The sequence below is a fragment of the Macaca fascicularis genome, chromosome 11 (assembly GCF_037993035.2).
Source record: "Macaca fascicularis isolate 582-1 chromosome 11, T2T-MFA8v1.1".
Classification (NCBI taxonomy): domain Eukaryota; kingdom Metazoa; phylum Chordata; class Mammalia; order Primates; family Cercopithecidae; genus Macaca; species Macaca fascicularis.
In genome coordinates this window covers 62,979,897-63,224,894 of record NC_088385.1, presented here as the reverse complement: position 1 = coordinate 63,224,894, position 244,998 = coordinate 62,979,897, and the positions used below count along the sequence as shown (strand labels likewise).

Genomic DNA, 244,998 nt, shown 5'->3' with positions numbered 1-244,998 from the left:
GGCCAGCAAAGCCTCACTGCCCCCACAGGCTCAGAAGTGCCTGCTCCCACTGCATAGCCTCTTCCCACTCTGTTTTTGAAGCAAAGTTGAGGCCAAGCCCATCACTGTTGTGACCTGGCCATGTGTGCACACCCTCCTGGCGGTGCTGACACACCAGCCCCCTGCCATCTTGGCCCCCTACAAACTTTGGACACTGACAAACATGAGAGAGAGACTGAGGGGGAGCCAAGGGTGGCTTGGCAGGGGCCTGCAAGTGCCCCTCAGCAGGAACAGCTTAGGTCCCGTGGATGACATTATTGATGATGGCAGGAGGCAGACTCCTGGGCAGAAAGGTGCAGGTCCAGTGAAGTCCCACCTTCAAGCCAGGGACAGCCTGAAGGCTGGGGGCCAGACTGTTACTTCCGGGTGGAGTCCATCACCCAGAATGAGAACTCACGATGCTTATTCTGAGCTGTCCATGGCCCAATCAGCATGCACTTCCTCCCTTCTGCAGCCCATAAAAACCTCGGACTTAGCCAAACTCACAGAGACATCAAATCGACCTGCCTGTGGAAAGGAGCTACTCTCTGCTGGTCTCCTGAGAGCTGTTGTGTCGCTCAGTGAAGCTCCTCTCTGCCCTACCATCCAGTTGTCTGTGTACCTCATTGTTCCTGGATGTGGACGAGAACTCAGGACCCACAGAATGGTGGAACTGAAAGAACTGTAACACAAACAGGGCTGAAACACGACTGCCACCCCCCGCCGCCCCTGCCACTCCACTGCTTGCTGCTTTGTGGGCGACTAGAAGAGAAGAGCTGTGGCCCTTTGAGGAGCCCAGACCCAGGGGCTCCTAGAACCAGGGCTATGACACCCTCTTTGGGGCTCTGCAGTTTCTGGTGTCTCCAAGCTCCCAGGTGCCACCGCATTCCTTGGTGCCTGCAGTGGAAGCTCCTTGCAGTATGCCTGGTCCAGCCACAACCTCACATGGAGCCGGTACCTGGAGCTGCCTGCCTGCTGCACCCGGCATGCCTGGCTATGCACAGTGTGGCCAGACCCTGTGCTCACACACCCTTTGCTGCTGCACACCTGGTTCACCCATGGCAGGCATGGGATCCAGGCCAGTAGCGCAAGCAGAGCGCAGCCTGCTGGGCCAAATGGGTGGAACAAGCACAGCGAGCCCAAGCAACACTTGGGTAAAGGCACTACTGGCCACAGAGGTTTCCAGCTGGAAAAGCGACATCCCAAGAATCCCACGACACTACTATAAACAGGCACAGCTTTGTACTATGCTGCTCAGATAGAACTGGTCAGACAAGGCCAATGGGTCAGAGGTAGTTCTGCTAGAGGTGAGTCTCGCTGAAGAGCCATAGCTTAGAGCCTGGGACTGGGAGTTTTGTGCTATAGGAAAATTGGATAGGAATAGAAGGGATGAATTCTAATTTTTTGGCAAGCTGTATGTGGTGTTCAAAATCCAAAATAAACATCACTTGATAGCCATAGGATACACAATGATGAAAAATACAATGATTAAAAAACATGCTGGCCAGATGTGGTGGCTCATGCCAGCAGTGCCAGTACTTTGGGGGGCTAAGGTGGGAGTATCACTTTACCCCAGGAGTTTGAGACAAGCCTGGGCAATATAATGGAATCTTGTCTCTACAAAGAATTTCAAACATCAGCCAGACATGTTGGCTGAGGCAGGAGGATCTCTTGACCCCAGGAGTTTGAGGTTACAGTGAGCTATGATTGTCACTGCATTCCAGCCTGAACAATAGAGCAACACCCTGTCTCTTAACAACAACAAAAAAAAAGCGCCAATGATTTTAAATGTGTTGAGGTTTCTTCTGTGGCCCAGATACGGTATACCTTGGTGAGTGTTCTATAGGTACTTGAGAATGTGCATTCTGCTGTTGGAGTATTCTATAAATGTCAGTTAGATTGGTTGATGATATTAAGTTCTTCTATATTCTTGCTGACTTTGTACGTAATAAGTCTATCAGTTGTTGAAAGAAGAGTATTAAAGTCACCAACTATAATACTGGAATTTTTTTTTTTTTTTTTTTTTTTTTTTTTTTTTTTTTTTTTGAGACGGAGTCTCGCTCTGCCGCCCAGGCTGGAGTGCAGTGGCCGGATCTCAGCTCACTGCAAGCTCCGCCTCCCGGGTTCACGCCATTCTCCTGCCTCAGCCTCCCGAGTAGCTGGGACTACAGGCGCCCGCCACCGCGCCCGGCTAGTTTTTTGTATTTTTTAGTAGAGACGGGGTTTCACCGTGTTAGCCAGGATGGTCTCGATCTCCTGACCTCGTGATCCGCCCATCTCGGCCTCCCAAAGTGCTGGGATTACAGGCTTGAGCCACCGCGCCCGGCCTATAATACTGGATTTATCTGTTTTTTTCTTTTAGTTCTGTTATTATTATTTGTGAATAGAGACTGGGTTTCTCTTTGTCACCTAGGCTGCAGTGCAGTGGTGTAATCATAGCTCACTGCAGCCTCAAACTCCTGGGCTCAAGCTATCCTCCCATCTCAGCCTCCCAGGCAGCTACAACTACAGGTACCTATGCCTGGCTAATTTTTAATTTTTCAATTTTTTTTTAATGTTTGTAGAGATGGGATCTCACCATCTTGCTCAGGCTAGTCTTTTACTCCTGGGCTCAAATGATCCTCCTGCTTCAGCCTCCCAAAGTGCTGGTGGTGGCAGAGGCAGCTGCCATCATGCCAACTGTGCAGCTGGGGCTGCACATTCCATTAGCCTGCCCCTTCTGAGTTGGGATGGGAGCTCCTGGGGTGCTGCTACAGCTGCCTAAAGTGCAGCTGCAGATCCAGGCCTCCTGCTCTGTGAAGCAGGCAGGACCCCCACCCTCCTGGGCAGGACAGCCACCCAAACCACAACTATAGATCTGAGCCTCTCTGTGCTCTTGGGGGAGAGCCAGGAGCAAGCAGGATCTACCTTCCCGGGCGCCGCTGCAGCTACCCTCCCAGGTGCAGGAGCCAGGTTTTTCTTCAGCTTACACCCTCAGGGGACCCAGGAAGGACCCTCCCTCATCCCTGCAGGCTCGGGGGTGTCTGCCTGCCTTCTCTCCACTACTGGCAGCTGCTCCAATCTTGGAGCAGGGGTTGGGGCCAACCCTGGGGGCCATGAATGGCAGCAGGAGAGAGATTGATTCCTGGGCAGAAGGGGTTGGGTCCGCAGTAAGGCCCCACCTTTGGGCCAGGGAAGACCTGAAGGCTGGGAGCTGGGCTGCCAGTCCCGTGGAGCAGAGTGAGGACTTGTGGTACCTCTTCCAGGCCTGCCCATGGCTGCCCATGGGCCAACTGGCACACACTTTCCCCTCTGAGGTCCGTGGGTTCAGCCAGAGCAGGGCAGAGGATGGCCAGAGGATAGAGGGCAGAGATACCACAGGCCACCCTCTTCAGGGCCTCGTCTCTGCTGAGAGCTGAATACTCCATGGGACGACCTGTCTACAGAGAGGAGCTACCCACTGTGGGTCTCCTCTGACCTGTTTTTTTTTTTTTTTTTTTTTTTTTTGAGACAGCCTCACACTGTCGCCCAGGCTGCAGTGCAGTAGTGTGATCTCAGCTCTGCCTCCTGGGTTCAAGCAATTCTCGTGCCTCAGCCACCCTAGTAGCTGGGATTACAGGTGTGCGCCACCACTCCCAGCTAATTTTTGTATTATTAGTAGAGTCGGGGTTTCACCATGTTGGCCAGGCAGGTCTTGAATGCCTGACCTCAAGTGATCCACCTGCCTCAGCCTCCCAAAGTGCTGGGGTTACAGGCATGAGCCACTGTGCCCGGCCTCCTCTGTGCTGTTCTAACACTAAATAAAACTCTTCATCTTCTTCACCCTTCATTTGTCTGTGTCCCTCATTCTTCCTGGATTCCGGACAAGAACTCAGGCACCATGGCCACAGGCGTTTTTAGCCAGAAAAAATTGACACCCGGCTGGGTGCAGTGGCTCACGCCTGTAATCCCAGCACTTTGGGAGGCTGAGGCGGGCGGATCACCTGAGGTTGGGAGTTCGAGACCAGCCTGACCAACGTGGAGAAACTCCGGCTCTACTAAAAATACAAAATTAGCCAGGCGTGGTGGCGCATGTCTGTAATCCCAGCTACTCGGGAGGCTGAGGCAGGAGAATCACTTGAACCCGGGAGGCGGAGGTTGCACTCCAGCCTGGGCAACAAGAGTGAAACTCTGCCTAAAAAAAAAAAAAAAAAAAAAAAAAAAAAAAAAAAATTGACACCCCAGAGATCCCATGATATTTTGGGGGCTTGTCCAGGATCTGCAGAAGGGTGAGTAAAAGCAATTCTGTCCATTTTTTCGGCATCTTTAAACTCCACAATAGTCAAAATGAAGAAAAAATACCAGGCCTCTGTCAGCCAGTTAAAAGTAACTAGCACAGCTGCCAGACTTAAGACATGGAGGGGCCGGGCGCGGTGGCTCAAGCCTGTAATCCCAGCACTTTGGGAGGCCGAGACGGGCGGATCACGAGGTCAGGAGATCGAGACCATCCTGGCTAACACGATGAAACCCCGTCTCTACTAAAAAAATACAAAAAACTAGCCGGGCGAGGTGGTGGGCGCCTGTAGTCCCAGCTACTCGGGAGGCTGAGGCAGGAGAATGGCGTGAACCCGGGAGGCGGAGCTTGCAGTGAGCTGAGATCCGGCCACTGCACTCCAGCCTGGGCGACAGAGCGAGACTCCGTCTCAAAAAAAAAAAAAAAAAAAAAGAGATGGAGGACAGGCTTGCTGGGGAGGATATTTTCAACCCTCCATCACCCTCGGGTATTGGGAATATTGGCTTTGTTCCAACCCAGTTTCCCCTCACGGAGGTCTATCTGTCACATGGGACTGGAAGGAGGTCCTAGGGTAACTGAGGGTATCTGGTCGAGGCCACACCTTGGTGTTATCCAAAAGCCCTTGGACTAACTCCAGTCCCCAGCTGCCCATTGGGGTGTTGGCACTAGGACCTCCAGTCTTTTTTATTGTTGTTTATCTATTTCTTGCTTTCTTTCGAGGCTGTCATGGTTCCTATCTTTTATATACAATGTTAAATTGTAACACCTGCCTCCACAGCTTCACCTGCTTGTGATAGGGCGGCGACATCCTTAAATGTTAACGATGTTGTTACAAACCACAGAGATTACTGGGTAGAATGAGCATTTGGCTTAGTCATCAAGTATAAAATAGAAGGTTAAGGGTACCACAAAGCAAAGTGTGCCTTCATATCTGTATGTAAATTTGTGGTGAAAATGTTCTTGTAATTTACTTGATTGCCAACTTAGAGCCAAGCACCTTGAGGCACAGAAAAGAAGCATTTCCTCAGGAAAAAAGCTTTTCTGTAAACACAAAGGCAAATGGTCCAAGGTCCTTTATGTGCAGGCCTTCTTTGCCTTGCAAGGTGACCCAGACCTTTGCCAACATTGTAGGATTGATTCAGCCCTCCTAGTGGCCATCTCAGGAGAGGCTGCAAGGGGCAATCCCAGGGAACTGGGGAAGCAAATCCCAGAGGTACCTCCAGCAGGGGAATCAACTCCCTCTGCTCCTCCCTATCCAGGTTCTTTTCCAAGCTTGCCTCATCCTAGAAATCATTTTAGCTGTTCCCAATCTCACTCCTGCCCCTACAACAGATGCCTGGTGAATATGGCCCCATTAAGGTCCAGGTCTCCTTTTCTTTTCAGGACTTCAGGCAAATTAAGGGGGATCTTGGCAGGTTTTCAGATGGCCCTGAAAAATATAAAAAGGAATTCCAGAACTTAACCCAAGTATTTGAGCTCTCCTGGAAGGATGGCCGTGTTACTTTTGAATCAAACGATGACCACTGCTGAAAAGCAGGCCACTCTCAGCAAGTGGCAGAGAATTTTGGGGATGAGCTTTACATCTTGTATAGGACCAGGGAATGGGAAGAGCTTATCCAGTTGGAAGAATAGCAGTGCCATTTGAGGACCCTAAATGGGACCCCAATAATGGGACAATGGAAGAAGAAATTCTTTCAGGTATGCATATTGGAGGGCTTGTGAGGGACTGGAACTGAGCCTCAGTTGCACTGTGCTGTCCATGGTACATCAGGGATTGGATGGGAGTCCCACTGACTTCCTGCAAAGGCTAAGAGGGGTCTTCGTAAAACACACCCCTCTATCTTCTGATTCAATAGAGTGACACCTGGTCATAGGGAATGAGTTTATTACTCAGGCAGCCCCTGATATCAAGAGGAAGCTGCAGAAACAGTCCATAGGACCAGGTAGTATTTTAGAGGACCTCCTGAAAGCGGCCACCTTGGTCTTTTACTATAGGGATCAGGAGACCCAAGAGAAGGAAACACAAGAAAAAGACAGGGGCTCTAATAGCCACCTTGAAGACTCAAAACCGCAGAGCTCCCAAGTTGCACCTGTTGACTGCTGCAAATATGGAGCACTGTAGGGAGGACTGTTCCCGAGACACCAGTCACTGGATACAGGGCTGGTCTCCCAAATGATGCAGCAGGACCGATGGGTCCCAGGGTTCCTTTCCCTGGCTTTGGTAATTCAGACCACCATTGCCATCCAGGAGCCTTGGGTGATTCTGGGGATCGAGGGAAGGAGGATTGACTTCCTCCTGGACTCAAGCGGGACTTTCAGTTCTCTCCAAGCTAGGCACTCCCTTCTTAGCATGACTGTGAGGGACATCTCAGGAAAAGCCCAACCTCTTAGTTGTCACCTTGGGCCAGGTCCCCTATTCCCAAGACTCCTTTTCTCTCCCTTGTTTGAGGAGGACCTTCCCCCACAGCTTCACCTACTTCTGATAGGGAGGCAACAGAGGAGTGGCCCCTGCCAGTTGCTAGCTGCAATTTGGAGAGGGTCATCTGGGACTAATTTAAAGGGTTCATACACTCTCCTGAGGCATCTTTTTGTCCCAAGCTTTGGTTTGAATCCCTGGAATGGAACACTAGACCTGAGGCAGATGGCAGCAGGAGTCAGGGCACAGCAAAGGTGAGCATGACTAATTCCTGCTTATTAGGCCCCCCCACTTCATGGATGGAGTGCGTTCTACATCACTAGACTCCTTTGACCTTCAGACTCTGGAGAAAGAAAAAAGCTTTTTCCCTTTCACAGGACTCCAGGGCCATTAGGGCTCCATGGCTTGGGAAGGCTGACATGCCAGTAAAAGGGTAAAAGCTGTGGGACTTCTGACTTCTCTCTCTCTGTGCAAACTGGTTGCAGGAATGATATAAATCACTGTATTCTCTACTCCATGGCTTAATTGGCCTTTTTGTCATGGCTAAGGTTGGGTAATAAGAGATTTAAAAGGGGCCGGGTGCAGTGGCTCACGCCTGTAATCCCAGCACTTTGGGAGGCCAAGGTGGGTGGATCACTTGAGGTCAGGAGTTCAAGACCAGGCTGGCCAACATGGTGAAACCTTGTCTCTACTAAATATACAAAAATTAGCTGTGTGTGGTGGCATGCACCTGTAGTCCCAGCTACTTGGGAGGCTGAGGCATGAGAAACACTTGAACATGGGAGGCAGAGGTTGCAGTGAGCGTAGATTGCACCACTGCACCCCAGTCTGGGCGACAGAGTGAGACTCTGCCTTAAAAAAGGAAAAACAAAAAGATTTAAAAGGACTTCTTAAAAACGAACACTATGGTTAAAAGTTAGCTTAACTAAAAGTAGATGTTCATAGATATCCAAGCTTTACGTATACTTAAAAGGCCTTTATGTCATTTCTCATTGTTTTTCCGGTGAAGGGTTTTTTCTTCTCAGTCTACTGAATTATCTTTCTCCATTCTTGTCTTGCCACTCTTGATGCACACATGAGGGGCCCCAAGATATCCTCTGATGGCCTGGGACTCCTTGGGAAAATGAAAGAGGTACCACTGACCCATTTTGAGAAAGACTTCTGTTTTCCTCATGGAGCCCCAGGAATTAGGGGCAGATGGATCCCTCTCAAAATGCTTTTGTCTTCAGTTATGCCTACTTATTAGGCCATAGAAACTACATGTTTTCCTGGCTCTGGTTCTTAAAGGGCTTCACCCCAGGGCCAGCAATGCAATTAGGAGATTGGAACATGAAAAATCTTAGAACTACTGGATCTCTGTCTGTTTCTGTGTGGATATATGTGTCAGGTGTGTCATGTTTATATAAAGAGCTCTAGCTGATTGGCTTAAAGGAAACTAAGTGTTTAGATCAAATATTTTGAAAGAAAAATAAAGCTGCAATGCCTTAGTTCATGGCTATCACTCTAGTGGAACAGGAAGCATGGGAAAGTATGGCCTTGCACAGCTCATAGTAGGCCATTGCCTCTGGAGGGAAAACAGAGGTGGTACTGGTGCCCACCTAAGGTCAGAGTAAGCCTGGATCCCAAAGGGGGATGCTCCAGGGGATCCTCTGGACTTCCACCTCTCCAAAGAGGATGCTTTTGGCAGAGGTTCTGAGGTCTACTGCTAAGCCCTCCTTAGAACTTTCCCTCACAGTTGCAATACCATTTGGCCCCAGTATTGCATGGAATCTGGAGTTACTGCTGAACAGGAAAGTGGGATGCCATTGCATGTATCCAGGCTTTTATGCTGTTGTTCTAAGCAGGGGGCCTGGTTAGCATGTGATACTCTCCTTTGGTGCTGTTTGACCCCAGTGTTCTTTGGAGTCTGGGAAAGTTTGACCTTTAAATCAAACTGCCATGGAAATTGCTTTACTTGAAATTTTGTTTCACAGTTGTATTAGGGATAGATATAGATATAGATATATACACACACATATATGTGTGTATATATATATATACACAGCATTTAGGTATTGTTAACTTTATGTAATAATATTTGGGTTGGGGATTGGTGCATTTCTGGTTGTGGGAAGGATAGTTGTATTATGTTAGGCACAATTATGACCTTATTATTGTCTTTATTTGAGGATTATGATCTCAGGAGGTGTGTATATATATGTGTATATATGTACATATATATGTGTGTGTGTGTATATATATATATGCATTTATTAACTTACACAATCACAAGGTCCCATGATAGGCTGTCTGCAAGCTTGAGGAGCAAGGAGAGCCAGTCCGAGTCTCAAAACTGAAGAACTTGGAGTCCAATGTTTGAGGGCAGGAAGCATCCAGCACAGGAGAAAGATGTAGGCTGGGAGGCTAGGTCCATCTCACGTTTTCACGTTTTTCTGCCTGCTTTATATTCGCCGACAGCTGATTAGATTGTGCCCACCAAATTAAAGGTGTGTCTGCCTTCCCCAGCCCGCTGACTTAAATGTTAATCTTCTTTGGCAACATCCTTGCAGACATACCCAGGATCAATGCTTTGCATCCTTCAATCAAGTTGGCATTCAGTATTAACCATCACAAGTCTACCCCTTGTCAACTTGAACCCATACACATCTCCTGAGATCATACATAATCTTCAAATAAAGATAATAATAAGGTCATAATTGTGCCTAACATAATACAACTATCCTTTGCACAACCAGAAATGCACCAAACCCCAACCCAAATATTATTACATAAAGTTAACAATACCTAAATGCTGATACGGCATCAATAAATCTTATGTCACATGATAAAGGAAAAGGAAATAAAATGAAGATATTTTCTTAGTACAAGTGTTTACATGCATAAGCATATTTTTAACAAAAGAAGGAGGAAATGCTCATGACAATTACAGTCCTTGTTTCTGCAGCTGGTCACGTGGTCATAGCTGGTATTGATGACTGTCTTGTTCTACTACCCATTCTGTATTCCCTTTGCCTTCAGGAAGCACCTCAGCAGGTCATGGTTTTTTCCCTGGTGGAATGACCCAAACCTTCATTCCTGAGGGGTCTGGACCATTTGTCATCTGCCTGGATTGGGGTGTTGTAATTTCCGATTGACTTTAATCACGGGGCATGGTAATACTATGAGATGCCCTAATGGATAGCCTATATTCCATGCATACTCTTTCTTACCTCTGTTGTGGAGTAGTAGTTTTATCTTGATAGTCCAGGTCAATTACCCCAGCCAACACTGTAATTCCCTTCTTAGCCTGTTGTATGAAAGGTAGGAGGAGCCCAAAGTGCCCAGGTGACAATCTTAACTTCCAATTTAATGGAATCGTTGTTGTGTCTACTGGTGGCAGCACTCCTCCCTCTGGAACTAAGACCTGTAGGCCAGCAGAACATAATGTTGCAGGAACAGGAAGCAAACAATTTGTTAGTGGGTCTCTGGAGGTGATGGTGAGTGGTGCCACTTCCACTTCCACCCTTGTGATTCCTGGACCTGTGAATCCCAGCTATGGGAGAAACAGTACCATATATTTGACGCTGATTCAGAGCATACATGGCCTTCTGGAGAGCTTTGCCCCAGCCCTGCAAAGTATCGTCACCTAGATGGTGTTGTAATTATGACTTCAAAAGGCCATTCCTTCATTCTATCAATCCAGCTGCTTCAGGATGACTGGGAACATAGTAAGACCCATGAATTCCATGAGCATGAGCACACTGCTGCACTTCTTTAGCTGTAAGGTGAGCACCTTGGTAACAGACAATGCTGTGTGGAATACCATGATGATGGATAAGGCCTTCTGTGAGTCCACAGGTGGTAGTCTTGGCAGAAGCATTGCGTGGAGGATGAGCAAACCCATATGCGGAGTAAGTATCTATTCCAGTGACGACAAACCTGTGCCATTTCCATGATGGAAAAGGTCCAATATAATCAACCTGCCACCAGGTAGCTGGCTGATCACCCCAAGGAATGGTGTCACATCGAGGGCTTAGTGTTGGTCTCTGCTGCTAGCAAATTGGGCACTCAGCAGTGATCAAAGCCAGGTCAGCCTTAATGAATGGATGTCCATGTTTCTGAACCCACGTGTAACCTCCATCCCTGCAACCATGGCCAGTTTGTTCATGGGCCCACTGGGCGATGACAGGGGTGGCTGGGGAAAGAGGCTGAGTGGTGTCCACAGAACAGGTCATCCTATCCACTTGGTTATTGAAATCCTCTGCTGAGGTCACCCTTTGGTGAACACTCACATGGGATACAAATATCTTCAGTTTTGACCACTCAGGGAGGTCCATCCACATACCTCTTCCCCAAATTTCTTTGTCACCAATTTTCCAATCTTGCCTCTTCCAAGTCCCTGACCATCCAGCCAAACCATTGGCTACAGCTGATGAATCAGTATATAATCACACATCTGGCCATTTCTCCTTCCATGCAAAGTGCACAACCAGATGCACTGCTCAGAGGTTTGCCCACTGGGAAGATTCCCCTTCACCACTGTCCTTCAGAGATGTCCTAGAAAGGGGCTGTAGTACTGCAGCTGTCCACTTTCAGATAGCACCTGCATACCATGCAGAACAATCTGTGAACCAGGCCTTAGTCTTCTCTCTCTGTGTCAGCTGATCAAAGGGCACTCCCTGTGAGGCCATCGGTGCAGGCTGGGAAAGAAAAGGCAGCGTGGCAGGAGTGGAGACCATGGGCATTTGAGCCACTTTATCATGTAACTTACTTGTGCCTTCAGGACCTGCTCTAGCCCGATCACGTATATGCAACTTCATTTGATGACAGAATGCTTCTGTGCAAGACCCACTTTATGGCTAGATGGATCAGAAATCACCCAGTTCATGATAGGCAGTTCAGGTTGCATGGTGACTTGATGACCTATAGTCAAACGTTCAGTTTCCATCAAAGCCCAGTAACAGGTCAAGAGCTATCTCTCAAAAGGAGAGTAGTTATCGCCAGATGATGGCAAGGCCTTACTCCAAAAGCCTAGAGGCCTCCATTGTGATTCACCTATGGGGGCCTACCAAAGGCTCCAAACAGCATCCCTATCTGTGACTGACAGCTCAAGCACCATTGGATCTGCCGGGTCACATGGCCCAAGTGGCAGAGCAGCTTGCACAGCAGCCTGGAACTGTTGCAGAGCCTTCTCCTGTTCTGGACCCCACTCAAAACTGGCAGCCTTTTGAGCCACTTGATAAATGGGCCTGAGTAACACACCCAAATGAGGAATATGTTGCCTCTAAAATCCAAATAAGCCCAATTGGTGTTGTGCCTCTTTCTTGGTTGTAGGAGGGGCCAAATGCAGCAACTTATCCTTCACCTTAGAGGGAATAACCCTTGAATTTTAAATTTATTTCCCATCCTCTAGCACACAAATGTCTCACCAATAAGTCCAGTGTATTTGCTACTTCTTGCTCTCTGGATCCAATCAGCATAATGTCATCAATGTAATGGACCAGTGTGATATCTTGCAGAAGTGAAAAGTGATCAAGGTCTCTCAAGAAGATTATGACACAAAGCTGGAGAGTTGATATACCCCTAAGGTAGGATGGTAAAGGTATATTGCTGGCCTTGCCAGCTGAAGGCAAATTGCTTCTGGTAGGCCTTATGGACAGGAATGGAGAAAAAGACATTTGCCAAGTCAATGGCTGCATACCAGGCACCAGGAGATGTATTAATTTGCTCAAGCAATGAAACTACATCTGGTACAGCAGCTGCAATTGGAGTCACCACTTGGTTAAGCTTACAATACTCCACTGTCATTCTCCAAGATCCATCCGTCTTCTGCACAGGCCAAATGGGAGAGTTGAACAGGGATGTGGTGGGAATCATCACCCCTGTGTCTTTCGGGTCCTTCATGGTGGCACTAATCTCTGCTATTCCTCCAGGGATGCGATATTGTTTTTTATTTACTACTTTTCTAGGTAGAGGCAGCTCTAATGGCTTCCATTTGGCCTTTCCCACCATAATAGCCCTCATCCTACCAGTCAGGGAGCCAATGTGGGGGTTCCACCAGCTGCTAAGTATGTCTATGCCAATTATGCATTCTGGCATTGGGGAAATGACCACAGGATGAGTCCAGGGTCTCACTGGACCCACTGGAAATCGGACCTGAGCTAAAACTCCATTAATTACCTGACCTCCATAAGTCCCTACTTTAACTGGAGGACCATAATGACGTTTTGGGTCCCCTGGAATCAATGTCAGCTCAGAGCTGGCATCCAGTAGTCCCCAAAATATCTGATCATTTCCCTTTCACCAGTGCACAGTTACCCTGATAAAAGGCTGGAGATCTCCTTGGGGAAGGATGGGAGAAAGATTTACCGCGTAAATTGTCAGTAATGTAGTGCGGTCCTTCCTTAAGGGGACCTGGTCTTCATTCAAGGGGTTCTGGTCTGTAAACTGGTTCAAATCTGATTGAGGGGCCATGATTCTCCATTTTTATCATTCAAATTAGTCTTTTGTCCATTCGACCTAGAAGTTTTCTCCTTATATAAATTAAGTAGGAATGCAGTATGCTTCCTATCAATTTCACTTCTAGGAACACTGTGATTAATTAGCCAATGCCAGAGCTCTACACAAGTCAGACTATTCTGATTGCTGCTTTGTCTCTGCTGTCCATTATGGTAGCTATGCCCACCTTGCCTTTGATAGTTGAATGCCACCACTTGGCCCCTGCCACCTCGTGATCCAATTATTCCTATCGTATTTAAATTTTGTAGTTGTGTTCCCACCATTAGATCTGACATACAGAGAAGAGCAATTGCCGGGCTCTTCAAAGATGCAGGTGCTGCCCTCACAAATCTGTTTTGCAAGGCATTGGTAAGGGGTATATCTTCTGGACCCTCCCAGCTGGGATAAGTAGGTCTAAAGTGACTAATCTACTCCACCATCCCAATCTCCCTAAGCCTTTGGATCCCTTCCTCTGCATTAAACCAAGGGAGATCAGGCATTTCCAGCTTGCTCACAGTGGGCCATCTTTTAATCCATATTTCAGCTAATCAAGCAAATAAACTGTTAGAACCTTTTTTAACTCCCCGACCTGCAACATTAAATGCAAAGTCCCTACTTAGTGGGCCCAAATCAATAAATTTAACCTGATCCAACTCTACATTCCTTTCACCATTATCCTACACCCTTAATATCCATTCCCATGCCTGTTCTCCAGATCTCTGTTTGTACAAATTAAAGAACTCAAGCAGTTCTTTTTGAGTGTAGTGCACCTCCTTATGGGTCACACTCTCAACCTCACCTCTAGGGGCCTGCTGGAACTTTAGTTATAGGTCTAGAAGAAGCAAATAGGGGTGTTGGGGTGGGATCCTGAGGAGAATCAACATTTTTTTGCCTGGCAACTGCCTCAGGGGAGGCCATCGCTGTTGCCTCAGATAGCGCAGGGTTTATATCCTCAGACAAAGGTGGAAAGTCTGATGGCAGCATGAGTCAGGGACAGGATGTTGCCACTACTGGGGATGGTGAAGCTGTTCCTTCTGGCAAAAAAAGGTTAATCAGAGTTTCAAACTCAGTATCCCCAGCTTCATCAGGGTCCTACCACACAATCCCATCCCAAGTTGCAGGGTCCCATTCTTTTCCAATCAATGCCCTCACTTTAACAATAGACACCTGATGAGGCTGTGCATGCACCTTTAGTTGCAGGTCAGCCACTTGCATGATAAGATCTTGGGTTTGTTTTTCCACAATTTCAGTTCTTCCTCTACAGGATATAAGACTCAGGGCGATCTTAGCAGATTTGGGGCTCAGTATCTGCTTCTGAAGCTGGGAGATAGAATCTCTGAGTTCATCATTTTCTTTCTTCACTTTGTCCACTGAACTTAGGAGCAAAAGTATTATGTCACATCATAGGATTGTTGAAATAACGTGGTGTTTGACCTTCAGGTTATATTTTGGTGAACAGTGTTAATGTGTACTCCAAAATCGCATGGGATTTCTAGAGTTCTGAGGTCTGAATTTGTGTTATCAATCATAATTAAGGTTATTGTGGGCCAGGCGCGGTGGCTCAAGCCTGTAATCCCAGCACTTTGGGAGGCCGAGACGGGCGGATCACGAGGTCAGGAGATCGAGACCATCCTGGCTAACACGGTGAAACCCCGTCTCTACTAAAAAATACAAAAAACTAGCCGGGCGCGGTGGCGGGCGCCTGTAGTCCCAGCTACTCGGGAGGCTGAGGCAGGAGAATGGCGTGAACCCGGGAGGCGGAGCTTGCAGTGAGCTGAGATCCGGCCACTGCACTCCAGCCTGGGCGGCAGAGTGAGACTCCGTCTCAAAAAAAAAAAAAAAGGTTATTGTGTTAGATTATTGTAAGTCCCAGAGGTGACCAAATTTCTTTGTCAATTGTATTGTATTTTTTACTGTGACTACCCTAGGACATTTGGACATTCATAGACAATTGTTGTCTTGTTTTGATCCTCTTCATAGGATGGATTATAACCCTCAAGTGCAGGTTTCTGATAACTGAAGATTGTGAACAGGAGTTGACTGGATGAACCGAATGAACTATTGGAAGCCTAATCTTTTTTGACTTTTTGCATTTTGCTTGGAACATTGCTGATCCTTATGTTCTGTTTTTCAGAATGAGGGAAGTTTTTCTTTTGAGCTGTTTGTAACTTTTAACAATTATAGGTTGAGCGAACCAGTGATCTCTGACTGCAGCTCGGAAGAACCAAGGGATGGGCCATCAAACTTCAAATGGCCATGCAAATGGAGCCTTGGATGATGGCTCCCTTTTACTAGAGACCCTTAGATAGGCCTCTGAGAGAGACCTGACTGTTGTTTTCCCAAAACAGCACCCCTTGTCAGCACGAAGCAGTTAAGAATGGTCATTATCCCTATCCTAACAGCAATTAGGTGTACTTCTTCAGAGGGAGAAATGATGGCAGTGTGCCATCATGCTGGCTGCACAGCTGGGGCTGCACACTCCATGAAGTCGATGGGAGCCCTGCCCCTTCTGAAGTGGGACAGGAGCTCCCTGGGTGCTGCTGCAGCCACCCAAACCACAGCTGCAGACCCAAGCCTCCCGCTGTAGGAAGCAGGCAGGAGCCCCATCCTCTTGGACGGAGCTATAGCCACCCAAACTGCAGCTGTGGATCTGAGCTTCCCTGTGCTCTTGAGGGAGAGCCAGGAGCAGGTAAGATCTGCCTTCCTGCGTGCCACTGTGGCTGCCCTTCTAGGTACAGGAGCTGGGTGTTTCTACAGCCTGCACGCTTGGGAGCCCCAGGAAAGACCCCCGATCCCTGCAGGCATGGGGGTGTCTGGTGTCTGCCAGGCCTCCCTCCAGTCCAGGCACCTGCTCTGATCTCGGAGCAGGGTTTGGGGCTGAGCCCAGGGACCATGAGTGGCAGCAAGAGGCAGATTGATTCCAAGGCAGAAGGGGGCAGATCCCCAGTAAGGCCCCACCTTTGGGCCAGGGAGGACCTGAAGGCTGGGGGCTGGACTGACAGTCCCACGGACCAGAGTGGGGACTTGTGGTGACTCTTCCAGGCCCACCCATGGCTGCCCATGGGCCAACTGGCACAAACTTTCTCCCCTCAGAGGTCCATAAAAGCCCTGGGGTCAGCCGGAGCAGGGCAGAGGATGGCCAGAGGACAAAGAAGGCAGAGAGACGTCGGTGCGACCAGCTGCAGAGAGGAGTACCCTCTGCTGAGAGCTACAGAGATGACCTGCTGGCGGAGAGGAGCTATTCTCTCTGCAGAGATGTCTGAATGACATGCCTGCAGAGAGGAGTCACCCTCTCCAGGGCCTCCTCTCTGCTGAGAACTGAACACTCCATGGGACGACCTGCCTACAGAGAGGAGCTACCCACTGTGGGTCTCTTCTGAGCTGTTCTAACACTAAATAAAACTCTTCATCTTCACCCTTCACTTGTCTGTGACCCTGATTCTTCCTGGATGCAGGACAAGAACAAGAACTCAGGCACTGTGACCACAGAGATTTTCTGTAAGAAAAATTGATCCCATAACACTAGGATTACAGACACAAGCCATTGGACCTGGACTTAATTTTTGTCTGATAGATCTTTTTTTTTTTTTTTTTTTTTTCTGAGATGGATTCTTGCTGTGTCTCCCAGGCTGGAGTGAAGTGGCACAATCTTGACTCACTGCAACCTCCACCTCCTGGTTTCAAGCAGTTCTCCTGCATCAGCCTCCCAAGTAGCTGGGATTACAGATGCACACCACCATGCCTGGCTAATTTTTGTATTTTTAGTAGAGACAGGGTTTCACCATGTTGGCCAGGCTGGTCTCAAACTCCTGACCTCAAGAGATCTGCCTGCCTTGGCATCCCAAAGTGCTGGGATTACAGGAGTGAGCCGTTGCACCCAGCCTGATTTTTTTTTTTTTTTGAGACTGAGTCTCGCTCTGTCGCCCAGGCTGGAGTGCAGTGGCGTGATCTCGGCTCACTGCAAGCTCCGCTTCCCAGGTTCACGCCATTCTCCTGCCTCAGCCTCCAGAGTAGCTGGGACTACAGGCGCCTGCCGCCACGCCCGACTAATTTTGTGTATTTTTAGTAGAAACAGGGTTTCACCATGTTAGCCAGGATGGTCTCTATCTCCTGACTTCGTGATCCACCCGCCTCGGCCTCCCAAAGTGCTGGGATTACAGGGTTGAGCCACCGCGCCCGGTTTTTTTTTGTTGTTGTTGTTGTTGTTTTTTTTGAGTCTCACTCTGTTGCCTAGGCTGGAGTGCAGTGGTGCAATCTCGGTTCACTGCAACCTCCACCTCCTGGGTTCAAGCGACTCTTGTGCCTCAGCCTCCCAAGTAGCTGGGATTACAGGTGCACACCACCACACCTGGCTAATTTTTTGTATCTTTTTTAGTAGAGATGAGCTTTCACCATATTGCCCTGGCTGGTCTTGAACTCCTGAACTCAGGCAATCTGCCTACCTTGGCCTCCAAAAGTGCTGGGATTACAGGCATGAGCTACCATGCCCGGCCTCAGCCTGATATATCTTGAAGCTCTATTTTATTGGGGCTTTTTTGTTTTTGTTTTTTTGAGATAGAGTCTTGCTCTGTTGCCCAAGCTGGAGTGCAGTGGTGTGATCTCGGCTTACTACAGCCTCTAACTCCTGGGTTTAACTGATTCTCATGACTCAGCCTCCTGAGTAGCTGGGATAACACGCACATGCTACCACACCTGGCAGATTTTTGTATTTTTTAGTAGAGACAGGGTTTCACCATGTTGGCCAGGCTAGTCTTGAACTCCTGGCCTCAAGTGATTTCCTGCCTCTACCTCCCAAAGTGCTGAGATTACAGGCATGAGCCACTGCACCTGGCCTCTGTTGTTTGATATGTGCACATTTAGGACTGCTGTGTCATAGGCTGGGAATGGTGGCTCATGCTTGTAATCCCAGCACTTTGGAAGACTGAGGCAGCTGGATCACTTGATGCCAGGAGTTCAAGACCAGTCTGGGCAACATGGTGAAAGTGCCTTTACAAAAAAAAAAAGAAAGACAAAAAGACAAAAATTAGTCAGGTGTGGTGGTGTGCCTCTGTAGTCCCAGTTACTTAGGAGGCTGAGGTCAGAGGATCTTTTGAGCCTGGGAGGTCAAGGCTGCAAAGAACCATGACATGACCACTGCATTCCAGTCTAGGTGACAAAGCAAACTATATTTTTAAAAAATTGCTGTGTCCTCTTGGTGGGTTAAGGCTTTGTTCATTAGACAATGTTCCTCTCAATCTGCAGTAATTTTCATTGCTCTTAAATCATTTTATCTGGTATTAGCATGGCCACTCCTGATTTCTTTTGAGTAATACGTGTATGATTTATCTTTTACTTTTTTTTTTTTTTTTTTTGAGATCGTCTTTCGGTCTTGTTGCACAGGCTGGAGTGCAATGGCACAATCTCAGTTCACTGCAGCTTCCGCCTCCTGGGTTCAAGCAATTCTCCTGCCTCAACTTCCCAAGTAGCTGGGATTACAGGCATGTGCCACCATGCCTGGCTAATTTTTTGTATTTTTAGTAGAGACAGGGTTTCTCCATGTTGGCCAGGCAGGTCTCAAACTCCTGGCTTCAGATGATCCACCCACCTCGGCCTCCTAAAGTGCTGGGATTACAGGTGTGAGCCACCGCGCCCGGCCTATCCTTTTACATTCAACCTACCTATGTCATTATATTTACATATAAATGTGCATGTACATATACATGTTGTTTTTTATTTTTCTACCAGTCTTTTAATTGGTATGCCTAGATCATTTACATTTAATGTAATTTTTGATATATTAGGGCTAAGTCTGCCATTTTATGTTTCTTTTTGTTTCATCTCGCATTTTCATCACTCTTCGACTGTTTTCCCCCTTCCTGCGGATTACTTAAACATTTTTTAAAATTCCTTTTTGATTTATCTGTTATAACTTTTTATTTATTATGAATTTTTTAGTCGTTGGTCTAGATATTACATTATACATATGAAACCTATCACAATTACTGGGGTCAACATTTTATCAGTTTGAGTCAAGTGTAGAAATCTTACCTCCATTTAGGTCCCTTAACATTCCCTCCCCCTTGTATACTTTATCTTAAATATTTCCCATCTATATACTGAGAACCATATCAGATAATATAATATTTACTTCAGCCATCCAATATAATTTAGAAAACTCAAGATGAGAAGATTGACCTATTATCATATATTTATATTTTTATACTTCCTCTTCTTTCTTCATAATTTTTGTTTTGTTTGTTTGTTTGTGATGGCGTCTCATTCTGTTGCCCAGGTTGGAGTGCAGTGATGTGATCCTGGCTCCCTGCAATCTCTGCCTCCCAGGTTCGAGTGACTCTCCTGCCTCAGCCTCTCGAGTAGCTAAGACTACAGGCATGCAGCACCATGCACGGCTAATTTTTGTATTTTCAGTAGAGATCGGGTTTCGCCATGTTGGCCATGCTGGTCTTGAACTCCTGACCTCAAGTGATCTGCCTGTCTCAGCCTCCCAAATTTTCTTCATAATGTTTTAAACTTTTTTTTTTTTTTTTTAAGAGTAGGTCTGGTGGAGGCAAATTATCTTAGTTTCCCTTATCTGAGAATCTTCCTGAAGGATATTCTTGTAGGGTATGGGATTTAAAGTTGACAGTTGTTTTTTGTTTGTTTGTTTGTGTTTGTTTGTTTGTTTTTTCAGTACTTGGAAAACGTGCCATTCCCTGCTGGTCTCTATGGCTTCTTATAAGAAGTCTACTGTCAATGGAGTAATTGTTCCTTTACAGGTACTGTGTTGTTTGTATTTGCTTCCAAGACTTTTCTCCTTGTCTTTATTTTAAGAAGTTTGCTTATAATGTGTCTTGCAATGGATTTCTTTGAATGTATTCTACTTAGGGTTCACTCCATTTCTTGAATCTGTATGTTCATGTGCTCTAAATTTCCTTCTAAGCACAGCTTTAGCAGCATCTCACAAATTTTGACATGTTGTGTGTTTATTTTCATTCAGCTCAAAGTACTTTTTGAATTTTCTTTTTACTCTTTGAAATCAAAATTACTTAAATGTGTGTTATTTCATTTCCCAACACTGGGCTATCATCCAGATATCAGTAATTAGTTTCTTTTTTTTTTTTTTTTGAGACGTAGTCTCGCTCTGTCACCCAGGCTGGAGTGCAGTGGTGCGATCTCAGCTCACTGCAAGCTCCGCCTCCTGAGTTCATGCCATTCTCCCGCCTCAGCCTCCCAAGCAGCTGGGATTACAGGCGCCCACCACACGCCTGGCTAATTTTTTGTATTTTTAGTAGAGATGGGGTTTCACCGTGTTAGCCAGGATGGTCTCGATCTCCTGACCTCGTGATCTGCCCGACTAGGCCTCCCAAAGTGCTGGGATTACAGGCGTGAGCCACCGCACCCGGCCAGTAATTAGTTTCTAATTTAATTCCACTGTGCTCAAGGAACATACTTCGTATGACTTGAATCCTTTTAAATTTATTGATACATCGTTTTGGATTTTGATTTTTTTTTTTTTTTTTTTTAACAGAGTCTTGCTCTGTCACGCAGGCTGGAGTGCAGTGGCATGATATTGGCTCACTGCAACCTCTGCCTCCCGGTTTTAAGCAATTCTCGTGCCTCAGCTTCCCAAGTAGCTGGGACTACAGGTGTGCACCACTATACCTGGCTAATTTTTGTATTTTTAGTAGAGATACGGTTTCGCCATGTTGGCCAGGCTGGTGTCAAACTCCTGACCTCAAGTGATCTACCTGTCTCAGCCTCCCAAACTGCTGGGATTACAGACATGATCCACCGTGCCCAGCCTGCTTCTTGTGTTTTGAAGCTCTGTTATCGTATGTATAAATGCTTAGAATTGTTAGGTTCTCTTAATAAATTGGTCCCTTTTTCACTGTCAAATGGCATTATTTATCCCTATAATATTCTTTCCTCTGAAGTCTACTTTTCTTTTCTTTCTTTTTTCTTTCTTTCTTTCTTTCTTTTTTTTTTTTTTTTTTTTTTTTTTTTTGAGATGGAGTCTCGCTCTATCAACCAGCCTGGAGTACAATGGCGCGATCTTGGCTCACTGCAACCTCCACCTCCCAGGTTCAGGCGATTCTCCTGCCTCAGCCTTCTAAATAGCTGGGACTACAGGTGCATGCCACCACACCCAGCTAATTTTTGTATTTTTAGTAGAGACAGAGTTTCACCATGTTGGTCAGGCTGATCTCGAACTCCTGACGTTGTGATCTGCCCGCCTCAGCCTGCCAAAGTGCTGGGATTACAGGCATGAGCCACCACTCCTGGCCTACATTTCTTTCTTTCTTTAGAAAAAAAAAAATCTGTTGTTATAGTGACAACATCTCACTATGTTGCCCAGGATGGTCTCAAACTTTTCAGCTCACACAATCCTCCTGCCTTGGCCTCCCAAAGTGCTGGAATTACAGGCGTGAGCCACCACGACCAGCCCTGAAGTCTGCTTTTGTGATATTAACATAGCCACTCCAGTTTTCTGTGGGTTAGTGTTAGCATGGTATCGTTTTAAAAATCATTTTACTTATAATTTATTTGTTTCTTTTAAAGTGGGTTTCTCATAGAAAGCACATAGTTGGACTTTTTTCTTTTATCCAATCTGACAATCTTTGCCTTTTAATTTTGTTGTTTAGATCATTTATATTTAATATCATTATTGATATTGTCAGGTTTAAGTATTACATTTTGCTACTTGTTTTCTATTTGTCTCATCTGTTCTTTGTTCTCCTTCCCTCTTTTTCTTCTTTGGGTTTTTGTTGTTGTTGTTGTTTTTGAGATGGAGTCTCTCTCTGTCACCCAGGCTGGAGTGCAGTGGCACGATCTTGGCTCACTGCAACCTCTGCCTCAGATCACACGATTCTCCTGCTGCCTCAGCCTCCTAAGTAGCTGGGACTACGGGCACCTACCACCATGCCCGGCTAATTTTTTATATTTTTAGTAGAGATGGGGTTTCACCGTGTTAGCCAGGATGGTCTTGATCTCTTGACCTCATGATCCGCCCACCTCGGCCTCCCAAAGTGCTGGGAATTACAGGTGTGAGCCACTGTGCCCAGCTCTTCTTTGGGTTTAACTGAGTATTTTTTATAATTCCATCTTCTCTCTTCCCCGCCCCCCCCCCCCCTTTCTGTAACCGAGTCTTGCTCTGTCACCCAGTCTGGAGTGCATTTGTGCAATTATGACTCACTGCAGTCTCAAACTCCTGGGCTCAAGCAATCTTCCCACCTTGTCCTCCCAAGTAGCTGGAACTACAGCTATGTGCCGCTACATCTGGCTTTTTATTTTTGAGACATGGTCTTGCTCTATCACCCAGGCAGGAGTGCACTGGTGCAATCATGGCTCACTGTGGTCTCCACCTCCCACATCCAAGTGATCCTCCCACCTTCAAGTAGCTGGGACCACAGGTTTGTGCCATCACACCTGGCTAATTTTTTATTTTTTACGGAGATGGAGGCGCCATATGTTGCCCAGGCTGGTCTTGAACTTCTGGGCTCACATAATCCTTCTGCCTCAGCTTCCTAAAATCTGCACCCAGCGCCTGGATAACACTGCACCCAGCCCCTGGATAACATTTTTTATTTTTTGTAGAGATGACGTCTCACTATGTTGCTCAGGCTAATCTCAAACTCCTGGCTTCAAGTGATCCTCCTGCCTCAGCCTCGAAAAGTGCTGAGATTACAGATATAAGTCACTGTGCCCCACCTGCTTTGTTATTTTAGTGTTGCTTTAGGGTTTATAGTAATCATCTCTAATTTATTACAGACTACCTTCAGGTGCTATTTATTATACTACTTAGTGTACAGTGTAAGAAACCATAGTATATTTCCATTTTCTCCCTCCCAGCCTTTGTGCTATTGTTACATTTTACACTTACATCTGTTATAAACTCCACACTGCATTATTTTTGCTTTAAATAGTCAACAGCCAATTATCTCTTTTAAAAATGTATATTTAAGGGGCCGGGCGCAGTGGCTCATGCCTGTAATCCCAGCACTTTGGGAGGCCGAGGCGGGTGGATCACCTGAGGTCAGGAGTTTGAGACCATCCTGGCCAACATGGTGAAACCTCATCTCTACTAAAAATATTAAAAATTTAGCTGGACATGATGGTAGGCGCCTGTAATCCCAGCTACTCGGGAGGCTGAGGCAGGAGAATTGCTTGAACCCAGGAGACGGAGGTTGCAGTGAGCTGATACTGTGCTACTGCACTCCAGCCAGACTTACAGAATGAGACTCCATCTCAAACACACACACACACACACACACACACACACACACACACAAATAAACAAAAATGTATATTTACCTATTTAATTACTATTTCCTATGGTCTCCATTTCTTTATGTATATCCAGATTTCCAATGGAAGTCATTTTCCTCTGTCTACAGATTTTTATTAACATTTCTTAGGCCAGGTGCAGTGGCTCATGCCTGTAATCCCAGCATTTTGGGAGGCCAAGGTGAGTGGATCACCTGAGCTCAAGAGTTTCAGACCAGCCTGGGCAACATGGTAAAACCCTGTCTCTATAAAAAGTACAACAATTAGCTGGGTGTGGTGGTACATGCCTGTAGTCCCAGCTACTCAGGAAGCTGAGGCAGGAGGATGGCTTGAGCCTGGGAGGCAGAGGTTGCAGTGAGCTGAGATTGCACCACTGCACTCCAGCCTTGGAGACCGAGCAAGACCCTGCCAAAAAAAAAAAAGAAAGAAAAAAAACCACAACATTTCTTATACTGCAGGTCTGCCAGTGATTAATCGTTTGAGATTTTGAATGTCTTCTTTTCATTTTGGCGGGGGGTAGAATTCGCATAACATGCACTATTTTAACCATTTTGAAGTGTACAACTCAGTATCTTTCAGTACATTTACAGTTTTGTGCAACTGTCACCAATAATTCCAAAACATTTTCTTCACCCCAAAAAGAAACCCCATACCCATTTTGTCTAAAGACCTTTCACTTACTTCCTGAGTTCTTTTTTGCCCCATTCAGCTACTGGCTCTCCATGTGTGTAAAAAACCTCTTGGGACTAAGGTTGGGACTCCAGGAAACTAACTGGTTCCTTCCTCCTTAACTTCCACACCCAGGGTCATAGATCAAATAAAGTTGTTTTTACTGCATCTGCTGCTGATGGAGCTTAAGAGAATGAGCCATATACTACAATACATTGGTTCAACCACCAAAATGCATCCCCCTCCTCCTTTTTTTTTCTTTTTTTTTTCTTTTTTTTCCTTTTGAGATAGGGTCTCCTTCTGTCACCCAGGATGAAGTAAAGTGGTGCAATTACAGCTCACTGTAGCCTCAACCTCTGGGGCTCAAGTGGTCCTCCCACCTCAGCTTCCTGAGGAGCTGGTACTACAGAAGCACACTACCACACTCAGCTACTTTGAAATTTTTTTGTAGAGACAAGGTCTCACTATGCTGTCCAGGCTGGTCTCAATCCCCTGGGCTCAAGTGATCCTTCTGCGTAAGCCACTGTGCCTGGCCTGACCTAGATTCTTAAAATAGTTGGCTCTCTAGGGTTCTAGGGTTCCTCCCTCTAATCTCTTCTTCCTTTAATTCCTTAGTTCAAGTTCATTTTCCATTCTGTCTGCAGAAATACTTTTTTTTTTTTCTTTTGAGACAGAGTCTTGCTCTATCACCCAGGCTGGAGTGCAGTGGCATGATTTTGGCTCACTGAAACTCCACCTCCCAGGTTCAAGCAATTCTTGTGCCTCAGCGCCTCCCAAGTAGGTGGGATTATACCTGGCTAATTCTTGCTTGCTTGCTTGCTTGCTTTCCTTTCTTTTTTTTTTTTTTCGACAGAGTTTTACTCTTGTCGCCCAGGCTGGAGTGCAATGGCATGATCTCAGCTCACTGCAACTTCCACCTCCCTGGTACAAGCAATTCTCCTGCCTCAGCCTCCCAAGTAGCTGGGATTACATGCATGTACCACCACGCCTGGCTAATTTTTATATTTTTAGTAGAGACAGGGTTTCACCATGTTGGCCAGGCTGGTCTCAAACTGCTAGCCTCAAGTGATCTACCAGCCTTGGCCTCCCAAAGTGCTAGGATTATAGGCATGAGTCACCAAGCCCAGTCTCTGCAGAAATTATTATTATTATTTTTTTTTTGAGATGGAGTCTCCATCTGTTACCCAGGCTGGCATACAGTGGCGTGATTTCGTCTCACTGCAGCCTCCACCTCCCAACTTCAAGTGATTTTCCTGCCTCAGCCTCCCAAGTAGCTGGGATTACAGGCGTGTACCACCACACTCAGCTAATTTTTAAAATTTTTATTAGAGATGGGATTTCACCATGTTGGCCAGGCTGGTCTGTAACTCCTGACCTCAGGTGATCTACCCACCTCAGCCTCCCAAAGTGCTGGGATTACAGGCGTGAGCCACCGTGCTCAGCCAGCCCCCCTTAACTATTTTCAGTCACCCACACAGAGTGGGCCTTTTCATGCCAGCAAGCTGTGGATCATGCCAGTCCCTTTATTGGAGGGTTCTATCCAACCACTAGCCCATCCTTCCAGAATCAGCTCAAGCCTGGGCAACAAAGTGAGACCCTGTCTCTACAGAAATATTAAAAAATTAGCCACGCACCGTGGTACATGCCTGTTGTCCCACCTACATGAATGGCTAAGGCAGGAGGATCACTGAGCCTGGGAGGTCAAGGTTGCAGTGAGCTATTATCACACCACTGCACTACTTACTGCCTTGGTGACAAGAGTGAGACCTTGTCTCAATAACAATAATACAATAATCAATTATAACAAATGTAGCAGCTGGGCGTGGTGCTCACACCTGTAATCCCAGCACTTTGGGAGGACGAGGCGGGCAGATCACGAGGTCAGGAGATCGAGACCATCCTGGCTAACACAGTGAAACCCCGTCTCGGCCGGGCGCGGTGGCTCAAGCCTGTAATCCCAGCACTTTGGGAGGCCGAGACGGGCGGATCACGAGCTCAGGAGATCGAGACCATCCTGGCTAACACGGTGAAACCCCGTCTCTACTAAAAAATACAAAAAAAAAACTAGCCGGGCGAGGTGGCGGGCGCCTGTAGTCCCAGCTACTCGGGAGGCTGAGGCAGGAGAATGGCGTAAACCCGGGAGGTGGGGCTTGCGGTGAGCTGAGATCCAGCCACTGTACTCCAGCCTGGGCGACACAGCGAGACTCCGTCTCAAAAAAAAAAAAAAAAAGAAACCCCGTCTCTACTAAAAATACAAAAAATTAGCTGGGTATGGTAGCGGGCGCCTGTAGTCCCAGCTACTCAGGAAGCTGAGGCAGGAGAATGGTGTGAACCCAGGAGGCAGAGGTTGCAGTGAGCCAAGATCGTGCCACTGCACTCCAGCCTGGGCAACAGAGCAAGACTCCATCTCAAAAACAAAAAACAAAAAACAACAAATGTAGCACACCAATGTACGATCTTAATAATAGGGAAAACTGAGGGGTGTGGGAAGAGGGATTATACGGGAACTCTACTCTCTGCTCAATGTTTTTGTAAACCTAAAATTTCCCTAAAAAATACTCTATTAATTAAAAACAAACAACAGCAATGAAAACCCAAGTGCGCAAGAAGTGATAACTGCTAGGCATTGATGAGGAACACGTGGCAGATAAGGGAAGGAGGTCTGGTTGGGGGACCTGCCTTTGTCTTCATGTCCTCTGTCATTCTACTCCTCAGTCCTGAAGATAAACTCAAATTTGAAGAAATTCAAATAATTTCTAAGACAAGGCAGTTTTGGCCGGGTGCGGTGGCTCAAGCCTGTAATCCCAGCACTTTGGGAGGCCGAGACGGGTGGATCACGAGGTCAGGAGATCAAGACCATCCTGGCTAACACGGTGAAACCCCGTCTCTACTAAAAAATACAAAAAACTAGCCAGGCGAGGTGGCGGGCGCCTGTAGTCCCAATTACTCGGGAGGCTGAGGCAGGAGAATGGCGTGAACCCGGGAGGCGGAGCTTGCTGTGAGCTGAGATCCGGCCACTGCACTCCAGCTTGGGCGACAGAGCGAGACTCCGTCTCAAAAAAAAAAAAAAAAAAAAAAGACAAGGCAGTTTTATACTGAGATAGTTTGGATATTTGTCCCCTTGAAGTCTCATGCTGAAATGTGATCCCCAGTGTCGAAGCTGGGGCCTGGTGGGAGTTTGGATTGTGGGGTGGATCCCTCGTGAATAGCTTGGTGCCATTCTCTTTCGAGGGAATGAGTGAGTTGTCTTAGTTCCTGCAAGAACTGATTATGAAGAAGAGCCTGACACTTCCCTTCCCTGTCCCTTCCACTCTTGCTGCGTGCTGCCTGCTCCCTTTTGCCTTCTACCATGAGTGGAAGCTTCCTGAGGCCCAGAAGCAGATGCTGGCACCATGCTCTTTTTTTTTTTTTTTTTTTTTTTTTGAGATGGAGTTTCACTCTTTCGACCAGGCTGAAGTGAAGTGGCATGATCTCAGCTCACTGCAACCTCTGCCCCTGGGGTTCAAACAATTCTTCTGCCTCAGCCTCCTGAGTAGCTGGGATTATAGGCGATCGCCACCACACCTGACTAATTTTTGTATTTTTAGTAGAGATGGTGTTTCACCATGTTGGCCAGTCTGGTCTCGAACTCTTGACCTCAGCCTGACCCACCCACCTCAACCTCCCAAAGTGCTAGGATTACAGGCATGAGCCACCACACCCGGCCACACCATGCTTCTTGTACAGTCTGCAGAATCATAAGCAAAATAAACCTCTTTTCTTTATAAATTACCCAGCCTCAGGTATTTCCTTTATAGCAGCACAAATAAACTAAGATACATACTGAGGATGATGATGCCAGCTGAAGAACCAGAAGGCTAGAGGAGGAGATAGGTCCAGCTATGGATGGTGAACTCAGATCAGAAATGGTAGACTTAGACAAGATCCAAAAATCTCCCTGAGCTGTGCAGCAGCAGCAGAGGCTTGAGATTCAGTTGGCAGGGCTGGACATCTCTACATCTAGTTGTCCCAGTTTTAGGTGTGTGTCCGAGTAGCTCCCTGTTATAAAAGTTTTTGTTTCTGATTTCTTCTTCATTGTTAGGTGTCTTTTCTGGGGACTAAGATAGGAGGAGGGACTCTGGACCTTGTTTTTTTTTTTTTTTTTTTTTGGACGGAGTTTTGCTCTTGTTGCCCAGGCTGAAGTTCAATGGTGTGATCTTGGCTCACTGCAACCTCCACCTCCCGGGTCCAAGTGATTCTCCTACCTCAACCTCCCATGTAGCTGGGGCTGCAGGCACCTGCCGCCATGCCTAGCTAATTTTTATATATTTTTTTTGTAGAGACAGGGTTTCACTGTGTTGTCCAGGCTGGTCTCAAACTTCTGACCTCACTTAACCCACCTACCGAAGTGCTGGGATTACAGGTGTGAGCCACTGCACCTGGCCTGGGCTTCTTCACTGGCCTGTTTCCTTGGGTTGTCTGCCAGAGGTTGGTCATAGCTCCAGGGAGGAACCATTAGGTGCCTCCCATTAGGGCACAATTATGTGGGCCCTTTTACCGTTGTAGGAGGAACTATACGCCATCTTTCCCTATTTTCCAAACTGCAGATACCCCTAGAAGAGAGATTAAGCCCAGTTCGTATTGTTTTGATGTAAGCTTAAAAAGCAGTACTAGCGTGGTAATGAATGTGTTCAATTTGGGTATTGCATTGGAATTAAATAGGTAAAGACTAAAAAGTTTCTCTGATTTGGTCTGACTTGCTAATAGGTTCTATTCTCCCATTCATCTACCTGATAAGTCCATAGAGTAATAACTCTATTTTTTTTTTTTTTTTGAGACAGAGTTTCCCTCTTATTGCCCAGGCTGGGGTGCAATGGCATGATCTCGGCTCACCACAACTTTCGCCTCCTGGGTCCAAGCGATTCTCCTACCTCAGCCTCCCAAGTAGCTGGGATTACAGATATGTGCCACCATGCCCGGCTAATTTTGTATTTCTAGTAGAGATGGGGTTTCTGCATGCTGGCCAGGCTGGTCTCGAACTCCTAACCTCAGGTGATCTGCCCATCTCGGCCTCCCAAAGTGCTGGGATTACAGACGTGAGCCACCGTGCCCAACCTGTAATAACTCTTTTAGAGTCTTTTCTTAGTTTGTTTCCTGTTGCTTAGAACACCTAAAACTAGGTAATTTATAAAGAAATTTATCTCTTACAATTCTCGTAGCTGGAAGGTCCAAGGCCATGGCTCAGCATCTAATGAGGGCCTTCTTCGTGGTGGGGACTCTAGAGTCCTGATGTGGCCTGGGCTCTGAGCATTACACGGCAAGGGGGTCCAGCATGCTAGCTCTGGTATTTCTCTTCTTATAAAGCCACCAGTAACACTCCCTTGATAACCTGTTAATCCATGAATTAATCATTCTGAAACACATTTTAATCCATTCATGAAGGCAGACCCCTCATGACCAAATCACCTCTTTTTTTTTTTTTTTTTGAGATGGAGTCTTGCTCTGTCACCCAGGCTGGAGAGAAGTGGCACGATCCCGGCTCACTGCAACCTCCGGCTCCCGGGTTCAAGAGATTCTCTTGCCTCAGCCTCCTGAGTAGCTGGGACTACAGGCGAACGCCACCACACCCGGCTAATTTTTGTATTTTTATTAGAGACGAGGTTTCACCATGTTGGCCAGGATGGTCTTGATCGCCTTGATGGGATGACAGGTGTGAGCCACCACACCTGGCCTACCCAATCACCTCTTAAAGACCGTACCTTTCTTTCATTTCTTTTTCTTTTTTTCTTTCTTTTTTTTTTGAGACAGAGTCTCGCTCTGTCGCCCAGGCTGCAGTGCAATGGCGTGATCTCGCCTCACTGCAACCTCCGCCTCCCAGGTTCAAATGATTCTCCCATCTCAGCCTCCCCAGTAGCTGGGATTACAGGCACCCGCCATCATGCCCGGCTAATTTTTTTTGTATTTTTGTAGAGATGGGGTTTCACCATGTTGGTCAGGCTAGTCTCAAACTCCTGACCTCAGGTGATCTGCCCACCTTGGCCTCCCAAAGTGCTGGAATTACAGACATAAGACTGTACCTTTCAATACTCCCATATTGTGGATTAAGTTTCAACAGGATTTTTGGAGGGTACGAACATTCAGGCCATAGCATTTCTCCTACCCAGAGGTGAAAGGCACCCCTCCCTTTCTCTCCTTCCTGTTTCCTCAGAAGGTACAGAGGAAATTTTTTAAATCTAAGTTTAGGTCTAGTGTAAATCCTTAGGGTGACAAGGATATGGGGCAGAAGAAGCAGAAGCCACGAAGGGAAAAATGTTTGTCAGTGTGGGACAAAGGTGAGAAGGACAAAGTCTGGGCCAGGAAAAGGTAGATAAATATTTGTGCATGTTACGTTCTTCACTGTTTTCAGAAGGCATCAGCTTTTTTGACTGGGGTAAATACGTCAGGTCTAAAAAGTAGTCATTCAGATTAGGGAAGCACTGAAGCAAAGGATGTGTTTTGGGCCAACTCGTTCCTCTGGCTTGTTTTTCTGGAGCAGGTGAGGATCACCTACATCCTTTAAGAGTGAAGATGAGGTGTGTTCAGGGCAATTGAATTTTCCAAGGGCTAAGACACTTTCTAGCTCTGGCCAGTCTTGGTGTCTCTTTGTCCTGAGACTTTCTCCACTTCCCAACCTGAGCACCACTTCCTTCCAGCAGGGCTGCTCTGCTGTCCCCCTATGATCCAGGCTGTGCTGCTCCTTTGCTGTGTCCTGCTGTCCCTGGTAGCTGCCTTTCAAAGAAATGCCCAGAGTGGGGCCCTAACCTTCCAGCCATCTTTTCCAGAGACTGGGCATCCATCTCTTATCTCTGGGAGAGCGAGATTCCTCTCTCAGATCCCAGGACCAGCCAGGATCTCTTACACACAGCCCCCTCCCTAGTCCCTCTGCCTGAGTACCTGTCCAACTTAGCTCTGAAGGTGGCCTTGGAGGAGGTGGGCTGCCCAACTGAGGCCCACGTTCTGCAGCTTCAGCTCATTAGGATGGGAGGAAAGGATACTACTGAAACCCTCATCTGTGAGTGTCAAAAGTTCAAGGAGGAGGAAGTGATTGGCAATACTAATATCGTCGTGAGGGATCTGGGGGGAACCACAGGGGAGCTTATGCGGGTCCAGCACTCCCGTTACCCTTCCTGAGGCATGTACCTATGGATGTGGGCAGGTGCTCTATGAGACAGCAGTGCTGATGTTTGAATTTACTGAGAAGCTCCCTTCCCCTAAACTGGTAACAGAGTTCAAGACTTCTGCTGTCAATGTCACCCAGAAGTGCACGGATGAGTCTTGGGAGCATTTGGAAGAAGTAGGCAAACGGCTGATGAATACCTCCGAAATTAAGAACTTCACAATGGCGCGGGTGCCGTGGCTCATGCCTGTCATCCCAGCACTTTGGGAAGCCGAGGCAGGTGGATCACGAGATCAGGAGTTCAAGACCAGCCTGGCCAACATAGTGAAACCCTGTTTCTACTAAAAATCCAAAAATTAGCCAGTGTAGTGGCACGTGCCTCTGGTCCCAGCTACTTAAGAGGCTGAGGCAGCAGAATTGCTTGAACCTGGGAGGCAGAGGTTGCAGTGACCAAGATTGTGCCACTGCGCTCCAGCCTGGCAACAGAGCGAGACCCCCATCTCAAAAATAAATAAATAATATCTCGTTAATAATTATAAAGAAAAAAAAAAGAACTTCACAAGACCAGGGCGAGGGTTGGGCCCAGTCAGTGAAGGGACATGGGGCGCCGTGGCACTCGCACGGAGAAGTGAGGGCACCTGCTAAGGCAGGTACGCAAAGATGCGTTTTCACCCAGATGTCCTTGGAGATAACTTGGATGAGCCCAGAGTTCTCCTCTGGGTGACAGCAGAACCCTTTATAGTGGGTGCCTTGCAGGTCCCCCCCTCCATCCAAGTTTAGTCTTCACTGTCTCAGGAAGATATCCAACTATGTGCGAATCCGAGCCATGGAAGGAGCTTCCCCACTCCTCTACTGGTCTACACGGAGGCGCATCGCTTGTGGGAAGCTGCAGTTGGCCAAGGACCTGATGTGGCTTTACTTCGAAATATCTGAGAGTCTTTCAGTGAAGACACCTGAGGAGCGCCTGGAATGGTCTGAGGTTCTGTCCAACTGCATGTCTGAGGAGGAAGTTGAAAAGCAGAGAAATCAGTTTTCAGTGGACACCCTGCAGTTTCTGCTCTTCTTATACATTCAACAATTGAACAAGGCCTCTACTAAGGACATCTTTGATTGGAGAAGAGTGGCCTAGGCCGGGAGCGGTGGCTCAAGCCTGTAATCCCAGCACTTTGGGAGGCCGAGACGGGCGGATCACGAGGTCAGAAGATCGAGACCATCCTGGCTAACACGGTGAAACCCCGTCTCTACTAAAAAGTACAAAAAACTAGCCGGGCGAGGTGGCAGGCGCCTGTAGTCCCAGCTACTCGGGAGGCTGAGGGAGGAGAATGGCGTAAACCCGGGAGGTGGAGCTTGCAGTGAGCCGAGATTGCGCCACTGCACTCCAGCCTGGGCGACAGAGGGAGACTCCGTCTCAAAAAAAAAAAAAAAAAGAGTGGCCTAGTCCCAGAAACAGATCTCAGCCTCCTGACCTGACTGAAAAATCTAATTGTCATAATAAGAACTGGAATGATTACAGTCACCAAGCTTTTATCTATGATCATGTCTGATCTCCCAAGCTGCTTTTAGATCCAGGACAACTCACTGCATCATTTCATTCAACCCATAGTAGTCTAGTGTCTCAAGAAGCTTCCTTATTGAAGGTAGAATAAGTAGAGCCAGGAAGATCTATCCACTTCATGAACTTGCACTGTAGTAACCACTGCTTGCAGATAGTGGCTTCTCAAAGATCTCTAAGACTTTCCTTTCTACAAGCTGGAAGCCTGGTTGAGGTCCTTTTGACTGAGAATCCATTTGGTACATCAACTTGCCTCAAGTCTGGAAAGAAATTGGCTTGGGCTCATCAAGTTGAAGGGACAACCAAAAGAGCTAAGATTGCTTGCAATTCTTCTCCTTCTTCTTCTTCTTTTTTTTTTTGAGATGGAGTCTCACTGTGTTGCCCAGGCTGGATCTCTGCTCACTGCAGCCTCCACTTCCTCAGCTCAAGCGATTCTCTTGCCTCAGCCTCCCAAGTAGCTGGGATTACAGGTACCCACCACCACGCCCAGCTAATTTTTGCATTTTTTTTTTTTTTGAGACGGAGTCTAGCTCTGTTGCCCAGGCTGGAGTGCAGTGGCTGGATCTCAGCTCACTGCAAGCTCCACCTCCCGGGTTCACACCATTCTCCTGCCTCAGCCTCCTGAGTAGTTGGGACTACAGGCGCCCGCCACCACGCCCGGCTAATTTTTTGTATTTTTAGTAGAGACGGGGTTTCACCGTGTTAGCCAGGATGGTCTCAATCTCCTGACCTTGTGATCCACCCACCTTGGCCTCCCAAAGTGCTAGAATTACAGGCATGAGCCACTGCGCCTGGCCATAATTTTTGCATTTTTCAGAGATGGGGTTTCACCATGTTGGCCAGGCTGATTTCAAACTCCTGACCTCAAATGATCCACTCACCTCGGCCTCCCAAAGTGCCAGGATTACAGGTATGAGTCACCACAACTGGCCCAGATTGCTTGTAATTCTAATGTGGCCCCTGGGATGCACCACATGGTGGTGATGAGCCAGGTTTACAAGCAGACATTGGCTAAGAGCTCAGATACTCTGGTGGGGGCGCATGTAGAGATTCATCATTGCAACGAATCTTTTATGTATCTGCTCTCTCCCTTATGACCTGTGACAATTGAGAAGTGCAGGACTAGCACCTTTGTCTTGGGCCCTGTAGCAACTATGCTTTACCTCCACAGTTGTGACAATGTTAAAGTCATTGCTGTTTGCCATCATTTGTCCATCTCTTCTGCGACAGGTTGCGTCTTTCACATTCTGATGCCTATGTGCCCACTCATTCTCTCTGGGAGCCAGATAGTAACTTTTGCCCCTTTTCATACCCATTACCCAACGCTAGGTAATGGACCCAGCATTAGTCCTGGTCAAAAGAGAACCATATGGCCAGTCCTTGCTACAGTGCGTAACTATTGGAATAATCCAATGGTTGTATGCAGAGAGAACAGCGACACTAGTGTCTTCTGGCTTTTACCACCTTCTGAATTACATGTATTTATTATTTCCTTTGAAATGGAAGAGGACACCACAGAGATTCCTGGGGGTCTTCCATCTGTTTATCAGAAAGCACTGGGTCAAAGAGAACTGAAGATACAGATCTGGCAGAAAACTGTGAAGGAGGCTCATTTGACATAGGACAAAGGAAGCAGTTCCAGGTACTGGTAGAGAACAAGTTTTCTGAGTGGTTGATTAATACAGGACATCGCCAATAGCTGGACAGCCTTGTACCCCCTGCAGCAGGCTCCAAACAAGCAGCTGGATAAAGATCTTCCATGGAAACACTGGGCCCTGGAAATACAAGGATAAATGGAGTACGGTGCTCATCTTGAAACTAAATTGGGAAGGTGCTCTTGCTGCTTAAGAGACATTGGGACTTTTTCATCCTATTTAAAGAACTTTATTTGATTTCCATTCCATGTTCATTTATTACTGTGTAGGCTGAATTTTAGCTAAACTTCTGACTTTTGTATAAACATATTGCTTATAGAACATCAGAAGACTCATCTTTGTGATGCCCAAATGAAAAAGTTGATGAAAGTAGCAGCATTGTATATATGTTAATATTAACACAATTGAGTGTAGATTTGCAACTATACTGTGTATCTTAATTTGCATGATGAAAGAATTTCATTCTTTCTACAGTTAAATAAGAGTTTTATAGTTCTTTGTAACTAAAAGGAAATTGCAACCAGGCACAGTGGCTCATGCCTGTCATTCCAACACTTTGGGAGTCTGAGGCGGGTGGATCACCTGAGGTCAGGAGTTTGAGAACAGCCTGGCCAATATGGTGAAACCCCATATTGGATGTGAAAACATGCAGGGTTTATTCAAGCAGATACAAGGTGCCATAAGGACAGCAGCCCAGGTAGATGCTTCCCAGGGAATATCTTTAATTTTGCAATTAAAAATGCAAAAATTAGCTGGGCTTGGTGGCATGCCCCTGTAATCCCAGCTACTCGGGAAGCTGAGGTGGGAGAATTGCTGGAACGTGGGAGGCACAGGCTGTAGTGAGCTGAGATCATGCCACTGCACTCCAGCCTGGGCAACAGAGCAAGACCCAATCTCAAAAATTATGTAAATAAATAAATAAATGGAAATTGCTACACCTTTTTTTTTTTTTTTTTTTTTTTTTTGAGATGGAGTCTCGCTGTGTCTCCCAGGCTGAAGTGCAGTGGCGTGATCTCGGCTCACTGCAAGCTCCGCCTCCCGGGTTCACGCCATTCTCCCGCCTCAGCCTCCCAAGTAGCTGAGACTACAGGCGCCCGCCACCACGCCCGGCTAGTTTTTTTTTGTATTTTTAGTAGAGACGGGGTTTCACCATGTTAGCCAGGATAGTCTCGATCTTCTGACCTCGTGATCCACCCGCCTCGGCCTCCCAAAGTGCTGGGATTACGGGCTTGAGCCACCGCGCCCGGCCGCTACACCTTTTAAAAAATAATTGGAAGAAGGCCGGGCGGGATTACAGGCGTGAGCCCCCACTCTCAGCCTAAAAATCTTTATTTTTCATTTTCTGCTTCAAATTTTCAATAAACAAACTCTAAAGAATAAAAAAAAAAAGAACTTCGCATTGCCTATATATAGAAGATCGGGGTACTTTTTTATGCACGCCACAAAAATTCTGAAACTCATTTTACTGGACTTGATAAAGAAATATTTTCAGGCTTATTTAGAAAGATTTTCAGGCTGATTTAGCCTATCACTACATTTACTTTCTCAAATGTCTCTGATAGACCTGTGTGCAGAGACTCAGCATAGCATAGCAGGTAGTTAGAAATGTTGAACAGAGGAGGAGAAGGAAGAGGAAAAAAGAATGATGGGAATAGCTTAGGACAGATGTATGTTCACTTCATCCCAGAGCTAAAAGACATGTGACTATAATCGGCTTTGCCCCTTTCTTAGTAGGTCCTAGCCCCTATTTCTTCTCCCCAGTTTATCTTTCTTTCAGTTGTCAAATACTGTGGATTTATTATGTACTAGATATGAAGGGTATTGTTTTATTTCCCCATTCATCTTCTTTATACTTTCTGACTCCCCACCCGAATGCAGTAGCTTGCTTATGTTAATTTGTAAACTGAAAAGAGAAATAAAAAGCTGCTTTTATATCAGAATCACAGTTTTCTGATTTCTCTTGACTCTGGGTCTCTGTGGCCTCTTTTGTGAACTGGAGGTGAAATGTGACAGGGACACGGAAATGTCAACGTCTTTTGAGGCTGAAGATTTTAACGAAAGGGCAAATATTTGTAGAGATTATGTCCCTTAACTGAGTATCGGGGAAAGCAATCATCTCCCCTCCTGATGGGACAGGGAACTGGGCAGAGTGTCTACACCTATTAGAGCAGTCCCACTTCTCACTGACAGGATTGTGTAGTAATTAGGAAGTGAAGCAGAGGAAGTCTGGTGATCTGGAATGGGGAGACCAAGAAGAATAATTGAGTCCCATTCTCTTTTCTTGGGGCCAACTTAAAAGAAACGGAAGCTGTAGGTTATTGCATGAGATGTCTTCTGAGCCCTGGGCTCCTTTCAGACCATAACCCACGAGAAACCGTTTGAGTATTGTCATTCATTCCAGCATAGTCTGACCCAGCAAGGCATCACCTAAGACCCAGGATGACTGCTCATTTACTGCCTCCTGCTGCATCCTGTGAAACCTAGATGAACACCCTTGGTGCCATTTTTCTAATCTCTGGGGATTCAGCCGCCCTCTGTAGGGTCTTAACTATGCCAGACCCTGCTCCCAAAGGCCTTGCCTGGCCTCACCCACTTGGTCCCTCTACCAAGGATCCAGATAAACCTGACATTGAGGATTGTCCCGGAGCAGGCTGACCACCAGGCTAACTCCCAGACCCCAGAGCTTCATCTCTAGGCTGGAGGATGTGAAAACATGCAGGGTTTATTCAAGCAGATACAAGGTGCCATAAGGACAGCAGCCCAGGTAGATGCTTCCCAGGGAATATCTTGATCTCTGTTCTGTAGCTACTTGGCAGAGTTCAGCCTAATTCAGAGCACGTGTACCTTCTCTACTGTAGACCGTGGGCATGAGCAGGAGCAGCATGTCTATAATGCAGTCTAGCTGTCACCAGGAGTGGGAATCTGCTGCAAACTCAAGCACAGCTGTGTACTCTGCTGCTCAGAACTACTCTGTCAAACCCAAGGAATGAGACAGATATGGAGCCATAGACCTTGGCTGTGACCTCCTGATGATCATATGTCAGGGGGATCCACAGGCTCTCTGTGTTAAACCTGCAGTGAAGGCTGGTATTCACAGCTAATCTAGTATTCCTATGAAAAAGAGGCAAACAGGCCTGGCGTGGTGGCTCACACCTGTAATCCCAGCATTTTGGGAGGCTGAGGTGGGTGTATCATTTGAGGTCAGAAGTTTGAGACCAACCTGACCAACATGGTGAAACCCGTCTATACCAAAAATACAAAAATTAGCCAGTCGTGGTGGTGCATGCCTGTAATCCCAGCTACTCAAGAGGCTGAGGCACGAGAATCGCTTGAGTCCAGGAAGCAGAGGTTGCAGTGAGCCAAGATCGTGCCACTGCACTCCAGCCTGAGTGACAGACCAAGACTCTGTCTCAAAAAAGAAAAACAAAAGAAAAGAAAAAGAAGCAAACACGCGGCCAGGCGCGGTGGCTCAAGCCTGTAATCCCAGCACTTTGGGAGGCCGAGACGGGCGGATCACGAGGTCAGGAGTTCGAGACCATCCTGGCTAACACGGTGAAACCCCGTCTCTACTAAAAAATACGAAAAACTAGCCGGGCGAGGTGGCGGGCGCCTGTAGTCCCGGCTACTCGGGAGGCTGAGGCAGGAGAATGGCGTAAAAACCCGGGAGGCGGAGCTTGCAGTGAGCTGAGATCCGGCCACTGCACTCCAGCCTGGGCGACACAGCGAGACTCCGTCTCAAAAAAAAAAAAAAAAAAAAAAAAAAAAAAAGAAGCAAACACGCTTCTGCAAGACATCAGGGATGGAGGGGTGGGGACACCACAGATATGAGTCACCAAGGGGTGACAAACAACCATGGCCTTGGAAGGCAGGACTTCAGAAGAAAACTCAGTTCTCTCCTTGCTGTGGGCTTTATTCAAGGGCTGTGACGTAGATACTAGTCCTGGGAGTCCTGTGCTTTATGTAAAAGGGTTAGGCACAAAAAGAGTATGTACTGATTCTTGACAAACTGTATGTGTGGTATTCAAAATCCAACTAAACATCTGGTTTAATATCTACAAGACAGGCAGTACTTAAAAACTGAATAATTAAAAAATTATCAGCCGGGCGCGGTGGCTCAAGCCTGTAATCCCAGCACTTTGGGAGGCCGAGACGGGCGGATCACGAGGTCAGGAGATAGAGACCATCCTGGCTAACACGGTGAAACCCCGTCTCTACTAAAAAAACACAAAAAACTAGCTGGGCGAGGTGGCGGGCGCCTGTAGTCCCAGCTACTCCGGAGGCTGAGGCAGGAGAACGGCGTAAACCCGGGAGGCGGAGCTTGCAGTGAGCTGAGATCCAGCCACTGCACTCCAGCCTGGGCGACAGAGCCAGACTCTGTCTCAAAAAAAAAAAAAAAAAAAAAAAAAAAAAAAAAAAAAATTATCACCAAGTCTCTTGTACTACTCCCTAGATATAAAATAGAATATTCAACTATGATTATGTCAGCCTGTGATTACTCATGGTGGTAAAGAGAATTCTTCTTACCTTAAAAAAGGGGGCTAGCGGGACAGTCAGGCACCGTGGCTCATGCTTGTAATTCCAGCACTTTGGGAGGATGAGGTGGGCTGATTGCTTGAGGCCTGGAATTCAAGACCAGCCTGGGTAGGCCGGGCGCGGTGGCTCAAGCCTGTAATCCCAGCACTTTGGGAGGCCGAGACGGGCGGATCACGAGGTCAGGAGATCGAGACCATCCTGGCTAACATGGTGAAACCCCGTCTCTACTAAAAAATACAAAAATCTAGCCGGGCGAGGTGGCGGGCGCCTGTAGTCCCAGCTGCTCGGGAGGCTGAGGCAGGAGAATGGCGTAAACCCGGGAGGCGGAGCTTGCAGTGAGCTGAGATCCGGCCACTGCAGTCCAGCCTGGGCAACAGAGCAAGACTCCGTCTCAAAAAAAAAAAAAAAAAAAAAAGACCAGCCTGGGCAACATAGCATGACTCTATGTGTATTAAAAAAAGAAAGAAGGAAGATTTTGCCTCATAATAAAATTTTGTGACTTCTTAAATCACATAATGTGCTTGTTTTATTCTGTCAAGCTCTAGGTGTTACAATAAGTTTACATTTCCCGGCCGGGAGCGGTGGCTGACGCCTGTAATCCCAGCACTTTGGGACGCCGAGGCGGGTGGCTTGCAAGGTCAAGAAATCGAGACCATCCTGACCAACATGGTGAAACTCCGTCTCTACTAAAAATACAAGAAGTAGCCAGGGGTCATGGCACGCGCCTGTATTCCCACCTGCTCAGGAGGCTGAGGCAGGAAAACCGCTTGAACCTGGGAGGCAGAGGTTGCAGTGAGCCAAGATCACGCCACTGCACTCCAGCCTGGCAACAGAGCAAGACTCCGTCTCAAAAACAAATAAATAAATAAAGTAAGTTTAAATTTCCCAAAGGTCAGATGGCCCTAGGAATAAAAAGAGAGCGAAGCCAGGCGCGGCGGCACACACCTATAGTCCCAGGTACTGGAGAGGCTGAAGCAGGAGGGTTGCTTGAGCCCAGGAGTTTGAGTCCAACCTGGGCAACATAGTGAGACCAGGCCTCTTAAAAAAGACAGCCCGGCATGGTGGCTCATGCCTGTAATCCCAGCACTTTGGGTGGCCAAGGTGGGGAGATCACTTGAGGCCAGGAGTTCGAGACCAGCCTGGCCAATGTGGTGAAACCCTGTCTCTACTAAAAATACAAAAAATTAGCCGGGTGTGGTGGCAGGCGCCTGTCATCCCAGTTACTTGGGAGACTGAGGCAAGAGATCATTTGAACCCGGAAGGCGGAGGTTTCAGTGAGCCAAAATTACCCCATTGCACTCCAGCATAGGTAACAAGAGTGAAACTGCATCTCCAAAAAAACCACAAATAAACAAAAACAAAAAGGCAAGGGGCAATAGAGGAGATTTGGGGAGAATGCTGTACAGTCCAGCAAGTCTTTCACATATATGATAATTCACACATTGAAAATCAGAGGTGAGGCCAGGGGCAGCAGCTCATGCCTGTAATCCCAGCTACTCAGGAGGCTGGAGTCAGGGGATCCCTTGAGTCCAAGAGTTCGGGGCTGCATTGAACTATGATCACACCACAGTACTCCAGCCTGGGCAACAGAGCAAGACTCTGTCTCAAAAAAAAAAAAAAAATTAAGCTAGAGAACAGAAAAGGTTAAGATAGTCATAAAGAAGAGAAAATCTATTTACTATTCACTAAGTGAAAGTGGATCATTATAAAGGTCTTCATCCTTATCATCTGCACGTTGAATAGACTGAGGAGGAACAAGAGGAGGAGTTGTTTTTGCTATCTCAGGGATGGCAGAGATGGAAGAAAATTCACCTATAAAAAGATCCTTGAAATTCAAACTGGTGTTGTTCAAGGGTCAACTGAATTTGGCTATATGATCTTTAAAGAGGTAATTAAGGCCAGGCACAATAGTAGTCCCAACATTTTGGGAGGCCAAGGCAGAAGGATCACTTAACGCCAGGAGTTCGAGACCAGCCTGGGCAACAAAGTGAGACTCTATCTCTACAAAAAAAAAATTAAAATTGGCTCGTGCCTGCAATCTCAGCACTTTGGGAGGCCAAGATGGGAGGATTGCTTGAGGCCAGAAGTTGGAGACCAGCTTGGGCAACAGAGTGAGATCTCATTTCTAAAAAATTAATTCAATTTTTTAAAAAAGAAATAAATTAACTGGGCACAGTGGCACATGCTGATATTCCTAGTTACTAGGGAGGCTGAGGTGGGAGAATCGCTTGAGCCAAGGAGTTCCAGGCTACAGTGAGCTATGATCATACCTCTGCACTCCACCCTGGGTGACAGAGGGAGACCCTGTCTCAAAAAAAAGCAAAAACAAAAAGCAGCTGGGCATGGTAGCTCACGCCTGTAATCCCAGCACTTTGGGAGGCCAAGGCAGGTGGGTCACCTGAGGTCGGGAGTTCGAGACAAGCCTGACCAACATGGAGAAACTAAAATACAAAATACTAAAAATATAAAATTAGCCGGGCATGGTGGCACGCCTGTAATATCAGCTACTCAGGAGGCTGAGGCAAGAGAATCACTTGAACCTGGGAGGCAGAGGTTGCGGTGAACCGAGATCACACCATTGCACTGTAGCCTGGGCAACAAGAGCAAAACTCCATCTCAAAAAAAAAAAAGCAAAAACCAGCAATTAAAGTTAAAAGAGGGCCGGGCATGGTGGCTCATGCCTGTAATCCCAGCACTTTGGGAGGTCAAGCCGTGTGGATTACATGAGGTCAAGAGTTTGAGACCAGCCTGGCCAACATGGTGAAACCCTGTCTCTTACTAAAAAATACAAAAACTAGCCAGGCATGGTGGCGGGTGCCTATAATCCCAGCTACTCGGGAGGCAGAAGTAGGAGAATCACTTGAACCTGGGAGGCAGAGGTTGCAGTGAGCTGAGATCGCACCACTGCACTCCCGCCTAGGTGACAAAGTGAGACTCTGTCTCAAAAATAAATAAATAAATAAATAAATAAATAAATAAATAAATAAAGTTAAAGAGATCATAAGGATGGAATCCTAATCCAACAGGACCTATGTCCTTATAAGAAGAAGAAAAACCTGTGTGCAGTGACTCACACCTGTAATCCCAGCACTTTGGGAGGCCCAGGCGGGTGGATCACTTGAGCTCGTGAGTTCGAGACCAGCCTGGGCAACATGGCGAAACCCTGTCTCTACAAAAAAATACAAAAATTAGCCGGGCACGGTGGTGCGTGCATGTAGTCCCAGCTACTAGGGAGGCTGAGGTGGGAGAATGGTTTGAGTCTGGGAGGTGGAGGTTGCAGTGAGCTGAGATAGCACCACTGCACTCCAGCCTAAGCAACAGAATCAGACTTTCTCTCACAAAGAAAGAAAGAAAGAAAGAAAGAAAGAAAGAAAGAAAGAAAGAAAGAAAGAAGAAAAAGGAAGAGACGGGCCGGGCGCGGTGGCTCAAGCCTGTAATCCCAGCACTTTGGGAGGCCGAGACGGGCGGATCACGAGGTCAGGAGATCGAGACCATCCTGGCTAACCCGGTGAAACCCCGTCTCTACTAAAAAATAAAAAAAACTAGCCGGGCGAGGCGGCGGGTGCCTGTAGTCCCAGCTACTCGGGAGGCTGAGGCAGGAGAATGGCATGAACCCGGGAGGTGGAGCTTTCAGTGAGCTGAGATACGGCCACTGCACTCCAGCCTGGGCTACAGAGTGAGACTCCGTCTCAAAAAAAAAAAAAAAAAAAAAAAGAAAAAGGGAGAGACACCCAGAGTGTATGGGGATAGAGGAATGGCCTTGTGCCGTGTGAGGACACAGTGAGAAAATGGCAATCTGCAAGCCAATTAGAGAGGCCTCGGGAGCAACTGAACCTGCTGACACCTTAATCCTGTACTTCCAGCCTTCAGAACTGTCAGAAGTAAATTTATATTCCTTAAGACATCCAGGCTGTAGCTTTGTGTTATGGCAGCCCTAGCCAACTAAGACACTAAGCATGGGTCTTTATTCATCTATTTTCTGTTACCCTGTGAGTTCACTCAATTGGAAAACTTAATTTCTTCATCTTAAAAAATCTCCTAGAAAAAAATCATTTTCTCACTTCTTTTTTTTTTTTTAAGTTTAGTTTTTGTATGGCAAAAAACACATAGCAAGTTAAGCACGGTGGCTCACGTCTATAATACCCCAGCACCTTGGGAGGCCAAGATGGGCAGATTTCTTGAGCAACCTAGGCAAAATGGCAAAAACCCGTCTCTACAGAAAATACAAAAAATTAGCAGGATGTGGTGATGCCTTCCTGTAGTCCCAGCTATTCGGGAGACCTGAGTCTAGGAGGTCGAGGCTACAGGGAACCATGATCACCCCACTGCACTCCAGCCTGGGTGACAGAGACCCTGTCTCAAAAGAAAAGGAAAAAAACAAAACAAAAACATGTAACAAAATGTATCATCATAACCGTTTCTTTGTTTCCTTTTTTTTTTTTTTTTGACAGAGTCTTGCTCTGTCGCCCAGGCTGGAGTGCAGTGGTGCAGTCTCGGCTCACTGAAACCTCCACCTCCCAGGTTCAAGAAATTCTCCCTGCCTCAGCCTCCCAAGTAGCTAAGATCACAGGTGCCTGCCAGAAACTGCATACTGGTTAAACAACAGCTGCCTATCTTTCCCTCCCTGAAGCCTGTGGCGCAACCACCCTTCCCCTTTCTGTTTCTATGAATTTGAGTACTGTAAATACCTCACATAAGTGGAATTATACAGGATTTGTCTTTTTGTGACTGGCTGATTTCACTTATCATCATAGCCTCAAAGTTCATCCATGTTGTAGCTTGTGTCAGAATTTCCTTCCTTCTTTTTTTTTAGAGATGGAGCCTCACTCTGACACCCAGGATGGACATCGACCTCTGGGCCTCAAGCAATCCTCCCACTTCAGCCTCCTGAGTAGCTAGGACAACAGGCATGAACCTCTACACCCCAATAATTTTGCTTTTTTTTTTTAAGAGATCAGGTCTCACTATGTTGCCCATCCTGTTCCTTCCTTTTTAAAGCTGAATAATGCTCCATTGCAAGTGTGCACCTTTTTTTTTTTCTTTTGAGACAGAGTCTCCCTCTGTTGCCCAGGGTGAAGTGCAGAGGTGCAATCTCAGCTCACTGCAACCTCCGCCTCCCAGGTTCAAGTGAGTCTCCTGCTTCAGCCTCCCTAGTAGCTGGGATTACAGGCACCTGCCATCACGCCTGGCTAATTTTTATATATATATTTTTTTTATAGAGATGGGTTTCACCATGTTGGCCAGGCTGGACTTGAACTCCCGACTTCAAGTGATCTGCCTGCCTCAACCTAGCAAACTGCTGGGATTACAGGCATGAACTGCCACGGCCATCCACCACCAAATGGATTTCTTTTTTTTTTTTTTTTTTTTTTTTTTGAGACAGAGTCTCGCTCTGTCGCTTAGTTGGAGTGCAGTGGCTCCATCTCAGCTCACTGCAAGCTCCGCCTCCTGGGTTCACACCATTCTCCTGCCTCAGCCTCCAGAGTAGCTGGGACTACACGCACCCACCACCACACCCGGCTATTTTTTGTATTTTTAGTAGAGATGGGGTTTCACCGTGTTAGCCAGGATGGTCTTGATCTCCTGACCTCGTGATCTGCCCACCTCGGCCTCCCAAAGTGCTGGGATTACAGGCGTGAGCCACGGCATCCGGCCTCACCAAATGGATTTTTAAAATCCATTCATTCATTGAGAGACATTTGGGTTGCTTCCATTTCTTGACTATTGGGAATAGTGCTGCTATGAACACAGATGTGAAAGTATCTTTTTGAAATCCTGCTTTCAATTATCTGGGATATATATCCAGAAGTGGAATTGCTAGATTGTATGGTAATTCTATTTAAAAATTTTTAAGGGCCAGGCACAGTGGCTCTTGTCTGTAATCCCAGCACATTGGCAGACTGAGGTGGCAAGCAGATCACTTAAGGCCAGAAGTTCGAGACCAGGCTAGCCCACATGGTAAAATCCCATCTCTACTAAAAATACAAAAAATTAGCCAGGCGTGGTGGCGCATGCTTGTAATCCCAGCTACTTGGAAGGCTGAGGCAGGAGAATCCTTGAACCCGGGAGGCAGAGGTTGTAGTGAGCCGAGATCACGCCATTGCACTCCAGCCTGGGTGTGACAAAAGTGAAACTGCGTGTCAAAAAAAAAAAAAAAATTTAAGGACCTGCCATACTGTTTTCCACAGGGCCTGTCCATTTTGCATTCCCAACAACAAAGCACAAGGGGTCCATTTTCTCCACATCATTGACAACACTTGTTATTTTCTGTTTTTAAAAATAATAGCTATCCTGGTGGGTGTGAAATAGTATCTCATTGTAGTTTTAATTTGCATTACCCTAATGATTAGAGATGTTGCACATCTTTTCATGTCCTTATTGGCCATCTGTATAGCTTCCTTAAAGAAATGTCTGTCATGCCCTTTGCCCATTTTGAGTCAGGTCATTTTTGTTTTTGTTGAGTTTTAGGAGTTCTCTATTTATTCTGGATATAAATCTTTACTAGATATATAATTGCAAATATTTCCTCCCATTCTGTGGGTTACCTTTTTACTCTGTTGATATTATCTTTTGATGTACAAAATTTTAAAATTTTCATGAGGTCCAATTTGTTCATTTTTTTCTTTTGTTGCCTGTGTCTTTGGTGTTATATCCAAGTAATCGTTGCCAGATTCAATGTCACAAAGATTTTGCCCTATGTTTTCTTCTAAGAGCTTCATAGTTTTAGCTCTTACGTTTAGATTTTAGATCTATTTTGAGTTAATATTTGTATGGTGTTAAGTAATGGTTCAACTTCATCTTTTTGCAGGTAGATATCCAGTTTCCCACAGCAACATTTGTTAGAAAGGTTGTCTTTTCCCTCATCAACTAGTCTTGGCACCCTTGTCAAAAATCATTTGACCATATATGCAAGAGTTTATTTCTGGGCTCTCTGTTCTATTCCATTGGTCTTTATGTCTGCTGCTATACCAATATCACACTGTTTTGATTTATAGTAGCTTTGCAGTAAGTTGTGATATCAGGAAGTTGTTCTTTTTCAATATTCTTTTGTCTATTTGGGGTCTCTTGAGATTTTATATGAATTTTAGGATGGGCTTTTCAATTTCTGCAAAAAAACATGATTGAGATTTTGATAGGGATTGCATTGAATCTGTGGATCACTTTGGGTACTGTTGGCATCTTAACAATATTAAGTATTCTAATCCATGAACATGGAATGCATTTTCATTTATTTATGCCTCATTTAATTTCTTTCAGCAATATTTTACAATTTTCATTGTATAAACCTTTTAACTCCTTGGATAAATTAATTTCTAAGTATTTTACTTTTACCTATTGTAAGTGGGATTGTTTTCAAAATTTTATTTTCAAATGGTTCATTGTTAATATGTAGGGATGCAAGTGGTTCCTCTTTGTTGACTTGTAATCCACTAATTTGCTGAATTCCTTTATCAGTTCTAATAGTTTTTTGTGTGAAATCTTTAGGGTTTTCTACATATAAAACCATAAGAAGTAGCCAGGCATGGCGGCACACCTGTAGTCCCAGCTACTCAGGACGCTGAGGCAGAAGAACCGCTTGAACCCGGGAAGCGGAGTCTGCAGTGAGCCCAGAAGGAGCCACTGCACTCCAGCCTGGCGACAGAGCGAGACTCCGTCTCAGGAAAAAAATCATAAGAAGAAGAGATAATTGTACTTCTTCCTTTTCAACTTGGATGCCTTTAATTTCCTTTTCTTGCCTAATTGCTCTGGCTAGAACTTCTAGTGCTATGTTGAATGGAACTAGCAAAAGGGGGCATCCTTTTCTTGTTCCCGATATTAGTGGAATAGCCTTCAATCTTTCACCATTGAGTATGATATGATGTTTGTTATGAGTTTCTCATACGTGCCTTTTATTATATTGAGGTAGTTTCCTTTATTCCTAGTTTGTTAAATGTTTTCATCATGAAAGGGTGTTGAATTTTGTCAAATGCTTTTTCTGCATCAATTGAGATGATTGTATGATTTTTCTCCTTCATTCTGTTAATGTGGTGAATTATATTGATTGATTTTCATATATTGTGCTGTTTTTACATTCCAGGAATAAATCCCACAGTGTATAATCCTTTTAATATATTGCTAAATTTGGCTTGCTGGTATTTGTTGAGGATTTTTGCATCAGTATTCATAAGAGATATTGGTGTATGTTTTCTTTTTTCCTAGTGTATGTCTGCCTTTGGTATCAGGGTAGTGCTCACCCCTGGAATGAGTTAGAAAGTGTTCCTTCTCTTTGATCTTTTGGCAAAGTTTGAGAAGCATTAGCATTATTCTCCTTCAAATGTTTGGCAGAATTCACCAGTGAAGCCATCCGGTCCAGGGCTTTCATTTTGGGGAGGTTTTTGATTATTGATGCAATCTCTTTAATTCAAATTTTCTATTACTTTATGATTTAGTCTTAGTAAGATATATGTTTCTAGGAACTTGTTCATTTCATCTAGATTATCCAATCTGTTGGCATGTAATTGTTTAAATACTCTCATAATTCTTTTAATTTTTGTAAAATGTAATGTTCCCACTTTCATTTTTACTTTAATAATTTGAGTCTTTTTATCTTTTTTGTTGTTGTTAGTGTAACTAAAGGTTTGTCAATTTTGTTCATCTATTTGAGGAACCAATTTCTGGTTGCACCGATTTTCTCTATTGTTTCTATTATCTGTATTATTATTATTATTATTTTTAATTATTATTTTGAGACAGAGTCTCCCTCTGTTGCCCAGGCTGGAGTGCAGTGGTGCGAAGCCTCTGCCTCCCCAGTTCCAGTGATTCTCCTGCCTCAGCCTCCCAAGTAACGGGAGTTACAGGCATCCACCACCATGCTGGGCTAATTTTTTTTTTTTTTTGAGATGGAATCTCGCTCTGTCGCCCAGGCTGGAGTACAGTGGCATGATCTCGGCTCACTGCAAGCTCCGCCTCCCGGGTTTATGCCATCTCCTGCCTCAGCCTCCTGAGTAGCTGGGACTACAGGCGCCCACCACCTCGCCCAGCTAGTTTTTTGTATTTTTTTAGTAGAGATGGGGTTTCACTGTGTTAGCCAGGATGGTCTCGATCTCCTGACCTCATGATCCACCCGTGTCGGCCTCCCAAAGTGCTGGGATTACAGGCTTGAGCCACCGCGCCCCGCCTTTTTTTTTTTTTTTTTTTTTTAGAGACAGAGTCTTACTCTGTTGCCCAGGCTAGAGTGCAGTGGCACGATCTCGGTTCACCGCAACTTCCGCCTCCCAGGTTCAAGCAATTCTCCTGCCTCAGCCTCCCAAGTAGCTGGGATTACAGGCATGCACCACTACAGCTAATTTTTATATTTTTAGTAGAGACAGGATTTCTTTTTTTTTTTTTTTTTTTTGAGACGGAGTCTCGCTGTGTCTCCCAGGCTGGAGTGCAGTGGCGTGATCTCGGCTCACTGCAAGCTCCGCCTCCCAGGTTCACGCCATTCTCCCGCCTCAGCCTCCCAAGTAGCTGAGACTACAGGCGCCCGCCACCACGCCCGGCTAGTTTTTTGTATTTTTAGTAGAGACGGGGTTTCACCATGTTAGCCAGGATAGTCTCGATCTCCTGACCTCGTGATCCACCCGCCTCGGCCTCCCAAAGTGCTGGGATTACAGGCTTGAGCCACCGCGCCCGGCCGAGACAGGATTTCACCTTGTTGACCAGGCTGGTCTTGAACTCCTGACCTCAGATGATCCACCTGCCTTGGCCTCCCAAAGTTCTGGGATTACAGGCATGAGCCACTGCACCCAGCCAATTTTTGCTTTTTATGTTTTTTGAGACAGAGTCTTGCTTTGTCGCCCAGGTTGGAGTGTAGTGGTGCGATGTTGGCTCACTGCAACCTCCACCTCCCAGGTTCAAGCAATTCTCCTGCCTCAGCCTCCTGAGTAGCTATAGGCGTGTGCCACCATGCCCAGCTAATTTTTTGTATTTTAGTAGGGACGGGGTTTCACCGTGTTAACAGGATGGTCTCGATTTCCTGACCTCATGATCCGCCCGCCTCAGCCTCCCAAAGTGCTGGGATTACAAGCATAAGTGAACTTGCCGGGCCTATTTTTAATTTTTTCACAATTATTTGTGCCTAAAGATATTCTCTGTTTTATTTATCTTTTCTCTAATCTCTATTATTTCCTTCCTTATGATAGTTTTGGGTTTAACTCATTCTTTAATCTTCTTTAGTTTCCTTTAATCTCTTTTAGTAATGTTTTGTAGTTTACAATGTACAAATTTTACACTTATAGCTGCTATTATAAATGGAATTTTCTTAACTTCATTTTCAAATTGTTCATTGCACATATATAGAGATGTCATTGATTTTTGTGTATTGATAGTGTATCCTGCAACTTTGCTGAACCCATTTATTAGTACGTGTGTGTGTATGTATGTATGTGTGTGTAAGTTTGAGTTTTTTTAACAGCAACATCATGTCACCCACTAATATAGGTTGGTTTACTTCATCCTTTCTAATCAGGAACATTTTATTTCATTGTCTTGCTTAATTACTCTGACTAGAACCTCCAGTACAATGTTGAATAGAAGTAGCAAGAGTGAGCATCTTTGTCTTGTTTCTTCTTTTAGGAATTTTATCTGTTTATTTTAAACACTATTGTAATTGGAATTATTATTTTTTTCATTTTATTTTTCTGTAGAGACAGGGTCTCACTATGTTGCCCAAGCTGGTCTCAAATTCCTACCCTCAAGCAGTCCTCCCACCTCAGCCTCCCAAAGTCCAGGTATTATAAGCTTGAGCCATAGTGACCAGCTGGAATTGTTTTTCTAAGTTAACTTTCTTTTTTTTTTTTTTTTTTTTTTTGAGACAGAGTCTCCCTCTGTTACCCATGCTGGAGTGCAGTGGCGCGATCTTGGCTTACTACAACCTTCACCTCCTGGGTTCAAGTGATTCTCCTGCCTCACTCAGCCTCCCAAGTAGCTGGGATTACAGGCGCCCACCACCACACTCGGCTAAATTTTTTTTCTTTCTTTTTTTGAGACGAAGTCTCACTCTGTCGCCCAGGCTGGAGTGCAATGGCGTGATCTCGGCTCATTGCAACCTCTGCAGCCCAGGTTCAAGTGATTCTACTGCCTCAGCCTCCTGAGTAGCTGGGACTACAGGCACATGCCACTAATTTTTGTATTTTTAGTAGAGATGGGGTTTCACCATGTTGGCCAGGCTGGTATTGAACTCTTGATCCACCTGCCTCAGTATCTCAAAGTGCTGGAATTACAGGTTTGAGCCACCATGCCTGGACAATTTTTTGTATTTTTAGTAGAGACAGGGTTTCACCATGTTAGCCAGGATGTTCTCGATCTCCTGACCTTGTGATCTACCCGCCTTGGCCTCCCAAAGTGCTAGGATTACAGGTGTGAGCCACCACACCCGGCCCTAAGTTAACTTTCAATGTATGTTTTTAGACTATAGAAATAGAATTCATTTATATATTAATTTTTATTACTTTTAATTTTAATTTTTTAATTTTTTAATTATTTTATTTATTTATTTATTTATTTATTTATTTATTTATTTTTATTTTTTTTTTGAGACAGGGTCTCCCTCTGTTACCCAGACCGGAGTTCAGTGGTGTGATCACAGCTTACTGAAGCCTCAACCTCCTGGGCCCAAGTGATCCTCCTGTCTCAGCCTCCTGAGAAACTGAGATTACAGGCATGTGCCACCATAGCTGGAGAGTTGAGCTGGCTAATTTTTTTCTTTTTTTTGCAGAGACAGTGTCTCCCCTATGTTGCCCAGGCTAGTCTTGAACTCCTGGATTAAGGCAATCCTCCCACTTCAGCCTCCCAAAGTGTGTGAGCCACCATGCCCAGTCCATGTTGTTTTTATTTTGCATTACTTTTTAAAATTTTATCATTATTATTTTTTGAGACATGGTCTCACTCTGTTGCCTAGGTTGGAGTGCAGTGGCACAATCATGGCGCACTGTAACCTCCCCCTCCTGGGTTCAAGCAATTCTCCTGCCTCAGCCTCCCGAGTAGCTGGGGCTACAGATGCACACCACCACCCCTGGCTATGTTTTTTAATTTTTGTAAAGATGTGGTTTCCCCATGTTGGCCAGACTGGTCTTGAACTTCTGGTCTCAAGCCCCGCCCCATTTTTTTTTGTTTGTATTTTTGTTGTTGCTGTTTTGTTTTGTTTTGTTTTTTTCTTTTTTTTAGATAGAGTCTCGCTCTGTCACCAGGCTGGAGTGCAGTGGCACAATCTCGGCTCACTGCAATCTCTGCCTCCTGGGTTCAAGTGATTCTCCTGCCTCAGCCTCCCGAGTAGCTGGGATTATAGGCACGCACCACCATGCCTGGCTAATTTTTTTGCATTTTTAGTACAGACGGGGTTTCACCATGCTGGCCAGGCTGGTCTTGAACTCCTGACCTCGTGATCTACCCACCTCGGCCTCCCAAATTACTGGGATTACACATGTGAGCCACTGCGCCCAGCCCCTATGTTGTTTTTAAGAGTCTCATATTCTACTGACTGAACCAGCCAGGACTATGTTGTTTTTAAATAAATATCGTTCCGGCCGGGCGCGGTGGCTCAAGCCTGTAATCCCAGCACTTTGGGAGGCCGAGACGGGTGGATCACTAGGTCAGGAGATCGAGACCATCCTGGCTAACACGGTGAAACCCCGTCTCTACTAAAAAATACAAAAAACTAGCCGGGCGAGGTGGCGGGCGCCTGTAGTCCCAGCTACTCAGGAGGCTGAGACAGGAGAATGGCCCGAACCCGGGAGGCGGAGCTTGCAGTGAGCTGAGATCCGGCCACTGCACTCCAGCCTGGGCGACAGAGCGAGACTCCGTCTCAAAAAAATAAATAAATAAATAAATAAATAAATAAATAAATAAATATCGTTCCACATCTTCCTTTCTAGTTTTATGCCATTTATTTTTATTCTTTCTTCATTACACTAGTTAGAACTTCCTGTACAATGAGGAAAAACGGGTAAGAATGGGTATTTCTGCTTTGTGGTAGATCTTAGGAGAAAAGGGTTAAATCTTTTACTCCGTTTAGTGTTGCTACACAGAAACTATAGAATCCTAGGAGGCTGGGTGCAGTGGCTCAGCACTCTGGGAGGCCTAGGCAGGAGGATCCCTTGAGCCCAGTAGCTCAAGACCAGCCTGGCCAACATAGTGAGGTCCCTTCTCTACAAGAAAATTTTAAAAATTAGCCAGGTGTGGTGGCACGCACCTGAAGTCCCAGATATATAGGAGGCTGAGGTGGGAGGATTGCTTGAGCCCGGGAGTTCAAGGCGGCAGGCTGCAGTGAGCTGTTATTGTGCCAACTGCATTCCAGCCTGGTATACATATATGTGTGTGTGTATGTATATTTTATCCACGTAGGTATACATATATGTATATATATTGTCTCAGGGATTCCCCAGAGGTTTGGGGTCTAGTAATTTCAGACAGAGCTGGACTCCTTTCCACCTAGTTCTTGCTGTTTCTAACTTGGCACTGTGTCTCTGGAGACTTACTCTCATCTGCTTCTGTCTTTGCTGTTAGTTGTCAGGGGCCACTCCTGGGAACTGAAAGAACTGAAAAAAAAATAGAGGGAGGAACCCTGGACCTTGCCATTGGCCTATTCCCTTTGGCCATGTACCTGAGGTGAGTGACATCAGAGGAAACTTTAGGCCATAATGATATGTGGGAATTGGTACCATTTTCAGGATTTTGTCTGATTTGTCAATCTGTCCAGTTTCCCTGGACTCCCATCCAGTATATTCTCTTTCGGACAAAGTCTTGCTCTGTCACTCAGTCTGGATGGTGCAGTGGTGTAATCATGGCTCACTGCAGCCTTGACCTCCCCAGGTTCAGGTGATCCTCCCACCTCAGCCTCCCCAGTAGCTGGGACTACAGGTGCACACCACCACTCCTGGCTAATTTTTATATTTTTTGTAGAGACAGGGCTTTCACCATGTTGCCTAGGCTGGTCTCAAACATCTGGCCTCAAGCCATCTGCCTGCCTTGGCTTGCCAACCAGTACATTCTTTCAATAAGAAAAATGGTGACCAGGCACTGTGGCTCAAGCCTGTAATCTCAGCACTTTGGAAGGCCGAAGTGGGCAGATCACCTTAGGCCAGGGGTTCAAGATCAGCCTGGCCAACATGGAGAAACCCCATCTCTACTAAAAATACAAAATTAGCTAGGCATGGTGGCACACGCCTGTAATCTCAGCTACTCAGGAGGCTGAGGCAGGAGAATCGCTTGAACCTGGGAGGTGGAGGTTCCAGTGAACCGAGATCGTGCCATTGCACTCCAGCCTGGTCAACAAGAACGAAACTCCATCTCAGAAAAAAAAAAAAAGAAAGAAAGAAAGAAAAAAAAGAAAAGAAAAGAAAAAGAAAAATGGTTTAGGGATCCCAGAGATCACCAGCTATTCCTTTATCCTTTCTCCCCTCAAGAAGATACAGAGGACCTTTTCCTCAACTCATATATAGGTTTAGGGTAAAACCTTAAGATAAAAAGGATATGTCACTGGGTGCCATGGCTCATGCCTGTAATCCCAATGCTTTGGGAGGCCGAGGCAGGCTGATCATTTGAGGTCAGGAGTTTGAGACCAGCCTGACTGACATGGTGAAACCCCATCTCCACTAAAAATACAAAAAATTAGCTGGGCATGGTGGCGCACACCTGTAGTCCCAGCTACTTGGGAGGCTGAGGCAGGAGAATCTCTTGAACCTGGGAAGCGGAGGTTGCAATGGGCCAAGATTGCACCATTGCACTCCAGCCTGAGCAACAGAGTGAGACTGTCTCCAGAAAACAAAACAAAACAAAATAAAAATTAGCCAGACGTGGTGGTGCATGCCTGTTATCCCATCTGCTAGGGAGACTGAGACACAAGAATCGCTTGAACCCAGGGTGTGGAGGTTGCAGTGAGCTGTGATCATGCCACTGCACTCTAGCCTGGGCAACAGAGTGAGACTGTGTCTCCAAAAAAAAAAAAAAAAAAAAAAAAAGGAAAAGAAAAAGAAAAGACAAAAAGATATGGGACAGGACTGCAGGGCCTAAAAAGGAAAAGGTCAGTTTGTCAGTGTGGGTCAAAGGTGAGAAGGACAAAGTCTGGGCTGGGAAGAGATGCATAAATATTTGCAAATGTTTTGTCCTTCACTGTTTTGGAAGACATCAACTTTCTGGTTTCCTTGTGATTCTGGGAAAGGGCAGGATTAAAAACAGCAACAACAACAATAACAATAAAAGTAATTCAGGTCATGAAGATACCAAAGCAAATGAGATGTTTGGACTGTTTTTTTCCTCTGGCTTATTTCTCAAAATAGGAGGATCACCCACATCCTTTAAGAGTGAAGATGAGGTGTGTTCAGGGCAACCGAAGTTTCCAAGAGCTAAGACACTTTCTAGCTCTGGCCAGTCTTGGTGTCTCTTTGTCCCGAGCCTTTCTCCACTTTCCAACGTGAGCACTGCTTCCTTCCAGCAGGGCTGCTCTGATGTCCCCCCATGGTCCAGGCTGTGCTGCTCCTTTTCTGTGTCCTGCTGTCCCTGGTGTCTGCCTTTCCAAGAAGTACCCAGAACGAGACCCTGAGCCTCCAGCCATCTTTCACAAAGACTGGGCACCCATCAAACATGCTCTCCATTTTTTGGAGAACACGGAGAGCCAGATTCCTCTCCCAGATCCCAGGACCTGCCAGGATCTCTTACACACAGCCCCCTTCCTAGCCCCTGTCTGAGTACCTGTCCAACTTAGCTCTGAGGATGGCCCTGGAGGAGGTGGGCTGCCCAACTGAGGCCCATGTTCTGCAGCTTCAGATGGGAGGAAAGGATACCACTGAAACCCTCATCCATGAGAGTCAAAAAGTTCAATGGGGAGGAAGGCAATACCAACGTTAATTGTGAAGAATCTAGTGGTCCCTTCGGGAAGTGTGAATAAACCGAGCACCCAGCTGCCCATCCTGGGAAATGTATGGATGGTGGCAAATATACCCACTGGGGTGGCTGGCTTACCAGTTAGCTCAGATGGTGATTGAATTTGCTGAGAAACCATCTCCCATGATGCTTGGTGCCACAGTTCAAAGCTTTTGGTGTCAACATCACCGAGAACTGCAGGTATGAGTGTTGGGAGCGTATTGAAGAATCAGGCAAAAAGTTGAAGAAGCTGTCAAGTTAAGATCATTTAAATGTCCATGGACAGTGACAATCTAATCTATCAAATGTTCCACAGCTATTCTGAAGTGCTTTGTGAGGAAAATGATCCAGGAATTGATCCTGGCTCACTTCAGCTATTCAAAATGCCACATAGGTAACGAGTCTCCTTTCCCAGGACTGTATTCAAGGACGGGACACAATAAGTAGTTAGAAATGTTGGAGACCACTTCGGACAGATGAATGCTCTTTATTTCATCCCTTCGCTTAAACACACATGTGACCAGTGTTAGCCTTGCCCTTCTCCACTTAGTAGGTGTCAGCCCCTATTTTTTTTTTTTTTTAAGATGGAGTCTCACTCTGTAGCCCAGGCTGGAGTGCATCCTGGCCCACTGCAACCTCCACCTCCCGGGTTCAAGCGATTCTCCTGCCTCAGCCTCCCAAGTAGCTAGGACTACAGGCACCCACCACCACGCCTGGGTATTTTTTTTTTTTCCGATATTTTTAGTAGAGACAGGCTTTCACCATATTGGCCAGACTGGTCTTCAACTCGTGACCTTGTGATCCGCCCACCTGGGCCTCCCAAAGTGCTGGGATTACAGGCGTGAGACACCATGCCCAGTCGCTAATTTAATTTTTAAAATGAAGAGAAATGAGAGTATCACAAACATCTCATCTTTCCTAATTCTGAATTTCCCTGGCTCCTATCATGAGCTTACTGTATGTGGCACGGACATACAGGAAATGCCAAAGAACAGGACTGTGGGTATAGATGTTGAGTGTGTGACAAGGGCACAAGGTTTGAGCAGCCAGTATAAATGGGCAAATATTTGCAGAGATTACATCCTTCACTGATCATAGGGGAAAGCAAATATCTCCTTTCCTCACGGGACAGAGAACTAGGCAGAACAGGATCGGGGAGCAACCAAAACTCACTTCTCAATGACTGGACTGTGTGGTAATCTGGGGTCCCTATATATGGGTGGAAATAAAACAGAATCCCTGGTGACCTGTAAATGAGGGAAACCAAGTGGGAGCAATTGGGGTGCATTTCCTATTTCCTAGGCCTTTACCTAAAAAGAACAGAAGCTTGGGGCTAGGTGCAGTGGCTCACACCTGGAAGCCTATCACTTTGGGAGGCGGAGGTGGGAGGATCACTTGAGCCCAAAGTTCAGAATCAGGCTGGGCAACATGGCAAAACTACATCTCTACAAAAATTTTAAAAATTACCTGGGCATGGTGTCATGCACCTGTAGTCCCAGCTGCTTGGGAGGCTGACGCAGGAGGATCCCTTGAGCCCAGGGGTTCAAGGCAGCAGTGATTTGTGATCCCATCACTGCACTCCAGTCTGGGCAACAGAGCAAGACCCCGTCTCTAAAAAGAAAGTACAAAAGCTTGTAGGTAGGTGATGTATGAGGTGTCCCCCTAAGTGAGCTGTGGGCTCACCATAGCCCTTAGGGAAATGGTTTGTATGTTTTGGATTTCTCCCCTTTCTAGGGTACTCTGCTCCAGACATGTGTGGCCTCAGACTCATCATGATACCAGTTGAGCTGCTACTTTGCTACGTCTTGCTGCACCCTGTGGATGCCACTTCATCTGGAAAGCAGACAAATGTCTTGATGCACCTTCCCTTGTCCTTGGAATCCCAGACACCCTCCTCAGACCCCTTGTCCTGCCAATTTCTGCACCCAAAGTCACTGCCTGGTTTCAGCCACATGGCCCCTCTACCCAAGTTCTTGGTAAGCCTGGCTCTAAGGAATGCCCTGGAGGAAGCTGGTTGCCAGGCTGATGTTTGGGCTCTACAGCTACAGCTCTACCGCCAGGGTGGTGTGAATGCTACACAGGTCCTCATCCAGCATCTTCAAGGGCTCCAGACAGGAAGAAGCACAGAGAGGAACGTGTCAGTGGAAGCCCTGGCCTCTGCTCTGCAGCTGTTAGCCAGGGAGCAGCAAAGCACAGGAAGGGTCCGGCGCTCCCTCCCCACAGAGGACTGTGAGAATGAGAAGGAGCAAGGTATGCACAATGTCATCCAGCTGCTGCCAGGAGTGGGAACCTTCTACAACCTGGGCACAGCTTTGTATTATGCTACTCAAAACTGCCTGGGCAAGGCCAGGGAACGAGGCCGAGATGGGGCCATAGATCTGGGATATGACCTTCTGATGACCATGGCCGGGATGTCAGGGGGACCTATGGGTCTAGCGATCAGTGCTGCACTTAAACCTGCATTAAGGTCTGGGGTTCAGCAGTTGATCCAGTATTACCAAGATCGGAAAGACGCAAACATCTCTCAGCCAGAGACCACCAAGGAGGGTTTAAGGGCCATCTCAGATGTGAGTGACTTGGAAGAAACAACTACCCTGGCTTCTTTCATATCAGAAGTAGTAAGTTCAGCTCCCTACTGGGGGTGGGCCATAATCAAGAGCTATGACTTAGATCCTGGGGCTGGGAGTCTTGGGATATAAAAGAAGGTAGTAACCACAGAACTAATAAATCTAATATCCTGACAAGCTGTATACATGTCTTCAAAATTTTAAACTCCGATTTATTCAGGAGTAAGGCTGTACAGTAAAACGTAGGAACGTAAATGTTTGGGGGTTGAAGTCAGAGGGTTTGGTTTTGAATCTAGGCTCCACTTGTTAGAGCCTCCGTGATCACTGACTGGTAACTTCTTTCTTGAACTAAGATCAGTTTTTAAATTTCTAAAGGAGAGAATGATTTTAACTTCAATGAGTTGCCCTGTAAATTTTAAATGACACAATTAATCTAAAGTGCTTATCACAGTACTCTCAATAAATAGCTATTAGCCAGGTGCAGTGGCTCATGCCTGTAATCCCAGCACTGTGGGAGGCCGAGGCAGGAGGATCACCTGAGGTCAGGAGTTCAAGACCAGCCTGGGCAACATGGCGAAACTCCGTCTCTACAATAAACACAAAAAATTATCCTGGCGGAGTTATGCACGCTTGTAGTCCCAGCTACCTGGGAGGCTGAGGCGGGAGAATAACCTGAGCCCGGGTGGTCGAGGCTGCAGTGAGCCGAGGTCGCGCCACTGCACTCCAGCCTGGGTGATAAGAGCGAGACCACGTCTCAAAAAAAAAAAAAAAAAAAATACTGTTTTCATTACCTCAGCCCTCCTCTTCCTATCCCAAGGCGTCGAAATTCCGGTCCCACCCCTTCCCATGGAGCCCTTGGCGTCTACAGGCTCCTCAAGCTAGTTTCGGTTCCGTGGCTCACGAGCGGGTTCTCGAAAATCAGCTGTTTCAGTCTTGGGCCAGTCCACTAATTAGACTCCTCCCCTCGTAGAAAGTGCCTACTTGAACTTCTCCACCAATCGCTGGAGCTGCAGGTGTGGTTTCGGCTCAGCTTGTCCCGCCCCGCGGGGGGGTGTAGTTGCGGCGGCGCCAGTGAGTTCGCAGTCTGGGAAGGGCTTGACTGAGTGGCAGCCAGTGTCGGGGTGGCGACTGGGAATGGGGCCGCTCCGGACTTCCGCTGCCAACTACGAGGGGGCGGGTCCGAGGGTGTAGGCCGAAGTTGTAGGCGGGGCCTGAGGCTCTAGTACCCGAACTCCTTCTACGGACGGGAAGTCGCGACCAGAGCCAGTGGAGGGCGCGGAGACTGCAACCCTAATCAGGTACGGGCCCTGAGAGGGTGTGCTGAGGTAGGGGTGGGGGTGAGAGTGAGAGTTCCTCCCAGGGAAGGGCGACTGGCCCCAGGAGTTACGCCCTGGAGGGGGCAGCTTCTGTCCCCAGGTTGAAAGAGGAGCTGTCTGTCGCCTGCTCGGTTCTCGATCTTCTCCTGTCCAGCCTATCTCCCCAACCCCAATGCCCCTCCCCGAAAACTGCCCTGCAGCTTCCGAGACCCGGAATCTGGCATTGTTGGTTCGGTATCTGACGTTACTCTGCTCTGCATTATTTTTTATCTTCACCTAAAAACGATGTTCAAAGATAGATAAATCTAAAAACAAAGATAGATAAATCTATCGTCTTTATTTGTTTTGTTTAAAAGTATAAGCTACTGAAAGATGAAACATTGCCTAAGGTCACACACAAAATTCAGTTCATTTCAGAAAAGCTTCTTGAGTGCAAAATATGTGCTTAAGAGTGAGAGATAATGAGAAAAAATTGTTTTAGCTCTTAACCTCAGTGTTTGCAATCCATTCGGGGAGACCAGGTTTTTTGTTTTGTTTTCATATTTGAATCTTTGCTGACTTGCTCCTTTAATATCAGACACTTAAATCCTCAAGAATTGGGACCTCATTATTATTATTATTATTATTATTATTATTATTTTAAAGATGGAATCTCAGTATGTTGCCCAGGCTCGGTTTCAAACTCCTGACTGAGCTCAAGCCATCCTCCCGTCTTGTGGGCCTCACAAAGTGCTGGGATTACAGGCATGAGCCACCATGCCTGGCCACCTAATCATTTTTTTAACTTATATTTTTTTGTATCATAAAAGCAATACAGACACATAGTTTTAAAAATCAAGCACTACTAAAAGGGTTAAAATGAAAATAGCCCCTGCCCAATCCCTCCCTTCCCTTGTTCCTGCTGGAGGTAGAAGGGCAGCTGATGTTATTCATGTTAGTAGAAGACTATACCACCCCAAGCATTTCTTTTTACTTTGTAATAAAATCATGTGACCTTTTTAGACCACTAATGTGCATGAATTCTGTTTTGTTAGGCTCAGGCTGCAACAAGCTTAAGTTTCAGTTTCCTAAATAGACACCAGATGGCAGCGAGCAGGGAACAGTGGGGAGAAGGATGCAAGGCACAGCCTGCTTGGTGACAGGCAAAAGCCAATTCATTGTTGTTGTTTTGATTCAGAGACTGCACTCTGCCTCCCAGGCTGGATGTGATCTCCACTTACTGTAACCCCTGCCTCCTGGGTACAGGCCATTCTCCTGCCTCAGCCTTTTGAGTAGCTGGGATTACAGGTGCCCACCAACATGCCTGGCTAATTTTTTTGTATTTTTAGTAGAGATAGGATTTCACATTGGCCAGGCTGGTCTTGAACTCCTGACCTCAAGTGATCCTCCCGCCTCTTCCAAAGTGCTGGAATTACAGGCATGAGCCACTGTGCCCTGCCAAAACAAAAAAAACAAAAAAAATTTAAGTGAAGTTTCAGGATCTCACAAAGTTGATAACTTATATTCAAGATTCACAGGTCATAAACGTGTCATATTCTTAGGGACTGAGCAACCCGTTGCATAGCATTTAGATGTCTTCTAGCATGGAGCTCCTCCTTCCTATATGGAGGGCAGTTTATAGGGTGTACTTACCTAACCTCCAAAAAGATTTAGCTCCTAAAAAAGCTTCAGGTGGCCGGGCATGGTGGCTCACACCTCTAATCCCCGCACTTTGGGAGGCCAAGGTGGGCAGATCACCTGAGGTCAGAAGTTCCAGACCAGCCTGGATGACATGGTGAAACCCCATCTCTACTAAAAATACAAAAATTAGCAGGGCATGGTGGTGGGCGACTGTAGTCCCAGCTAGTCAGGAGGCTGAGCCAGGAGAATCCCTTCAACTCGGGAGGCAGAGTTTGCAGTGAGCCGAGATCATGTCACTGCACTCCAGCCTGGGTGACAGAGCAAGACTCCATCTCAAAAAAAAAAAAAAGCTTCAGGGTCAGCAGGGATCATGCTGTAATAAATACTTAACATCAACACTGATCTTTAAATGCTTATATTTGTTTAGCATAAACAAATATAAACAACAAACACATAAATGCAAAATAAATGAATTAGAGAGATAGATGAAATAAGATAGTGGAAACAGTAGTTTGTTAAAGCTGGATGGTGATCCTTGTACTAGTCACTCTGCTTTAGTGTGTGTTTGAAAATTACCATTAGGCTGGTTATGGTGGCTCATGCCTGTAATCCCAGCATTTTGGAAGGCTGAAGCAGGCAGATCACTTGAGCTCAGGAGTTTGAGATCTGCCTGGGCAACATGGCAAAATCCTATCTCTACAAAAAATTAGCTGGCGTGATAGCACACTCCTGTAGTCCCAGCTCCTTGAGGGGCTGAGGCAGAGAATCGCTTGAACCTGAGAGATCAAAGCTGAGCCACGATCATGCCACTGCACTCCAGCCTGGGTGACCAAGTGAGACCCTGTCTTAAAAAAAAAAAAAGAAAAGAAAATTCCCATTAAAGCACAAAGGCCCACTTACTGAAGCTATTAAAATACAGGTTGGGGCCGGCTGGGTGCGGTGGCTCACACCTGTAATCCCAGCACTTTGGAAGGCTGAGGTGGGCAGATCACGAGGTCTGGAGATCAAGACCATCCTGGCTAACACGGTGAAACCCTGTCTCTACTAAAAATACAAAAAAAATTAGCCAGGCATGGTGGCGGGCGCATGTAGTCCCAGCTACTCGGGAGGCTGAGGCAGGAGAATGGCATGAACCCAGGAGGCGGAGCTTGCAGTGAGCCAAGATCGCGCCACTGCACTCCAGCCTGGGTGACAGAGCGAGACTGCATCTCAAAAAAAACAAAAAAAAAAAATACAGGTTGGGGCCACAGTGGCTCATGCTTGTAGTCCTAGCACTTTCAGAGTCCGAGGTGATTGGATCACCTGAGGTCAGGAGTTTGAGACCAGCGTGGCCAACATGGCAAAACCCCATCTCTACTAAAAAAAATACAAAAATTGGCCGGGCATGGTGGTGGGCGCCTGTAATCCCAGCTACTCAGGAAGCTGAAGCAGAAGAATCGCTTGAACCAGGGGGATGGAGGTTGCAGTGAGCCAAGATCATGCCACTTCACTCCGGCCTGGCCAACAGAATGAGACTCCATCTAAAAATATATATATATATATACAGATTAGGCATTTCTAATCTGAAAAATTGGGCTCCACAGTTTTCCAGTGAGCATTTCCTTTGAGCATCATATGGGTGCTCAAAAAGTTAGATTTTGGACCATTTCAGATTGCAGAGTTTTGGATTAGGGATGCTCAACTGGTAAGTAATGCAGATATTCCAAAATCTGGACAAATCTGAAATCCAAAATGCTTGGAATAGCAGATACTCAACCAGTAGCACTCCCTGGAAGAATATGCACCAAACTGATAGCAGTGGTTACTTCTGGAGAGGAGGGGAAAGAACCAAGATTAGGAGTAGGATCAACATAGACTTTAATGTTTTCAATATTTTTATTACTTGTATAATTTAAACATTTTAAATTAGTAATAATGAACAATCATGAAACTATGGATGATTTAGTCCAGCAAAATATCCAGTTGGGAACCCTCATCTTTCTGATGCAGAGCCCAAATGGCACAGTGGGAAATGCTGCAGAATCTTGACAGCCCCTTTCAGGACCAGCTGCACCAGCTTTACTCATGCAGTCTCCTGCCTGTGGACATTCGACAGTACTTGGCTGTCTGGATTGAAGACCAGAACTGGTGAGGCCTTCAGGAAGTTGGGGGAATGAGAAAGGTGGTGCCTTACTTCTGGGCCCCCAGGATCCTGGAATCATTAATGGCGGGAGGGGGTTGGAAAGCCTCAGGATTACAGTAAGACTGCAGAGACACTAATCCTTCTTATTCCTGGTTCCCAGGCAGGAAGCTGTACTCGGGAATGATGATTCCAAGGCTACCATGCTATTCTTCCACTTCTTGCATCAGCTGAACTATGAGTGTGGCCGTTGCAGCCAGGACCCAGACTCGTTGTTGCTGAAGCACAATTTGCGGAAATTCTGCCGGGACATTCAGGTACTTGGAAGGGTTGAGAGCAATGAGGTAGCACTGGGAGCTGAGTATAGAGGAGTAGGATTTGGAGAATGGAATAGTACCTGGAGGTGCAAAGGGAGACAGGGACAAATCTGGGGAAAGAAGGACAGAGTCTGGACTTGGGGAATTACTAGCAGAGAGGAGGGCTGCATATACATGACACTGTTGGGAGGATGCTATGGTGAAAAGAAAAAGGGCTAGGAACCCCGAAGGAAGAAGAAATACTGTGGACATTGGTGGGGAAGGTCTAGGATGATAGGTCATTGAGAGTGGTTGAATTGGATCAATACTTTCTGTTTTCCTATTCTAGGCCTTTTCCCAGGGCCCTACCCAATTGGCTGAGATGATCTTTAACCTCCTTCTGGAAGAAAAAAGAATTTTGATCCAGGCTCAGAGGGCTCAACCGGTGAGGACAATTCAGTGGTATTGTTGGAAGCTTCTGAAATAGAGACGAACCATGGAAAGCACTCAGGGAGTTGTCTCACAACAGCATCCCCCCCAACATCCTGTGGTATGATTTCAGGCCTGAACTTAAGGCATGAAAGGCCAGAGTTAAAACATGCTCAGAGCCTCTTTTTTCAGGAGCAAGGAGAGCCAGCTCTTGTAACACCTGTGGAGAGCCAGCAACATGAGATCGAATCCCGAATCCTGGATTTAAGGGCTATGATGGAGGTTAGTAGATGTGGTAGGAGTTAGGGTGGGCAGCATTCAGTCTAATACCTCCCTGAAAAGCAGCCTAATTGGGGTCCTCTCCCCTCTGCAGAAGCTGGTAAAATCCATCAGCCAACTGAAAGACCAGCAGGATGTCTTCTCCTTCCGATACAAGATCCAGGCCAAAGGTAGGAAGCACATTGAGGGGCTGGAGAAAGATAAGTGCCTGCTGAGAAGCCAGAGCTGGAAGTGAACAGGAGAAAGCTCCAATGAGCAGTAGTCACTGTCAGACACACCCCACTGACTACAGTCCTGCTGCCATGCAAAGCTGGAAGTGCCAGGGTGTTTTGTGGAGGTTGAGCTGGAGGTGTAGCTGGGAGACAGTAAATGTTGAGGAAATGCATGGAAAACTAACAGTGTTTTATTTGAGGGGGTGTCTGGTCCAAGCATGACCATTCAGAATTTGCCTGAGGGTCCACAGGTGCCTGTGCTTTGGTTTCCCTTTCTTCCTCCACAAAATTCCTCCTTCCTGAATCCAACTGAGACCCCAGTCAGGAAGGAGAGGAAAGAACCCCTGGACTGACTCCTGTTCCCACCATCCAGGGAAGACACCTTCTCTGGACTCCCATCAGGCCAAAGAGCAGCAGATTCTGCAGGAAACTCTCAATGAACTGGACAAAAGGAGAAAGGTGGGAGGCAGAGGACAGAACGTGTGGGCAACAGGGACCTGGAAAAATGAGGGATGTGGGGACCCTGGTCCTCTAGCACTGGCTTCTTTGTTTCTTCATCCCCAGTTGGGTAGTGGAGGGTGAAAGAGAGAGATGCTCAAAACTCACATTATCTCTTTCCTAGGAGGTGCTGGATGCCTCCAAAGCACTGCTAGGCCGATTAACTACCCTAATCGAGCTACTACTGCCAAAGTTGGAAGAGTGGAAAGCCCAGCAGCAAAAAGCCTGCATTAGAGCTCCCATTGACCACGGGTTGGAACAGCTGGAGAAATGGTGAGAGGTACCACCCCAACCCTTGTCCTCGCCATGCACTGTGATTTGTAAGTTGCAGTGCCCTGCATATAGCAAGATATACTGTTCTCTATTGGTCTCTGCACCCCAGAATGAGCCCTGCTCCCTGCTGACTGCAGCTCTATTCTACTCCTCATCCTCACCACCCGGGGAGCCCAGAGCCCAGTCTCCTTCAGGGAAAGGAATGAATTAACCCACAATCTGATTTTTTCTTCCTTTTTAATCACCCAGAAATATATATCTATATATGTATATAGATATATATTTTACTGCAATGAATACAATGACAAGAAAGGAAGGAAGGAAGGAGGAAGAGAAAATTACCTATTATCTAACTTATTAAACAAAAATGGAATCATATTGTTCATACTATTTTGAAACCTATGAGTTTTTTTAAACTTAACAGTATTTTTTATACATATGTGTGTGTGTATATATATAATTTTTTTTTGAGACGGAGTCTCACTCTGTCACCCAGGCTGGAGTGCAGTGGCACGATCTCGGCTCACTGCAAGCTCTGCCTCCCGGGTTCACGCCATTCTCCTGCCTCAGCCTCCCGGGTAGCTGATACTACAGGTGCCCGCCACCATGCTTGGCTAATTTTTTGTATTTTTAGTAGAGACGGAGTTTCACCGTGTTAGCCAGGATGGTCTCGGTCGCCTGACCTCGTGATCCGCCTGCCTCGGCCTCCTAAAGTGCTGGGATTACAGACGTGAGCCACTGTGCCTGGCTTTAAAAATTTATTATAATTTAGAGTTTTAAAAATATACCAGGCCAGTCATGGTGGCTCATGCCTGTTATCCTAGTGCTTTGGAAGCCTGAGGCAGGAGAATCACTTCAGGCTTGGGGTTTGAGATCAGCCCGGGAAACATAACAAGACCCCATCTCTACAAAAAAAAAAATTTTTTTTTTTTTTAATTAGGCATGTCCAGACGCAGTGGCTCATGCATGTAATCCCAGCACTGTGGAAGGCCAAGGTGGGCAGATCCCTTGAGGTGAGGATTTCAAGACCAGCCTGGCCAATGTGGTGAAACCCTATCTCTACTAAAATACAAAAATTTGCCGGGTGTGGTGGCTCATGCCTATATTCCTAGCTACTCGGGAGGCTAAGGCAGGAAAATCGCTTGAACTCGGGAGGCAGAGCTCAGCCGCAGTAGCGCCACTGCACTCCAGGCTGGGTGACAGAGCGAGACTCCGTCTCAAAAAAAAAAAAAAGAAATTAGGCATGGTGGCACACGCCTGTAGTCTCCAGCTACTCAGGAGGCTGAGGTGGGAAGACTGCTTGAGCCCAGGTGTTCGAGGCTGCAGTGAGCCATGATTATACCACTGCAGTCCAGCCTGGACAACAGAACGAGACCCTGTCTCTAAAAGTATATATGTACACATACCATAATACCCAGCTACTGAGGAGGCTGAGGCAGAAAGAGTGCTTGAAGCCGGGCACGGTGGCTCAAGCCTGTAATCCCAGCACTTTGGGAGGCTGAGACGGGTGGATCACAAGGTCAGGAGATCGAGACCATCCTGGCTAACACGGTGAAACCCCGTCTCTACTAAAAAATACAAAAAACTAGCCGGGTGAGGTGGTGGGCGCCTGTGGTCCCAGCTACTCCGGAGGCTGAGGCAGGAGAATGGCGTAAACCCGGGAGGCGGAGCTTGCAGTGAGCTGAGATCCGGCCACTGCACTCCAGCCTGGGCGACAGAGCCAGACTCAGTCTCAAAAAAAAAAAAGAAAGAGTGCTTGAGTCCAGGAGTTTGAGGTCAGCCTGACCAATATAGCAAGACTCTCACCTCTTTAAAAAAAAAAAAAGTAGATAAAAAAATACCACAATTGCTCAGGTAGATTGAAAAACAGGCATATAGTACTTATAGTACAGGACCAGCATGCATGCGTGCATTTATTGATTGATTGATTGACTGATTGAGACAGGGTCTGTCTCCATCTCCCAGGCCAGAGTGCTTGGCCTTAAGTGATCTGCCCACCTTTGCCTCCCAAAGTGCTGAGATTACAGGTGTGAACCACCATGTCAGCTGGGGAGGCTTTTTAAAAGATAGTTCCAGGTGTTACAGCTCTTTTAGAATTTGTCTAGCAGGCTTTCAAGTTTTTGCCAGAAACCACCTCCACCCCCACCCTCACCCCCACCAAAAAAAAAAAGATAGTTGCAAATGTTTCCCAGAATAGTTGTCCTGATCGGATCTGTTTTCTCATGTGTAGTGTTTGGTTGTTTTCCTGTCACCACATTGCTGATTATTATCATTTTTAATTATAGAAACAGTAAAGTACAGTAGTTAAAAATGTGAGTTGGGGCTGGGTGCAGTGGCTCACGCTTGTAATCCCAGCACTTTGGGAGGCTGAGGCGGGTGGATCACCTGAGGTCAGGAGTTCGAGACCAGCCTGGCCAACATGGCAAAACCCCGTCTCTACTAAAAAAAATATATATATATAAATTAGCCGGGCGTGGTGGTACACACCTGTAATCCCAGCTACTCAGGAGGCCGAGGCAAGAGAATCTCTTGAATCCAGGAGGTGGAGGTTGCAGTGAGCCAAGATCACGCCATTGCACTCCAGCCTGGGCAACAAGAGTGAGACTCTGTCTCAAAAAAAAAAAAAGTGTGAGTTGTACAATGGGACTGCCTGGGATCACATACAAGCTTCATCCCTTACTAGTTGTATGACCTTGAGCAAGTCACTTAACCTTTCTGTGCCTCAGTTTTATCATCTGTAATGTGGGGATAATAATAGTACCTGCCTCAGAGGTTGTTTTGAGGATTGAATGTGTTAATATGTGGAAAGGGCTTAATATAAGTTGTACATAGCATATGAAAGCTGTTATGTTAAATCTGTTAGCAGTTTTATATGTGAAAATAGCTTCGATTTTCATTTCTTAGATTATGAATCATGTTGAATAATCCTTTATACGCTTCCTGGATTCTTCTCCCCCCACCCCCAAGTCAGTTTCTGACTCTTCACATATTTATGGAGAGGTCTTGGAACCTGGATGGGGGAATCCAGGAAACTCATGGATTCCTTCTTCCTGAATTTTATCACCCAGGTTCACAGCTGGAGCAAAGCTGTTGTTTCACCTGAGGCAGCTGCTGAAGGAGCTGAAGGGACTGAGTTGCCTGGTTAGCTATCAGGATGACCCTCTGATCAAAGGGGTGGACCTACGCAACGCCCAGGTCACAGAGTTGCTACAGCGTCTGCTCGACAGGTCTAGAGGCCAGGCAGGAACCCTGGGGGAAAGAAGGAACAAGGGAAGCCATTCTTACAGATACTGAGCTATATATTCTTTCCACACCTCTCTCTCCTCAGAGCTTTTGTGGTAGAAACCCAGCCCTGCATGCCCCAAACTCCCCATCGACCCCTCATCCTCAAGACTGGGAGCAAGTTCACCGTCCGAACAAGGTTGGCATTCCAGAACTCATTCCTGCTTGCTTTTTCCAACCCTGCCACTTTGTATTTTCTGGCTTTACAGCTCTTCCCACTCTTGGCTTTTTCTTCTCTCTTTCCTCTCAGTCTCCCTACCTCTTATAATCCCTCTTCTCTTTCTCAAACATCTGGCCTATCCAGAAGGTTGAGGTTGACCACTTTCCCCATCCCCTTCCTTCCCACAGGCTGCTGGTGAGACTCCAGGAAGGCAATGAGTCACTGACTGTGGAAGTCTCCATTGACAGGTAAATTGGAGCAGGTGAAGGGTGGCCAGGACATGGGCTGCTGGGGTGGAGGAGATACTCATTCTTCACAACAGGGTCTAGGGCTATCTTCTTCCTCCTTCCGTTCCTATCTCATAGAAATTATAATTCATTTCTTTTGTTGAACACTTACTTTGTGACATGCAGCATGTCAGGTACTCATTTAATTGTCACACCAACCCCATGAATTAACTATTACCGGTGCACCGTACAAACAAAGATACAGGCTTAGAGAGACTGATTACATCTCTTCTCAAGACCACGTAGCTAGTGAGCTCAAGTCAGGTTTGAACCCAGGTCTATCTGATCCCAAAGACCAAACTCCTAACTTCCATACTCTTTTGCCCGATGATTTTTTTTTAATTTATTTCTTTTCAGGAATCCTCCTCAATTACAAGGGTAGGTGCTTGACAAGGACACTGCAAACATCTGTACACTGCACGACCTGCAGAACCACATTCGGCATCCCTGGTGGCACAAACAAGGAGGAGGGGGATTTGGGATATGGACAAAGGGAGATGGCGAGATCTGAAATGAAGTGGAACTTCTGTTTTTTTTTTCTGCTGAGTTTTTAGAGTAATTCCGTTCCTTATCTCCATGTATCTTCTTCCTCCTGGAACAGCTTCCGGAAGTTCAACATTCTGACTTCAAACCAGAAAACTTTGACCCCCGAGAAGGGGCAGAGTCAGGGTTTGATTTGGGACTTTGGTTACCTGGTAAGAATAGTTTGTGACCTATGCTTTTATTACTATTTTTATTTTTTTTTGAGATAGAGTCTCACTCTGTCCCCCAAGCTGGAGTGCAGTGGTGCGATCTTGGCTCACTGCAACCTCCGCCTTCCAGGTTCAAGCGGTTCTCCTGTCTCAGCCTCCTGAGTAGCCGAGACTACAGGCACACGCCACCATGCCTGGCTAATTTTTGTATTTTTAGTAGAGACAGGGTTTCACCATATAGGTCAGGCTGGTCTCAAACTCCTAACCTCAGGTGATCCACCCGCCTCAGCGTCCCCAAGTGCTGGGATCACAGGCATGCGCCACCACACCTGGCCTGCTTTTAGTCCAAAGGAACAGGGGTTGGGGGAAGTTCCCAGGGCTTGAGGGGTCTTGAAGCCAAACAGGAGTTCCAGGGACCCTAGGGTGCCCACTCTGGCATTTTCTCTCCTTCCCCTCAATTCACAGACTCTGGTGGAACAACGTTCAGGTGGTTCAGGAAAGGGCAGCAATAAGGTGAGGCCAGTACAGAGGACTCGGGGGCAGGGGGAACTTGCCAAAGGGCCTTCTGATGACTATGTCTTTGGCTGTCCCAGGGGCCACTAGGTGTGACAGAGGAACTGCACATCATCAGCTTCACGGTCAAATATACCTACCAGGGTCTGAAGCAGGAGCTGAAAGTGAGTGAAAATGGAGGGCAAGGAGAGAGAAAGCAGCTTTGGAAGAAGGCATAAGGAGGGGATAAAGAAGAAAGAAGAAAGGCTTCTTTGGAAGAAGCCTCTTGGGGTGGATTAGCACTCCTTTCCTCTAACAAATACCTGCAGCTAGAAACATCACATCCCTCTGTGTGACTCCTGTCTTCTCCCCAGACGGACACCCTCCCTGTGGTGATTATTTCCAACATGAACCAGCTCTCAATTGCCTGGGCTTCAGTTCTCTGGTTCAATTTGCTCAGCCCAAACCTTCAGGTAGGGAGTGGGGCCGACAGGTCAAGTGGGGAGAGGAGGGGTGTGGAAGCTTGGTGTGATAGGCTTCTTCTGAGCCAGCCTGCACTCCTCCCACCCCTGCAGAACCAGCAGTTCTTCTCCAACCCCCTCAAAGCCCCCTGGAGCTTGCTGGGCCCAGCTCTCAGTTGGCAGTTCTCCTCCTATGTTGGCCGAGGCCTCAACTCAGACCAGCTGAGCATGCTGAGAAACAAGCTGTTTGGTACAGATTTCCTTTTCTCTCAACCTTTCCCCAGCCTTAGTCTTTCCTGTCCCTCTGTCCTATCTATCCCAGGACCCCTGGCTTCCCTCATCATCTGTCTGTGGCTATCTGTCCCACAGGGCAAAACTGTAGAACTGAGGATCCATTATTGTCCTGGGCTGACTTCACTAAGGTAACTCCCTGAATTCCTGTGGAGCTAGATCTAGCCCACATTCCAAATACTGGCCTTCCCATGTCCCTCCTTCCCTACACCAGGGGCAACTCCTCAGCTCTTGCTACCTTTCCATTCCTCCTGCAGCGAGAGAGCCCTCCTGGCAAGCTACCATTCTGGACATGGCTGGACAAAATTCTGGAGTTGGTACATGACCACCTGAAGGATCTCTGGAATGATGGGTAAGGCCTTGGTCCACCTTGTCTCCTGGGCTTGTGCTTTCTGGGCTTGAGAGTGGAGTCTGTGCGCCCTCATGTGGCAAGCAGGGAGAGAGAGCAAAGACAGGCGTGAGGCCATGTCTCCTCACATTTGTTAACAATGATAGCCATAGACAGTGTTTGTGAAGCATCTCCTGCATTCCAGAGCCTGATGCGCGCTCTTCATTAATTCTCTCATCTCATCCTTATGACTATGCTGAGTGGTGGGTTTTGCCATCTTCATTTCAAGTGAGGAAACTAAGTTTCAGAGAAGTTAAAGAACTTACCCAAGGGACAGAGTTGATATTCAAACCCAGGCCTATGTGACCCCAAGCTCATGCTCTTTTCACCACACTGCCTACCAATTTGTGTAGCATTTGGCTTTTAAAAGTGCTATTCATGCCGGGCGCGGTGGCTCACGCCTGTAATCCCAACACTTTGGGAGGACGAGGCAGGCGGATCATGAGGTCAGGAGATCGAGACCATCCTGGTGAACACAGTGAAACCCTGTCTCTACTAAAAATACAAAAAATTAGCCAGGCGTGGTGGCGGGTGCCTGTAGTCCCAGCTACTAGGGAGGCTGAGGCAGGAGAATGGCGTGAACCCAGGAGGCGGAGCTTGCAGTGAGCCGAGATCGCACCACTGCACTCCAGCCTGGGCGACAGAGCGAGACTGTCTCAAAAAAAAAAAAAAAAAAAAAGTGCTATTCATGACCAGGCGCGATGGCTCACGCCTGTAATCCCAGCACTTTGGGAGGCCGAGGTGGATCACCTGAGGTCAGGAGTTTGAGAGCAGCCTGGCCTGTAACATAGTGAAACCCCATCTCTACTAAAAATACAAAAATTAGCTGGGCATGGTGGCGCGTGCCTATAATCCCAGCTACTCAGGAGGCTGAGGCAGGAGAATCGCTTGAACCCAGGAGAGAAGGTTGCAGTGAGCCGAGATCGTGCCATTGCACTCCAGCCTGGGTGACAGAGCGAGACTCCATCTCAAAACAAAACAAAACAAAAAAAGTGCTATTCATGGCTGGGCGCAGTGGCTCACACCTGTAATCCCAGCACTTTGGGAGGCTAAGGCAGGCAGATCACCTGAGGTCAGGAGTTCAGAACCAGCCGGGCCAACATGGTGAAACCCCATCTCTACTAAAAATAAAAAAAATTAGCCAGGAATGTTGGCAGGCCTGTAATCCCAGCTACTCAAGAGGCTGAGGCAGGAGAATCGCTTGAACCCGGGAGGTGGAGGTTGCAGTGAGCCAAGATCATGCCATTGCACTGTAGCCTGGACAACAAGAGCAAAACTTGGCCTCAAAAAAAAAAGAAAAAAAAATGCTATTCATGGCTGGGCACAGTAGCTCATGCCTGTAATCCTAGCATTTTGGGAGGTTGAGGCAGATGGATCACTTGAGCCCAGGAGTTCAAAACCACCCTGAACCACATGGTGAAACCCCGTCTCTACAAAAAATACAGAAGTTAGCCAGGCATGGTGGTGTGCACCTGTGGTCCCAGCTACTCTGGAGGCTGAGAGGTGGGAAGATTGCTTGAGCCCAGTAGGTCGAGGCATGGAGGCAGCAGTGAGCTGTATCATGCCACTGTTCTCCAGCCTGGTGACAGAATGACACCCTCTTTCCCAAAAAAAAAAGAGTGCTGTTCATCTGTGTGATCTCACTGAATCTTCGTACCTCTTCAAACCCTCGGAAGGTCGCTGTTGTCAGCAAAGTGAAGTGACTTGTAAAAGATAAAAAAGCTAAGTGGCAGAGCTTGGTCCAAAACCTGGGTTCCAAACCTAGGCTATTTCTCCATACAAGGGGAGCAGGGAGGCAGGGGCCTGGTGGGGCAGGGGGTTGGGGGACGGCTCACAGCTGCTCTTTGTGCTCCAGACGCATCATGGGCTTTGTGAGTCGGAGCCAGGAGCGCCGGCTGCTGAAGAAAACCATCTCTGGCACCTTTCTACTGCGCTTCAGTGAATCGTCAGAAGGGGGCATTACCTGCTCCTGGGTGGAGCACCAGGATGATGGTCAGCTGCTGTGCCCTGCCATTCCCACAGCCTCTCCTTTCTGCCTGGCTCCCCTCTTGCCCCTCTGCCTGCCCTTGGCTTCCCTGGCTCTGTCCTGCATCCCTCAACCGGTTTGGGACTGGGGAGCCAGAGCAGGGAGCTCCAAGGCCCAGCCTCTTCCCTCAAGCCTGCCTGTTATTGCATTCACTCTCCAGACAAGGTGCTCATCTACTCTGTGCAACCGTACACCAAGGAGGTGCTGCAGTCACTCCCGCTGACTGAAATCATCCGCCATTACCAGTTGCTCACTGAGGAGAATATACCTGAGAACCCACTGCGCTTCCTCTATCCCCGAATCCCCCGGGATGAAGCTTTTGGGTGCTACTACCAGGAGAAAGGTGGGAATTGTTGACATACTTCATTGCTAGATTGCAGAGATCTTCAGACATCCATAGATCCCACTCCTTCCTTTCAAGCATGGGAAGACTGATATCTAGAGGAGTTAAGGGATTTGTCCATGGGATACTGCTGGTTCCTATGGGGATGAGACTGCCAGGACCGTCTGAGGGGAACCTCAGGCTATGTGTCTGGCCCACTGATCTTCTCTGCTTCTTATATATGTTCCTCACAGTTAATCTCCAGGAACGGAGGAAATACCTGAAACACAGGCTCATTGTGGTCTCTAATAGGTGAGATATAAACTCTCCACCCATCCTCCCTAGTCCTTTTTGGCTGTGCTTCAGTGAATTGTCAAAAGGGGGCATTACCTGCTCCTGGGTGGAGCACCAGGACGATGGTCAGCTGCTCTGCCCTGCCATTCCCACAGTCTCTCCTTTCTGCCTTCTCCTAACGTGCCCCTATTCCAGTCTCCCCAGCCTTCCCTCCCTCCTAGCCCACTCTAGTTTTTTCCAGTTCTAGTCTCTCCTATCTCATATTTTTCTGCTGCCATCCTTAGGTTGTCTCCACAGGGGTTTCTGGGTAATAATGATCATAATGACTGGTGTTAATGGGCACCTACTTGATGCCAAGCATGGAGCTTTTTTTTTTCCCCCAGACAGGGTTTCGCTCTGTCGCCCAGGCTGGAGTGCAGTGGTGTGATCATGGCTCACTGCAGCCTCGACCTCCTGAGCTCAAGCAATACAGGCATGCATCACCAAACTCAGCTAATTTTTTGTGTGTTTTTTGTAGAGATGGGGTCTTACCATGTTGCCCAGGCTGGTCTTGAACTCCTGGACTCAAGCAATCCACCCGCCTTGGCCTCCCAAAGTGCTAGGATTATAGGCATGAGCCACCACGCCCCGCCTATATATATATTTTTTGAGACAGGGTCTCTGTCACCCAGGCTGGAGTGCAGTGGTGCAATCATGACTCACTGCAGCCTTGACGGAGGGGTTGAAGTGATGCTCCTGCCTCAGCCTCCCAAGTAGCTGAGACTACAAGCACACGCCACCACACTCAGCTAATTTTTAAAATTTTTTGTAGGGATAGGGTATCACTATGTTGCCCAGGCTAGTCTTCAACTCCTGGCCTCAAGCAGTGTCCTGCCTTGGCCTCCCAAAGTGCTGGGATTATAGGAATGAGCCCTGGCACTTGGCTGGGGATAGTTTTTTTTTTTTTTTGAGACAGAGTCTCGCCCTCATTGCCCAGGCTGGAGTGCAATGGCGCAGTCTCAGCTCATTGCAACCTCTGCCTCCCAGGCTCAAGCAATTCTCCTGCCTCAGCTTCCTGAGTAGCTGGGATTACAGGCGAGCGCCACCCATGCCTGGTTAATTTTTATTTTTTTTGAGACAGAGTCTCGCCCTGTTGCCCAGGCTGGAGTGCAGTGGCATGATCTCAGCTCGCTGCAACTTCCACCTCCCAGGTTCAAGTGATTCTCCTGCCTTAGCCTCCCAAGTAGCTGGGACTACAGGCACGCACCACCACCACGCCTGGCTGATTTTTGTATTTTTAGTAGAGACAGGGTTTCACCATATTGGCCAGGCTGCTCTCAAACTCCTGAACTCGTGATCCGCCCACCTTGGTCTCCCAAAGTGCTGGGATTACAGGCGTGAGCCACTGTACCCGGCCTAACTTTTGTATTTTTAGTAGAGATGGGGTTTCACCAAATTGGCCAGGCTGGTCTTGAGCTTCTGGCCTCAAGTGATCTGCTCGCCTCAGCCTCCCAAAGTGCTTAGATTACAGGTGTGAGCCACCGTGCCTGGCCTGAAAGTTTATTTTGTGCCAGGCACTAGGCTAAATGGTTTATGTTTATTTTCTCATTTTATTGAATCTACAAAATAGTCCTTTGAAGTAAACACTGTTACTGTTTTCAGCTAAGGAACTGGATTTAGAGTAGTCAAGTTTTGTACCTAAGGTACATGGCTAATAAATGATACAGGTCTGTTAGATTCCATAGCCCTGCTTTCAACCACCCTACTGCCTCTCAAGAATTACTAGGTATTGTTCTCATTTATAGATGATAAATCTGAGGCTCAGAAAAGTTAGGATACTTGCCTAAGTTCCCCCAGCTAGTAAATGCCAGGATTCAAACTCCAGGAGGCCTGATTCCGAACTCCATGATCTTTAGCCCTCTGCTCTTCTGCCTTCTTAGACTAGCTGCTTCTTGTTCTACCATTCCTTCTTTCATTTAAACCACTGAGCCCTGCCCCTTTGTCTGTCTTTGGGTATCCAGACAGGTGGATGAACTACAACAACCGCTGGAGCTTAAGCTAGAGCCAGAGCTGGAGTCGTTAGAGCTGGAACTAGGGCTGGCGCCAGAGCCAGAGCTCAGCCTCGACTTAGAGCCACTGCTGAAGGCAGGGCTGGATCTGGGGCCAGAGCTAGAGTCTGTGCTGGAGTCCACTCTGGAGCCTGTAATGGAGCCCACACTATGCATGGTATCACAAACAGTGCCAGAGCCAGACCGAGGACCTGTGTCACAGCCAGTGCCAGAGCCAGATTTGCCCTGTGATCTGAGACATTTGAACACTGAGCCAATGGAAAGTAAGTGATGAAATAGAGCTATGGAAGACAGCACACATTCCCTTTCCTACCCCTTCTCCCTCTCCCATTACAGAAAAAACTGAGCTCCAAGCTCCTCATTGGAGAGAGGTCCATTCTGTGATTCCTTTTTTTTTTTTTTTGGAATTACACATGCCTTCCCCCACCTCCCTGCTCTTTGATCCCACAAGTTCCCCCTCAGGCTCTTCCCAGGCCTTTCCTGCCATCCTCCCTCCCTTTCCTTGCTGGGTTGGGAATTCCTAACTAAGATCAGGGCCTCACTTTTCTCTCTGGGTTACCTAGTCTTCAGAAACTGTGTAAAGATTGAAGAAATCATGCCGAATGGTGACCCACTGTTGGCTGGCCAGAACACCGTGGATGAGGCTTACGTCTCCCGCCCCAGCCACTTCTACACTGATGGACCTTTGATGCCTTCTGACTTCTAGGAACCACATTTCCTTTGTTCTTTTCATATCTCTTGCCCTTCCTACTCCTCATAGCATGATGTTGTTCTCCAAGGATGGGAATCAGGCATGTGTCCCTTCCAAGCTATGTTAACTGTTCAAACTCAGGCCTGTGTGACTCCATTGGAGTGAGAGGTGAAAGCATAACATGGGCACAGAAGGGACAACAATGAATCAGAACAGATGCTAAGCCATAGGTCTAAATAGGCTCCTGAAGGCTGCCTGCTGTGCTGGGAGGTATAGGGGTCCTGGAGGCAGGCCAGGGCAGTTGACAGGTACTTGGAGGGCTCAGGGCAGTGGCTTCTTTTCAGTATGGAAGGATTTCAACATTTTAATAGCTGGTTAGGCTAAACTGGTACACACTGGCATTGGCCCTTGGTGGGGAGCACAGACAGGCTAGGACTCCATTTCTTTCTTCCATTCCTTCATGTCTAGGATAACTTCCTTTCTTCTTTCCTTCACTCCTGACTCAATCCCTGAATTTCTTCTTTTCCTGCAGGGGTTGAGAGCTTTCTGCCTTAGCCTACCATGTGAAACTCCACCCTGAAGAAGGGGATGGATAGAAGTAGACCTTTTTTTCTTACCAGTCTCCTCCCCTACTCTGCCCCTAAGCTGGCTGCACCCATTCCTCTCCCATAAAATGATCCTGCCGATCTAATGTGCCTGTGAAGCTTTGCACACTAGCTTATGCCACCTAGTCTCTACTTTCTCAATGCTTAGCAGACAGATCACTCCTGGAGGCTAGGGATAGTAGGATTGCTGGGAATTTAGCAATTGCTTTTTTTTTTTTTTTTGAAACAGGGTCTCACTCTGTTGCCTAGGCTAGAGTGCAGTGGTGCAGTCACAGCTCACCGCAGCCTCAACCTCCTGGGTTCAAGCAATCCTCCTACCTCAGCCTCCTGGGTAGCTGGGACCATGGTATGCACCACCATGCCCTATTTTTTTTTTTTCTTTTTTTAGAGACAGGGTCTTGCTACGTTGCCCAGGCTGGTCTTAAACTCCTGGGCTCGGCCGGGCGCGGTGGCTCAAGCCTGTAATCCCAGCACTTTGGGAGGCCGAGACGGGCGGATCACGAGGTCAGGAGATCGAGACCATCCTGGCTAACACGGTGAAACCCCGTCTCTACTAAAAAATACAAAAAACTAGCCGGGCGAGGTGGTGGGCGCCTGTAGTCCCAGCTACTCGGGAGGCTGAGGCAGGAGAATGGCCTGAACCCGGGAGGTGGAGCTTGCAGTGAGCTGAGATCCGGCCACTGCACTCCAGCCTGGGCGACAGAGCGAGACTCCGTCTCAAAAAAAAAAAAAAAAAAAAAAAAACTCCTGGGCTCAAGTGATCTTCACGCCTTGGCCTCCCAAAGTGCTGGGATTATAGGCATGAGCCACTGCGCTCGGCCAGGAATTTTTTTTTTTTTTTTTTTTTTGAGATGGAGTTTCTCTCATTGTCCAGGCTAGAGTACAATGGCGTGATCTCGGCTTACTGCAACCTCCGACTCCCGGGTTCAAGTGACTCTCCTGCCTCAGCCTCCCAATTAGCTGGGATTACAGATCTGCACCACCATGCCCAGCTAATTTTGTATTTTTAGTAGAGATGGGGTTTCTCCATGTTGGTCAGGCTGGTCTCGAACTCCCGACCTCAGGTGATCTGTCCACCTCGGCCTCCCAAAGTGCTGGGATTACAGGTGTGAGCCACCATGCCTGGCAGGAATTTCTTTTTATAGTATTGGATAAAGTTTGGTGTTTTTACAGAGGAGAAGCAATGGGTCTTAGCTCTTTCTCTGTTATGTTATAATCCCCCCCTTTTTTGTGCAATATGTTGTTTACCTGAAAGGAAGGTTTCTATTCCTTAGTTGTGGACCTGGACAAAGACCTAGTCTGTGGAACTTAAAACCCTGAAGGTCGGGCCGGGCGCGGTGGCTCAAGCCTGTAATCCCAGCACTTTGGGAGGCCGAGATGGGCGGATCACGAGTTCAGGAGATCGAGACCATCCTGGCTAACACGGTGAAACCCCGTCTCTACTAAAATACAAAAAAAAAATTAGCCGGGCGAGGTGGCGGGCGCCTGTACTCCCAGCTACTCGGGAGGCTGAGGCAGGAGAATGGCGTGAACCCGGGAGGCGGGGCTTGCAGTGAGCTGAGATCCGGCCACTGCACTCCAGCCTGGGCAACAGAGCTAGACTCCGTCTCAAAAAAAAAAAAAAAAAAAAAAAAAAAAAAAAAACCCTGAAGGTCTGTCATAGGACTCTGGACAATCTCACATCTTAGCTGTTCCCAGGGAACCCCAAGGTTCTAAGATGTCCTCCTGATGTAGCTTGAGATATAAATGAAAGGCCCTGCACAGGTGGCTGTTTCTTGTCTGTTATGTCAGAGGAACAGTCCTGTTCAGAAGGGGGCTCTTCTGAGCAGAAATGGCTAATAAACTTTGTGCTGATCTGGAAATGTCTCATCTCTGAACCTCTTTTATTTCTCTGCTCACAAAGGGATACCAACAAGCTGCACAGAAATAAAGTCAGAAAATTGTGACCTCTCTTCCATCCACCCCTTTATGTTCCTCTTGTCATATTTCTTCTTCCCTTTCTGTTTGGAGTAGCCCCTCCTGTCCCTTAGACTCTTCTAGGGGTGCTGGGAGGTATATATGCATTGTGGGGGGAGGGATGAGTAGTTATATAACTGTTTCATTGTCACTCAGCTGATTGTTGGCAAAGCCAAGACAGGAACCTGTCTGGATTTGTCTGACTTCAAAGCCCACAATTTTTGATGCTGTGACTATGGAAAAAAAAGGAAAGGAAATAATCACTAGCCACTTCCCTTCGTCTTTTCTTTTTTCAAAGAATTTCAGCTACCCTTGAGTTACCAAACTTCCAGAGGGACTCCAAGGCTGGGTGTGGTGGCTCATGCCTGTAATCCCAGAACTTTGGGAGGCTGAGGTGGGTGGATCACCTGAGGTCACGAGTTCAAGACCAGCCTGACCAACATGATGAAACCCTGTCTCTACTAAAAATACAAAAATTAGCCAGGCGTGGTGGTATGTGCCTGTAATCCCAGCTACTCGGGAGGCTGAGGCAAGAGAATCACTTGAACCTGGGAGGCGGAGGTTGCAGTGAGCCGAAATCACGCCACTACACTCCAGCCTGGGAGAGAGAATGAGACTCCATCTCAAAAAAAAGAAACAAAGGGACTCCAAATGTCCTTTGAGGGGAGAGTCCCATTGTTCCGGGATATTTACCTTCATTTCCTGGAATGCCCTTCCTGCTCAAAACTAAACTCTGACTTTTGATCCTACAGTGATCAGGACCCCTGTCTTTGGCCAGATACACCCTTGGCCAAGAAAGCAGGGAAGGAGACACTGGATCAGGGAGCAAGTGACCCTTAGGTATAACCCCACTTCCTAATCTGGTAATCCCATTCTGCTTGCTCAGCCATATAGGAATTAATACTAAAGAGATCCCAGTTATTCTCTACACCAGGGGGTCATGAGAAAATATCTCTCTCCATCATAGCCCTTCAGAATAGAAGAAAGGGATGCATATTGTAATCCCTTGGCCTTATTTTTCCATCAATTTCTCTTTCCCAATTGAGCCTAGAAATTAGACTCATATAGCCACAAAAATAAGTGTTTATTGAAAAAGGTACATAATTCAATATAAATACAATAAATAATCCTCCCCAAACTGCCCCCAGGAAGATAAATAATCCCCAAATTTCCCTTCCCATCTAATAAATACTCAACCTTATAAATCAGCATCACAAGTCAGTCAGTATTGGTAATTTTCAACATATGCAGGTCCCATTAATATTAATGGACTAATGAACCTGTTGGCTCACAGGTGCCTGGGGTGGTAGATTTATCTTGGCCTTGCTGGGCCATGGAGATCTGAGTGCCATCCTTGAGCTGCTGGCTTTAGGGGCTCAGGGTTGCTGCTCCATGGGCAAAGACCCGGGCAGCTACAGCCACAAAGGCCTGGAGGCTGCGAAGGATTTTGAAGCGGAGAAGGAGGCGCTGCCATGGCTGGCTGGGACTGGGGCTTGGAATCTGCTGAGTCTCCCAGTGGTGACCCTCAGGCTGAAAGGGCATAGGACACAGTCAGAGAAGACTCTAGACCCTTAACCCCCAATCCTCTGTCTCTGACACCTGCAAGCCCCCATCCTCCAGGCCCCTACTTAATACCTGCAGGAGTTGGCTGAGGCCCAGTAGGGAGGCATGAAGCTGGCCCACAGGGCTATCAGGCAGCAGAGAAGGCTCCCCTGTGAAAATATCCGATCCCAGTAGCTTCTCGTAAAAAATCAGACCCTGGCGAATCCTTTGCAAGCAGAACTAGGGAGAGAAGAAAGCAATGAAAGAGGACATCCTCTTCCTACTCCATTCACTGAAGACTCACCCAGTTTCTTACTATTTTCAGACACAACTTCTGGTTTACCATGGTACCCAGCCATGTTCTCAGTCCCCTCTCCTTCATCGCCCAGCCACATCCCAGTGGTACCTGACTGTTGTCCCTGAGTCCTTGGGGGTCACAGCCATCTCCACACTGGATATGGGGAACATCATTTGTAGTCTCTTCATCTCCCTCTTCTCTTAGATCCTGGAATGGAGGAAGGGGTGGAAAGAATGAAGAAGTAAGATAAGTACTTTTGAAGCCAACCTGACCCTCAGGCCCGACTCTCCCAGGAACCCTACTCTCTTGCCCTCTCTTACTCCCTGATGGCCTTCAACCCTCCAGTTTCCACTCAAGGCCACAGTCTTCTACCACAGCCTTGGAGAGCTTGGAGAGACTCCTGTTAGGCTCCAGGGGCTGCCACTCACCATGTGTCCCACTAGTGGATGTGCACTCCAGGCCAGTGTGCAGAGCTTCTGTGAAAGCTGCTGGCACTGAGCCCAGGCAGGGCTGCTGCCCCCAGGCACAGCCCTGCCCTGAGCTGTCCAGGACAGCAGCAACAGCAGCATTACAGCTCTGCTCCCCAGCATCTTTTTTGCCTTCTCAAATCTGGCTGGCTCTGTGCCTTGCACCAGTCCTTGTGGAATCTCTGCCCACTTCCACTTGCTTTGAGCCTGATTCTGTTCAGTGCGTCTCTGATTTGGTTCCCTCAGTTGTTCACCGACTTTGTAAGCTGCTTCCTGTTGTTTTTCTCCCTTTGTCTCTGAGTCTTTTAAGGTCCCTGCATTGTAAGGCCCGCCCTTTATACCAGCAGGTGACTCACAGCAGGTGGGATTCCCCTCCCTGCATCATCCCCCTCTGTGGGGAGCCCAGGTATGCAGCCTCAGTTCCAGGGGAAATGAGTCGTGTGGTTGCTGTGGCTAGAGGCCTAGGATGGGACACATGTGTAATGCTCTCCAGGAATTGAAATGGCTGTAGAAGGGGCGGGGATGGGGGGTGGTGGGGAGTGCACAGCAGGGATGGGGCTGGAGGGGGGAAGGGAGAACAAATATTTAAATCAATCTGGTCTCAGGCCGGGCGCGGTGGCTCAAGCCTGTAATCCCAGCACTTTGGGAGGCCGAGACGGGCGGATCACGAGGTCAGGAGATAAGACCATCCTGGTGAAACCCCGTCTCTACTAAAAATACAAAAAATTAGCCGGGCGTGGTGGCGGGCGCCTGTAGTCCCAGCTACTCGGAGGCTGAGGCGGGAGAATGGCGTGAACCCGGGAGGCGGAGCTTGCAGTGAGCCGAGATCGCGCCACTGCACTCCAGCCTGGGAGACACAGCGAGACTCCGTCTCAAAAAAAAAAAAAAAAAAAAAAAAATCAATCTGGTCTCAAGTTCCTTCCTGTTTGACCTTTCCCTGATCTTTTTGCCTCTCAAAGCTATACCCCTACCCCACCCCAAACCTAATTTCCTCACTTCCTCCTGCTTGAGGAAAAAACAAAACAAAGAAACATTCATTCATCTCCCAATAGGATGGTGAGCTGTTTGCAATGAAGTTTGATTCCTACCTGATGACCTCTATTAGGAATAAACAGGCTTCTTTTTCTCAGTTGGAAACAGCATTATTTTCAACTGGATGGTCCTGGTTTCATAGGAGAGAATGGGCATGAAGGAACTTGGAGAACTGGGAAGCCAGTATGAGGTCTTATTGCTCCCCATTTCAGGCCTCACAGTGGAGGTTAGAAAGGCTCTTGTGGGAAAGGGTTTATTGACTAAGAACCACCTGATTCTTCAACCCTAGTGGCCCAAGATTTCATAGGCTCTATAAGAGTTGGATGATGTTTTTTTCCGGACTAGTGTAAATAAGGCCTGGAAGTTCAACTTAGACATTCCAGCACTTAGCCCCATGGCCTCATTCTGATGTCATCCAAATTGTTCTGGGACCCTCCACTGGGGTTGGGGCAGTCCCGGCTTTGGACCCCATGGCTAGGAAGCCCAGGAGTTCTGGGTAGTTGAAGGTGCAGTGTCAATGACTCTGGCTGGTCCTTCAGCTTGTTGCATCCATGGGTAAAATCCACTGACACCGATTTCATCACCCTCCATGATGCAACATCAAGTGAAACAGCTAAGAGTGTGAGGTTGGGCGTGGGAGTGGAAGGTGGTCCAAAGCCGGGACTGCCCCGACCCTAGTGGGTCCCAGAACAATTTCGAAGACGTCAGAATGAGGCCATCAGTGACCACACAGCTGGCTCTCATCACCTCACCTCTCCCAAGAGGTTGACCCTTCTGAGAAATTTGTCCTGAATGGAGGTCTCCCTTCCCTTAGAACTATTCAAAACTGCCCAATGACACTTCTAGTTCAAATATTATGATTCTGTAGGTATGAGCTGAGAGAAGAAAAAAAAAATATTGTGATTCTAAGTTAAACCTACCAAGGGCCAGGCACAGTGGCTCAAGCCTATAATCCCAGTACTTTAGGAGGCTGAGGCAGGTGGATCATGAGGTTAGGAGTTCGAGACCACCCTGGCCATCATGGTGAAACCCTGTCTCTACTAAAAATACAAAAAGAGCCAGCGTAGTGGCGGGCACCTGTAGTCCCAGCTACTCGGGAGGCTGAGGCAAAAGAATCGCTTGAACCTGGGAGGCAGAGGTTGCAGTGAGCTAAGATCACACCACTGCACTCCAGCCTGAGTGACAGAGCAAGACTCTGTCTTAAAAAACAAAACAAAAAAACCCGGCCGGGCGCGGTGGCTCAAGCCTGTAATCCCAGCACTTTGGGAGGCCGAGACGGGCGGATCACGAAGTCAGGAGATCGAGACCATCCTGGCTAGCACGGTGAAACCCCGTCTCTACTAAAAAATACAAAAAACTAGCCGGGCGAGGTGGCAGGCGCCTGTAGTCCCAGCTACTCGGGAGGCTGAGGCAGGAGAATGGCGTAAACCTGGGAGGCAGAGCTTGTAGTGAGCTGAGATTCGGCCACTGCACTCCAGCCCAGGCGACAGAGCAAGACTCCATCTCAAAACAAACAAACAAACAAAAAAACAAAAACAAAAACAAAAAAAACCTACCCCTTTAGATTAAACATTTCCAGCATCAGAGAATTATCTGAGTTTGGGTGAGAACTGATTTGCCTTTCTCCCTAATAAGATGGACACAAATGGAATAAGGAAATGGGAGGGGGCAGGATAGGGAGTTCACCTTACTTGTGTACAACGTCTCCTTTGCTCTTCCCATCTCTGGTCCCCATTCTGGGAGCCCTAAAAGATAAGAGATGAAAGAAAGATGAAAAGGAGGAGGAAGTAGAGCCTGGGGGATGGGATGAGAGGGACAAGGGTGAGTTGGAGGCACAGGGCTCTGCCTCTTTGTTTCACTTCCTGGTGCTGCAGTAGTTGGGTAGGAAGCAGGGTTGGTGGGGAGATTGTGGGACTGTTGAGTGGCAGGAACTACATCCAGGGCTACAACTGACCTGGAGCTATAAGGAGCCCTTGACGTCAGCTGGGCCTAGACCGTTATGCAAATCACATTCACAAGACACTCCTAGGCAGGCCTTTCCAGTTGTATGCCTAGACTCCAAATCAGCTGAAGTTCCCCCAGGTGGTTAATAATGATGGCTAATATATATCCAGCTCTCGCTTAATGCCAAGTACTTTGTCTAAGCACTTTACATGTACTAAACTATTTGATTTTCACAACAACCCTTTAAGGTAGATACTATTATTACCCTATATTACAGATGAGGAGGCTGAGGTGCAGAGATAAGCAATTTGCCCAAGTTCACAGAGCTTCTAAGTGGCTAGAATTCCTTTTTTTTTTTTTTTTTTTTTTTCCAGAGACAGAATCTTGCTCTGTCCCCCAGGCTGGAGTGTAATGGCGCCATCTTTGCTCACCTCAACCTCCGCCTCCCAGGTTCAGGCGGTTCTCCTGCCTCAGCCTCCCAAGTAGCTGGGATTACAGGGATGCGCCATGGGTGCTAATTAGGGGTGGCTAATTTTATATTTTCAGTAGAGATGAGCTTTCTCCATGTTGGTCAGACTGGTCCCGAACTCCCAACCTCAGGTGATCCACCTGCCTCCGGCCTCCAAAAGTGCTGGGATTACAGGGGTGAGACACCACACCCGGCTTAAGTGGCTAAAATTCTAATGCAGACAATCTAGCGTCAGATCCTGCATTCTTTTTTGTTCTTGGTTTTTGGGGGGTTTTATTGAGACAGGGTCTCACTCTGTCACCCAGGCCCGAATGCAGTTGCATTTCCGTTTACTGCAACCACCACCACTAAGTGATCCCCCCCATTTCAGCCTCCTGAGTAGCTGGGACTACAGGCACAAGCCACCATCCCTGCCTGGATCCTTAGTTTTTAATCACTGCATTACATTGGATACTGTACACCACATATGGTCATGCCTGTAATGCCAGAATTTTGGGGGGCCGAGGCAGGAGGATCGCTTGAGCTTAAGAGTTCAAGACCAGCCTGGGCAATGTGGCGAAACCCCACCTCTACAGAAAAAAAAAAAAAAAAATTATCTGGGTTTGGTGGCCCATGCCTGTAGTTACAGCTACTTGGGAGGCTGAAGTGGGAGGATCGCTTGAGCCCAGAAGGTTGAGGCTACAGTGAGCGAGAGGGCCAATGCACTTAAGCATGGGCAACAGAGTGAGACCCCATCTCAAAGAAAAAAAAAGGCTGGGCGCGGTGGCTCACACCTGTAGTCCCAGAACTTTGGGAGGCCGAGGCGGGCGAATCACGATCTAATATTACTGTATTAGAAAGAGTAATAACAGCTGAGCTAAATAATCTATGTCATGGATGCTCTTGTGTCTCCTCACAGTATCCTTTTTTCTTTTCTTTTTTCAAGACGGAGTTTCGCTCTTATTGACCAGGCTGGAGTGCAATGGTGCCATCTCGGCTTGCTGCACCCTCCCCCTCCCAGGTTCAAGCGATTCTCCTGCCTCAGCCTCCCAAGTAACTCGGATTACAGGCTCCCGCCATCAGGCCCGGCTAATTTTGTATTTTAAGCGGAGACGAGGTTTCTCCATGTTGGTCAGGCTGATCTCGAACTCCTGTCCTCAGGTGATCCGCTCGCGTCGGCCTCCCAGTGCTGGGATTACAGGCGTGAGCTACCGAGCCCGGCGGACATACATTATTTAGCCCAGGTTATTGGGATCTGTAACTCTCATGGGTCTGTTAAGTCTTTCTCAATTCGAGACCTCAAGATGGAGATTTCTTAAAGTGTAGGAACTGTCTAGGTCTCTCAGCACCCACCTTTTTCGGAGATTTTACATCTAATGACCTGCAAAGTCAGATCAAATCAGTTTGAGAGACCATGTGTCTTTTTCTCTCGGTCTAGGCTTTAGGACCTCTGACTGGGTATAGGACCCCACCCCTCTGAGTCCTGGAAATTTAAATTCTTGGGTCCTTTAATGAAGGTCTATTTACCAGCCTTTATTGAGAGAGAAATGTTATAGAATTGAATCCTCCATAAGGAATGTCTCCCATCAGAGTCCCTTTATGTGACCTTTAGAAACAGTAATAACAGCTAAAGTTGAGACATCTCACAACCCGGACCCATTTCAAAGCAATTAGAGTTCACAGGACCCACGAATTCTTCAGAATAACAAAAGTCTCAATTTGCCAGGCTCATCCCCCTCTGAGGGATAACGTCCAGCCAGCCTCAAGAGCTAGGGGAATTTGATAACCAGGGGCATCCTGTTACCCGGGAATGTTACCGGGGTCTCTGGGGAGGGAACAATCACGGATGGGAGTTTCAGACGGTTGCCTGTAGAGGATGCAGCCACTTGGACTGGGTCAGGAATCCGGCTCCCGGTTCCTTTTTTTCTCTCCCATATCTAGAAATGATAGGAAATGCCAGCGAGTTTCGGGGGCAACATGGTCAGAGGTGGCGGAGTGGCTCACAAGAGCAACGCAGGGAGAGGAGGTGGACGAAGTCCCGCCGGGAATACCCAACATCGACTCCTAGTGCTTTGCCTTGGGTGCCCCTTATTTTAGAGTTCCTAAAGTTATAGAAAGCATAAAAGTTTGGTTTCCAACTCTAGACGTAATTTTGTTCAAGAAGACTAAAAAGGGTTACTTTTTAACGCCACGTAACAAGTCCGGCGTCTGGTTGCGTTTGTCCCACCGGCGCCCCGTAACCTCTTTTTCCGGCGCCTGCGTCACACGCTCTCTCCTGGAGTCGCCGTACCTGGCTCCTTCTGATTGGCTTAGATGCGCCCGGAGCCCTTCTGATTGGCTTAAATGTGCCCCGAGCCCTTCTTGATTGGAAGGCGCGCCTGGGAGTCCGGTCCTTGGCGCCGTAGTGGTTAGGTTGAGGCCCTAGGCGTGGGGGAGAACTGGGGAAACTGGAATTTCCCGCGGAGCTGACAGCGCTTGCGCTCCCCCTACTCGTTGTAATTCCACGCGCTCCAAAATATCCGCCATGGAGAAATCTTGGTAATGACCCATTCCCCGTAAGCATCCCAGGAACACATCTGACCCTTGCCCTATCCCCCTCCTCGCCGCCGCCGTGGGAGAATTCTGGATAACCGATTTCTCTGGTTCCCCCAGAGAATTCTGGGTAACTAGCTGTTTCCACCACCTTCCCCTGCCCCCGCCCCAATTGTGGGTAACTGGCCATTATTGTTTTCCTCTGGGGAATCCTGGGTAGCTATTGGAGAGGATTCTGGGAAACTGACTTCTCGTTCTCCCCACCGTCCAACCCATCCGTCCTCACCCCCAATTCTGGGAGAAAGCACCTTAGATCCCTCTACCTAACGCCAACCCCTGCAGTTCTCGCTCCCTTCACCTGATGATTCAGGGCTGAACCAGGCAAGTGAGCAGTCTGAAATGAGAAGAAAGGGAAGTCAAGGATTAGGTTAGATATTGGGGTGGTGGAGAGTACAGAGGGCCTAGCGGAGGAGAGATAGGGACAACAGTTCTACCACCTCCACCCCCACTGCCCATCCCTCCCCTGCCTGCTTCCTCCTTTGGCTGGCAGTCTCATCCCTCATGCCTGCCTTATCTCCCTCCTGCCCCATAACTTAGAAGACCCTACGTACCAGTACCTGGACCTACCCTTGACTCAGCTACCTCTTTCCCCTTACAGGCCAGGATGTCCATTCTAGGCCCACCGGTGCTGTCTTGCTGAAGGTTGGGTCAGGCGTCTAAAGGGACTGTGGTAAGGGAGGGTGTGACATAGGTGTAAGCTGCCATCGTCATCATGAACTTTGAGGGTCTGGACCCTGGACTGGCAGAGTATGCCCCAGCCATGCATTCTGCCCTGGACCCTGTCCTGGATGCCCACCTGAACCCAAGTCTGCTACAGAATGTGGAGCTGGACCCAGAGGGAGTGGCCTTGGAGGCTCTTCCCGTCCAGGAATCAGTGCACATAATGGAAGGTGTCTACTCTGAATTGCACAGCGTGGTGGCTGAAGTGGGTGTACCTGTCTCCGTCTCCCACTTTGACTTGCACGAGGAGATGCTGTGGGTGGGGAGCCACGGGGTAAGAACTGTACCCCTTTGTGAGGGTTGAAAGATGTTGAAGGTCTTTATCTGGTCTTAACCCAAGGACAGCCGCTTTGCAAATAGCCAGTACTGAGGAGTTGTAGTGATGAGACAGCTGGGTCTGGTTGGAGGGATAAATGGAGAATCTAGGATCTAGGAATAAATGACATATTCTTTATCAGGAGGCATCCCACTTTTTTTTTTTTTGAGACAGGGTCTTGCTCTTTCTCCCTAGGCTGGAGTGCAATGGCACAATGTGATCATGGCTCACTGAAGCGTCAACCTCCTGGGCTCACACAATCCTCCCACTTAAGCCTCTCAGGTAGCTGGGACTACAGGTGTGCGCAACCAAAACCAGCTAATTTTTTTTTTTTTTTTTTTTTTTTTTTTTGAGACGGAGTCTCGCTCTGTCACCCAGGCTGGAGTGCAGTGGCCGGATCTCAGCTCACTGCAAGCTCCGCCTCCCGGGTTCACGCCATTCTCCTGCCTCAGCCTCCCGAGTAGCTGGGACTACAGGCGCCTGCCACCTCGCCCGGCTAAGTTTTTGTATTTTTAGTAGAGACGGGGTTTCACCGTGTTAGCCAGGATGGTCTCGATCTCCTGACCTCGTGATCCGCCCGTCTCGGCCTCCCAAAGTGCTGGGATTACAGGCTTGAGCCACCTCGCCGGGCAAAACCAGCTAATTTTTTTTTTTTTTTTTTTTTTTGAGACGGAGTCTCGCTCTGTCGCCCAGGCTGGAGTGCAGTGGCCGGATCTCAGCTCACTGCAAGCTCCGCCTCCCGGGTTCGGGCCATTCTCCTGTCTCAGCCTCCTGAGTAGCTGGGACTACAGGCGCCCGCCACCTCGCCCTGCTAGTTTTTTGTATTTTTTAGTAGAGACAGGGTTTCACCGTGTTAGCCAGGATGGTCTCGATCTCCTGACCTAGTGATCCGCCCGTCTCGGCCTCCCAAAGTGCTGGGATTACAGGCTTGAGCCACCGCGCCCGGCCAAAACCAGCTAATTTTTAAAAAATTGTTTAGTCTTACTCTGTTGCCGAGGCTTGTCTCAAACTCCTGAACTCAAATGATCCTCCTGCTTAGGGCTGCCAAAGTGTTGGGGTTACAGGTGTGAGCCACGGCACCTGGCCAGCATCCTGCTTTTGTCACAGTTGCTCATGCAGTGTTTTGATTTATATTGATAGTTGTACCCATCACTTAGTCTGTAGCCATCCAAATCTAATCTCTATTGCTATTGCCCCACCTCTGTTTTCTATTTTTATTATTATAGAATATTTAATGTATGATTCTGCATATCTTATATTGAATCATTTTGTCTTCTCTGGCTGATTTTAATCTCAGAGTAGTTATCAATCTTAATTTTTTAAAATCTGTATCCGTATTGCCAATATGCTATGGTGCCCAAAGGCTTTGTAAGAAATACTATGCTGTTCGGCCGGGCGCGGTGGCTCACATCTGTAATCCCAGTGCTTTGGGAGGCCAAGGCAGGCGGATCACGAGGTCAGGAGATCGAGACCATCCTGGCTGACATGGTGAAACCCTGTCTCTAGTAAAAATACAAAAAATTAACTGGGCGTGGTGGCGGGTGCCTGTAGTCCCAGCTACTCGGGAGGCTGAGGCAGGAAAATCGCTTGAACCCAGGAGGCAGAGGTTGCAGTGAGCCAAGATCACACCACTGCACTCCAGCCTGGGTGACACAGCGAGACTCTGTCTCAAAAAAAAAGAAAAAAAAGAAACACTATGCTGTCCTTTGTTTACTAATTGACTTCTTAGGTCATGAATTGTTTTTCCATTAGAAGGGATGAATTTTGTGTGTGTGATTCATTCAGTTTAGTAGGCAGTGTCTACTGCTATGCTAGGCGCTGTGAATAAAGCTAAATAAAACATAATCCTTGCCCTCAAGGAGTTTACAGGACAGTGAGCTAAAAAACATATACAAAAACAGATAATTTCTTTTTTTTTTGAGACGGAGTCTCACGCTGTCACCCAGGCTGGAGTGCAGTGGCCGGATCTCAGCTCACTGCAAGCTCCGCCTCCCGGGTTCACGCCATTCTCCTGCCTCCGCCTCCCGAGTAGCTGGGACTACAGGCGTCCGCCACCTCGGCCGGCTAGTTTTTTGTATTTTTTAGTAGAGACGGGGTTTCACCATGTTAACCAGGATGGTCTCGATCTCCTGACCTCATGATCCGCCCGTCTCGGCCTCCCAAAGTGCTGGGATTACAGGCTTGAGCCACCGCGCCCGGCCAAAAAACAGATAATTTCATGGTACTAAGCACCAGTGTGAAAATCTGTACTGGATGCTGGACAGGATGGAGGATAGTCAGGGCATCCAGAAGGATGTAACCCCTGAATTGAGTCTTGAAAGATGAGTAGAAATGAGATGAAAAAGATGGGAAAAGGCTGTCTTAGCATAGGATAAGCAAAGATTCCAAAGATATACAAAGCTTGGTGAGTACAAAATTCCGGAACTACAAGCAATTAGGATTTACCTGACTGGAGGAGGTAGACATTTATTCATTCAACCAGTGTTTTTTTGAGCCATATACTAGGTGTCAGACCTTGCTCTAAGGTCTAGGTTTGGAATAAGTAAGTAAACAGGAAAACATTACAATACATTCAGGTGTTGATTAGTACTCTTAAGAAAAATACTGGCTGGGCATGGTGGCTCACACCTGTAATCCCAGCACTTGGGGAGGCCAAAGCAGGCGCATCACCTGAGGTCACGAGTTCAAGACCATCCTGGCCAAACGTGGTGAAACCCCATCTCTACTGAAAATACAAAAATTAGCTGGGTGTGGGGACAGGCACCTGTAATCCCAGCTACTTGGGAGGCTAAGGCAGAATTGCTTCAACCTGGGAGGCAGAGGTTGCAGTGAGCTGAGATCGCACCACTGCACTCCTGCCTGGGTGACAGAGCAAGACTCCATCTCAAAAAAAAAAGAAAAAGAAAAATACAGTGAGGCCAGGCACAGTGGCACCTGTAATCCCGGCACTTTGATAAGCCAAGGTGGGAGGGTTGGTTGAGCCCAAGTGTTCAAGACCAGCCTGGGCAACATAGCAAGACCCCATCTCTATTAAAAGAGAAATACAGTTGAGTAAGGGGGTCGAGGTAATGAAGGGTGGGAAAGGTTGCTATTTTGTTTGGTTTTGTAGCATTTTAATTTTAATCTTTTTTCCTAATGGCTCTTTTAGAAACAATGTTGCTACTTTAGATAGTTGGTCAGGAGTTCTCTCTGATAAAGTAACATTTGAATAGAGACTTGAATGCAGCACCAAAAAGGGGAACAAGGAGGCAGAGCCCCATGCCTCTAACTCATCCTTGTGCCTCTCCTTTACTATTCTAGGCCCTCCAGAACGGAGGGAAGGACCCATGTTCCTTGGGAAGGAACATTCTAGAGAACTTCATATGCCATGTTAAAATAGCTTGGACCTTGAACTTGAACCTTCAGGCCACTGAAGGGCTTTTTTTTTTTTTTTTTTTTTTTTTAAGACAGACTCTCACTCAGTTGCCCAGGTTAGAGTGTAGTGGTGCCATCTCAGCTCACTGCAACCTCTGCCCCCCAGGTTCAAGTAATCCTCCTGCCTCAGCCTCCCGAGTAGCTGGGACTACAGGTGTGCACCACCATGCCCAGCTAATTTTTGTATTTTTAGTAGAGATGGGGTTTCACCATGTTGGCCAGGCTGGTTTCAAGCTCCTGGCCTCAAGTGATCCACCTGTCTCGGCATCCCAAAGTGCTGGGATTACAGCATGAGCCACGGCGCCCAGCCTCAGATTTAGGAAATATTTAGGAAGCAAAATAGGCCAGGCGCGGTGACTCAGACCTGTAATCCCAGCATTTTGGGAGGCCGAGGCAGGTGGATCACCTGAGGTCAGGATTTTGAAGCCAGCCTGGCCAACATGGTGAAACCCCCTTTCTACTAAAAATACAAAAAATTAGCTAGACGTGGTGGCGCATGTCTGTAATCCTAGCTACTTGGGAGACTGAGGCAGGAGAATTGCTCAAACCCGGGAGGCAGAGGTTGCAGTGAGCTGAGATCGTGCCATTACACTCCAGCCTGGGCAACAAGAGTGAAACTCCATCTCAAAAATTAATACATAAATAAAATATTCTAAAAATCCTTGGTTATCTAGTGGTTAGGAAAAAATAAATAGGACTTGACTGTCAGATATATGGCTTGGTCAACTAGGTAGATCTTGGTACCATAGAGAATACAGTAAGAAAAATTGAAATGAAATAAAAATGGTGAATTTAATTTAGGATGTCATGAGTTTGAGGTTATGATGGGATATTTAAGGAGGTTTAGTAGTTACCGTCATCTTCTTGGTATCCATGTGGGATTGGTTCCAGGATCCAAAGATACCAGATACCAAAATTCAAGGATGCCTAAATCCCTTATAGAAAGTGATATAGGCCGGGCGCGGTGGCTCAAGCCTGTAATCCCAGCACTTTGGGAGGCTGAGACGGGCGGATCACGAGATCAGGAGATCGAGACCATCCTGGCCTACACGGTGAAACCCCGTCTCTACTAAAAAATACAAAAAACTAGCCGGGTGAGGAGGCAGGCGCCTGTAGTCCCAGCTACTCGGGAGGCTGAGGCAGGAGAATGGCGTCAACTCGGGAGGCGGAGCTTGCAGTGAGCTGAGATCCGGCCACTGCACTCCAGCCTGGGTGACAGAGCGAAACTCCGTCTCAAAAAAAAAAAAAAAGAAAGTGATATAGTATTTGGATATAACCTTATGCACATCCTCCCAGATGTGAAACATAAGAAAGTCAGCTGGCCAGTAGGGAATTGGACTATGTCCCTGACTTTCTATAGACTGTTCTAACCAAGTGAGCCATTACCTATTCTGCAGGGTCATTGTGAGGATAAAATGAGGTAGAGTTTACAAAAATACTGTGTAACACATTAAACAAACATAAGACAGTATTATCAGTGTCTTTATCACTAAGATTGACTGGTTCCTAGCCTTTTGCCTCTGTTGCTCCTGGTCACAAAGGCCAAGCAAGAAAGGATCAAGGCTGAGCCATGCTCAGTCCCTGACCTGGCCATAGGATGGCCCTTGCCCCTCCACTCTAAGTGTCTCTGTTGTCTTTGTCCTCTATAGGGCCATGCCACTTCATTTTTTGGCCCAGCCTTGGAGCGCTACTCATCCTTTCAAGTCAATGGCAGTGATGATATTCGGCAGATCCAGAGCCTGGAGAATGGTATCCTTTTTCTCACCAAGAACAATCTCAAGTACATGGCCCGTGGGGGCCTCATTATATTTGATTACCTGTAAGTGACTTCTCAGCTCTGGACTGGGAACGAGGATGCCTCATAGGGTGGGAAGGCTAAGGGATTGGCAGCTTGTAAGGCCTGGGCCCCTTAGCCTTTCCTCTCCCCAATAGGCTAGATGAGAATGAGGATATGCACAGTCTCCTACTGACTGACAGCAGCATTCTACTCATTGGTGGGCTGCAGAATCACATACTAGAGATTGATCTTAACACTGTCCAGGAGACTCAGAAGGTACAAGCCTGGAGCAAGAAAGACCTATGCAGGGTCTGAGGTTGTTGAGGGGACAGGGTATGCTTGGGCTGGTAATGTGCCTGAGATGTGGGTGTGACCTTTCTGTTCCCTTGGTCTGTGGGAAAAATCATTCTTCTCGCTGGTTTTTCCTGCTTCCCTCTCCAGTATGCAGTAGAGACGCCGGGAGTCACCATCATGAGACAGACAAATCGCTTCTTCTTCTGCGGCCACACGTCTGGCAAGGTGGCCAAGTTCCATTTCTCTTCCCACTGCAGGACCCTGTTTCACTAGATACCTGATTGGGATCTGCTTTCCCTTAACTCTTGGGTGTAGTTGGATTGGAGATGAGGGATGAGTGGAGTGAATTCACTTCCTACTCAGTGATGTTCTACCATGAGATTATTTTGCAGTTTGATGTTTTCTATGATAATGAAGTCTCCTCGAAGTGCCTTCCAGCTCTGGGCTTCTCTGTTTGCCTTTTCTGTGCTTTAAGTTTCCCTATCCTAAAGCCCTAGTTCCTTTGGTAGGGACCCCACTGGGTTAGGTAGGTGGCAGTTATTTTTCCTGATAACAGAATTTGCAGATAACTGAATTTATTTTTTATTTTTTTTAGGTTTCCCTGAGAGATCTCCGTACTTTTAAGGTGGAACATGAGTTTGATGCATTCTCAGGAAGTCTTTCAGATTTTGATGTGCATGGCAACCTGCTAGCTGCCTGCGGCTTCTCCAGCCGCCTCACTGGCCTGGCCTGCGACCGTTTCCTCAAGGTGTATGATTTGCGCATGATGCGTGCCATCACACCACTTCAAGTACATGTGGATCCTGCCTTCTTGCGCTTCATTCCTACATATACTTCTCGTCTTGCTATCATCTCTCAGTCAGGTATGAAGGGCATATGGGATTGGGTAGGAGGGATCAATGAGCAAAGGAGAGCTAGCACCTGAATGAGTACTCATCCAGAAACCTCTTTGTTGGGGAAATAAGTAACCTTTCATCAGGGTCTCAGGGTTTTACTTGGGTTTGGCCAGAGATTAGAGCTTTTATTTTCTTGAATGTGAGGAACATGGAAAAAGGTAAAGATAAAGTAGGCAGAGTAACTGTAGAATTACTCTTTGCTGAGTAGCAAACCATCTGTGGTTTATGGAAGGCATCAGGTGACATTCTGTCTCTAGGCATGGATTTGGGGCCTATCTTGTCCTGAAATCGGGAAGAGGATAGGAAGGGCATAAGAGTATGGCTCTCTTTCACTTTCTAGAGCTCAGTGGGTTTCTTCCTTCTTTGTAGGGCAGTGCCAGTTCTGTGAACCCACAGGCCTAGCCAACCCAGCAGATATCTTTCATGTGAATCCTGTGGGGCCTCTGCTAATGACATTTGACGTGTCAGCCAGCAAGCAGGCCCTGGCGTTTGGGGATTCTGAGGGCTGTGTGCACCTCTGGACTGATTCCCCGGAGCCTTCCTTCAACCCCTACTCCCGTGAGACTGAGTTTGCTTTGCCGTGTCTCGTGGACTCACTGCCTCCTCTGGACTGGAGCCAGGACCTGCTGCCTCTTTCCCTCATCCCTGTCCCACTCACCACTGACACACTTCTCTCTGATTGGCCTGCTGCCAACTCTGCTCCAGCTCCCAGGTTGTACCCTACCTCTGGGCCAAAAGGTGGGAGGGATGGGGAAAGGGCAAAGATATCAGAATTCTCTGCTAGCCTTGTTATTATTCTACTACTTTCCTGATTTTTGTCTACCTTCAGTATTTTCTTTTTCTCTGGACCCTTGGGGATTGGGGAGTGGATCTGTGTACACCACAACAATTTAAGTCCTAGAACTATACTGGATTGTAGGCGAGCACCACCTGTGGATGCAGAGATTCTGCGCACCATGAAGAAGGTGGGCTTCATTGGCTATGCGCCCAATCCTCGCACCAAGCTGCGCAATCAGGTGTGTTCAGAGTGGAGGATCAGCCCCCACCCCAGCCCACTGAAGTTTCTCCTGTCTTTTTCCTTTACTAGTCTTTCTTTTGTTTTTAGATCCTGTTGGTAACCTACCGAATTGATGGAACTATGCTAGGTGTTAGGAGGATTCAAAGATAGAGAAGCTAGGGTCCTTGCTGTTAGGAAATTTAGTATTTGGTTGGTGAAGAGAAGACATAGCCATATCAGACATTATGTTCTGTTGTTAAATGCTGAAGGAATGTCATAAGCATTTAGTGTCAGAGCTGTTTGGAGAGAAAATGTTACTCCGGGCTAAAGTGACCAAGGAAGGTGTAATGAAAGAGCTGGGTATTAAGCTGGAAAGGTGGGATATAAGTTAAGTAGATAGAAACAGAGGAGAATATCCAAGATGAGAGAAGAGTGTTAGCAAAGGTCTCAAGAGGCATACACGCAAAATACATATCTGAGGGGGACTATATGAGTATACCAGTCTGGCCAGAGTAGATGTTGGTATTGGGATGTAGTGAGAGATTAAAGTTAGAAGTGGCCAGATTGTGAAGCTTTGAACACCAGTTTATAATAGAGGAAGTAATACACAGAAAGCAGCATTCTACAAGGGTTAATTTGGTAGTGGTGTGCTGGACAGAGTGAATATAGGGAGACCAGTGTGGATGCCACCACAGTTGTCCAGCTGTGCTGAAGCAGAGTGTTGGCAGTGGAAATAGAAAGGAAGCAGTAGATGCTGAGAATGCTATGAATGTAGAAGGTTGAGGACTTGGTGGCTATTTCAATGTTGGGATAAATGAGGGTGAAGCCAAAGATGACAAGACATCCAACAAGGTTACCTCTTCTTAAAATCCCTAGATACCTTACAGACTCAAGGAGTCAGACAGTGAATTTGACAGCTTCAGCCAGGTCACTGAGTCACCAGTAGGACGAGAAGAGGAGCCACATCTCCACGTTTCTAAGAAATACCGCAAGGTGCTGGGGGACATCAGGGCCTGTGGGATGTGAGGAAAGGTACCCTAGGAAGGAAATCATATGAGAAAGGATTGAAGGACTCAGTCAGGAGGCCTTCAGCTATCACCCTGGACCCAGGAGGAAGGTTCTAGGAAAGGCTATGGCTACTGGAAAGATTTGGGGACTCGGAGGATATCCTTGTCTTGCTCAGACTATTTCTGCCTTAGGTGACCATCAAATACTCCAAGCTAGGGCTGGAGGACTTTGACTTCAAACACTACAATAAGACCTTGTTTGCTGGATTAGAGCCCCACATCCCCAACGCCTACTGTAACTGCATGATCCAGGTAAGGGTTGGGTATTCCTACAACTTGAACGTGCCTACTGCTTTCCTTCTTCCCTATGGCCACTCGACCCTGCTCTTTCCAGGTCTCCTCAACCATGCTCACTTTACCATGGTCTCCTCTACAATTCTTTCTTGCCTCTACAACTTTCAAGTCTCCTCTGAGCTCCACTGGTTTGGTGGACTCACTGCTTCGGTGGACTCCTGCTGTGTATTTTCCACCAGCTCACTTAACCTTCATATTTCTCCTCACCCCTAGGCCAGTTTCCTACATCAGTTCTTCTGCTTTTCCCTCCAGGTGCTCTATTTCCTGGAGCCTGTACGCTGTCTAATTCAAAACCACCTTTGCCAGAAGGAGTTCTGTTTGGCATGTGAGCTGGGCTTCCTCTTTCACATGTTGGACCTCTCTCGTGGTGACCCTTGCCAGGTCAGTACCTGGAGACCTGAGACACTTAAAATGGAAGGGGAAGGAAGGTGGATACAAAAGAGAAAATAACCCCTTTCCACCAACACATTTCCAGGGCAGTAATTTTCTTCGGGCATTCCGTACTATTCCTGAGGCCTCAGCCCTTGGTCTGATCCTGGCTGACTCAGATGAGGCTTCAGGCAAGGGCAATCTGGCCAGGCTCATTCAGAGGTGGAATCGCTTCATTCTCACTCAACTGCATCAAGATATGCAGGAGCTGGAAGTACCACAGGCTTATCGAGGTGCTGGAGGCAGGTATGAAATCAGGATAGAAATAGTTAAAGCCATCATGACAGGCCCCTCTGTGATTTAAAGGGTCTTCTAACTTCCTCAATGTGCATATATCATCCTCTCCACTCTTAGCAGCTTTTGCTCATCGGGGGACTCTGTTATTGGGCAGCTCTTCAGCTGTGAGATGGAGAACTGCAGCCTCTGCCGCTGTGGCAGCGAGACCGTGCGAGCCTCATCCACCCTGCTTTTCACACTCTCCTACCCTGATGGTAGCAACAGTGGTGTACCCTTAGCTCTGTTGGGAAGGCTCCCCAAAATGTCCTGTAATATCAGGGAGAGGGTGTTGGGGATTAACTGTGGGTAGAGGGGAGAACCAAGAGTAAAGCATCTAATTTTCCCTCAGATAAAACTGGGAAGAACTATGACTTTGCTCAGGTGCTGAAGCGAAGCATCTGCCTGGACCAGAATACACAGGCCTGGTGTGACAACTGTGAAAAGTACCAGCCCACGGTGAGTGGACTGTTGGACTGGACTAGAGTCCTGGTCCTGCCATGGAGATTCAGCACCATCCCATGTGGGGCTGGCTCTGTCAGCACTGCCATCCAGGGATCTCTGGTGGAGTGAGGAATCCCAGTTTGAGGACACAGACCCAGGTCCCTGTCCAGACTCCTTTTCCTGTCCGTTCCCTGCCATTCCTTGTTTGTTTTTTCCTCTCAGATTCAGACCCGCAACATCCGCCATCTGCCAGATATTCTTGTCATCAATTGTGAGGTGAACAGCTCAAAAGAGGCTGATTTCTGGAGAATGCAGGCTGAGGTAAGGACTCAGACTAGAAACAGGGCTTCAGGAATAATTTTTCATTTTATCCCCGTTCTGACCTCCATACATGATTATGTTCCTGAAGAACTGGATGTTTTTCTTTTGTGTTCAGGTTGCCTTCAAGATGGCAGTAAAGAAACATGGTGGGGAAATCTCTAAGAACAAGGAGTTTGCTTTGGCTGATTGGTAGGTGCTGTCTTGGGAGTTGTCAAATGATTGAATTGTCCAGTGGCTCCTCTTGTCAAGATCTCTTTCAGAACAAATTTCCAATTCTTCTGACCTGATAGGAAGGAACTAGGGAGTCCAGAGGGTGTGCTGGTATGTCCCTCCATTGAGGAGTTGAAGAATGTCTGGCTTCCTTTCTCCATTCGCATGAAGATGACCAGGAACAAAGGGCTGGATGTTTGCAATTGGACTGATGGGGATGAGATGCAGGTTGTTGAAAAACTGGGAAGAGGAAAGGGAATAAGGGAGAGAAGGTGGGGCAGAAGGTAAAGGAGGGCAGGGGAAGGTGAAACTTAGCAGAAGGAAAAGGAAGAGAATAAGGCCTAGTATTTACCTGTTAGGGGATTTTCCGTAGTCACTCAGTTCAGTGTTGGGGTCCTAGATGGGCTAGGATGGAGATAACCCACCCTGGTACCCCATCCCCTATACCCCCAACTCCCTGTCCTCTGTCCCCATTCCCCTCCCTTCCCCATCCTTAAACTTAGCTTAGCAGCCTGGGTACCCCCCTCACAGTGGGGCCCAGCCAGGGCAGAGGAGGAGCATGGTGTCTATGTGTATGACCTGATGGCTACTGTGGTACACATCCTGGACTCACGCACAGGGGGCAGCCTGGTGGCTCACATCAAAGTTGGAGAGACCTACCACCAGCGCAAGGAGGTGAGTGAGGTTATAGAGGGCAGGAACACTCCTGGGATGGCCACAGTGAGTCCCAGATCTGTCCTTAAGTCTGAGACAGTAGTCTAGCCATCACTTTGTATCGCCACAGGCTTTCTTTGTATTTCCATAGGGCGTTACTCACCAGCAGTGGTATCTGTTCAATGACTTTCTTATTGAACCTATTGATAAGGTTAGTTGCAACATGTTCTGTTTCTTCTTTCATTTCCCCTTTTCCTAGCATCCTTATCTTTAGGGCCCTATAGAATGCCAGGCAGATTCAACAGGGAGGGAGGAAGGAATCCTCAGAAATAAAAACCATTAGCACTTAAAAATAGCACCTGAAAAAAAAAAAAAACAAACTAGCACCTGAGTCCTGGCCTCTTGTCTGAAGTGGGGAAAAGGAAAAGGGTGATATACATTAGCCATAAGTGCTTTTTCTCTTCTATAGCATGAAGCTGTGCAGTTTGACATGAATTGGAAAGTACCTGCAATCCTTTATTATGTCAAACGGAATCTCAATTCCAGATACAACTTGAACAGTAAGTGCTACACAGTAGACCCAAGTGTGTGGGCAGTTTAGATTGGGCTTCAGGATGAGATCTGGGACATTGCTTGCAAGTACTTAGGATTGGTAACCAGTGTTAATATTTCTGGAGATACTAAAGAGATTCCTGTTTATCAGACCTTAAATTTAGAAGCACGAAATCCAGCCTGAGCAACATAGCAAGACCCCATCTCTTAAATTTTTTTTTTTTTTTTTTTTTTGAGATGGAGTCTCACTGTGTCACCCAGGCTGGAGTGCAATGGCATAGTCTCGGCTCACTGAAACCTCTGCCTCCTGGGTTCAAGCGATTCTCCTGCCTCAGCCTCCTGAGTAGCTGGAATTACAGATGCCCGCCACCACGCCTGGCTAATTTTTTTGTATTTTTAGTAGAGACAGGGTTTCACCACGTTGGTCAGGCTGGTCTCGAACTCCTAACCTCATGATCTGCCCGCCTCGGCCTCCCAAAGTGCTGGAATTACAGGCGTAATCAACCACACCCAGCCTAAAAAAAGTTTTCTTTTTTTTTAATTAGCCTGTGTAGGCCAGGCACAGTGGCTTATGGCCTGTAATCCCAGCATTTTGGGAGGCTGAGGCGGGCAGATCACTTGAGCTCAAGAGTTCGAGACCAGTCTGGGCAACATGGTGAAACCCTGTCTCTACAAAAATTACAAAAAGTAGCTGGGTGTGGTGATGTGCTCCTGTTGTCTCAGCTACTTGGGAGGCTGAGGCAGGAGAATCACTTCAGCCTGGGAGTCGGAGGTTTCAGTGAGTCGAGATTGCGTCATTGCACTCTAGCCTGGGTGACAAGAGTGAAACCCTGTCTCAAAAAAAAAAAAAAAAAATTTAGCTGAGTGTGGTAGCATATATTTGTGGTCCCAGCTAAAGCTGGAGAGGCTGAGGTGGGAAGATCACCTGAGCCCAGGAGGCCAAGGCTACAGTGAGTAAGCCATGATTGTACCAGAGTGTACTCTAGCCTAGGCAACAGGATGAGACCGCTTTTTTTTTTTGGACAGAGTATCACTCTTGTTGCCCAGGCTGTAGTGCAATGGCACAATTTTGGCTCACTGTGACCTCCACCTCCCGGGTTCAAGCAGTTCTCCTGCCTCAGCCTCCTGAGTAGCTGGGACTACAGGTGCCTGCCACCATGCCCGGCTAATTTTTTGTATTTTTAGTAGAGACGGGGTTTCACCATGTTGGCCAGGTTGGTTTTGAACTCCTGACCTCGTGATCTGCCCGCCTTGGCCTCCCAAAATGCTGGGATTACAGCCGTGAGCCACGGTGCCCAGCCTGAGACCCTGTCTTTAAAAAAACAAAACAAAACAAAAAAAAAAAACGCTGTAAATCTTGAGAGTGGAGTGGAAATGAGATGAGGGGGGACATTTGGTCCGAATGGCTTAGGTTATGATGTTATATCTAATTATTTTTTGTGGGACAGAGTTTTGCTCTTGTTGCCCAGGCTGGAGTGCAATGCGTGATCTTGGCTCACTGCGACCTCTGCCTCCCGGGTTCAGGTGATTCTCCTGCCTCAGCCTCCCAAGCAGTTGGGATTACAGACAGGTGCCACTACGCCTAGCTAATTTTTTTGTTTTTTGTCTAATTAGTAGAGACGGGTTTCACCATGTTGGCCAGGCTGGTCTCAAACTCCTGACCTGGTGATCTGCCTGCCTTGGCCTCCCAAAGTACTGGGATTACAGGCGTAAGCCACTGCGCCTGTCTCATGTCTAATTATTCTTTTTTATTTATTTATTTTTTTTTTTTTGAGACGGAGTCTCGCTCTGTCGCCCAGGCTGGAGTGCAGTGGCCGGATCTCAGCTCACTGCAACCTCCGCCTCCTGGGTTTACGCCATTCTCCTGCCTCAGCCTCCCGAGTAGCTGGGACTACAGGTGCCCGCCACCTCACCCGGCTAGTTTTCTGTATTTTTTTTTTTTTTTTTTTAGTAGAGACGGGGTTTCACCGTGTTAGCCAGGATGGTCTCGATCTCCCGACCTCGTGATCCGCCCGTCTCGGCCTCCCAAAGTGCTGGGATTACAGGCTTGAGCCACCGTGCCCGGCCGTCTAATTATTCTTACCCCAAATGAAGATCTCTTTTGGAGGTGAGCTCCTTTTTTTTTTTTTTTTTTTTTTTTAGATGAAGTCTTGCTCTTGTTCCCCCAGGCTGGAGTGCGATGGCGCGATCTCAGCTCACTGCAACCTCTGCCTCCGGGGTTCAAGTGATTCTTCTGCCTCAGCCTCCTGAGTAGCTGGGATTACAGGCGCGTACCACCACACCTGGCTAATTTTTGTATTTTTAGTAGAGACAGGGTTTCACCATGTTGGCCAGGCTGGTCTTACACTCCTGACCTCAGGTGATCTGCCCGCCTTGGCCTCCCAAAGTGCTGGGATTATAGGCATGAGTCACCACGCCCAGCTGTGAGCTCCTTATTAAGTACCTATTTGGTATCTTTAAACCATAGTTTCTCTGTAACCTTTTTCTGGATTCTCTAAACTAAGGTCCAAGTGAAAATCTTATTCTTTATTCTCTGTGGTCTTTTCTGGTTTTTTTCTCAGCATGTTTGTTGATAATTTTGTGATGTGACCTGCTCTGTCTACCTGTCCCATTTATCACACATGATCTTTTTTCTCACGTGCTTTGATTATTGAGGGGTCAAGTGAAGACCCAGAGTCTATCAGCCACATTGGGCTTCTCTCCCCTAGTCACTTCGCTATCCAAGCCCTGTGTCCTCTTCATTCTCCCTTCTAGTCAAGAACCCTATTGAGGCAAGTGTCTTGCTGGCTGAAGCCTCGCTGGCACGGAAGCAGCGGAAAACACATACTACCTTTATTCCACTGATGCTGAATGAGATGCCACAGATTGGGGACCTGGTGGGTCTGGATGCTGAGTTTGTCACCCTTAATGAGGTAACCAAGACCAAAGGGATGGGGCATTGGAAGAGAACTCTGAGGATATTAGGAGTTGTAAGCATTTCTCTGATTTCCTTATTAACTCTTCTCATGTAGGAGGAAGCAGAGTTACGCAGTGATGGTACCAAGTCTACCATTAAACCAAGTCAGATGTCAGTAGCCAGGATTACCTGTGTCCGGGGCCAGGGACCTAATGAGGGTATCCCCTTCATTGATGACTACATCTCTACCCAGGAGCAGGTATTAAGATACAGAGATGCAAGTGAGGCACACCCTGGTACTTATGTACAGTGCTCAAGAACCCAGGGAAGAGTGATAGGGGAAAACTCCACCTCACTTCCTGAAAAAGACTTGTCCTTTTCTCTATTCCTAGGTGGTGGATTACTTGACTCAATACTCGGGTATAAAGCCTGGTGACCTCGATGCCAAAATTTCCTCCAAGCACCTAACAACTCTCAAGTCTACCTACTTAAAGCTTCGTTTTCTCATTGACATTGGAGTCAAGTTTGTGGGTCATGGCCTGCAGAAGGACTTCCGGGTCATCAACCTGATGGTTTGGCAGGGCTCTTTTAAGAGTCTTCTTGTGAGAGTGGGCCCCTCAGGGTATACACTGTGCCTTCAGAGAATGGGAAATTATAGTCCCCTACCTTAAGTCTCCCCCTCTTTTATCTTTGCCAGGTGCCCAAGGACCAAGTCCTTGATACTGTCTACCTGTTCCACATGCCCCGAAAACGAATGATTTCCCTGCGATTCCTTGCTTGGTACTTTCTGGGTGAGTTGCTCTGCCTTGTAGGCCCCTGTGGTGTACATTAATAGCAGAAGCAGCCATTTAAAAAAAAAGCAATCGTGTCCTTTGCAGCAACATGGATGGAGCTGTGGGCCATCATACTAAGTGAACTAACTCAGAAACAGAAAATCAGATACCACATATTCTCACTTATAAGTTGGAACTAAACAATGAGTACATATGGACATAAGGATGGAAATAATAGACACTGGGGACTCTAAAAGTGGGGTTGGTGGGGGATGGGTGAGGGTTGAAAATTACGTATTGGCTGCATAGTTCACTATTTGCATATTAGGGATACCAGAAGCCCAGTCCTCACCAGTACATGATATACCCATGTAGCAAATATGCACATGTACCCCAAATCTAAAATAAAATTTAAACATAAAAAATAAAAGCATGGGGGGAAAAGACAAAGTAGGAAAAGTGTTAAGAGGACAAAGTGGGAGTAGGGGTGACCCTCAGTTAGTGGTGACAGTTACTAATGGATTTAATTAACTTCAATATCCCTTCTGTGCAATGAAGAAGATGTTTGACAATTTCCCTTAAGGACAGTCAGGCTTTTTAGTTTTCTGGAGTCAGGTAGGAGTGGGGAGACATGTTCCTACCTCCCTTTGCTGGGTCCCAAACTATTCCACCTTTACTTACCCCAGACCTGAAGATTCAAGGGGAAACCCATGACAGTATTGAGGATGCACGCACAGCCCTTCAGCTCTACCGAAAGTATCTGGAGCTAAGCAAAAATGGCACTGAGCCTGAGTCTTTCCACAAGGTGCTCAAGGGTCTTTATGAGAAGGGCCGAAAGATGGACTGGAAGGTGCCTGAGCCTGAGGGCCAAACAAGTCCCAAGAGTAAGACCTGGGATGGGACAAGGGAAACTGGACTGGGTGGATTTTGTATTTTGTTTGTGACAGGGTCTCACTCTTACCCAGGCTGAAGTGCAGTAGCGTGATTACAGCTCACTGCAGCCTCGACTTCCTGGGCTCAAGTGATTCTCCCACCTCAGACTCCCAAGTACCTGGGACAACAGGCACACACCACCACACCCAGCTAATTTTTGTACTTTTTGTAGAAACAGGGTTTTGCCATGTTGCACAGGCTGGTCTTAAACTCCTGGGCTCAAGCGATCCATCCACCTTGGGCTCACAAAGTGCTGGGATTACAGGCATGAGCCCAGCGCCCCCAACTGGGTGGATTTTGATTGCACATATGGAGAATAGCACTTCACAGTTTACAAAGCACTTCATCCTCCTAACATTCAGTGAAATACATTTTATCAAAACTCTCCATTAACTATAACTTCCTCTTGCCCAAGTCTAAAATGTTCAGGGAAGGTCCATGCCCTTTTTTCTCTTGCATTTTTCCTTCATAGGAAGTAATGAGAAGATGCTTTTTTCTCTACTCAGCTTGAATCATGCTTTTGGTTTTGTCTCTGACAGATGCAGCTGTCTTCTCCTCAGTGCTGGCGCTCTGACTACCCTTCCCAAAGAACCACTGCCCTCTCCCTTTACTGTTCTATAGCCCCAGAACTGGGAGATGGGTTCCTTAGTTGGCTATACCTTGTCCACTTCCAGTACTGGACGTGCTCAGGGTCTAGAGTCTCAGATGGTGCTATTAATAGAACTGGAACACAGCAGAATTGTTGCAAAGGTTCTAGGAGCCAGATTCATTCCTTCTTCATCCTTTGCAAAACAGTGGCACAGAAACGGAGTCTAGAATTGACCCAGATGGAAAGTAATTGGTATTCTTAATATCCTGGTTCACTAATATCCAGGCAGAGAAGCTCCTGGAACCATAATTGTCAGTTCCTAGCTGGCTAGGGATTGAAGTCCTGGACAGCGACAGAGGATACCACAGTAGTTCAAGACTTAGCACAAGTCACCAACTGCTTCAGGGATGCCTGGAGGGGCCAGCAAGTAGAGTGTTGGTGGCCCAAACAAACCAGTGTTGCCAATACCATTGCCAAAAGGGCCTTTGGATCCTGGACAAAGCTTGGCTGCTGGCTTCATTTATTCCTGCTGATGGCTGAGAAGCATCTGTCTTCCATCCCACTCTCCTGTCCCAAGTTTTGTTCCGTTTTTTAAAAATTTGTTGTAAACTGCATGTTTTATAAAATAAAAACAAAATACCGTTTGTCATTTATCTCATTAGGGAACTGCTAGTGTGGGTTCTCTGGCTTCAGTCTTCCTCTCCTTCCTTTGAAGGTAAAGGTGCGGAATCCAAAGTTGTGGATGTGAAAGGGTATAATTGGGCCAGGCGCAGTGGGTCACTTCTGTAATTCCCAGCACTTTGGGAGGCCGAGGTGGGTGGATCAGGAGGTCAGGAGTTCAAGACCAGTGTGACGAAGATGGTGAAACCCCCGTCTCTACTAAAAATACAAAAATTAGCCGGGCGTGGTGGATGGCGACTGTAATCCTAGCTGAGGCAGAGAATTGCTCGAACCCGGGAAGCGGAGGGTGCAGTGCGCCAAGATTACGCCACTGTACGCCAGCCTGGGCGATAGGGCGAGACTCCGTCTCAACAAAAGGAAAAAAAAAGGTATAATTATGCCTTTTCTGGGCAATGCTGGGTCTTTGCTGTAGCTGTCCAGTACCCTACGTCAGACTGAAGATGTACAGTACGGTTTCCCCGTTAATTGTGTAAGCCGACAAACTACAGGTCCCAGGATAGCTTGAGACCTGTAGTTGCTCACAAAGATGGGTCTGGTGCTGTGATGCTTCCTGGGAGATGTAGTTTCCTGTGTATTGAAACCTGGGCTGCTCACTGGCCTGCAGAGCACCGTTTTGAAGGTCCTAGCCCACCTGAGTTGGCTCACGCTCACGACTAGCCGCTTCCATACAGTACACCCGGCCTCTGTCGTCTCTTAAGGCCACTCCTATTCTACGGCTGACCCCTGGAGGTCACGTGGAGCTGTTCGCCACGCAAGTCTGGGTCCTTCAGCGATTGACCGGGGTCCTTGCTATCCAGGAGCCTCTCCTAAGCTGCCTGTTCGCGCGAGAGTTTGGAGGGGCGGGTTTGGGGTCGGTGTCTGATTGGGGCTCGCACCGCAGCACGCTCGAGCCCCGCTTAGGTACCAGTTAGCGCCACGGGAGCTGGGTCAGGCGGTCGCCGGGACACCCCGTGTGTGGCAAGCGGCGAAGCGCTCTGGAGGATTCCGGACAGCCCTGCTCCCCGCAGCCAGGTGTAGTTTCGGGAGCCACTGGGGCCAAAGTGAGAGTCCAGCGGTCTTCCAGCGCTTGGGCCACGGCAGCGGCCCTGGGAGCAGAGGTGGGACGGATGCGAGCGGCGAGGTGCTGGGCGCTGAGGGTTGGGGATGGACTGGAGCGAAAGCAATGGCGGAGTCCTTAGAAAGGGGGCTGAGGTCCGTACGGATAATCAACTTACGGGCTGGAGATGGGGACGCAGGAATCTTCGGTGCAGGATCCAAATGGGCCCTAATTATTGAATGCTGGCCTCCTGGCCTGACTGAGGGCTCCCTGCTGGCAGTTCCCTAGTGCTTGTAGTCCTCGCGTAATCGCCAACTTACCTCCTGTAGCTGCCACAAAGCCCCGTGAACTCTAGGCATGCAGTGCTAAAGTACCAACACCTAGGGCCTCACCTTTCCACGTAGAGTCTGGGACTGAGCCCCAAGTCCTGAGCTTGCGTTCCCACCTACCGCCCTGGGGGAATCAGAGCCCTCAAGCGCTGGAACAGAGAAGCCCCTTTGTGTCCCGGCCATTTCCTGGAAAGTAGAGCCAGAGTCACAGTGAAGCCTTTGAAAGCCTTGGGGTGAGGAGTGGGGGGGTCAGGGAAAAATGGAGTCGGCTTCTCACACTTGTTTTATTCCCACACAAACCCAGGTGGAGCGACCCCATTACGCTAAAGATGAAAGGCTGGGGTTGGCTGGCCCTGCTTCTGGGGGCCCTGCTGGGAACCGCCTGGGCTCGGAGGAGCCAGGATCTCCACTGTGGAGGTAAAGGCACAACAGGAAAAAGAAGTGGAGGAAGCAGAGCCTTGGGAGGGCATGAGATCCAAGGCCTGGGAGAAGGAGGAATGGAAATCCTGGGTTGATCCCATTCTCACACCCTACCCCCACCCTCTCCCCTGCTCCCATTCTCTCCTCTTCCACCAGCGTGCAGGGCTCTGGTGGATGAACTAGAATGGGAAATTGCCCAGGTGGACCCCAAGAAGACTATTCAGATGGGATCTTTCCGGATCAATCCAGATGGCAGCCAGTCAGTGGTGGAGGTAACTGTTACTGTTCCCCCAAACAAAGTAGCTCACTCTGGCTTTGGATGACAATTCGACTGCTTAAAAAGGACCTTAGTTTAATAGAAATGAAGAAAATAGACTCAGGGATATCTAAAAGATTTGGCTCTGTCTCATTTGGAAGAGGCTGCAGGCTTATTCCCCATGCACTTGCTTCCTGGCTCCAAACCTTAATACTTTGTTTCTGCTGTAGAATTTGTTAGCAAACAGGGAGTCCTGATCAGCCCCCTTTTCCACATCCACATGACTCGTTTTTACTGTAGCACTGTGGTATACATACAAACGTCCATTCAAAATCTGAATCAGAGCTAAAAATAAAAAATGAAAAATAAGAATAAAAGGTTTTATCATAATTAGGAAATTTTAGTCGAAAACAACACACATGTACACAAAGGTGTATCTAATAAGTAATATATAAGGCAATGTTAAGATTATGGTGCTAGCCTGGGCATCATGGCAAAACACCATCTCTACAAAGAAATGCAAAAGTTAACAGTGCATGGTGGCATGTGCCTGTAGTGACCGCTACTTGGAGGGCTGAGGTGGGAGGATCACTTGAGCCTAGAGGATCACTTAAGCTCAAGAGGTCAAGGCTGCAGTAAGCCGTGATCGTGCCACTGCACTCCAACCTGGGAAACACAGCAAAACCCTGTCTCAAAAAAAAAAAAAAACAAAACCCAGCACTTTGGGAGACTGAGCCAGGCAGATCACCTGAGGTTAGAAGTTTGAGACCAGCCTGGCCAACATGGTGAAACTTCATCTCTACTAAAAATACAAAAAATTAGCCAGGCGCGGTGGCGCATGCCTATAGTCCCAGCTACTCGGGAGGCTGAGGCAGGAGAATCAATTGAACCCAGGAGGCGGAGGTTGCAGTGAGCCAGGAACACCCCTCTGCACTTCATTCTGGTTGACAAGAGCAAAACTCTGTCTTGGGAAAAAAAAAAGATTATGGTACCTTAATAGCTGTTGTCCACAGAGCCTACACTACCTCTTTAATACTGTGCTTACTGAGGATATTAGTCTCAATTTTAAAAAATTATTATTATTATTATTTTTGAGTCAGAGTTTCGCTCTTGTTGCCCAGGATAGAGTGCAATGACACGATCTTGGCTCACTGCAACCTCTGCTTCCCGGATTGAAGCGTTTCTCCTGCCTCAGCCTCCCAAGTAGCTGGGATTACAGGCATGCACCACCATGCCTGGCTAATTTTGTATTTTTAGTAGAGACAGGGTTTTTCCACGTTGGTCAGAATGGTCTCAAACTCCTGACCTCAGGTGATCCACCCTCCTCGGCCTCCCAAAGTGCTGGGATTACAGGCGTGAGCCACCGTGCCTGGCCAAAAATATATATATATTAATGAGAACACATGGACACAGGGAGGGGAACATCACACATCAGGTCCTGTTGGTGTCTGGGGGGCTAGGGGAGGGATAGCATTAGGAGAAATACCTAATGTAGATGACAGGTTGATAGGTGCAGCAAACCACCATGGCACATGTATACCTAGGTAACAAACCTGCACGTTCTGCACATGTATCCCAGAACTTAAAGTATAATTTAAAAAAAAAAAATTGTCTTCATCTATAGAAATTAAAAGTATAAGTTGATCAGGGTTAATCAAAAAATTCTGTTTATAACTTGGAGCTAATGTTAACTGTCTTGTTTCTTAGAATTGTACAATGAAGTGCCGGGCACGGTGGCTCATGCCTGTAATCCCAGCACTTTGGGAGGCCGAGGTGGGTGGATTACCTGAAGTCAGGAGTTTGAGACCAGCCTGACGAACATGGAGAAACCCCGTCTCTACTAAAAATACAAAATTAGCTGGGCGTGGTGGCACATGCCTGTAATCCCAACTACTCGGGAGGCTGAGGCAGGAGAAATCACTTGAACCCGGGAGGTGGAGGTTGCAGTGAGCCAAGATTGCACCATTGCACTCTAGCCTGGGCAACAAGAGTGAAACTCCATCTCTAAAAAAAAAAAAGAATTGTACAATGAGGTAAAGTCAAATCATATATTTGAAACTACTGCCAAGTACAGTGGCTCATACCTGTAATCCCAGCACTCTGGGAGACTGAGGCAGGCAGATCACTTGAGTGCAGGAGTTCGAGACCAGCCTGGGCAACATGGCAAAACTCTCTACAAAAAAAATACAAAAAAGTAGCTGAGCCTGGTGGTGCGCACCTGTGAGAGGCTGAGGTGGGAGGATCACCTGAGCCTGGGAAATCCAAGCTGTAGTGAGCCTCAGTCATCACACCACTGCACTCTAGCCTGGGCAATGCAGTGAGGCCTGTCTCAAAAAAAAAAAAAAAAAGTACTTTGAAACTATCAAGTAAACTGTACTAATTAAAAACCACACTAGGCCGGGCACAGTGGCTCACATCTATAATCCCAGCACTTTGGGATGCTGAAGCGGGCAGATCACCTGAGGTCTGGAGTTTGAGACCAGCCTGACCAACATGGAGAAACCCCATCTCTACTAAAAATACAAAAGTTAGCTGGGTGTAGTGGTGCATGTCTGTAATCCCAGCTACTCAGGAGGCTGAGGCAGGAGAATCACTTGAACCCAGGAGGCGGAGGTTGCAGTGAGCCAAGATTGCAACATTGTGCTCTAGCCTGGGAAACAAGAGCAAAACCCCATCTCAGAAAAAAAAAAAAAAAACAAACTAATTAAAAATTAAAATCAATTAGGGAAAGCTTTTTAGAATAGGTTGTTAGAGCTAGATTTGGAAAGAAAAGTAAGGATATAAATTACTAATGTACAGAGGTAGAAGAGAGTGACCCAAGGCTGAGGACATTTCTAGGTGCCTTATGCCCGCTCAGAGGCCCACCTCACAGAGCTGCTGGAGGAGATATGTGACCGGATGAAGGAGTATGGGGAACAGATTGATCCTTCCACCCATCGCAAGAACTATGTACGTGTAGTGGGCCGGAATGGAGAATCCAATGAACTGGACCTACAAGGCATCCGAATTGACTCAGATATCAGTGGCACCCTCAAGTTTGCGGTGAGCTATGGGAATCAGTAGCTGGTTCTTGGACATTAAGGGGTTGTTGGAGAACCAATTAGAAAGTTAGGCTGATATCCTTGTCCTCCTCTTTGGAAGTGAAGGCAAGAGGCCTTTTATTGCCCTGTGTCACCCATTTCTCCCTTGGGTTGGCAGTGTGAGAGCATTGTGGAGGAATACGAGGATGAACTCATTGAATTCTTTTCCCGAGAGGCTGACAATGTTAAAGACAAACTTTGCAGTAAGCGAACAGGTAAGCTGCCCCCACTTTATCTCCTGTTCTAGTAGCTCTGTGGAACCTGATATTCCCTAACTCACCCATACACCCCCATCCCAGAAACCTCTGGTATTAGCTCAAGAGCTGTCTTCCATTTCCCTTGGCTTAGAGACTTGGGGTGTTCCTACCCATTTTCTGTCAGCTTTCAGAATTTGTGTCCCCTTGACCCTGAGATACAGGTGAGAGGGCAGTGGGGATGTTTTATCATTTATAAGCATATATTCTGCAGAATGGTGGTTGGTGTGTGTTTGTGTCAGCTTGGTCTGGGAAATTTTCTCAATACTGGCACATATCAATATGAGAGTGGCATTTTCCTTTAAATTGTTTGCCATTTGCAGATCTTTGTGACCATGCCCTGCACATATCGCATGATGAGCTATGAACCACTGGAGCAGCCCACACTGGCTTGATGGATCACCCCCAGGAGGGGAAAATGGTGGCAATGCCTTTTATATATTATGTTTTTACTGAAATGAACTGAAAAAATATGAAACCAAAAGTACAAACTGTGTTGTCTTTTCATGCCCGGAATTGCCCTTACATTAAGCTTGAAGATAAGGAGTTATAGACAGGAAAGATAATGGAGGAGAAAGAAGAGTTTTGGGATTGACACAGGATAAAGGTAGGAGAGGCCTGAACCTTTAATTTTTCTATCTTTTGAAATTCCATTCCACTCATAAACTAGATAAGCTTTCAGTCAGTGCCCACTCAATACCATGTCTTTAAGGTCTAATTTTGGAGAAGAGAGGAACCTCCATGAGGAAGCATGGGAATATAAGCGTATGGTAGTATAGAATTCTAGAAATCCTTTGTGTTCATGGCTGTTGAAACATAAAGTAAGACAGAGCTTGGTCTTGAAGGAAATAATGGACATGCATTATTCTTCCTTCCCTCCCCATCCAGATGGAGGGACCAGCAAGAACAGAGACAGGAAGGGGAAAATGGATGTGACCAACTCAGCTGAAAAGTAAGGGCTTTTTCGGATAGGGACAGACGAGGTAAGGAATGTTGTTTAATGAGAGGCCTTGCTTGCCAGCCTAAGCTTTTAAATTTGATGCCAGTGGCAATAATAAAGTATATCTTTCTTATCTCTATCACTAGCCATTGTCAATCTAGACTATAAGTCTGTCCACACTTCTGTGTGTAGAGATTCTAGACTGGGGCATAGGGATGAAAAACCTAAAAGATACCTTCTTTTGGAAACTTCTTTTTTTCTTTTCCTTTTTTTTTTTTTCTAAGACAGAGTCCTGCTCTATCGCCTAGGCTGGCGTGCAGTGGCGCAGTCTCGGCTCACTGCAAGCTCCACCTCCCAGGTTCACACCATTATCCTGACTCAGCCTCCCGAGTAGCTGGGACTATAGGCACCCGCCACCGCACCAGCTAATTTTTTTTTTTGTGAGACCGAGTCTCACTCTGTCGCCCAGGCTGGAGTGCAGTGGCGTGATCTCGGCTCACTGCAAGCTTCACCTCCTGGGTTCACGCCATTCTCCTGCCTCAGCCTCCTGAGTAGCTGGGACTATAGGCACCTACCACCACATCCAGCCAATTTTTTGTATTTTTAGTAGAGACGGGATTTCACCGTGTTAGCCAGGATGGTCTCAATCTCCTGATGTCGTGATCCACCCGCCTTGGCCTCCCAAAGTACTGGGATTATAGGCTTGAGCCACCGTGCCTGGCCCGCACCAGCTAATTTTTTTGTATTTTCAGTAGAGGCGGGGTTTCACCATGTTAGCCAGGATGGTCTCGATCTCCTGACCTCGTGGTCACCCACCTCAGCCTCCCCACGTGCTGGGATTACAGGTGTGAGCCACTGCGCCTAGCGGAAAATTCTTAAATACCCTGATCCTGAGGTGTGGTTGTCTCAGGGTTTCAAATGGAATATCTCCCAGGAACACCTCAAGGAGAGAAGACCTGAATAAACATTTCAAAGGTTTTAAAAATTTTAGAATCTAAAGGAACCTTAGAGGTTGTCTGGTTCACCTCTGCCCATTTTATAGATGAAGAAGCTGAGGGCCAGAAAAGCCACAGAACTTCATGAAGTTCTGTATTTAATGGCAAAACTGGGTCTATAAGCTATCTTTCCCAAGTGTCAATCTGATCTAATATAGCTATAGTTTCTATTTTAAGTCTTTTTTTTCTAATAATACCTTGCACTAAGCCTGACACATAGAATGCATATATTCCACAAAGCTTTCTTATACCAAAAATCTCTATGAAATCTGACACATTAACTAGAGCACAGAGCAAGCACTCTGATATTTGTTGTCAACTAATATCAACCTGGTGTTAATTCCATCTTCTCCCATCAGCCATAAGAAATGCTGTGTTCTCTCTAGTTTTCCAAACCAACTATTATAAACCTTATTTTTTTCTTCTATGATACATATAAGTAATAATTACATTTTTTCATGCCCCTGAAAGTATACCCAAGGTTCTGTCCATTTCCTGCTTTGTGCCTAAAAATTCCTTTCTCTTCCATCAGAAAGCTTATCAGAAGTATAAATGAGAGTACTCTTCAAGCCGAGTGCGGTGGCTCATGCCCATAATCCCAACACTTAGGGAGGCCAAGGTGGGAGGATCGCTTGAGTCCAGGAGTTTGAGACTGGCCTAGGCAATATAATGAGACCCCATCTCTATAAAAAATACAAAAATTAGCCAGCATAATTGTGTGCACCTGTGGTCCCAGTGACTCTGGAGGCCAAGGTGGCAAGATCTCGAACCCAGGAGGCTGAGGCTGCACTGAGCTGTGATTGCACTACTGCACTCTAGCCTAGGCAACAGAGTGAGACTCTGTCTCAAATACAATAAAAAGAGTACTCTTCTGGAAACTTAAAACAGTTTTAATTTAGAAAACAAATTATTCATAGTTTTAAATAAATACATTTAATGTTAATCAGTAACAAGTTACTTGTGATGCACCTTACTGGTTTGTCGAAGTACAGCTGTTAAGAACTCTCCAGCTGGAGAGACGTTGTCATTGGTACACAAGGGTATGTCCTATATAGGAAAGGGTGGATGTTACCTTCTAGGCTTGATTAAGGATACACTTTGTGGGTTTTAAAATTTTTTTTATTTTTTCCTGAGGCAGAGTCTCGCTCTGTTGCCCAGACTAAAGTACAGTGGTGCAATCTTGGCTTACTGCAACCTCCACCTCCCGGTTCAAGCGATTCTCCTGACTCAGCCTCCTAAGTAGCTGGGATTACAGGCATGTGCCATCATGCCTAGCTAATTTTTGAGTTTTTTGTAGAGACAGTGGTGTTTCACCATGTTGGCCAGGCTGGTCTCAAACTCCTGGCTTCAAGTAATCCGCCCACCTCAGCCTCCCAAAGTGTTGGGATTACAGGCGTGAGTCACCGTGCCTGGCAGGAAGATACACTTTGCAAACCTCTTATTTTATTATTATTATTATTATTATTATTATTATTATTATTATCTTAGCAAGACAGGGGTCTTGCTCTGTTGCTCAGGCTGGAGTGAAATGGCATGATCATAACTCATTGCAGCCTCTAACTACTGGCTTCAAGCAATCTTCCTGCCTCGGCCTCCTGAATTTCTAGGATTACAGGCAAGCACCACCATGCCCGGCTTTGCACATGTTTTAATTCATATCACAAGGAATCCATGAATTTATCTGAACCCTCTGGAGGTTCATTATAATAAATTATTATAGCCCAGTATTTGGTAGAGCATATACTCTTAACCTTGTAAATCTGATTAAGCTTCAGATGCCTTCTTAATTTATCAGTAAAATGTTAGATGTTAATAAACACTTCCGAAGACAGTGTTAAATGAGGTACAGATATAATAGGAAAGTTTATTATGTGAAAATTTAGTCCTTTAGAAATAAGTTTTAGGGCTGGGCGCAGTGGCTCATTCCTGTAATCCCAGCACTTGGGGAGGCCGAGGCAGACGGATCAGTTGAGGCCAGGAGTTCAAGACCAAGCCTGGCCAACATGCCAAAAACCCATCTCTACCAAAACACAAAAATTAGCCAGGTGTAGTGCCATGCACCCGTAGTCCCAGCTACTAGGGAGGCAGAGGTTGCAGTGAAGATTGCGCCACTGCACTTCAGCCTGGGCAATAAAGTGAGACTCAAAAAAAAGTTTAGGCCAGATGCAGCAGCTCACGCCTATAATCCCAACACTTTGGGAGGCTGAGGCAGGAGGATCATTTGAGCCCAGGAGTTTGAGACCACCCTGGGCAACATAGGACCCTGTCTACGCAAAAAAATTAGCTGGGTATAGTGGCAGGCAGTCCTGTCTACTCAGTAGGCTAAGGTGGGAGGACTGCTTGAGCTAGGGAGGTCGAGATTGCAGTGAGTCATGATCTCGCCACTGCACTTCAGCCTGGGCGACAGAGCAAGACCCTGTCTCAAAAAAAAAGAAACAAAAAAAGTGACGTGGCATGATCTCGACTCATTGCAACCTCCACCTCCCGGGTTCAAGTGATTCTCCTGCCTCAGCCTCCCAAATAACTGGGACTATAGGCGCCCACCACCATGCCCGGCTAATTTTTGTATTTTTAGTAGAGGTGGGGTTTCACCATGTTGGCCACACTGGTCTTGAACTCCTGATCTGAAATGATCCACTCACTTTGGCCTCCCGAAATGCTGGGATTACAGGCATGAGCCACTGCCTGGCCAAAAAAAAAAAAAAGTTTTACAGAATTTTTTAACTTAAAAAGGATTCATAGGTACAATATTCCTTTAAATATAGGACGGGGCAGGTGCAGTGGTTCACGCCTGTAATCCCAGCAATTTCAGAGGCTGAGGCAGCAGATCACTTGAGCTTAGGAGTTTGAGACCAGCCTGGGCAACATGGAGAAGCCCCATCTCTACAAAAAATACAAAAATTAACCAGGCAGGGCACACCTGCAGTCCCAGCCACTCAGGAGGCTGAGGTGGGAGGGTGGCTTGGGCCCAGGAGGTTGCCGTGAGCTGAGATCTTGCCACTGCACTCCACAGCCTGGGTGACAGAGCCAGACTGTCATAAATAAATAGGAATAAACAGCATGGGGAAGGGAAATAATATATGTTGAATACTTGTATAACAAGCACATACACACTCTTTTTTTTTTTTGAGACAGGGTTTTGCTCTGTTGTCCAGGCTGGAGTACAGTTGTGAGATTATGGCTCACTGCAACCTCCACTTCCCAGGCTCCAGCAATCCTCCCACCTCAGCCTCCTGAGTAGCTGGGACTACAGGCACGTGTCACCAGGCCCAACTAACTTAAAAAATGTTTCGTAGAGATAGGGTCTTGCTGTTTTGCCCAGGCCAGTCTCAAACTACTGGGCTCTAGTGGTCCTCTTGGCCTTCCAAAGTGCCGGGATTACAAATGTGAGCCACCTTGCCTGCTTTAATCTTTATAACTCTAAGAAATAGATGTTATTCCTATTTTATAGATGAAGAAACTAAGCTCAGAGAGATTAAGTGTCTCGCTAGTCAGCGAGGAGCCAAGACTTCAACCCCAATGATCCTCTAATCCCTAGTCCAGTGGTCTTTCTGTTATACCTCATTCTATGTAGTGGAGTCTCCAAGTAGCTGTATAAAGTAGTACTTTTTAAATATGGCTTGAAAAACTGTCTCCAAGTTTGAATGTATGCCCTCTGATTCTAGTAATCTATAGTGGAAAAGCATTATATCCTCTGTTCAGCCATTTTTCCTGACTATTCCTTATAAGACACCCCTTTTACCTTTCTGGTCATTTTTTGTTTTTGCTGTTGTTTGAGACGGAATCTCGCTCTGTCGCCAAGGCTGGAGTGCAGTGATGCAATCTCAGCTCACTGCAACCTCTGCTTCCCCTGCTCATGCGATTCTCCTACCTCAGCCTCCCAAGTAGCTGGGATTACAGGCATGCACCACCACGCCCGGCTAATTTTGTATTTTTAGTAAAGACGGGGTTTCTCCATGTTGGTCAAGGCTGGTCTTGAACTCCCAACCTCAGGTGATTTGCCCACCTCAGCCTACCAAAGTGCTGGGATTACAGGCATGAGCCACCGCGCCCGGCCTAATTTTTGTAATTTTAGTAGAAACGGGGTTTCAACATGTTGACCAGGCTGGTCTCAAACTCCTGACCTCAGGTGATCCGCCTGTCTCGGCCTTCCAAAATGCTGGATTAGAGGCGTGAGCCACCGTGCCTGGGCTGTAGTTTTGAGACAAGCTTGCTCAGTCGCCCAGGCTGGAATGGAGTACATGGAGTGCAGTGATCATGGCTCACTGTAGCCTCAACCTCCTGAGCTCAACTGATCCTCCAACCTCAGCTGTCCCAGTACCTGGGATTATAGGTGCACACCACCTGAACTGGCTTTTTACATTTTTTGTTGGGGTGGAATTTCATCTTGTTGCCCAGAGTGGTTTTGAATTCCTGGTCTCAGGTGATCCTTCTGCCTTGGCCTTCCAAAGTGCTGAGACTACCACTCCTGGGATTACTGGCATGAGAAACCACACCCAGCCCCCTTTCTGGTCATTTCAAATGCTAAATGTTTGTCTCTCCAACTTTATATATTCTGTCAGTCACCATTTATTACCTAGTTCATGTATGGATGTGAAAGTCTTTACAGATGAGTAAGACTATAGTTCCTTATCTTTTATCTTTATTTTTTTAAAGACAAGCTCTCACTATGTTGTCTAGTCTGGAGTACAGTGGCTATTCACAGGCATGATCATCAGGCACTATAGCCTCAAACTCCTGGGCTCAAGCAATCCTCCTGCCTCAGCCTCTTTAGCAACTGAAATTACAGGCCCATTCCACCTTGCTTGGCTTAAATATCTTTTTTTTTTTTTGAGACAGAGTCTTGCTCTGTTGCCCAGGCTGGAGCGCATCTCACTGCAAGCTCCACCTCCTGGGTTCACACCATTCTCCTGCCTCAGCCTCCTGAGTAGCTGGGACTACAGGCGCCCGCCACCACACCCAGCTAATTTTTTGTATTTTTAGTAGAGACGGGGTTTCACCGTGTTAGTCAGGATGGTCTCGATCTCCTGACGTCGTGATCCACCCGCCTTGGCCTCCCAAAGTTCTGGGATTACAGGCGTGAGCCACTGTGCCCGGCCGAAATATCTTTAAATATAGCAACACAGTGAGTTGATGTTTCCAGGAGACAGTTGACAATGACTCAAAAATCCCTGACAGTTACAGCTGATAGTTCACAATTGCCAGATGTGGTGGCTCATGCTTGTAATCCCAACACGTTGGGAGACCAAGGAAGGAGGATCAGTTGAGCCCAGGAGTTCAAGACCAGCCTGGGCAACATAGCAAGACCCTGTCCCTACAAAAAAAAAAAAAAAGGAAAAATTAGCCAGGTGTGGTGGTAAGTGCCTGTAGTCCCAGCTGCTTTGGAGAGTGAGGTGAGAGGATCGCTTGAGGCCAGGAAGTCGGGCAGCAGTGAGCGACGATCATGCCACTGCATTCCAGCCTGGGTTACAGAGCAAGACCTTCTCTCAAAAAAAAAAAAAAAAAATCACAATCATCATGGAAGAAATACAGCTTAGGGCCAGGTGCTGTGACCAACCTGGCCAACATGGTGAAACCTCGTCTCTACTAAAAATACAAAAATTAGCTGAACGTGGTGGCACGCACCTGTAATCCCAGCTACTCGGGAGGCTGAGGCAGGAGAATCACTTGAACCAGGGAGGCAGAGGTTGCAGTGAGCTGAGAGCTGAGATTGTGCCACTGCACTCCAGCCTGGGTGACAGAGTGAAACTCCATCTCAAAAAAAAAGAAAAGAAAAGAAAAAGAAATACAGCTTAGTAATGCTGACCTTGGTCTGAATTTATAGCTATACCAATTACAAGCTATGACATTGGGTAGGATACTTCATCTAAGTCTTGGTTTTCTCTTCTTTTTATTTTTATTTTTATTTTATTTATTTATTTATTTATTTTTTGAGACGGAGTCTTGCTCTGTCACCCAGGCTGGAGTGCAGTGGCCGGATCTCAGCTCACTGCAAGCTCTGCCCCCCGGGTTTACGCCATTCTCCTGCCTCAACCTCCCGAGTAGCTGGGACTACAGGCGCCCGCCACCTCGCCCGGCTATTTTTTTGTATTTTTTAGTAGAGACGGGGTTTCACCGTGTTAGCCGGGATCGTCTCTCGATCTCCTGACCTCGTGATCCGCCCGTCTCGGCCTCCCAAAGTGCTGGGATTACAGGCTTGAGCCACCGCGCCCGGCCTTCTTTTTATTTTTTAATACCTATGAAACTTAGAGTTGTTGTGAAGATTAAGATAATGCACATTCCAGGCCAGGCACAGTGGCTCACGCCTGTAATCCTAGCACTTTGGAGAGCAGCCTGGGCAACATGGTGAAACCCCATCTCTACTAAAATAGAAAAAAAAAAAAAAAAAAAATTAGCCAGGTGTGGCGGCGTGCGCCCCCCCGGAGGTGGAAGTTGCAGTGAGCCAAGATCACACCACTGCACTCCAGCCTGGGCGACAGAATGAGACTCCATCTCCAAAAAAAAAAAAAAAAAGATACTGCATGTTCCACATTTACATAGTATCTACAGATAGTAAGGGATCCTCCAGTTTAAGTTGTAGCTATTATCTATTAAATACAGGAGTTTGGTTTACGGTGTAGTTTAAGGGTTTAAATTTATGTTTTATGGCCAGGCGCGGTGGCTCAAGCCTGTAATCCCAGCACTTTGGGAGGCCGAGACGGGCGGATCACGAGGTCAGGAGATCGAGACCATCCTGGCTAACACGGTGAAACCCCGTCTCTATTAAGAAATACAAAAAACTAGCCGGGCGAGGTGGCGGGCGCCTGTAGTCCCAGCTACTCGGGAGGCTGAGGCCGGAGAATGGCGTAAACCCGGGAGGCGGAGCTTGCAGTGAGCTGAGATCCGGCCACTGCACTCCAGCCTGGGTGACAGAGGGAGACTCCGTCTCAAAAAAAAAAAAAAAAAAAAAAAAAAAAATTATGTTTTATTAGCCCACTTGTCCTTTGCCACCAGGGGGTGCTATTGCATCCCTACATTTTAAAGAGGCCCTCCCAAGGTCACAACAACCTGAATTCTCAGCCTTCTCTCCCTTGCCCCTTCAAGTTCCCAAGCACTTAGTTATACTTGAACCTAGAGCTCACTTGGCTGTTTTATTCATGACAATCTTTCTTCCTTAACATTCTCTCCATCTCCCCAGGTCCCATCAGTGTTGAGAAGGAATCTAGGCCAGCTCCTGGAAGATGCCAGTTAGCCCCTTTGATCCTGTGCTTTCCAATTGCCCTTACAGCAGTTGATGTCAGGACTGGACAACTTCAAAACAAGTCCATAAAGTCCCCATGGTACTAGGACTCTGGGACCCAGTGTTGAGAGGGTTAGGGCATTGCTCTTCCCCACCCAATCACTAAAGCTCCAAGACCTCCTGTGGCCTCCAAAAATTATCCCTTTGGTAGTCTCATCCTGGGGCACTGAAGTTCAGTCCTGTGTCTGCTGGTTAGTCTCTGTGGATAATTAACCAGAGAAAAGGAACCAGTTCAGACTATTCTAGAGTTATGTGGAAATCCTTTATGAGATGCTAAATTGGGAGCAAATATTGATCAGTGAAGCTTTGAAGTCACCAGGGAGGTAGCTGAGGTCAGTGCTCCTCTGGAGCATTGCCTAAAGTTTTTTCCTGAGACCTAACTATCTGATCCCCAGGCCAGAAGAGCATTGGTTGTTAGGTGTGAAGCTGGGTATAAAGAAAATTAAGAAGAGAAAATAGCGGTTTTCTTTCTCTTTTTTCAAGTCTAAGCTAGAAACTCGGTTCTTTGTAAAGGAGATCTATCTAAACCTGGCTTAGATGGATACTGAGACCTCTGATCCTTGTTACTGCTATGTGGTGAGACAAAAGGGCCATTCACAGCTGGGCGCAGTGGCTCATGCCTGTAATCCCAGTACTTTGGGAGCCGGAGGTGGGTGGATCACCTGAGGTCAGGATTTCGAGACCAGCCTGACCAACATGGCAAAACCCCGTCTCTACTAAGAATACAAAAATTAGTTGGGCATGGTGGCGGGTGCCTATAATCCCAGCTACTCGGGAGGCTGAGGCAGGAAAATCCTTGAACCCGCAAGGCAGAGGTTGCAGTGAGCTGAGATAGTACCACTGCATTCCAGCCTGGGCTACAGAGCGAGACTCTGTCTCAAAAAAAAAAAAGGTTGTTCACTTGGGGCTGGAGGTTTGTGGATAAGATGCCTTGGTCCTTGGATCAGTTCCCCTCTACCCTTGGGTCAATGACTACGACAGGCTTGGGGAGGCACAAAGGTCCTGAAGCCTTGTCTACCCAGAGGAGTTAGAAAGTAGTGCGGAATATCACTTCAGGGTCGTGTAACGGTCTCTGGGGAGCACAGGATGAGAGAGCATAGAAGATTGCCAAGTGGCCGGGTGCGGTTGCTCACGCATGTAATTCCAGCACTTTGGGAGGCTGAGGCGGGTGCATCACGAGGTCAGGAGATCAAGACCATCCTGGCTAACACGGTGAAACCCCGTCTCTACTAAAAATACAAAAAGTTAGCCGGGTGTGGTGGCCGGCGCCTGTAGTCCCAGCTACTCGGGAGGCTGAGGCAGGAGAATGGCGTGAACCCGGGAGGCGGAGCTTACAGTGAGCCAAGATCGCGCCACTGCACTCCAGCCTGGGCGACAGAGCAAGACTCGTCTCCAAAAAAAAAAAAAAAAAAAGGTTGCCAAGTGGAAGTGGCCCAGAGGCCCTAGAGAATGATGTGAGGAAAGGGGATCTTCGATGAGGGGTTAGTCTGCGGCTCCTAATGTATGTCTAGAGTGGGGTGGGCTGCTGTGTGGGGTTACGTGACCAGAGTGGCAGTGAGACTAATGCCCATGACCCAGAGACTGTGGCCGGCTTTGTAAGCCTTCATAGTAAGGGGGCAGTTGTTAAGACTTGGATTTCCTGCCATTATACATAGAACTGACAGGTCACAAAGCACTGGATATTCAGGCTCCTGCTTTTGCTTTTCTACCCATATCGGGGTCTGTTAGTATCTATAATGTCGTGGCCTCTGCTGACCTCAAATGATCTCCACCAAGCAACTAACTCTGGCATCACAGCCTGTTGTCCACATGATGTCGCCTCCATGGCCATGAAGCCATTAACCAAAGACATGCCTCAAGAAAGCGTGCCAAGGCGGTAGGAGGAGCAGGCAATGATCAGTTTCCATGATAGCTTATTAAGGAATTGGCTTCAAGGACCTTCAAAGATCGAGTCCTGGAGCGTCTCCTTCAGTATTCGCCTCAGAGATAACCCCAAATGTGTTAAGGTCAAAGGGAAAAGCCAAGAGGGAAGTTAACTGAGTTCTCAGGCACCTACTTGGCCACCCGCATTCCCCCGCCCGCCACCCATACACCCTTAATTAGCCCTAATCCGGGCGGTCCAATCCTCCCCGTCACAACTGCTGTCAAGGGCTCAGGTCCCGCCCCACTTCCATACCGGACCAATGGCCGGGCCCAGGGAGAGTCCCCTGAGAGGGGCGGGCTCGGGTTCCGGCCAGTGGGCGGGGCCTCGCTGAGGACCCCGGGCTGGGCGCCGCCGCCGGTTCGTCTACCCTTTCCCTCAGCCGCCTCCTTTCAACCTTGTCCACCCGTCGGCGCGGCCTCTGGTGCAGCGGCGGCTGCTCCTGTTCCTGCCGCAGCTCTCTCCCCTTCTTACCTCCCCATCAGATCCCGGAGATCGCCCGCCATGGCTTTACTCACTGCGGCCGCCCGGCTCTTAGGAACCAAGGTGAGCAGCGAGGGGAGGGAGCACGCCGTCCCAGGGTGGGGCTGAGGCGACCGCAGGCCCTCCGGCGCCGGGGTCTCCCTCCCACACCCGTGCGCACCCTGCGCGCCTTAAAGGGCCCTGCGCTTGGCTGGCCGCCAGCCCTGCGTGAAGCTCCCGGGACCATGTGCCGCGCTTCCCTTCTGTCTCCTGGGGGTGAAGTGTACGCCGCCCGCCCTCGGCCAGCAGTCTAGAGCGCGTGAGGCGGCCGACCCTGCTGTCACCCCGCATGTCTGAAATGAAAGGGGAGGGGATGCGTGGCCCTGAAATAGGAAGGAGCTGAGACAGGAACCTCTGGTAGAGAAGAGATGTAGTGTTCCTCTGGAGTTACATTCAGTTTGGTGGAGGGAGCGGGAGTGAAGAGATGTGCTCACTCTGGAGCAGTGGCTAATTTCGTCCTCTGCTTTATAGGAAGGGCATTGTCAGTTCCCGAACTGCCTGTTTCCATTTCTCCAAGTCTATTATTTAAACCTTCGGTGACCACGCCGAGCACAAGAATGGGTCCTTCAGGCCCTCCTCTTTGTCCTTGGGACTCTTGCACTTTTTATATAGGAGGAGCTTGGGTGAGGTGGAGCATTTCTGTACAGCCTCCTGCATGACTATCATATATGATTGGAGAAAGAACCAGAAAGGTGGTTCCACCAAACTGCAGGCCAATAAAGGAAGATCCTCGGCAAGAGATAGTAATGCCAAGGTCACATGACCATCATACTACTTGCTTACCCAGGTTTTGCCGTTGATCTTAAGTCTACTTTATCCAGGAACTTTCTCTCCTTCTTTGGGGTCCTTTACTTGGTATTGGCCATAGAAATACTGTTGCAGGTAATGATGCCTTCAATTTCAAATCGCCAGTACTTTTAGTTCTAGGTAACTTGGCCCTTTTAGACAGAAACTGCTGTGCTGAGGGAGTCCCAGCCCTCTAATCCAAGCAGGGGACAGTCCCACAAGTGACCTTGACTTCTGCAAAGAACTCAGTTTTTCCTGCGGATAATTTAAAGCTGATAGCACCTAAAGGAAAGGAAAGCTTTAGGATGGTTTTGGCTTGCTGTATGTAATTTTTTTTTTTTTTTTTTTTTTGAGACAGGATATTGCTCTGTCACTCAAGCTGGAGTCTTCTGGTGTGACCAAGGCTCCCTGCAGCTTGAGCCTCTCCTGGGCTCAAGCAATCCTCCCACTTCAGCCTCCCGAGTAGCTGGGACCACAGGTGTGCACCACCACACCCGGCTAATCTTTTTTTATTTTTTAGTGGAGGCGGTGTCTCCCTATGTTGCCCAGGCTGGTCTTGAACTCCTGAGCTCAAGTGATCTTCCTGACTCAGCCTCCCAAAGTGCTGGGATTACAGGTGTGAACCACTGCACCTGGCCTGCTGGGCATTATTTTTCATGGTTGGCACAAAGTGTAACTTGTGAGATTTACCTTGGTTCTTCCAGGCACCGAGTGGCAAGTACTAGCTGAGCATTTGGGAGATGCTTGTCTTACTTGGCTGTTGCTTCTCCTGCTGCTGGGGAAAGGGTAAGGAAACCTCTTGGGAAATGAAGCAAGTTCTAGATAGCGTTTTGGCAGAATGGGAGACACTATAATTAGCTCATTTTGGACCTGCTAACCCAGACCAGAGAGTCTAACCCTACAGTGAATGTGAAAAAGTCTTAGGATTTACCTATTGAATTTATTTTGCTCCTTAAGCCCATATGGAAGCTCAGAACACTTTTGGGGTGACAGAGCTACGTAATTATGGTACCATTATTTTCCTATTAGAGATGGCCTGGCGATCTTAGTAACCTATCAGTTGAAAGCCATTAGAAGGCTTTTGACCCTTAAAAGTAGGACAGGCGCGGTGACTCACACCTGTAATCTCAGCACTTTGGGAGGTGGAGGTGGGTGGATCACCTGAGGTCGGGAATTCGAGGCCAGCCTGACCAACATGGAGAAACCCCATCTCTATGAAAAATGCAAAATTAGCCAGGCATGGTGGTGGATGCCTGTAATCCCAGCTACTTGGGAGGCTGAGGCAGGAGAATCACTCAAACCCGGGAGGCGGATGTTGCAGTGAGTCGAGATCATGCCATTGCCCTCCAGCCTGGGCAACAAGAGCAAAACTCCGTCTCAAGGAGAAAAAAAAAAAAGGGGTAGCAAAGCCCAGTACACTCAGGACTGGAAATCTCCTGAGAAATAAGCAATATGACCAGGATACCAAGAAGCTTGTTGGCTTGTCAGCATTGCTGGCACCTACCTGTGCTTTCTAGATTAGCCTGTGGATAATGGTAGTCATAATTGGTAATTTTACTTTTGCTAATAAGGTAGACTTTGGGAGGCAGTAATTTCTCACCAGTGAGAACTGACTCTTACCACTTTGAGTGTCAGCGTCAGGTGTAGTTTTACTTTTCTGAGAAGAAAAAAAATTTTTTTTTTTTGAGACAGAGTCTCACTCTGTCAGGCTGGAGTGCAGTGGAGTAATCTCTTCTCGCTGTAACCTCTGCCTCCCAGGCTTAAGCAATTCTCGTGACTCAGCCTCCTGAGTAGCTGGGGTTAGCAGGTGTGCACCACCACGCCCAGCTAATTTTTTGTATATTTGGTAGAGATGGGAATTCACCATATTGGCCAGACTGGAGAATTTTTTTAACCTTACTAGGAGACAAAATGTGAATTAGTCATTGTTCTATTGTTCTACTCTCACTGTCACATAATTTAAATGTCACATAATTTAAAACACCTGCGTTAGAGACGCTAACTCAGAGAGCTTTGAGATTATTTGACTTCTTGTTTATCCAAATGAATTAATGCTAAGCAATGGCCTTAGTATTATCTGTGGGTGACTCAGTTTTGTGACATCAAAAATGTCTTTTCACAGATGATCTGGGTTTGGATTTGGGCTAGGAATTGAAGTAGGGCTACAGTTCACTTCTGGACTTTTGAAGTCAACATGCTTAACCAACCCTAGCTAAAGGGAACTGTCTCTTGAGCCACTGAAAATTGCTTCTCCAAGCTAGTATGTTTGAAACTGAATAAATCAATTCAAAGATGTTTCTAGATTACTTCTAGACTTTTTCAAGACACTTAAATGCAAAGGAACCAATGGTTTCTTTACATTGGACTTACACCACTGTATAGCATCACCTGTATAAGTCCTACTCAGAAATTGGGTTCAACAAAACCGAGTTAGTTTTGTCCTGCAAAATATTTAGTTAGGTTTTAAAACCCAAATTTTTTAAAGGCAAGGGCTCGTATCTCTGTGCCTTCACTTTGACTATCAGCCTAAATAACGGTGATTCCTTGATACTAGAATGGCAGGGGAAGCCTATGGGGTGTTAGTGGTGAGATGATCGCATTTGATCTTCCTAGTGGCCTTTAGGTTGGTAGCAGGTGAATGAATGCATGGAGAGGCAGCAAGAACAGTATGGTAGGTAGCAGTGATAGAGTTGGCATTCCTGACTTAAAATCCAAGGGGCAGCAGAAGGGAAACCAGACTTGGTGGATTTCAATAAAGCCACACAATGATTCCTTCTGCCCTGTGTCAATGCTTTATGCAATGGAGTTGAGTAGGATGTGAAATTTAAAACCGTAATGAGGCAACTTTAGCAATAAATCTTTCTTAGCATCTGATTATCTTTCAGTTCTTGCTTCAACTGTGCTTCAACTGCCCAAATTCCTTAGTTCTTTGTTTTGGGGTTTTTTTTCTTTCTTTCTTTTTTTTTTTTTTTTTTTTAGGAGACAGTGTCTCTCATTCTGTTACCTGGGCTGGAGTACAGTGGTGTGAACATGGCTTGCTATTACTACAGCCTCAACCTCATGGGCTCAAGCAATGCTCCCGAGTACCTGGGACCACAGCCATGCCTGGCTAATTTTTTTGTAGTTTTTTTAGAGACAGGGTTTTGCCATGTTGTCCAGGCTGGTTTCAAACTCCTGGGCTCAAGCGGTCTGCCAGTCTCAGCTTCCCAAAGTGCTGGGATTACACGCATGAGCCACTGCACCCAGCCCTCTGTATTTCTTTTAACATGATGCTACTTTAAAAGGTCTGTAAACTCACAGTGGACATTGTCACCTATAATGCTTGCTTATGTTGCAGATTCCTGGATCCTACCTTCAGATAATGATTCTGCAGAGTAGGATGGGATCTGGAAACGTTTCTTGTAAATCCCTTAAGTGTCAGGGAGGTAAAACTTGTAAGAATTCCTAGCAGAGTTGTAAGAACTCCTAGCAGAAGTAAGGGAATAGTTTGTAATTCCTGAGAAAGTCTTATGGTGGCAGATCCTATATTCTTTGTTCACTAGTATATACTTAGTGTACACATAATAAGTAGGTGTTCAAGAATTTTTTTTTTCTTGAGATGGAGTCTTGCTCTGTCACTCAGGCTGGAGTGCAGTGGTGTGATCTCGGTTCACTGCAACCTCTGCCTCCCAGGTTCAAGTGGTTCTCTTGCCTCAGCCTCCTGAGTAGCTGGAACTATAGGCACGCACCGCCACACTGAGCTAATTTTTGTATTTTTAGTAGAGACGGAGTTTCAGCATGTTGGCCAGGATGGTCTCATTGTCCTAACCTCGTGATCCATCCACCTCAGCCTCCCAAAGTGCTGGGAATACAGGCATGAGCCACCATGCCCCGCCAAGAAATATTAGCTAGGCATGGTGGCTCATGTCTGTAATTCCAGCACTTTGGGAGGCTGAGGTAGGAGGATCACTCGAGGCCAGTGGTTTGAGATCAGCCTGGCAACATAGCAAGACCTTGTCTCTTTAAAAAAAAAAAAGTTTGAGCCACCACCGGGCGTGGTGGCTCAAGCCTGTAATCTCAGCGCTTTGGGAGGCCGAGACGGGCGGATCACGAGGTCAGGAGAGCGAGACCATCCTGGCTAACACAGTGAAACCCCGTCTCTACTAAAAAAATACAAAAAACTAGCCGGGCGAGGTGGCGGGTGCCTGTAGTCCCAGCTACTCGGGAGGCTGAGGCAGGAGAATGGCATAAACCCAGGAGGCGGAGCTTGCAGTGAGCCGATACTGCACCAGTGCACTCCAGCCTGGGCGACAGAGGGAGACTCATCTCAGAAAAAAAAAAAAAAAAAAAAAAAAAGTTTGTTAAATTAAAGTACAATAAGCGTTGGCTGGGCACAGTGGCTCACACCTGTAATCCCAGCACTTTAGGAGACTGAGGCGAGCAGATCACTTGAGGTCAGGAGTTCAAGACCAGCCTGGCTAACATGGTGAAACCCCTTCTCCACTAAAAATATACAGATTAGCCAGTCGTGATGGCAGGTGCTTGTAATCCCAGCTACTAGGGAGGCTGAGGCACGAGAATCGCTTTGAATCGGGGTGGCGGAGATTGCAGAGAGCTGAGATCATGCCACCGCACTCCAGCCTGGGCAATAGAGTGAGACTCGTCTCCAAAAAAAAGAAACGAACAGTAAGTGTTTCTACTGAAAGGAAAGTTTAAGATTTGTGATTCCTGGCTGGGTACAGTGGCAGGTGCCTATAATCCCAGCTACTCAGGAGGCTGAGGCAGGAGAATCGCTTGAACCCAGGGGGCGAAAATTTCAGTGAACCGATATCGCACCACTGCACTCTAGCTAGCCTGGGTGACAGAGACTTGGTCTCAAAAAACAAAAAATAGGCCGGGCGCGGTGGCTCAAGCCTGTAATCCCAGCACTTTGGGAGGCCGAGACGGGCGGATCACGAGGTCAGGAGATCGAGACCATCCTGGCTAACACAGTGAAACCCCGTCTCCACTAAAAATACAAAAAAAATTAGCCGGGCGTGGTGGCGGCGCCTGTAGTCCCAGCTACTCGGGAGGCTGAGGCAGGAGAATGGCGGGAACCCGGGAGGCGGAGCTTGCAGTGAGCTGAGATCCGGCCACTGCACTCCAGCCTGGGCGACAGAGCGAGACTCCGCCTCAAAAAAAAAAAAAAAAAAAATAGACTTGTGATTCCTTTCTGAAGATGGAAGCTGGAGGAGTATCTTTTGCAGTCCTCCTTACTGAGTGATCAGTGCATCTTTTTTTTTTTTTTTTTTTTTTTGAGATGGAGTCTTGCTCTGTCACCCAGGCAGGAGTACAGTGGCATGATCTTGGCTCACTGCAACCTCTGCCTCCTGGGTTCAAGCAATTGTACTTTCTCAGCCTCCGATTAGCTGAGATTACAGGCGTGCGCCACCACACCCAGCTAATTTTTATATTTTTAGTAGAGACAGGGTTTCACCATGTTGGCCAGACTGGTCTTGAACCTCTGACCTCAGGTGATCGGCCTACCTTGGCCTCCCAAAAGTGCTGGGATTACAGGCATGAGCCACTGCATCCGGCCGTGATCAGCGACTGTTCACGTGACGAGACTGTTGGAAAATGACAGGTAGAATTATTAAGGAAATGTCTGTGACTATGAAGGAGGTCAAAGTATGAAATCTGTAGATTACTCTGCTCAGGCTTTTAAGTGGCCTGACCTTGTAGTGCCAAACCGACTTCCAGTATCACCATTGTGAAACACACACATTAAATGGCTTTAGTTCTCTGACCTGGTTCTGGGGAGAGAGGAGCCTTTGTCCTATTTGTGTTAGTTTTCTCTGAATGCAAGTTGTTCCTTCTGCATTGGAAGTGTCTGTAGCACAGGGTTTTTTCCTACTGGTTATTAGTGTATTGTGTTTGCTCCATCAGCTAAGCCAGTCCTGATCTTTTGTTGATGAAGGATGAAGTCCCTGTTAAAATCAGGAGCTTCTTCCCCAAGGTTTTTTTGTTTTGTTTACTAAATTTTTTTTAGTAGTATTATTTTGAGACGGAGTCTTGCTCCGTCACCCAAGCTGGAGTGCAGTGGTGCGATCTCAGCTCACTGCAACCTCCGCCTCCCGGGTCCAAGCAATTCTCCTGCCTCAGCCTCCCGAGTAGCTGGGACTACAGGCGTGTGCCACCATGCCTGGCTAATTTTTATATTTTTAGTAAAGACAGGGTTTTGCCATGTTGGCCAAGCTGGTCTTGAACTCCTGACATCAGGTGATCCACCTGCCTTGGCCTCCTAAAGTGCTGGGATTACAGGTGAGAGCTGCGTCCAGCCTGTTTTCTAATTTTTAAAATTATTTTTTGTAGAGATGGAGTCTTGCTTTTTAATTCAGAAATGCTGGGATTGTAGGCATGAGCCACTGTGCCCAGCCTCCCCCAAGGTTTTAACGTTGGTTATGTGGATATGTGGTAGGACATATCCTGGCTATGCAGCAGGACAGACAGACTCTGGATGTGCCTAGGATGGAGAATCAAAGAAAATTTGGCTGCTTGACTGTAGGGTGAGGGTGCTAGATATGGGACTGTGATGATAATAGGCTAAGGAGTAAGAGGAAAATAACCTATATTGAGTAAGTGGGATTGTTTTGTTTTTTGAGACAGAGTCTCCTCTGTTGCCCAGGCTGGAGTACGGTAGCACAATCTCAGCTCACTGCAGCTTCAGTCTCCTGGGTTCAAGCGATTCTTTTGCCTCAGCCTCCTGTTTGAAATTCTTGTTCTCTGGTGCTGTAAAGAAACAACACTTGAACATAAATTTACTCAGCAAGGCCTTTTTTTCTTTTGAGATGGAGTCTTGCTCTGTCACCCAGGCTGGAGCGCAGTGGCGCCAACTTTGCTCACTGAAAGCTCCGTCTCCCGGGTTCACACCATTCTCCTTCCTCAGCCTCCGAGTAGCTGGGACTACAGGCGCTCACCATGACACCCGGCTTTTTGTTGTTGTTGTTTGTTTGTTTGTTTGTTTGTTTTTCTTTTTAGTAGAGACAGGGTTTCACCATGTTAGCCAGGATGGTCTCGATCTCCTGACCTCATGATTCGCCCGCCTCGGCCTCCCAAAGTGCTGGGATTACAGGCGTGAGCCACCGCACCTGGCCATCAAGGCCATTTTTATACTTTCTGCAGAAAGAGTACATGCCAGCAGTTTTGCCACGAGAGTACACCGAACAAAGGAGATAAGGTCATTTATAACCTGGCGCATCCACCCTATTGCTGTGTCCAGTTTCCATTGTCTGGAATGGGACCTCGCATTTTGTATTTGTCCCGATTGGCTAGCAACTTAGAACTTCTTTTTTTTTTTTTTTTTTTGAGACAGAGTATCGCTCTGTCGCCCAGGCTGGAGTGCAGTGGAGCGATCTCCGCTCACTGCAAGGTCCGCCGCCTCCCGAGTTCACGCCATTCTCCTGCCTCAGCCTTCCGATAAGCTGGGACTACAGGCGCCCACCACCAGGCCCGGCTAATTTTTTTTAATTTTTTTTTATTTTTAGTAGAGACGGGGTTTCACCGTGTTTGCCGGGATGGTCTCGATCTCCTGACCTCGTGATCCACCCGTCTCCGCCTCCCAAAGTGCTGGGATTACAGGCTTGAGCCACCGCGCCCGGCTTTTTTTTTTTTTTTTTGAGATGGAGTCTTGCTCTGTCACCCAGGCTGTAGTGCAGCCGCACGATCTCGGCTCACTGCAAGCTCCATCTCCCGGGTTCACGCCATTCTCCTGCCTCAGCCTCCTGAGTAGCTGGGACTACAGGCGCCTACCACCACACCTGGCTAATTTTTTGTATTTTTTTTAATAGAGACGGGGTTTCACCGTGTTAGCCAGGATGGTCTTGATCTCCTGACCTCGTGATCCACCCGCCTCAGCCTCCCAAAGTGCTGGGATTACAGGCATGAGCCACCGCACCCGGCTGCAACAGAACTTTTGAAAAGAGGCAAAGGCAGAGGAGAACAAAGGAAGGAGTTAGTCACCACACCTGGCCTCTTTTAATTTTTATGTTTTTTCATCTTACCACATTTGAGGGCTACAGCCCACTTCTATCAATAATAGCAGATTCACTAGAGGAGTTCTTGTAAGGGTTGGCAACAAATGAGCTCTTAGTGATTGTGGGGGAAAAACCTCTTAGTGATTGTGATAACGCCACCTCCACACTATAGAGAATACTGACTGTCAGACATTGTGAGCCAGGCCCTTGTCTTTGGAAGTAACCCTCTCCAACTCTCCCCATGAAGGAGTTGACCTATTGAGTGAGATGACTGCCTGATTCACCTGAGAGCTGCTGTTCCAGTAAGGTGACTCTACAGGTGGCGTGCATCCAGAAACCAAAAGCCCAACTGTCACACCTCCAGGGTTGGGGGAGAAGCTGGGAGGTAGATGTTCAGGGATGATTCAGAGGTTTGTAATCTACCTGTCTCATCAGTGAATATAACCTGAATGTACTGTTCAGAGCCATTCAGCAGCTTTCTTTGGCAGCCACGCGGTAGAGGAAATGATATGTAGCCTTTGGTGTGACAGTCCTCAAGCACCTCCTGTCTAGAGTCATTTGCTCTGCTGGTGGGTTAGTTAAATTTATTTCTTCTCCCTGAGACTCCTCCCTTCTTGGTCAAGAAGCCCTTAAAAAGAAAACTGGTATCTTTTCCTTGATGGCTGTTTAAAAAAAAAAGAAAAGAAAGAAAATTGGGACTTTATTTTGTATTTCACAGCTGGAAGGAATTATCCATTCACCTCTGCCTCAGGCTTGACTGCCTCTTTCCTGGGATCCCACTCCCAGGAAGTTCTGACACTTGATGGTAGGTAATAGGCCAACGCATTTCTAAGAAACAAATATTTACTGAATTCAGCTATGCACAAGGCACTGTTCTAGATGCTTTTATGAGTATTATTTTATTTAGTTAACTACTCTGAAATTGGCTTTTATTGTTACCATTTTAGAAATGTAAAAACTGAGACTTAAAAATTAGGTTACATAGCCAAGATAACACAGTGGGAAAGTGGCAGAAAGTTAATTTAGGACTTGGTCCTTGGTAACCCCATATCTAAACTGTTTGGATTCAGTAGGTCTGAGGCCCAAGAAATGTTAATACTTCTGGCGAGGAGGTCACATTTTAAGTAACAAGATTTGACTACTTTTGCATATATGTCCTTATTGGAGCCTGAGAATCAGACTCTGAGTTAAGTAGTTTAAGTGTTATCTTAATTATGGAAATGGGAAGATAAATAGTAGTTAATTGTTTTGCTTTGGTTGTCTTAGTTAATTAGTAATGGAGCTAGGACTTAGAACCCAGATTTCCTTTCCTAACTCCAAATCAAGTGCTCTGTACTCTATCTACATCATTAGATGAAGCTGTCCTAAGTTGAATTTTTTCTACTCTACCCTTTTTGAGCAATCTTACCAATGAATTGCTGCCTTTAAAATTCCTGTGATATCTTTGTTTTTCTTAAGCTTCAGGTTTAGCAAAAAACATGACTGAACCTGACACCGAAGAGTGCTAGAAAGTGGCTATCGTAGGCCGGGTGCAGTGACTCACGTCTGTAATCCCAGCAGTTAGGGAGGCCGGGGCGGGCGGATCATGAGGTCAGGAGATCGAGACCATCCTGGCTAACACAGTGAAACCCCATCTCTACTAAAAATACAAAAAAAATTAGCTGGGCATGGTGGCATGCGCCTGTAGTCCCAGCTGCTTGGGAGGCTAAGGCAGGAGAATGGTGTGAACCTGGAAAGTGGAGCTTGCTGTAAGTGGAGATTGCGCCACTGCACTCCAGCCTGGGTGACAGAGCGAGATTCCGTCTCAAAAAAATTAGAATCCCAGCACTTTGGGAGGCCGAGACGGGCGGATCACAAGGTCAGGAGATCGAGACCATCCTGGCTAACCCAGTGAAACCCTGTCTCTACTAAAAAATACAAAAAAAAAAAAACTAGCCGGGCGAGGTGGCGGGCGCCTGTAGTCCCAGCTACTCAGGAGGCTGAGGCAGGAGAATGGCGTAAATCCGGGAGGCGGAGCTTGCAGTGAGCTGAGATCCTGCCACTGCACTCCAGCCTGGGCCACAGAGCGAGACTCCATCTCAAAAAAAAAAAAAAAAAAAATTAGAAAAAGAAAGTGGCTATCATATTTATTATGTAACAAACACATAGCACTTGGGCTGTGCCAGACACAGTTTTAAATGCTTTGTAAATATTGACACACTTAATCTTCATAACAATCCTTTGAAGCAGGCATTATTATTGTTTCCCCTTATACAGATGCAGAAACTGAGGCACAGAAAGGTTAAATGATTTGGCTAGAGTTAGCCAGTAAGTCGTAGAGAAGTGTAGTAGAAATGATTTTTAGTAGATGTGGGGGTTTTACCATGTTGGCCAGGCTGGTCTCAAACTGACCTCAAGTGATCCGCCCACCCTCCAATTACAACATAAACTACTGCGCCTGGCCAACCATTATAGAAACTTCAAGATGGTTTAGAAATGGAAAAATTATGGAGAGACTTCAACTTCTTTCATATGATGTTCCCTGTAGACTCTTTAAAAATAGAAAGTCTGAGCTGGGCGTGGTGGCTCATACCTGTAATTCCAGCACTTTGAGAGGCCGAGGTGGATGGATCACGAGGTCAGAAGTTCAAGACCGGTCTGGCCAACATAGTGAAACTCCATCTCTACTAAAAATACAAAAAATTAGCCGGGTGTGTTGGTGTGCACCTGTAATCTTTTTTTTTTTTTTTTTTTTTGAGACGGAGTCTCGCTGTGTCTCCCAGGCTGGAGTGCAGTGGCGTGATCTGGGCTCACTGCAAGCTCCGCCTCCCGGGTTCACGCCATTCTCCCGCCTCAGCCTCCCAAGTAGCTGAGACTACAGGCGCCCGCCACCACGCCCGGCTAGTTTTTTGTATTTTTAGTAGAGACGGGGTTTCACCATGTTAGCCAGGATAGTCTCGATCTCCTGACCTCGTGATCCACCCGCCTCGGCCTCCCAAAGTGCTGGGATTACAGGCTTGAGCCACCGCGCCCGGCCACGTGTGCACCTGTAATCTTAGCTACTCAGGGGGCTGAGGCAGGAGAATCGCATGAACCCAGGAGACAGAGGTTGCAGTGAGCCAAGATCGTGCCATTGCACTCCAGCCTGGGTTGCAGTGTGAGACTCCTTCTCAAAAACAAACAAACAAAAACAGAAAATCTGCCGGGCACTGTGGCTCATTCCTGTATTCTCAGCACTTTAGGAGGCTGAGGCAAGTAGATCATTTGAGGTCAGGAGTTTGAGACCAGCCTGGCCAATGTGGTGAAACCCTGTCTCTACTAAAAAACTATAAAAATTAGCTGGGCATGGTGGCAGGTGCCTGTAATCCTGGCTACTCGAGAGGCTGAGGCAGGAGAATCGCTTGAACCTGGGAGGCGGAGGTTGCAGGGAGCTGAGATCAAGCCACTGCACTGAGCCTGGGCAACAGAGCAAGATGCTGTCTCAAAACAAAACAGAAAGTCAGCTGGTTGCAGCGACTCATGCCTGTAATCTCAGCACTAAGGGAGACTGAGGTAGTAGGAGGATCGTTTGAGCCCAGGAGTTCGAAACCAGCCGGGACAATATAGCAAGACCCCTGTCTCTATAAAAAAAAAAGTTTAAAATATATAATTTTTTAAAAATCACCACAGCAAACAACCACCCACAATTAAAAGGTCTCCTGCTGGGCTGATGCAGTCTCTGGGACAAGGGGCCTCTATAATAGAGAATCTGTGGGACTTTAAACTGTGGAATAGCTTAAACAAGGTTAACTCTGTAGAACAATAGTTTGAAGTTATTAGCATGTTTTCTTTGCCCACTTTTTTTGTGAAAGAAAGGAAAAGAAAAAAAGAGAGAGAGAAAGAAAGAACGAGCAAAGTTACATCTTCAGTGCTGGGTTCAGCTTCCTATTTGCCCATGTAGGGTGTAAGGGCTGTGAAGGGCTGTTTGTGCTGCCTATTTCTTGCTCAAATGATCCTCAGTAAGAAAGAGGAGACTCTTGGCCGGGCGCGGTGGCTCAAGCCTGTAATCCCAGCACTTTGGGAGGCCGAGGCGGGTGGATCACGAGGTCAGGAGATCGAGACTATCCTGGCTAACATGGTGAAACCCCGTCTCTACTAAAAATACAAAAAACTAGCCGGGCGTGGTGGCGGGCACCTGTAGTCTCAGCTACTTGGGAGGCTGAGGCGGGAGAATGGCGTGAACCCGGGAGGCGGAGCTTGCAGTGAGCCGAGATCACGCCACTGCACTCCAGCCTGGGAGACACAGCGAGACTCCGTCTCAAAAAAAAAAAAAAAAAAAAAAAAAAAAAGAAATAGGAGACTCTTTAGGAAGTTAAGAAAAGGAGTTAAGGACAGCCCTGGTAACTAGTTGAGGTGTTCCTCCTTTGCTTTAGGAACATACTGGCTTGGTCTGTGCTCTCTGAATTTCCTTTGGATTGATTCTTTTAAAAGTAATCTTTGGGTGGCTCAAGCCTGTAATCTCAGCACTTTGGGAGGCCGAGACGGGTGGATCACGAGGTCAGGAGATCGAGACCATCCTGGCTAACACAGTGAAACCCCGTCTCTACTAAAAAATACAAAAAACTAGCCGGGCGAAGTGGCGGGCGCCTGTTGTTCCAGCTACTCGGGAGGCTGAGGCAGGAGAATGGTGTGAACCTGGGAGGCGGAGCTTGCAGTGAGCTGAGATCCGGCCACTGCACTCCAGCCTGGGAGACAGAGTGAGACTCCGTCTCAAAAAAAAAAAAAAAAAAAAGGTAATCTTTTCTGGCGGGGTGCGGTGTTGCATACCTGTAATCCCAGCATTTGGGAGGCTGAGAATGGAGGATCACTTGAGCCCAGGACCACTGGAGACCAGCCTGGGCAACATAGCAAGACCCCATTTCTACAAATTTTTTTTTTTTTTAATTAGCCGGGCTTGGTGATGTGCGCCTGTAGTCCCAGAGGTGGGAGTATCACTTGAGCCCAGGAATTCAAGGCTACAGTGAACTGTGAACATGCCACTATATTCCAGCCTAGGGGAAAGAGTGACCTTTCTGAAGGGCCTCTTTTCAGTCCTCCTCTCCGCCCCAGCAGAAATAGGGGAACTAAATTTTAAAAATTCTAAAAATCTGGGAGGCCGAGGTAGGCATATCACCAGATGTCAGGAGTTTGAGACCAGCCTAGACAACATGATGAAACTCTGTCCCTACTAAAAATACAAAAATTAGCCAAGCATGGTGGCGCGTGCCTATAATTCCAGCTACTCAGGAAGCTGAAGCACGAGAATCACTTGAACTCAGGAGCCAGAGTTTGCAGTGAGCCGAGATCACACCACTGCACTCCAGTGTGGGTGACAGAGTGAGACTCCATCTCAAAAAAAAAAAAAATTCTAAAAAGCCTTCAACCCTATAGAACTCTCACCCCAGGCAGGTAGCAATTTTCTACACAGAGAGCAGTGCAGTAGTTACTAGAAAAGGTATCTCTGGCCTTTTGACAAAAGGATGACAGGTGCAGCCTTGCTCCAGGATTAGTTTATTTCTGTGTGTAATCTTCTAAGTTTGCAAAGCACTTTTATGTCCACTGTAATTTAATTATCATGGGACTATTCTGTAAGGTGTGTGGTATTAGAACCATTTTATAGAGCAGAAAACTTAGGCTTGATATGATTATCTCAATTTGTTTTTCAAAATCTACTACAGAAAAATTAATTTCCTTGCCTCAGGCCGTATTCCTAGTTAGTAACCTAATTGGTCATCTTATTTCAAAGTTGGTGTATGGCCTAGTGCGGTGGCTTATGCCAGTAATCCCAGCACTTTGAGAGGCCGAGGCAGGCGGATCACCTGAGGTCAGGAGTTTGAGACCAGCCTGGCCAACATGGTGAAACCCTATCTCTACTAAAAATACAAAAAAAATTTAGCCGGGCGTGGTGGTGCATGCCTGTAATCCCAGCTACTAGGGAGGCTAAGGCAGGAGAATCGCTTGAACCCAGAAGGCAGAGGTTGCGGTGAGCTGAGATCATGCCATTGTACTCCAGTCTGGGCAACAAGAGTGTCTCTTTTTTTTTTTTTTTTTTTTTTTTGACAGAGTCTTGCTCATTTGCCCAGGCTGGAGTGCAATGGCGCAATCTTGGCTCACTGCAACCTCTGCCTCCCAGATTTAAGCCATTCTCCCACCTCAGCCTCCTGAGTAGCTGGGATTACAGGTGCCCGCCCATACCACAGCTGGCTAATTTTTGTATTTTTAGTAGAGACAGGTTTCACCATGTTGGCAAGGCTGGTCTTGAACTCCTGACCTCAGGTGATCCACCCACCTCAGCGTCCCAAAGTGCTGGGATTACAGGCATGAGCCACCGCACCCAGCCAAACTAATTATTTTCTTTTGACACTCTTAGAAACTTTGTAAGTTTCCATTTCTGCTAATGAGTAGTCTTCTGTCAGCTTCTTTGTAGATAATCTTTGTGCTTTTTCCAGGAGGGTCAGAAGTACCGTTGTGAACGGCTGCCCTCTGCCTGTGGTCTTTCCCAGACTAGAGAGGTTGAAGTGCCGCCAAAAGACCAGGTGCAGGAGAGATCTTAACAGCAGTGTTAAGTAATTGCTCAGTCTCTTCGTTCGTTTTCCTTGGAGTCACTCAAAAATATTGACAACTGCTCTGCTCTGGAACCCAGATGATGGGAAAGAGACTGTCTTCAAGGAATGCTAGTGAAGCTATAGATGAAAAAAAGCAGTGTTAAACCTCCTGCTGTCTCCATAGTGGTAACTCCTTCCAGACTGTTCGGGGCCTTTTACAGCTTCTTGTGTCAAACTGCCCTAAGAGGCTAAGATGAAGAGAGAGGTTGAGTCACTGTAACTCCTTCTTGTTAATACAAAGGAGGGAGGGGTAACAGTTATGTAAGGTTTTCTTTTTTGCTTTGCAGAATGCATCTTGTCTTGTTCTTGCAGCCCGGCATGCCAGTGCTTCCTCTACGGTAAGGTTTGGAAAAGAAGACAAGAATAAGAATCACTGGGGCCAGCCTGACCTTGGGGCAGAGGATTTGGCAACCACCTGGCCTGTTATTATCCTGAGTATTTCCTGGGAGTGTTTATTATTATTGTTATTGTTATAGCTGCTATTATTATTATACTACTATTTAAGAAATAATTTACTGAATGGTATAGTGAGATGGGAATATCAATACATTTGCCTAATTCTTTTAAATGTTTTAATAGTGTAAAATATACATAACATAAAATTTACCATTTTAATCATTTTTAAGTATATGGTTCAGTGGCAGTAAATATGTTAACATTATTGTGCAACCATCCATCTCCAGAACTTTTATCTGCCCAAACTGAGAAACTGTCCCATTAAACATTAACTGTTCATTCCTTCCTCCACCTGCCTACTATTTTACCCGCATTTATGCAGAGTAGTTGGCCAGACTTCCCTGGCAGATAAAGTCAGCTCTAAAAAGCAAATTCTTCACACACCTACTTTGTAGGAAATCTAATAAACTTTTAGACCATTGCTTAGCCCTTCTATTTTTCTTTTTAGAATTTGAAAGACATATTGGCTGACCTGATACCTAAGGAGCAGGCCAGAATTAAAACCTTCAGGCAGCAACATGGCAAGACGGTGGTGGGCCAAATCACTGTGGACATGGTAAGGGTTGTGTGACTTTGGCTAGGAAAAGTAGCTCTGTAATGTGCTTCAACAAAAGTACCATTCTCCCCACTGACTATTCAAAAGCATTCTGTCCCACAGGCCCTGTAGGACAGCTTTAGGATGACTTTTCCCTATCCTTCAGACTCTGAGCACCTCAGGTGATAGTTTCTCAACAGTTTTTAGCTTATTGGTCTCCATCCCCTTCTCCTAGAATAGAACTCATTGTGTTTGCTTTGATTGGTTGGAATTTGAGGGTAGGGTATGTTGGGGAGTGGTTGAGTGGGCAGGAGGAAAAAAGTGAAATACAATAAGAAAAGGAATCAAACACAGACAGAAATATTACAGATAGTGACTGGGCGCGATGGCTCATGCCTATTATCTCAGCATTTTGGGAGGCTGCAGATGGAGAATCACTTGAGGCGGGGAGTTAACCAGCTCGATCAACAAAGGGAGATACCATCTTTATGAAAGAAAAATTTTTAAAATTAGCGAGAGATGGTGGGATGCCCCTGTAGTCCTAGCTACTGGGAAGGCAGAGGCAGGAGGATTGCTTGGGCCCAAGAGTTCAGGGCTGCAGTGAGCCATGATTATGCCACTGTACTATATAGCCTGGGCAACAGAGGGAGACCCTATCTCCAAAACAAAAAAAAAAAAGAAAGATAGTGATTTCTCAACTTAAAAAATTTCATTTCCAGGCCTGGTGCAGTGGCTCATGCCTGTAATCCCAGCACTTTAGGAGGCCGAGGCGGGCAGCTCACCTGAGGTCAGGAGTTCGAGAGCATCCTGGCCAACATGGTGAAACTCTGTCTCTACTAAAAATATAAAAATTAGCTGGGCGTAGTGGCAGGCAATTGTAATCCCAACTACTCAGGAGCCTGAGGCAGGAAAATCGCTTAAACCCAGGATGCAGAGGTTGTAGTGAGCCGAGATTGCGCCATTGCACTCCAGCCTGGGCAACAGAGTGAGACTTCATCTGGGAAAAAAAAAAAAAAGATCAGCTTGGGCAATATGGCTGGCAAAACCCCATTTCTTTGTGTTTTTTTTTTTTATATTTTTTATTTTTTTGAGACGGAATCTCACTGTGTCACCAGGCTGGAGTGCAGTGGCATGATCTTAGCTCACTACAACCTCTGCCTTCCGGGTTCAAGTGATTCTCCTGCCTCAGCCTCCCGAGTAGCTGGGATTACAGGCACGCGCCACAAACGCCCAGCTGATTGTTGTATCTTTAGTAGAGATGGGGTTTCACCATGTTGGCCAAGATGGTCTCGATATCCTGACCTCATGATCTGCCCACCTCAGCCTCCCAAAGTGCCAGGATTACAGGCATGAGCCACTGTGACCGGCCTAAACTCCGTTTCTTTAAAAAATAATAATAATAAATACAAAAAATTAGCCGGACATGGTGGCACGTTCCTGTAATCCCTGCTACTCAGGAGGCTGAAGTGGGTGGATCACCTGAGCCTGCAAGTCAAGGCTGCAATAAGCTGTGATTGCGCCACTGCACTCCAGCCTGAGTGACAGTGAGACTCTGTGAGAGGCTCTAGTGATCCTCCCTCCTCCTCAGCCTCCCAAAGTGCTGGGATTACAAGCATGAGCCCCACTGCAGCTGGCCACAAAGTTTCTTTTTTTTTTCTCTCTCTTTTTTTTTTTTTTTGAGATGGAGTTTTGCTCTTGTTACCCAGGCTGAAATGCAATGGTGTGATCTTGGCTTACTGCAACTTCTGCCTCCTGGGTTCAAGCGATTCTCCTGCCTCAGCCTCCCAAGTAGCTGGGATTACAGGCACATACCACCATGCCTGCTAATTTTTTATTTTTAGTGGAGACATGGTTTCACCATGTTGGCCAGGCTAATCTCAAACTCTTGACCTCAGGTAATCCACCTGCCTCAGCTTCCTAAAGTGCTGGGATTACAGGTGTCAGCCACTGTGCCTGGCCACAAAGTTTAATTCTTTAGTAAGCTGACTCCTCAGACATCTCTCACCAAATGAAGTCTTACAAGTCAAAGAATAAATTTTCTCTCCCAGATCCCATGAAGTTCTAACAAGTTCTAGCCTGAATCATTCTGATTGCTAGCCACAGCCTCTTTTTTTCTTTTTTTTTTTTTCCCTTTTTTCTTCATCCTCTAGATGTATGGTGGCATGAGAGGCATGAAGGGATTGGTCTATGAAACATCCGTTCTTGATCCTGATGAGGTAAGACATTTTCATATCAATTACTAATAATCATTGAGTTTGTGCAAATATGCAAACCGTGGATTGGACCAATAAGGGTAAGCACAAAACAGCACCTAGCTTCATATATTGGAAGGTAGAGAAGACATATGTATGGAATAATTGAAGAACAAGTTTACCTTTTAAATATATCAACTAATAAAAATAAAAGTACAAAACCAGAGGTAAGTTATGTGAAGATTTAAGCTTTAAAAGTTCTGTTCTGGGCCGGGCGCGGGGGCTCACGCCTGTAATCCCAGCACTTTGAGGGGCTGAGGTGGGCAGATCACGTGGTCAGGAGGTCAAGACCGTCCTGGCTAACATGGTGAAACCCTGTCTCTACTAAAAATACAAAAAATTAGCCAGGCGTGGTGGCAGGCGCCTGTAGTCCCAGCTACTCAGGAGGCTGAGGCAGGAGAATGGCGTGAACCCAGGAGGTGGGGTTTGCAGTGAGCCGAGATCGCGCCACTGCACTCCAGCCTGGGTAACAGTGCGAGACTCCACCTCGGGGAAAAAAAAAAAATTCTGGGCTAGGCATGGTGGCTTGCCCCTGTAATCCTAACACTTTGGGAGGCCAAGGTGGAGAACTGCTTGAGGTCAGAAGATTGGGACCAGTCTGAGCAACATAGCAAGACCCCATGTCTACAAAAAAGTTCTGCTCTAACTTGTCGTAAGGCCTGATGAGTAAGACCAGTCAGTTGTGTGACTTCTATAAACTTGAGTTGTAATTCTCTTCTCTCAAGGGCATCCGTTTCCGAGGCTTTAGTATCCCTGAATGCCAGAAACTGCTACCCAAGGCTAAGGGTGGGGAAGAACCCCTGCCTGAGGGCTTATTTTGGCTGCTGGTAACTGGACAGATCCCAACAGAGGAACAGGTAAAGCAGAAAGTTGTTATTAGCTCTTCTCATTCCCCTTCTTTGCCTTTCTCTAATCTCAGACACTTAATGCTGATCCAACATTTATAGAGATGCGTAGTGAGGGGAAGAAATCAGAGCAGAGTTCTGCTATGTAAATGGATTGGATTCAACTGTCCTGGGTTTTTTTTACTCAGATGTTGCTGTCCTTTTTTATTTTTCTCCTTCCTTGTCCTTTCTGGTGTTCTGAGCACTCTCTTTTTCCACAGGTATCTTGGCTCTCAAAAGAGTGGGCAAAGAGGGCAGCTCTGCCTTCCCATGTGGTCACCATGCTGGACAACTTTCCCACCAATCTACACCCCATGTCTCAGCTCAGTGCAGCCGTTACAGCCCTCAACAGTGAAAGTAACTTTGCCCGAGCATATGCAGAGGGTATCAGCCGAACCAAGTACTGGGAGGTAGGAAGTTTGGGTGGGGTGATCCGTGTGTGATGGGGAGTCAAAGGACTTGAGTGTGAAGGGAAGGAAAAAAAATATAGAATCTTTAGAAAAATTACCTCTGAGTTAATCAGAAACTAACTTAACGAATTTTCACTGGAGGCTTGTTTTTTGTCAGTTGTTGGAATTACAAAGCTGAGTAGAGTATGGTTTCTATCACCAAGACTGTTTGTTTGGTTAGTCTGACATATGTGTAAAAAAAGAAATTATTAAAATTCCATAGTCGGCCGGGCACAGTGGCTCATGCCTATAATCCCATTTTGGGAGGCCAAGGCGGGCGGATCACAAGGTCAGGAGTTCAAGGCCAGTTTGGCCAATATGATGAAACCCCATCTCTACTAAAAATACAAAAATTAGCCGGGCGCGGTGGCTCAAGCCTGTAATCCCAGCACTTTGGGAGGCCGAGACGGGCGGATCACGAGGTCAGGAGATCAAGACCATCCTGGCTAACACGGTGAAACCCCGTCTCTACTAAAAATACAAAAAACTAGCCGGGCGAGGTGGCGGGCGCCTGTAGTCCCAGCTACTCAGGAGGCTGAGGCAGGAGAATGGCGCAAACCCGGGAGGCGGAGCTTGCAGTGAGCTGAGATCCGGCCACTGCACTCCAGCCTGGGCTACAGAGCAAGACTCCGTCTCAAAAAAAAAAAAAAAAAAAACAAAACAAAAATTAGCGGGGTGTGATGGCGGCCGCCTGTAATCCCAGCTACTCAGGAGGCTGAGGCAGAAGAATCACTTGAACCCGGGAGGTAGAGGTTTCAGTGAGCCGAGATTGCACCACTGCACTTCAGCCTAGGTGACAGAGTGAGACTCCATCTAAAAAAAAATTCCATAGTCTTGCTGTAACAGAGGTATGTACACAGGGCTGTTGAAACAGAAAAGAGACCTAGGTAGGTGGCTCACACCTATAATCTCAGTGACTCACGAGGCTGAGTTGGGAGGATTGCTTAAGGCCAGGGGTTTGAGATCAGCCTGGGCAACATAGCAAGATCCCATCTGTACATAAAAAGGAAAAAACAAGAAAAGAAAAGGATGTGACTTAACTGCAGGGTCCCTGAGGAAGGTTTCACAGAGCAGTCTCAACACTAGCTCCAGAGGGTCACTTTCCTTCCCCATCTTCTTCAAATACGGAAAACTTTGAGAAATCTTACAAGTTGGGAGAACAGCAATTACTTCCAACTCTGGAGTCTAGGAGGACTAATGCCAATCAGTCATGTTCTCGGCTAGCCAACCTAAGATATACATGAGGGGTGGTAGAGTGGTTAGTATCCCTGGAATAGGCTCCAGATCCAGAAACAAATGAGCTTTATTCTCTGAAAATGAAGTGTCAATAGTTTAAAACTCTGGTTGGGGTATGGAAAGATTGTTTCTTATCCCACTGCATAGTACATAATTCCTTCCATCCTCTTCTAGGAGCCCACAAACTCAGAAACACTGGGTAAAAGTACAATTGATCTGGCTAGGTTTACAGGAGGATGAACCATTTTCTTTTGCTTCTTATTTGGAGATAGGTAGTATAGGAACAGAAAATTTTCTTTTTACAAAGCAGGTACATTAAATGCTTTTTGGCCAGGAGGTGCCGGCCACCAAGATGGCCCTAAAGAGTTCACTGTGGTGCAAAACACAGAAGAGCATGATCCACTACTCTGATGCAACCCCCTTGGGTCCTTGGCAAATCTAGATTCATTTGGTTGGTCAATATTAATTCGGCACCAACTGTGTATAGAGAATTGTATTTGCAGTTGAGGAAGACAGCATTTAAAATTGATATTAACTTGGTTGGCATTAGGGAGTTGGTATCAGAATGATGCAAAATATACACATTCACACCACCTAAAGCATTTGTTTATAAAGGCTTATTTATAAATGCTTTAGGTGGTGTGAATGTGTATATTTGTACCTGCACACATTAGCAGGTACAAAAGGTCATATAATCTTAATATTTTGCTTTTCATTTTGTTTTTCTTTATATATATATATATATATATATGTATGTGTGTGTGTGTATATATATATGTGTATATATATGTGTGTGTGTGTGTGTATATATATATATTTTTTTTTTTTTTTGAGACGGAGTCTTGCTTTGTCACCCAGGCTGGAGTGCAGTGGCGCGATCTCCACTCACTGCAAGCTCCGCTTCCCGGGTTCACACCATTCTCCTGCCTCAGCCTCCCGTATAGCTGGGACTACAGGCGCCCGCCACCACGCCTGGCTCATTTTTTTAAATGTATTTTTAGTAGAGACGAGGTTTCACCGTGTTAGCCAGGATGGTCTCGATCTCCTGACCTCGTGATCCACCCGTCTCGGCCTCCCAAAGTGCTGGGATTACAGGCATGAGCCACCGTGCCCGGCCTCTTTTTCTTTATATTTATTTATTTTATTTTTTTGAGATGGAGTCTTGCTCTGTCACCCAGGCTGGAGTGAAATGGCACATGAGCCACCGCGCCTGGCTGTTTTTATTTTTATTTTTTTAGAAATAGGTCTCTCTCTAATCACCCAGGCCAGGATGCAGTGGCATGATCATAGCTCACTGTAACCTCGAACTCCTGGACTCAAGTGATCCTCCTGCCTCAGCCTCCCAAATAACAAGGACTTACAGGCACATACCCCCATGCCTGGCTGGCATTACAGGTGCACACCCCCATTCCTGGCTAATTTTTGTGTTTTTAGTAGAGACAGGGTTTCGCCATGTTGGCTACGCTGGTCTAGAACTCCTGAACTCAGGTGATTCGCCCACCTCTTCCCAAAATGCTGGGATGTGGGATTACAGGTGTGAGCCACCATGCCCGCCCCCTTTTTTTTTTTTTTTTTTTTTTTTTTTTGAGATGGAGTCTCACTCTGTTGCCCAGGCTGGAGTGCAGTGGTGCAATCTCAGCTCACCACAACCTCTGCCTTCTGGGTTCAAGCAATTCTTCAGCCTCAGCCTCCCCAGTAGCTGGGACTACAGGCGTGCACTACCACGCCTGGCTAATTTTTGTGGGTTTTTTTTTTTTTTGAGATGGAGTCTCACTCTGTCACCCAGGCGGGAGTGCAGTGGCGTGATCTCTGCTCACTGCAAGCTCCGCCTCCCAGGTTCAAGTGATTCTTCTGCTCAGACTCTCGAGTAGCTGGGACTACAGGCGCCTGTCACCATGCCCGGCTAATTTTTTGTATTTTTAGAAGAGTTGGGGTTTCACCATGTTAGCCAAGATGGTCTTGAACTCCTGACCTTGTGATCCACCCACCTTCACCTCCCAAAGTGCTGGGATTACAGGCCTGAGCCACCGCACCCGGCCTAATTTTTGTATTTTTAGTAGAGACAGAGTTTCACTATGTTTCACTATGTTGGCCAGGCATGAGGCATATGGCCTCATCTATGTTGAGATACTCCTGACCTTGTGATCTGCCTGCCTCAGCCTCCCAAAGTGCTGGGATTATAGGAGTGAGCCATGGTGCCCAGCCTTCTTGAGCTTTTAAGTTTTTTTACATATACCTTAAGAGGATGATCTTCTGCACAGAACATTTCTTCTATAATAATTTCCATTAACTCTAGATGAACAGTATAATCCCTTGAGTTGAAAGAGTTTAGCTTCTAGGCCTCTAATTGACTTAAGGTCACTCAGAACAAGGAGATTGATTGCTCTGATGCAACCAGCTGTTTAATTGTGAAGTAACCTTAAGCTGTTGAATTTAATCAAATTTTTGAAGTAGCTGACAGATCAAGTTTTGCTAGTAGGCCAGGCGTGGAGACTCATGCTTGTAATTCCAGCACTTTGGGAGACCAAGGCAGGCAGATCACTTGAGGTCAGGAGTTCAAGACCAGCCTGGCCAACATGGCGAAACCCCATCTCTACAAAAAAATACAAAAATTAGCTGGGCGTGGTGGTGCACACCTGTAATCCCAACTACTCGGGAAGCTGAGGTGGGAGAATCGCTTGAACCTGGGAGGCAGAGGTTGCAGTGAGCCAACATAGCACCACTGCACTCCAGCCTGGGTGATAGAGCGAGACTCTGTCTCAAAATACTTTGTCTCAAAATAAAACAAACCAAAAATATACGCTTTTTATTTACCAACTTCTTTTTTTTTTGAGACAGAGTCTCACTCTGTCGTTCAGGCTGCAGTGCAGTGGCATGACCTCAGCATACTGCAACCTCCGCCTCCTGGGTTCAAGCAATTTTCCTGCCTTGGCCTCCTGAGTAGCTAGGACTACAGGTGCACACCACCACGCCCAGCTAATTTTTGTATTTTTAGTAGACACAGGGTTTTGCCTTATTGGCCAGGATGATCTCGATCTGTTGACCTCGTGATCCGCACGCCTCAGCCTCCCAAAGTTCTGGGATTACAGGCGTGAGCCACCATGCTTGGCCTGTTTATCAACTTTTTAAAAAGTGGCATGGGCCGGGTGCGGTGGATCACCTGAGGTCAGGAGATCGAGACCAGCCTCACCAATATGGTGAAACCCTGTCTCTACTAAAGATACAAAAAATTAGCCAGGCATGGTGGTGCACACCTGTAATCCCAGCTACTCAGAAGGCCAAGGCACAAGAATTGCTTGAACCCAGGAGGTGAAGGTTACAGTGAGCTGAGATCGTGCCATAGGACTCCAGCGTGGGCGACAGGGCAGGACTCCGTCTCAAAAACTAAATGTGATATGAGTTAATAATGTAAGCTAGGTAATGCTTCTTGGCTACATGGGTGACCTTGTACAAGGTAACTTAGCTAAGCCCCGATTTCCTCATCTATAAAAAGAGGTATATGTAACCTTACAGGATTATTGTAAGAACAGAAAAGGTAATACTGCAAATAATATAACTAGCACAGTACCTGTTGCATAGTAAGTGCTTAAAGAATGGAAGCCTCACCGGGCGCGGTGGCTCGCGCCTGTAATCCCAGAACTTTGAGCGGCCAAGGCGGGCGGATCACCTGAGGTCAGGAGTGTGAGACTAGCCTGACCAACATGGTGAAACCCCCCTCTACTAAAAATGCAAAATTAAGCCGGGCATAGTGGCACATCCTGTAATCGCAGCTACTCAGGAGGCTGAGGCAGGAGAATCGCTTGAACCCGCGAAGTGGAGGTTGTGGTGAGCCAGGATCACACCACTGCACTCCAGCGTGGGCGATAGAGCAAGACTCCATCTCCAAAAAAAATAAAAGGAAGCCTTTGTTATTAAATAACAATTGAATATCACTGTTTGATCCTTGGCATATACAGTGAATTTTCTTTGAAAGATGGAATATAGAATTCATTATTAAAACCTAGTGGTTTTTTGTTTTGTTTTGTTTTGTTTCTTTTGAGATGGAGTCTCGCTCTGTCACCCAGGCTGGAGTGCAGTGGCACGATCTCTGCTCACTGCAAGCTCCACCTCCCAGGTTCAGGCCATTCTCCTGGCTCAGCCTCCCGAGTAGCTGGGACTGCAGGCACCTGCCAACACACCCGGCTAATTTTTTGTATTTTTAGTAGAGACGGGGTTTCACCGTGTTAGCCAGGATGGTCTCGATCTCCTGACCTCGTAATCTGCTCGCCTTGGCCTCCCAAAGTGCTGGGATTACAGGCGTAAGCCACCGTGCCTGGCCTTTTTTTTTTTTTTTTTTTTTTTTGAGACAGTCTCGCTCTGTGGTCCAGGCTGAAGTACAGTGGCGCGATCTCGGCTCACTACAACTTCCACCTCCCGGGTTCAAGCAATTTTCCTGCCTCAGTCTCTGGAGTAGCTGGATTATAGGTGCCTGCCCGTACCATGCCTGTCTCATGTTTTGTATTTTTAGAAGAGACAGGGTTTCACCATGTTGGCCAAGCTGGTCTTGAACTCCTGACCTTAAGTGATCTGCGAGCCTCAGGCTTCCAAAGTGCTGGCATTATAGGCGTGAGCCACCATACCTGGCTATAAAACCTAGTGTCTTAACACAGTGAATGTAAAGTCATGGTGTAGTGAAAAAGATCATGATTAAACATATCAGAGGGCCAGGCATGGTGGCTCACACCTGTAATCCGAGCACTTTGGGAGGCCAAGGGAGGCAGATCACCTGAGTTCAGGAGTTTCTAGACTAGGCTAACCAACATGGAGAAACCCCGTCTCTACTAAAAATACAAAATTAGCTGGGCGTGGTGGCACATGCCTGTAATCCCAGCTACTTGGGAGGCTGAGGCAGGAGAATCACTTGAACTTGGGAGGTGGAGGTTGCAGTGAGCTAAGATTGCACCATTGCACTCCAACCCGGGTAACGAGTGAAACTCCATCTCAAAAAACCATATCAGAGTTCAAACCTGACTTTGGCATTTAACCTAATACTATGAGCCTTAGTTTGCTCATCTTTAAAACGGCAGTCATTATATACTTTGTAGTAGTAAGCATTGGGAATAATGTTTTAGTGTACACTAGATAGTATTACAAATCACTTAGTGCCTGGGTCATAATAGTTATTCAATTAAATGGTTATGATTTTTCTCTACTTTCAGACATACTCAATATATAACAACCCATCATATAACTGACCATCACCCCAAATAGCCCCAATTCATGGAGGACAGACAATATCCCTGTCTAATTCTTCTTTGCTGATAATTCCTTTTTTTTTCTCCATCTTGCTCCTCTTCTGTCAGTTGATTTATGAAGACTCTATGGATTTAATCGCAAAGCTACCTTGTATTGCAGCAAAGATCTACCGAAATCTCTACAGAGAAGGCAGCGGTATTGGGGCCATTGACTCTAATCTGGACTGGTCCCACAATTTCACCAACATGTTAGGCTATACTGAGTCTCAGTTCACTGAGCTCATGCGCCTGTACCTCACCATCCACAGGTAAGCTAGACCCAGCAACCACAGCCGCTAGGAGCCTCAACTGGGAAATTTTTTTAAAAGCTCCTTTATGTTCTCATCTTCTGAGAACAGATGATAGGCAGCAAGAAGACAGAAATGTGGCATCAAGGATGATACAAGGCAAGAAAAGGGTCTAGTAAGGAAGGTCAAGAGGCCTAAAGAAATTACCATAACCATGCTGAGAATAAGATGGTGCTTCTGGCTGGGAAAAGGTACTAGCTGCTCACATTAGATAGTCCTTCGGCTTTCCAGGAGCTCCCTCTTCGGGCCATTGCTATTAAACCTAGGTTGGAGTCATGGAGCAGAGCATACAGGCATCATCAGCCAGTAACCTCTCCAGCTGTGGATGAGTGAACAAAAGCTGGTAATGAGATTAGGATGTTTGTTGTTGTTGTTGTTGTTTTTGAGGTGGAATCTTGCTCTGTCGCCAGGTTGGAGTGCAGTGGCGCAATCTTGGCTCACTGCAACCTCCACTTCCAGGTTCAAGTGATTCTCCTGCCTCAGCCTCCCAAGTAGCTGGGACTACAGGTGTGTGCCATGATGCCCAGCTAATTTTTGTATTTTTAGCAGAGATGGGGTTTCACCATGTTGGCCAGGATGGTCTTGATCTCTTGAACTCTTGATCTGCCCGCCTCGGCCTCCCAAAGTGCTAAGATTATAGGCGTGGGCCACCGCACCTGGCCAAGATTAGGATGTCTTTTATAAGAGCTTAGGTGTAACTGACTGGCTATAGGCTGGCATGAGCCCGTAACTAGGCTAGTAAGTGGCAAATAAGAGAACAGCAAGGTTTCCATAATCTGCCCCTTCTTTCTCCCCTTGGCTCTCCCTTCTTACTTCCCCACAGTGACCATGAGGGTGGCAATGTAAGTGCCCATACCAGCCACTTGGTGGGCAGTGCCCTTTCAGACCCTTACCTGTCCTTTGCAGCAGCCATGAACGGGCTGGCAGGGCCTCTCCATGGACTGGCAAATCAGGTAAGACTATTCTTTTTTATTTTCCTGCTACATGTTTTCCTTACCCCATGCTTTGTTTCTGATCTTGGCATTGTCTCCTGGCATATGTATTAACATGCCCTTTTTCCCCAAACCTTACCCATAGGAAGTGCTTGTCTGGCTAACACAGCTGCAGAAGGAAGTTGGCAAAGATGTGTCAGATGAGAAGTTACGAGACTACATCTGGAACACACTCAACTCGGGACGGGTAAGCAGAGATGCTTAATGACTAGGAAAGAAACCAAGACCCAAGTTCTGCAATTTGGAAGAATTAAGAAGAAAAGAATGAAAGAGGTCCCTAAATTAGAGATTTTTTTTTTTTTTCATTTATCTACCTTGAAGAATTTAGAACAGAATTTCTAGTTGGGCACAATGGCATGCACCGGTAGTCCCGCCTACTTGGGAGGCCGAGGCAAGAGGATTGCTTGAGGCCAGGAGTTCAAGTCTGAAGTGTGCCAAGATCACTCCTGTGAATAGCCACTGCACTCCAGCCAGGACAACATAGCAAGACCCTGTCTCTAAAAAAAGATTTTAAATAGGTCGAGTGTGGTGGCTCACGCTTATAATCTCAGCACTTTGGGAGTCCAGGGTGGGTGAATCGCTTGAGCCCAGGAGTTTGAGACCAGCCTGAGCAACATAGACCCTAATCTTTTTTTTTTTTTTTTTTTAAAGACAGAGTCTCGCTCTTGTTGTCCAGGCTAGAGTGCAGTGGTGCAACCTTGGCTCACTGCAACCTCCGCCTCTCGGGTTCAAGCGATTCTCCTGCCTCACCCTCTCGTAGCTGGGATTACAGGCATGCACCACCATGCCCAGCTAATTTTGTATTTTTAGTAGAGACGGGGTTTCTCCGAGTTGGTCAGTTGGTCAGGCTAGTCTCGAACTCCCAACCTCAGGTCATCCGCCCACCTCAGCCTCCCAAAGTGCTAGGATTACAGGCGTGAGCCACCGCACCTGGCCAGACCCCATCTTTACCAAAAAAAAAAAAAAAGCCAGGTGTGTTGGTGTGCACCTGCGGTCCCAGCTACTCTGGAGGCTGAAGTGGGAGGATTGCCTGAGCATGGGAGGTCGAGGCTGTCATGAGATGTGATCATGCCATTGCACTTCAGCCTGGGTGACAGAGGAGTGAGATCCTGTCTCAAAAAATAAAAGAATTTCTACTGAGAATACTATCTTTTTTCCCCACTCTTTACAGGTTGTTCCAGGCTATGGCCATGCGGTACTGAGGAAGACTGATCCACGATATACCTGTCAGCGAGAGTTTGCTCTGAAACACCTGCCTAATGACCCCATGTTTAAGTTGGTTGCTCAGCTATACAAGATTGTGCCCAATGTCCTCTTAGAGCAGGGTAAAGCCAAGAATCCTTGGCCCAATGTAGATGCTCACAGTGGGGTGCTGCTCCAGGTAAGTCCTCCTTTCCCTCTTTTCCCTCTAATTTGTACCAAACCCTATTGTTATCTGTCATGAACAAAGTCAGTTAACTCCTAGTCAGAGCAAGGACTTCCTTCACAGAGCATTTTGATAAAGTTGACTATGACAGGGTTGAGGGTTGGGGTTGCTCTGTTTTCAGAATCCCAATTGCTATACTTTTCTCAGTGTCATTTCTATTTAAGGTTGACTGGGCTAAGTCCTTGGAGAAAAACAGAAAATTGAGCTTTTAAGGTTTCTATCACCCAGGACTTGTACATGCCACTGTCTCTGCCTCTGCCTTAAACCCTTTTTCTCTTCTACCTTACAGTATTATGGCATGACGGAGATGAATTACTACACGGTCCTGTTTGGGGTGTCACGAGCATTGGGTGTACTGGCACAGCTCATCTGGAGCCGAGCCTTAGGCTTCCCTCTAGAAAGGCCCAAGTCCATGAGTACAGAGGGTCTGATGAAGTTTGTGGACTCTAAGTCAGGGTAAAACTGGAGACTGGGGGAAAGTGACTACCAGAAAGTGAGGAAGCCTAAATAAAAAGTATACTTTTGTTTCAGGGGGCCTTTAAAGACATAAGATTAAATTATATCTGAGGCACTGATAATATGTTTGAGGTTAAAATATAAATTAAGACTTTAAAAGATGAAAAATGATCCCTTCTTCCCTAATCAGCTCCCTTCCCCTGCCTGGTATGAGTTGCCCATCACAGGGGTGGTCCTGGAGGATGACGGGGACTAATGCCTGTGGTATGAGTAGGTTTGGCCCCCTCACTATCTCTAGAGTGAGAATCTGCCTCCTGTTTCCATGGGTCAAAGCCAGTTGCAGAGAACCTGCAGTCACTTCGGAGCTTTAGCTTCTTCTCTGCCAAGCCCTCAATAAGCCAGCAAACCAGGACTCTGCCCCTTCTGTTTCCATAGGAATCGTGTTGGATAGTCAGCTGTACCAAGCCCCTTGGCACTCTCCCATACACACAAACACTTTCTAGCAAGACCTGTTGGTTAGCTGGACGTGCTTTGGCAATTTTTTTATACTATCAAGTGACCATAAAGGCATGGCATTTGTTGTGACTGGCACCCAATGTTTGATTTCTTTTTTAAAAAACTATCCAATTAAGGTCTGGGAGTGTTCTGTTTCCCATTACTTTAATACTCACCTCCTCCTCCCAGACTTTCTACACCTGTTGCACCTCAGGCTGAGGATGTTCTGGACCACCCCTCTTGGTCCCTGCTAGAGACCTCTCAGATCTGTGGGCCCAGTCATTGGGTTTTATCAGTGCTTAATGTGAACTAAGTTTTTTACTTCCATAGAATACAAGCCACTATCCTCTGATCTCCCCACCCGCCACCAACCCCTGTCTTTTAACATGCTGTGGGGCATAGAACAGGGACTCAGGAATGACCAGCATGATATTTTCAGGGTCTTGTCCCTAGGGTAATAGCACCTCTTTTTGAACAGATAATTGATTCAAGATTGGACATGGTCTCCTCTGATTATCAGGTACTGGGGCTGAGGGCATTAAAAATAGTAAACCTCCCTCCTCGTCCCCTGCCTCAAGAAAATGCCTCCTTATTTATCAATATCCTTTTCCTCCCTTTCCCTGAGAGCTCACAGTACAATGTTTGTTTTAGAAGCCCCATTTGCACAGGTTTTCAGCAACTCAGAATGCTCTACTTCCTCTTCTTTGAGAAAGGATTGAGATACACTCCTGCTGTGCCCCCATCTTTCCTCCAAACTCCTGCCTGTGTTTGTGTGGATACCCAGTCCCAGAACCACACTGTTGAGTTGGACACACTGTAAACCCCTGGGTAAATGTCAAGTCATGATGCAAACTTCAGGTTGTTCTGTATAAAATGCAAAATAAATGTTTTTATTAACAATGCTTGAGCCTACTATTAAATAAGGCCTGGAAGAATCTTTATTATGAGGTAAAGAATCTAGCTAGCAAGATCCTGAACTTAGTGGGTTATAAGTAAAGTAATCTGTATCCATTTATCTTTAGGCAGGTTTGACTCTTTTACCTTAACCAGAGGAAAGCCTCCCTGAGAGATTTCCAAAGGAGGTTTCTGTCCTTCCTCAAGGTTAGGAAGTCCTTGATGTTTAGCCCCTAACTTTGCTAATTTTGTCTAAGGCAACATACTCAAGGGCTATAGCTGAGACTCTCAATTGCTTATGTGACTAATCCAAGAACTGGTCTAGCCCACTGAGAAAGGAACAAACTGTACCATGGACGAATGGGCTAGTACTGCTACCTCAGGACCAGAGCCACTAGAGGGCTCTGGTACTTCTTGGCGTGCCTGTTCTTTACAGCTTCCCTGAAGGAGGTCCCAAAAATAACAAGAGGTGGTCCTGAGGGCATCACATATATGGGAGGTCCGAGACCAGATGATTCTGTCCTGAGATCCCTGCTGCAACTGACCTTCTGAAAAAGTCTATAAATAGGCAAGGGGGTGGGTACTAGGTCCTGGCTTGTAGAATGTGCTACTATAGTTAGCAGGGACACTGTGTCCAAGAGGCCTTCTTACACCTTCACTCCCCCAGGAAAAGAAGCCATAACTTCCTTCTACTCTATTATATCTACATTATTGCCCCAAGAAACAATATAATAAAGCCAAATTCACACTGTTACAATTTATTGAAATTTTATAAAAACTCAGGCCAAGTGGAAGAATAAGGTACAACTCAAGAGTACAAAGACAACTCCGTTTCCGTTCAGTACTTTTCTCCTCAGCACTGATGGTAAGAAAGCCCCTTGCTCTCTAGTAGCCAGGCAGCATGGACTTATAGTCTTAAAATGAGGCTTTATGTATCTCAGGCTGGAGGCAGGTTGCCTTTTCTCCTGAGGAATCTCAGGCAGGATAAAAGTTCCTTACCACTCAGTACCTCTGTGCCAGAAGAAAAGCTCAATTTATTCAATCCTTAGAAAAGTTACTATCTTCCCCTGGTCAGACACTAAGGTGTCTTGATAAGGCCCAGAGACAACCACATAGTCCTTATTCTAATTCGTAGTGAAAAGGCTGCAGGCATATGGTGCTCCTCCGATGGGCCTGACCCTTTCCTAAGCACCTCTCATTTCCACATCCTTTGCCTTCTCTTTCCCCTAACATTTCCAGCCAGCATAGAACCCAATTTCTGGGGAATTGAGAGGAGAAACAGTATTACGAACACAGACTCCTTTCAAATTGGAGCAGGAGCCAAACCAAATAAATAAGAGAATTGCGAAGGGAAGTGGGGTAGAAGGGAGGTCAGGGAACAATCCCGTGCCTCAAGTCTGGTGCACTTCATGGAACATCAGTTCACGGGGGATGGCTGTTTCTGGACCAAACTTGGTGGCTGCCCGACGCTCAAAGGCAGCAACATTCTGTTTGACAACCTCATCAAAAAACATGGTGGCCAGCTGGGAGTGCAGCAGAGAACGAAATTCAAAGGAAATCTGGGAACGGGTAAGAGACAGTCAGAAACTTCCAGACAATGTTGGATAGTCCCTGGCCAAATGCAAGGGGGGTTACTGTTCCTCAGTGCCTTTTCTTCCCCTTTCCATCTAGTTTGTTGGATCCCCTTAAGAGCCCTAACTTGGGACTGAGCACAGAATACAAGTCTGACACAAGCTCAGACCTGTGGAAACTAACTAACTTGGGAAATGCTAGCTATACTTAAAAGAATAACCCTGTCAGGTTGGTGCAGTGGCTCACGCCTGTAATCCCAGCACTTTGGGAGGCCAAGGCGGACGGATCACCTGAGGCCAGGAGTTCGAGAGCAGCCTAGCCAAAATGGTGAAACCTTGTCTCTATTAAAAATACAAAACTTAGTTGGGCTTGGTGGCAGGCGCCTGTAGTCTCAGCTACTTGGGAGGCTGAGGCAGTAAAATCGCTTGAACCCGGGAGGTGGAGGTTGCAGTGAGCCGAGATTGTTCCATTGCACTCCAGCCTGGGCGACAGAGCAAGACTTCATCTCAAATAGATAAATAAATAACCCTGTCACAGTACCCCAGCCCTTCCCCATACCCAGTCCTAGTCCTCTGCTACACAACCTCCTGACTCACCGAAAAGTCCACAGTGCAGGTTCGAGGATAGGCAGGAATACCAGGGCTGAATCGCCAAATGGTCTCTAAGTGGTTGAAGAGCTTGCCATCAGTACAAACAGCCTAGAATAGGATAATCAGGTAGTTAAATAACATTACTAAGTATAGGATACAATATAAAGGAAAGCCATTTTCCTTCTTTCTGATATTAGGGAAATACTTGACACATGGAGATAAAATCATCACAAGGAAGGCCAAAATAGCACTTTAATATGAAACTGCTAAAAAGAAAAAATCCAGTCCATCCCTCTCATACAGGCCTCACCTTGACCATGTGAGGTTTGACCATGGAAACTGCAGAGGTGTAACGTTCCATGACAGGTGGAAAGCCAACCTCCAGCTGGGCTTTCAAGTGACCCTTACGGCTGGATACCACTAGAGACTTCTTACACCAGGGCACAAACTCACGATACTCCTGGACATTGGACACCACTTCATACATCTCCTGCATTGAGTACCTAGGAGAAGAAGAATCACAGGCCAAGGAGCTGCCAGCTGGGTCAGGTTCCTCCTTGCTGTAGGCCCCTAATTCATACCTTTGCCCACTAACCATGCACCTTCAGGAACTAGAGATCCCAAATAAGCCTGGATGAATAACTTCCCAAAAGCAAATGTGCAAATCCTTATATCGTTACCTTATATTTTGCAGTTTACAGAATGCTTTTGCATTCATTATTTTGATTTTAAGAGGGACCATCTAGGGAGAACAGAGAGGCTGTCAATTTTACTGGTGATCACACAAGGATCAGATCCCAACTCTAACAATTTTTTAACAATGTAGCCTTAGGTAAATTACCTGTGTCTCCATTTTCTCACCTAATTTATAGGTTTGTTGTGAGGATTAAATGAGAAAAATCTATGTAAAATATCTAAGTCAAGCTGCTAGCATGTAGCAAGTGCTCGATAAGTTAGCTATTATGCTCAAAATATATTTAAAAGGTTACGCTGCAAATATTTACACATACTATGTACCCATAAAAAATTTTAAATGGTCACCAGAAAACACCCTGTTTTTTGTTTGTTTTGTTTTTTGAGACAGTCTTGCTCTGTCGCCCAGGCTGGAGTGCAGTGGTACAATCTCAGCTCACTGCAACCTCTGCCTCCCAGGTTCAAGCGATTCTCCTGCCTCAGCCTCCAAGTAGCTGGGATTACAGGCACCCACCACCGTGCCAGGCTGATTTTTACATTTTTTTTTTTTTCAGTGGAGACAGGGTTTCACTATGTTGACCAGGCTGGTCTCGAACTCCTGATCTCAAACAATTGGCCACCTCAGCCTCCCAAAGTGCTGGGATTACAGATGTGAGCCACCGCACCCAGCTACGCCCTGTTGTCTTAAAGTATAGTCCAACCCTAGTCTCATTTCACTTAAGCACATGCACAGCAACCAAGAAGGGAGAAATTAAGGTCGGGAGGGTGGCAGAGGAGGATTGAGGGTCAGTATTGTAGCTGGGGAGGGGGATGGCTAGAGATGAATCTTGCCCACTGATGATACCCTGACATTCTTGCCTGGACATGGTTATTTGGAGGGAAAGGGGAAGTGGAAGGATGCAGGGCAGAGAATGCTTACCCCATGATTCTACGCTCCGAGTAAGCCTTTCGCTTGTTGGTGAAGGGGGCAGCAAATCCCATGAAGGAACGGCTCCACGGTAAGCCAGCCTCAGCCGCCAAGATCTGGGCAGCCCGAGGCAAGAGGAGGCTGCAGGAGGTCAGAAACCTAAGACCAAAGGAAAGAGGAGCCAACCTTATAGTTCTTTGTAATCCTCTATCATTTCTAGGTGAAGGGGAAGAATAGTGCATCCCAGACGAAGGTCGTCCAGACAAGCTTTCCCCCCAGCACCTGCTGCAGCCCGCTAGGCTCTCTCTGGCCAGGGAGTCACGAGTGCAAAAGGTCGAGGGCAGCTAAGGACAGGGCTGGGGGCGGGGTGGAGGAGGATGAGAAAAAGCGGGGTGTGTGGGAAGTGCTAGTTGCTTTTGACTGGGCCTACGCTACTGCTGAAAGCTAAGACTCTAAGGAAGCATCACTGTCCCCGGGGACCCCAGGGCGCCCGCAAGGGCCAAGAAGAGGTTGGACACTCACCCCGAGGACTTCCCTTCTCGTACAACTTGCAAAAGCATTCTCCAAAGCTCTACATTAGCTCCCAGGGCATGATTGCTGCCAGTCCCCGCTGCGCCTGCATCCCAGTATAGCACCCCTCCACCGCGGAACCCCGGGGTCCGCAGCGACCCGGTGCCCTCAGCCGCGATCGCCCGCGCCTCCCTCTCACCTCATTGGTCGCGGCGGCGGCGGCAGAGGGCCTGGGGGCGGGGCCGGGCGCGTGCCCGGGCGGAGGGAGAGCCGGCAGCAGCGCTCGGCTGCTGCGCGCGTCCCAGCCGGGACCCGCCGCGAGCCCGCCCAGGCCATGCGCGCGACCCTGACCGCCCCTCTAAGTTCTGACACCGGCTGCGCCCTCCTCACTCCAAAGGAGGAGCAGCAAGAGGCAGCCGCCTGGCTGGTTGGGGGCCTCCGAGCGCAGGGGCGACGGGAGGCGGCAGCACCTCTCGCCTTGCTCCCGTGTAGGCTGCCGGGTAGGCTAGAACTGAAGCCGGGATCGCTGCTCCCGCAGCTCTCGGTACCCCCACGTCACGCTGTTGCCATGGCTCGGGCCTGGGAGAGGAAGGAAGGGGACAACGCCGCCTGTCGGGAGATGTAGTTCATACCTCTGGCGAGAAAGGGCGCTGGGGTGTGCGTTTGAGAAGTGCAAAGATGGTTCAGGGGACTGAGGTCGCCTGTGGTCACAGGACCCGATACGTAGGCACAGAGGCGACTTCGTGGGCGTGTCTACAGCAGATGATCCTCTGAACGCCGCTCTTAGAGCCTTAGGTTCTCTAGGGGGGCAGAATGAATAGGATAAATGTATATATGAAAGGGAGTTTATTAAGGAGAATTGCCTCAGGATCACAAGGTAAAGTCTCACATTAGGCCGTCTGCAAGTTGAGGACCAAAGAAGCCAGTGGTGGATCAGTCCAAGTCCTAAAACCTCAAAAGCAGGGAAGCCGGCAGTGCAGCTTTCAGTCTGTGGCCAAAGCCCTGAGAGCCCCTGGCAAACCACTGGTGTAAGTCCAAGAGTCCAAAAGCTGAAGAACTTGGAGTCTGATGTTCGAGGGCAGGAAGCATCCGGCACGGGAGAAAGATGAAGGCCGGAAGAGTCAGCAAGTCAGCTTCTTCCCCCTACTTTTACTTTTATTTATTTATTTATTTGAGACGCAGTCTCGCTCTTTTGCCCAGGCTGGAGTGCAGTGGCATGATCACGGCTCACTGCAACCTCCACCTCCCAGGTTCAAGCGATCCTCGTGCCTCACCACCTACCCCAGCCTTGCCCCCGCCCCAGTACCTGGGATTACAAGCATGCGCCGCCATGCCCAGCTAATTTTTGTATTTTTAGTAGAGATGGGGTTTCGCCATGTTGGCCAGGCTGGTCTTGAACTCCTGACCTCAGGTGATCCACCCGCCTCAACTTCCCAAAGTGCTGGGATTACAGGTGTGAGCCACCGTGCCCGGCCCTGCCTACTTTTTCTAGCGTCGCTGGCAGCGGCTTGGATGGTGCCCACCATTGAGACTGGGTCAGCTTCTTCCAGTCCACTGACTTAAATGTTAATCTCCTTTGGCAACACTGTCACAGACACCCAGGAACAACACTTTGCATCCTTCAAACCAATCAAGTTGACACTCACTATTAACCATCACAGAGCCTTTATCATATTCGGCCTTGTTTATAGTTAGAAGCACTGTTCATCTTTGTAGCGTCCACAAGTGGTTAGTGCTGTGTTCTACATTTTTGGGAAAGGAGATTAACATTCCAAGCTCTGAGCTAAGGCTGCATAGTTTTCACCTTTAATATTTATAGAAAGAAGTCAAGGTAGGAAGAACCAGATATTCTTAGGACAGAGAATCATCTTTGTCTGAAAAGTGTGCATTTGATGAAGAGTGAGACCTCATGGACAGAAACCCAGGCAAGTAAATATCACTATACTGCTTTTCATGATTCAAGAAGAAAAAAAAATACTCTTGAGTGAGCACGGTGGCTCACTCCTGTAATCCCAGCACTTTGGGAGGCTGAAGCAGGCAGATCACTTGAGGTCAGGAGTTCGAGACCAGCCTGGTCAACATAGTGAGACCTTATCTCTACTAAAAATACAAAAATTAGCCAAGCGTGGTGGCGAGCGCTTTTAATCCCAGCTACTCGGGAGGTTGGGCAGGAGAATTGTTTGAACCCAGGAGGCGGAAGTTGGAGTGAGCTGAGATTGTGCCACTGCACTCCAGCCTGAGCAACAAAGCAAGACTCCATGAGAGAAAGAAAGAGAGAGAGAGAGAGAGAGAAGGGGAGGGGAGGGGAGGGGAGGGGAGGGAAGGGGAAGAGAAAAGAAAGAGAAAAAATGCTCTTGATAAAAGTCAGGTGAATAAAAGAAAAAAGGAGAAGAAGAAAGAAATCAACAATTAGAAAGAGACTGGGCTAGGTACAGTGGCTCATGCCTGTAATCCCAGCACTTCGGGAGGCTGAGGTAGGAGGATCACTTGAGGCCAGGAGTCCAAGACCAGCCTGGGCAACATAGAGACCCTTGTTTCTCCAAAAACAAAAGAGAGACTAGAATTAGGTGGGTGCAAAAGAATGGTGGTGCCTGCTGTTGAATTTCAAGAAATTCATGCTATTACAGTACAAACCTTTCCTCTGCTTGCTTGCTAAATCTTCAGTCAAGCTCTCCACTTTCAGGAAAGCTTTCCCTGAGAAGTGTTTTGTGTGGTGCTTATGTGCAGGGACAGGGGATAAAGTAAATAAGACTGTGTTGCAGCCAGGCATGGTGGCTCATACCTGTAATCCCAGTACTTTGGGAGGCACAGGTGGGTGGATCACCTGAGCCCAGGAGTTTGAGACCAGTCTGGGCAATATGGTGAAACCTTGTCTCTACAAAAAATACAAAAAAAATTAGCCAGGCATGGTGGTACATGCCTGTAATCCCAGCTACTTGGGAGTCTGAGTTGGATCACCTGGGCCCAGGAGGTTGAGGCTGCAGTGAGCCATGATTGCACCACTGCACTCCAGTTTGTGTGATGGGAGTGAGACACTGTCTCAAAAAAAAAAAAAAAAAAAAAAAAAAGACTGTGTTGCAATGCTGTTCTAATTAATGTGGAACAGACATCTGGTCTAGAAAGAGGGTGGTTCTTGGGCCTGGCGCGGTGGCTCAGGCCTGTAATCCCAGCACTTTGGGAGGCCGAGGCGGGCGGATCATGAGGTCAGGAGATCAAAACCATCCTGGCAACGTGGCAAAACCCCATTTCTACAAAAAATACAAAAAAAAAAAGCCAGATGTGGTGGTGCGCACCTATAGTCCCAGCTACTCGGGAGGCTGTGGCAGAGAATCACTTGAGCCCAGGAGGCAGAGGTTGCAGTGAGTGGAAATCGTGCCACTGCACTCCAACCTGGGTGACAGATGGAGACTCTGTCTCAAAAAAAAAAAAAAAAAAAAAAGAGAAAAAACAAAAGGCCAGGCAAGGTGGCTCACACCTGCAATTCCAGCACTTTGGGAGGCCAAGCAGTTGAATCACCTGAGGTTGGGAGTTCAAGACCAGCCTGACCAATATGGAGAAACCCCGTCTCTACTAAAAATACAAAATTAGCCAGGCGTGGTGGCACATGCCTGTAATCCCAGCTACTTGGGAGGCTGAGGTAGGATAATTGCTTGAACCCCGGAGGTGGAGGTTGCAGTGAGCCTAGATGGTGCCATTGCACTCCAGCCTGGGCAACAAAAGCAAAACTCTGTCTCAAAAAAAAAAGTTTGAGCCCATATTCTCTGGATTTCAAGTAAGCAAGGGCCATTGGGTGATCACCAAAACCCATTTTATATAAACTCTTCTGCCTCCATAGCAGTTAGTACTACCAATTCAAAATAATTATTGACCAAATGAATATGTTTTATTATTTATCTATTTAATTTTTGAGACGGGGGTCTCACTCTGTCACCCAGATTGGAGTGCATTGGTGTGATCTCGGCTCATGCAACCTCTGCCTCCCAGGCTCAAGTGATCCTCTCACCTCAGCCTCCCAAATAGCTGCGACCACAGGAGCACACTACCACATTTTTGGTAGAGACAGAGTTTCATCATCTTGCCCAGGTTGGTCTCGAACTCCTGAACTCAAGCAATATGTCCATGTTGGCCTTCCAAAGTGCTGGGATTACAGGCGTGAGCCACCATGCCTGGACTGATGGGCACATGACCTTAAAGGACAGATTTACTCTTTATAATCCCACTCTTGTGTCCAGCCCCGCCCCCCTCTGACTAAGGGCTTATACATATGAGACAGCTGCTTTGAATGAGGAGTAAGGATCTGGTTGGTTAAAAGACAGAAATTAACTGGGATACATAACTGAACTGTGACCTCATTATCACTCTGCTTTAACCAAGTTGACTGCTACAGAATCTCCAAGGTCCAATAGGCCTGCCAAGCCAATTTGCTTGCTATCCCCTACTAATTAGTTTAACTAATCACTGCCATTTAAACTTTCCTAGTTTAGTCCCTATGCTTGAAACAACCAATTTCCTCCCATGTCTCCACCATTCTACATCAATAACTTCCTTCAAGTACTGACTCAAGACACACCTCCTCCAGGAAGACCCCGTTGACTGAACCCTTCCTTCAACATTACTCTGAACACATACTGCCATGTAATCTAGCATGTATCGTATATTCTGTAGTTGTTTAACATGTATATGTATGTTCATCTACTAAGTTATAAGCTCCTCATAAAGAGACACCATTACTTCTAATTTTTGACCTCCCAACCAGTTAGTACAGGGCTGTACATTGGATGAGTCCTCACATTTAGTCCTCACATTTGTCAGAAGAAGGAAAACTGAGGCTTAAAAATAGGTAGCCATCTGTCTAGAGTTACCCAAACATGAATGCAGTAGTTCAATCCTGAAGGACTGTCCGTATAAGAGGGTTTTAACACCACTTCTGGCCTCCTCCTCCCATACCCTGTGTATCTCCCTGAGCCCTGATAGTATCAGTGTTCCCTACATCAAATCCTTTTTTTCCCTACTGGGAAATCCTCTTTCAGTGCTCTAAATAATATTAAAAATAACTCTTCTAGCCCTTCCTCCTCCCTCTAGTTTCCCAGAGAACCAGGCTGGCAACATCTCTTGTTCACCTTCATCCCCTAGCCAGACCCAGGCACGTGACCCCAGCTCAATCCCTGACTCCAATTCCTCAGGTTACCAAGAGTTATTTTGGGCAATGGATACCATGTATGCCCCTGCTTCTCATCCTCTGGGCCATATCCTAGTTTAGCCCTTCCTGGAAGGCCCATAATACCCAATAGCCAAGTCCCAACACCCATACCCATTTGATCCTTTGCTACCTTTGGTTTCTGCTGCTGCTTCATCATCATCATCAATCATCAAATATTAAGTGCCTGTTTCTCTATACTGATATTCTGGAGCTTAAAAAAACCAATACCTTTTCCTTCGGAAAGCTCAAAATAATTTTTTTTCATTAAAAAAAAAAAAAAATTTAAAGTCCATGTTAGAGAAGACTCTGACTCTGGCTTACAAGGAGTTTAAAATCCACTTTATGGCCAGGCATGGTGGCTCACACCTATAATACCAGCATTTTGGAAGGCCAAGGTGGGCAGATCACCTGAGCTCAGAAGTTTGGGACTAGCCTGGGCAACATGGCGAAACCCTGTCTCTACAAAAATTAGCGGGGCATGATGGTGCCCACCTGTAATCCCAGTTACTCCTGCAGCTGAGGCAGGATCACCTGAGCCCAGGAGGTTGAGGCTGCAGTGAGCTGAGATCACACCACTGCACTCCAGCCTGGGCGACAGAGCGAGACTCCATCTCAAAAAAAACAAAACAAAACAAAAACAAAAACAAAAATCAGTAGCCAGGTGTGGTGGTGTGCACCTGTGGTCCCAGCTATTCAGGAGGCTGAGGTTGCAGTGAGCTGACATCAAGCCACTGCACTCCAGCCTTGTCGACAGACTCCAGCCTAGGTGACAGAGTGAGACCCTGTTTCAAAAAAAAAAAAAAAAAAAAAAGGTGAAAATGAGACCGGGTGCAGTGGCTCACACCTGTAATCCCAGCACTTTGGGAGGCTGAGGTGAGCGGATCACGAGGTTAGGAGATGGAGACCATCCTGGCTAACACGGGGAAACCCTGTCTCTACTAAAAATACAAAAAATTAGCCTGGCATGGTGGCGGACACCTGTAGTCCCAGCTACTTGGGAGGCTGAGGCAGGAGAATGGCGTGAACCCCGGAGGTGGAGCATGCAGTGAGCTGAGATGGTGCCACTGCACTCCCGCCTGGACGACAGAGCAAGACTCCATCTCAAAAAAAAAAAAAAAAGGTAAAATGAGAAACAAAGGTGTACAATTTAACCAGATTGTGGCAGTATAAACTAAGTATGTAAGTGTTAAGGAGAACAAAAGGAAAAGAGCCTATTAACCAGGGGAGACTTCCTAGAAGAGGTAAGTTTAAAGCAACATTTTATTTCTTTGTAATTTTTGTGTGTGCATGGAATCACGGAGTGATTGCTCCTAAGCAATATTTTAACTTTTATTTTCAATATGGTAAAAAATTTAAAAATTCTAAAAGGTATATAGTGATAGGTAAATTTCCCTCTCATTCCTTATTTCCTGTACCCCAGTTTTTCTTTCAAGGAAAAAAGGACTGTTACTAGTGTCTTAAGTATCTTTCTAGTAGGAAGGCAAGGGAAGGCTTTTGTTGTTGTTGTTGAGACAGAGTCTGCCTCTGTCACCCAGGCTGGAGAGCAGTGGGTTCTCCTGCCTCAACCTCTCCAGTAGCTGGGATTACAGGTGTGCACCACCACACCAGGCTAATTTTTTATATTTTTGGTAGAGATGGGGTTTCACCATGTTGACCCGGAAGGCTTTTTTTTTTTTTTTTTTTTTTTTTGACAGAGTTTTGCTCTTTTTGCCCAGGCTGGAGTGCAATGGCACATCTCGGCTCACTGCAACCTCCGCTCACTGCAACCTCCGCCTCCCGGGTTCAAGCAATTCTCCTGCCTCAGCCTCCCAAGTAGCCGGGATTACAGGCGCCCGCCACCATGCCCGGCTAATTTTATGTATTTTTAGTAGAGGCGGGGGTGTCATCATGTTGGCCAGGATGGTTTCGATCTCTTGACCTCGTGATCCGCCCGCCTCAGCCTCCCAAAGTGTTGGAATTACAGGCGTGAGCCACCGCGCCCGGCCAGGAAGGCTTTTTAAAAATGTATTTTCGCAGGGTGCGGTGGCTCACGCCCGTAATCCCAGCTCTTTGGGAGGCCAAGGCAGGTGGATCACCTGAGGTCAGGAGTTCGAGACCAGTCTGACCAACATGGTGAAACCCCCGTCTCTACTAAAATAAAAAAATTATGGCCGGGCGCGGTAGCTCAAGCCTGTAATCCCAGCGCTTTGGGAGGCCGAGACGGGCGGATCACGAGGTCAGGAGATCGAGACCATCCTGGCTAACACGGTGAAACCCCGTCTCTACTAAAAAATACAAAAAAAAAACAAAAAAAAAACTAGCCGGGCGAGGTGGTGGGCGCCTGTAGTCCCAGCTACTCCGGAGGCTGAGGCAGGAGAATGGCTTAAACCCGGGAGGCGGAGCTTGCAGTGAGCTGAGATCCGGCCATTGCACTCCAGCCTGGGCGACAGAGCCAGACTCCGTCTCAAAAAAAAAAAAAAAAAAAAAAATTAGCCAGGCAGGGTGGTGGGCGCCTGTAGTCTCAGCTACTGGGAAGGCTGAGACAGGATAATCACTTGAACCCGGGAGGCGGATGTTGCAGTGAGCCGAGATCATGCCACTGCACTTCAGCCCGGGCAACGAGAGTGAAACTCCGTCTCAAAAAACAAAATAAAATAAAATGTATTTTTATTTTTAAATTTTTTTCCTCTCCCCGCAAGGGAGGACCTTTATATATAAAGCCTTGACAAGACGCCAGCATGCTGCACTTCGTCCATTATGTGTTCTCTTCAATGTGTATTGAGTTGTGAAACTCTGAACAGGACCCTGGATCACCTTTCAGAAATTGTATCAATTTTTCAACTCACTTTTCGTCTTCCTCCTTTTTCCAATTCTGGGTTGAGATGACTTCCATTCATTTCTTCTCTAACTGACGGCTTTCTGGCCTCTCCATTGGAGGAGGGGAAGCGCCACATGCTGTTCTGGGAAGAAATTGTTGAGTGTTTTCCACTTTAACCTTGCAATGGAATCAGTAAGGAGCTGGAAAATGTCCCTTCTCTTGGTCTTGGCGGCCTTTTCCAGTTGCCAGTTGTCATGGCCTCTTTGTGGGTGTTTTCTGCAGTAGAATCCTCCTTGGGGTTTCTCCGCATTTTGAGCACTTTTGCTATTTCTTCTCTACCGAACTCACGCATCCGCCAGTGGAGATACACGCTTTCCCTCCCTCTGGGGATATTGCCATACATAATTCCCAGTTCTCCACCCGCCAGTTCCCCCTAGTCTGTGGGGGATTTCGGGGTGTGGAATCACTGACGGGAGGAGTTAGCTCGGGCGGGAGCATTGTGGGCTGGGTGAGATCTGGCCCGCCGTTCGGTCCTCAGTTTGGGAAAGCACCGCGGGACCAAGGCCCAGGTTTCCGCTAGGATCTTGTGAGGAACCCCTTGGGCCGCCAGACTGGCGCAGCCAGCTGCGGGAGCCGGGGAGCCGGCGCGTGAGTTCGGGGGTGCAGGGGCTGCAGGGGCCGCCAGGGTGGGGCGGAGGGCGCTGCGGCTGGGGTCCGTTTGCTCTGGGAGCGCCGGGACTCGGACGGCCGCCAGGGAGCGCTGCGGCCTCCCGCTCGCCCGCCCCCCGGTAGGCGGGGCCGCGCTCTCCCTGCAGCCGCCGCCGCAGCCGCCGCCTGGGCCGCTCCGTGTCCCCGGTGGAGCCACCGCCGCCGCCGCCGGGAGCTCGATGCGGACGGAGCCCGGGCCGGGCCATGGGGATCCTCAGCATCACGGACCAGGTCAGCCCTCCTGCCCTTCCCCGCTTCCTCCTTCCAGGGCTCCGCGCTACCGCCACGCGAGCCCGGGGATGTGCGGCCTAGGCTGGGCCCGAGCCCGGAGCTCCCGCAGCTCCCGCCCCGCCCCATGCCGCGCTCCCCTCAACCGAGCCGGTGTCCTTGGGGACCTGGCAACCGGAGGAGGCACCGCGGGAGCCCGCTCCAGCCAGAATCCCCAGAGTGGAGCCCCTCCACGGACGCCCCCCCCAAACCTGGGTGCTCCCCCACCCCCACCCCCACACCGGTTCCGCTCCGGCTCCAGCCCGCTCTCAGATTGCCGGTTCTCCCTGCAGCCGCCCCTGGTCCAGGCCATCTTTAGCCGAGATGTGGAGGAAGTGCGTTCCCTACTCTCGCAGAAGGAGAACATCAATGTGCTGGTGAGTTGGGAGCAGGGAGGATGGCGAGACCGGAATCCTGGCTCCCGTGTTCTGGACCCCTCCCCACCGGTGGGGCGGCTCCGTGTCTCCTCTGCTCAGATGAGGCCGCAGTTCTTTCCATCCTGGAGTGAAAGCCTACTCTGCATTTGGGGATGGAGAGCAGGTCAGGCTTGCAGCCCAGATCACTTGGGCTGGGGATGCCCAGGAACGTTGTTCTCTTCTGAACCTCCGGAGTCTGCAGCGCCCCCACCCCTCCTGGAAAAAGGAGCCGGCTTCTCAGCCCATTGGCCCTGACTCCACCCTCCCTAGGTGCTTGCCTTTGACTCCCAGTACTGGGACTTAGGACCCTGCAGAAACTATGGGAAGAGGTTGTGGGGAAGGGCCTGGAGCTCTGAGGCTTGGGCTGGGGTGCTTGATAGCCCCCTCACCCCGCGCCCACAGTCCCTCCTCTTTTTTGCCTTCTTAGGACCAAGAGAGGCGAACTCCATTGCATGCTGCTGCCTACGTAGGCGATGTCCCCATCCTCCAGTTGCTACTGATGTCAGGTGAAAGTGGGGAGCTGGAAGGTGTGGCACATAGGGAGGGAAGGGAGGGGAGGAGTCTTTTTTGATATTCAAGGATTGCTCTCCCGGGCTTGGTCCAGGCAAGGCTCCAGCTCCATTCAGATTTCCTGGCCTGATTACTGGCTTCCTTCATACCCCCTCCTCACCTTCCATCAAAATAGGAAATTATATCCCCACAGGTGCTAATGTCAATGCTAAGGACACACTGTGGCTGACCCCTCTTCATCGTGCTGCTGCCTCCCGAAACGAGGTATGCGCCCCCACCTTCTTTTACCCTTTCAAAAAGGATGAGTTGCTTAAAGGTGGAAGTTAAGGGTCAAGGAGCCTCAGTCCTCAGCCCTACAAGCTGTTCTACCCCAAGTAGTGAGGAGATCAAATCTTGGCCCCTCCCTCCTACCCCTAGAACTGGCTGGTAAGGGGGCTGAGTGCTGCCAGCTGATGTGACTCAGGGAGAGCTTAACACTGGGCTGGCAGACTGCGGGGGCCCTGCTGCCAGGCCTGAGTGACTCATCCCTCCCTGGGGGGCCACCTTAAGTCTGATCCCCCTCTGGGCACTGAGATTTCTTTCCTTGTGATGGGGGATGGGTATAGTAATCTGTTGCATCCTTGGCCCTCAAGTAGCTTGAAAGTTGACAGCACAGGGGCCAAACATATTTCATCAGTTGGGTCCTTTGCCCTATTCCCATCAGCCCTGCAGACAGGGAAAGGGGGACCTCCTCCTCAGTTCATCACTTCCCTGGCTCCAGCTACCGGGGGAGGGGCCGAGGCCAGTGGGAATGAGGTAGGTGGTGGTTAGGAGGGGCATGTTAGCTCGGGTTTTGCAAAGGAACAGGTATCTGTTTGCTTACTGAGATACTGAAAATAATTTTGGTGCCTATGAGAAGGCTAAAGAGGGTGTTCAGGGCAAGGTGCAGCAAGAGCATTTAGTTTTCCTAGAAGTGGTGGGGGGTTGGGATGTGTGGATCTCCATGTGTAGATTTGTTTGGGAATGGATGTATGTGTGAGTGAAGATTTTCATGGTCTAAGTTGGCGAGTCAGGTGGCTTGAAGAAGAGCAAAGGGTCCTTGTTTTACTCAGCAAGGTAAGGAAGAACTCAAGTTCTAAGAAGATCCAGAAGATGGGAAGTAGGTATTGAGAGGCTAGGGATGTTGGAAAAATGAGAAGAGACTCTGTGCTGGGGAAGACGGGGCGGTAGATGCTCTGCTGACCTATTCCTCCTCCCATTTCCTGTTGTTTTACCTCCCGCTCCTACTCTCTCTTTTGTCCCCTGCCCCTCAACAGAAGGTGCTGGGGCTGCTGCTGGCACATTCAGCAGATGTGAATGCCCGGGACAAGCTGTGGCAGACACCACTGCATGTGGCTGCTGCCAACCGGGCCACCAAGTGTGCTGAGGCTCTGGCACCCCTGTTGAGCAGCCTCAACGTGGCTGACAGGAGCGGGCGCAGTGCTCTGCACCATGCAGTGCATAGTGGGCATCTTGAGGTGAGGACTGTTCCCATCCAGGCCCAGCTGGGGCTTTCCCTTTTCTTACCTTCCTACTCACCTTTCCCTGCTTCTGGGCCTTCAAGCCTGAAGGATAAGCAGCCCAGATGGTTATATAAACACTAAAACTCAAGCGCTAAATGAATGGTCAGACTAGATTAAAATTCTTAACTTGGACTTCAGGAGGTTGATAAAACCTTGGATTTTGCTTAGAAAATATCTAAGCAAAATTTTTGCTTACACGCCTTTCTGAAGAGAGTACGTGTCTTTCAGCACATTTGCAAAGACAAGAGTTTAAGAACCACCAAATCACCTGAAGAGACTCCCTTGTTTCCCTCAAAGTTCCAGATCTCTCCAGTATCTCCTCCTTAGTGCCTGCTTCTGCTGTTCCCTCAAGTCCTCCAGGTTGTTTTGCTCATGGAAAAAGGCATTAGGCTGCCTCAGCCTTTTCAGATGAGGCCTCTGCTCTTAGGTAGGTTGAGGGCATGAATCTGACTCTGAACAAGTGTCTTTCATATCCTGATACAGACGGTGAACCTGCTCCTCAACAAGGGAGCCAGCCTGAATGTCTGTGACAAAAAGGAGCGGCAGCCTCTACACTGGGCAGCTTTTCTAGGTGAGAGAGAATACACGGGAAAATCAGAAATTTAACATTTAGGATTCCTAGAGCAGGGATATGGGGTTGCAGCCTTTGAAGAGAGGAGTGCCGGGCCTTAGAGTTTATCTTCTACTTCCTTTAGAGTGTCTTCTCTTTTCTCAGGGCACTTGGAGGTCCTGAAACTGCTGGTGGCACGGGGAGCAGACCTCGGCTGCAAGGACCGCAAGGGCTATGGGCTGCTCCATACAGCTGCTGCCAGTGGCCAGATTGAAGTGGTGAAGTACCTGCTTCGGATGGGAGCGGAGGTCAGGGCTTTGAGCTCTGGGGTTGGGGACTATGGTCAGTGAGTAGGAGATTATAGAGTCTGTTATGGAGATATGAGATATTGGGTTGTTGGTGTAGTTTTGGGAGGTTGGAAGGGCGTGGTAGAGAGGGTCTGAATAATGCTTACCTTAGCCATAGTACCCTGAGTACCTTAGTACCTTGGGTCAGAAACCCCAGAGGAACTGAGGCAGTCATTGGATTTCTGGGATCTGTAGGTTACATGTGCTGGCTTCTACTTTGTTTAAACTGATACCGCCTTACTCTCACTGCTGAATATCCAGATCGATGAGCCCAACGCTTTTGGAAACACAGCTTTGCACATCGCCTGCTACCTGGGCCAGGATGCTGTGGCTATTGAGCTGGTGAATGCCGGAGCCAATGTCAACCAGCCGAATGACAAGGGCTTCACACCACTGCATGTGGCTGCAGTCTCCACCAATGGCGCTCTCTGCTTGGAGCTATTGGTTAATAATGGGGCTGACGTCAACTACCAGGTGCCTGAAGGGATAAGGCTTAGACCAGTGGGGAGCGAAACCTGGCTCTAGGGGTCCTGACTGTATCTGGATAACTCTCGTGGAATTATCCACTTGCTTCCTGGGGTAATCAGACCTTGCCAGGGACTCAGGAGAGAGTGGGCTAAGAAGGTGCCATATGACCCTTTTGTCCTTAGAGATATGTCCTTGGAAGGAGATAGGGCATTCTCTGTGCTTTGCACTGGAAAAAAACAAAAACAAAAACCCACCATGTTTCCACAGAGCAAAGAAGGGAAAAGTCCTCTGCACATGGCTGCAATCCATGGCCGTTTCACACGCTCCCAGATCCTCATCCAGAATGGTATGGACCTGGGAGACTTTGTGCTCTCATCCCTTCCTCCCCCAAGGAACTCATTTCTAGAATCTCCCTAACTTCCGTCTCCTACCCTCTTCCAGTAGGATAGGCCCTTGGAACTCTGACCAAGGGACTTGTGGAAATGGCCCTGCTCTGCCCTGCCCAGTCTCCTAAGGCCTAGAAACAGGATAAAACATGTAGAATCCTGGGCCTGGCACCTGATGCATAGTAGGCACTCAAATCGTGGCTAGCTCACGAGAGTGGTCTTAAGCCTGAGGTCCGCCTGAGCTTGTGTGTGTGTATCCCCTCACAGGCAGTGAGATTGATTGTGCCGACAAATTTGGGAACACGCCACTGCATGTGGCTGCTCGCTACGGACACGAGCTGCTCATCAGCACCCTCATGACCAATGGCGCAGATACCGCCCGGTGAGTCAGGGCCCTGACTCCACTTCTGGGCTGCCCAGATCTGCATAGACCGCTCACATCAACCATGGAGTCACAGAGAAGCTTGCCAAAGGGCACCTTGGAGAACCTCCTTCCCTGACTCTAGGGTAGTGGTGGGTCAAAGAAGAGGTCTTACTTGGTCCCTCCTTGACCCAAGGACTGAGTTCCTCAATTTGTCTCTAGGCGTGGCATCCATGACATGTTCCCCCTGCACTTAGCTGTTCTCTTTGGATTCTCTGACTGTTGTCGTAAGCTTCTTTCCTCAGGTATGTGCTGATGGGCTGGGGATTGGCAGGTGTAGAGGGGAGCAAAGGCCTTTCCCTCCCTGCTGAACACTCTCAGATGTGACCTGTGGCTGTTCTGTGCCTCCAGGTCAGTTGTACAGCATTGTGTCTTCACTCAGCAACGAGCATGTGCTTTCAGCTGGGTTTGACATCAATACACCTGACAACCTTGGCCGTACCTGTCTTCATGCTGCTGCTTCCGGAGGGTGAGTTTTTCTTTCTCCCATCCTTTGAGCAGGGAGCTGGGCAAAGGTCTGGGCCTGTCATTCTTGCCTGCCTAGATCTATTCCCCCTCTCACAATGAGAGCAGTCACAGCAGAAAGGGCTTGCTAGTTCCATCCCTCCTTAGCCCCACCCTGGGCCTGTGGCTTCCCTTTGAGGCTGTAACTCTCTTAACACATCTTTCTTTTAGGAATGTTGAATGTCTTAATTTGCTGTTGAGCAGTGGAGCTGACTTAAGGAGGAGGGACAAATTTGGCAGGTATGCTGATATGCAGGGGTAAACATAGGGAATGTCTGATTAGAGAAACATGGTAGAGGGAGGAAGGGTTGAGATTGGAGAGTTAAATAAGGAGAATGTTATGAAGCAGCATTTAGCTGCACATCTGATTACATTCGGATCTGTCTCTGATTCTCTTCCCCACCCTCCTTCATTTCTTCCTCAGGACACCACTGCACTATGCAGCTGCTAACGGTAGCTACCAGTGTGCAGTAACATTGGTAACTGCTGGGGCAGGTGTCAACGAGGCTGACTGTAAAGGCTGCTCTCCCCTCCACTACGCTGCCGCTTCCGACACTTACAGGAGGTGAGGCTACCAGTCTGGTCCTTCTCAGTCCCACTCACCTCCCTAAGCCTGGCCCTGACTTTCTCTCTCTCCTCCCCAGAGCGGAACCCCACTCACCTTCCAGCCATGATGCCGAAGAGGACGAGCCACTGAAGGAGTCCCGCAGGAAGGAGGCCTTCTTGTGAGTAGCAGAGAGGGCCCCTGGGATGTGCTTTCCCACCCATGCAAGCTCTGGCCCTGCTGTCCTCCTACCTACTCTGAACCTCCACCCTACACTGCTGCTGTACTGCTGGTCAGCCAGCAGTGTGTCTTGAGCTCTCTGGGTTTAGTCCATAGTGGGCAAAGACAAAAAGTATGAGATTGAAACTTCGGAGCTTCAGGGAAAAAAAACCCAGAAGTATGAGACACAGTTCCTTCCCTAAAGGAACGAAATGGATGTTTTTTTTTTTTTTTTTTTTTTTTTTTTTTGGAGACAGAGTCTCACTCTGTTGCCCATGCTAGAATGCAGTGGCACAATCTCAGCTTACCGTGCCCAGCCAGTCTTCTTGAGAGGATTAGAAAAGCTAAATGTACAAAATAATTTGTTTATTCCACAAGCATTAACTGAATATTTACTTACTAGTTTCCAAGTACTATGCTAGATACTAAGGATAAAAGATGAGGCTGAGTGTGGTGGCTCAAGCCTGTAATCCTAGCACTTTGGGAGGCTGAGGTACGCCGATAGCCTGAAGTTAGGAGTTCAAGACCAGCCCGACCAACATGGCGAAATCCCGTCTCTACTAAAAATACAAAAATTAACCAGGTATGGTAGCACACACCTATAATCCCAGCTACTCAGGAGGCTGAAGCAGGAGAGTTGCTTGAACCAGGGAGGTGGAGGTTGTGAGCCGAGATCACGCCACTGCACTCCAGCCTGGGCAACCGAACAAGACTCTGTCTCAAAAAAATTAAAATTAAAAATAGGCCAGATGCGATGGCTCACGCCTGTAATCCCAGCACTTTGGGAGGCCAATCGCAGCACTTTGCGTGGGGGTAACCCCAGGCAGATCATCTGAGGTCAGGAGTTCGAGACCAGCCTGACCAACGTGGTGAAACCCCCATCTCTACTAAAAATACAAAAATTAGCCGGTCATGGTGGCAGGCACCTGTAATCCCAGATACTCAGGTGGCTGAGGCAGGAGAATCACTTGAACCAGGGAGGTGGAGGTTGCAGTGAGTCAAGATCACGCCAGTCCACTCAACCTGGGTGACATAATGAGACTCTGTCTCTGAAAAAATAAATAAATAAATAAAAATTTTAAAAGGAAGAATTGTCCCAAATTTCTGTCTTTTGAAAGCTAGTAATTTGTTGGGAAAGATAAATAAAAGGACACTTGTGTATACTAATGTAAGATGATTTAATGACAGGAGAAACTAGGTTTAGGGTATGTGAGAACTCCCTGTACTATCTTCACAATTTTTCTTTTTCTTTTTTTTAAATTGATTTATTTTGTAGGACAGGAATCTCTCTGTGTTGCCCACCCTGGTCCCGAACTCCTGGGCTCAAGCAATCCTCCTGCCTCAGACTCCCAAAGTGCTGGAATTACAGATGTGAGCCACCACACCCAGCCCACAATTTTTCTATAAATCTAATAATATTCTAAAACAAAAAGTTTATTTTTTGCTGGGCACGGTGGCACATGCATGTATTCCCAGCTACGCAGGAGGCAGGTGCAGGTAAGGCAAGAGGATCGTGCAAACCCAGGAGTTTGAGGCTACAGTGCAGTATGATCATGCCTATGAATAGCCACTGCACCCCAGCCTGGGCAGCATAGTGAGACCCCATCTCTAAAAAAAAAAAACCCACAAAAATCAGCTAGGCACAGTGACTCATGCCTGTAATCCCAGCACTGAGGTGGGAGGATTGCTCGACCCCAGGAGTATGAGACCAGCCTGGCTAACACATAATGAGAACCCATCTCTATTTTATTAAATTTAATTAATTAATTAATTAATTTATTTATTTATTTATTTGAGATGGAGTCTTGCTCTGTCACCCAGGCTGGAGTGCAGTTGCACAATCTCGGCTCACTGCAACCTCTGCATTCTGGGTTCAAGTGATTCTTCTGCCTCTGCTTCCCGAGTAGCTGAGATTACAGGTGCCTACCACCATGCCCAGCTAATTTTTTTTTTTTTTTTTTGAAGACCAAGTCTCACTCTGTTGCCCAGGCTGGAGTGCAGTGGCATGCTCTCGGCTCACTGCAGCCTCCACCTCCTGGGTTCAAGCAATTCTGCTTTAGCTTCCTGAGTAGCTGGGACTACGGGTGCACGCTGCCACGCCTGGCTAATTTTTTTGTATTTTAGTACAGATGGGGTTTTCACCATGTTGCCCAGGCTGATCTCAAACTCCTGAGCTCAGGCGATCCACCTGCCTTGGCCTCCCAAAGTGCTAGGATTGCAGGCGTGAGCCATCACGCCCAGCCTAATTTTTGTATTTTTCATAGAGAGAGGGTTTCACCATGTTGGCCAGGTTGGCCACAAACTCCTGACCACAGGTGATCTGCCCACCTCAGCCTCCCAAAGTGCTGGGACTACAGGCGTGAGCCACTGAGCCAGGCCCCTGTCTCTATTTAAAGTAAATAAGTTAAATAATTTTTTAAAAGATTTATTTATATATTTTTTGTGTTTTGTTTTGTTTGAGACGGAGTCTCATTCTGTCGCTCAGGCTGGAGTACAGTGGCTCGATCTTGGCTCACCGTAAGCTCTGCCTCCCGGGTTCACGCCACTCTCCTGCCTCAGCCTCCCAAGTAGCTGGGACCACAGATGCACACCACCACGCCTGGCTAATTTTTTGTATTTTTAGTAGAGACGAGATTTCACCGTGTTAGCCAGGATGGTCTCGATCTCCTGACCTCATGATCCACCCATCTTGGCCTCCCAAAGTGCTGGGATTACAGGCGTGAGCCACCCTGCCTGGCCTAGGATTTATTTTTTTAAAAAGGACACTAAAATCCAAGAAGCTCAGCTGTTACTTGCAGCAAGTTACTTCTCTATGCCTCAATTTCATCACCCACAGTAGGGATAAAAATAGTATCTACTTCATAGGATCTTTATGAGGATTAAATTATTTAATATACATGAAGTACTTAGAACTGTGCTTGACAGTAAGTGCTAAATACTTTATTATTATTACTACTACAACTACTACTAAGGTATGAGAAGGCTGCCAAGGGAGCACAGAGGAAGAGGTACCTTCCCCAGGGAAGGTTGGGAAAGGCCTCACAGAGGAGAGAAGCTGGGACTGAGTTTGAGATGAACAGGCCTTACTCGGCTGGGCTGGGAGGAGAAAGCATCCTAGGGCAGGGGTCGGTGTGCCTGAAGGTGGGGAAAGCATGTCAGTCAGCAGAAGGTTGATAACTGAACATCATGCCCTAGGTTCTCTAGGAGAACGTTCAGAGGATAAAGGAGGGCATTGAAGCCAGAGGGGTTCAGGGCAGACTTTGAGAAGGTAAAGTAGGTCTGGAGCTAGGATTGAAGAATGGATAGGATTTAGAGAACCTACCTAGAGCTAAGGACCGGTGGCGGCCAGGTAGGCCTGGAGGGGTTCCCTTGGTCCTCTCCTCTGGCCCTCCCAGGTCTGTGCCCTCCTGGGCTGGGCCTGTCCCTGCCTCATAGTGTACCCTTGGCTCCCCAGCTGTCTGGAGTTCTTACTGGATAACGGTGCAGACCCCTCCCTGCGGGACAGGCAGGGCTACACAGCTGTGCACTATGCAGCCGCCTATGGCAACAGACAGAACCTTGAACTGGTATGTGTTGGGGCCCGGCCTGCAGGAGGGGAGGCAGGGGCACAGGGTTTGTGGATTCCAAAACTAAGGGTGCTTCAATCAAATGTGGTCTTCAGATCCAGAGGCTTAGTGGGGATTACTGCGAGTCAGGGACTGGGGTACTTATCTTAGGAGTTCCAGAGTCTCAGCACCTACTTTCCTGTCCATTGCAGCTCTTAGAAATGTCCTTTAACTGCCTGGAGGATGTGGAGAGCACCATTCCAGTCAGCCCTTTGCACTTAGCTGTGAGTCCCATGTCTTTTTCTTTTGCCTTCCTTGTCCTGCCTGTTCCCAGGCCCTAACAAAGGTGCCAACACTTGTGAAGTTATCCTTGCTTCTGCCTTTTTGTGGGAGAGGGGATAAACACAGTGCAGGGTAGGAAGCCTTGAGGGGCCCAAGGAGCTTGTCGAGGACTAAGACCTTGAGCTTCCCATGGACCCCAAGAGCAGAGAAGGGGAAGGGAAGAGCAGGGAAGGTCCCAAGCTGTGTGCACTGGTTGCCTGCACCCCTCCAGGCCTACAACGGTCACTGTGAAGCCTTGAAGACACTGGCAGAGACGCTGGTGAATCTGGACGTAAGGGACCACAAGGGCCGGACCGCACTCTTCCTGGCCACGGAGCGCGGCTCTACTGAGTGTGTGGAGGTGCTTACGGCCCATGGCGCCTCTGCCCTCATCAAGGAGCGCAAGCGCAAGTGGACGCCCCTGCACGCTGCTGGTTAGTGCCCACTTGAGGCTGCTGCCTTACCCTTGCCATGCCAGATCCCTCCTGGATGGGAATGGGGCTGGAAAGTGGAGTAGGGTGAGGAGAATAGAGACTTCAAGCCCTGATTCATAGCTTCCTATCCTCAGAGATTTCTCTGTGGCCCAGGTCTTCCTGTAACATTGACCCCAAGTCCTTTAGGCTTGACCTCGCCTCCCTTCTTCCTCTTGGCCCTGCCCTGACGCGGGGTCCCTTTCCCCTAGCTGCCTCTGGCCACACTGACTCCCTGCACTTGCTGATCGACAGTGGGGAACGAGCTGACATCACAGATGTCATGGATGCCTATGGACAGTGAGTGTGGGCCAGGGTGGGGTGCAGGTTTTCCAGTCCTTGTGGGATCCTCACTCCTCCTCCTGCCCCTCTGTAGGACCCCACTGATGCTGGCCATCATGAATGGCCATGTGGACTGTGTACATCTGCTGCTAGAGAAAGGATCCACAGCTGATGCTGCTGACCTCCGGGGCCGCACCGCCCTCCACCGCGGGGTGAGTGAGCTTCTGGGGGGGATTGTTTGCATGTGGGCCTCAGTGTGGGAGCACGGGACTCACCAGCAGTAGGGAATCCAATTGTCTAGGAGGCGAGCCAGGATTTTGTGCCCAGTCTCTTTTTTTTTGGAGACAGGGTCTCACTCCCATTGCCCAGGTTGGAGTGCAGTGACACTATCATGGCTCACTGCAGCCTTGACTTCCTGGGTTCAGGTGATCCTCCCACTTCAGCCTCCTGAGTAGCTGAAACTATAGGCACATGCCACCATGCCCAGCTAATTTTTGTATTTTTTGTAGAGATGGGGATCTTACCATCTTGCCCAAACTGGTCTTGAACTCCTGGGCTCAAGTGATCCCCCAACCTTGGCCTCCTGAAGTGCTGGGATTACAGGTGCGAGCCACCAGGCCCATGCTGTGCCCAGGATCTTATTGAGCCTTGTGCTTGCTCCAGGATGAGTCCCTGACATCCCCAGCTGATTTCCCTGGTATCTGTGCTTTGTTTTATTATTATTATTATTGTTGTTATTATTATTTTTGAGACGGAGTCTTGCTCTGTTGCCCAGGCTGGAGTTCAGTGGCGTGATCTCGGCACACTGCAACCTCTGTCTCCCGGGTTCAAGCGATTCTCCTGCCTCAACCTCCCGAGTAGTTGGGATGACACGCCCAGCTAATTTTTTTATTTTTAGTAGAGACCAAGTTTCTCTGTGTTAGCCAGGATGGTCTCAATCTCCTGATGATGAGATCCACCCGCCTTGGCCTCCCAAAGGGTTGGGATTACAGGCGTGAGCCATTGTGCCTGGCCGATATCTGTGCTTTGTAATCACATACAACTGAGTGCTTACCACTCACTCTACTTGGGATACCCTGCTGGCCCCATCCCATCGCATAATGTCAGCACCACCTAGATCCTCTTCCGCGACCACCTGTCCTCAGCTGCCTCCTCCTCCCACAAGATTTTTTGATCCCTTAGTCTCCTTCTTCTCTCTGTTTAGTCTTTCACTCCAGAGCTCTAACTCTTAGTATCCTGAATGTTTATTGGCATAGAGAGAGTCAAGGAGGGAGATGTGACACTTAGAATCATTGTTGTAAAGGGCCGGGCGCGGTGACTCACGTCTGTAATCCCAGCACTTTGGAAGGCCAAGGCGGGTGGATCAGCTGAGGTCAGGAGTTCGAGACCAGCCTGGCCAACATGGTGAAACTTTGTCTCTACTAAAAATACAAAAATTAATTGGGCGTGGTGGTGCATGCCTATAATCCCAGCTACTCAGGAGGCTGAGACAGAATTGCTGGAACCCGGGAGGCAGAGGTTGCAGTGAGCCAAGATCACACCATTGCACTCCAGCCTGGGTGACAGAGTGAGACTCTTGTCTCAAAAAAAATAATAATCATTGTTGTAAAGACAAGGATTGAGGCCAGGTGCAGTGGCTCATGCCTGTAATCCCAGCAGTTTGGGAGGCCAAGGCAGGCGGATCACGAGGTCAGGAGATCAAGACCATCCTGGCTAACATGGTGAAACCCCATCTCTAGTAAAAATACAAAAAAATTAGCCGGGCATGGTGGCACCTGCCTGTAATCCCAGCTACTCGGGAGGCTGAGGCAGGAGAATCGCTTGAACCTGGGAGGCAGAGGTTGCAGTGAGCCAAGATTGTGCCACTGCACTCCAGCCTGGGTGACAGAGCAAGACTCTGTCTCCAAAAAAAAAAAAAGACAAGGATTGGAGCCCTGGAAGTGGTTCTTACTCCTGAGCCAGACTCAAGCAACAGGCCAGCAGAAAAGAAGGAGCTTTTCATCCCCTTCACACCCCCATGTTACTCACAGGCAGTGACTGGCTGTGAGGACTGCCTGGCTGCCCTGCTGGACCACGACGCATTTGTGCTGTGCCGAGACTTTAAGGGCCGCACACCCATTCACCTGGCCTCAGCCTGTGGCCACACTGCAGTACTGCGGACCCTGCTGCAGGCTGCCCTTTCCACAGACCCCCTGGATGCTGGGGTGGATTACAGCGGATACTCGCCCATGCACTGGGCCTCCTACACTGGTACTAGACTGGGGCCTCCACAGGCACAGGAGTATGTGTTGGAGTGTGTGTAGAGGAGGACGGGTGGGTTTTGGGAGTGACCTGGGTTGATCTGAATCTGGAAGTAGACTGGAGTGTCAAGACACAGGACAGACAGGGAACCTTGTTGTTTTTCTCCATCACAACTCTTCCTTACTCATGCCCAGGACACGAAGATTGTCTGGAGTTGTTACTTGAACACAGCCCGTTTTCATACCTGGAAGGAAACCCCTTCACTCCTTTGCACTGTGCAGTGTAAGTCCCTTCTGCTGCATCAGCCCTTCTTGCGAGGGCCCATGACCTGAGCTTAGGACAGGTAGCCTACTTCCCTTGTCCTTCCTGATGACCCCTCCTCCCTGTTCCTCTAGGATTAATAACCAGGACAGCACCACAGAGATGCTGCTGGGAGCTCTGGGTGCCAAGATTGTGAACAGCCGAGATGCCAAAGGACGGTGGGTGATAGAAGACTTGGGGAGAAGTCCAGTTGCCTCTGGCTTCCTCTTTCTGCTTGGGCAGTATACTCTTCCCTATTTTAATCTACCCTGATCCCCGCCTTACAGGACCCCCCTTCACGCCGCTGCCTTTGCGGACAATGTCTCTGGGCTCCGGATGCTGCTGCAGCACCAAGCCGAGGTGAACGCCACTGACCATACTGGCCGCACTGCGCTCATGACGGCAGCTGAGAACGGGCAGACCGCTGCTGTGGGTGTGTAGGGGCCACTTGTGGAAGGGAGGAGCTCCCCTGGGGCATTTGCAGGATGGGTCAGCCCTGCCTGTGGAGGCTGGCTGGGGCTGGGGTTCAGACATCAGGAGGGTTCTCTTTGGATGTCTCGCCATCTGCAGACGGTATGCAAAGTGGAGAGCCGGGATGGCTGCTGCTTCTGGAGGGAGGGTTCAGTCCCTCTGTCACATTTCTCTCGTAGAATTTCTGCTGTATCGAGGGAAGGCAGACCTTACTGTGTTGGATGAGAACAAGAACACGGCCCTCCACTTGGCTTGTAGCAAGGTACTTACCTGAAGTGATTGGGGGACTGCATAAGGGGCAGAGCTTGATGAAGAGAGGTAGGTCTCGGTTGTAGAGGGGACTAGGGCGGAAGTGAGGATTGTCCAGCACATCCCACTGGTGGGGCAGCTGTTTGTCCTCCTGTTACTCTCCCAACTCCTGCCTTGCACCCTGCCACACTTCTACTTCACAAGTCTCCACTCTGTTCCCCTCCCTCAGGGCCATGAGAAATGTGCCCTCATGATCCTGGCGGAAACCCAAGACCTTGGCCTTATCAACGCTACCAACAGTGCGCTGCAGATGTGAGTGCCTGGAAGGGGGCTCCTAGCTGGGGGAGGCCGGTGGGTGACGCAAAAGAGTGGCTGCTGTTCAGAGGCTCTCTGGAGCCTATAGTATTTGTTCAGCACCCTTGCCATCCTGTCTGGAGGTGGAAGGGCAGCTTAGCATCAAGCTCCTTCTTTTTCCTTTTTTCCAAGGCCACTCCACATTGCTGCCCGGAATGGTCTAGCTTCTGTGGTACAGGCCCTGCTGAGTCGTGGAGCCACAGTGCTGGCTGTGGATGAAGAAGGTGGGTGGGGTCTGGAGCCCCCTGCCTCTCTTGGGTTTGGGGTCAGGGACATTCTTTAGGAGGTGACTTCTTAATCTTGCTTTACATGGGATTTTCTTCCCAAGGGAACTCTTCAGAGTAGGGAGCCCACATCAGTACTCTGGAGTTTTGGAGGGGAGCCTGCAGGGTCAGGAGGACTCCACACCCCAGGCTTTGATTCCCATGTCCACCCTTTAGCCCGTACTTAGAGAATCTGCCTGTCAGTCTTCCTGGGCCCTCGTCACCCTTGGATTCTGCCCCTGCTGGGTACCTGCCTGCCTTGGCTCCCTCCACAGAGAAAAGACTTCAGGGCTTGGGGGAGGCTGGCTGGGATACAGGACTCTGTGCCTCAGTTCTCCCCCTTGGCCCTGCAGGTCACACCCCAGCACTGGCCTGTGCCCCCAACAAAGATGTGGCGGACTGCCTGGCCTTGATCCTTTCCACCATGAAGCCTTTCCCACCTAAGGACGCCGTCAGTCCTTTCAGCTTCAGCCTGCTCAAGAACTGCAGCATTGCAGCTGCCAAGACGGTGGGTGGCTGCGGCGCCCTGCCCCATGGGGCCTCCTGCCCCTATAGCCAGGAGCGGCCCGGCGCCATTGGGTTAGACGGCTGCTACTCTGAGTAGCCCCCTCCAGTATCCCTCCCCCGCCGGTGGCTTGATATCTAATTCTATTTATTTAGAAAAAGTCTAAACATTTAGGGCACTTTAAAGGAGAACACGACTGGGTGGAGGGGGCGGAGGGGAAGGAAGCCCTGGGGAGCAGCTGCTCACCCCTTTGCCACACCATCTTGGCCTGGCAGGGGTCTGGGACTGACAGGGAGCACCCCAGGCCCTTGGTACCCCCAGGGCGACCCCTTCTGCCAAGTGTCCCAAAATGATTGCTAAATGCCTGGCTCCCCCACTCTTTGACTCCATCTCTTGGTTCCCTCTTTCTGCTGCCAGCTCCCCTGACTCTTCCCTGGGGACTCCTCTCTGTGTCCCTCTTCTCCCCTGCCCCTGCTGCCAGGCAGATCCCTTCTTCTTCCATACCCATCACTGCCTCCCTGCTCGGCCGGTCCCTCCATCCCCGCAGCAGTGAGAAGCCTTAATTTCTGGTACTGTGTGAGCACTCTGGGGGTGTCCCCCTCCCCCTTCAGGGGCAGCTAGAGGATGAGGGGGGAGGATATTTAGCACTGGGGCCTGGAGCTTTTCCCCCACTTCTGTACCCTATCACCCCTAAAGTTCAAATGCAAAACACTTGAAGCAGCAACTACTGTACCTGGGCCCCAATCCTGCACTCTCCCCTGGCTCCTCATATGCAAATCAAGGGCTGGTTCTGCCCCCACAGCCTGCCCCCTCCCCCTTCCCTCCCAGTCCTAGCCTGGCCCCTAACCACGCACTTTAACCTTGCTTCTTTCTTTTATCTTCTTTTGGGAGGGCAGAGCCTGTGGCCATTCCTGCCCTGGCTCTCCTTTCCTTGAACTTTGAGGCTTGTCATGAATTTTTAAGTAAATGTTTTATCCTTTAGGGGAAGAAACAAATTAATTTCCTGCCCATTTCAAAACCACAGCCCTAGTATGTCCACTGTGTTTCAGGCATGTGTTTGCATGTATATGGAGGGAGGGACCATGTTCTTCCTCCTGTGCCCCCAAGCCCATAGTTTATCTGTGCTCCCGATCTGCCACCACCTTCCGTTATGTCCAAGAGTACCCACTGCCCCAGTCACTCCTGATCTGAAGCCAAAGATGGTAGGAGGGGCAGGGCCGACAAGGGACCGTGGCTACTCGGGACCCAGGCTTCCCCTCCAGTGTGAGGAAGAAGCTCTGACCTAGAGAGAGATGAATAGGTACTGGGGCTTGGTCCCTGCCTTCCCAGCAGGGAGGAAAGATGGGATTGAGCTAGGGGCTGCATTGGTAAGATTTCTAAAAGTCGCACCCCAAAAGCCAAACTGGGCTGGAGTGAAGAGGGGGCAGTTTTCTCTCTAAATGTAGCATTGAATTTGGCCCTGGTCCCTTTAAGTGCTCTGTCCACCCATCTCCTAGTGCAGCCTCCTGGACAGTTGGACCCACTCCTGCAGCCCAGTGTTCCCTTCCTCACACTCAATACCTCAGCCAGGGGCCAAGACACAGAACTTGAATAGAGGTCATGCCCCCTCCGCCCCAACAGTGCATCCTCGCCCAGTTTGGCTGCCATCAGTATTGTCCCCTGAGAACTGGACAGGCTTCGTTTACACAGTACAGGGTCTCCCCCTGAGGGGATCCTTCAGCCTCCCTCCCCTACCCAAGTTTGCTTTATTCACAGTCTTACCCATCTTTTAGTTGTATACCCTGAATGTCTTGCCATCCTTGTCAAGGGTGGGCTGAGGGGAGGGGGGCGTCCCAGGGACCCCCTCCCTCCCCAATGGATACCCTTAACCATACCTCATGCTGGTTTCCAGAAGCCTGGGGTGTGTCCAAGTCCTTATCTTTCCATGGTCCCTTTTGATACCCTGTCTCTGTGTCTTGCTTCTCCCAACCCTCAGTTCCTAAATCATTTCAAGGCTTCCAAATGACCATTATTGATGAGAAGGATTGTGCAGCTTTTAGTTTTTATTTTTATTTTCAAAGCCAAAGGGCCTTGTGACGCCCCTCTTGCCCACCTCCCTCCACACCGTGTCCTCCCCTATATGACAATCAATGTGACCTCTCTTAAGGGCTGCAGCCCCCATCCCCAACCCTGCTGGCTCTGCAAAGCTTGCCTTCCCTTCAATTCTCTCTCCTGAAATCTTCCCATTCCACCCCCTCCTTCTCATCTTGGTGCTGGGAATTAGGTGGTGGGGGGCAAGGGGAGTGAGGAGATGGGTCCTCCAGAGAGAACTCGCGGAGTGTGAGTCGTGTTCTCCTTTTGCGACGTTTGGTGATGGCGGGAAGCATCCGAGTGTCTGTCAGGAGCCCCGTTGTCTTGCTAGATGAGATTTCTGGGGGCTGTCTGCTCCCTGCTGCCCTCAGCACACTGTCAGCAGTGCTGGGAGGTGGTGGGGAGTCCTCTATCCCTCCATATGTGGCTGTGAGGAAGCCTGGGGGACAAACAGCCTCCTCTCCTTATGCCAAAGGAAACCCCACGCCCCACCCTGGGCTCCCCAGCCCTAGTGTTTTTTGAAGCATTTTGACCATTCTCATGGCCACTGCATATTTATTTTAATGTTAAGTTTTTTTTAACCTCTTTGACTTAAACGGGTGTGGAGAAGTAAAACAGGCAGAATGCCCCCCAATCTTCACGGGAGAGGGTGGGGAGGGAACAGCGCCTTCCCTTTGCCCTCCCCCTTCCCCCTCTCCCCACCGCAGCTCTAAAGCACTTGCTTCAAGTAATAAGCACTTTTGTGAAAAGGCCTATTTTAAGCGAGGACCCTGGGAGCAGCCCCAGGTCCCAGCAAAGGAAACAGAGCGAGGGCGACATAGGAGACAGGGAAACAGACGTGTGAATCAGAGGGTGAGATGGAAAGAGCCAGTTTTTAGTTTCTGATTTTTGGGGAGCTATTTCTGATTGGGCGGTGGCTCTGGTAGGGTCATGTACTATATCCTTCAGAAAAACGAATGGCACAAACTGTGGGTCCCAGGAAGGACCAGCAGACCCGGGTCACTGCCACTGTCCACTGAGACTGACGGGCCACCTCCCCCGCCCCGTGGCCCCCTGAGCCATAGGACTGCTGAAAACCACTGAATGTACAGCCCAGGTTGGGGTGGGGAGCAGCCCCTGGGGGAGGGGGCTTCTCCTTTTGTTTGGTGCTGTGGGGGGTGGGAGAGATGAGACTGAGGGACTGCCACCCCATGTAGACGTGTTTCTTGGGGTGGAGGGGCTGAGGAGGGCCTACCTCCCTCTCCAACCCCAGCCATGGCCCCTCTTCCTTCCTCACCCCTATCCGTTTTGACTGTAAGTCCAGCTCACCTTTGCCTTCAATATGTAACCAAAGGAAAACTCAATACTGTTTCCACCACTGTCTGCCCACCCGAGCACCTTCTTACTCCCTGGACCTAGAAGGGGAGAAGAGGCTGGGGGTGGGGTGGATGGGGCCAGAGTGAACGGTTCTACAGCTGTACCCCCAAAACCTCCTCCAGGGTCTTGGAAGGGGTCCTGAGAGGTGGGATTGGGGCTGGGCTGGCAGGGCTGAGTTTGCGCGCTGTGTATCTTATGCACGTGAGTGTTTTTGTCTGAATGACTCCAGTGACTGCTCCAGCGGGGAGGCCCCTTCCTCCTTCCCTCTCAGCCATTTCTCACCCACTTCCCATACCCAGTGTTCATCCCCTACCTCCCCTTCCCACCGCAAAGGAAAATAGCCTTACAGACCCTAGCCCAGAAACCCTACTCCTGGGGCAAACCAGTATGGGCCCCCGTCCCGCCTAGTTTGAACCCTACCTTTTAAGAAGGAGGGATAAGGAACAAAGCAGCCCCTTCCCCTCTAATTGTGGTGGCTCCAGCCTTCTGCAGCCTTGACCCAGGTGGGGCAAGGGCAGAGGTGAGGAATCTTTGAGGACCAAGCCCAGTGGTCTGGGAAGTGGGAGGTAGAGAGGGAAGGGTCTGCCTTGGGGGCTCCCTCCTCCCAACCCAACCCCTAGAGAAGCGACCAAATCCCAGAGACGGGGTGAAGCTGGGGTGGGGAGGGTCTGCTCTTTGAATTACTTGAAGGTACTGACTCCAAGGCTGCTGTTGCCCACTTAGGTGTGAGGGGGACACTGTCACTGCATTTGGGAGGGCAGAGGGTGGTGGGTGACCAGAGGATCCACCTTGGCCCTCACCCACTCCTGCTAGGCCCTTTCCCTGGGGAATCTGGAAGCCTGACTTTGCCCCCAGGGAAGTTGGGGAGCGCCTTCCCTCCCTTCTCCACCCCTCACTCTGGGCACCCTCTCCAATTGCACTAAAGTAGCTGTTGTGCCAGTCTGCCCCCCCAACAGTGGGGGAGGTCTCTGCTTCCAGTCTTCTTCCCCCGCTGCCTCCGCTCCCACCCTGGACAATCTCCTTGTTTCCCTTGTGTTCCTGGATAGCTCAGCTTTGTATGTGTGTTTGGGGGGTAGGGGTGGGTTCTGACTGGAGTGGGTTTGGCAGGGGTTTGGGAAGGGTTAGGGGAGGATGGAGGATGAAGTCTCCTGCCCCCTTCCCCAGCTCCAGGCCACAGAAGCCTGGGAAGGGAGGGTGCCTACTCTCGCTGCTGTGTGTCTTGCAGATGTGCCAAAATGGGGGTGGGTGGGATGGGAGGGTGCCTGGCAGAGCAGCCCCTGGGGTGGCTCTCTCAAAGCAATATAGTTCCCCTGCGGGGGACAGCAAGACAGGGGAGAGGGTTGGGGTGGGGACCTGGGGGTTCCCCATGTACAGCTGTGTATATTCAGGGGTGTTCTCTGTCTGGTACCCGCCGTGGGCATCTATGTGTGTGTGAACCTCCCCTTCCCCAAGCCCTGCATGACCTGTGATGCTGCAGACACCACCATCCTATGTGCAGGTGTGTGTTGGGGGGCACGGAGGGGCATGTTCCATGTCCTGTTGCACCCTCTACCCTGTGACCCATGTACTCGGTTGTAGGAAGTAAAGAGAACTGAGCACAATTCACTGGATTCTAGTGGAATCTTTCTCTAAGCAATTTTCCCATTCCTGCCTCTCCCTGCCCCGGAACCACCTGTGGTGCTAGTGTTGGGATCAGGGGCGTTTAACGCTGGTGGGCAGCAATAAGGGGCAGATGTGCCCAGATGCCTGCATCCCCAGGGTGCCGAGGGCAGCAGGAAAAAGTGGGGACCTCGGTGCATTTGCCCCACCCCTCCCCTTCCTGGGCTAAAGCACAATGCTCTCCCCGCAGATTAATGACCCTGCGCCCTCCAGGCCCCTACTCACATCCTCCCCCAACCGGCTTCGGGTCCTCCCACCACACTCTGGTTTTCTATGCTGTTTTGGTGCAAGTACAACTGTCGTAGTCATGGCTTTGGGATGGGTTCTGTTTATTAAAATCCTGTTGCTCCTACTGGCCCTGTGTCCCGCCTCCATTCCTGTGGTTGGGGGGAAGGAAGGGCAACCCGACCCCTTTCCACTGGCCCCGTCAGCCCTCAGTGGTCACGGGCAGTAGCTGCTCCTCCAGCAGGGCTATGGCAAGCATGAGGCCGCCCCCCAGCAGCAGCCCCAGCCCCTGCAGGAGCACATGGGGCGTAGGCTTGGGCTCCGGAGGACGAAGCAGGGCTGGTAGCTGAAAGAAAAAGAGGATGTCAGGATTCTGGCCTTGCCCCTGACCTCTCAACACCAGAGGAAGGGTGTCAAAAAGCATCAGCAGCCCCCGCCTAAACACCTCAGTCCCTTGTTTCTCAGACTTTTGCGGGCCTGTGGTCTGATGCCCTTCCAGGAGCTAATGGTAGAGGCGGAGGGACTGCTACCTCCCTCTCCTCCACTCCCACCTCCCCACTGCCCTTGTTTTCTCCGCTCTACCCGACATCTCTCACCATGTCCACAAGGGCCACATAGAGGAAGACCCCAGCAGTGACCCCAAACACCCAGGGAGTGAGGGGGACAGGGCCCAGGCTGAGCCCCACCCCCAGGACTGCACCCCCCAGTCCCAGGGCTCCAGACACAAGGCTCAGCAGCAGCAGCCGCCGAAAGGACAGCCCTGACTGGAGCAGCATGGCAAAGTCACCTGTTGGAGACAGAGGACAAGATGGGAGGGAGTAAGCTGGGGTGCCCCTCATCCATGCCACCCGCCAGCCTCCAAGCTCTACCCCTTGGAGCTGTCTCCTTTCTGGAGTCCACCCCGCCCTGCCCCTGCCATTCCTACCCAGTTCATGGGGCAGCTCGTGGCAGAAGACCGCTAAGGTGGTACTGAGGCCACTGGAGAAGCCATCAGAGAAGGCAGCACCTGGGGCCAACGGGGTTGGAAGTTGTCAGTCCAGAAGAAATGTCTCCTCAGAAGCAGGCTCCTGTGTTCTGTGGTCCTCCCATCCTCTCCCCATTTTCCTCAGGGCCCTCTCCTAGCCCCAGCGGATAACTAGGAACCCTGGCCTCCCCTTGGACCTGCTTCCCTCCATTCCCACCCCTCACACCTATGGCCAGCCCATCAGTGAGGTTGTGTAGACCATCTCCCAGGAGGACCATCCACGTGATATCAGTGCCACCCTGGTGCCCATGACTGTGGCCTTGGTGCCCAGGAGGGGCTGGGGCTGGTGGGTGCTGGCTGTTCTGCTCCCTCTGGCCTTGAGCCCCTAGCTCTGCGGGAAGAACCACAGGACAGTGTTGGTGGCTGCAAGTAAGGACTGTGAGCTTCAAACCTACTCTTCAAATTTTCTCCTCTAGTCACCTGGAGCTGCCTGTAGGGGCTGAAGGGCCATCCCACTGCCATTCTCCGGGTCCAGGTTTCGTGTTTCGAGATCCCTTCGTTTTCGCCTGCAGCATCTCTGAAATAGGAGGGTATCCCTCCTAGTGGAGGAGGCAGCAGAGCCAGGGACTAAGGGGAAGCCAGGCCACAAGCTGGGAAAATGAACACCTGGTTCCACCTCTGGCACCTGGGATGTTCTTTGGCCTCTACCTTCTTCCCAGGTTGGCACCTCCCCTCTGTTTCTTGTTGACTTGAGCTCAGAAGAGGATGCCATTTGGCCAGAAGTCCTGGGTCTGTGCTTAAGGAGCCCCTATCCACTCCCTGTTAGCCGATAGGTCCTGCACACCAGGCAAATATCGGAGATCCAGGAGCACACACTGCTCCTCTCTTGGCTTTTTGACCCAGTTCTTTTTTGTTTTTTTTTTTTTTGAGACAGTCTCACTCTGTCACCTGGGCTGAAGTGCAATGGTGCCATCTTGGCTCACTGCAACCTCCACCTCCTGAGTTCAAGCGATTCTCCTGCCTCAGCCTCCTGAGTAGCTGGGATTACAGGCATGTACCACCACGCCCAGCTAATTTTTGTATTTTTAGTAGAGACAGGGTTTCACCATGTTGGTCAGGCTGGTCTCGAACTCCTAACCTTGTGATCTGCCCGCCTCAGCCCCCCAAAGTGCTGGGATTACAGGCGTGAGCCACCACGCCCAGCCTGGCCCAGTTCTTGACTGGGACTCTGGTTTCAGCAGAAGGAGGAGAAAAGGGTATCACTCACTGGCCTGAGCCCTCGGTGCCGCAAAAGCCCCAGCATGTTCTCCAGCACAAAGAGCAGGAAGAGGCCTCCGAGCACTGACAGCCCCGGGCCCAGGTCCTCCTCTGGTAGTCCACCAGGTCCTGCGTGCCGCCCTTCTTGTGCCTGACAGAGAGAAGGTCAGGGCAGACCCTGGAAGCCCCTATACCCAACAACATCCCCTTGCATGGGTGGTGGCAAGCCTTTGCTCATATGCTCTACTTGAAGGCAGCTGTGAGCTGAAGCCAGGATCCAGGAGTAGGATGTGGGAGGTGATGGAAAGTGGGAGGGGATGTCCTGTGGCTGGGGATACCTTAGATCCATGGAGGCCAGGGGTTCAAAGAAGGGGCTTCACATACATGCGGTAGCAGGTGTAGCAGTGCATCCCCACAAAGAGTGCCCACGGCCAGGGCCCCCAGGAAGCCCAGCAAGGGCCGCAGTAGACGAGGTTCCAGGAGCCGCAGCAGCAGCAGGGATAGGGGAGAAGGGAGGCTGAGCAACAGGACTGCCAGGGCACTCTGAAGCAGGGCTGGGGAGAATCAGGGGCTGAAGTTAGGCCAGGGCAGGAGGAGGGTCCCACATGTAAGGTGGGGCAGAGAGAACACTACAAGGAGAGGCAGGACCCCAGTGAGCCTCCTTTCTTGGCATGGGCCCCACTTCCAGGATTCAGGGAGCCCCCCACCCACTCCTACTTGCTGACCAGATAGTAGATCCCCTGGGGGTGCAGGGGCTGGAGCTCCGATGCAGACACGGCTGTCAATCTGATAAAGCAGGGCTGGGCACAGCAGAGCAAACTGACGAGGGGTCAGAGGAGCAGCGGGGCTCAGGCCAAAATTGACCAGCAGCTGGGAGCCGTTCAGACACTAGGGGAGTTGAGGTTCATACATTGGAGAATCACCAGGAACTATGACTCAGATCTTTAACACGTGGCCAGGTGCAGTGGCTCACACCTGTAATCCCAGCACTTGAGAGGCCCTGGCAGGTGGATCACCTGAGGTCAGGAGTTCTAGACCAACCTGGCCAACATGGTGAAACCCTGTCTCTACTAAAAATACAAAAATTAGCTGGGGATGAGCCGGGTGCGGTGGCTTAGGCCTGTAATCCCAACACTTTGGGAGCCTGAGGCAGGTAGATTGCCTGAGCTCAGGAGTTCGAGACCAGCCTGGGCAACATGGTGAAACCCCATCTCTACTAAAGTACAAAATATTAGCTGGGCATGGTGGCGTGCGCCTGTGGTCCCAGCTACTCAGGAGGCTGAGACAGGAGAATCGCTTGAACCCAGGAGGCAGAGGTTGCAGTGAGCTGAGATCACGCCAGTGCACTCCGGCCTGGGCGACAGAGTGAGACTCCATCTCAAAAAAAAAAAAAATTGCTGGGGATGGTAGTGAACACCTATAATCCCAGCTACTTGGGAGGCTGAGGCAGGAGAATTGCTTTAACCCAGGAGGTGGAGGTTGCAGTGAGCCGAGATCGCGCCATTGCATTCCAGCCTGGGTGACAGAGTCACACCCTGCCTCAAAAAAAAAAAAATATTTAACAGCTGTCCTTCCATTGCATAGACTCCTGGGTCTCTCCCAGGGTCCCCTTTGCTCCTACTGGCAGGTGTCTTGGGGACTGGGGCCAAGGGTACTTATAATCAATGTGTATTAATTATTAGTAAATATTCAGTCCAATGCAGGTATTCAATTCGATGCAAACTGGGTGCTAGTGAGCATTGTCATCATTTCCCCCTCCAAACCCTGATCATTTCAATCATTTCATTGATTTGATAAATGAAGCTGGTTGGAAAACTAGAGCTCTCCATGCCAGAATCTTAAAAGGGAAAAGACCCTAAAATGCCATCTAACCTCCCTCTCAACAGCCCTGTCCGATGTTCATCTGGCCTCAGCTTGAATGCTTCCTGCATAGGGCACTCACTGGACCTCCATCAGGGTTAGGCAGCTTTGTCTGCCTTCTGGTGTAAGTAGAACATATTCTCTGTCTTTCTGGATGAAGACGGCTATCCATTCCCTGCAGTTCTCCTCTCCAGGTGACCATCCAGATCCTATCCTGGGCTGCTTCTCTAGATTCTCTGCTTTGCCATCTATTCCTCTAAACTGAGTCTTGGAGCTCTGGATATGGGCTCACCTGCTCTGATCCCAGAGGGAACATAGTTCACTATTGAAATAGCATCCCCTAAGACAACAATGGAATTTTTTTTTCTTTTTTTGAGACAGAGTCTCGCTCTGTCACCCAGGCTGGAGTGCAGTGGTGTGATCTCGGCTTACTGCAATCTCTGCCTCCTGGGTTCAAGCAATTCTCCTGCCTCAGCCTCCTGAGTAGCTGGGATTACAGGCATGTGCCACCATGCCCAGCTATTTTTTTTTTTTTTTTTAGACGGAGTTTCCCTGTTGTTGCCCAGACTGGAGTGCAAATGGCACCATCTCGGCTCACTGCAACCTCCGCCTCCCGGGTTCAAGCGATTTTCTCACCTCAGCCTCCCAACTAGCTAGGATTACAGGCACCCATTACCACGCCCGGCTAATTTTGTATTTTTTAGTAGAGATGAGGTTTCACCATGTTGGCCAGGCTGGTCTCAAACTCCTGACCTCAGGTGATCCGCTCACCTCGGCCTCCCAAAGTGTTGGGATTACAGGCATGAGCCACCACACCTGGCCCATGTTGGGATTTAAAAACAAAACAAAAAAAACCTGATTATTTAAACATTTCAGGCCATCTAATCCCATGGCTCCTTCCCCTTTAGAGACCATCAGACTCACATCCTCATTCAGGTGGTCAGCCAATGAGTGGTCCAGCAGCAGAAGCCTGTGAAAGAGGTCCAGGCCCGAGGGGGCTGGCCCACGGGGTAGGTGAGGAGCCTTTGACTCTTCCAGGTCACCCCACCCTGAGGGACCCAGAGGCATCCCTGCCCAGACATCCACACTCAGCTCAGGGTTCTGCGGCCTGGAATGGATGAGACAGCAAGTCAGCCTCCCTTGTGTTCTCTATCAACCTGCTTTGAGAGGCTCCCAGGGAGTTTAGGGGGAAAGAGGGAACTAGCCACTGACGGGAGATCCTGGGACCCAGAAACCATGGAATGTCATTCTTAGGAAGATCTGAGAGTTGTCCATTTTCTGCCACTGGGGGGACAGAAAAAAGGAGGACAACCAGCCGGGCGCGGTGGCTCATGCCTGTAATCCCAGCACTTTGGGAGGCCGAGGTGGGCGGATCACCTGAGGTCGGGAGTTCGAGACCAGCCTGACCAACATGGAGAAACCCCATCTCTAGTAAAAGTACAAAATTAGCCAGGCATGGTGGTGTATGCCTGTAATCCCAGCTACTCGGGAGGCTGAGGCAGGAGACTCGCTTGAACCCAGGAGGCGGAGGTTGTGGTGAGCCGAAATTGCACCATTGCACTCCAGCCTGCGCAAAAAGTGCGAAAGTCCGTCTCAAAAGAAAAAAAAAAAAGGAGGACAACCAAAAGGGCTACGAATGGCTGGGCACAGTGGCTTACACCTGTAATCCCAGCATTCTGGGAGGCTGAGGTGGGTGGATCACCTGAGGTCGGGAGTTTGAGACCAGCCTGACCAATATGGTGAAACCCCGTCTCTACTAAAATTACAAAAATTAGCCAGGCATGGTGGCGTGTGCCTGTAATCCCAGCTACTCAGGAGGCTGAGGCAGGAGAATTGCTTGAACCCGGGAGGCGGAGGTTACAGTGAGCCAAGATCACACCACTGCACTCTAGCCTGGGCAACAGAGTGAGACTCTGTCTCAAAAAAAAAAAAAAAAAAAGAAAAGAAAAGAAAAAAGAAAGGGCTGCCAGGAAAGGGCTGCCAGGTGCGGTGGCTCATGCCTGTAATCCCAGCACTTTGGGAGGCCAAGGCAGGCAGATCACCTGAGGTCGGGACTTTGAGACCAGCCTGACCAACATGGAGAAACCCCGTCTCTACTAAAAATACAAAATTAGCTGGGTGCGGTGGCACATGCCTATAATCCCAGCTACCAGGGAGGCTGAGGCAAGAGAATTGCTTAAACCTGGGAGGCAGAGGTTGCGGTGAGCCGAGATAGTGCCACTGCACTCCAGCCTGGGCAACAAGAGCAAAACTCCATTTCAAAAAAAAGAAAAAGAAAGGGCTACGAATTTGGAGCCAAATTAGCCCAGAGACACTGAACAGTGATACTAAGAGCAAGAAATTTAAGGGCTTAGAGATTTGGAGGAGGAGAGAATTAGAAGGCAATGGAGGTCTAGGGTGGTGGCTCCCATCTGTAGTCCCAGCACTTTGGGAAGCTGAGGCAGGCAGATCGCTGAGCTGAGCCCAGGAGTTTGAGAACAGCCTGGGCAACATGGCGAAGCCCTGTCTCTACAAAAAATTTTAAAAATTAGCCGAGTGTGGTGGTGTGTGCCTGTGGTCCCAGCTGCTCAGGAGGCTGAGGTGGGAGGATGGCTTCAGCCTGGGAGGCGGAGGTTGCAGTGAATGGTGAATATGTCACTGCACTTCAGCCTGGGTGACAAAATGCGACCCCCCCCCCCATCTCAAAAAGAGAGAGAAGGCAATAGAGGCATGAGAGGTTTTGAAGAGATACCAAGGAGCTGGGTTCTGAAGAATTTGTAACTCCAGGGATCTTGTGAGGAAGCCAGAACGAGGCAACTGGGGGCAAGCACTGAGAGAACCTGGGGGATGTGGCCCTGTGGAGTGGAGGAAGGGGTCAGTACCTGTGCGTGGAATTGTTTGCAGCTGGGGGTGCAGCCCGTCCAGTCAGAGGCCCATGCTGTCCCAGGCGAAGCCCCTGAACTCGGCCTAGCCCCAGGCTGTGGAGAAGCCGCGCCAAGCCCCCTGCAGTCAGCGTCCCATTCTCTCCATACAGGCCAAACAGCTGGGCCAGGTAATGGTTCTGCTCCTGCTCAGCAGGGCCCAGGTTGGGGACTGAGCCCCCTACCCAGCCCAAGATGACCCACACACAGAAGCCGGCCAGCAGATGACTCACTGGGGACCCCATCATTGGTGAGGGGAATGGCTTAGGGTCTCAGGTTCTGGCTCCTATTCTCCCCGAAACATCATGAGGACTGTGCCCTGGAAGAAGAACGAATGGGCTGGAGTTGCTGCTCTGCTCTCCAGCTCGGGTCCCTGGGGGAGCCAGAGCTCCTTACACCTGTTCCCCACCAAGTCCAGCAGCAGCCCCTACTGCAGCCTTCTTTCTCCCTTCACACTGCCTTCTTCGGGAGCAGCCTCTTGTTTGCCGGTTCCTAGAGCACCTCCCTGACTCGGAGCTCTCCCCATACTTCATCCAGAGCTGACTGTCCATTCCTTGTCCCCTAAACCCCACCCCTCAACTTTGCCCCACCTCTTTATCCCCCCTCAATCCCCAGGGCCTCACCCCTACTGGCAATGTGAGAGCTGTCACCTCAGGTCCCTTGTTAGACCTTGCCGTTGATGTTAAGCAGTTCCTGAGTCAGGGAGGGGGGAGTCCAGGCTTAGCCTCCAAGTGTCCAGGTGGATCGGAGGCCACGTCACATAGAAGGCTAAGATGCACACGCACCCCCTCCTAGCCCACCTGCCTTGGGGCGGGGTCAGGGGTGGGGCCAGTGTGTGAAGGCTCACATAAGAGAGGAGTTAATGGTTCACTGGTCTCTGGGGTGGGGGTCAAAGGTCAGTCTCTGCTGGGCCCCTGAGTAGGGAGGGGCCACCCTCTGCCCTGGGAAAGCCACATGGCTAAGGAGAACCTGGGCCTAGTCTTTTTCCTCTTAAATAATTCACCCCATCCTTAACACAGTTAGTACCATTTTAGCCCTTTCCCGCATGTACTTCCACCCCACCTACCTTACATCTGGCACTAAACTTCATCTCCAACCCCCATCCCCATATACCTTGGGAAGGTTGGACCCAGGTGTCCCTAACCTGGGGAAGAGGGGGAAAAGGCAGATCAGTGGCAAGCCCAGATGCATGCATGGGAAATAAACTGTTCTTAGCAATTTCTCACCCCAAGAAGAGAAAGAGCCAGAGCTCTAGGGATCAATGACCAAGAAAGGGGAAGCCCTGTGGGGGAGAGGAAACAAGGATCTGGGCTCCCCTCTGATGTCTGACCTGGCCTAAAATCAGGCAAGCGAAGTCTAATAGGGGTGACTGGTCCAGGGGGTTGAGGTTGGCATTACCTGATCGCAGGAGACAAGGACACCCAGAGGAAGGGGGACACAGCCTTCTTGGTTCCAGCTGGGGGGGGTAGGCAGGCAGGCGGGCAAGGGTCACCTGCAGGGAGGGGGTAGGGGAGGGACACTACCTTAAAGGGGCAGGTCTGCTTTGCCTAGGCCTCCTTACCTGTAACCTATCTTCCTTCCACCTTCTAGAGACACCCCACCTTCCCAAATGCCTAGTTGCTAACCTCTTCCTTTTCCCACAAAAAGTAAAGGAGTCCAACACAGAGTAGAGTGGTAACATTTATTAGGAAGGAGAGATTTCAGTTAGACTCCCATGTCTCACACAGAAGAAACAGATGGTAGCTGCCATTTCTTTCTTTCTTTTCTTTTTTTTTTTGAGATGGGAATTTCTCTCTTGTTGCCCAGGCTGGAGTGCAATGGTGCAATTTCGGCTCACCACAACCTCCGCCTCCCGGGTTCAAGCGAGTCTCCTGCCTCAGCCTCCCGAGTAGCTGGGATTACAGGCATACACCACCATGCCTGGCTAATTTTGTACTTTTACTAGAGATGGGGTTTCTCCATGTTGGTCAGGCTGGTCTCGAACTCCCGACCTCAGGTGATCCGCCCACCTCGGCCTCCCAAAGTGCTGGGATTACAGGCGTGAGCCACCGCACCCAGCCAGTAACTGCCATTTCTAAAGAGGAAAGAGAGCAGGCAGAGGGTCCTGACTCCCAGGGGACAGCTAGTTCAGCTGGACAACGAGGGAGTATGAGATTAGGGTGGATAAGAACACTGCTCACCACCCCTCCACTGAAGTTCAGTGGCTAAAACACTGCTACACCAGCCAGCCAGTGGAAGGCTATCTTGCTCTCCAGGAGACACTTGGGATGTGGTTGGTGGCAGGAAGAAAGAATGTCATGCTATCTTTTGCTGCTCCTCCGGGTTTCTTTGCCGTTACTAACAGGGTTGCTGGAAGGGCCAGGTGGGCCTGCAGGTGTGTGGTTGGGCTGGCTTCGAGTGATTCGGGTGCTGGGCGGGTGGGAGGGAGTATGAGGGGGATGTGGGCCACCACCAGGACCTGTTGGGGCACTCAGTCCATTCCCATTCTGGCTCTCAGAGGCTAGTTGTGGGAGGAGAAGAAACAAAGGAATTAGTTAACATAGGAGAGGGGTCCATCTCAAGGCCTGCCTCCATGCCCCAAAGAGTGGCACAGTCTTCACCATGCACAACTGCGTCTTAATGCCAATTCGACCAAATGCAAAAGACTGTGGGATGCAAATATGAACGGAGCTCCAGAGAAGACTCACACGATCATTTGGGAAGTTGCTACATGAACCTCGGTATGATATTTTTCTCTCGTATTTATCTCACTATTATTGGGAATCAGACCTAGAATTAGCTGTTTAGTTCTAGGCTCAAGGATCTCTGACAAAAATGCCCCTTTACTGGGTCAGGCGCGGTGGCTCACGCCTGTAATCTCAGTACTTTGGGAGGCCGAGGTGGGTGGATCACGCGGTCAGGCATTCGAGACCAGCCTGGCCAACATAGTGAAACCCCGTCTCTACTGAAAATACAAAAATTTAGCTGGGTGTGCTGGGGGGCGCCTGTAATCCCAGCTACTCAGGAGGCTGAGGCAGGAGAGTCGCCTAAACCTGGGAGGTGGAGGTTGCAGTGAGCCAAGATTGCGCCATTGCACTCCAGCCCTGGCGACAGTGCGAGACTCCATCTGAATTAAACAACAACAACAACAAAAAAGCCCTTTTACCAAAAGTGATTATAAAACTGGAGAAGCATGGCAAGGGGAAGGGCCTGAAGTCTCTGCGTTAAAATATGAGGCACTTAAAAAAAAAGGTGTGTATGTGTGTACTATAATGATAATGTTCATTTTAGAAAATACAGATAAGCATAAGTGAAAAGATTATTACACATAATCTTACCCATCAAAGATAATAACAAGTCACATTTTTGTGTATATAAGTTTTTATTTTTAAATTTTTACTGTTTTAGAGATGAGGTCTCACTTTGTCACCCAGGCTTAGTGCAGTGGTGTGATCATAGCTCACTGCAGCCTCAAACTCCTTGCTCAAGCAATGCTCCTGCCTCAGCCTCCCAAGTAGCTAGGACGATGGGTGTGTACCACTGCATCTGGCTTAAATTTTCAATGTTTGACTGAAGCCAGGTGTGTGGGATGATTTCTTTGAGCTCTCATAATTCTGGACATACCACTATCATTGAACTTAACCATGGCGTATTATAATCATTATCTCTCTCCTGTATAAACCACAAGCCCCTAAAGGCAGGTAGTGTGTTTTATTCTGTGGCAAATAGAAGGTGCTCTAGAAACATTTGTTACATGAAGGCATAGGCTTGCTTCTTGCATACAGTAGGGCACTATGAACCCTAAATAGCATGGAAGTTATAGCCTAGTGGTTCTTTTTTTTTTTTTTGAGAAACAGTCTCACTGTTGCCCAGGCTGGAATGCAGTGGCATGATCTCAGCTCACTGCAACCTCCACTTCCCAGGTTCAAGCTGTTCTCCTGCCTCAGCCTCCCAAGTAGCTGGGATTACAGGCTCCTGCCACCACATCTGGCTAATTTTTGTATTTTTAATAGAGATGGGGTTTCGCCATGTTGGCCATGGCTGGTCTTGAACTCCTGACCTCAGGTGATCTGCCTGCCTTGGCCTCCCAAAGTGCTGGGATTACAGGCGTGAGCCACTGTGCCCGGCCAACCCAGTGGTTCTTAAACCATATCTCTACTGAACCCTGCTGCTCCACTGGACTAAGATATCTGCAGCCCATGGCTGGGTGTGGTGCTCATGCCTGTAATCCCAGCACTTTTTTTTTCCCAGCCAAGGCAGGCAGATCACCTGAGGTCAGGAGTTCAAAACCAGCCTGGCCATCATGGTGAAACCCTGTCTCTACAAAAATTAGCCAGGCATGATGGCAGGTGCCTGTAATCCCAGCTACTCAGGAGGCTGAGGCAGGAGAATTGCTTGAACCCAGGAGGCAGAGGTTGCAGTGAGCCAAGGTCACGTAATTGGACTCCAGCCTGGGTTACATAGACTCCATCTTAAAAAAAAAATTAGCTGGCCATGGTGGCAGGTGCCTGTAATCCCAGCTACTTGGGAGGCTGAGGCAGGAGAATCACTTGAGGCGGAGGTTGCAGTAAGCTGAGATTGCGCCATTGCACTCCAGCCTGGTCGACAAGAGCGAGACTTAGTCTCAAAAAAAAAAAAAAAAAAAAGAGGGGTCTGGAAGAATTGGGTGAAGGAGGATATACCGAGAAAACAGAGCTTTGGAAAAGGAATGAGGGAAATGCATCTTTCTAGGCTGAGCAGAGTGGGAGAGTTAGGAGGACCAGTGGATGGAAGGGAACAGATTTACCTGGAGAAGCAGCAGAGGGTCCAGTGGTAGGCTGGGAAGCTGAAGGGTTGCTGTCGTTCTGCACCTGAAGGCACAGATTACGTATTCAGATCCTGTTCCCTCCCATGCTTCTTGTCTTGATCTGCCCTCTTTTCCCACCATTGTGGCCACAGGACTCACCGCCTTGTTGGGTGTCTGCTGGGTGCTGTACTCTGGATTTGGCTCACTGAAGTTAGGAACCTCAGAATAAACCATACAGAATCTGCAAGGGGAGAAAGTAGCTAAAGCCTTGGATTCATCCTCTGGGCCACTGCTGGAGGCCTCAGAAAAGTCCCGATAGGTTGGACGTGGTCACTCACATCTGTAATCCTAGCACTTTGGGAGGCAGAAGCGGGAGGATCGCTTTAGCCCACAAGTTTGGGACCAGCCTGGGCAACATGGCGAAACCCCGTCTCTATAAAAAAATACAAAAATATTAGCTGGGTGTGGTGAAGCACGCCTGTAGTCTCAGCTACTTGGGAGGCTGACGTGGGAGGATCACCTGACCCTGGGAGGTCAAGGCTACCGTGAGCCGGGATCATGCCACTGCACTCCAGCCTGGGCGACAGAGACTGTTTCTCAACAACAACAACAACAGAGAAAGTCCAGAAATAAGGCTTGGAGTACACACCCTATGCTGCCTCCTTGCAAACCCCTTTGCCCTGGTGCTTCTTCGTCCCAATCCCCAAGATGGCACTTACTCTCCAATCTTCTGCAGATCACCCCCACGGCCAGTATATAGCGTCAGACAACCTTTGAAAACTGAAGCGTACCTACGGGAGCAAAAAAAGCAAAATTCAGAGTACTCAGAAGTGTTATAGGGACTGTTAACCCCACTCTTGATTGTTGTTGCCTTTGGAAGGCCAGAAGTCACCAGCTGGCTTACCCTTTGGTGAGCCGGATAATGTCCCCAGGCTGGATCAGATTGCCGACATCGTCCCAGACAGAGATATTGATGCTGCCTGTTTTGTCCGCCACTTTGCAGGTCCGAACCTCATGCCCGTCCTTTGTCTTGGTCACTCGGCCTGAAAAGAACAGATAAATCGAGGTGGGAGGATGGTCAAATAAATGGGGTGGTAGCTGTCAGAAGGATGAGATGTAGATATTGGTGGAATGAGGGAAAAGGTGTACAAGCAGGGGAAAGGCCAAATCCCTGGGGCATAAGGGGTTGGGATTGTGGAAGGGGTGGTGCTGGGGGTGGAGGTGGGAGTTCAGGGGCCAGCACCATGGAGAGGGCCCTGAGTGGAAAGAGGCCCGCGTGGCACAGGAGGTCTAGATCTGGAAAGAGTTCTATCTACCCTATACCTGACTGCAACTTTCTGTCCCAGGGTCGAAGAGAGAGATTGGGAGTGAGGAGTGTCTTGCAGCTTGACTCGCCATCCCCATAGCAAGTTAAGAAAGCAGATAGCGTTCTTCCCCTCCTGCCCCCCACCCCAATCCCGGGAACCCGCCACCCCAGTATAGACACCTGTCTCCAGCACAATGAAGATGAGGTTCAGATTCTTGAGCCCAGGCTTGATATCCTTCACAAAGGTCTCCGTCGTCATGCTGCCCGAGCCTCGGCACCCCACTGGATGGGGAATAAGGGATGAAGGCTCAATGCTTGAATCCTTTGCCCCCATGCTCCACTTCCCAAGGCCTACCTACCCCATTAGGCCGGGGTCAGGCAGCCTCAACCCCTCTAACGCTTCTAAAAGATTTAAAAAGAACATCCCCGGAGGCCTCCAACTTCAAGATCAGAATTTGGGGGTCTCTGGACAGGCTGCTTTGGGGCTGGAAGGCCCCCTGCCGGGATGCTCTTTTAGTCTCAAGCCCTGAAGTGGCGGAGCCGACGGAGACAGGAGTAGGGAACCCGGTGCAGAGCCAGGGAGTAGAATCTTACTGGCCAGACCTTCCCGAACCCTCATCTCGACAACCCGGGACTCGCTCCATGCCCTCCCCTGCCCGCCACCCACCACCCACCCAGCCAGCCGGCAGGACTGTGCACGCCGCTGAGCAGCCCGCAGGGGGAGCCACAGGCTCCGCTGCCGCCGGATGCTGCCCGGTGGAACGCGGGAGTGCGGCCATTCCCGGAAGTTTCCCCCGGCTGGCCTCCTCCGGCCAATCAGCACCGCCCGGGCGCGCCCTGCGTCCCGCCGCCTGCCCTGCCCAGCCAATCGGGATCAGAGACTCGTGCGCCGCGAAGGGGGCGAATTTCAGGTATTAAAGGAACCTTGGAGATCGTTGGCTCTGCAGGGGGAAAGATCCACCACTAGAGGGCGCACAGGGCCCTAATTCTTAACTTGGCTGGGGAGAATGCACTTAGGCTCTAAGACGTTTGTTAGGCTCTAAGAGTGACACAATGGGAAAAGGAGCAAGGGCTTCGGAATCTGGCGGACAAAAGTTTGAATCCTGGCTCAATGCTTCACTTCCTTTCTCGACTATTTAAACATATGTAATTCCAATTCCGCTAGGCGCGGTGGTTCACGCCTGTAATCCCAGCAAGTAGGGAGGCATAGGCTGGAGGATAGCATGAGTCCAGGAGTTCCAGACCTGCCTAGGAAATATAGCGAGACCCCATTCGCCACAAAAAGGGGAAAAAAAAGACAAAAAATATGTAATTCCATCTTACGAGAAAACGGAAGTTATATTTTAAAAAGTGCCTTGCACACAGTAGGCACACACGGTTTCCTCCCTTTTTATTGCTCTAACCCTTATCTTTGTTCCTGATTTGAGGTTCTCATCTTTTTTTTTTTTTTTTTTTTTTTTGAGACGGAGTCTCGCTCTGTAGCCCAGGCTGGAGTGCAGTGACCAGATCTCAGCTCACTGCAAGCTCCGCCTCCCGGGTTCACGCCATTCTCCTGCCTCAGCCTCCCGAGTAGCTGGGACTACAGGCGCCCGCCACCTCGCCCGGCTATTTTTTTTTGTATTTCTTAGTAGAGACGGGGTTTCACCGTGTTAGCCAGGATGGTCTCGATCTCCTGACCTCGTGATCCGCCCATCTCGGCCTCCCAAAGTGCTGGGATTACAGGCTTGAGCCACCGCGCCCGGCCTGAGGTTCTCATCTTTAAGGCACTATCCAGCTTGGTCAAGGTCTCTGGGAAAAGTGGCATTTATACCAGAGACAAAAGGCAGGCTCACCCTTCTTGGAAGAGATGGAACCTGCGGCATAGAGGGAAACATTTGTTAGGCCCTCTTTTTTTTTTTTTTTTTTGAAACAGAGTCTCCCTGTGTAACCCAGGTTGGAGTGTAGTGGTGCAATCTTGGCTCACTGCAACCTCTGCCTCCCTGGCTCAAGCGATCCTCCCACCACAGCCTCCGCAGTGGCTGGTACTACAGGTTCACACTACCATCCTCGGTTAATTTTTGTGTGTGTATATATATATACATATGTGTATATATATACATATATATATATATATATTTTTTTTTTTTTTTGTAGAGACAGAGTTTTGCCATGTTTCCCAGGCTGGTCTCAGACTCCTCAAGCGATCCGCCCACCTCGTCCTCCCAAAGTGCTAGGATTACAGGCGTGAGCCCTTGCACCTGCCCGCAAAGGAGTCTTGCTCTGTCGCCCAGGCTGGAGTGCAGTGGTGCGATATCGGCTCACTGCAACCTCTGCCTCCCGCATTCAAGCGATTCTCCTGTGTTAGCCTCCCTAGTAGCTGGGATTACAGGCACCTGCCACTACGCCCGGCTACTTTTTTTGTATTTTTAGTAGAGACGGGGTTTCACCATGTTGGCCAGCTTGGTCTCAAACTCCTGACCTCACGATCCACCCGCCTCGGCCTCCCAAAGTGTTGGGATTAAAGGCGTGAACCACCGCGCCCGGCCATACTACTCTTACCTTACTTGATCGCAGAGTCCCTCTAGAGGACGGCAGAAAGGAGGCCTGAAACTTTAGTTCCTTTCGGGACCTGTCAAATTGTCCACAAAAGGTAGCTAGCTCTGTATTGTTGTGTATAAACAAATTACATAAAGATATGTGTGTGTGTGTATGCGTGTATTAATGTGCATTAGCATTTACTTAGCCAATGTCCACAATAAATACCATACTATTTGATACCAGATTAGCCTAGGAAGTCATGTAATTGTAATGCCTTGGTTTGTTTAATTAATCCCCTATCTTCTCATGGAGCTCTTTAGGCTCCACATTGACTTCCCTTGGATCCCAGATTCTCTACCGCCCACATCCCCAACACCACAGTGTGTAAGCTAAGGAAATCAAACCCCAACTCAAGAAGACGGAAATTTTTTCTCCCTTCCTTCCTTCCTCTTAGGTGTTTCAGGGAACTCCACAAGTGTTCGAGGAGCCATCGTGGATACGGCAGGAGAGCGCCTGGGAGACAGGCAGACAACCCATTGAGCACCCCAGATCTAAGCTTTGCGGTCAGACTCCCTCACTCCCCACCCCGCGGCCGCCTTGTTACGAAGCTCTAGGATGCTGACCAGGTCTCTGGAAAAGGGAGAGGGGCCGGACCCGCAGCAGGTCACGCTGCAGGTCTGCCTCTCCGCAATGATCTCGCACCAATCTGCGTCAGCTCTAAGACACAAGTCACCTGCACCCCTCCAAAGCGAAGCGTGGCCGGCCAGGCCCACACGTTCTTGTCGGGAAGAACACAGAGTTCTCCCTCCCAAAGGACTATATAGTCCTGGCTAGGCCTATATAGACTCTAGACTAGACTTCCGGTCTAGAGTGGAGGCCTGGCCAGCCTTCGTCCCTCCTGGTAGGCCGCTCGTGGCTGATAGTGTAGGGGCTGGGTTAAACAAAGAGGCGGGGTTTGGTGACGAGCTTCCGCCGGGTTGCGTAGCAGCGGTGGGCGGGGCAAAGGATCCGTCTGAGAAGGCGACGAGTGGTCGGAGTCTTCTTTCCCCTCCTTCCCCTTTCCCTTCCCTACCCGGGAGAGGCTAGGACCCGGCACCAGGGCACTACTGTGGCCGCTGCGGCCTCAGCTCCGACTGGGTCAGGTTGCGGAGACTCCAGGCCGCTTCCAGGGCGGTGCGTACTGCGCCTGCGCGATCTTCCACCTAAAAGAGGGTGTGGGAGGGGAGGAGGTGATGTCCCAGGGGTATTGGGGCGGGGGGCTGAAATACTGGGGTTCAGAAGGAGGGATGGTGGTAGAGATAAAAATGTGGGCAGGGAAGCAGCACGGGCGAGGAGTCGGGAGGTGAGAAGGGGGCCCTGGAGATTGGGCTGTTGGGGAAGGTCCGTTGGAATAGAGGAGCTTTGAGAAGTGCGGGAGCGGCCAGAGCTAGCTGGAGGACCCGCAGCCGCGGACCTGGGGGAACAGCGTGGTGTTTAAATGGGCAATGATTGACGGGCCAGAAGCGGAGGAAGGGAGCATTCCGGGGGCCAGCCTGGGCAGGGGCGGTGGAACCTAAACCCCCGCCCTCCAAGCGCCATAGCTTGGCTCCTCTCCCATGCCTTGTCTTTGGCAGCCTTGTCCTCTCATTCCTTCCCCACTCCTCACCCCCTCCCAGCCCTCCATGAAGGAATCTCACATTCTTCACATCCGTGCGCTTGGTTTGCAGCCTGGCTCTCTGACAGGTTTCACACACCACACACTGGAAGGCCTTCCCTAACTCAGGACTTTGGGAAATTGGGGAGTGGGGAGGAGGGGGCCAGAGGCAGAGCAGAAAGCCAGGAGGGGTGAGGGCGTTTTGCTTGAGGGATTGACAAACTGCTTCCCTATTCAGAAACTTCATTTCACCTAATAGCAAGTGGGGCTGTTAATGAGGCCACTGTTCTTAGGGACTGGCCCGTGATAGTGTTATCCTTTTCTATAGAGGGGTTTTAGAGTCTCACAATAGGGCGAGAGGCTGATAGTGTCGTTGGCTGATAGTTTTGCCCCAAATAAGAATGGAGTGGACTAGTGGTAGAGAATGTGAGTGATGCAGTGTTACTACCTTGCATGTCCAGCCGACCGACCTGTGGCTAGGCCTACCTTCTAGTAAAAAGAAGGAACAAGCTTCTTTCAAGCATTTCCTCTCCGACTCTCAGTACTCTAAATTTATTTTGCGTTATATATATATTTTTAAGACGGAGTCTCACTCTTATCACCCAGGCTGGAGTGCAGTGGCACAATCTCGGCTCGCTGCAACCTCCTTCTGGATTCAAGCAATTCTCCTGCCTCAGCCTCCTGAATAGCTGGGATTACAGGGACCTGCCACCATGCCTGGCTAATTTTTTGTATTTTTAGTAGAGATGGGGTTTCACCATGTTGCCAGGCTGGTCTCAAACCCCTGACCTCAGCCTGGCACGGTGGCACACACCTGTAATCCTAGTACTTTGGGAGGCCGAGGCGGGCAGATTGCCTGAGCTCAAGAGTTCGAGACCAGCCTGGGCAACACAGTGAAACCCCGTCTCTACTAAAAATATAAAAAATTAGCTGGGCATGGCTGTGTGCGCCTGTAGTCCCAGCTACTTGGGAAGCTGAGGCAGGAGAATTGCTTGAACCCGGGAGGCAGAGGTTGCAGTGAGCTGAGATTGCGCTGTTGCACTCCAGCCTCGGCAACAGAGCGAGACTCTGTCTCCACACAGTTCCCTCCGCCCCAAAAAAAAAACCCTGACCTCAGGTGATCGGTCCACCTCGGCCTCCCAAAGTGCTAGGATTACAGGCATGAGCCACTGCACCTGGCCTTATTTTGTATTCTGTTGCTACAAATAATCTTACTTTAGGATAACAGTATTTAGTATCCTTTCATATTCATTTATTTATTTATTTATTTTTGAGACCGGGTCTCACTCTGTCACCCAGGCTAATGTGCAGTGCTGCAATCTCTGCTCACTGCAGTCTCTGCTTCCTGGGCTCAGTTGATCTTCCTGCTTCAGCCTCCTCAGAAGCCGGGACTACAGGCACTCATGCCACCATGCCTGGCTAATTTTTGTTTTTTTTGTAGAGACAAGGTTTCACTATGTTGCCCAGGCTGGTCTCAAACTCTTGGACTCAAGTGATCCACCCACCTCGGCCTCCCAAAGCGCTGGGATTACGGATGTGAGCCACTGCGTCCAGCCTCCTTTCATATTTATTTCATTTGATTTGCAGGACAGTGTGTATAAGAGGTGTGCATGTGTTTATATGTGTATACACATACACACATATAGACACCTTATATTAGGCCGGGCACAGTGGCTTACGCCTGTAACCCCAGCACTTTGGGAGGCCAAACGTGACGGATCACATGAGGCCAATCTGAGACCAGCCTGACCAACGTGTTGAAACCCCGCCTCTACTAAAGTATAAAACTTAGCCTGGCATAGTGACACGTGTCTGTGATCCCAGCTACTCAGGAGGCTGAGGCAGGAGAATTGTTTGAACCTGGGAGGTGGAGGTTGGCATGAGCTGAGGAGATCGTGTCACTGCACTCTATCCTGGGCGACAGAGCAAGACTCCATCTCAAAAAAAAAAGAAAAAATAGGCCAGGCATGGTGGCTCACGCCTGTAATCCCAGCACTTTGGGAGGCCCAGGTGGGCGGATCACAAGGTCAGGAGATCGAGACCATCCTGGCCAACATGGTGTAACCCCGTCTCTACTAAAAATACAAAAACTAGCTTGGCATGATGGCGCACACCTGTAGTCCCAGCTACTTGGGAGGCTGAGGCAGGAGAATCGCTTGAACCCGGGAGGCAGAGGTTGCAGTAAGCTGAGATCATGCCACTGTACTCCACCCTAGCGACAGAGCAACACTCTGTCTCAAAAAAAATATATGTATATATAAAATATATATAATACTTCTATATATTATATATACGTTATATTAATATATGAGGCAGGTCTCATTTTTCTCTACTTGACAGTTAAAGAAACAGAAAAACTACAGCAGGGTTACTTGACTTGTTTAAATGTGTACATTTATGGGTGGGCGCAGTGGCTGGTGCCTGTAATCCCAGCACTTTGGGAGGCTGAGGTTGGAGGATTGCTGGTGCCTGCCCAGGAGTTAAAGACCAGCCTGGGCAACGTGTCCAAACCCCGTGTCTACCAAAAATACAAAAATTAGTCAGGCGTGCTAGTGTGTGCCTGTGGTCCCAACTATTTGGGAGACTGAGGTGGGAGGATTGCTGGAGCCTGGGAAGGCAAGGCTGTAGTGAGCTATGATCATGCCACTGTACTCCAGCCTGGGCAATAGAGCAAGACCCTGTCTCAAAAAATAATAATAAAAATAATAATTTATGTGGGCCGGGTGCAGTGGCTCACACCTGTAATCCCAGCATTTTGGGAGGCTGAGGCAGGTGTATCACCTGAGGTCAGGAGTTTGAGACCAGCCTGGCCAACGTGGTGAAACCCCATCTCTACTAAAAATACAAAAATTAGCCGGGCATGGTGGTGGGCGCCTGTAATGCCAGCTACTCTGGAGGCCGAGGTAGGAGAATCACTTGGGCTCGGGAAGCGGCTGCAGTGAGCCAAGATCACACCATTGCACTCCAGCCTAGGTGACAGAGTGAGACTCTGTCTCAAAATAATAATAATAATGTATGTGAATGCACTTCGGAAACATAAAAGCAGCAGTCCCCAGCCTTTTTGTGAAAGACAGGTTTTCTACAGATGGTGGGCGAGGGGATGGTTTTGGGATGAAACTCTTCCACCTCAGATCATCAGGCATTAGATTCTCATAGGGAGTGGGCAACCTAGATCCTTCGCATGTGCAGTTCACAATAGGGTTCGTGCTTCTATGAGAATCAAATGCTGCTGATGATCTGACAGGAGATGGAGCTCAGGCCTCAGTGCTTGCTTGTTTCCTGCTCACCTCCTTTTGTACAACCCGGTTCCTAATAGGCCACAGTCTGGTACTGGTCCATCTGGGGATTTGGGGACCTCTGCATTAAACCATCATCCTGTACACGTAATGTATTATGGATCTATGCATTTGTGTGTGTGTGTGTGTGTGTGTGTGTGTGTGTGTGTGTGTGTGTTTTGAGTTGGAGTCTTGCTGTGTCGCCTAGGCTGGAGTGCAATGGCACGATCTCAGCTCACTGCAACCTTCGCCTCCCGAGTTCAAGCAGTTCTCCCTGCCTCAGCTTTCTGAGTAGCTGGGATTACAGGCACCCACCACCACGCCTGGCTAATTTTTATATTTTTAGTAGAGATGGGGTTTTGCTGTGTTGGCCAGGCTCATCTCGAACTCCTGACCTCAGGTGATCCACCCTCCTCGGCCTCCCAAAATGCTGGGATTCCAGGCGTGAGCCATCGCACCCAGCCGGACCTGTGCGTTTTGTAGTCACAGATTTGGAATCGTTATTACTGGTAGTTATGTGCACTGAATAAAAGAATCGTAAATCTCCAACAACTCCTCTTCTCTGCTTTTCCTCTTGTCCTTTTCTTTCCTCCTCCCAACTATGTTCCAATCTACTGGACCCTGTGTGTGTGCTTCCTTAGCTGGTGAGCTCCCTCCTTAGAAGGTAGTCTTACTTGCCTAGCACTGAAAACTTAGTGTTTAATGGAGTTGTCTCATCCTCTCCAACCAACTGCCAGATCCATCTGTCCAGTCTCCTTGCCAAGTGGAGGTAGTTCTCCTGACTCTCCTTTCTCTTCCTTGTTTCTATTACTAGAGTACTCCTGATTGTGACATCACATTCATCCCCTGGGTGATGGAGCTTGTCACTGGGAAGGAAGACTCAGTCGGAGAATAGCCAACAAGATGGGTTACTGGGAGAATCTCTTCAGTGGCACTGAGTGGAGGCATCAGGGGGTTGGAGCCTTGTGAACAGGGAACCTGCCCCCCAACACTTGAAAGGTAAAGAGCTTTGATTCAGAATCCCATTCCAGGCCTTAACCCTCTTCTCTGTCACTTGGGATTCCTTCTGCCCTTGAAAGCCCAGTTCTTAAAACTTCTTTCTGCAGAAAGCTTTCTGTGATTAATCTGTACCATTTGTTCTTTTCTGTATATTTTACAACTTACATTAATTATTAACTTTTACTTGTTAAGTATTTGCTTAATACGTTTATGTGTTTTTTTCCTATGTACTCATTGGGCTCAAGCCTATACCTTAGTTTGAGGACAAGGATTATGTGTTTCTTCTTTTTTTTTTTTTTTTTTTTTGAGACAGAGTCTTGCTCTGTCACCTAGGCTGGAGTGCAGTGGCACAATCTCAGCTCACTGCAACCTTCACCTCCTGGGTTCAAGCAGTTCTCCTGCCTCACCCTCCCAAATAGCTGGGATTATGGCTAATTTTTGTGTTTTTAGTAGAGATGGGGTTTCACCACGTTGGTCAGGCTGGTCTCGAACTCCTGACTTCAGGTGATCCGACTACCTTGGCCTCCCAAAGTGCTGAGATTATAGGTATAAGCCACTGCGCCCGGCCACGTATTTCTTCTTTATGTCTCTATTGATAAGGAGATTATGTATTTAGGATGATGAAATTTGGGGTAACCACACAAATAGTGCTTGGAGCTGCTGACCAACTGGGAGGTCATTGCTGGCCTTTAATGCCTGGCAGGCCTCTTTTTAGACATTAGATGAGTTCTTGAAGAATTATATGCCTTCTGGATTATTTTGTAAATTGAATAAATTAAAACTAAAGAGACCTAATTTTAAAATCCCCATGTGGTTAATTCAATATGATCCACGGCATTCTGGAATTAGACAGAACCTTAGAACCACTCATCTCACAAGTAAGGAAACTGAGTTCCGAAGAGGGGAAGTGATTTCAGTCTAAGGGTTCTGTTGCTTAAGTGAAAAAGATCTCTTCCGTTCACATAAAAAGTCAAGAGCTGCTTGGAGAGAGCAAGGTCAGTTAGTGTTAGAGCCAGGATACCTTTTATAACATAATTACCCATTAATTTATCTTTTTTTTTTTTTTTTTTTTGAGACAGAGTCTCGCTCTGCCGCCCTGGCTGGAGTGCAGTGGCGCATGGTCTCTGCTCACTGCAAGCTCCGCCTCCTGGGTTCACATCATTCTCCTGCCTCAGCCTCCCAAGTAGCTGGGACTACAGGCGCCCGCCACCACGCCCAGCTAATTTTTTGTTTTTTTTTTTAAGTAGAGACAGGGTTTCACCATGTTAGCCAGGATGGTCTTGATCTCCTGACCTCATGATCCACCCGCCTCGGCCTCCCAAAGTATGGGGATTACAGGCGTGAGCCACCGTGCCCGGCCCCATTAATTTATCTTTTTTTTCTTTTTTTTTTTTTGAGATGGAGTCTTGCTCTGTCGCCAGGCTAGAGTGCAGTAGTGCAATCTCAGCTCACTGCAGTTTCTACCTCCTGGGTTCAAGTGATTCTCCTGCCTCAGCCTCCCGAGTAGCTGGGACTACAGGCACGTGCCATCACACCCAGCTAATTTCTTGTGTTTTTATTAGAGACAGGGTTTCACCATGTTGGCCAGGATGGTCTCAATCTCTTGATCTCATGATCCACCTGCCTCGGCCTCCCAAAGTGCTAGGATTACAGGCGTGAGCCACCAGTCCGGCCTATTTTTGTTTTATATGCTCAATCTTAGAATCTTAGAATCATAGAACTTATAGAGCACCTTAGAACTTATGTAGCCCAGGATGCTTCATTTCATGTAGGGAACTGAGGCCCAGAGAGGCCAAATAAGTTGTCTAAGGTCATACATTTGGTTAGTGATAAAGCTAGAACTAGGACTCGGGTTTCTGGATTCCTAACACAGTTTTTTTTTTTTTTTTTCCAGAACTATTCACTGGGACACAGGGAGATATGATGAAATGTTTTAGAGACACCTGTGAGATCCTTTGCCAGCTAATTTTTTGACCACATTGAAGTTTCTAGGAGTCATCTGTTTCCTTAGATCAGGGCAGGTTCTGGGGCCCTTTCTCTATGTGTTTAATTGTAGTGATCAGAGCTGGAGAATCCTCAGACCTCTGCACCTTTGTTGTATTCAGGGCATAGAGGAGAGAGAATGGTAGATGGGAGACTGCATACTTATACCTGACTTTTGCCCTTATGTTTTTGCCACAAAATTGATGGCAGCATGCCCAGCTACCCAAAATGTAAATCATGGGTTAGAGTGACTTCTCTAATGGTTCTCTAAGCATGTGTGCATGAATGAATGTGCATGGTTTCATCTATGCTTATGGGTTCAAGAAATCCTGAATAAGTGTGGATAAATGTCCTTTAGGAAAAATGTGAATTCCTAGCTTTCTCTAGTGGGAGACCAGAGAAAACAACCACAGCAGTAAGTTAAAAGGGCATAGAAAGGGGTCTGATAAGGCTCTTGCATTCCTTCATAAAAATTATTCTATTATAATGCTGACCGGGAATAAAGAGATATCCCAGTATAACACTGAGGAGGTAAAGTAGCATAGTTACCTGTTTTGGATTTGGCCTATGGAATAGGAGACTGGAAGTGCAGTTTTCATTTTGGGTTTAGTATGGTCAGATAAGGGAGGTTGGCAGAACTCTTGTAAGGCCTCAAGGGACACTTCAGTGGTACTTCAATTCAGCTCCCCAGGTTTGAGTAAAACCTCCTAAGGCCTTTTCCTATCCTACACCCAAGGACAATATCCAGGAAACCGCTTCCAGTGGCTGTGGTCACTGGCTATGACTCTTGAGGTCCCTGTGATTTCAGATTTACTAAGGGCTACTGCCCCAGGGCAGTGAGCAGCTGAATTATTTTGAGGCATCCCCCCTGGAATGATAACCTTTCCTTATGACAACCCACTGCAGTGTCAAGAATCCCAGAGATTAGAAGGAATAGTCAAGTAAACCTAACCTGATAGATTGAGATTGTCTGCCTGGGGACAGTGCAAGGCAGCCTAGTCTAGAGCTGACTTCCAAGGTTGCGTATAACCATGTCAACATTGGTTTCCCATAGATGACAAATAGGAAACCCTAACCAGATTAGAAATCTAAATTTCCCCTTAATTCTTAAGGCCACATCCCTGAAAGGGTACAGTTATAAAAAGGTGAATAAAGCAGAACCTCCAGAAAGACAAAGAGGGGTTTAGATTTAGGAATAACATTGTTTAGCATCTCTGCAGATTTGAAAATACTGACTTTATGATGGGAACCTTACAGCTCCTAATTTGGCTGGTGGGTTCCCATACTCTGTGGCCATCTCTGCACCAACTCAGGCAAGTTCTTTTCTGTTTATTTTGGGGGACATGGGATCTCCTGAAATCCCATTAAGAAAAATTTTCAGAATTTGTGTTCCTCCTCAAGACAATATTATTAGCATTGCTTTAAAATGAAAAGACGGCTGGACACAGTAGCTCACGTCTATAATCCCAGTACTTTTGGGAGGCTGAGGTGGGAGGATCGCTTGAGCCCAGTAATTCAAGACCAGCCTGGGCAACTTGGTGAGACCCATCTCTATTAAAAATATATATATATACACCAGCTGGTATGGTGGCACACACCTGTAGTCCCTGCTACTCAAGAGGCTGAGTTGGGAGGGTCGTTTGAGCCTGGGAGATTGAGGTGGCAGTGAGCCATGATTGTGGCACTGCACTCCAGCCTGGATGACAGAATGAGATCCTGTCTTTTAAAAAAAAAAAAAGAAAAGAAAAAATATTCAATGAAACATAGTACAAGCTCTAGGCCTATTTTCTTTCTTTCTTTCTTTCTTTCTTTCTTTTTTTTTTCTGGAGACAGTCTCTCTCTGTCATCCAGTCTGGAGTACAGTGGCTTGATCTTGGCTCACTGCAGCCTCTACCTCCCAGGTTCCCGCCATTCTCCTGCCTCAGCCTCCCAAGTAGCTGGGACTACAGGCACCCGCCACCACGCCCGGCTAATTTTTTGTATTTTTAGTAGAGACGGGGTTTCACCGTGTTAACCAGGATGGTCTTGATCTCCTGACCTCGTGATCCACCCGCCTCGGCCTCCCAAAGTGCTGGGATTACAGGCGTGAGCCACCGTGCCTGGCCTCTAGGCCTATTTTCTACATTACCTCATAGCAACAAGGAGAAGAGTTTAATTTTTTTGTTTTGTTTTTGAGACAGAGTCTCACTCTGTCACCCAGGCTGGAGTGTAATGGCCCGATCTCGACTCACTGCATCCTCCGCCTCTTGGGTTCAAGCAGTTCTCCTGCCTTAGCCTCCTGAGTAGCGGGGATTACAGGTGCCCACCACTATGCCTGGCTAATTTTTGTGTTTTTAGTAGAGATGGGGTTTCACCATGTTGGCCAGGCTGGTCTTGAACGCCTGACCTCAAATGATCTGCCCGCCTCGGCCTCCCAAAGTGCTAGGATTACAGGCATGAACCACCGGGCCTGGCCTAGATTAATGTTATTTTAATTGTTGCTCCTTACACCAAGGATAACTGTTTTATTTCCAGAGACAGGGTCTCACTCTGTCACCCAGCCAGCACCAGCATGGCTCACTGATGCCTCAACCTCCTGCGTTCAAGCAATCCTCCCACCCAGGAGTTCCAGACTAGCCTGTGCAACACAGTGAAACCTTGTCTCTACTAAATATAATAAATTAGCTGGGTGTGGTTGGCAGCACCTGTGGTCCTAGCGACTCAGGAGACTGAGTCAGGAGAATTGCTTGAGCCTCCAAGGTCAAGACTACAGTGAGCTGTGATGGTACCACTGCATTCCAGCCTGGGTGATAGAGCGAGATCCTGTCTCAAAAAAAAAAAAAAAAAAAAAAAATTAAATCTTGTGGAAATATGTGACCTAGATTGAAAGTGTAATCTCCGCATCTAGATTTTTTTTTTCTTTTCTTTTTTTTTTTTTTTTGAGATGGAATTTTGCTCTTGTTGCCCAGACTGGAGTGCGGTGGTGCTATCTCGGCTCACTGCAACCTCCACCTCCCAGGTTCAAGCGATTCTCCTGCCTTAGCCTCCCAAGTAGTTGAGATTACAGACATGCGCCACCATGCCCAGCTAACTTTCTATATTTAGTAGAGATGGGGTTTCACCATGTTGGTCAGACCAGTCTCGAACTCCTGACCTCAGGTGATCCACCCACCTTGGCCTCCCAAAGTGCTAGGATTACAGGCATGCACTACCTCATCCAGCCTACATCTGGAATTTTTTTTTTGAAGTGGAGTCTTGCTCTGTTGCCCAGGCTGGAGTGCAGTGGCACAATCTCAGCTCACTGCAAGCCCCGCCTCCCAGGTTCACGCCATTCTTCTACCTCAGCCTCTTGAGTAGCTGGGACTACAGGCACCTGCCACTACGCCTGGCTAATTTTTTGTATCTTTTTTAGTAGAGACGGGGTTTCACTGTGTTAGCCATTGTGGTCTTGATCTCCTGACCTCATGATCCGCCCACCTCAGCCTCCCAGAGTGCTGGGATTACAGACGTGAGACACCGTGCCTGGCCCTTTTTTTTTTTTTTTTTTTCTTGAGACGGAGTTTCATTCTTGTGGCCCAGGCTGGAGTGCAGTGGCACGATCTCCGCTTACCACAACCTCTGCCTCCCGGGTTCAAGCAATTCTCCTGCCTCAGCCTCCCGAGTAGCTGAGATTACAGGCATGTGCCACCACGCCAGGCTAATTTTAGTATTTTTAGTAGAGATGGGATTTCATCATGTTGGTCAGGCTGGCCTTGAACACCCAACCTCAGGTGATCTGTCCCCTTTGGCCTCCCAAAGTGCTGGGATTACAGGCATGAGCCACCGCGTCTGGTCCTATATTTTTTTCTCTTTTTTTTTCTTTTTTGAGATGGAGTCTCGCTCTGTTGCCCAGGCTGGAGTGCAGTGGTGCAATCTCGGCTCACTGCAACCTCCACCCTCCGAGTTCAAGCAGTTCTCCTGCCTCAGCCTCCTAAGTAGCTGGGACTACAGGTGCGTGCCACCATGCCCAGCTAATTTTTTTTTTTTTTTTTAGTAGAGATGGGGTTTCACGATGTTGGCCAGGCTGGTCTCGAACTCTTGACTTTGTGATCCGCCCGCCTCAGCCTCTCAAAGTGCTAGTATTACAGGCGTGAGCCACCACAGCAGGCCCTAAGGGCTTTTTTTGTTTTTTTTGTTTTTTTTGAGACGAAGTCTCAGTCTTGTCCCCCATAGGTTGGAATACAATGGCAGGATCTCAGCTCACTGCAACCCCCGCCTCCCTGGTTCAAGCAATTCTCCTGCCTCAGCCTCCCGAGTAGCTGGGATTACAAGTGCCTGCCACCACGCCCGGGTAATTTTTGTATTTTTAGTAGAGATGGGGTTTCACTGTGTTGGCCAGGCTGGTCTTGGACTCCTGACTTCAGGTGACCCGCCCGCCTTGGCCTCCCAATGTGCTGGGATTATAGGTGTAAGCCACCACACCCAGCCCCGGCCCTAGATTTTTAAAATGTGTACGCTACATTTATTTTCTTTTGTTAAGTTTTTTGTTTGTTTGTTTTGTTTTTGTTTTGTTTATTTTTGAGACAGAGTCTCCCTCTGTTACCCAGGCTAGAGTGCAGTGGCATGATCGTGGCTCACTGCAACCTCTGCCTCCTAAGTGCAAGTGATTCTCCTGCCTCAGCCTCCCAAGTAGCTGGGATTGCAGGTGCATGCCACCACACCCAGCTAATTTTTTTGTATTTTTAGTACAGATGGTGTTTCACCATGTTGGCCAGGCTGATCTCGAACTCCTGACCTCAGGTGATCCACCTGCCTCAGCCTCCCAAAATGCTGGTATTACAAGCTTGAGTCCCTGCGCCCAGCCAAGTTATTTTTATTAAAATGGGTCTATACTATACATACTCTTTCTGCCACTTGTGTATTTCAGTTTGAGAGGCAATTTAGCCAAGTGGTTAAAAGCTTCGGCTTTGCAGCCAGTCTGTCTGGGTTTGAATCTGGCTCTACCACTTATTAGCTGTATGATTCTGGAAAAGCTTTTTAACCTTTGCACCTCTGTTACTCATCTGTAAAATGTGAATAATTATAGTCCCAACCTTCTAGAGCTGTTGTAAGGATTAGATGAGTTAATTGGCAAAAAATGTTTAAAATACTGTCTGCCGTATAGTAATGCTCAATAAATGCTGGCTTCATTATTATTTAATTATATATGTAGAATCAAGGCTACAGTGAGCTGTGATTGTATCATTGTACTCCAGCCTGGGCAACAGAATAAGACCCTGTCTCTTAAAAAAAATAGCATGATAGCATAGATGATATCTATAAATATAAATAAATTATTTTTATTTCTATGTAATAAATATATTAAAACAATTTATTTAGAGACAGGATCTCACTTTGTCACCCAGGCTGGAGTAGAGTGGTGCAATCGGCTCACTGTAGCCTCAAGCTTCTGTTCTCAAGTGATCTTCCTACCTTGGCCCCCCAAAGTGCTGGGATTATAGGTGTGAGCCACTGTACCCAGCACAAATAGTTTAAATAAATAATATGAAATAAATATATCTAGGTCATGTTAATTTGACATGATGTTGCATTTTATGGATGTAAGGAATTCTACTGGATAGATTTTTTGCTATGACAATGCTTAAGCAGTTTATTACAATTCTTTTTGCACCCTTGTTTATTTTATTTATTTATTTATTTATTTATTTTTGAGACGGAGTCTCACTCTGTCACCCGGGCTGGAGTGCAGTGGCCTGATCTCGGCTCACTGCAAGCTCCGCCTCCCGGGTTCACGCCATTCTCTTGCCTCAGCCTCCGGAGTAGCTGGGACTATAGGCGCCCGCCACCACTCCCGGCTAATTTTTTGTATTTTTTTAATAGAGACGGGGTTTCACTGTGTTTGCCAGGATGGTCTCGATCTCCTGACCTCATGATCTGCCCGCCTTGGCCTCCCAAAGTGCTGGGATTACAGGCGTGAGCCACCGCGCCCGGCTTTTTTTTTTTTTTTTTTTGAGAGGGAGTCTCCCTCTGTCGCCCAGGCTGGAGTGCAGTGGCGTGATCTCTGCTCGCTACAAGCTCTGCCTCCCGCATTCACACCATTCTCCTGCCTCAGCCTCCCGAGTAGCTGGGACTATAGGCGCCCGCCACTATGCCCAGCTAATTTTTTGTAGTTTTAGTAGAGACAGGGTTTCACTGTGTTAGCCAGGATGGTCTTGATCTCCTGACTTCGTGATCCACCCCCCTCAGCCTCCCAAAGTGCTGGAATTACAGGCGTAAGCCACCACGCCTGGCCCGCACCCTCGTTTATTTCCTTAGGATAAGTTCCTGGAAGTAAGATTGCTAGGTAGAAAGGTATATGCTTTTTGAGGACAGTTTGTGGTTTTTGTTATGAGTTAATTTGATCAACATTTTCTGGCAAGAGTACATTTTTTTCCCAGACATGTTATATGTGTGTCAGTACATGACATGTTATATTTGTATGTTATATGACATATGACATGTATAGTGTATAAAACATAAAGTAGATATTCTTTTTTTTTTTTTTTTTTGGAGACGAAGTCTCGCTCTGTCACCCAGGCTGGAGTGCAATGACACGATCTTGGCTCACTGCAACCTCTGCCTTTTGGGTTCAAGCAATTCTCCTGCCTCAGCCTCTCGAGTAGCTGGGATTACAGGTGCCCACCACCATGCCCAGCTAATTTTTGTATTTTTAGTACAGATGGGGTTTCACCATCTTGGTCAGACTGGTCTTGAACTCCTGACCTCAGGTGATCCACCTGCCTTGGCCTCCCAAAGTGCTGGGATTACAGGCGTGAGCTACCACACCTGGCCTGAGTGGATATTCTTATTTTTTGTTTTAACCTTAAGTCTGTCTTTCACAGTTTAGTGTAATTATAGATTTATTTACTAATTTGAATAGTGAATACACACACACACACAGAGAAAACCTTTTTCAAAGGTATAAAGGGATAATTAGAGAAATTAAAAATTCCCTCCTATCCTTGTTTCTTTGTACCTCCCATCCTTGTTTCTTTGTACCTCCTCTTTAGCAGCAAACACTGTTGGCAGTTTTCTGTTTATCCTTCTGGAGAGTTCCATGCACATGTAAGCATACACACCTACATGTTGTTTTTCGTATTTGTGGTAGTGTACTTTACATATACTATTCTGTATCTTAGCTTTTTTCTCTTAACAGTATATCTTGGAATTTTTCCATACCTGGTGCATTTTAAGGGCAGCAAGGATTTTTTTTTTCTGATTAATTTTATAGTTATTATAGATAAATTGCAATTTATTTCATTGAGGTAAATATTATAAAGTCAGCAGTTTAATGGATAAATTGTGGATATTTGGGGATATTTTTGCTCTCAGGTAGTAGCTATCTCAGCCAACTCCTCCTCTTGACCTTTTATCTTGCCCCTTTCCCTTCTTCCCAGCCCTTTGCATTTGTTTGGACTATGAAAGTAGCAGTAGCTGTCATCTACAATAGCGCTAAGCAGTCTGAGGTTGCATTAATTTAAGTAGCGAAGAAAAGTTGTGTCCATATTGATCAGTCCACATGTAGAACTGTAGGCACCCTGTTTTATCTTTTTTTTTTTTTTTGAAACAGAGTCTCGCTCTGTCGAGACTGAGATCTGGCCAGGCTGGAGTGCAGTGGCTGGATCTCAGCTCACTGAAACTTCCGCCTCCCAGGCTCAAGCAATTCTCCTGCCTCAATCTCCTGAGTAGCTGGGATTACAGGCATGTGCCACCACGCCCGGCTAATTTTGGTATTTTTAGTAGAGATGGGATTTCATCATGTTGGCCAGGCTGGTCTCAAACTCCTGACCTGAGGTAATCCGCCCGCCTCAGCCTCCCGAAGTGCTGGGAGTACAGGCATGAACCACTGCGCCTGGCCTTTTTTTTTTTTTGAGACAGAATTTCACTCTTGTTGCCCAGGCTGGAGTGCAATGGCATGATCTCGGCTCACTGCAACCTTCGCCTCCCGGGTTCAATCAGTTCTCCTGTCTCAGCCTCCCGAATAGCTGGGATTATAGGCATGTGCCACCACACCTGGCTAATTTTGTAATTTTAGTAGAGGCAGGGTTTCTCCATGTTGGCCAGGCTGGTTTTGAACTTCCAACCTCAGGTAATCTGCCTACCTCAGCCTCCCAAAGTGTTGGGATTATAGGCGTGAGCCACTGCACCCAGCTGTTTTTTGAGTCAGAGTCTCACTCTGTCTCCCAGGCTGGAGTGCAGTGGTGCAATCTTGGCTCACTGCAACTTCCGCCTTCTGAGTTCAAGTGATTCTCCTGTCTCAGCCTCCCAACTAGCTGGGATTTCAGGCACGTGGCACCACTCCTGGCTAATTTTTGTATTTTTAATAGAGACAGGGTTTCACAATGTTGGCCAGGCTGGTCTTGAACTCCTGACCTCAGGTGATCCGCCAGCCTCAGCCTCTCAAAGTGCTGGGATTAGAGGCATGAGCCACCGCTCCCGGCCCGATTTTTACAAGTTTATCAGTATGATTTTTTGAAAACCTGTCTCTGGACCTCTGACCTCTGTTTACCATTTTCCCTTCCTTCCTGCTTTAGAATTATGTCGTTTTTGTTTAAGGTAATTCCGTATCTCCCTACTGCTACCTCAGTGACCAGATTCTCTCCTGTCTTTATCTTTCCCTCTTCCCCTGTACTTTCCTCTCGGTACATAAAGACACTTAAGCCTTTCTCACCATAAGGAAGAACACCCCCACACAACCCACTTCCTCAGTTTCCTTTCCCCCTCTAGCTAGTTCAATTTCCCTTCCTTTGAAATTAGGCTTTTGAGTGCTGGCTTCAGCATCACATATACTAAAATTGGAATGATAAAGAGATTAGTAGGGCCCCTGTGCAAGGATGACATGAAAATTTGTGAAGTGTTCCATATTTTTCCTGCGGCCACACAAGGTCCTAGCACAAGCCAACACTTTACCACCACGAGGGCCAGAAGCTTCTTCTAGGTACAGGACCCTTACCCTGAGTCTGCCCAAATAAACTCCTTGAGAATGCTCACCCACCAAAAAATCAAGCTTTTGACAGAGTGTGTCTTTGGTCCCTGTCTCTCCAACTCACCTCTTGTTCACTTTGTGTCACTGAAGTCTGGCTTCACTTTCAGTGCTACACTAAAACTACCCTCCACAACTCCCAGCTCCATGGAACTGCTTTACTGTGGTATCCACCGTCCCACATCCCAGCAATTCTTTGTTTTCTGTATCTGATTTGTCTGTTTGTAACTTTCGACAGTTGTCTTCCCTCCTGTAAGTTCTCCAACCCCTTGACAACTTTTTTTTTTGAGACGGAGTCTTACTCTGTCGCGCAGGCTGAAGTGCAGTGGTACCATCTTCACTCACTGCAAGCTCCGCCTCCTGGGTTCCCGCCATTCTCCTGCCGCAGCCTCCCAAGCAGCTGGGACTGTAAGCACCTGCCACCACGCCCGGCTAATTTTTTGTATTTTTAGTAGAGACCGGTTTCACCATGTTAGCCAGGATGGTCTCTATCTCCTGACCTCGTGCTCTACCTGCCTCGGCTTCCCAAAGTGCTGGGATTACAGGCATGAGCCACTGCGCCCGGCCAGTTGTTTAGTTACCTCTTCTTTGGGTTTGACCTTTGGGAACCCAAAGAAGGAGCATGGCACTATCGCTGCTGTTTGAGTCCTTGCTCTTTTGGACCTCACTCTTTTTTTTTTCTTTCTTTTTTTCTTTTGAGACGGAGTCTTGCTCTGTCACCGGGCTAGAATGCAGTGGTGTAATCTCAGCTCATTGCAACCTCCGCCTCCTGAGTTCAAGTGATTCTCCTGCCTCAGCCTCCTGAGTAGCTGGGACTACAGGTACGCACCACCACACCCGGCTAATTTTTATGTTTTTAGTAGAGATGGGGTTTCACCATGTTGGCCAGGATGGTCTTGATCTCTTGACATCATGATCCATCTGCCTTGGCCTCCCAAAGTGCTAGGATTAAAGGCATGAGCCACCATGCCCGGCCCTTTCTTCTTCTTTATCCCCATCACCACCACCACCTGAGTTCAGACTCACTGTCACTCACTGACTTAGATGTTCTTCCATTTCTCCCCTGTTAACATACTGATTCTAAAATGGAGCTGTTATCACATTCTTTTTCAAGTCCTTCAGTGGCTCTCTCATACCCTTCAGAATAAAGTCCAAACTCCTCAGAGACTTTTCACAGCATGGCCCTTGCTTACCTCTCCAGCCTTGTCTCTTGACAGGCCCTCCCTCCCACCTCTCAGGTCAGCTTTTTCTTGAATCACTTGAAATTCTCTGAACCTATCATATGCCCTCTTCTGGGCATTTGGATGTGCTATTTTATGTGCCCTTTTATATGTGAGGTCGAACTCCTAACCTCAGGTAATCCGCCTACCTCAGCCTCCCAAAGTGCTGGGATTACGCTAATGCCCTGCTCCCCCAACATTGAGCTAACTCTTGCCCTACAGGACACATTTCTGGTGACACCCAGTCCTGGAAAACTTATCAAAACTACCCTCTGCTTTCAGCCTGGGTTAGGTATTCATGTCTCTTGTCCTCATAAGGTCCTGTGTCTCCTCTGAGTATTTATCACTTTTTATTTTAAATGTGTGCTTACTTAATGTCTTCCCCATTAGAATTACATTTCTTTTTTTTAAAGACAGAGTCTCACTGTGTCACCTAGGCTAGAGAGCTATGACGTAATCTCGGCTCACTGCAACCTCCGCCTCCCGGGTTCAAGTGACTCTTGTGCCTCAACCTTCCAAGTAGCTGGGATTACAGATGTGCATCACCACGCCCAGCTAATTTTTGTATTTTTAGTAGAGATGGGTTTTCATCATGTTGGCCAGGCTGGTCTTGAACTCCTGACCTCAGGTTATGTACCTGCCCCGGCCTCCCAAAGTGCTGGGATTACAGGTGTGAGCCACTGTGCTTTAGAATTAAATTTCTTGAGTCAGCTTCCACCGAGCCAAATGACTGCTGCATAGTAGACTTCCAATAAATATTTGTTGGATAAATGAATGGATCTTGACAATGAGTTTATGTTTGTCACATATTTGTAGGCTTTTTCTGAACTGGCCTCTGTTTGCTGTTGTCCTTTCAGGACCTGGGTTTCAGTGATGAGACATGGGGTATGATGTAACCCGTTTCCAGGGGGATGTTGACGAAGATCTTATCTGCCCTATTTGCAGTGGAGTCTTGGAGGAGCCAGTACAGGTGAGTTGGTCTGATGGCAGGTTTGGTAGGGCAACAGGTAGCAGTGGAAATAGTAGAAAATATTCATGGGCAGTAGGACCCATGGGGAAGTCACTGTGTTCTTCTCTCTACCCCCACCCAATGGAGGTTTAGGTCAAAGGAGTAATGGTGACTACAAGAATAAGGCTTTCCAGAATCAATCTAGAGGTGGATGCCACAGAGATCCAGTGGTTCAGATTTTTTTCTAAGGTCACTCTGAAAGATTTCTCCTGTAAAATGGTCAGCTGCTTGTTTCTGTCTTGTGATAGTAGCTGGGTAGCTTCCTTTCCTCTACAGGAACTCTTACTAGGTTCCATCTTCCTGTCCATGATTGAACTTCTGGACTCTCCTAATAAGTTCTCTCTGCATTTTTATGACGTTGTGCTTCAGGTAATCAGCCAGTCTCCCTGCAGGCCTTTTCTTTTTTTTTTTTTTTTTTTTTTTGAGACGGAGTCTTGCTCTGTGCCCCAGGCTGGAGTGCAGTAGCGCGATCTCGGCTCACTGCAAGCTCCGCCCCCCTGGGTTCACGCCATTCTCCTGCCTCAGCCTCCCGAGTAGCTGGGACTACAGGCGCCCACCACCTCGCCCGGCTAATTTTCTTGTATTTTTAGTAGAGACGGGGTTTCACTGTGTTAGCCAGGATGGTCTCGATCTCCTGACCTCATGATCTGCCCGTCTCGGCCTCCCAAAGTGCTGGGATTACAGGCTTGAGCCACCGCGCCCGGCCTCCCTGCAGGCCTTTTCTACCTGCCTACTATCTAACAAATAGGAAGGCCAGCCGCAGTGGCTCACGCTTGTAATCCCAGCACTTTGGGCCAAGGTCGGTGGATCACGAGGTCAAGAGCCAGCCTGGCCAACATGGTGAAACCCCGTCTCTACTAAAAATACAAAAATTAGCTGGGCATGGTGGTACGTGCCTGTAGTCCCAGCTACTCAGGAGGCTGAGGCAGGAGAATCACTTGAACCCAGGAGTAGGAGGTTGCAGTGAGCTGAGATTGCGCCACTGCACTCCAGCCTGGGCGAGAGTGAGTGAGACTCCATCTCAAAAAAAAAAAAAAAACCAAAAAAAAACAAAACAGCAAATAGGAAGTGGGGAACTGTATGTACTGACCTATTTTTTTCCTGGGATCTACTGAAAAGACCAGGTTTTGATGCAGCCATGCACTCTGCATTTTGATGTGAAAGCTGCCACCTTCAATAGGTCATTTCTCTGCCAGCCTTGCCAGACCAGAGTCAGTTGTATCATCCTGGGGCAAGTATGAGGAGAAGTTCACGATTACCAGGCAAGTACAGTGAGTGAGGTGAATCCTTAAGAGTTGTATTCTTGGGACAGCATCCTCGAGGATCCTTATTGCCCTCATTCTGTAAATACCAATTAATCCTTTCTCACTCCTGGCTATCTAGAGATTATCACATTTTCCAAACCAGGACACTAGGCAATGAGGTTTCATGGCCCTTCCCCCATTCACTGCTTACCTAATCCCAGGGGCTCCCCTTGAGCCTTTGAGTTTATTTTTTCTCCCAGTACTCCAAAAGGAGTACTGATGCCTTGAACTGAATAAAATTCAGACTACATTCCAATGGCAACCAGCTCTGGACCTGTCTTCTTTCTAGGCCTTTGCAATCTGCTGCCATTAGAGGCATATTAGATGGGTGTGGAGCAAGTCATCAAGTAGTAGTGTCAGGAGGTCACAGGGTGTGTCAGGTTCCCTCCTCACCCTGGCAGGGCCTTGTCTGTTTTCTGGCACTATCATTTTAGGCAAGTCACTTATGGAAAGGTGAGTTGTAGTTGGTGACAGTCTAGTCAGAAGCCACCCATCTACCTCCAGGCTTTACCTTCTGAGAAGCAGAGCAGGCAACCCTCATGATGCCAGGTTCCCGGACACATTTCTAAGGTTAGAAGGCTCCTGCTAGGGATGCTGATTTCCCCACATCATAATTATTTATTGTTTGAATAGGTGAAAAATGAACATAATTCAGAAATCAAAATAGTATAAAAAGGTATACGGTGAGAATTCTCACTTCTGTCCTTATTACTGTCTACCTAATTCCCCCACAGATAACTATTTTTATTAGTTTTTTTGGTATCCTTCCAGTGAGTATTAAGGCAGATACAAGCAAATATGAATAGATGTCTGCATATATATGTATTTGTATATGCATATGTATATATGAATATATCTGTGTTTTTTCACACCTCCTTTTCTTTGTTACACAAAAGGTAGTACATTCTGTATGCTTATGCAGGGGTGGCAGGTTTAGCTAGAATGGTTATGAAGAAGTTGACAGGCCGGGCATGGTGGCTTACACTTGTAATCCTAGCACTTTGGGAGGCTGAGGCAGGTGGGTCACTTGAGGTCAGAAGTTCGAGACAAGCTGGCCAACATGGTGAAATCCCATCTCTACTAAAAATACAAAAAAAATTAGCTGGGTGGGGTGGGAGTAGCCTAAAATCCCGGCTACTTGGAAGGCTGAGGCAGGAGAATCGCTTGAACCCGGGAGGCGGAGGTTGCAGTGACCTAAGATCACTCCACTGCACTCCAGCCTGGGCGATAGGAGCGAGACTGTCAAAAAAAAAAAAAAATGTAATGGGAAACTAAAGTGTTTTGTTTTGTTTTGAGACAGAATCTTGCTCTATCACCCAAGCTGGAGTGCAATGGCGCGATCTTGGCTCACTGCAACTTCCGCCTCCCGGGTTCAAGCAATTCTTGTGCCTCAGCTTCCCGAGTAACTGGGATTACAGGGGCGCACCACCATGTGTGGCTAATTTTTGTAATTTTAGTAGAGATGGGGGTTTCACCATGTTGGCCAGTCTGGTCTCAAACTCCTGACCTCAAGTGATCTGGCTGCCTCAGCTTCCCAAAGTGCTGGGATCACAGGCATGAGCCACTGTGCCCGGCCTTATTTAGCTTTCTTTTTGTTTTGTTTTGTTTTTTTTGAGATGGAGTCTCGCACTTTAGCCCAGGCTGGAGTGCAGTGGCATGATCTTGGCTCACTGCAAGCTCCACCTCCCAGGTTCATGCCATTCTCCTGCCTCAGCCTCCCGAGTAGCTGCGACTACAGGCGCCTGCCACCACGCCTGGCTAATTTTTTGTATTTTTAGTAAAGACGGGGTTTCACTGTGTTAGCCAGGATGGTCTCAATTTCCTGACCTCGTGATCCGCCCGCCTCAGCCTTCCAAAGTGCTGGGATTACAGGCGTGAGCCGCCACGCCTGGCCTAGCTTTCTGACGTTGAATTTTTGCCAGTAAATATGTTCTCCTGCTCTCTAAATCTATCATCTGAATTATCCTTCAAGACCATATCAAATTTGGTCCTCTTCATAAATACCTGCCGTGATTGAGCTAGCCTGAAAAGACTTCACCCTCCTCTGGACATTTTTGGCAATTATTGTGTGTGCAATCCAGATGGCAATTAATAATTGGCTGCCTTGTGTCATCTGTCCTATTGTCCTGGAATATCATTTATATCTCTTATTGTTATATAACATTTTACTTGTTTGTCTTGTTTCACAACTCATTTTTAATCTTGAGCACAGGGAACATAGATATATATTTTTTGAAACAGGTCCTGGCTCTGTCACCCAGGCTGGAGTGCAGTGGTGCAGTCTTGGTTCACTGCAACCTCCGCCTCCTGGGCTCAAGCCACCCTCCGTCCTCCCACCTCAGCCTTCTGGCTAGCTGGGACTATAGGCACGTGCCACCATGCCCAGCTAATTTTTTTTTTTTTTTTTTGAGATGGAGTCTTATTCTTTTGCCCAGGCTGGAGTGCAGTGGTGCAGTCTTGGCTCACTGCAATCTCCACCTCCTGGGTTCAAGTGATTTTTCTGCCTTAGCCTCCTGAGTATCTGTGATTATAGGTGTGCACCACCACCCCTGGCTAATTTTTTTGTATTTTTAGTAGAGACAGGGTTTCACCATGTTGGTCAGGCTGGTCTTGAACTCCTGACCTCGTGGTCCGCCTGCCTTGGCCTCCCAAAGTGCTGGGATTACAGGCATGAGCCACTGCGCCTGGCCTACACCCGGCTAATTTTTGTAACTTTTGTAGAGATGGGGTTTTGTCATGTTGTCTGGGATGGTCTCAAACTCCTGAGGTCAAACAGTGTGCCTACCTTAGCCTCCCAAAGTGCTGGGATTATAGGCATGAGCCACCGTGCCCAGCAGGAAACATATCTTAAGCCTGTCCCCTACAATGCCTTGCCCATAGTAGATCTATACTTTGCTTGACCCAACGGACCTCTTGCGGTAGAAGCTGCTCAAAGGCATGATTGGCTTTGTAGAGTTATCATATCCAGGCTCTTAGGTCCTGCTAATTCCCTTATGCCCCTTTTGCCTTGTTCTCCTAGGCACCTCATTGTGAACATGCTTTCTGCAACGCCTGCATCACCCAGTGGTTCTCTCAGCAACAGACATGTCCAGTGGACCGTAGTGTTGTGACGGTCGCCCATCTGCGCCCGGTACCTCGGATCATGCGGAACATGCTGTCAAAGCTGCAGATTGCCTGTGACAACGCTGTGTTTGGCTGTAGTGCCGTTGTCCGGCTTGACAACCTCATGTCTCACCTCAGCGACTGTGAGCACAACCCGAAACGGCCTGTGACCTGTGAACAGGGCTGTGGGTGAGATCTGTTCCCTTCTTCTGCCCCACATGGATAAGGGCCATCTCATTTATGCCCCTATCGCTGGATGCCCTCCTCACTAGCTGAGGAGGTCTCTTAGGCATGTTGGCAAGGAGTATTCTTAGCCTCCTTGGCTCCCTGCTCTAAGATCTGACTTTCTTGCTGCTTTTCCAACTATAATAATTTTGCTCTTGCTTTAACAAAAGAAGGGGCACAGCAATTCAGTAAATTTGTATAATAACACTAAAGGTTGATTGACTCTGTTCTTCCCTTTCAGTCCAATACTACTTTCTGTTTGTCAGTTTGACTGCTGTAATTGCCAGCCTTCTCATATTTCCTCTGACCCTATTTTTTCTTTCTGTGAGTTATGAAATATTTGACTAAATGTTGATAGCTGAGGGGTGTGTTAGCTCACACCTGTAATCCTAGCACTTTGGGAGGCCAAAGTGGGCAGGTCACTTCAGGCCAGGAGTTCAAGACTAACCTGGCCAACATGGCAAAACCTAGTCTCTATTAAAAATATAAAAATTGCCGGGCGCGGTGGCTCACGCCTGTAATCCCAGCACTTTGGGAGGCCGAGGCGGGCGGATCACAAGGTCAGGAGATCGAGACCACGGTGAAACCCCGTCTCTACTAAAAATACAAAAAATTAGCCGGGCGCGGTGGCGGGCGCCTGTAGTCCCAGCTACTCAGGAGGCTGAGGCAGGAGAATGGCATGAACCCGGGAGGCGGAGCTTGCAGTGAGCCGAGATCGCGCCACTGCACTCCAGCCTGGGCAACAGAGCGAGACTCTGTCTCAAAAAATAAATAAATAAATAAATAAAAATAAAAATACAAAAATTAGCCAGGTGTGGGGCCGGGTGTGGTGGCTCACGCCTGTAATCCCAGCACTTTGGGAGGCCAAGGCAGGCAGATCATGAGGTCAGGAGATTGAGACCATCCTGGCTAACACGGTGAAACCCCATCTCTACAAAAATACAAAAAATTAGCCAGGTGTGGTGGCAGGCGCCTGTAGGGGAAAGCTACTTGGGAGACTGAGGCAGGAGAATGGCGTGAACCAGGGAGGAGGAGCTTGCAGTGAGCCGAGATCACGCCACTGCACTGTAGCCTAAGCAACAGAGCAAGACTCTGTCTCAAAAAAAAAAAAAAAAATTAGCCAGGTGTGGTGGTGCATGCCTGTAATCCCAGCTACTTGGGAGGCTGAGGCATGAGAATCGCTTAAAACCAGGAGGTAGAGGTTGCAGTGAGCTGAGATCACACCATTGCACTCCAGCCTGGGCTGGACTCTGTTCCCCCTAACTAACTAACTAAGAAATAAAAAGAATGTTGATAGCTGGGGCTGTGAATATAGGGCTTCTCTGAAGCAATAAGTGCACAGGCAGAATCTGTAGGAGGAAAAGGAGAGCTGTGCAGTAGATAAAAACAGTGTGTCAAAATAAATAAATAGTCCCAGTGCGGTGGCTCACGCCTATAATCCCAGCACTTGGGAGGCTGAGGCGGGTGGATCACCTGAGGTCAGGAGTTCAAGACCAGTGTAGCCAACATGGTGAAACCCTGTCTCTACTAAAAATACAAAAATTAGCCAGGCGTCATGGCGGGCACCTGTAATCCCAGCTGCTCAGGAGGCTGAGGCACAAGAATTGCTTGAACCCCATGAGGCAGAGGTTGCAGTGAGCCAAGACTGTGCCATTACACTCCAACCTGGGCAACAAGAGTGAAACCTGGTCTCAAAAAAAAAAAAGTAAAATAAGAGGCCAGGCACAGTGGCTCACACCTGTAATCCCAGCACTTTGGGAGGCCAAGGCAGTGCAGATCACATGAGGCCAAGAGTTTGAGACCAGCCTGGCTAACATGGGGAAACCCGTTTCTACTAAAAATACAAAAAGTTAGCTGGGCATGGTGGCGCACGCCTGTAATCCCAGCTACCCGGGAGGCTAAGGCAGGAGAAATCGCTTGAACCTGGGAGGCAGAGGTTGTGCTGAGCTGAGATCGTGCCATTGCACTCCAGTTTGCGCAACAAGAGCGAAACTCCATGTCAAAAAAAAAAAAAAGATAAAAAATAAAATAAGATAAAATAAATATAAAAAGTAGATAAAACACTGTGTCTTGATTGGGGAAAGAAATTTAAGGAAAATAGACAGCAAAGGGGCAAGTAGGAAGCTTGGAAGAAGAAAGTGAAGGGAATGAATGAGGGAGGCCTGAAATGAATGTTAGAAATTTTGGGTAGGACAAAATCTACTCAGCAGTTATCTGCCACAGAATAGGCCATTTGCATACATGTCCTGGTGATCACCCCTGTTCTGCTCTTTCCCCACCCTGGTCTGCAGCCTGGAGATGCCCAAAGATGAGCTGCCCAACCATAACTGCATTAAGCACCTGCGCTCAGTGGTACAGCAGCAGCAGACACGCATCGCAGAGCTGGAGAAGACGTCAGCTGAACACAAACACCAGCTGGCGGAGCAGGTAGGCCCCAAGACACGGGGGAGAACATATCCCTCATATGCAGATAACTGCCTGCCTGTGGGTAATAAAACCAGTTGTGAACACATAGACCTGTGCTTACACTTGTGAGTTTGGATGAGTGGCTATTCTGCCTGTGGCTTAGCAGGGAATCAGATTGGAGCTCTCCTTGACTTTCCTTCATCCCATTCATAGCATTCATTCACCTAACAGTTACCAGATGCCTCCTCTGTGAAGGCACATTTTGTAAGTACTAAGGAGGCAGCTGTGAGTGAGACAGTCCTATCCCTGTCTTCCTGAAGCTTACAAACTGGTTGTTCTTCAGATCTCTCAGTTGTCCTCATTCTCGGATAAACTTTTGTCTTTTTTCTGCTGTCTGCCTTAACCATTATTCCTGTTCTTCTTCTCCACAACAGAAGCGAGACATCCAGCTGCTAAAGGCATACATGCGTGCAATCCGCAGTGTCAACCCCAACCTTCAGAACCTGGAGGAGACAATTGAATACAACGAGATCCTAGAGTGAGTGTCACTCAGGACATGGAGTGATTCCACGTCCTGACAGTAAGGCCTGAAAGGCGCTAAGAGCAGGAGAGTAGCAGAAGGAGGGCATTGGAGAGCTGGGCTGGGGGGTCACTGCTTCTCAGATATTGGCATTAAGGACAGGGGCCGAGGAGAAGAGGATAACCCTTAGCTCCACTACAGGATGTCTTACGCGTTTGGGTGGATGGAAGGGAAAGCCTACCCAAGGATGCACTTTATCCAGAATTAAGTGAGTACCCATGTACAAAGCCCTGTATTAAAGGCTGTGGAGTGCTAGGAGGGCCAAAAAGAAATAGAAGATAGGCCGGGCGTGGTGGCTCACACCTGTAATCCCAGCACTTTGGGAGGCTGAGGCGGGTAGATCACGAGGTCAGGAGATCGAGACCATCCTGGCTAACACAGTGAAACCCCGTCTCTACTGAAAAAAAAAACAAAAAAATTAGCCGGGCGTGGTGATGGGCGCCTGCAGTCCCAGCTACTCCGGAGGCTGAGGCAGGAGAATGGCGTGAACCCGGGAGGCGGAGCTTGCAGTGAGCCGAGATCGCGCCACTGCACTCCAGCCTGGGCAACAGAGTGAGACTCCATCTCAAAAAAAAAAAAAAGAAATAGAAGATATTATCCCTGTCTTCAGGTAGCTTACAACCCAGAGAAGAGGAGGCAGAGTGCAAGTCCAGGAAAGTGATCTCTAAAATGCAGCAAAAACAAGTGAAGTATACAAGCGAAGTCTAAGATCTTTTTCAGTTCTGGAGTCCTATACAGTTCATAGACTAAACTGTAAGTGTGAATCAATATATATAGGGCAAATAGTGCTGAGTGGGACATAGTATAGAGGAATAATTGTTTTATTCACTAAACATAGAGCACTAACTGTGTTAGGTGCTGTATGTGCTAAGTATTGGAATTTCAAAGAAAAGTAACAGGGACAGAGTGTAGACTCGTGGAATTTAATCTGGTGAGTAACGTTTGGTGACTCAGTTGGGACCAACTGGGGAAAATTCGGGGTTTCTGAGCCAATCATGGAAGGAAAGAAGGAAGAATAGGTGAGCTGAGTGCAGAGTGGGTAGTTATTTCTATTAGCAGAAAAAGCCAATACAGAGAAAGGAGATGATCTGGAATGACCATCTTTAACCACCTCCACACAGGTGGGTGAACTCCCTTCAGCCAGCAAGAGTGACCCGCTGGGGAGGGATGATCTCGACTCCTGATGCCGTGCTCCAGGCTGTAATCAAGCGCTCCCTGGTGGAGAGTGGCTGTCCTGCTTCTATTGTCAACGAGCTGATTGAAAATGCCCATGAGCGTAGCTGGCCCCAGGGTCTGGCCACACTAGAGACTAGACAGATGAACCGACGCTACTATGAGAACTACGTGGCCAAGCGCATCCCTGGCAAGCAGGCTGTTGTCGTGATGGCCTGTGAGAACCAACATATGGGTGATGACATGGTGCAGGAGCCAGGCCTTGTCATGATATTTGCTCATGGCGTGGAAGAGATATAGGAGAACCCGACCAGCTATCAGGAAGAGATGGAAATCAGAAAATCCCATCACTCCAGCAGCTGGGACCTGAGTCCTCTCCACCATCCTTAATACTGTGGCTTATACCTGAGCCACACATCTCACTGCCCTTCTGGCACTGAAGGGCCCTGGGGTAGTTTGCTCAGCCTTTCAGGTGGGAAACCCAGATTTCCTCCCTTTGCCATATTCCCCTAAAATGTCTATAAATTGTCAGTCTGAGTGGGAAAGCCCCCACCTCCATCCATTTTCCTGCTTAGGGTTCCTGGTTCCAGTTATTTTCAGAAAGCACAAAGAGATTCAATTTCCCTGGAGTGTCAGGACAGAGTAAGGAATCTCTAGTCGTCCCTCTCCTCCAAAACCAGGGAATCAGAGCAGGCAGGCCTGTTGACTCTAAGCAGCAGACATCCTGAAGAAATGGTAAGGGTGGAGCCAAATCTCTAGAAATAAGTAGTGAGGCCAGTAATTGGCCATCACGGATGGCCCTTAGGGGAAGACTGGACCTCTGTGCCAAGCAGTATCCCTGTTCAGTCCACCTTAAAGGTGCAGGCACCCACTGGGTCTACCAGTATGCAGGTTGGGATACTGAAAATTTCCAGATGAGCTCTTCTTTCCTATAAGTTTTCATAATTAGGGAATGCCAGGGTTTAGGGTAGGGGTTAGTCTGTTGGGGTTGATGTGTTCAGCAAGAAGCTACTCCTAGCTTTTGCTAAAATATGGTCAGCACTGCCTCTTGTGGCACAGGCCATAATTGTTCCATAGAGCCCTCTCTAGCCCTGTGACTGTAGTTAGTTACTTTGATAATTTTCTTTGGCCATTGTTTATATTTCACAAACTCCACCTACTTCCCCTCCCCTTCCCCCTTTTTTTTTAAGAATGGCCTGATCATGGCTATCTCAGCCACATTGTTGGCAATTTAATTTATTTACCTTTTTTTTTTTTTTTTTTAAAGAAAGGAAAAAAGAAAAAAAATCAAACTTGAAACTTTTGATGTTCCTATTGTGGGGATTTTGGATAGGGTGGGACAGGGATGGGGGTGTGTTTTATATTTTTTCCTTTTCAGCACAACCTTTGGCTTTAATATAGGAAGAGCCAAGGGAGTCCTCGGCTGAACTTACAATATCTGCCCCAAACCTCTGTAACCCCAACTGAAATGAGGAGCTTCCTCTATTCCTGTGAAGGATATGACAGTCCAGCATCGATGCCTGTGCCCTCTGGAAAAATTTCCTCCTAGCCCTTCCAGGGCCTCATCATAAAACTCTGGATTTAGAGTATTCATTTTGAAGGCAACCCCCCGCTTCCCCAAGTTTTCTTGGAGCTGTATAGCTGGGTTCTAAGCTTCACCATGCAAATCAGAAATTTTATCTCTAAGTACAGGCTGTGCTGTGTCTCACCCACACCCCCCGGGGACTTCAGTTCCATTTCAGGTTACCTGGGGCATACCTTGATCCCTAGAGTGACTGGCAGAGTAAGTAAGAGAAGGGGAGGGATAGTAGGTGTGATAATTTTAATATGGAGGTGGGAGTGTGGTTGGAGATAGAAAGTCTCCTCCCCACCATGTGATAGCTTCCTCTCAGAGTTTTATTCCAGGCTAGCTTGCTGCAGGTCTGGGTAGTTGGATCATGGCTCCACTGGGATTGGGGTGGAGGGATACAGCTTGAGGGGAGTAGGGTTCCAGCTCCGGGACATTGTGCTCAGGAATTTGAAAACGCTGCTATACTTATTCTGGTTACTACATTTCTTCCAATCCCCTTTCCCCTACCTGCCTTACCAAGGCTTATACTGTCCTGTCCTTACCCTCAGATGGAGCCAGGAAGCTCAGTGAAAGGCTTCCCTACCCTTTGCACTAGTGTCTCTGCGGGTTGCTGGTTGTGTTGTATGTGCTGTTCCATGGTGTTGACTGCACTAATAATAAACCTTTTACTCAACTCTCTAAATTCTTCAACATTACTCCCTTTCCTGGGAAGGTTTCCCCTCTGCTTTTGCCTTTCTCTCACCTTAATTCCCCTTCTTCCTTACTTTGTTACCTACCCTTATCTTAGCGCTAACTTCTCTTTCAGGAGGATGTCTGGGAGTAGTGTGCACTTCGCAGCTGCTTTCCCATGTACCCTCCTGCATTCTTCCCTCCTATCTCCTGTTCTGTAGCAGCCAAAGGTGTCTCTCTAGTTATCTGAACTGTGTGCTTCCCAGGGTCTGCCTTCATCCTAAATTCCATGTCTTCCCTGAGTGGTCCTGAGTTTTTGGGATAATTTCTACAGAAAATATGTATATATTGTTTTCCTTTGTCCCACAAGCAACTTTGCTTTAGAATCTAGAATTCCTTTGCAGGCAGAGAAGCCTCCACCCTCCAGTGTTTCCTAACTAAGAACGTAAATGTAAGGAGGGAAATGTACTTGCAGAGGTTTCATAATTATTTACTTACAAAGATAGTCTTCATAGACCGGGCACGGTGGCTCACACCTGTAATCCCAACACTTTGGAAGGCCGAGACGGGTGGATCATGAGGTCAGGAGATCGAGACCACCCTGGCTAACATGGTGAAACCTCGTCTCTACTAAAAATATAAAAAATTAGCCAGGCATGGTGGCAGGCGCCTGTAGTCCCAGCTACTCGGGAGGCTGAAGCAGAATGGTGTGAACCTGGGAGGTGGAGCTTGCAGTGAACCGAGATTGCGCCACTGCACTCCAGCCTGGGTGACAGAGCAAGACTTCGTCTCAAAAAAAAAAAACAAAAAACAGTCTTCATAAGTATTTGCTGCTACCTTTTCCCTGTCATAAGAAAAAGGATAGCCAGGCATGGTGGACGCCCCTGTGATCCCAGATCCTTGGAAGGCTGAGGTATAAGACTAGCTTGAACCTGGAAGGTGGAGGTTGCTTTGAGCCAAGATTGCGCCACTGCACTCCAGCCTGGGTGACAGAGTAAGAGCCTGTCTCAAAAAAAGAAAAAGAAAAAGAGGATCTTTTCCCCCTCCCAGAAATATGTTTTAATTTGTTGAGCATTTATCATGCACCTAATGTAAACCTAATAGCACTTTAGATACTGTAGCGGCTTGAAAAAAAAAAAAAAAGCATTTCTGTGCTCACGGAGTCTGCATTCTATGCACACAAGGTATGATTATAAAATACTGATAAGCATGTCACAGTATAGAGCATAAGAGGCGTATGTATCCTAGTGACATTAGCAGTGCTTTTCCCCCCTTAAACTCCTTTAAAATTACTTTTAGAACTTGCTGCTCATGCTTGTGAATGTTATGAATGGTGTCATATTGTCCTTTTAGGGTAGATTTGATTTTTAGAAACAAATATTCATTGAATGTCTGCCCTGTGAGATACTCACTAGAGTGAACATGAGGAGGCTTATGTAGCAAAGTGGCACCTACCTGCAAATAACTTAGTCCCTAATGGAGATGAATATATAATAAGGGATCATAAATGTGCTAAGTGGATTTACTAGTAATATGTGAGCCAAGGACGATAAAGCTCCTGATTCTGATGGGTATGGGGAAAGGCTTTTCAGGAAGTGTTATTTGTTCTAGGTCAGAGGTCAGCAAACTACAGGTTACAACCCCACTGCCTGCTTTTGTAAAAAACTTTATTGGAATACAGTTATGCCCATTTGTTTATATATTGTCTGTGGCTGCTTTCACATTACAACAGCAGGGTTAAGTAGCTGGAACAAAGCCTAAAATAGTTGGTCTTTTACAGAAAAAAATTGCCAACCTGTTCTAAACTTTTAAAGTCAGGAGAACTGGGGGAAGGAGGGAGTAGAAAGAACACTGTCACCCAGACTGGAGTGCAGTGGCAACATCATATAGCTCACTGTAGCCTCAAACTCCTGGGCTCTAGTGGTCTTCCCACTTCAGCTTCTGGAGTAGCTGGGGCTACTGCACCTAGCATTGTCTTAATTTGTTTTAATACTATTAAATTTTTTTTTTTTGTTTCATCTCCTTCAGTGACTTTGATACATTGTTTTTTTTGGTTTTTTTTTGAGATAGGGTCTGGTTCTGTAGCCGAGGCTGGAGTGCAATGATGCAATTTTGGCTCACTGCAACCTCCACCACCACAGGCACCTGCCACCACACCGGGCTAATTTTTTGTATTTTTTGTAGAGATGGGGTTTCACCATGTTGCCCAGGCTGGTCTGAAACTCCTGAGCTCAAGCAATCAACCTGCCTTGACCTCCCGAAGTGCTGGGATTACAAGTGTGAGCCACTGCACCTGGCCTCATTATCTTAATTTTTTACTTCAGTATATACATTGGAAAAAAATATTTTTTGATATTGCCTAAATAACAAGTGCTTACAATTAACAATGTATAATGAATAATCTAATACAAACCCATATTTACATTACCCTAATTGTCCCAAGAAAAGTCCTTTTTTTTTTTTTTTTTTTGACACAGGATCTCACTCTGTCACCTAGGCTAGAGTGCAGTGGCACAATCATGACTCACCGCAGCTCACTACAGCCTTGACCTCCTGCTGGGCTCAAGCACTCCTCCCATCTCAGCTTTCCAAGCAGCTGGGACCACAGATGTGCACCACCATGCCCAGCTGATTTGTTTCTTGTATAGTTTGTAGAGATAGGGTTTCACCATGTTACCCAGGTTGGTCTCAAACTACTGAGCTCAAGTGATCTGCCCACCTCAGCCTCCCAAAATGTTGGCATTACAAGTGTGAGCCATTGCTGAAAAGTCCTTTTGTAGCTAATTTTTGTCTAAACCTGGGTCCAATCCAGGACCACAAATTACGTCAGGTTATTTCTCTTTTACCCTCTTTATCTGGGTTCCTGAAACAACCTTTTTTTTGTGTAACCCTAATTTGTTGAAAAGATTGGCCGGGTGCGGTGGCTCACGCCTGTAATCCCAGCACTTTGGGAGGCCAAGGCAGGGCGGATCACGAGGTCAGGAGATCGAGACCATCCTGGCTAACATGGTGAAACCCCATCTCAACTAAAAATATATTTTAAAAATTAGCCCGGCGTGGTGGCAGGCGCCTGTAGTCCCAGCTACTCGGGAGGCTGAGGTAGGAGAATGGCATGAACCCGGGAGGCGGAGCTTGCAGTGAGCCGAGATCGTGCCACTGCACTCCAGCCTGGGCGACAGAGTGAGACTCTGTCTCGAAAGGATAAGATTGAGCCAGTTTTCTGGAGAACGGTGGTTTGAACTTGATTGCTTTTTTTCTTTTCAGATGGGGTCTCGCTTTGTTCCACCGGCAGGAGTGCAGTGGCACGATCTCAGCTCACTACAACCTCCGCCTCCCGGGTTCAAGTGATTCTCTTGCCTCAACAGTCTCCCAAGTAGCTAGGACTACAGGCACGTGTCACCATCCCCGGCTAATTTTTGTAGTTTTAGTAGAGATGGGGTTTTACTATGTTGGGCAGGCTGGTCTTGAACTCCTGACCTCAACTGATCTACCCGCCTTGGCCTCCCAAAGTGTTTGGATTACAGGTGTGAGCCACCGCACCTGGCCTAGCTCTTGTTTTACTAAATAAAATTAGATAAGGTCTTGAGAGATTCAAGTTAAACAGTTCTGGGGACAGAAGACATCACAGGAGAGAGATGTTCTTCATTTTGTAACATTAGGAGATATGCCCCACCATTAGCCCTTTTTTTTTTTTGAGACCGAGTTTTGCTCTTGTAGCGCAGGCTGGAGTGCAGTGGTGCCATCTCAGCTCACTGCAACCTCCGCCTCCCCGGTTCAAGCGATTCTCCTGCCTTAGCCTCCTGAGTAGCTGGGATTACAGGCACATGCCACCATGCCCGGCTAGTTTTTGTATTTTTAGTAGAGACAGGGTTTCATCACATTGGCCAGGCTGGTCTCGAACTCCTGACCTCAGGTGGTCCACCTGCCTCGGCCTCCCAAAGTGCTGGGATTACAGGTGTGAGCCACCGTGCCTGGCTATGCTAAATTTCACAACTTTTAAATGATGGCTCAAATTAAAAAAAGAAAAGAAAAACTTGTGGGCCAGGCACAGTGACTCATGCCTGTAATCCTAGCACTTTGGGAGGCTGAGGTGGGAGGACCATTTGAGTTCAAGACCAGCCTACAAAATACAGTGAGACTTCGTCTCTACAAAAAGAATTTTTCTTTCTTTCTTTTTTTTTTTTTTTTGAGATGTAATCTCGCTCTGTTCCCCAGGCTGGAGTGCAGTGGCACATCTAGGCTCACTGCAAACTCTGCCTCCTGGGTTTATGCCATTCTCCTGCCTCAGCCTCCCAAGTAGCTGGGACTACAGGCGCCCACCACCACGCCTCGCTAATCTTTGTTTTTTTTTTGTTTTTTTTTTTTTTTGAGACGGAGTCTCGCTCTGTCTCCCAGGCTGGAGTGCAGTGGCGCGATCTCCACTCACTGCAAGCTCCGCCTCCCGGGTTCACGCCATTCTCCTGCCTCAGCCTCCCGTGTGGCTGGGACTACAGGCGCCCGCCACCGTGCCCGGCTAATTTTTGTATTTTTAGTAGAGATGGGGTTTCACCGTGTTAGTCAGGATGGTCTCGATCTCCTGACCTCGTGATCCCCCCATCTCGGCCTCCCAAAGTGCTGGGATTACAGGCGTGAGCCACCGCGCCCGGCCTAATTTTTGTATTTTTAGTAGAGACAGGGTTTCACGGTGCTAGCCAGGATGGTCTCGATCTCCTGACCTCGTGACCAGCCCACCTCGGCCTCCCAAAGTGTTGGGATTATAGGCGTGAGCCACCGCTCCCGGCCTAGAATTTGTTTTAAATTAGCCAAGGGTGGTGGCAAGTGCCTGTAGTACCAGCTGCTTGAGAGGCTGAGGCAGGAGGATCCCTTGAGCCCAGGAGTTGAAGGATACAGGGAGCTAAGACTGCACCACTGCACTCTAGTCTGGGCAAGACAGTGAGATCCCATCTCCTTTTTTTTGAGGCAGGGTCCCGCTCTGTTCCCCAGGCTGGAGTGCAGTGGCGTGATACTGGCCCACTGCTACCTTCCTGTCCTGAGACGTCATCTTAAAATGCTTGTGGGCAAAAAACAAAAAGTAAGGTCCACCAATTTATACTTTCTTTTAAGTTGAGATCCCAGCATGAATAAAAACAAGTAAGAGGGTCGGGCGTGATGGCTCACACCTGTAATCCCAGCACTTTGGGAGGCTGAGGCGGGCAGATCATCTGAGGTCAGAAGTTCGAGACCAGCCTGACCAACATAGAGAAACCCCGTCTCTACTAAAAATACAAAAAAATTAGCTGGGTGTGGTGGTGCATGCCCGTAATCCCAGCTACTCAGAAGGCTAAGGCAGGAGAATCGCTTGAACCTGGGAGGTGGAGGTTGCGGTGAGCCAAGATCACGCCATTGCACTCCAGCCTGGGCAACAGGAGTGAAACTGTCTCCAAAAAAAAAAAAAAAGGGTGAAGAAAATGTTGAAGAAGGCAGAGACCAAAGTAATCTGGAGCACAGAGTTTATTGGAAGATGAATAATGAAGGGAAATAATGGAGATAAGACTAGAAGAAGGCCGGGCGCGGTGGCTCAAGCCTGTAATCCCAGCACTTTGGGAGGCCGAGACGGGCGGATCACAAGGTCAGGAGATCGAGACCATCCTGGCTAACACGGCGAAACCCCGTCTCTACTAAAAACACAAAAAATTAGCCGGGCGAGGTGGCGGCGCCTGTGGTCCCAGCTACTCGGGAGGCTGAGGCAGGAGAATGGCGGGAACCCAGGAGGCGGAGCTTGCAGTGAGCTGAGATCTGGCCACTGCACTCCAGCCTGGGCGACAGAGCAAGACTCCGTCTCAAAAAAAAAAAAAAAGACTAGAAGTAATTTGGGGCCAATTATTGGAAGGCCTTGAATGCATGCTAGGGAATTTGGACTTTACCGGTAAGTTTTTGAGAAGAGGAATGACTTCCAACCCATTACTCTGGAAAGAATACAAGAAACTGAAAGAATGCAAGAATGGGAAGAATGTAAGAAACTGGTGTCAGCAGTGTTAGTAAGCTTTGTAGTAATTCAATGAAGCAGAGGATACAGGCTTGAATTACTGCAGGAAAGAGAATGACATTTGGGAAGAAAAATTGACAGGTTTTAGTAACTGATTAGATTCAGCCAACATTTATGGTGCACCTGTCATGTGTTAGACATAGTACCAAGCATTTGAGATATATAAATAATTGAGAAATAAGACTTAAAAGGGGCCAGTGCCTCACACCTGTAATCTCAGCACTTTGGGGCCCAAGGTGGGAGGATTCCTTGAGCACAGGAGTTTGAGAACAGCCTGGGCAACATGGTAAGACCCTATCTCTATTTAAAAAAAAAAAAAAAAAAGGGCCGGGCGCGGTGGCTCAAGCCTGTAATCCCAGCACTTTGGGAGGCCGAGCCGGGCGGATCACGAGGTCAGGAGATCGAGACCATCCTGGCTAACACGGTGAAACCCCGTCTCTACTAAAAAAATACAAAAAACTAGCCAGGCGAGGTGGCGAGCGCCTGTAGTCCCAGCTACTCGGGAGGCTGAGGCAGGAGAATGGCGTGAACCCGGGAGGCGGAGCTTGCAGTGAGCTGAGATCCGGCCACTGCACTCCAGCCTGGGCAACAGAGCGAGACTCTGTCTAAAAAAAAAAAAAAAAAAAAAAAAAAAAAAAGGCATGGTGGTGCATGCCTGTGGTCCCAGCTACTTGGGAGGCTAAGGTGGGAGGATTTCTTGAGCCTGGGAGATTGAGGCTGCGGTGAGCTGTGTTTGCGCTGCTGCACTCTAGCCTGGATGTCAAGAGTGAGACACTGTCTCAAAAAGAAAAAGCAAGAACGGACTTTAAAGGAACTTGCAGCATTGTAGGCGACACACACTAGAATAAGAAATAATGGGAAATACATAATAGTATGTCGCTAATAGATAGGGACTAAGTACAATGGGACAATGGGGAGGAAAGGTGCCAACTACATATCTGGTGAAATGTGGGAAGGAAGGCTTTGTAAAGGAATCATCAGGGCTAACTTCTGAACAGGATTAGACACTGGCAATAAAGAAATGTAATGGCGAGATTATTTACTGTGAGGCACTATTTTAAATATTAGACATTAATTGAGTCATCCCAACAAGTTTTAATAAAGAGATACTATTGCTGGGCATGGCAGTGCATGCCTGTAGTCCTAGCTACTTGGAAGGCTGAGGCAGGAGGATTACTTGAGCCCAGAGGCTATGGTGAGCTATGACTGCCACTGCACTCCAGCCTGGGCCAACAGAGTAAGACCCATCTGTTAAAAAACAACTACAGGCCAGGCGCGGTGGGTCATGCCTGTAATCCCAGCACTTTGGGAAGCTGAGGTGGGTGGATCACCTGAGGTCAGGAGTTTGAGACCAGCCTGGCCAATATGGTAAAACCCCGTCTCTACTAAAAATACAAAAATTAGCTGGGCGTGCTTGTGCATGCCTGTAATCCCAGCTACTTGGGAGGCTGAGACAGGAGAATCGCTTGAACCCAGGAGGCAGAGGTTGCAGTGAGCCGAGATCGCACCATGGCACTCCAGCCTGGCGACAAAGTGAGACTCTGTCTCAAAAAAAAAAAAAGGCTAGTTACATAAAAGTAATTTTAAGGCCAAGCCCGGTGGCTCATGCCTGTAATCCCAGCACTTTGGGAAGCCAAGGCAAGCAGATCACCTGAGGTCAGGAGTTCATGACCAGCCTGGCAATATGGTAAAACCCTGTCTCTACTATGCAAAAATAAGCTGGTGTGGTGGCCGCACCTATAATCCTAGCTACTTGGAAGCTGAGGGAGGAGAATCCCTTGACCCTTGGAGACAGAGGTTACAGTGAGCTGTGATCGCACCACTACACTCCAGCCTGGGCGACAGAGTGAGACTCACTTTTTTTTTTTTTTTTTTTTGAGACGGAGTCTCGCTCTGTCACCCAGGCTGGAGTACCATGGCACGATCTCGGCTCACTGCAAGGTCCGCCTCCTGGGTTCACGCAATTCTCCTGCCTCAGCCTCCTAAGTAGCTGGGACTACAGGCGCCTGCCACCACTCCCGGCTAAGTTTTTTGTATTTTTAGTAGAGACGGGGTTTCACCGTGGTCTCGATCTCCTGACCTCGTGATCCATCTGCCTCAGCCTCCCAAAGTGCTGGGATTACAGGCATGAGCCACTGCACCCCGCCAAGACTCACTTTTTTTTTTGAGAGAAAGTCTCAGTCTCACTTTGTCACCCAGGCTGGAGTGCAGTGGTGCAATCACGGCTCACTGCAACCTCCGCCTCTGGGGTTCAAGTGATTCTCGTGCCTCAGCCTCCCAAGTAGCTAGGATTACAGGTGTGAGTCACTATGCCTGGATAATTTTTTTTATTTTTAGTAGAGACAGGGTTTCACCATGTTGGCCAGGCTGGTCTCAAACTCCTGACCTCAGGTGATCCACCTGCCTCGGCCTCCCAAAGTGCTGGGATTACAGGCATGAGCCACCACGTCCGGGCAAAATAATAATACTTTTAAGATCTAATAATTTATTGCTGAAAAGATCATTATAGGGTGAGATTACCTAATTAGTAAAGAGAAGGAACTTCATGAGGGATGGCAGGCGTTGGGCTGTCACATGGAGGTGACCAGCCAGATTAGATGGGAGGTATCTTAGTGGAAAGATGTAAGGGTAAGAAAAACGGGCAATTTAGATAGGGTATGTTGATAATAGGATCATGTGTTTGTTTAGATGGGGAACTGAGGTTCCTGGACAGGGGAATAATATGAAGAAAGCAGTGTAATCACACTAATGTAGGGTGGATTTCAGTGTGATGAAACTGGGGCACCTTGAAGGCCATTGTAACAGGCATGAATTAAGATGATGTGCTGGCCGGGTGCGGTGGCTCAAGCCTGTAATCCCAGTACTTTGGGAGGCTGAGACGGGCGGATCACGAGGTCAGGAGATCAAGACCATCCTGGCTAACACGGTGAAACCCCGTCCCTACTAAAAAATACAAAAAACTAGCAGGGCGAGGTGGCGGGCGCCTGTAGTCCCAGCTACTCAGGAGGCTGAGGCAGGAGAATGGCGTAAGCCCGGGAGGCGGAGCTTGTAGTGAGCTGAGATCCGGCCACTGCACTCCAGCCTGGGCGACAGAGCGAGACCCCATCTCAAAAAAAAAAAAAAAAAAAAAAAAAAAAGATGATGTGCTAGGGGAAGCAACTGATGAATCAATGATGGGCTTGGGAGAAAACAAAATTTCAGATAATTAATTCTTAGAGCTGGAAATGAAGGAATTGAGTGAATAGTGGTATCAACAAAAATGGGAAAAGTTCAGAACGATGATTATGGGAGAGGAAGAGAAGCTTTGTTTGCATATTAGGTGACACTAGGTCAGCTGTGTAGAGATGTAGATAGCTGGAGATAAAGGACCATGGCTTAGCTGAGGACATACCTGGAAAGGTGGCTCTGAGATTTTGTCTTGGGAGAAAAATGAAGCTTTGGTGGAATTCCACAGGAGGAAGAAGAAAGCAAATGAGGTGGAGAAGCAGTATACTGAGAAGGAGAAAATAAGTGTTTCTGAAGGCCAGTAAGAAATCAAGTTGTTTCAAACACAGAAAGGATGGAGATTGAGAAGAGATTATTAAATTTGTCCAGTGGTTTCTATTAATGTCTAAAAAACTTTAGGAGGCCAGGCGCGGTGGCTCACGCCTGTAATCCCAGCACTTTGGGAGGCTGAGGCAGGTGGATCACTTGAGGTCAGGAGTTCAAAACCAGCCTAGTCAACATGATAAAACCCCGTCCCTACTAAAAATACAAAAAAAAAAAAAAAAAAAATTAGCCAGGTGCATGGTGACAGGGACCTGTAATACCAGCTACTCGGGAGGCTGAGGCAGGAGAATTGCTTGAACCTGGGAGGTGGTGGTTGCAGTGAGCCAAGCTTGTGCCACTGCACTCTAGCCTGGGCGAGAGAGCAAGACTCTGTCTCAAATCAAACAAACAAACAAAAAACAACCAAAACACTTCAGGAGGCAGAAACCAGATGACAGGGTATCTGATAGTATGGAACTGGAGACAGAAAGGTATACATTTTATTCGAAAAATGAAAGGAAGTAGAAAACAATGTGGAAATTTGAAAGTGTCAAATGCAAGTGGGGTTTTGTTTGTTCTGAATTCATGAAGGATTGATCCAGAGTAGAGGAATTTGAAGGTGTTATGGAAGGATAGTTATGGAAGGTTCCTTACAAGGTTTAAATGAGTGGGACTACAGGCCTAAGTGGAGAAGGTTACTTCAGGGAAAATATGCAAGGCCACATACTGTAGCAGGAACTAAAGAATGCCAGTGGGTGATATGTAAATACGTACGAATGGTGAGAGAGAGGGGGCCAGATCATGCAAGGTAAAGAAAGGTAAAAGAATACATAGGATTTGCTGGAGTGGAAGAGGAAGGGTGAAGGAATTGGGGAGATAGGGTGGGTACATGGGGATGGTAGAAATTTAAAATGGTCTATTGTATATGAAGGTTTGAATCCTTGGCCTCTCACCCACAAAAGTTACAAGAGAAGAATTTGACAATAAAAGGGATAATCTTCAAGTAGCAAATTACCTCTGCCATATTTCCCTTCTTGGTCCAGATCCTCCATTTTGTAAACCATGGATCCTTCTTCCCTTCACAACATAGTTGTTGGTTGCCCTCTGCTGGTCAATTCTGGTCTTGGCTCTCCAGATATTTAAATATGAGAGCCTCTGCAAACTGGGATTTGGTAGGAAGGAGAATTGTGAGCATATGAGATTTTATAAATTAATTCAATACATAGTTGATCACATCTATAAGGCCTTGTAGAGAAGATGCAAATAAAATACACAGTCCTAACTCTCAAGAAGCTTATATACCAGTCTGAAGATTAAAACATGTACACATAACTACTGTAAAAAACACCCATTTTTTAAACTGACTGGCTTATCTGTGTTTAATGTGTTTATATGCCACAGGGGAAGAAAGACTTCACATAATAAGATGAGGGCATAGGATGTGGTAGGCAACAAGTGGTCAGAGAAAACTCCACAGGAGAACCAACATTTAGGTGGAGAATGAGTAGAAAGTGTGGAAGAGAAAGATTATTCCAGGCAGAGAACACCATGAGCAAAGCTAAATAAGTACCAGGAACTAAAAGAATGCCAGAATGTAGTGAATATGGAAGAGTGGTGAGAGAAAAGGGGTCATATCCTGCAACATAGAAAGCAGCCATGCAAGGGTTTAAGGTCCCAGACTGCAGTGTGGATGCTTTAGTGCAGCTTTCTATGTATTACCTCGTATAGTGCCCGCAAATACCACTACTTTCCAGATGAAGGCTCTAGCTCAGCCTGCACTCACCCCTGAGAAAAGTGAGCATATCTGAGACATATTTAGCAGGTAAAATAAATGGAACGTGTTTTTATTTTATTTTATTTGAGACAGAGTCTCTCTGCATCACCGAGGCTGGAGTGCAGCGGCATGATCTTGGCTCACTGCAACCTCTGCCTTCTGGATTCAAGCGATTCTCTTGCCTCAGCCTCCCAAGTGGCTGGAATTACAGGTGCCTGGCACCACGCCCAGCTAATTTTTGTATTTTTAGTAGAGAGGGGGTTTCACTACATTGGCCAGGCTGGTCTTGAACTCCTGACCTCGTGATCCACCTGCCTAGGCCTCCCAAAGTGCTGGGATTACAGGAGTTAGCCACCACATCCAGCCCTGTTTTTGTTTTATTTTTATGTTAGCATATCAAGCGAGAAGTCCTTGCATGCAATTCAGTGAATGGTGGTGGTGGTAGACTGATAGGTAGCTGGAGTGATCAAGAGCATCAAAGAAGAGGGGCCTAAAGGATTTTGGAAAGTGTTAATGGTGAGGGGCAGGGAGGCAATGTGAGGGTCATGCTGGAAAGAACAGCCTGAGCAGTGGTATGAAGGTGGGAAACTCTAAGGTATAAATGTGTAGAAAGCTCTATGTATTACCCTAGAGCCCCCTGCCCTTTGGGATTCTTTTTGGACAAGAGGCTGTGTGAGAAGTACAAAAAGAACATCCTTGGCCAGGCACCGTGGCTCACACCTGTCATCCCACCACTTTGGGAGACTGAGGCAGGCGGACTGCTTGAGTCCAGGAGTTTGAGACCAGTCTGGGCAACATGGCGAAATCCCAGAACCCTGTCTCTACTAAAAATACAAAAAATTATCTGGGCGTGGTGGTGCATGCCTGTAGTCCCAGCTACTGAGGCGGGAGGATCGCTTGGGCTTGGGAGTTTGAGGCTGCAGTGAACTGAGATTGCACCACTGCACTGCAGCCTGGGCAACAGAGCAGGACCCTGTCTCAAAAACAACCCCCCAAAACAAACAACAAAATCTTCAACAAGCAGCCCAGATCCTCCCACAATCAGAAATTAGGGGACAGGAAAAATGGGGTGAGATGAGTATAAGAGGGTTAAAGGTTAAAGATGAGATTAATTTCCTCGCTTGGTTAATACATATAGAT

General features: G+C 48.0%; 11 protein-coding genes, 1 long non-coding RNA gene, 2 other non-coding genes and 1 pseudogene across 104 annotated transcripts; 10 read left to right on the top strand and 5 right to left on the bottom strand.

Moving 5' to 3' along the window:
• Nucleotides 1–30,754: 30,754 nt before the first annotated feature.
• On the top strand, nt 30,755–34,778 carry LOC102127884 (TBCC domain-containing protein 1-like; annotated as a pseudogene).
• A 21,151-nt stretch (nt 34,779–55,929) lies between these two features.
• On the top strand, nt 55,930–58,509 carry APOF (apolipoprotein F). Of its 5 annotated transcripts, none has more exons than XM_065525190.1 (3): nt 55,930–56,044; nt 56,584–57,467; nt 58,387–58,509. In XM_065525190.1, exons 1-3 carry the CDS (start codon nt 56,029–56,031, stop codon nt 58,399–58,401), a joined length of 915 nt encoding a protein of 304 aa, XP_065381262.1. In that variant the 5' UTR covers nt 55,930–56,028; the 3' UTR covers nt 58,402–58,509. The 5 variants fall into 5 exon arrangements, with proteins under 5 accessions (XP_065381262.1, XP_045221388.2, XP_073863251.1 ...); XM_045365453.2 differs by lacking the exon at nt 58,387–58,509 and having other exon boundaries at nt 56,584–56,825; nt 56,910–57,599; XM_074007150.1 differs by lacking the exon at nt 58,387–58,509 and having other exon boundaries at nt 55,930–56,487; nt 56,584–56,825; nt 56,910–57,599.
• STAT2 (signal transducer and activator of transcription 2) lies at nt 58,496–81,022 on the top strand. 5 transcript variants are annotated; one of them, XR_012420346.1, is made up of 24 exons: nt 58,496–58,714; nt 62,342–62,479; nt 62,635–62,788; nt 63,117–63,212; nt 63,389–63,478; nt 63,570–63,645; nt 64,061–64,146; nt 64,310–64,458; nt 67,527–67,685; nt 67,787–67,879; nt 68,089–68,148; nt 68,545–68,565; nt 68,789–68,882; nt 69,345–69,392; nt 69,473–69,556; nt 69,746–69,844; nt 69,947–70,082; nt 70,202–70,254; nt 70,381–70,475; nt 72,130–72,503; nt 72,698–72,880; nt 73,114–73,171; nt 75,154–75,464; nt 75,765–76,883. XR_012420346.1 is itself a non-coding variant. In XM_005571233.5 (24 exons), exons 2-24 carry the CDS (start codon nt 62,349–62,351, stop codon nt 75,905–75,907), a joined length of 2,556 nt encoding a protein of 851 aa, XP_005571290.2. In that variant the 5' UTR covers nt 58,496–58,714; nt 62,342–62,348; the 3' UTR covers nt 75,908–76,883. The 5 variants fall into 5 exon arrangements, 3 of the variants coding, with proteins under 3 accessions (XP_005571290.2, XP_065381259.1, XP_073863241.1); XR_012420347.1 differs by having other exon boundaries at nt 72,090–72,503; XM_005571233.5 differs by having other exon boundaries at nt 72,367–72,503.
• LOC123567761 (U7 small nuclear RNA) lies at nt 66,533–66,596 on the top strand. The gene has a single exon (XR_006690864.1). It is a non-coding gene; the product is annotated as a U7 small nuclear RNA (small nuclear RNA).
• Nucleotides 79,521–81,038, bottom strand: IL23A (interleukin 23 subunit alpha). The gene is made up of 4 exons (XM_045365451.3): nt 80,722–81,038; nt 80,402–80,500; nt 80,089–80,235; nt 79,521–79,983 (listed from the first exon to the last, which is right to left on the bottom strand). The coding sequence occupies exons 1-4, from the start codon at nt 80,881–80,883 to the stop codon at nt 79,822–79,824; spliced, it is 570 nt and encodes a 189-aa protein (XP_045221386.1). The 5' UTR covers nt 80,884–81,038; the 3' UTR covers nt 79,521–79,821.
• A 5,556-nt stretch (nt 81,039–86,594) lies between these two features.
• On the top strand, nt 86,595–105,269 carry PAN2 (poly(A) specific ribonuclease subunit PAN2). 45 transcript variants are annotated; one of them, XR_012420340.1, is made up of 26 exons: nt 86,595–86,722; nt 87,375–87,770; nt 92,876–93,045; nt 93,159–93,279; nt 93,445–93,522; nt 93,893–94,160; nt 94,563–94,905; nt 95,113–95,209; nt 96,067–96,183; nt 96,390–96,509; nt 96,804–96,932; nt 97,027–97,226; nt 97,335–97,471; nt 97,606–97,712; nt 97,920–98,018; nt 98,134–98,207; nt 98,309–98,456; nt 98,732–98,903; nt 99,034–99,093; nt 99,352–99,442; nt 102,189–102,346; nt 102,446–102,589; nt 102,723–102,902; nt 103,028–103,121; nt 103,790–103,987; nt 104,576–105,269. XR_012420340.1 is itself a non-coding variant. In XM_074007136.1 (26 exons), the coding sequence occupies exons 8-26, from the start codon at nt 95,150–95,152 to the stop codon at nt 104,608–104,610; spliced, it is 2,292 nt and encodes a 763-aa protein (XP_073863237.1). In that variant the 5' UTR covers nt 86,595–86,722; nt 87,375–87,770; nt 92,876–93,045; nt 93,159–93,279; nt 93,445–93,522; nt 93,893–94,160; nt 94,563–94,751; nt 95,113–95,149; the 3' UTR covers nt 104,611–105,269. The 45 variants fall into 45 exon arrangements, 39 of the variants coding, with proteins under 39 accessions (XP_073863237.1, XP_073863233.1, XP_073863235.1 ...); XR_012420341.1 differs by having other exon boundaries at nt 102,723–102,932; XR_012420343.1 differs by having other exon boundaries at nt 98,279–98,456.
• LOC123567529 (uncharacterized) lies at nt 103,899–109,524 on the bottom strand. The gene is made up of 2 exons (XR_006690510.3): nt 109,432–109,524; nt 103,899–107,692 (listed from the first exon to the last, which is right to left on the bottom strand). It is a non-coding gene; the product is annotated as an uncharacterized lncRNA (long non-coding RNA).
• CNPY2 (canopy FGF signaling regulator 2) lies at nt 106,178–111,172 on the top strand. Of its 2 annotated transcripts, none has more exons than XM_005571231.4 (6): nt 106,178–106,403; nt 106,976–107,088; nt 107,248–107,363; nt 110,186–110,389; nt 110,546–110,642; nt 111,005–111,172. In XM_005571231.4, exons 2-6 carry the CDS (start codon nt 107,001–107,003, stop codon nt 111,046–111,048), a joined length of 549 nt encoding a protein of 182 aa, XP_005571288.1. In that variant the 5' UTR covers nt 106,178–106,403; nt 106,976–107,000; the 3' UTR covers nt 111,049–111,172. The 2 variants fall into 2 exon arrangements, with proteins under 2 accessions (XP_005571288.1, XP_073863252.1); XM_074007151.1 differs by having other exon boundaries at nt 110,147–110,389.
• A 10,958-nt stretch (nt 111,173–122,130) lies between these two features.
• Nucleotides 122,131–153,381, top strand: CS (citrate synthase). Of its 3 annotated transcripts, XM_005571217.4 has the most exons (12): nt 122,131–122,362; nt 131,834–131,920; nt 138,005–138,055; nt 138,622–138,729; nt 140,859–140,924; nt 141,686–141,817; nt 142,066–142,254; nt 148,872–149,071; nt 149,934–150,063; nt 150,188–150,289; nt 151,274–151,483; nt 151,818–153,381. In XM_005571217.4, the coding sequence occupies exons 2-12, from the start codon at nt 131,918–131,920 to the stop codon at nt 151,986–151,988; spliced, it is 1,362 nt and encodes a 453-aa protein (XP_005571274.3). In that variant the 5' UTR covers nt 122,131–122,362; nt 131,834–131,917; the 3' UTR covers nt 151,989–153,381. The 3 variants fall into 3 exon arrangements, with proteins under 3 accessions (XP_005571274.3, XP_045221378.2, XP_045221379.2); XM_045365443.2 differs by lacking the exon at nt 131,834–131,920; XM_045365444.2 differs by lacking the exons at nt 122,131–122,362; nt 131,834–131,920 and adding an exon at nt 122,496–123,910.
• A 734-nt stretch (nt 153,382–154,115) lies between these two features.
• Nucleotides 154,116–166,383, bottom strand: COQ10A (coenzyme Q10A). 3 transcript variants are annotated; one of them, XM_065525196.1, is made up of 6 exons: nt 165,671–166,383; nt 158,278–158,445; nt 157,148–157,294; nt 155,846–156,038; nt 155,542–155,643; nt 154,116–154,932 (listed from the first exon to the last, which is right to left on the bottom strand). In XM_065525196.1, the coding sequence occupies exons 1-6, from the start codon at nt 165,715–165,717 to the stop codon at nt 154,765–154,767; spliced, it is 825 nt and encodes a 274-aa protein (XP_065381268.1). In that variant the 5' UTR covers nt 165,718–166,383; the 3' UTR covers nt 154,116–154,764. The 3 variants fall into 3 exon arrangements, with proteins under 3 accessions (XP_065381268.1, XP_005571271.1, XP_005571272.1); XM_005571214.3 differs by lacking the exons at nt 158,278–158,445; nt 165,671–166,383 and adding an exon at nt 157,845–158,158; XM_005571215.4 differs by lacking the exons at nt 158,278–158,445; nt 165,671–166,383 and adding an exon at nt 157,658–157,842.
• A 53-nt stretch (nt 166,384–166,436) lies between these two features.
• ANKRD52 (ankyrin repeat domain 52) lies at nt 166,437–186,962 on the top strand. Of its 2 annotated transcripts, none has more exons than XM_005571201.5 (28): nt 166,437–166,581; nt 166,911–166,994; nt 167,461–167,539; nt 167,737–167,807; nt 168,839–169,039; nt 169,568–169,655; nt 169,800–169,942; nt 170,243–170,455; nt 170,717–170,795; nt 171,103–171,217; nt 171,419–171,501; nt 171,608–171,725; nt 171,932–172,000; nt 172,185–172,325; nt 172,405–172,485; nt 175,978–176,089; nt 176,281–176,352; nt 176,622–176,823; nt 177,072–177,159; nt 177,236–177,353; nt 179,172–179,391; nt 179,577–179,664; nt 179,778–179,861; nt 179,970–180,115; nt 180,333–180,415; nt 180,632–180,714; nt 180,889–180,980; nt 181,373–186,962. In XM_005571201.5, the coding sequence occupies exons 1-28, from the start codon at nt 166,555–166,557 to the stop codon at nt 181,621–181,623; spliced, it is 3,231 nt and encodes a 1,076-aa protein (XP_005571258.3). In that variant the 5' UTR covers nt 166,437–166,554; the 3' UTR covers nt 181,624–186,962. The 2 variants fall into 2 exon arrangements, with proteins under 2 accessions (XP_005571258.3, XP_015286509.3); XM_015431023.4 differs by having other exon boundaries at nt 166,911–167,303.
• SLC39A5 (solute carrier family 39 member 5) lies at nt 186,922–195,286 on the bottom strand. 16 transcript variants are annotated; one of them, XM_074007142.1, is made up of 14 exons: nt 195,214–195,286; nt 194,882–194,959; nt 194,439–194,508; nt 194,049–194,134; nt 193,647–193,749; nt 191,840–192,023; nt 189,781–189,943; nt 189,440–189,609; nt 189,066–189,206; nt 188,279–188,375; nt 188,025–188,189; nt 187,760–187,840; nt 187,431–187,621; nt 186,922–187,180 (listed from the first exon to the last, which is right to left on the bottom strand). In XM_074007142.1, exons 6-14 carry the CDS (start codon nt 191,981–191,983, stop codon nt 187,037–187,039), a joined length of 1,296 nt encoding a protein of 431 aa, XP_073863243.1. In that variant the 5' UTR covers nt 191,984–192,023; nt 193,647–193,749; nt 194,049–194,134; nt 194,439–194,508; nt 194,882–194,959; nt 195,214–195,286; the 3' UTR covers nt 186,922–187,036. The 16 variants fall into 16 exon arrangements, 15 of the variants coding, with proteins under 15 accessions (XP_073863243.1, XP_073863246.1, XP_073863244.1 ...); XM_074007145.1 differs by having other exon boundaries at nt 194,466–194,508; XM_074007143.1 differs by having other exon boundaries at nt 194,929–194,959.
• A 196-nt stretch (nt 195,287–195,482) lies between these two features.
• NABP2 (nucleic acid binding protein 2) lies at nt 195,483–203,321 on the bottom strand. Of its 11 annotated transcripts, none has more exons than XM_005571206.3 (9): nt 203,027–203,321; nt 202,808–202,916; nt 202,425–202,494; nt 200,067–200,168; nt 199,485–199,623; nt 199,300–199,371; nt 198,740–198,821; nt 198,581–198,644; nt 195,483–196,315 (listed from the first exon to the last, which is right to left on the bottom strand). In XM_005571206.3, the coding sequence occupies exons 4-9, from the start codon at nt 200,143–200,145 to the stop codon at nt 196,116–196,118; spliced, it is 636 nt and encodes a 211-aa protein (XP_005571263.1). In that variant the 5' UTR covers nt 200,146–200,168; nt 202,425–202,494; nt 202,808–202,916; nt 203,027–203,321; the 3' UTR covers nt 195,483–196,115. The 11 variants fall into 11 exon arrangements, 9 of the variants coding, with proteins under 9 accessions (XP_005571263.1, XP_005571264.1, XP_065381271.1 ...); XM_005571207.3 differs by having other exon boundaries at nt 202,425–202,446; XM_065525199.1 differs by having other exon boundaries at nt 202,814–202,916.
• A 74-nt stretch (nt 203,322–203,395) lies between these two features.
• RNF41 (ring finger protein 41) lies at nt 203,396–232,544 on the top strand. 8 transcript variants are annotated; one of them, XM_065525194.2, is made up of 9 exons: nt 203,396–203,576; nt 208,126–208,310; nt 219,588–219,681; nt 219,974–220,094; nt 221,351–221,463; nt 225,826–226,097; nt 228,425–228,560; nt 228,974–229,077; nt 230,241–232,544. In XM_065525194.2, exons 5-9 carry the CDS (start codon nt 221,374–221,376, stop codon nt 230,590–230,592), a joined length of 954 nt encoding a protein of 317 aa, XP_065381266.1. In that variant the 5' UTR covers nt 203,396–203,576; nt 208,126–208,310; nt 219,588–219,681; nt 219,974–220,094; nt 221,351–221,373; the 3' UTR covers nt 230,593–232,544. The 8 variants fall into 8 exon arrangements, with proteins under 8 accessions (XP_065381266.1, XP_065381265.1, XP_015286511.1 ...); XM_065525193.2 differs by lacking the exon at nt 219,588–219,681 and adding an exon at nt 210,205–210,255; XM_015431025.4 differs by lacking the exons at nt 219,588–219,681; nt 219,974–220,094 and adding exons at nt 210,205–210,255; nt 211,551–211,606.
• LOC123567716 (U6 spliceosomal RNA) lies at nt 219,056–219,159 on the top strand. Its single transcript, XR_006690823.1, has one exon. It is a non-coding gene; the product is annotated as a U6 spliceosomal RNA (small nuclear RNA).
• Nucleotides 232,545–244,998: the final 12,454 nt, after the last annotated feature.

What these genes read in the sequence shown, in the direction of transcription:
- IL23A (XM_045365451.3), bottom strand. Translation starts at nt 80,883, where the DNA reads ATGCTGGGGAGCAGAGCTGTAATGCTGCTGTTGCTGCTGTCCTGGACA. An exon ending in ATCCACTAGTGGGACACATG is followed by an intron (nt 80,501 to 80,721) that starts GTGAGTGGCAGC and finishes CCTCCATTCCAG; the next exon opens with GATCTAAGAGAAGAGGGAGA. An exon ending in GACTCAGGGACAACAGTCAG is followed by an intron (nt 80,236 to 80,401) that starts GTACCACTGGGA and finishes TTCTCTCCCTAG; the next exon opens with TTCTGCTTGCAAAGGATTCG.
- CS (XM_045365443.2), top strand. Translation starts at nt 122,321, where the DNA reads ATGGCTTTACTCACTGCGGCCGCCCGGCTCTTAGGAACCAAG. An exon ending in GCCAAATCACTGTGGACATG is followed by an intron (nt 138,730 to 140,858) that starts GTAAGGGTTGTG and finishes TTCATCCTCTAG; the next exon opens with ATGTATGGTGGCATGAGAGG. An exon ending in AGATCCCAACAGAGGAACAG is followed by an intron (nt 141,818 to 142,065) that starts GTAAAGCAGAAA and finishes CTTTTTCCACAG; the next exon opens with GTATCTTGGCTCTCAAAAGA.
- RNF41 (XM_015431027.4), top strand. Translation starts at nt 221,374, where the DNA reads ATGGGGTATGATGTAACCCGTTTCCAGGGGGATGTTGACGAAGATCTT. An exon ending in TCTTGGAGGAGCCAGTACAG is followed by an intron (nt 221,464 to 225,825) that starts GTGAGTTGGTCT and finishes TTGTTCTCCTAG; the next exon opens with GCACCTCATTGTGAACATGC. An exon ending in GAATACAACGAGATCCTAGA is followed by an intron (nt 229,078 to 230,240) that starts GTGAGTGTCACT and finishes ACCTCCACACAG; the next exon opens with GTGGGTGAACTCCCTTCAGC.
- PAN2 (XM_005571220.4), top strand. Translation starts at nt 87,489, where the DNA reads ATGAACTTTGAGGGTCTGGACCCTGGACTGGCAGAGTATGCCCCAGCC. An exon ending in CACACTCTCCTACCCTGATG is followed by an intron (nt 97,472 to 97,605) that starts GTAGCAACAGTG and finishes ATTTTCCCTCAG; the next exon opens with ATAAAACTGGGAAGAACTAT. An exon ending in CTGATGGGGATGAGATGCAG is followed by an intron (nt 98,457 to 98,759) that starts GTTGTTGAAAAA and finishes CCCCCCTCACAG; the next exon opens with TGGGGCCCAGCCAGGGCAGA.
- CNPY2 (XM_005571231.4), top strand. Translation starts at nt 107,001, where the DNA reads ATGAAAGGCTGGGGTTGGCTGGCCCTGCTTCTGGGGGCCCTGCTGGGA. An exon ending in CCAGGATCTCCACTGTGGAG is followed by an intron (nt 107,089 to 107,247) that starts GTAAAGGCACAA and finishes CTCTTCCACCAG; the next exon opens with CGTGCAGGGCTCTGGTGGAT. An exon ending in GTGGCACCCTCAAGTTTGCG is followed by an intron (nt 110,390 to 110,545) that starts GTGAGCTATGGG and finishes TTGGGTTGGCAG; the next exon opens with TGTGAGAGCATTGTGGAGGA.
- ANKRD52 (XM_005571201.5), top strand. Translation starts at nt 166,555, where the DNA reads ATGGGGATCCTCAGCATCACGGACCAG. An exon ending in CATGCTGCTGCTTCCGGAGG is followed by an intron (nt 171,726 to 171,931) that starts GTGAGTTTTTCT and finishes TCTTTCTTTTAG; the next exon opens with GAATGTTGAATGTCTTAATT. An exon ending in GCTGGCTGTGGATGAAGAAG is followed by an intron (nt 180,981 to 181,372) that starts GTGGGTGGGGTC and finishes TTGGCCCTGCAG; the next exon opens with GTCACACCCCAGCACTGGCC.
- SLC39A5 (XM_045366526.1), bottom strand. Translation starts at nt 194,063, where the DNA reads ATGATGGGGTCCCCAGTGAGTCATCTGCTGGCCGGCTTCTGTGTGTGG. An exon ending in CGAGCTGCCCCATGAACTGG is followed by an intron (nt 187,622 to 187,759) that starts GTAGGAATGGCA and finishes TGTCTCCAACAG; the next exon opens with GTGACTTTGCCATGCTGCTC. An exon ending in ATGTGGCCCTTGTGGACATG is followed by an intron (nt 187,181 to 187,430) that starts GTGAGAGATGTC and finishes TTTTTCTTTCAG; the next exon opens with CTACCAGCCCTGCTTCGTCC.
- STAT2 (XM_005571233.5), top strand. Translation starts at nt 62,349, where the DNA reads ATGGCACAGTGGGAAATGCTGCAGAATCTTGACAGCCCCTTTCAGGAC. An exon ending in ATACAAGATCCAGGCCAAAG is followed by an intron (nt 63,646 to 64,060) that starts GTAGGAAGCACA and finishes CCCACCATCCAG; the next exon opens with GGAAGACACCTTCTCTGGAC. An exon ending in CCTGGGCTGACTTCACTAAG is followed by an intron (nt 70,255 to 70,380) that starts GTAACTCCCTGA and finishes TTCCTCCTGCAG; the next exon opens with CGAGAGAGCCCTCCTGGCAA.
- NABP2 (XM_015431028.3), bottom strand. Translation starts at nt 200,505, where the DNA reads ATGAGGGTTCGGGAAGGTCTGGCCA. An exon ending in ATTATCCGGCTCACCAAAGG is followed by an intron (nt 199,372 to 199,484) that starts GTAAGCCAGCTG and finishes TTGCTCCCGTAG; the next exon opens with GTACGCTTCAGTTTTCAAAG. An exon ending in ACCCTCTGCTGCTTCTCCAG is followed by an intron (nt 196,316 to 198,580) that starts GTAAATCTGTTC and finishes TCCCACAACTAG; the next exon opens with CCTCTGAGAGCCAGAATGGG.
- COQ10A (XM_065525196.1), bottom strand. Translation starts at nt 165,717, where the DNA reads ATGGAAGTCATCTCAACCCAGAATTGGAAAAAGGAGGAAGACGAAAA. An exon ending in AGCGCCCTTTCTCGCCAGAG is followed by an intron (nt 157,295 to 158,277) that starts GTATGAACTACA and finishes CTTTGGTCTTAG; the next exon opens with GTTTCTGACCTCCTGCAGCC. An exon ending in CCTGCACTGTGGACTTTTCG is followed by an intron (nt 154,933 to 155,541) that starts GTGAGTCAGGAG and finishes ACCCGTTCCCAG; the next exon opens with ATTTCCTTTGAATTTCGTTC.